Source organism: Strix aluco, chromosome 4 (assembly GCF_031877795.1).
Source record: "Strix aluco isolate bStrAlu1 chromosome 4, bStrAlu1.hap1, whole genome shotgun sequence".
In the NCBI taxonomy this organism is placed as follows: Eukaryota; Metazoa; Chordata; class Aves; order Strigiformes; family Strigidae; genus Strix; species Strix aluco.
The window spans coordinates 61,113,189-61,401,546 of NC_133934.1; the positions used below are offsets into that span (position 1 = coordinate 61,113,189).

At 43.3% G+C, this 288,358-nt stretch overlaps 1 protein-coding gene across 13 annotated transcripts; it reads left to right on the plus strand.

Moving 5' to 3' along the window:
• Positions 1-18,630: 18,630 nt before the first annotated feature.
• On the plus strand, positions 18,631-228,018 carry EPHA5 (EPH receptor A5). 13 transcript variants are annotated; one of them, XM_074823333.1, is made up of 18 exons: positions 18,631-18,898; positions 34,231-34,295; positions 60,841-61,504; positions 126,270-126,425; positions 132,201-132,536; positions 163,214-163,338; positions 166,183-166,342; positions 170,393-170,498; positions 180,167-180,232; positions 187,105-187,172; positions 188,600-188,725; positions 189,734-189,919; positions 194,301-194,362; positions 194,892-195,101; positions 196,948-197,097; positions 201,745-201,938; positions 204,899-205,054; positions 213,368-217,178. In XM_074823333.1, the coding sequence occupies exons 1-18, from the start codon at positions 18,772-18,774 to the stop codon at positions 213,471-213,473; spliced, it is 3,063 nt and encodes a 1,020-aa protein (XP_074679434.1). In that variant the 5' UTR covers positions 18,631-18,771; the 3' UTR covers positions 213,474-217,178. The 13 variants fall into 13 exon arrangements, with proteins under 13 accessions (XP_074679434.1, XP_074679422.1, XP_074679423.1 ...); XM_074823321.1 differs by lacking the exons at positions 180,167-180,232; positions 213,368-217,178 and adding an exon at positions 227,384-228,018; XM_074823322.1 differs by lacking the exons at positions 180,167-180,232; positions 213,368-217,178 and adding an exon at positions 227,384-228,018 and having other exon boundaries at positions 170,396-170,498.
• Positions 228,019-288,358: the final 60,340 nt, after the last annotated feature.

The following is a 288,358-nucleotide window of genomic DNA, read 5'->3' on the forward strand; positions in this document are numbered from 1 at the left end:
CTTATTACATTAATAATGGACAGACATTAGGTTGTTGTATATTTTAAACATGTTTTAAAACTTCAGAATAGTGAGGAAGCAAGTTTTGTCATAATTTTACTCTTGATAGCATTGACGACCTTGCAAGAGAGGGCAGGTCCTTCACCAGTCCAGGCAGCAAACAAGATAGATCAGAAAAGACAGTTACAGTTGAACTCTTGCTGAAGGTCCCAGAGGATAAGTTGAAACTCAAGTAGGTGCTGCACTTGACTCCTTTTCCAGCCTTAACTATACGCAGCAAACACTTCAGAAAACTTGGGATTGTTGTCCAAACAGATGTACAGGCAGGTTAGGGACCCTGGACAGCACAACCAAGTGAGCTATATCAAATGGCCTCATACAATTTCTACACCAGCCTTCATTCAGCTTCTACTTCTTGAGGTCAAGAACCCAAGGTCATATTAATGTTCATTTGATATTTGCCTTATTGGGTCACATTTGCCATGTTAATTGTAGAACAGTCCAGTACAAATTATAGTATCTAACTTTATTCCAACTCTGAGCCGCAGCTTATTTTTTTTTTAAATCATGAGAAGCCAGTGACCCTTGAATTGTATCATGGTACAGAAAAGCTGTCAGCTTTGCAGTGGGCATTTAAGCAAGCGTCGCTTTTAGGGTGCATATTGTCAGCAGTGCCAAAGCTACCTTATTTAAGCAATAATCACTGATCAAAAGTTGCCTCTTGAATAAATAGCTCAGAGAAACTAAGATGAAATATTCAAGTTCCAGTGTCCTCTTCTGCAAGAGATTAGAAATGCAAAAATTTCAACAGGAAGAAATGGAAACCTTCCAACTCTGAAACAGCCTGTTGGGCAAACCAAAGGCCAGTTGCTTGCTCTAGTTACGAATCCAGTTCCTGCACACTCTGGATGCCCCTGAACTGCTAACCACAGCACACATATGGTCCAGGCTTGCTGTTGCAATTGAGGATCAAAATACCTTTTAACTCACCATATCCAGAATTCCCTCTAGACCAAAACAAGTGCATTTAATTTCATCAGGAAGAAGACATCCTTGCTTCTGCTTAAGACAGATATTTCACCGCAAGCAGTTTCAGTCAGCCTCCATTTTGGAAAACCACATGAGTGTTTGGGTCAACTATTGAACAATTAGAGTAAGAGTGTCAGTCCATTGAATTGCCAAACCAATATTTACCTCAGGCAAACCTCCTACACCAAGGTCAACTTCTCACTTCACTAAGAAGTATATTGTACAGTTACCACCAGCTCTGAAATTTCCCTCAAGTTGGAGTATATAGTTGTGCAAAACCCATGAGCATTCTCATCATCTGAGATGAAAGTTACTGAATATTTTGCCCTGGAGCCAGACTGCAAAGTGCTATAGAAGCAAGAAAAAATCATAAGCTTGACAGGAGGAAATACTTGCAACTAGTTTTTTTATAAAGAACGCTGTACATCAGACACCATGATAGCAACTTCTGTTTTTCTTGGCCACAAAGCAAGGAACCCAATACCACCCAAACACGCATTCAACTTCCACAAAGCAGTGAAAACACCTGCCATACATAGACATATACACCAACTTCAGTCATACTACTGCTTAACTACCTGTTCTCTCCTGAGTTGTCCCCATGTGACTTTGGTCCCTTGATGGACAGTTAAATGTAATATAAACAGAGCAAGTAGAGCCAGACAGTTATATTAAACTGAAAAGCAGGACTTCAGTTGAAGGAAGTTATTCCCCATCCACATATGCCAGGTGAATGTGTCAAGTTTGCTTGACAAATATGACATGATTAATTTTTTTATTACTGGGCATCTGAGATAGAAATCATACTCCTTTCTCATACCTTTTATATGCCCAGATCTAAATAGAAGAGATTAAGTTAGGTGGTCATTTGCCACAGGACTCAGACTTCACACTCATAGGCCATGAGGCATCTTCCATCTGTGCCATGTTTGACTGTGATCAGCTGTGATCAGCTAACTCCCAAATTGGTATTTCTTAGTTCGATTAAAAAGATACAAGTTAGACCTCAATAACATGCTACAGGAATTAAATGCTTTTTAAAATTATTTAATTTAAAAAACATAGAATTTTAAACCATATTTATACTATCAGATACAGCACTAGTATGAGGAAGAAAAAAATCTGTAGTCCCTAGGACCAGTACCAAATGGTGAGACCATAAAAATCAACTGGACATTACAGCTTTATGTTAAGGGACATTAATCAGTCAATTATTTTTTCATTAGGGCAGCTTCTATAAATTAGTGTCTGAAATAATTCCTTTGTACAAAAGACTATGGAAACATTACCAGCAAGGAAAGTGAAATTGCCAAAGAAAAACCCAGGCATGACTTTAGTTTCTTGAAGTTAAACCTGTGAAGGGGTTGGGTTTTCCAGCATTAGCAAGCACTGCAGTGAAGTGAAGATTTCCTCAGATACTGCACATTACACACTTAAGGCACCAAAAATCACTTTTAAGTAGTCTTACATAGCTCCTATATGTTGCCTTTTTAAATCCTTCAGGTACATCCATACTTGTCTTTTGCAAGTTTCAGAGAAGTTTCCATTTGGAAAGCCTTAATTTCAACTCTAAACTCAACAGCTATGGAGACAATAAGTCTTCAGATGTATGTGAAAGTTGCCTTCTGTGCCCATCACTCCTGTTTAACATATATATGCATAGTTAAGCAGAAAAAGTCCATCCCTGCTGTAGTACAACCTCCACACATCCTATCGTACTACTGGTGAGACAAGTAAATTCTTAAACCTTGCATTTGGCCAAGAAAAATTTTTCCCTACTGGGGAACTATGGGCCCCATCCTTCCCATGTATATACCCTCACCCTCCCCACCCAGGAGCATATAACTCATGGAGCAGTTTAAAGCACTTACCAATTATTGTCAGTATGGCACAAGTCCTTAGGGATCCTAGCAAGGAAGTACCTCATCACACACACTGCATAAAAAGAGCAAGGAATCAATCTCTAGAGACTTAATCCAAATGCCTTTATCCACATCTAGATGGAGATCTTGACGTATACAGATTAAAAATAGAATAAAATGAAGTGAAAGTGTTAAGCAGTATTGAACAGACTTCAAAAATAGCACACAAGTGGCAAAAGGAAAGCCCTTCAGTTCTGTGCAACTGTATCTGTGAGAAACTATTTGCACTATTTTGTTTAGGAAAGATCATACATGAAGTCCGGGTGGCAGTCTCTGTTTTACACATAATAAAAACCAGGAAAGTGAAAGTTAGCATACAGACCATCAAGGATTTAAACAGTCCTTACAGGCTTATAAGTATGAGCACATGCACCTTAAGACTCCTTGGTTCTGCACTCAAAAGCTAGATCACAAATAGAACATGACTGAAGTCTCTAGGTCATATCACAATGTGATAAACAGACTGAATCACTGATATCTGTAAGTTTCTGGGAGCAAAAACATGCATCATATAAATTAATCACATCAAGTGTTACTGACAGACCACATTTCTTTTTCACTCACTGTAGAACCAGGTCTATTTTCTGCTATTTCTTGCATATGCTTATTTCTATGCATCTGAAGCAGCCTCAAACATGTCAGCAAAATTACCCACAGCATGAAGTTCAGCATATGCTTAAACAGAGAAACAAAACTTGATCAATATGTTAGCAGCTGTGCATAGAAGCAGCCTGCACTGAACAGGCATATAGCTTTCACCTGTACCTAGCAGGCAAAGCTTAACTAACCCAGCTGAGACAGTCAGGTTTCAGACTATCTAAGGAAGACCCAAAGTTAGTTTAACAATTTTAACTATTTTCTGAAACAGCAATTACCACAGGAAGCCCCAGTAACCACCCTCTCCCCTCTCCAGTATCACAGGGAAAGAAAGCTACTACATAAAAAGAAACACATACATAGGGTGAAGAGTGGCGCATGAAGAAAAAGCTACAATACTCCTCAGGGATAAACTGAAAAGAGAGAAAAAGTCTCTACTTCTTACTAGAGTAAGAAAAAAGGTTTCTTCAGCTCCCAAAACTGAGAATCATAGAATGGTTTGGATTTGAAAGGACCTTAAAGATCATCTAGTTCCAGCCCCCCTGCCATGGGCAGGGACACCTTCCACTAGACCAGGTTGCTCAAAGCCCCGTCCAACCTGGCCTTGAACACTCCCAGGGAGGGGGCAGCCACAACTTCTCTGGGCAACCTGTTCCAGTGTCTCACCATCCTAACAGTAAAGAATTTCTTCCTTACATCTAATCTGAATCTACCTTCTTTCAGCTTAAAACCATTACCCCTCATCCTATCATTACACTCCCTGATAAAGAGTCCCTCCCCATCTTTCCTGCAGGCCCCCTTTAGGTACTATAAGGCCACTATAAAGTCTGCCTGGAACCTTCTCTTCTCTGGGCTGAACAACTGCAACTCTCTCAGCCTGTCCTCATAAGGGAGGTGCTCCAGCCCCCTGATCAACTTCATGGTCCTCCTCTGGACCCACTTGAGCAGGTCCATGTCCTTCTTATAGTTGGGGCCCCAGAGCTGGGCACAGTACTCCAGGTGGGGTCTCACAAGAGCAGAGCAGAGGGGGAGAATCCCCTCCCTCGACCTGCTGGCCACACTTCTCTTGATGCAGCCCAGGATACCGTTGGCTTTCTGGGCTGTGAGTGCACATTGCTGGCTCACAGTCAGTTTTCCATCCACTAATACCCCAAGTCCTTCTCCACAGGGCTGCTCTCAATCCACTCATCGCCCAGCCTGTATTTGTGCTTGGGATTGCCCTGACCCACATGCAGGACCTTGCACTTGGCCTTGTTGAACTTCATGAGGTTTGCACAAGCTCACCTCTCAAGCCTGTCCAGATCCCTCTGGATGGCACATCCCTTCCATCCAGTGTGTCGACTGCACCACACAGCTTGGTGTTGTTGGCAAACTTGCTGAGGGTGCACTAAATCCCACTGTCCATGTCTCCAACAGAGATGTTAAATAAACAGCGCTGGTCCCAACACCAACCCCTGAGGAGCTCATCACCACTCTCCACGTGGACACTGAGCTGTTAGCTGCAAGTCTTTGAGTGCAACCATCCAGTCAATTCCTTATCCACCAAGTGGTCCACCTATCAAATCCATGTCTCTCCAATTTAGAGACAAGGATATCGTGTGGGACAGCGTCAAATTCTTTGCACAAGTCCAGGTAGATGACGTCAATTTCTCTTCGCTTATCCACCAAGGTTGCAACCCCACCAAATTTGTCAGGCATAATTTGCCCTTAGTGCAACCATGTTGGCTGTCACCAATCACCTCCTTATTTTCCATGTGCCCTTGCATAGTTTCCAGGAGGATCGTCTCCATGATCTTGCTGGGCACAGAGGTGAGTCTGACTGGCCTGTAGTTCCCTGAGTCTTCTTTTTTTCACTTTTTAAAAATGGGAGTTATGTTTCCCCTTTTCCAGTGAGGGAAAGGGGAAACATTCCCTTTCATCAGACTTCCAGGACCACTGAATCATGATGGATAGTGACTTATCTACTTCATCCACCAGTGCCCTCAGGACCCATGGATGGATCTCATCAGGTCCCATGGACTTGTGCACCTTCAGGTTCCTTAGATGGTCTCAAACCTGATCTTCTCCAACAGTGGGCAGTTCTTCCTTCTCCCAGTCCTCACCTTTACCTTCTGTGTCTTGGGCGACTTGGCTGGAGCCCTTGCCAGTGAAGACTGAGGCAAAAAAGTCATTGAGTACCTCAGCCTTCTCCATATCCTGGGTGACCAATTCTCCCTTTTCCTTCCAGAGAGGACCCACATTTTCCCTAGTTTTCCTTTTATCATCAATGTACTGTAAAAGCTTTTCTTGTTGCCCTTGACATCCCTGGCCAGATTTAATTCTATCACGGTTTTCGCCTTCCTAACCTGATCCCTGGCTACCCAGACAGTTTCTCTGTACTCCTCCCAGGCTACCTGTCCTTGCTTCCACCCTGTGTAGGCTTCTTTTTTGTGTTTGAGCTTGTCCAGGAGCTCCTTGTTCATCCATTCAGGCCTCCTTGCAGTCTTACCTGACTTCCTCTTTGCCAGGATGCATCGCTCCTGAGCTTGGAGGAGGTGATCCTTGAATATTAACCAGCTCTTTTGGGCCCCTCTTTCCTCTAGGGCCTTATCCCATGCTACTCTGCCAAGCAGATCCCTGAAGAGGCCAAAACCTGCTCTCCTGAAGTCCAAGGTAGCAAGTTTGCTGTGCTCCCTCCTTGCTGCCCTAAGGATCCTGAACTCCACCATTTCATGGTCATTGCAGCCAAGGCTGTCCTTGAGGTTCGCACTCCCCACCAGCACCTCCTTGTTGGTAAAAACAAGGTCCAGTATAGCACCTCTCCTCATTGGCTCCTCTGTCACTTGGAGAAGGAAATTGTCATCAACACATTCCAGAAACCTCCTGGATTGCTTATGCCCTGCTGTGTTGTCCCACCAACAGATATCGGCATGGCTGAAGTCCCCCATGAGGACCAGGGCTTGTGCACATGAGGCTGCTCCTATCTGTCTATAGCAGGCCTCATCCACTCAGTCTTCCAGGTCAGGTGGCCTGTAGCAGCTCCCCACTATAACATTCCCCTGCCCTTCCTTTAATCCTGACCCTCTCAGCTCTCAGTTGGCTCCTCATCCATCCCCAGGCAGAGCTCCATGTACTCCAGCTGGTCATTGACATGGAGGGCGACACCCTCTCCTTGTCTCCCCTGCCTGTCTTTCCTAAAGAGCCTGTATCCTTCCATTCCAGCACTCCGGAATCCTTATTCTCTACATGTTTTAAACACGCTGTAGTCACAGAGCTCACCTACACAGCTGAGAAGCCCCAAGCTACTCATGAACAAGGGCTGCTTATGGAAAAGGCACAATTATTTAGTTGACAAGAAAAGAAACCAAAGGGCTTAGTAACATGACTGCCACCAACCAGAGATGACTTGTAAAGGTCTCCATACTGCCTAAAACCACAATAAGATACCATCCACAGCTCATAAGCATCTCTGTAGGCTTTCAGACCCCTAGCTCACTGCTTCCTAGCCCGTTATTTTTAATAAAACAAATATTTCTTACCACAAATCTTGAGTTGAAAACACATCACCTTTCCAGAATAAACTACAGCCTACCCCTTCCAACTCCCTTACCAACAGTCCAACTCCATCTCACAGGCAAAAAATCCCTCCACATGCAGACCTTATAGCAATCGTGTCTAACTGCTGCTTGGTCACAGGTGGGGAAAGATCTATTGCTTGGGTGCATAATGGAGGCTCTTTTTTGTTCCTTATAGAACAGTTGTAGAATAAAAGGTGGTTTGTTGCTATTTTTGTATACAGTGTTGGGGTAGGTCATGTTTATCAGCTTTTTCAACGTATTGAAGAAAATGCTGGTTTAATTTGAAGCCTTTGGATTTCAGCACTTTGATTTTATTCTTTTGGTTTTATTTATCTTGTGTTAGTTTATGATACAAAAGACTGAAGCTGGTTCGGTATTTCTTGTGGAAAAGGCATTGTAGGCATATCTAGCAGTGTGGCTTCATGGATGCATTCCAAATGTATGTTATGTTATTAACTGATACCAGTCTTTGATTACAGAGGAAAAGAGGCTACTCTTAATCATGGCTTATAATATTTCTAATACTTCTAGCTGTTTTACTTACCTTTTTTTAATTTCTTGCTCATGCCTGCAAGAGGCTTACAGAAGCTATTGATAGCTTATTAATAATTTATAAAGTGAATGTTTTTTCAGAGGACTGAATTTATGTTTGCTTAAAATAAAAGTGATAACTGACTAAACTTGTTTTCAAACACAGTCTCTGAAACATCTCAGTTCCTTTAATATTTCCTTTTATAATTCTAGTTTCCTAGCTGAGAATATTATAGAAGGTATTAATTGAGATTTTAATGAAGGCTGATATTTTCCAATGCAGGGAAATTAATGGACAGGAAAAAAAGATTCTAAAACTTGGCTTTATCCGGCACTATGGAAGGAGATTGCTCTGACTGTAGGCGGTGTTATGTTTAAAAACATAATTTTAATTGTTTTCTTGAAGGTTTTAAATTTCCTTAGCCTAGATGATGGTCTTAATAGTGTTTTAAATGGATTAGAAGGATTAATGATAATTAACTGGGGAAAATTTTAGTACTATTTTAACCTTTTGAAAGGATCGGTCTGAGCATCTCCAGATCTACATGGGCAAGCTGTAGACAACAATTTGGTTCTAAATCAGGATTTTTTAATTACATTTGTGTTTAGAAAAAGTACTGGAGGGGATTTAAGTCCAGGTAACAGCTTTCTGCTCTATAGCATACTTGCTATATACATGTTGCTCAATTTCTAGTTTGACCAGAGTAGCAGGATAAAAAAAAGCTTTCAGTAGCTAGTGATGCATGTGGTTTCTTAGTTACAGTATCTCTGGTTCTTTTACGTTCTAACATTAAATAGGATTCTTTTGGAATGCAAAAGTGAGAGGGACTGAGACTGTTGGGCAGCTCTTGGTTGACTCCCTTCTACTTGAATGAGAATTCCACTTCTAGTAGCCTAAAAATGATGCTTTGCCAAATGCTGTATCTCTAACCTGGCGTGTCAGTGCAATGTGATTTCCAGTTTGCTGGCAGCCCATCTTGCTCAGAGTAGTTGTAAACAGTGATGCTGGTATTTTTATTGGCTAATTTTACAAGCTGGCATCTGCTGTCAGCAGCTTCATGTAAACACACTCCTGCCATAGCATCTGTTCTGCTGCATATTGCCCTTACCCTAGCACTCGCGTGGAGCTGGGGAGGGAGTGATGAAGCTCTCTTCTGAAGAGATATGTGTTGAAAAATGGGAGCTGAATAAGGGGCTCAGACCTTGTCCTGGGACTGAATTTCTGGAAATGGACTACTTGAGTCAATTCAAGGACACATTTTTCTAAAAGGCTTTGAAGCCTCCACTTAAGAGTCTGACCCTGCTTGGTGTGTGAGCAAGCACACTCCTAATGTGAAATCAGGAAAAGTGACAATGATCAGAAGAGTAGACTTTTGTATAGAGTGGAAGATGATTTTTTTGTGAATAAAACTTGACTGAGATGACAGGACTGAGTTTCTAGCCAAACGCAACTAAGCTAAAACTTATCTCGTGGAACCCAGACATAACCTAGATGGGTATGAGTATCAGGAGGGAACAGATCTCAGTCAAAGCAAGGATTGTTGTGCAAGGAGCTGGGTATACACATGGAGACAAACCTTTGGTCTCAATGGAGAAGGTAAAAGGTAACTATGACCTGCAGTTTGCCAATGGATTATCAAGCTATCTATGTATAGCTACATATATTAAGAGCAGAGCAAATCAGTGACAATGCCACAGCAAGTCTGTCTTGCTTTGGTATCCGGGCAAAGAAAGAACAGACCTAAGCAAAACCTGCATAACTGCATTCAGTGTAGTATGTTATGAGGTATTACCATGCTTAAGTGACCGCATGTGTCTTCTACTGCTTCTAGTGTAAACATAGTTGCTTTGTTTGAGTGCCTAGGATTTTTTCTGTGCTTGTCATCATTAGCTTTCCTTCCAGCAGAGCACTGAATCAGATAGGGATGGTAGAGAAAAAATGACAGAAGCTGGCTTTGTATTTTTATAGGGAGGTGTTGAGGTTTTTTGGTTTTAGAAGTTCATGTAAGGTCTTGGATCAGTTCTAGGAAAAAGGTCGATTGCAGAGTGGAGAGAGTTGTATTGCTTTATAATCATGGCCTAGGAAGTAGGAGTCTCTTTTCCCATGTTCGACAGTGTTCAAGTGAGATCTTATGGCTGGTCAATTTTCTCCACTCAGTATATTTTCCTGCCTCCAGTGTTTGTGGGGGGATGACACCCAAATACTGAGAAAGCAGCTACTAATCAAAAAATAAACTAAAGCTGCTTCTCCTGGAGCTGTGGGCATACCTGCAGCAGCCTCTTATCCATGGATGTTGACATGATGTGAATGTGCTCCCACCTTCCAGATTAGGGGCTAACCCAGAACATGTACGTAATGTGTAGATGCCCAGTTCCTGGGGTGGTGGTTGTAAAGAGAATTAATGGGATGGATTTTGCTGCAAACAAAATGGGGAGTGGTATGGAGGAAATGAATTCACAACACCCACCAGCAACAAAGCAGCAGAGAACAGAAGTGTCAGCTGCTATCTTGTGCAATGATCAGCCCCCTTGGATAGCATTTTAGTAAATACTCACCTTTGGTGCAGATGCTTGTGCTGGCCAGGGGATAATGCATGTTGAAAATTCCTGCCTTTCTCCTGGATGCTTCTCTGCAGCTCTGAGGCGCTCATATTTTCTGTATAACTGCCCTTTGGTTAGGGGACTTGTCCAGAAAGGAGGGACTGTGGATTTAATGCTTTCCTCAAAACACAGAGAAAGTTTATTATTTAGTACTGAAATGTTTGTTTGGCATGGAATACTTCTATCTGAATTGGTCCAGAAAGATGAAACACGTAAATGACTGGTCAACTAGTTAGGTTAGCAAGACAGAGAGGTAGATTTGCACCTCCTCCTGACTGGACTCTTCCCTTCCCTGTAAATGCTTTTTTAATCTTTTTTTTTTTTTTTTTTTTTAATTCTGTGGGCAGAGTCATGTACGTCCCTTGAAATATGACAAGTTAGCTTGCCATATTTAAACACAACTTGCTTGTTAGTGTCAGTGGTTCTGAGCATGTGCAGAAACAACTTGTAGCCCCACAAAAATATGATGTTGTTTTAATGTTACATTGAGATGTGTAAGGGGTCTGAATACTGTGAATATGAAATGGGAGTGAAAATACTGACTCTTGATTTCACTTCTTTAAATACACTGATCTGCAGAGGACAATGTGTGTCTAAGATGGGATATGTTTTAAGATGGTTGTTGTTCCATGACTAGTTCTTGGGTATGGATAATGCATTGATCAAAAGCCATACTAAGGCTGAGTCTTCAGTAAATCTTTATGTAAATGGCCTGATAATGACTTCTGTTCACCTTGCTTATTTTATTATTCACTTCCCTATGTAGCTTCACTGTCTAAAGAAGCTAAGCAATCAGTGCATCTGTAATGGTTTTATTAAAGTTTAAATGTTTATACCAGGCTCGGTATTTCCTGAAGTAAATGTCTTTGGGTGACTATTGTATTCTGGGTAAAATGTCTATTATGTGTCCTAGACCAGAGACCCATTATAAGTTCACATTATGAAGTATTCTGCCCTAGGCTATAGTTGTAATCTGATTGCCACTCCTTTCTTGACTTGCTGTGCATGTGCCCCCATCTCCTTCACCTCCTGATTGAATGAAATTGTAATCACCTACTCTTCTGTTTAGCTGGGGGCAGAATTAAAGGCAGAAAACAGCGGCAGCCAGAAGTGTCTGGGAGGGCACACGTGGGAAGGCAGAACCTACCAAAGGGCAAATTGAGTGGAGATTAAGCAAAGGTGCCACAGCCCAGAAGGTCTTACGAGAGACAGAAAGGGGAATGAAGTTTAGAGAGCAAGGAGGAGAAACTATAAAAGGCGAAATAACTGGTAACAAGCTGCCAGTTCTCATTTATAACCATGTCATGATGCATGGTGTGTTTACATCCCAGTACTGTCCAGTACACTGGTAATACTTCAGTGAAACCTGAGGAATACAAACACACTGTCTGAGCATGCAGAGATGAGGTTAGAAAATTCAATGTCCAACTGGAATTGGATTTGGCAAGTGATGTCAAAGGTAATGAGAAGGGTCTTCTATGAGGAGATGGGTGACAAGTAGGCATGGCCAATGGTTATGTTAAAAGGCACTCCTGCTTGAAAGAGAAGGCAAAGGGTGTCCGGCAGGAGAAGGGGTGAACTCAGAAGAATAGGGAGGTGAAGCACACCAGTGTTTGCAAGCATTGGATTTGGCTTGTCTGGTTTCCAGGATACTGCTTGGTTCTTAAACCACACTGCCAATGAAGAGTAATGCAAAAATACTACTGTGATAGCCATGGTGCAAGAGCCAGGCTGGATGGTGATCCCCTTGAGCCTCACCTCAGGTGTAATGCTGACCCTTTAAAGCATGTCTTCGTTAACAGAAGGCTTTACTTGCACCTCATTCGGGATCCTGTAACTGAGCATTGAGTAAAGTGATATTCTCAACTGAGAAATAGCTTCCTCAGGATCACTCAGGGTGTCTGTGTCAGAAGCAAAACTTTTATCAATGCAGCTGAGTCTTGTAGCTTGATTGCAATACCACCTAACTGGTCCGGCTCTTCTGGTATGGAAGGAACAGTTTTCCCTAGTAATGAGCAGAAGTCTGTCTGGAAGGCTTGACTCTCTATGATAGCTAGACCCTCAATTTAAGAAGTTTGTGTATAAAAGGTGGCTGCTGGATTTTTTGCCTTTTCTTTCCATTTTTCAAAATCTAGCACAGGTAAGCCTTTTGAGTAGTATTTTGTTTGTAACTCTTGGATGGGATAGGGGAAGAAACACTAAGCTAAGAGTGACAGTGGGAAACTCATGGATTATATGTCACTGGGCAATATTTGCGACACTATTTGTCACATGAGGCAGTCTGTCCCAGAAATCTGGCCCTGATCCTACTTTGTCACTCTGTTGTTTAAAATTACTTACCAAAGCACATGACAAAAAAAAATATTTATACTTGCTGAAGCACTTCTCTGAGTAGACACTGGAGTTTTGCAAGCTAAGTATTTCTGAGGTTGGAACACAAGGCCTACCTAAAGGCACAACTTGAACACTGCAAGGGAAGGAGAGAAATAAATATGCTCCTGCATTTCAAAACCAGTTGCAATTAGCTGATGGAAAGGACTCAAAAGACTATAGCTGTGATCCAGATGCCATCTTACAAGAACATAAATGAATGTGTTGGCAGCTGAAATTGCTAAGCATTTGCAAGTATTTGAGATATGAAGTGACTGACAATGATGTGATTTATTTAGGAAATCATTAGGGGTTGGTTAAAATAGAGAAGTCTCTATCAAGCAGCTCTGCGTGGAGCAGCGAGACGAGATGAAATGGATTTGCCTTCCTCAAACAAAAGAACAGTCACAGTTGGCCTTGGTGTGGAATACAGGGCAGTAGCTTGAGTTAGCAAAACCAGTCTGTCAATAATCAAAGAAATTCAGGGTAGCCATCCAGACTGCTCTTAGAAATTAAAGAAGGCATTATTGACCTTATGAAACATAGTTCAGAAAGGAACTGAGTTCTGGACAGTACTGTATGCAGGAGATTAATGTACTTCACTATTAAATGATACACTAATATAGTGATTTTCATCATTATATCCATTATTGTGTTTGTACCTTGAAAGAATGCACATTTAATGAGTGAAGTGCTGAATGTGAACCCTTGAACTACAGTAATGTTCACATTTGCTAGTGTGGATCCTGATCCAAAATGACATGCTGGAAAAGGAAAAGTGAGAATGAAAAGCAAATGGATGTTCTAATAGCTTTTGAGCTTGATTCAGGTCCACCACACACTTTCTGTGTGACCTTGAGCAAGTTACTCAAGGGCTAGGTTTTCACAAAGCACTCTGGTACTTGCAAATGTACCCAAGTCACTTGCTAGAGCTTGTGCAGTGTCTGCTAAAGCTCATGACTGAACATCCTGATGAGATAAGCCAGTTCCTTTTAATATCTGCTGATTCTTACTCTGATACAAGAATAAGATAATTTCATTAATATTTTAGAATCATAGAATTGTAGAATCATTCAGGTTGGAAAAGACCCTTGGGATCATCGAGTCCAACCATCAGCCCTACTCTGTGAAGTTCTCCCCTACACCATATGCCCCAACATCTCATCTAAACAACCCTTAATCACATCCAGGGATGGTGACTCCACCACCTCCCTGGGCAGCCTATTCCACTGTCTAACCACTCTTTCTGTGAAAAATTTTTTTCTAAGATGTTTTAAGAACATTGTCCCTGATCTAGAGGAGCCATAATCAATTCAGTAATTTTTATCTGGATCTTTAACATCTCCTTTGCTTCTGTCTGTACAAGGTGTAGTAACACTCCTCTTCCTCAGAGGGGTGGGTTGGGAAGTCTCAAGAGCATGAGGTGCTGAGATATTGCAGTTAGTGGATGCATGTAAATAGCTTACGATGAGAAATGTGGAAGCGAGTCCATTATTAAATTTATACAGGGCTAACAGTGTAATCAAATTAGCCTTTGCACTTTCTCCTGTGCTCCACTTTCTGCATTAGAAAATCTCCATAAATCTCTGCAAAGCCATTTCATTTGTTCCCTTTAATGCTCTCCTCTGGTGTGATGCTAAGAAACACCAGAATACTTGCTAAGTAGTGGATGGGCTGCAAGTACTGCCAGCTGTATCTGCTGCTGCTCTTGGTGCTCACAAGTGTGTGTTTCCATGTCTGACCTGTACTATTTTATGATCAGTCTAATCCAGATTGGCATGTGAAGTGATATACATCAAGCCTGCCGAGCCAGGGACCATTCCTTTGCTTGCAGATGGTGGGTTTTTAAACACGTGAGATCTGGCTCCATGGGGTTGCTACAGGGCAGTGAGAGAGGGAAGTAGTGACACAGCATTTGCAAATGGGAGAGTGTGCTGCCAGATTGGGGGCCTTTGGAAGAACTGTTACCAGGACCAAGGGCTGGTGATGAAGTGCTCCAAAATAAAATTCCAGGCTGAAATGTCATGCGTTCTCTAAGCCTTTTCTGACTGAAACAATTATTCACATGTTTTTCCCATGGATTTTCATGGCATTGGATCTAATTTCAGGCTGTAAACGAAGTGAGCAGATTTTCCTAAGTGCACAGTTGCCAGCAGCTCCTGTGTTTTGTGGGGGTGGCAAAAGACAAATCGGTGCTGAGACCATACAAGTGGCTGGGTTGTGAACTTGCACAGGCAATGCTTTATTTACCACTTGCTCATTTTTCTTCATGCAAATGCTGGTTCGTTGGTTAACATCTTTCTCTGCACTGAAGTATGAAGATTTCAGCAGTGGCTGAGGGGCACAATCACTGATATACCGCGTCTGGCCAAAGGGTGGCCCACCTGCACTTGATGTTTAACTTCCCTGTCCCTGCCGGCTCTTGGTACGGATTTTTCAGTTTGCTGGGGCTCTGACTATTGCTTTCTACAGTCCTACGCAGGCTGCTGTGGTGTTTGTTGAACACAGCCATTTTGTGTTAAAATTGTAGTTGCGTTCATGGTACAAATCCAAATATATCTACTATGCAAAGCTGCTTAGCTGGTCCCAGATTGCTTTTGCTTTTAATATGCATTTAGTTTTTGAATAGAAGGTAATTCTTCTGCTTCAAAGGCTTGTGGAGAAAAAACAAAAACTAATTACTAAATTTCATGAGGTTGTTCCTTAAAGGTGTCATCTTCTCTGACTCTTTTGAAAGAAAAGGACTTTTCAAAGGGAAATGGAAATGCTTATATGCCTAACTAATTAAACAGTTTGTTGCATTACAGTGGGGCTTCTATTCCATTATTGCAATGAAGACATGGCTTTAGTGGGACTGTTTACATTTAAATTTAAAGTATGAAATTGAACCTTTTCTCAGATGGTGGCCCTATTGAATATGGAGATGCAGTAAGCATTATGCCCTTACACTTCAGTAAAGGATAATGATAGAGGGAGTGGATTTGGTTAACAGTTTTTGGTTCCTGAAATAATCTGAAGGATGGGATAGACTCATTTATTGTTCAAGTGTATCCTGTTGATGATAGGATAAACAGCACGCTAACAAAATGAATTGGCAATGCAAAATTAGAAGCCAGTCAGAACGCAGAAATTATATGAAGGGAACTGTATACACGGGAGAGAAATAGAATTAAACTTGGAAAAATGACCTTTTGCATATCTAAGTGAAATAATCCAAAATGCACTAACTCAAAAGATGTCTGGTTTAATAAATAGTTTAAAATATGTGTAATAGCTGACAGCAAATTAGATATGAAGTGGCAAGTTACATGAGGCAAAGCTGTCATTTCAGTTTCAGACACTATATGCAAAAGTATTTTAGAGATAGTTGATTATTATAGCTTTAGTATGATTACACTTCTGGGCAAACTGTTATGAGGGAGATGTTGGGAAAACTGGAGGGAGTTTTAGTAATACTGTTATACTCCACACTTTGTAGGAATGACTCATGAGAAAAAGATATAAAGGATGAAATACAGACCTTAACTGAGAGATGATTAAGAGGGAATACTGTTTGCATAGGTGAAAAGGCATAAACATAACAAGCAGAAAATAATTAATGAGATGCAGGAAGAAAAATTTGAAACTAGCACAAAATACAGGCTGGATATGGGGAGAAATGGCACGAGCCTGAGATGGTTTAGGTTCCTGAATAGTTTGTGACCCACACCGCGTGATTTTTGCAGTGAATTTACTCAAAGATATACTCTTTGGGAGATAGGAAGGGAGCCCATCAGATTGTCCAGCTTCTCTCTGATTACCCATCAAGCCTACCAAGAATGCTGTAGCACTTTATTTCTGTCCTCTCTAAGAGCCCACTGGGTGCACTGATGAGACAAAAGGCAGGAGAGAATTGCCTGCTGCAGATTACTAATAAGATTGGTGGCAAAACCAGGAGGGGAGTTGGAGAAGACTGAGCCCCCAGCAAATAGGATCCACTAGACAATGCATAAAGTTGCAGTACCCTCCATTTGGGGATAAGGCAATAACCCTTTTATAAGGCTGCTTTTAGTTTTTTAACAGTACTAGATGTCCTGGGAGATGAGGTTGGGACACTCTTCCTGTGCCACAATCAGGGTGGAGAACAAACCACATGTCTTGGAATAAGAGCTGATTTTCTGCAGGAAAAAAAGGCAGCTAGGATGACACCTAGAGCATGGTGGCTATTCTTAAATAGCTTATGAATCATATGAAACTCATCTCAGTGTTTCCTAGAAAATTAAGATGTCACTAACATATCATCTGAAATGCTTCTAAATTATAAGCCTGGCAGTCCAAACAGCGGTTAATGACTGTCAAATAGCAGCTGAAAATCGGGAGCAAACAGTTTGACGTGAGATTGTGGTAAGAGACTTGTCTAGCTCCAGCAGTCTTGCCCCTTCGCCAGCCGAGGCTCCCATCCAGCTTGGCATTTTACTTGTTCTTTGCCATCTGATCCTTTTTACTATGCTAGCAGGGTGCTGTTTCTGGTGACGTTTTCCTGCATTGCCCTGATTTCTGGGTGGCAAAACTTACCACTGCTTCTGCAGATGGCAAATCCCTAGAAATGAGTATACCACATGGTGCCACTCCCATCCTAAATCTGATGCAGACTTGGGGTGAGATGTTCTCAGCTGTGATTTATCCCAGTTGAGGTTCTGGCCATGCAGCTTCATGCAGGGATGGTCTGAGGGCAAACCTTAGTGCCTTTTGAACTACAGACTAGTAGGATATTTAAATAGTGAAGATCTGATGCGCTGCTGTAAACAGATGCACACCATTCTTTTCATTTGGCTGGCAACTTTACTGACGTACCTCATATTGTAAAGCAAAGCCCCTTCCTTGTCCTCCTGGTGGCAGTAAAAATGTTGAATAGCTCAAGGTAGAAAACCCTCTTGCAAAAGGAGCAAACACTTTTGAAAATAATATGCATGTACAGCTCAGGACTATGTTTATATTTTGGCAGTAGCTGGGGTTTGTATATGGTGCAATGGCACAGAGAAACACATTGTCTATCTACTTATGAATAAAAAATGAGCAATGGTGGTGTAGAGAGCTGTGTTAGTGGCAGTTCCCCAACTGAAGACTACTTGTCCTCTTAAAATTGTCTTTGGCGATTTTGTAATTTTAATTGCAACTTGTTTGAAGCCCTGGTCCAGAGCCCTGGAGAGCATTTTGCAGGTGCTCAATCTTCAGTTATTGCTTTTATAATATAAATGAACGGGCCAAAATCTTGACAGTGGGGTGCAATGGAGGAGGCAGCACCAGGTGACAAGGGTTTTTGTCAACCTTGACTTGCTGCTTGTGCACCTGCAAAGCTGGGTGTTTGCCTTTATTGGCTTACCCAGAGGTAGTCTCCTTAGGGGAGTAACTGATGCGGGTGACTAAACCTCCAAGAATTTCTGATACTTTGAGGATTTTTTTTTTTTTTTAGGAAGATGAAGCGGGGTAAAAAAAAAAACTTAGTGAAAACTTGTAGAGAAACTAGTCGCCAGTGCTGGATTCAAAGCTGTGCTCTGGTGGTGACCTGAGGTAAAATACACCTGGAAATCATCTTTCTATTGGCTCCATTAGGGAGTTTCTGGCATCTTTGCTTCCCTGGCTGGAGACGAGCCTTCCCGTCAGGCTTACCCGCCCCGGGAAATCGCGGCTTCCCGGCTCTGCGGGCTGTGTGTGTGGGCTGGTAGTTTTGGGGACCGTGACCCGTGGTGGCTGCGGGCAGCACTGGGGCTCCCCGGCCCCCCTCAGCGGGCTCCCCGGGGCCCGAGGGATGCCTCGCAGGAACAGCGCTGCCGCCCGCTCTCCCCCGCGGGCAGCGCGGGTCTGAGGGGGCTTTCCCGCAGGGCGGCCATTTTAGGTGCGGTCCCCGCTGCGCCCCGGGGCGCCCTGAGCCGCGGCGGGCGCCGTGCCCCGCACGGGATGGCGGCGGCGGCGGCGGCGGGTCCGCCCCGTCGGGGGCGTCTCCGCGGCGGCGCGGGGCCGCCTCCCCCATCCCCGCCCCCCGGCTCCCCAGTCGCGTTGGTGGCTGGACGGGAGCGGAGCTGAGCTGAGCAGCGCTGCCCGCCCGCCCCGTCCCGTCCTGAGCCGACCCGAGCGGGCAGCGCCGGGGGGGGGAGCCGCCGCCCCATGCGCTGAGGGGCGGCGGGATGGGGCCGTGGGGCGCTGGCGGCTGGGCCGGCCGCGCCGGGGCCCCGGCTCCCGGTTGGACGTGCCTCCTGCCGTTGCTGCTGTGCGCCGCGCTCCGGAGCCTGCTAGCCAGCCCCGGCAGCGAGGGTGAGCGGGGGACAGGGCGGCCGGGCCGTCGGGGCAGCGCCTGCCGAGGAAGGGGGGCGGCCGGCCCGGCGGTGCGCTGCTTCGGGTCATCCGACTCCATTCTGGAACGTTTTGAGGAGGTGGAGGGGGGGGCTCTGCCTGCGGGGAGGCGGATGCTGCGCTGGGGCAGCGGGCGGCATTGGCCGGTGAGGCTGGGGGGGTCCCGGGCAAGGGAGGCGGCAGCGCTGCCTCGGGGCGCGGGCGGGCTTGCACGGGTGGGTTTGCACAGATGCCTTGGCACGGACGCGTTTGGCAGTGGGTTGGGTGGTTTTTTTTGGGGGGGGGTTGGTGTTGCACGGGTGGGTTTGCTAGCGGTTTGCACCAGGGGAGTTGCACAGGTGCGTTGGCGCGGGTGGGTTTGCCAGGCACCGCGCCGGGCGGGTTGTACCGGCTGTAAATGCGGGGCTTTGCACGGGGGAGTTTGCACGGGTGGGGGGGGGGCGGTCTTGCGGGGGTGCGCGGGGCGGGAGCGGCGCCGGCCGGGGTTCGGCGGGGCCGGGGCGGGCTGGGGAGGCTCCGGGGGGGAGCCCTGCAAGCGCTGGCCGCAGTGCGCTTACTTCGTGGCTTAAAATATATCTATATAAAAAGGAGGGGAAGCGGCGGAGGTGCTGGTATTTAACCCGCAGCGCAGCGGAGCGCGGCCGCTGGGGACGGATTTTTTTATACGTTTAATCTCGGTGAGACCAACAGCCAAAAAACATGTGTCTAGGCTTCTTGTCTCTCAGGGTACTTCCAGACTTTCAAACCGAACTGTTTTTTTCTCTGTACGTGGTGTGGGCACTGCTTGGGGCTTTTTATTATTATTTTTGGATCCGCGGGCAGGCTGTAATGTGAAAGCGATGGGTGGAGAGAAGTTCAGCATCTGAAGGGGATGCTGGTGGCTCGTTCCAGGCTGGCTTCGTGATACACCGTAATTATTTGTGAAACTCCTTTAGAGGGAGGAGGTGTGCAGGGTTGGTGAAGGAAAACAGTACTAGAATTTCAAAGATGTGGCCCGAGGTAACTAGCTAGCTGTAATTTATTTTGGAGAGCGAGAATAATGTGAATCGCAGTTCTCTTAAAAAAAAAAAAAAAAAAAAGTGCAGAGGAAGGGGAAAATACTGAGCCTTTGTGTGTGAAGATATCTGATGTTCAGGAAGGTTTGGGGGGGTGATGGAAGCGGCTTTGGCTTTGCCTTGGTTAGATAACGGTGGGCCCGATCCTTCTGCCCCACGCGATTTCGGATGGTTTCACCCGTGGGAGCGGTGCTGGGGAGGTGGTGTGGCGGCTTTCGGGGGGCCTTCCCGGTTACCCTCCCGGCGCTCGGCAGTCCCCCTGTCCTGGGCCAGGGGCCGGCGGCCACTCGGAGCCCCGGCTCGGTGAACCTCGCCCGTTCTTGGAAAACCGGGACAGATGGTGCTGAGGGGAATCAACGGGACCGTTCGCCGAGCGTGAGCGGGCGGCTGCAGAGTAGGACTTCTACCCGATAGGAGACGGTGCTGGAAAGGTTTAATGAAGCTGCCGAGCAAACGGGTTCAGTGGCTTCTTTACAGGGAGGTGTCAGGGCAGTATTACAGTAATGATGAGCAGCGTGAACGCTTGCTTCGTGGTCTCCCTCCCCCTACTTTTCAGACTGCTTCTCTCTAATTTCTGTCTCTTCGGTAAATGTAAAGCTCAAAGACTGCTGGTAGGAGGGGTCTGACTGTGGACCTGAACTTATTCAATAACCGCTGTCTCTCGCTGCTCCGAGATTTATTTGTAAACAAGCATTATTTGACAAGTGCTCCTCGCAGCATGTCTCCTTTGGCAATTACTACGGAACAGCTCCGCTTCTGGGAGCGGCTCACCCTGCAGTCTGCCAAGCCTGATGCGTGAGAAACCTCAGCCGCTGAAGTCCGCATGCCGCTGACACTTGTCACCGGTTTGGGTTTGAAAAGTTCAGTTTGGCTGCTTCGGGGCTCCGATGGGAGAGATCCTCCCCTGGGGTTAGTTGTCATATTCAGCTGGTTGGGAACTTTGCTTTTACTTGGATGGAGGTAGCCATCTTAGACCTGTGAATAAAATTTTCAAAAGTTGGTGGTTTTTCTGGGTTTTGTTTTTTATTACCCCTCATCCTAATCACCATGGTTAAACAACTAGCCGATACCCTGTGCTGTGTAGGTGACACTTATGTGACACATATGTAGTTGCATAGAGGATAACAAATTCTCATAATTACTTTTTTTAACCCTGCATCACATTTTTTTTTTATTTCTCTAAATCTTACTGTAATACAGTGACTTCGTAGGATAAGATATATGCAGTTGTTAATTCACAGTTCCTGATTTTCTGTTTTACCTTCTAGTGGAGGGGCACTTAGGGGAAAATGCTTTTAAAATCTAGGTTAAGATTTGGAGGGGAAAAAAGGTAAATTCAGTGTTTGGGTTCCTTAGCATGGAAATAGCTTTTTACAAGGCCATCTGAGTTTCAGGAGCACCTGCCATATTTATGGGGAAGTATTGAGTGCCTAGCCTGCATCACAGACCTGGTCACCTTCATAGATATCTCCAGTTACGGATTGAAGGATATAAATTGGGAAAATGGATTATTTTTTTCTCCAGATTTTGCTGTAATAGGAAAATAAAGCAGATTTTTATTTCAAGCACCTTTTCTCAGTTTATATATTAAAAGCAAAATATGTAGTGAAGGATGAAGGCTCAATGTTATTTCATGCATTTTCAAGTATTATTTAGCAGAGTTCATTGATTAGAACCAGAGATTTCCTTCTTCCCTTTGACTACTTTTACAAATTCAGAAATTGGTTACACAGAAAATATTCCAAAGAGTGCACTGAAAGTATTACACAATTTTGAAGTGCTGGTATTTCAGAAGTGCATTATTACTTTAAAACCATTCCTTATGATCATAGGGTGTGAGAAGCAGCCCTGCAGTATGTGACTGGGATTCCTGCACCTCCTTGAGTTTAAAAATGCCTGTGTTTTAAATCTTTCTGTTGTAAGTACTAGAGTTTGGGAAGTGGCTTATATAAATTATTTACATAAAACACAGAATGAATGAAGAAATTGTTTAAAGGACCCCCCCCTCCTCCACCCTGAACTTCATGGTTTGTTATGCATCACCTGTGGGTTGGGATTGGTTTGCAGATCTCATTCTGATGTCACCCAGGTGACCTTAAAAAGTGTCATGCCAGCAAATTATTAAAACAGTGGAGTATATTACATCTGTTTACTTGTAACAAAGTAACTCCACAACATACTTGTGTAATGGTCATTAAATACAAAGTATATTTCATTTTAGGGCTTTTCAGCAGAAGTAAGTGCTGATGAGGCAGTGCTGTAACAACAAAGTATGTTGTTACACAAATCAAAAGAAATACACAAATAGACAAAGGTAAGAAAGACAAAATTAGTCTGACTTTGTAATGTGTTGTATTTAAGACAAGAAGGATATTCTTTAGTTAAAACTCTTGCATTCGGTCCTCTTCCTCTTAATTCTTCCAGGTTTTTTTGAAGCTTGGGTTATCTTAATGTATCATTTTTAATTTGAATGGATGAATAAATGAGTACAATTAAAGGGGTGGGTCTGGTGCAGGCAGAAATAAAGGAAGGTTGTAATTTGCAGATTATTCATGCTAGAGCCTGGAATAAGCCTACCTGTTCTCAGTGCGTTGACTTCTGTGTGTGTTGTTTCATACTGACATATAATTTCTGTGTTATGGCGCACTGGATAAATGCATATTTAGGTATAACATCACAATGTTTATCTTTAATCAGTGAATGAAGTCTTTTTCAAGAAGGGTTTTTTGTATATGTAGTAGAAGCAGGTGTCAAAATAGTCTTAATTTTCATATCAGTGTATTTCAATTAGTCTAATGGTTTGGGTAAAAATACACATGATCAGAACATTTTGCTTATTAGGTTGCTCCTAGCTTGGCTTCGTATGCCATGCATTCACACAGCTATTGCATTTTGTGTAATTCTGTAGGTATTGAGTACTGCTAGCATGTACATACCTGGTGTACGCAGAATGGGAAAGTTTGGACACGTTTCAGTTTGCTCACAGTGCTTTCTAAGGAGGCTTTGAGGAGTTATCTGTTCTTTACTTCATGTATTGGAATGGTTTTTGGTGTGCTTTCCGTGATAGCAGAGTGTAGCCTCAGTGCCCTGTGTTTATTTTACTCACAGGAGTAATCCCATTAACTTTTAAATTTACTGCAGTGGAATTACTGGTATGAGGAAGGACAGATCATGTCTAATGGTCTTTTTGGGATCAGTCTGATGTGTGATGTATGGCTTTTCAAGAGGTTTAGAATGACTCAATCATGGTTTTAAAATGGAAACTATTATCGTTTTGACAGTAAAACAACATTTGAAACGCAGCACTTTTAAGTCTATGACTAAAAGCATTGCTGCCTAATGACACATTTTAAAAAAGGGAAATAAACAATAGCAAAGATTGACTCCAAGATAGTATCTGTTTCCTTTCGAAGCTTGTCTTAAAAATTGTAATAAATAGTGGAAAACAGGCAAACTGTCTTAAACTGAACCGCTGACAGACTGCTTATAGTATTGTAAATCTCGACACCATAATTTGATGTATAAAGCAGCTATTTGCACATCAATTTACAGATGGGTAAACTGGCTGGTACCATGGGAGAAAGGGAAGAGTTAGTGGGCTTGTCTGACAGCTGCTTCCCCCTCCACCATGAACTCTCCCACCGTTACCTCACTTTTTAGCTCCAGTATACAGTCCATCTCCACGTCTGTTGTTCTCTTTCTGTTAAGAAAAGAATCTTGTCCATAAAGAAATGTTTATTCTTTGCACTAAAATACAAAGTGTTTTGCAGCAGGCTCTGGCAGGGAAGGTGGGAACAGGATTTTGTAAAATCTGGCAGAAATTGCAAAGCCAGGACAGTTTATCATGTGTTGCCTTGACCTCTGATTCGTTGGTTTTATGCTTTATTGTTCTGAGGATTTCTGTGCCGCTTCTGCGAGAATCCTTGTTTCCAGCACGTGCTGAGTGAGCGCAGAGCCCTTGACCTGGGAAAGTCCGGCTGAGATTGCTCAGCTGAACGATGGTGTTGGACCCTGTTGACTTTATGGTCTTAGATCCCCACAGTCTTTCTGACTTGGAGATATGTTTTTAGTGGTTTGTTCTGTAAGTGTACAGCTATGTATATTCTTGAATAGATGAGCTTTAAACATCGCTCAGGGATGTCAGGGAAGTGAGACCCTGCCCCAAAATAAAAAGAAAAAAAATTTTGGCAATTTTTTTTAATATTCTTCCTTTTTAGGAAATAAATCTAAATCTATATGTGGCTCAAGGGCAAAATGAGATGTAAAAAACCTAAATGCACACAGATCGGTCACTTTGTAGAAGCACTGAATTTCTTAGTTAAGTGCTCATTTCTGTGGAGGAACGAGTGTTCAGTGCAGCTCTTCAGCAGATAGTTGGCCTACTAACCATTAAAAAGGTTTTAAAAAAATGGAATCTTGTGCTTATAGTAAAACATCTAAACACAGAATTGAAATATCTGTCATAAGTGCACCTTTCTCACTGACCATAAGTGCTGGGGAGATGGGGCCTCATTTCAACCAGGATGGACTTGAGCTAGGTATTTTTCTTTACTGAGAGAATGTTGCAGAAATACTGTGTTAATGATTGCATTGGAATGAACAACTTGTTTTATAACTTACTCTTTACTGAACTCATTTTCTTTGATCTCTGCTGTAAAATTGCTGCATATTTCAAAAGCTGGTAGAGAATCCTTTTTTCCTTTGAAAATATATTTTATTCTTAAGATGCCTCTGATTTTTGGCACAGGTAGAACAGAGATGGATATTCCTCTGTGTTCACCTCGTGCCTGTCCCTCACTCTGCTCTGCAACCAGTTGGACATTGAGGTGACAGGTTTTGCTGAGGTGAAAGCATTTGCTGCCCCAGTTGCTTTGAGAGGCAGCTGTATTGGCAAACTTGAGCACTAGCCTTCAGTAGCTTAGGTCTCTCTAGTGATCTGTTACCCTTTTAGTTGTCTCTTTGACCTAGTATATCTCTTACAGTCTCAGTTTTGGTATTTGCTGTGGCTTTGGTCAGTGCAGTATCTGAGCCTCTCCAAAGGTTTAATGTACTTATCTTCTTGGAGGTAGAAAGCAATTATTCTTGTCTTCTGTGAGGAAGCTAGTCAAGAGGGGACAGTTGGGAGGAGATGTAAGCACTGTGATTTGCAATACTTATGGATTTGGGAGGTGATGAGTGACTGTTTGCAGAGGTCCAGCAGCACGTTGCCTGCTATGGGCAAGGGTGCTGGGCCCTGCAGGCTGCCCTAGGCTGTGTGTATGAGCATAGCCTTCCTGCTTCTGCCTTGTAAAGAGGACTAAAGATGCTTTGGGCCAGAATCATTGCCATGGGAGCGTTCAGTGCATGCTGTGACTGTCTCACTGGGGGTGTTGGTAGTGGGAAACACTCTCCTTTTCTCTCCCTCTTCCCTGGTGTTTTAAGTTGTGCAAGAGGTATGTTAGGAGGACTTTGACCACGTAGAGCTGCTCAGGTGACCACTAGCTGGAAGGATGAGATGCCTCCTGGAGAAGGTGATGTAGCATGTACTATCACAGCAGATCGGGGAATACCTGCATGAGCTGGTCTGGCATCGCTGAGGGAGAAGGTGACTCCTGCCCCTTGTCTTCCCCCGGCAAGCTCCTGAGCATCACTGGGGGTTCAGCTGGCATGCTCCTGAGCAAACTGTGCCTTGGGGGTGTGCATGGAGACAAAACATTCCCCTGCAAAAGTTGAGAGCTTCTAGGTTTAGGTGGCTGTGTAGCAGGTATTGAGCCTGCAGGAGAGAGGGTAGGACCCTGGGCTTGCAGGCTTTCATGCCAGCTACTTCATTTTGGTGCAGGGGGCAGTACTGAAGTGTCTTGCTGAGGTATTAGCTCCTGGGTTCTCTAACCTGGATCACTTAAATGTTAGAAGGAGGTCAGAACAACCAGTTGGAACTTTTTAATTCCCTGAGGGATGGAGAAACACCTGGAGGAAATTAATTATTTAGCATCAGTAATGTGCATTTCATGATGTTGCTGGGTGGACTTCATAACTTTAACTGTTTCGCATGTCCCAAAACAGTGAAACTGCTTGTGGAAATTATTTACATACTTGCCTTTGTAAGTTGATTTCTTAAAAAAACCCAGTCATTTTGGTTTATCCATCTTTGCCTTACTAATGTTCACATGCAATTTCTTCCTAAAATGTGTTGGCAATGTGCTGTTCCCACTAGCAACCTCCACCCCCTTCTCTCAACAGAAATAGAAAGGATAAACTGTCAACCCCCCTGAAAAGCCAATAGATCATCTTAAACATATTTTTGCTCCCGAATGCTATCTAAGCATTATGTCAGTTCCTTTTTTTTCTGCTTGAGTGAACTCAGTGGCAGCAGAGTAGTCATTATTGTCAACAGGAAGGCTTTATTGGTGCTGGACAGTGAGGTCTTGCAAGTCCAGTGGTAGTGAAAGCTGGCAGGCTTGACACTCTGTGTGTCTGTGCCAAGTTTCCTTCCTTTTGTTGAGTTCAGTTATATGCGTAACAGAATTTAATCTCCATGTCTTTTAGGATACCTTTTAGGAATGGAGACCATATTGCTTTTAGTTGGCAATGCTCTGATTTAGGGAAGAAGGTGAGATTTTATCTCAGCACTGCCAGCAGGTGTTTTGATTGCATTGGGAAGCTGTTCGGATTTTAGGGCTTGACTTTGTGTGTGCAGAATAAGGTGCTTGCTTTAAGTAGGGTCTTGAAGAAACTGTCTGCCTCCTTCAACGGCTTGCAGATGTCTTGGCAGTGGTTGGAGACCCTGGGTCTGCATGCAGCACTGGTATTTTGTTTCTCCACGCAGGCTGGTTTTCAAGTTGCTGGTTGCAGATGCTGGTTGTATCTTGCCTTCAGTGGAAGCTTCTTTTTCATTCTTAATGGCAGGGTGATACTTGCCCAGATGGTTTCCCCAAAAGATTTGTGCTGCAGCCAGCTTGGAGATCTGCTATTGTGTTGGTACAGCATTGTTTCCAGTGGATATTATGAGTGAGGCTGGAAGCATTTTACTGACTTTCTTCACAGGGAATAAATTATTTTCAATTAAATGATGATTTTTGGTGGGAATGGAAGTGTTTGCCATTAAAGAAAAGAGGCAAGCCATACTGGAGTTTTTAAGTTTCCAGGCACTTTGGTGTCAAGCTAATAATCTCCTGACCACTTCTGCTTTTAAGTTATGTATGGTGGGAAGACCAAACAGCTGCCTCTTGTCTTGATTGCAAATCCTTGTAAGGAAAAAATCTGCAGTTTCCTATTTGTCTTAGTGGGTCTGGTTATCGAAGTGAGCTCTGGGTCCCACTCCCTGGTGCTATGGCTGGTGGTGTGCCTGCAGGGAAAAAAATGCAGCCAACCCAAAGAACTTTGTCAAAGGGCCATATCACACCCCTCGTAAACAGTGTGTTCAGACAAATTACAGATGTAATGCAGAAATTACTGGGTAAAATTCTCTGGCTGATGTTATGATTGCAGTTGTCCATCTGGCCTTAAAAACCTATGAATCTGTGATGCAGATTCTAGCATTTTGGCTCTTGCTATAAAAGGGAATCATGAGAAAACTTGGAGCAGAATGAAGCCAACATAATAAAATATAAATTTGCAGTTAATACTAGTTTGCGAGTTCATTAAGTAGTGTATATTTTCTTCCTCCAGTGGGCTATAAATAATAGGTACTGCTACAGCTTGCACTCTGCTGTAGCTTGTTTCTACCAGTGGAAATGTTTCAGAGCTTCTTGCCTGTGTTTTGTCCCAACTCAGTGTAGCTAATTAATTAAAAACATCTGCTCCCTGGTGACTTTGATTTCTTTCAAGAGTTTATTTTCTTAATTTGTTTTTGCTTTCTTGGATTATTTTTGACTGTCACTTGTTAAAGTGCTTTGGATTTATACTTTTTGAAGAAATACTTGGCACAACAGGGAAAACAGTTGGAGAATGAATGGTAACAATACTTCAATAAAACCAGTGAAGATTTATGAAGCAGGAAAACTTTGACTCATGATGATGAAGAGTCCTCTGCAGTCAGTATGTCTTGGTAGTGCTGTGAACTCCAGGAGTGCAGGAGGAAGGATGGGGAGGTATGCCCTGTAAGGGGGAACCAGCTCCGTTAATGATGATGTGTTTGGCAGCTCTGCCCCCTGCCTCGGGCAGAGGGAAAGAAGGAGGAGAGCAGAGGCGTGAAGCTTGGTGGAAAGTCTGTGACGCTATTCAGAAGACCTCCCGATGAGGGTTCCGTCCAAAGCACTGCTGTTGCACCTTGTCGTGAGTGCACCTTGACCCCCATCCAGCAGAGGGTTTCACCTCATGCTTAATTGGCGGTGTGCGAGTACTCCCATGAGCAGTTTCTTAGAAGTACTTTAAATGTAGTTGCTCCCTCAAGCTCTGAGTGTTGGGTCAGAGCTGGGTTTACCTTGATGTAGCGCCGACCCTCCTGTGGGTGGCGATGTCCTGTGGAGTGCTGTCTGCAGGAGGAGACTTGAGGAGGATGTAGGAGCACGATTCACACTTTTTTGTATATGGGAGTTCAGATTTAGGCTACCCAAAACAATGTTCAGATTCCTGTTCAATTTGTAACAAATACATTAAAGCAGAGTTTTGTTTCAGTTGTTTAAAACAAAGCATTTTGATTCAAATGTTACTGTTTAAAAATGTGCTACTTTAGAAATCAGGTGAGGTTTTAAAATATTTATGCAGGCTTTAAGGAAGGTTTATTTACTCCTGTTTGTTTTGTGATGGAAACTGTAGTTATGGGGTATTGATTTGGTCAAAGAGGATGTTATTTTCCTCCTGCTTTAGGTGTATTTCAGTGAAATAAAAAAAAGATTCATATGGCTTTACAGCTTCATGGCATAAACCCCATCAGCTTTTGCTATCCTGACCATTTTGCCTGTTCTGGAGTGATTTATCAGGATAAACTATACTAGTGTGCCCTGTGGTAAACCTTAGCTTGCAAATGGTGCTGCTGAAGAGCAGGACTACTCTGGTGTATAAGGATCTATTGGAAGTCAGCTCAAAGACCATACCAACCCAGAAGAGTTCAGTCTTTTGTGTGCCTGCAGAGACTTTGCCCTGGTGTGAGCAATGAAGGTTTTTCTGGAAGATCCTTAGATACCAAAATGGCAGGAGGACGTGTGGCTGGTAGGATCAGAAGTGGTCAGTGTTTTAGCCTGTTGGTGGGGTTGTTTTGGGTTTTTTTTAGCTTGTTTTTTTTTCCCCATCTGAAATTGGAGAGAAGAAGATGAAGCTGCTCCAGCTGCTCCTGCTTCAGACCTGAGCCAGAGGAGCCATCTTGCTTCAGTGGTATGACCAAAAAAAATCCATGGATCAGTGGCTTCTACTTCAGGCATGGTACCATCATGACAGACCTGCCCTGCTGTTGCCTGGGCAAGCTAATGCTGCCACATGGCACTGTTTTAGATGGCTGTGTCAGATGGGGTGCTCTGCTGTGTGGGCAGCAATGTTGGTTTAAGTCAATGTTAAATACCATTGGCCCTGACATTTCTTGTGCTGTGCTTCCTTCCAGCCACAATCCCTGTGTAGCCATGGTGAAGCCGCTAAATGCTGGCTGTATGAACGTGACAGGGACATTTGAGTAAAAAGCCATATCTAGTCTCCCTGTCAGATTCCTGAGTGAAAAAACACTGTTAATTCACCAGCTAGAGTTCAGGGCAAAGGTTTCGATCACTTCTGGTTTCATTCTAACTTGATTGCTCACCTTTAGTAACCAGCCTGTCTGAGAACAAGAGTGTATGCAAATTCCCCGAGCTATTATTCTTTATTAAAAAAAAAAAAAAAAAAAAAAGCTGTGGTATGACTTTAGACTTAATCATCATTTATCCTACCCTGAAGGCATGGAAGTTAATGATGATATAGATCTGTGGTTTTGTGTTCCCCTTGACTGAGCATTAGAAATAATTAGGGCTTGTGGGATGGATGCACTGATGGTGGAGATGAGCAGAAAACATTTTTGAATGTGTGTATGTACCTCTTCCACGTTTGCTGGCAAAGATACACGTGCTAAGTGCGTGTTTATGGGCTCTGAGGTTTCTTGCTTGTTCGTTGAGACTTAGCTAGCTGGTGCTGAAGGAGAAGTGGGAATAAATGAGTTCTGTTATTCTGGAGGCTTTTAAGATTATGGGCCAAGCAGAGTTGCTAGCGATTTCTGGAGATATTTCTTCAGCAGGGTAAGCTCTCCTGCATCCCAGGTGCTGCTCAGTACAGCTCTGGATTATGCCTGTGCAGTATCTACAGCACTGGGGCTAGTCTAGGAGTCCCAAGCTATACAGGAGACGGCACTAGATCTCTTGAAGTACAGAAACCTTAAGCATATAGTTGGAGGTTTTCCTGAATTACCTCCTTCAGTAACCTGAGTGTTTGGGTTAGTTGGTTATTAGACAGCCATGGCCAAATGTGTGCTGATGCTCATCACAGGTTGGATGGGGAGGAACTGGTACTGCTCTGGAGAAGACTTCTGGTCTCTGTCTTGCTGTGGGTCAAAAAAAAAAGACAGTTTTGAGGTTTTTTTATTCAGGTGCAAAAAAGCTTCATCTCTTTCCAGGTAGGCATGTGGTGAGTTATGGAAGCTCTTTTTGGGATTTGATTGGGATGGTGGCAGCTCTTCTAGAAAGTCTCTGCTCAGGTACCTACTTACCTGCTGTTTGCCCACTGTTTCTTTCCCAACCTGGCCAATCTGCAGTTTTTTTATAAAAGCCATTTCAGCAAAAATAATGTTCCTGTCAGGTTGGAAGGTGGTGGGAAGAGAGGTGGTGCCAAGCCTGTATGGACTTGTGTAGTGGGACTGTGTGCTGGTGGCATCTGTGGCAGTGCAGGATGGGAAGGCTGCCTCAGGGAGCGTCCCGAAAGTGTTGGAACTGTCACCCTGCATGGGGAGCTCTTGCAGCTGGGCCCTTGGAGGGGCCACCCCCTTGGAGAGGGGATGCTGGGGCTCTGGCCTGGTTTGAGGCTGAATTGGGGTGGGGTAGGGACCTGGCTGTGGTGCAAGTAAATGGCAAGTGTACTGGAAATGACTGGGTAGGGTGCTGACGGGGAAGGTGCAGGTACTTGTATCTAGATGGAGCAGTAGTAATATGTGTTTATACCAGAATTTGGGGATTCTCAAACCAAAACATTTCAGTCCTTGCTGGCAATTAAGAATAACTGCTGGCTAAATATATTCCTCAGAGCAGACTCATGTAGTGCAGTATTTTAGAAGATACACTGTGAAAACAGTTCTGGGCAGAAACTCATGGGGCAACCAGAGTCTGCTGTGCCTTAGCTGCCCCTCAGAGCTGTCTGAGCTGTGCTGGGAGCCCCGCTGGTCTCCAGAACAGCCCAGGCACAAGGAGAACTTAAAGTCACTTGTCACTTTTTGTCTTCCTGGCATGTGAATTTTGGGTTACTGTGTGGTGCCTGTCAAAAGGTGTATCCTGTCCTCTCCTATTTATTTTGCTCTATGCAGAATTATACTAAGGGAGGAATTGAGTCTTTTCTAACTGGAGATTTAGTATTCAGCTCTGCTGGCTGACTCACCGGTAGGAAAATTCCCACTGACTTGAGTTAGAATTGAATGGGTTGTATTATCTTTTCATATGCTGAAAATTATTTTGAAATTGAAGTTAATAACAGCAATTTAAAAATTGTCATTGATAGAAAGATAATACAATATTTAGTTGTATCGTGTTCTTTTTATGATCTGATGTTCGAATAAAAGCACTTTTTCTGCTTTTTCCTTAATTAGCATGTCACAAAGAAGTTTGTGGCATCAAACACACCATCTAATTATATTCATTAGTAGCATCTTCAGGACAAGTTTTAATTAAGTTGTACAATGTAGATCAATACTTCTTTTGCATCCATTGCAACTTACGACAGGAATATACTGTTCTGCACAGTTTAATTACAGTGATTGTAATAGAAGAAATTTTAGTAAATCTGCCATTTTGGCAACAGCACTCCTGTCTCTTGCTTTTTAAAATAGTGTACAGTTATAATAGGAGATGTTATTTATGTGTCCTATTTTGAAGAATATTTTAAGATCACTCTTTTATCCCATTAAAAAGAAAACACAGTGTAGTTCAGGGTACTAGTGCTTGACTTCAGCTGGAGCAGGAGAAATTAATGAGCATTTACATGAAGACTTCAGTAGGGAAAAGGCTGGCCATCACGAGGTGACATATCTAGTGGTAGATGATAACAATACTTTTATTTTGCTTAGACTGTGGGGTGGAAAGCCACCTAATTGTATGTTTACTTACTGTGAATATAGTTCAGTGTAGTCTCTGAGTATTGCTTCCACCAAATGTCCTGTAGTTCAGCGGCATTGCCAGCTCCCAACTGTTTTCTGTTTTGGCAGGAAAAAACAATCCAGGCATGAAAACTGAGGTACCAAATGTTTTTGCTCAACATCATGAAAATGTACTTGACCGGACAGAACACTTATGTACCTTATAGTGTCCTGCATTAATACTCGAATACATTGTGAAAATATCTGGATAGACAAATCTTTTTTTTTTTTAAGATAAGTGTTTGATGTCAGAGCTGAGAACTGATTTTTTTCTTGTACCTCAGCATTGCATTTTTGCATTTTGGGCTGGTTTTGTGTACAAGAGACTACGGTAGTCAGCCTTCAGTACAGTACAATGATTAAGACCAAACTGGCTCAGAGAACTTTGTCCTTTCAAACTAAATATGTTGTTTAATCGTCTTTTGCTTTTTAAATGTCCCTTAAGATTTTAAAGGAGCATCCCTTTGAGTATAGTGTACTTCTGGGTTTTCTTACTGTGCCTCTGTAAATAGTGTAATCCTGATATGAGGTACTCAGTTCGCAGCATTTATAATTTTGTCTGCAGTGCCCTGAAGTGGGGTGACCTGGGCTGGTGTAAGGAAGGATCTGTATGACTCCTAAGTGTTTGCACTGGTGGATTTGGCTGTGCAGAGACAGCAAAGCAGCCTGATATGAGTACCAAGGGTGAGGGTTGTGATACTCAGATCCTTTATACTTGTGCATGCAACCCGTTTCTCTCTCTTCTCTAGCAATCTTTAAGTACCTACATGGTTTCATTTCTAAAGGAGTGAACACAAAGCCTCCTCCACCTGTTTCAAGCTAGTTCTTGGGCTAGATCATCACAGGTTGGAAAGTCTTGAAAGTCCAATTGTGAAAACTTTCAGTGGGATTTTTAAAGAGCACGTAGGGTGGAGATCAGGAATTAAAGACCCAGGGAAATTGCTTCCTTTTCAGGAAAGACACAAGTACAAAAAATGAGGTATTATGCAGACAAATATACTGTGATAAGTGAGTGTTGTAATCTGCAGAGAAGGAAGTGTGCTTTTAAAATAGAGGAAAGTTCCTACTAGGGATTTTGGATGGCAACTGTTGATTCAGAGACAAGCTTTTAACTTGGAGATTTAAAGCCTTGGGTACAGGAGGTGAAAGCTCAGCGCTAGAACCTGCTATAATTTTTCTTAACTGAATTAAAGTGTATGTAGGTTTAATTACTTCACACTTTTTACTCAGTATTTCAGGTAATATGAGGGGAAAAAATGTCGTAAGCTTGGTAATAGGTTTTTGCTGTTTAATGTAAATTGTTGATTGCTTATGTGACAAAGCTACTCCAAATTTTTTTTTTTTGGGGGGGGGGAGAAGATCCCTTGGCTATCTTATAATGAAGTTGTCAAAATCTTGTGGAAAAATGTGGGAGAGGGAGAAAATAATAGATTCCTGATAACAGTAATATTTGCACATAAAATACTTTAAAAATTGAATTAATGATAATCAAGAAACGCTGCACGTTGTTTCTTGTTTCATTTTTGTCTTAAAGGCCTGATTATGCTAAAAAGATATGCCACCTTAGAAGAAATGTGTATAAACATGCATAGATGTTTGTGTGTATCTATATACTGTATGTCTTACATATACACATAAACACGGTGTCCATTATGTATTTATCCCCCCTAAAAGACCAGATCCCAAGAACATGAAGTATCTGGATCTTACAGAAGTTTAATGCATTTCCAACTTGGTTTCAGTGTCAGATCTCAAAGGAATAAAGTAATGCATACATAGAATTGTTTTCAGTGTATGACCTCATTGTTAGAGGAGTTATTGCATTGTTATTCTGATTTAAAAAAATCCAACTTCCTTGGTTAATTATAAACAGCCTGTTTACCATAGCCACCCAAGCCTTGAAATATTTACTGAAGTTTGTAATCCATCCATCTTCTTTAACAGCTTTTTTCCTCTTATTTCAGTGAATTTACTGGACTCACGCACAGTAATGGGGGATCTAGGATGGATAGCCTACCCAAAAAATGGGGTAAGTCTCTGTTGTTGTTTGCTTTTTCTCTCACAAATTATACTAATCGTTTCCATTCGGAAAGTAGACTACTGGGTTTAAAAACTCCCTGGAGTGATTTGTCGGCAATGGAGGGAAAAATATAAATAAAACAATAAGCTGTGACTGGAAAAATGGAGCTTGTGTGGCTAGGGGATTGATTTATTTATGCAGTAGAGCCAGCCACAAGTATTAAAACAAAAAATCATGAGTCAGCCCCCTTACTCCTCCCTTCACCAAGAAAATCCATGAGGTTATTGAAACTTTTTTTTAAATAATGAATTCCTGCTCTTCTTGAGCCTTTGGGGTAAATGTAAAACACAATTTTCTGGAAGTTTTCTTCTGAAACACAGGGTCTGGGACATTGTTGTTAGCTTTAAATGAACAGGGCTGTTCTGAAATACTTCTCAGGCTCATGATAAAATTCTGGGAGCTTATAACACTGAAACAGGAGCTGAGTTTTAAGCATCTTGAAGAGCCTCTGTCCCTTACCATTACCTATACTGACAACTGAGAGAACCTGGCCTCCTAATGTGATACCTGAAATAAGTGCTGCTCGCGTCATGTGAGCAATCATTGCTGTGACTTTTGGTCTTTGGTTTGACTGGGGCATCCTCGATGCTGTACTGTAACAGAGCTTTGGTACAGTCTCAAAAGGTTGACTTCTGCATGGTGCTGAGTATTCCTGTCAGTTCTCAGGAGCCATGAGGTGAGAAAGCATCCCAAGACAGAAATGCTGCATGACTGAGCCCTCCAACAGAGCAGCTCTCAGGAATGTGTTATTCCACGGTTTTAGTCCCCAGCTAAAATGGGCTGCAGAATTGTCTTGGACTCCAGTTGGATTGTCATAAAAATGGTGGCAATGTTTCTATAAAATGCATCCAACCCTGCATATATATATTACACAGTGAATTAAAATCTGGTTTTCCATATAATCTGTGTGGATGAAAGGTTGGAGAAACGGCAGCCACACTCAGACAAGCTGCGTGTTTGCAGGCACTGGTTATGGCAGGGATGTAAAAGCTGCATGGGGAGCTGAGTTTATCCTCAGCTCAGTTCCGGATCTAATCCTGTTGCAGTCAGAGTCTATAGTAATACTTTTTATTTATTGATTTGAAGCCGAGAACTAAACTTGCTCCCCTTGCGTGTGTGGGCATCAATAACTAGTGCCACATGTGCTGGCAGAGCAGTGTGGTGGTGCCATGGCATACCATAAAGATCCCAATGTCTACTTATCAATGGAAGATTTTTCCTTTTTGAACAGCTCTTGGTATTTTTCCTGTGGTATAAAGCACAGTTGCTATATATCCCAATGTCCTTACAGAAACATCAATAGAAAAATAACTAAGCCTGAGGAGTTCAGAAGACTTCTGACTCTGTATATGTAGATGAGTAAATGAAAAGCTAAATATCTTATGCGTAAGCCTCAGTTGTCTTTTTGTAATTTAGAGAGACCTTTCTATATTTACAAGCTCAGTTTCCAAACAGCATCTGGAAGTGCACTCATGAATGCCATATTAATGGTTACCAACTCAATAAGGAGAATTTTTTCCTTACATTAACTTCCACAAATAAAAAGTGAATCAGGCAGTTGGTTTTTGAATTTCCAGAAGTCTCCTCTTAATATTCTTTGTTTTCATGGGACATCATAAAATTTTGGGAGGTTAGTCCAATTGTCTCTCTTTTGGCCTAATATTTTCAGTATTTTACAAGTACTGAAAAGAGTCTTGCCAGACATACTTCTCAAACTGCTTTTTCTGCTCTGCAGTCATACTCTGTTTGCTTAATTTTTTTAAAAGGTCTACCTTGTATAAATATTTTAAGTAACTCTCACTTAAAGATTTGAATTTGGAGAAGGGAGCTTTAATTGAGATACGCAAGCTGTTTTCTGAGGTACCCTCATACAAATTTATCTCAGGATGTCCTCTTAGGGAAAATTTTGGAAGGTCTATGTATCTGTCTGCACAGTCCCCCATCAAGGAAAGGAGCAGAAATGTCATAATGCGTCACACTTTGCAACACTACAGTGTGTAGATAAAGACCATGTGCTGAAGTAAGCTTTTTTGATGCAGTGTATTTTATTTTTATTGCTATTAACAGTCCCCTGTAGAGTCTAATCACTTTTCAAGTACTTGGTAGAAATTTCAATGGTGATACAGTTCCAACTGAAGATATGTTAGCTTTTGAAGCAGCCTTCAACTCTTCTAGTGTTGCTGCTTCTCCACTTGATTTTTATTATGAATCTTAAGGAAACTTAGTATTTTTTCTAGAACCACATCTGCTAGAAGTAGGAGATTGCGTAGCTGCTGTTAAAGAAAGCAAGTGTTTAGTCTTTGTAGTTGTATGGGAATGCTTGGGAGAAGTTATCCGTATATCACAAAGGCTCAAGGTGGTAGGTTTTGAAACCAGATCTCCATTTATTTAAAAAAATCCCAACAAAACAAAAAACCCCACAAAACCCCACCAAAACAATGGGGGTGAGAGGTCCAGTCAAGCTAAATGAGCTTGCTTTTGGCAGATCCTTTGTAGGTGTCATAGTATAAATTTTTATTATAGCTGTGTGCCATGGTAATTTTTGTGTATTAAAACTTTAAGACATTCCATGTTCCAGGGAGGTCTGTCCAGCTGCCCTCATTTAGCCTGTTGCTCACCTTATTTCTACTGAACACAATGTGAAAATGTAATCTAAGTTGGGAAATGAAAACCGCTGTATATGAGGAGACTGACCCTCCAGTCTAGAGACGGATTAGGCTTAGAGGTAGACCTGTTTCATGTCTGTAATTCCAAATACAGCACCGTAGCTGCTTTAGTCCCCACAAGATCAGACCTTGGTCCACTGATGTAGCATGCACCAGCTCATCTTGTGAGTAGTGGGTTTTAGGGGAAGGGAGAGAAGCACTTTAGCCAGGGGTTGCCTCTGCAGAGCTTCAGCTAGGTGCTTATTTGGTACAGGTTTTGGTGGTGACCCATATCCTTGCACCCTGGCTGTCCTTCATTTCCCCCATGCATATAGATGGTAAGAAAAATTCCCCTCTTCTTTCACATGGACTTTTGAGGGACCAGTGAAAATGAAATGATGTGACTGAAATATGCAGTGGCCAAGAAGGGGTTGAAACAATGTCTCCTGCTATGAAGAACTGGCTGTTGCGCAAGAAGAGGTGCTTTCTTCTTTTTGCTGCTTTGCTCTGAAGGATTCATGAATCGTGGTAGTGTAGCTTCCAGGCTGCCCCGGGGAGGCCTTCCCTGGCTGTGCAGGTTCAGCAGCTTGCAGCAGTTGTGCAGTCAGCTCCTAAACCTGCAGTTAAATCTGTTGGAGCATGAGCAAAGTCCTTGTGAGGTCTGCATGGCCATGGAGCTTGGAAAAGGGACTCTCTCCCTGCCAGCGGAGTGTGGTCAGCATGGAAATGCTGCCGCTTTTGCAGCTCAGGTCAGGAATTGATCCTGTTACTACATGCCAAAGGGACAGTTTGGACTTTGTTTTGCAGCTCATGTAAGTTTTTTTTTTAACCTGAAGGAGGTTATTGGAATTACCAGAGGCTATATCAGAAAAGTCTGGTCCCTCTTGTCCTGTAGGAAGCCCTCCAAGCACATCAACAAAAACAGTCAGGTTTTTTATTAAAGCCTATGCTTGTACAGCAGGTTTGCAAAGTCTTTTACCTCTGGACTGATTCCTGGGGTGCTGCTTAGGATTGCCCAAACTGGGCGCATCAGAGGTTTATGTGTGCATTATATATGACTGTGACACCAACTAGCTTTCACCTACAGAAACTGCCTGCACGTGCCTGTGCTAAACATATATTTTTATCATACGGAAACTCACAGAAGTAGGAAAAATGGTAAGTGCTGTAAGAGAAATAGCTGGGTCAGGTCAGACAGTGTTTCTAGGCTGTATTGCCTCCTCTCCTCCCTTGATTTGGCAGGAGATTGTATGATATATTTTGATGCCCTGCAAAGTTATAACAGGGGGAGAAGCTACAAAGAGCTCCCTGTAAACCTGTGACTTTTCAGTCTTGTTTGGTCTGGCCAAGTAAAAAGCCAGCCACTTTTAACAATATCCAGATAATTGCAAAAGTTGTTGATTAAAATAAATGCTTTCTTTTAGCTGGCTTGATTTATTCAGCGATTATGTCTGATTTTTGTTTCAGTGGCTATAATAGCGCTGATTTACTTTTTTCAGACCCTTCTTCCTTTTAGGGTTTATTTTAAAACTTAATTTTGTTGTGGCTTAGAAGCACTCTTTTTCTGTCCAAATTGGAGCACTCACACCTGCTTTTGTGTAACGGGTCCTCTCCCATCTCCTCCACTTCCCATTGATTTCCCTGACCTTCCTGTGGCACAGAACAGGAAGCCTCTGTGGCCCTTGGGGTATTGACTGTGTGCTGTGGCTCACTGCACAGCTCCATGTACTGGGATTTTTTTCTTTTTCAGTTCAGACAGGAAAATAAACATGTACTAAGGAGCCTTGTCCTATGGAGATGTTCATAATTCTTTATTCATTGGAGAAAATGAGCTACATAACATCTTGCATGCGAATGGCAAGAGGGAAAGCAATTGCCCCTGCTTTTGGTGGTTAATAAGGCCAAATACCAAATGTCAGGGGGGTAAATTCAGCAAGGTGCTTTTCATTTATGTAGGACATTGGTTTGTTTTTTCTTTTCTTTTTTTTTTTTTCCCCCAAGCAGCATTTCTGGCTCATTCTTTTGAGGACAGGTATCCTAGGGTGCCTCTTTGAAGTTAAAAATAACAGTGGTTTAGATTACTCAGCATGGTTTGTGAATAGATTCATGTTGCTCTCTGTTGATCTTAGTTCAGATAGAGATTTCATACAGGAATCCTGGATTGGAGGCAGTGTTTGCCCTCAGGGATAGAAATAAAATAAAGAGGGAGGGATAGGGGGTAGTGAAAGGAGAAGGAGGATTCTTGGCACCATTGAGCTGTGTCATGTAGCTATGATTATAATTGGCGTTTTCAGGGCAGTACTTTTGGCAGCCTGTGGGGTTTTTTCTTTTTTCCTGCAAATGCTGCTGCTTGGCTGTGACCAGTGTAGAAGAGGAATCAGGGGGATATGCTGATGTGGTTTAACCCCAGCTGGCAACTAAGCACCACACAGCTGCTTGCTCACTCCCCCTCAAGTGAGATGAAGAAGAAAATCAGAATGGTAAAAGTGAGAAAATTTGTGTGTTGAGATAAAGACAGTTTAATAGGTAAAGCAAAAGCTGCACGTGCAAGAAAGCAAAACAAAGAATTCATTCACCACTTCCCATCAGCAGGCAGGTGTCCAGCCACCTCCAGGAAAGCAGGGCTCCATCACACGTGACCATTACATGAAGACAAACACTATGACTCCAAATGTCCCCCCTTCCTCCTTATTGCCCTAGCTTTTATTGCTGAGCATGACGTCATATGGTCTGGGATATCCCTTTGGTCAGTTGGGGTCAGATGTCCCGGCTGTGTCCCCTCCCAACTTCTTGTGCATCCTCAGCCCACTTGCTGGTGGGGTGGTGTGAGGAGCAGAAAAGGCCTTGAGCTGTGTAAGCACTGCTCAGCAGTAAGGAAAACATCCCTGTATTTTCAACACTGTTTCCAAAGCTACATGCAAGCTACTATGAAGAAAATTAACTCTGTCCCAGCCAAAACCATCACATAGGCTAACATGACAAGAATGCAATTCATACTGCAGCAGGGAGCATGATGGAAATAAGTAATACCTGAGCAGATGAAAAAATGTATTAATGACACCCTAAAAACCTGCAGTTCAGATGCTTTATGTGTACATGCTTTTGTGCATGCACAGGTTAGTAAGAAACAGACTGCACATCTAAGTATTTGAAGTAAATTGAGTAATCCAAAACTGTACTTAAAATTTTCCATTATATACTGAATAAAGGAATTTTACATTAATAATCTATGGGATGATGTGTTCAATAGATTTGAAATATATGGGGGTTTGGTTTTCCCCTAGGATTCCTTAAGGTAAAATGCGGTATCTGTATATATGTAAACTTCTGTCCTCTGTGACTCTCCCCCTGGTTCTTCATGTGCTTTCATGGTCATTTTTGCTCATATCCCATGGGGCCATGATGATGTGTTTTCTTTTGGTTATGCTGCCTGTTTTAGTGTGCCAGAGTGATTCATGCACGCTTGTATTGTACAACATAATTATAATAAAATAACTTGAGCTTTGGGTCTGAAAAGACACCAGAGGTTAATAATGCAGTTGTGCAGGACCCTTGTAGTAACTGAACTAAACTGTTTTAAATCAGTGCTGAGTTCATGTTTCAAAATCTGAAAGCCCTAGAGTGAGACTGAAGGTTCTGGAGTTAATGGGAGTAGGGCCACTGACATGAGAGCTGAATTCGGCCAGCCAACTACAGTTCAAATTGGTGGATTTCCCTGATGAGTTGGTGGCCTTGCCAGTGCTTGTAGAGCTGCATTTGTTTCACATCACTTGAATATATCAGTCAAAATCTAAAGAGATCAGCTCTGCAGTGGAGAGATGTGTCTTGTTTAATGGTTGGACTAGGTGATCTTCAAGGTCTTTTCCAACCTAGATGATTCTGTGGAAAGGCTGGTGGAGTTGGATGTATCATAGAGTATTGCACTGGCCCACAACCACCTTGAGGGATGCAGAGAAGAAAGGAATAACCTCTTGCCCAGGTCTGCAATGGGTAGGATGAGAAAAACAGGATTTGTTTGCTGAGCTGATTTGGGTTAAATCTGACTGAAAGTACTTTCTACTGGTGCATCTTTGGGGCAGATGTGGGGTTTCTTTCACAGGAGGTTTCTGACAGTGGGTCAGACCATCATCTCCATTACTCTGGACAAGCAGAGTTCACCTCTTCTGGGGGAACAAACCAGGTGATCTGTTCTGGCCTCTTCCAGCCCTAGATCTGAAGCCCTGCTGTCTGAAAGCTTGTTCTGACTCTGTCTAGGGTGAGATCTGTTTTTGTTTCTCTGAGATATCTTTTTTTTTTTTTTTAATCTTGCCCCGCTTAAAACCACATCACTGTTACTCATTTGACACCCTGTATTTAAGATCCACTCCTCTGATACTTGCAGCGTATTAGCTATGGTATGTAGCTGCTTTTAAACCAGAGTATCTCATGCTAGGCAACAGTTCTCATTGAATAGCCTCACCATTTTATTCATGTCCTTTCTTATATCTTTCCTATCTGAAGTTAAATCTTCTCACTCTATTTGAGAATGCTCTTAAACTTGTTGTCCTGGACTCACAGCTAGCTGCCCTTTGGTTTGTACGCTGTTGACATGAATCAAGCCTTTATTTGGGAGCAGCATCTGGCGAGGCGTAGGTCTTATTAAAAGGAGATCTAAAATGCCTAGAGTACTCTAAGGTACTGTAAAATAAATTAATGCTAGTAAGATTAACCGTAAAGCAAATCTTTATCTCAGCTAGAACTGTATTATTGGAATAACATATTACTATCCTGGTCTTGAAAATCCGCCACAGAAAAAATAAAGGCTGATCCTTCAGTATATCATTTTGTAAATACAGTTGTCAGCATTAGGTTCCTCTACACAGGCTCATTGGGCAAACAATAATCTCCTTTCATGCTGAAAAGTCTTTTTTTTTTTTTTTTCCTCTAGCGTCTAGGAATTACGTTTGGGGATAAAAGAGCTTTGAAGAGCTTTATCTTCTAAACCCATTGTTTTCTCTGTTACTTTTGTGCCGATTTCAGAAATATTGGTATCCAGTAGTTAGGAACTGTACAATTAAAATGTATAAATGTAGTGCTGCCATGGAGAATCTGAAACTTTGCAGAACAAAATATTACCATTACAGAATGCATATGCAACAGCCCAGGGTTTATACAATGTGCATTAGGATTTTATAGCTTGTATCAATGAATTTTTGTAGTATATTACTACTTCATATGCTAAATATATGCATCAGTGGGCTACTTATCACTTAATTGCATAATCCTTTTATAAGACTTAAAATGCATTGCCCTTGCTCTTGCACCATTTGCTGGCATACATTTTTCTTCAGGTTAATGGCTTTTTTGGGTAACTATATTCAAGAATGCAGTCCTGTTTGGTTTTCTTCTCGTGTAACTCATTCAGGAAAGTCAGCTCAAAAACCATGACATAAAATTAATGCTGACTTCAGAAAGGGAAATGCATGGTAGGTTTGTCTAGAAGGAGAAAATTTTAAATGCAAAATTCCTGAAAATAGTGTTAAGATGGAAGCTGCTATTTTGTCTTTGACCAGTGGTTGCCTTGTGTATTGTACCGTGAATGAAGGCAATAAAAATTAGAGGGCTCTTTTGAAGACCCATCACCTAGTTTAATTAAAACCAGTAAGGGATATCTTTTTGATTGACTGCTGTTTTACTGCAAAGTCCTGATATGTGGCTATTCAAGAAATAGTTCAGCAGCTGAACATCTAGGACTGTTAGAACAAACTTTTATCCATTTTTTCAAGTTATTAATGGAAATGGTTCAGGATTTTCAGAGATGGAAAATGGTGGCATCGTGTTCTCTGTTTGCTTGTCCTGGTCTCAAAATCAGGGTGTTTTTCAGCTGCTGAAGGATATGTGCATACAAAAGGAGAGGGTAGGACTGGGTTTTTGGCTATTGAAAGAAAATGCCAATATTTTAGTTGGAAGCTTTTTTTGCCTCAAAATATTTTGGTTTTATGGTCTTAATTTATCTTAAGATGTCATCATTTGGAGGGAAAAAGCATGCAGAGCTATATGATTTACTACATTTGACTAAAGCAGGCAGTAATCACAAGGTCTGTTGGTTTAATATTGAAAATATTGTGGCAAAACAGATCAGAGATTAAGTACCAGGAGTACATATGGATGCAAACACATCCTTTTGAGGGTTGTGTGTTAACTCTTCTCCAAAGAGAAGTGGTAGCTCCTCTCATCAGTTTTTAGGCTCTTCCCAACGTGAATGATGAAGCATTGTTGAAGGGAACATGGGTGACACCTCACTATCAGTCATCTCTGCGTTACCACTGTGACACTGTATGATGCCAAGCTGCCATGATTGATTGTCTGTACCCCGTGGGCTGAACAGTGAGTATAAAAGAATTGCAGAACATGGTTTGGCTGCTGCTTCCTCTGCCTGGTCAGAGGGTTTGGGGGGAAAAAAACCCCAAACACCAAAACACCCTCAAAAAAATAAAGATCCTGCCATCCTGGGGGAAGTTGTGAGTATTTTGGGGAGAGAGAATTTATTTTTTTAATGTACAATGGGAAATTACTGTTCTTTATTTCTATTTCAAGATGGTTTACTGAAAACACATCAGTGATGTAGTAGTGATTTAGAGGTAGGAGTGAAGTGACGCTTGCATGTTAGTTTGATCCTCACCTACCCCTGTATGATCTTAGTTACGAGTAGTCCATGGACGAGTTACCAGATAGCTGTGAGGGGGTCAGGATCAGGCCCTGGGGGTTGGTAAGAAGCAAGCCCTCCAAGAAGAGTGGGGGCTGTGCATCAGCATGTTGATGAAAGAGGAGGACAGGAATTGCCTGCTGAGCTGGGTGCTTCTGGGGCAGCTCCCAGGAAGAGGGGTGGTGATGGCGAGTAGTAGAGGTTGCTAATGGCTTTCTAAAAACTGCATCTGTCAGACCAGGCTGAAACACCTCCAGCACAGCCCTTGATTTGCCTGTTGCTGCTTTCCAAGTAGGAAGGTATTATTAGATACCTGGTTCTTGACAAAATGCTCTGATAAGCATTTAACTTGTGTATTCTTGCTTATTTCTCTTTTGTGTTCATTATTCCAGCAAGTGCCAGGTCACTGCTTTGATTATATTAAATTTTTGATTTAACAAAATGAACAGTAGACAAAAATCAACTTTTTCTACTTTAAGCAGATGTGTTTAAATTGTTAGGAAAGTTATCCATTCTAAAGCCTGGTTTCACTTTAAGTCTGTGCATCTTACTGCTGATTTTGGTGTATATGAACTACCTATGTACTGAAGCACAGAAAATAGCATCCTGTAGATCTTTCAGCACATTAACTGTGCTGAAATAAACTAATCCAGAAGCTTGTGAAGATGTGTGCTTTCTGTGGTTAATTATCCTCTTTGGCATGCTTTCTTGTAGTATCAAAGATGAGAACTTTTGGCTCTGAAGCAGGAGAAGGATTGAACCTTTATTCTGCAAAAATTCTCATTTGACTTCAGCAAAAATATTTTGGGGCAAGTAACCTGGCCCTCATCTTCAAAGGTCTTCCTATAACAGCAAGGATTCTTCCTGTAATATTGACAGTCCATAATGTTGTACAGAAGATGCAGTTGGCAGGAGAAGATATCACAGAGTATTTCTTAATGCAATTTGAGATGTTGGTGTACACCGTTAATCCCTTTGCAGTTCTGTTCTAGTTGCAAGGAAGAGCTGCAGGCGTGGCAGTGGTGGTGGTGTTCAAGTCAGCCCCTTCCCTGCCTTGCCTTTGGCTGTGCACTAGACCAAGAACTAGTGAGGACAGAGTGGGAGGGAACATGATGATAACTTTGTATTTTAAATTTCTAGTTATTGAAAGTGATGTTTCAGAATTAATTGATTTTTTTAGGTGCTTGAGTTTCTCTGTGATGCAGATGTGCCGCTCATAGGGAGCAGTCCTGCTGGGATGATATCTCCAAGACCCAACTGTACCCAGCAAATACCAAATGGGGTGGAAAAATTGCCTGTTTCTGAAAAGGAGAACTTAGACCTGTTATTTTTTTCCTCCAGCTGCTTACAAAAACTAGCACCTTCTGCCTGTGCTGGCAGCCTTTTTCATTGGGATCTCAACTTCTTTTGGGGGGGGGGGGGGGGGGGGGGCGGGGTTGGTGGTGTATGTCTTTGCATATTCAGCCTGCAAATGGCAGTTACAGGACTGATGATGTGATTCTTCTTGTTTTCTGCTGGAGCCTGGAGGTCATTCCTGAAGTTTGTCACTTGAAGTTGAGGGCCATCAAAACAACTTCTGCTCTGTATGATGTCTGCTCAGCATTGCTTGCTCCTGATTTAGTAGTAAAGGATAGCAAAAATGTGGCTTTTAGTCTTCTGTTCAGAAACCTTGAGGGCGTGTTCAGTTTTGTTTTGTTTTACCTTTATTTTCTTCAAAAATTGGGAAGATTCACACTTGAGAGCTTGCCTTTGTTTCAAACCTCCAAACTGTTTGACTGGGCAGCTGTTGGAGCTCCTCGCAAGACATAATTTTAAATCCTGTTACAAATTGTAGGGCATTCACTGACTGTTTTAGTTGATTGCAATGCAAATAATAAACCCATAAATTGTGGCCAGTGTTGTGATTACAAATCATTACAATAATGCCAGATTATTCAGTTTCTTGCAAATCCTTCTAGACTACACAATTGAAGTTATAACCACAAGTATAATCCTGTGAGATAAAGTCATTTCATTACACAATCTCCTTCTGGTTTACTGTTTGCTTTATTTTGATGCCAGATTGAATAACTGAATATTCCTGTGTACTTAACTTCAATGGCAGCATGTATGCGTTTTGTGTCTGCTAATTCTGGAGTTTATTTTACATCCTTAAAAATATGGCTACTGATTAATACAATAGTTGGGGAAAGCCCTGATGATTTCAGTTCTAGCGCTGGAAAAAACAACCTAAAAAAGATGAAATTTTAGAAAAGAATTGCTAGTTATGTCAATCACTATAGATGTCTTGTCAGATGATCAGAAAATGAGTTGCAGGCATTGATATGTGGGTTAGGTGATGGGGTGGGTGACCACAAGCAGGTCAGTGCCTCCCTGCAAAAGCAGTGGCTGCAGTCACTGCTGCAGAATTACAGCGAGGCAGAGTACAGATGCTGAACAGGAACGAAATTAATAGTTCGCTTGGAAACAGATTTCAGACCAAATCAAACCTTTTTTGTAGAGTTTCAGATATCCATCTCCTTTCTTGTGTGGTACTTGTCTTCTCCTGATGTTGGATGTCATGATGCTTGCAGTGCAAGGGAAACTGCGGTGGGCTAAGTAGTGACTTGTGCTCATCGGCCAGAGGCCAGTGACTCAGTGTGTCAGAGTAATTCTGATAAATACCCAGACTGAGATAATCAAAACCCGTCGGGGGATTTGGTTGTTGCCCTACTTAATAATTTTAATGATAATTGAATATCTGTGCTGACTATGCAGGCTGTAAGCTCAGGTTCCCAAGCCCTCTATATTCCATTTCAAAATGCTGCCTATTCAGAATCTGGCATATTTAACTCAGAGGAGTGGTCTTGTTGTAGACAGGGAGTACAGACAAGCAGGAGCTACTGTGTTGTTTGCAGTTGCAGTAACTAAGTCTGGCAGAGCCTGTTTCTCAGAGCCCTATAAGTGTACTGAACTGGCAAATGTCTTTAGCCCCCAGGGGATTTGGTTATGATGCTGCCTATATAATGTTTGTAAAAGGCTTTTGCTGTGGAGGTGTTGGAGAGAAAGCAGGGAATCAAGCAGTCCTTGCTCAGTGTTTGCAAAGCTATTGTGTTTGATGCCATTATCCCAAGTAAACCTTTTGGACTCCTCTCTTCTCTGCCCTTTCTGAGCACAGCGCTACTCCTGAGGCTTTCTCCTTGCCGGGTTAGCTCCTCAGGTGCTAACCTGGGTGTTTTCCCCCAACCCTGCTGTTTGCAGAGGCTGACCTCGCTGAAGCTGGATGTGCACAAGTCTCTGCATCTCTCCAGGTGTTGCAGAGGGTCTTTGGCAGAAGCCAGAATCTGTGTTTTTTGTATGAGGGCCTTTTCCCAGATGAATTCCCTGGTGCATCTGTCCTTGCTGGAAGACCACATAGTGTCCCCATTGATCAAGGATAAAGCAAGCAACTGGGACCCAGAATGGGTGCTAGTGCCATATGTGTCCTGTTTTCTTGACCGGGGAATGAGTCTAAGTTAGCAGCAGCGTCTTGATTGTTGCTTTTAAAAAAAACAGGCTGTCCCTTTTCTTTTTTTCTCACTTTTGTTTTGTCTGTTCAAAAATAAAGCAGCAAAGAGAGAAAATAGTGGAAACAATATTTTCATACACAATGCTGTGACCAAAGCTATTATTTGGCAAATTTCCTTTCTTCTCTGCTCTGCACAGTTTTAAATCTGAGAACTGAACTAGTTTACTCCCATATTACAGTAAATACATAAGTAATCAAAATGATATTAAGAAAGGAAGTTGGGCAACTGCCTGCTGTTCAAATATGTTAATTGCAAATCATTGCCATTCTAGACATGCTGTTTCTTATTGAGTTATAGTTTCCTTGCTGGTGAAATAAAACAATCAATTGGAAAAAAGCACAATATTACAGTATTTGCTAGTTTTCGTTATTTAAAAATAAGAGCAGATTTGTGAATGTGAGCTGAAGTTAATGGTGGTGTAGCTTCATAGGATTTAAGGCCTATGGGTCTGTTAACATTATGTAGTTGAATCTCCTGTGGTACATATAGTGTAGAAACTTGTTCAGGGGTCCTTGCAGCAGGTCTGTAACCTTGATTTAACCTATAGTGCATCTTCTGGAGAGAGATTTCTTCTTTGATTCAGTCTTCCTCTTATGGTGAGTCCACCTTTTGTAGCGTGTGCCAACAGCAAACTGTCCTTGTTATAAGAAAAACTAATCTTTCTAGCTTGAATTGGTCAAACTTCAGTTCTCAGTCAATGGATCTTGCTATGCCTCTTCTTGCTAACTTTACAGATATGTACTAGTCATCTCTTTCTTTCTCCTTCCCACACCCTGTTTCAGGCAAATAGAGTCCACAAGCAAATTAGCCATATCACAGCCTTCTCTTCAAATCTTTTTACAGATTTTTGTGGTGTAGGTTTTTGATCTCTCAAGTAGCTGTGGGCTCTCTTTTCTGGGATCTTTACAGTTTGTCCTAGCGGAAGTGTTGCCATTTGAAATGAAAGTGGTTTTTCTCGAAGTGGTCTTAGTAAAGTGTTGCATTATATTTTTGTTTGCTCTGTGAGGCAAATGGATCAGGAGAAGAAAATCATCCTTGTGATGGAAGCCAGGTAGAAGCGGGGAATCTTAGTGGCTGCTCAGCTGGATGCTGTGGCAGGGAGAAGTTGGGGTGCAGTGCCAGATGTAGCTATGACCAGAAACTGTGTGCTGGATCTGTGCTATGCAGTTGACTTGGATGCTTGGTTATTTGGTAAGGGGAGTCCGTGGGAGATGGACGTGCTACTACATGAGTGCCTCATGTACATAGTCTTTGATGGGAAGACAGGTTCCTGTTACAGGGGAAGATACAATGCTGCAGCCTCTTAAAGCCCTAGGAAAGGTAGGATTCAGTCCTGGCTCAGCATCAACTGTAGTGCAAGTAAAGGCTTCATGCCTGCAAAGCCAAAAACCTTGCAGCATCTCAGGGTTCTGCATCCCTGAGTGGGGGAGACTGCATGGAAATCACCTATATGCTTGGATGGCCTGTCTCTGATTCAGTCCACACAAATATGAAAATTCCCCTTTCGTGAGTATGAGTGATAGAGTTCTTTGGGTCTAGTCCTATGTTGCTTGCAACCATGGCAAGGGGAAGTTATGAAGATGCAACAACACATTTTTGTGTCTTTCTTAAATGGCTTATTCCTTTACTTAATATGAAATTTCTTTCACTGCTTACTGTTTTAAGTTTCTTTGTGGACAATAATTTATGGATGAGAGCACACATTATTAGAAAGTTTTATGTATTGTGCACTATGGGGGCAACTTTTCAACATCAGTGCCATTTTTCTCAGCTGCCTAACTTCCAGTGGATGAGTATGTGTTTTGGTAAGAAGAACAATGCCAATTAGCCACATAACTTGTAGAAGTGCTGTTTCCTATGCTAGTTAGTTCTTCCTCTGAGAATTGTACTTTTTATTTTTTAAAGTGTATTCATTCATCCTTTTCCTTTCAAACTTCAACACTTTGTGAAACACACATCCAGTTGCACTGGAAATCTGAAGCTGAAGAGACAAAGATTGAAAGCGGGTGGATTTCATGGTTTAACTGCTAAATAATGATGAAACTGGGTTTGTAATTTCGTGTTTGTGTGAAGTGGTCAATCAGTCCATTTTATAGAGTGAGTGTAAGACCTAGAATAGGGGTGGATAAATAATCATCTGTAGTTTCTGTGCTGAGTAGTGCCTTTCTTCCTGAGGACTCCTGAAGATTATTTAAAACTTTTTTTACCAGAAATTGAGGCCACAGATGAGGACTATCTTGCCTAGTAGTAAAGTGCTGTTGCTGCGGTTCGGCTGTGTTATGTCCATAAACTGCACAAAACTGAGAGAAGCTTGCATTCTGTGATGGGCCTCCTGTGAAAGTGTCTCTTTTATACACAAGTCCAAGGGAGGTCTTTGCTCATGATTTTCTGACTGGCCCTGGGCTGGTGGGGGAGAAGAATCACTGAAAGGAAACACCAAAGGCTGGAGCTGCACAGGATGGCAGATCAGAGTGTGTGTGGTGGCCAAACCCAACAGGTCCATCACCACCTGTGATGGACAGACTGTGGCTCTGTGCACTTCTCTTCATTTCCCATTTTAACCTGAATCTTGTGCTGCTGGAGGAAGGGTTGGTTGATGGCAGTCTCTTCTCATAAAGAAACATAGGCCCTTTCCATGTCTCTGTTTTTACCTATTCCTTCTACTCTACTGCTCCAAGTTCTAACCCACCATTAATCCCAGTATACCCTGGATGGAAAATAACAGTAGTATGAGTTTGTAGCTTAATTGAGCAGGCAAAGACCTAACAATAGACCAATTCCTTCCTTTTCTGCTTCAACTTTTTAAAATAGTTTTTACTCCGAGGAAATGTATGTCCTCCAGCATTTCTGTGTTCTTCCCCTCTGTGATTCAAGGACATGGGCCTGGAACCAGACCCTTATAACTTGGTGAGAGGAACATATATGAACCTTTAATATCTATATATTCAGTCTCTACTCCCACATGACATAGGCATGTTGGTGCTAGTTTTAAGCCACTTTTCTTGGGTGATGGATACATGTGGCTTGCTATGGGCTAGGCTGCCTGAGCAGATATTTTCTTCTGAAACTTCTCCAGATGCCCCTTGAAGGTTTCAAATGATGGAGGTTTAACTCCTGTGGCCAGTTCTCCCTATGGTTGATCCCCCACCCTGCCACTTAAAATAACTAAGTTATCTTACCTTCTCTTCAAAAGTGTTTAGTTTCAATTCCTGGATATTTTGTTGGTTAGATGAAAAGCAATCTAATAACAGAAATTTTCTCTTCATGTAGGTGTTACAGTATTACCATCAAGTTAACACATGGTTTACCTCTTGGTTAAGTAAATAACTTGAGATTTTTCAGTTCCTTCTGAAAACTTCAACAGCTTTTCTAGACTTCGCATTGTCGCAGCTGGTTGCTGAAGCAGCATTTATTTTTGCATTGCAGACAGCTCAGTATTTAGCGCATGACTGTATTTGCTTTCCTAGCCGTGACATGCTGACGTTCAGTTGGTTCTTCAGTGGTTGTCAGATGCCCGAAGAGAGTGTGGAGTAGCAGGAGGCGAGGCGAGGAAAAATAGCTGAAGTATGGAACATCTCCAGAAATATATCCATTCTGAGATGGTTAGGATATAGGACAGCCATCGTAAACAAATAAGCACTTCCATGTTTATTCAATTCCAGATTTAAAGAAACATAAAGGTCCAGGTTGCATCTTTGTCTGACAGATTTATGTCCTTATAATTCTGGTGCCATATTTAAATAGTAACATAAGCCTGACGCAGTGGGAATTAAATCCCATAGAATAAAAAGTAACTAGAAGTTTCATTATGTTGTGGAATAAGCATAACAAGCAATCCACATGTATAATTTATTACCTATAGTGGGTAAGTACTTAACAACAGTCATAATAAACTCATTCTGTTCATTCACTTTTAGATCTTAGCATACTGATTCAGACCTTAACTGAAAGTGAATATACAATCAATGTGAGGCTTTTTATGCTGGTTTAATAATGTAGGCCTGTGAGGATCTTTAATTAAATAATTATTCTTTGTTCAGTCAGGATAGATTGCTTCACTATAGGGATTGCAGGAGAACATGCAAAATCCGTCCCAAACTGATCATGTTTTAGCTGCTTACTGTAATCCTATGTAAGTGATAGTCTTTGTCACACAAAGCAACAAGAGCAACTGAAAACCAGGAAAAAAATGTAGTCAGATATTAAAAATGCAATGCCTAATTCTGAGGTGATCAAAGAAAAGCATGCCAAGACCCAATTTGGTGGTGCTGTGAATAAAGTTACAGCTGTCTGTCAAATGGGAAAACTTAGTTTTCTACAGGGTTCAGCTTCAACAGCTTGCTTTGGTTTTGGTGACAGCTGTAAGGTGGTCAGAGCTTCTAGGGAATCAGAAAATCTGGGTTTTGGTTTTCTTACTGGTAACCTCATGTATTCAAGAGGTGACAAATGGAGCTGTTAAAAGGTGCAATAAATTGCATGGTGTATGTGCCTGCTGTGCACACCAGTTCGCATAAGAGAGTCTGCACAGGCAGAGCAGCATTCTCATTTCTCTGAGTGTACTAGAAAGGTAAAAAATCTGTTTGGCATGGGGGCTGCTGCTTGTAGCATCGCACAAAGCTGACTTCAGATGGCCCCTGCTGCCACGGCATGTCATTAATGCAGTTCACAGCCACTGGACAGAGAGGACTTCAGTCTTTATTAGGGGAATATAATCATTTAAGCCTGAATAAGCTCCAAAGCTCTAATGTGGCTGTTTGGCCAACAGAAATGAGATGTAAATTTGTGCTGAATAGCCACTGATTACAGAAAGATGATTAATGCAAGATTTAAAATTGATTTATGGATGCAGTTGTCAAGGCCTGAGACATGAATGTAATATTATCTCTATGAAAAGCTTTGGGTAGATTAGAGACCAGGGAGCAGGGGCAAAATAATGCATTTGCTGGAGGGGCTGATATGGTGTATGGGCCGTCTATAATCTTATCAAATTTGGTACATGCCTGGGAGATTAGGCTTTGCCAGTGCAGCACATGGATAATTGTATCACTTTGCCTGAAATACTAGGAAACTGAGAAGTTTAATCTGTTCTAATTTTATTAAATGCACTTTTTGATCAAGTGTTTTTTTTTCCTTTTACTGGAAACTTAAAAAATGTTGCCACTTTCATGAAATTATAGATAGCCAATGACAAGGATAAAGATTAAGGATTTAGTTTAGTTTTTGCAAATTTTCACTGTTGTGTGCATTAAAAATAAGACAAATGCTTTGTGTTCTTCCAATTGTAGTGAACAGTTAGAAGCCCCAAATAAACTGATTGATTTAAGTATTAGAACAATGTTAAAGTAACAAGGAAAACTTCCTTTCTTGCTGCTTTTGAAAATTGTTCTGTGACTCTCTTGGTATCATCAGATGATGAGTAACATGAACAATATCCCAAAAGCGTTGAAAATCCAGGCAGTTGGTTATACACCTAAAATGTATGTCATACTGTGAGTCCTTCTGAAAATCTGGCCCTGTTGGTCTTCCAGTGTTAAACTGTGTGGTGTCAACACTGTTTGTTATGGCATTTGTTAATGTAACACCCATTGCAGAACAATTTCAACAGTGAAAAATGATTTAATGGTATTGTGTTTCTTCATTGCTTCTTTCATGCTCATCTCTCTTACCCTCAATTGCTGGACTGCGGTTTGAAATGGATGTTTTAATTCAGATGTACAGAGAATTTCAAACCTTGAAAAAAACCAAAAAAGAAATAGAATTGGAGGTGGGGAGGCAGGGTTTGCAAATAACACATTGCTTTGTTCTGGTAAGGGGTCAGAGCAGTCTCTGATTAGGCATGCTGGAGATGGGCTGATGCTCCTTTTCATTTCAGTTGCACTAACCTCCAGCTGGGTTCTCCTTCCATTTGGATTCTGGTCCTGACATCTTTCATTGATCACGCAAATGATCAAAGTCTGAGCAAAACTTCTGTCCCATTTTCATCTTTTTCTATTGCATCTTGGTGTGCAGCACTGAAAAGTCTAGGTGACTTTGTCCTGATGTTTCTTCAGTTTTTCAACAGCTTGAGTTGTGCAGGTCTCTGAACAGACAATATATTTCATTGTAAGCATGTACTACAAATAATTTTCAAGGTTTTAATTGCTCTTCTTTCTAACAGGCTTGCTTGGGTGACACTTAGTTTAGCAAATTGCTGCTCGTGTTTTGAGATGCTATCTCAGCTTTCCAGAAATCTGCTTTGTTTCTTGTCACTAGTGCAGAGCAATCCAGGAATTGTCAGAACTTTTGCATTATGTTGCACCAAGGCAGTTTTGCTGAGATGTTTCCTGCACAGCCTGTTGCAGAAATAGAAGGTGTGGCAGCAAACTTTACATGCATATTACAAATATAAAAGAATATCAAAGAATTGTTCAAGTAGCAAATTCAAATGTTTAAAGAATAGGAACTGATGATTATGAAGTTCTCCAGGTAACTTTAAGTGACTCTAATATGTCTTCACATCTAGCACTTCTTGAGAGGAGCAGTCATGCTTTGTCTCACAGTTTCAGCATGGATCTTTCCTGTTTGGTGTTTTTCCTCAGCTCTGAGCAGTGTGACGGTGTGAGAACCTTACTTGGCATTACTCTGTGAAGGAGGATGATTTCTAGCAGTCCTGACTGTCCACGGGACTTTGAAAGCTTGACCTGAGTGGAATTAAAAAAGATCCAAACCACTGTAAGATACAGAAGTATCCACCAGATGCTTAAGTTCTCACTTCTAAAAATTGCATTTGCTGCTGATGAATTGTTCTGAGTATTGGACTTTTTCAGTGACTTTTTAAGTCTGCTTTCTGCTAGGCAGGTATCACGTGGGATAGCAGGGAATATGTGAACGTTTGGTTCATATAAAGATGGAAAAAAATAATGTTCACTGGTCAGATGTGGCATGTCTTAAAAAGCTGCTTTAAACTTCCAGTTCATACCTCTTTGCAATTTACTTCCCCTACTTATGTATTAGTTTATGAAAAATGATCCTCAGCTTCTGGCTGGGAAACTTCCTGTAATGAGTGAGGAAACTCGTATTTACTTCAGGTAATTAACTTCAGGATATTCTGAGGCTGTGTTAACTGGCCTATGCAGCTTAGTAGCCAGAGTAAAGTGGCGTTGTAAAAAACAGCAGGAAACTGCAATCGAGTAGTAAAGTGAGAAGTGTAGCCCAAAAGTTGTGGTATTCTTATTTGGTTTTATTTATTTTCCTAGTTGGACAAATTGAGGGGAATGTGCCAAACCACCAGAAAACGTTAAGTTCCTTCTTTGGAAACTCAGCTTTTTTAATTAAATTCATTAGACCAGATTTCTGCCTGAGTAGGGAGATTAATCAGATCCTCTCTATCCTCTGTGTCTGTTATCCATTATGTTTTTTGCTTGACTAGTAACTGCTGTCAGCAGGAATGTATGTCTGTATGTATAAATGTCTTGGTTGTAAAATCACCATCCAAATGAGGCTTGAGCCTTGGGTGGGGCAAGTATCAGATGTATGGAAATGGTAAGATCCCTGGCAGTTGCAACTGCTTCTAGTATTTAAAGGTTGTAGTAAACACTGGGACGAATATTGTTTGTATTGAACTCGCTGCAGTTTCCTTTTGACATTGGCTCCTGTCCTTTAAATAAGCTCCAAACCCCCCCAAAACAGGCTGAGGCTGTGTAGGAATCTCATCACCTTTTGAATTATAAAAGTGGATGTTGGTATTGGAAAAGAAAAGTTTGTCTGTACAAGTAATAAGGGTGGTGGTGGTGTTTTGGTAGCCAATTTAAAAAAGTGTGTTTGAGGTTGACAGAACTAGTTTGGGTTACTCTAGAAAAGTTTTCATAATAATTGCTTTTTTCCCCTGCCCTCTACTTTGTTTATGTTCAGGAAGAGAAGATGGTAAACACATGGTTTGGGAGGCTGTCAAAATCACTGGTTTCCCTTTTACTGATTTTTTTTTTTTTTGTCCCCTCCCCTCCTTTCCTAACTTGATCCAAGTACATGACTTGCTTTGGTTTCCTGATTATTTTTTATTTCAAATTTGTGATTTACTGGAAAAAGTTACATGGCTGTGGTTGGTGTTCTTCCACTGTCTGGTGGGTGCAGGGCAGGAGGGGGGATGCAGCGGGGCTGTCCCAGTGAGCAAACATCCTGCCCTGAAGCAGAATTTGAACTTAAAGCCTGAGTTGTCACACTGACACAAATGCTTAAAAATTGTTGCCTAAAAGACAGAATCCAGTGACCTGGCAGTGGTGGAGGAGAGCTGGGCAAAGCTGTTTTGCCTTCCGTTCTGTCTGGATGTGGCAGGTAGTAGACACCATTTATCCAGTAGGTCTTGAGCTGCTTGCCTTGTGTCTGCTCTGCTCCTGCCACTGTTCCTCCATTGGGCAGAGCAGACTTGCAGCATTGTGTCAGGTTACTGCATTTTTTCTTCTGCTTGAGAGTGGTTTGGATTGTTGTCCCTTGCTGCTAGAGGGGACTAGACTTCCCATGTGGAAATGGAGCCATCAGGTGCTGGTAGACTCTGCCATGATCAGTAGATCACATAGGTTATACGTATATGTCTTGCCCATGCCAGTGTTAGAAATAGAACTGTTTTGCTCCTGCCAATCCTGAGATCAGCATCACTTTAGAGGGGGCTGCAAATAAGGTACTTAAAGACTTTTGGGTACTTTCTATTTTGTGTTCTTGTTCTTTGAGCAGGAAAGACCCTTTTAATGAAGACTGAAACACCCCCAGCAAAAGCAAAGATTCTCCTTTAATCATATGGCTCCAGAGCCAAAAATCTGAGCAATGCCGTGCATTGCAGGGTGTGTTGATCAATCTGGCAATATTGGTGGCAGGCTTTGAAGTAGTTGAATTTTGGGACGGGCATGTCCTGTAAGTGGTGTTTTGCAACAGGGAAGATGGTGACACAGTCAGCCTTATTTTACAGCAAGCACAGCCCTGCAAAACCTTCTGCAGTGCAGAAAAAGATGCGTAGTGCTCTGCCTGGCTTTCACTAGAGATTTAGCCTTACGTGACCTCACTGAAGTCATTGAAACTGCGCAGAGGAGAGCCTGCTTCTTATTTGCTTTGACTTTGTAGTATGATAGCAGGTGGAAAGCTGGCAGGCAGAAGAAAGAAAGAAAAAAAAACAAAACCAAAAAACAAAACACCCAAGTGTTTGGGTTTTGTGATGGGAGGAGAGCACAAAGGGAGGGAAGGAGCAGGTTGTGAGATTAAGTTGAGTAGTGGGAGGGAATGTGTGTGGGAGCTGAGCTGGAGGCTATTGATTGACAGCCAGGTCTTAACATCAGCTGCATAAAAGGAAATCGAAGAGACTGCCCAAATATTACCAGGATGAAAGGCAGGATAAATAGCACAGAGATGAATGCCGGGCTGGTCTGCCCTTCTGGAAGGGCGGCAGGTCTCTGCTTTTAACTTGGCATAGGAATTGCATAGCCCCATGCTGCGCGCTCCTCTGCACCAGTGTGTGCTTGTGTGCTGAGTTTGACAGCAGGATTTTGGGGTAAAATTACACTCCTCTGTCAGTGGGCAAAGCATGTGAAGTATCTCAGATGCTTCCATACATTCAAAGCCTGGATCTGAGATCTGTGCCAGACTTGCCTTTCTCCAAAAGAAAAAAAAAAAAAAAAGGTGAAAATACCTAAATCCTTTTCTGATTTTACATCTCTGTGCCAGCAGATACCTGAATTAACATGCATATCTTGCAGAGCTCAAAGTGGTGGGGTGGGAAATTAAATGGGAGAGGATGAGGCTTCTTGTACCCAGGGAGTCTGTGAAATAAGTAGTGGGAACAGAGGCAGGTTGCACAGTCCTTGGAGAGAGAGAGTCCTGCTGGGCAGGTTCCAGGTAAGTCTTAGGAGCCCCCTTGCTTAATGCTTTTAAGCCCCCTTTCCCTCTTAAGACTCCTAGGATTTTGCTAAATGCCTTGTTTCTCTTTCAGCAGTGGTAGGATGTGTGGAATTAAGAAAGAGGCTTGAAGCTTCCACACCATCTTTAATGGCTGCTAAAGAGTGAGTCAGTTACTGAAGACCAGTAACAAAAATTCTCCTTGCAAAAAACTCCCCAAACCAAATAAACAAAAGCTCTGAAATTTCCTCCCCCCCCCCGCCCCCCGTCAGTATTTGGTTTTGGGGCAGCAGCCTTTCACTGTGCTGTGATAGCAAATTGCAGTCCTGGAATCCCAGAGATTAGAAACAAGCCTGAGTAGCAGACAGCTGGTGAATGTGTTTTAAAATTGTCTGTTTAACCCAAGGCTGCTCCACTGAATGCTTTTCTAGCTCTTATATTTTTAGTTAGATGTGTGATATCTTTGGCCTTTCTATAGGCAGACAGCCTGCATGAATTGCATGTTTCCTATTGATGGAGCAGAGTGCAGTCTTTAGCTTCTGTTAACTCACCGGCAGTAGTGTACTGGAAATTTCTGATTCAGAAATAGGTCTTCTATAAATGATTGAACATCAGGCCGTTGAAATGCATTTGTGTTTTTCTTCTTAGCGCTATTAAAGACAGAGAAAACATTTAGCACCAAATTAATGGTTGCATTTTTGTTTTAATCCTGCAGATGGGGTTGATTTATATCTCAAAAATATGTGCTGCAGAGAGAAATTATAATATTACACAATTTTTCAGTTGTACTTAATTTTTTTTTTTAATGCCAATATTTTCAGCTAGATGCTGTCTCTTTAATGTGGTGAGTTTTCTTTTTCAATAACCATAAGGTGCTGCATTTCATCCTCTAGTTTGTATTCCGTTGTTGGTTGAAATCCTTGTCTGAGGTCTAGAGTGCCTGGGAAGCTGGGACCAAGCAGAAGGTGCAGGAGCTCTTACCCCCATCCCCTGCTCGTGGAGGGATGTAAAAGTGGAAGGGTGGCAGGCTGCCTGCAGTCCCTGGGGGGAGGCAGACCCCGCTGAAGAGAAAGAAATGGTACACTCCTACATGCAGATAGGAGAGAAGATGGGATTAAATGACAGAGCAGAGATTTTGCACAGTAGTGGCCGGTTTGATAAAATCTGGTTGCTTTTTCCTTGAGGATTATACAGAGATAAGCAGCTTTAGCTCATTAGCACCTCCCTTTCCTCTTGCTCTCTGATGGCTTTAGGTTTGATGGCAGGTGGTGATGGCAGGACTTGCTGTGATCCGGGGTGCAGTGCTTGGAAGTACAGCACATCCTGAAGCCTGAGATGTTAGGTCATGTGCCATTTCTTGCAGCTGAGATTAGACTCTAGCTCAGTTGATGTATTTATGCTTGGACCTTCCTCTTCATGGTGTTTAGTGCTCTCAGTGGATGAAAGCAATCATTGGAATCAATGGATTTAGTTTTTGAAAAAAATGAGCTTTCTTATACTCTCACTAACACAACTCCTGGAGCAGCAATGGAAATGAGCTTAACTTCATAACTCTGGAGAGCATGATGGTCGGGTCTTTGAAAATTGATCTGGCAAGTATTGAAAAAGAGAAGTGATGTTTTTTGATATGCCTTCAAGTTAGGTCACTAATGATATTACAGCAACATCACAGTCATTGCCAACGTCAGTTCTCTGAAAGAAATACACATTAGATGCTCCCTAAATGTTGTACAGAGTTACACTTGTACCTTGTGGCCATCCATACACATCCCCACTTGCTGAAACTGGTCTGAGCAATCTCCAGCCCTCAAATGCTTTTCACCACCTCCTGCTGGAAGTTAACACTTCTCTTTATCTGCTGGTTGATGCGTATAATTGTTCAAGAGATCCTCTGACCTTCAGCCAGAAAAAGCAAAGGTTTAACGTCATTAAGATCTTTCCTGGGCTATATTGGGATGTGCTTACCTGTCTCTCAGGCTGATTTGGCAGGGACCTCTGCCTGGTTCAGGGGAAGTGGAGGGATACCCTCTCTTTTCATCAAATAGAGAATCACCACTGTGATAAAAATAAGACTTTGCATTTGTATAATGTCATGTTAAATGAATCCACGTGGAAGCATGGATGTACAGCATGTTTAGCACTTAAATTAACCACAGTAGTTGAAGAATGGTGTTTTTCTGCTTTTTAATTTCATGTAGCTAAACCCACCCTATTTATTGGAATGTAAAGAAAAAGAAACTAGGTGCAGATTTGTGCTATCTTGCATACTTCTCCTGTGTGTTTTCTCAATGGCTCTGCTCTTCGTAACTGTTAATTGCCTCTCCTCAAAGTTAGGCATAAATGCTGCACAGATCTGCCTAGCTTTTACTGCAGGCACATCTCCAGCTTACTCTGTGGCACTACCAGGAAGGGGGAATTGACAAGTACATGTTAACCACGGTAGGGTCACGGCCTCTTTAACCCCAGGGACACAAAAAGGGTTTAGAAATGAAAATACTGCTTAGCATGACAAAAATGTCTTCAGGTTATGTTCCTCACTCGGAAGACTGTGGTGGTACGTGTGAACCTCGCGCATCGCGGCGGTCATGTCTTGCTGAAATTGAAGAAGTCCCCATTTTCACATCCCAGGTCAGGGAGGAAAGGAAATGCTTTTCTGCTGGTGGCATTTATAACTTATTTTGGACTGTAGCATCAGGTTATGTTTTCATGCCACTTGCTGCCATTTTAATTTAAAATTTAAGAACAGCATTTCCTCTGAAAAAACTTCATCGTTATGTTGGCTCTGAGGGTGTTCCCTGTCAGCTCTGCAATAATGACATCTGGGTTAAGAAGGCTCTCAACTTCATCTCAGGCTGTATTTCCAATGAAAAAAACCCTGACCTTTGGCCTTAGATATGCAGCTTGGAATAGAGCTATTGCCTTGTACCGGAGCACCTTTAATTTATGCTCTGTGCGTTTGCTTTGTGCTGTGTCTGCAGCCGTGACTAGATGCAGGCAGCAATGCTGAGCAGAGGATGGAAGAGGCTTTGGGAATTAAGCCCTTGCAGATGAGCAAGTGTGTGGCCAAAATGAAATGAAGAAACAGTTACTACAATTACCACAAACAGCTGTGAGAAGTTATCTGGAGCACTGCTTAAAAACCTGTGTAGCACACAGTTTGAGATTTGCAGATCCCTGTAACCTTTATTGGAAGTAATCTTCTCTTTGCATGAGCAGGAATTCCTCTGACTAGCATGCTTGGGGAGAGCAAAGGCCCATTTATTTCATATATCACTACTGATTTTCTGGCAGGCTGTTTGGTGGGGGAGAATAGCTTGGAGAAATGTGGTTGTCCTTATTGTGGTGGGCAGTGATTTGAGGACGTAGTAGAAAGGAGCCTGCGGGAGTGGGGACAGATGGACTTGTAAATAGCTTTTTTTCTCCTGTGTGGATGAATTGGAAAAGGTCAGCTCATGCCCCCATCTGCTTTTGTTCCCTAACAAAGTACTAGTGGACAAACCCAGCAGTGTGTTTTCCCACTTCTGAAATGTCTGAAACAAAAGGTTTTAATTAGCATCCTTTTGTATTTCTAAATGTCCTTTTATCTGACTTTAACAGGAATGTATCAAGCCTCTGATATGGAAAACTTTGACAGTTAAAACATCTTTTTCCCCTAAAAGTCCTCATGAAACTCTGAAGCCTAAGGTGCTCTTAGATGGGGAAACTACGATTTTGCGGGAGCTGTAACTCTTAAAGTCATACTTTTCCTTTTTATACAGTGGGAAGAGATTGGTGAGGTGGATGAAAACTATGCTCCGATACACACATACCAAGTATGCAAGGTAATGGAACAGAATCAGAACAACTGGCTTCTGACCAGCTGGATCTCTAATGAAGGGGCATCCCGCATCTTCATTGAGCTCAAATTCACCCTGAGGGACTGTAACAGCCTTCCAGGAGGACTTGGGACTTGCAAAGAGACTTTTAACATGTATTACTTCGAATCAGATGATGAAGATGGGAGGAACATCAAAGAAAACCAATACATTAAGATCGATACCATCGCTGCTGATGAAAGCTTCACAGAGTTAGACCTCGGCGACAGAGTTATGAAGCTAAACACAGAGGTGAGAGATGTTGGGCCCCTAACAAAAAAGGGATTTTACCTTGCTTTCCAGGACGTGGGTGCCTGTATTGCCTTGGTCTCTGTGCGTGTGTACTACAAGAAATGCCCATCGGTGATCCGCAACCTGGCGCGCTTTCCTGACACCATCACAGGAGCGGATTCCTCGCAGCTGCTAGAGGTGTCAGGCATCTGCATCAACCACTCTGTGACCGACGAGGCACCGAAGATGCACTGCAGTGCTGAGGGGGAATGGCTGGTGCCCATCGGGAAGTGCTTGTGCAAGGCAGGGTATGAGGAGAAGAACAACACCTGCCAAGGTAAGAGTTTGCAGGAAGGGTGCTGTGCTGAGGCTGCCAAGATGATGTGCAGTCTTGGCTTTCTTTTCTTCCATGTCCTTCATAACAGGTTGAATTGACAATGGTGGGTTGGGTTCTTACTTCCATTAAGGTCCTTTGGATGACTGTGACAGCTTGGAGAGAGGCCTTGGCTGGGTGTAGTGGAACTTGACAGCTACGTACAGGTCCTTCTGGTGCTTGCAGGGCAGAGCACAAGGAGAATCTAGCATGCCACTATTATCTTTGGAGCACTGTTCTGTTGGGTCCATGAGATGATTGCAATCTTATCTGCTACTTAAAACTTAACATTAGTTTTCCTCAGTATCAGAGTTTTCTTATGAATTTTAGAAGCTTGGTTTCTTTTTTCTGGACTGTACCAGGGAATGTTTGAAGTTAATCTCCCTATGCAAAATGCTTTTTGCTTCTGTATTTAAAGGAGTATGTTTTTCTCTCTTTATCACTCTATGGAGGGGGTGGGAATTTGATGTGGTGTGAGTTGATTGATTTTCATCTCTGGTAAATAGTTTAACACAAAGCTGCTCAGCTGTTCAGAGTTAAACCTAAAGCCCCACTGATAAAAACGCTTCCATATGCGCTGAAGTTTTCACACAAGTATCTGATCAGCATAGGCCTCCTGAATCATTAGGGGCCTTGTGCAAGTATCTGAAGCTTAAGACCTAAAAAAGAATACCTCAAAAGACGTGCAACATACTCGTAGGAGTGTATAATCTCATTTTATGGTTTGTTGTATTATATACTTGTCCATAAAATTTCCCCTTCCGTTGTAAATACGTAACAGGTAACTTAAAGCCAATTTGTACATCGAAGTGGAAAGAAAAAAAGATTTCAATGCAATTTGCTTTTTGCAAAATTTATTATATGTTATCATCAGTCCTGTCTTAATTGCCTTGTACTTGCAGTCATTTAGTAATAGATAAACTGTGGGGTAGGCAGAGGGATTCTGCTCCAACCGAAGCTGGTGTTGCATTTTCTCTTCACCTCACTCCAGGCACTTGTTATTTGGTGTTTGTAGCGTGGTGCAAAGGATAGGTCAGTGCATATCCAAAGCAAACTGTGGCCTTGATCCTTTAGTCCTCAGTCACACACTGTGCCCCTGAAGAGTACATAGTTCAAGTCTCTTCAACAGTTGACTTGGAGAGAAAATGTAGTTATGTTTGTATTTGGAGAAACTTCTAGTAAACAGTACATGGAGTATGCTTTTTGACCAGAATAGTCTTCTTTTGCTGTAGATGTAATCAATACAGCAAAATCTGACTTGGTTTTACTTCTCCTGTGCTAATAAAGATACTTCTCCCATTTAGAGGGGAGGAAGAGTTGGATTTGATGTTTGATACTGCACAAAGGAGCTAAAATCAACATTAGCCCAAGCTGAGGAAATGTAGACTGTCACAGATGAGGGGTGTGGGTCAGAGAGATCAGCAAGGATCTGCTTCATTATGTCTAAAAGTACCATATCCCAAAATAACATGCCCTGGTTGGGTGCTATGTCTAGATGCTGACTTCAGTCACTGTAAGAATTTTTGGAAGAAAGGGATACATCCATTGGTCACTTTTCAAATCTTGCCCTTCCGTGCTGCATGAGCAGCATGGGATATCTCAAAGCACTCTTAAAGATCTCAAAACCAAACAGAAACCAAAACACCAAAAAAAAACCCCACCCCAAACCAAAAAACTGAAGTGGTTTAAACTAGAAACCTGAGACTATCTTTGAAGAGCCTACTGTGCCTGTAGAGTAGTTGGACCTCTGGTAGTGCTGAGATAGCAATCTGGGGTGTGCTTTCAGAAGACCTTAGTGATTTGAGGCTCTCCTTTCCATTTTGGGGTGTGAGTTGGCTTTTTAAATATATTTTTCTTAGTCACTTGAGAGGACAGCGTCTGGCCCCACAACTTATGACTGTGTTGACTAGGACTGTGATCCTATTTTGGAAGCATGAAGATGCTTTGTGGTGGTGTACCCTTGCCCTTCTGCCACAAGGCATACCCACATAAACTACTCCCATACTTCACCTACAGCCTGCACCCTTGGCAGGAGTTTATCACTACTTACTCTAGAGCTGTTAAAGCCATAATTCTTGTTTGTAGAAAGCCCTAAATTCCATCACCAAATCAATGGGACGTTGGGATCTGAGTACTGATGGCAAAGTCTGTTTGAGGGCCCCATTTGGATGTCCTGTGCTTGGCCTGGGTCATCGTGCCAAGCTTCGAGATGCTCAGTTGATAGATGTTCAGCCTTAGGCCATTCAGGAGGTCTGCATTAAGTATGCATGGATGGTTTGGATATTGTTATATTCACAAGGATGAGATTTTTTTTCTAGGACAGTAAAGTTAAACTTTGCAGCCTGTAAGTGGAATAAGTAACACCAGGAAAGGTCCTATGTGCTTGTAGATGCTGCTTTTTTTTTTTTTTCCCCCAGATCCTGACAGGTGTTTAGGAAATGCACTCTGTGCTCCTGGCTGACATAATGATGGTCTTGGCAGTCTGCAACGTAGCTTTGACAAACACTTAAATAACTTCTGACCTTTGGTTTGCAAATCACTTGAGTGCATCTTGCAAGTGGTCCCCCTGCTTGCTTTCACTTAAGCATAAGTAGGTTATTAGTGACCATGCTTTGGGAAGCATTTTCAACCCAGAAGAGCCAGGCTTTGTTTATTAAAATTTTTCCTGCAATGATGACATTTTCCAAGCTCTAGTGTCACGTCTGGACTGAGCAGACTACACTCTCTTATTAGAGGTGATGTAAATCCCAGTCACCCTCACAAACATATGGGAACTATTGAAATCCCTTCTGCCTACAAATCATTAATTGGCAACGATGTTCTGAATTCATCATCTTGTCAGCAGGGTTCCTGCTTGAAGAAGGCACTGGCAGTAACAGCTGAGCAATTTCTCTCACTTGGGACACTGAGGCTGTAAATATGACATGGTCTAATCTCCTTATATAATGTGCTTGCTCTCTCAATTAATATAGGCAGCTAGGTAGCAGTTACTGTAAAGAACTCATACTACTTGGATTTTTACACCTCCTTTGGCAACATGGCCCATTTATCAGCAACTGCTATGGGACAGCTAGAGGTAAATTGTGACTGTTTTGGGACATGTTTATAAAGGACCAGTGTTAAGGTTCATTATTCACAAGAATAAATTGCTGTACTAGTTAATAAGAGAAATGAAAGCAGTTGCTCTGTGAATTTCTACGCTGGTTTCCAGAGCAGTGATTTGGTGCCACTAAAGGACGGATGGTTATTGGCTTTGTCACGGTTCAGCTGGTGCTGTCTGAACGGGTCCTTGAGGAAAATGCCCAGTTTCAAGTCCGTTTGGCCAATTTCAAGTCTCCTAATGGTGGCGTCCTCCTTAGCAGGCAGTACTCAACCAAAGTTGAGGGCCAGATCCTAAAATGCTGTAAAACTTGGTGTAGCACCATTAAAGTCTCTGTCTTTACCCATTTAGGGGTTTGGCCGAACAATTTCTTATCTGCACCAGTCTGTGCTTTCCTTCTTCCTGCATAGGTGAGTTTCATTGTAACTTCAATTTTAGTTGCTTACCGTATACAGCAGGGCTCATCATTGGGTTTGCGTAGAAAATGAATAAAGTCATTGTGAAAAGGGCACCTTCTGGCACTTCTCTTTGTATTCATCCTCACCTTTAGCCCAATATGTTCTCAGTGAGAAGCAAGAAGTGCTTATTTTTATGTCTTCAAAGGCTCTGGAGCCCATGCTACTGGAAGGGAGGGGATGTTGACATGTGAAGCTAATGATACGCAAATACACTTGCAGTGGTGACTTGCTAGTGACCAGGGGGCTGCAGGGTGGTAACTGCGGGTGTAATTGATTTGCAGAGCCTGACTTTTTTTTTTTTCAGCTACTTTTAGAGCTGAATCACAAATTAATTAAATATTTGAGTTTAAAAAAGAGAAAATAAAAACTGCACTGAATGAGAGCCAAGCTGAAAAGGCGAGTAATGAGTTCAGTAGGTCGCAAGGCTCACCTCTACAAGAATCTATGCATGTGGCTACCTGAAGAGACATCAAAAGCAGTACAGCTGGTTTTAGCCAGCTATGAGGTATGGACAAGATTACAGATGTTAGAGGTGGACAAAATAATGGAGGAAAACTCAGTGAAATCTTTCTTCACCTTTGCCACCTTCTGAAGAAGAACTTTGAAACTGAGGGCTGGAGGGAGAATAGGTTGTGGTATGGTTTTTCTGGCTTTAGGAATTTAGGAATTGCTGCCAGAGGAAATACTTGAATATTTTTTTCATAAACCAGCTCTAGAATGTTCAAGCCCTTCTGCTGTCTTAAATACTGATGTTTGTTTGATTATTCTTCCCTCAATCAACTCTGCTGAACATACCTCAATGCATTTACAAAACATTAATTTATTTTTGCTGATTGTTTATTACTTGTGTTGCGATTCAGCTGAGCTCTTGCCAAGAGAAATGAGAATTTCTTACAGACGACAAAGGTTGTGGAAGAACCTCATGTTCACAGCTCTTTTATTCTGGATATAATTAAAACTAATTAAACATAGGTAGCTAACTTATGTGGATCAGAAGTTCACCTGCTGAATTAGTTCTCGGGTGATTTTGTTGCTGGCTGATTGGGGGTGAAGCAGAGTTACTCATCTTCTGAGAGCAATGCAATCAGTACAAATGTTTGAAAGCACGTTCCCAGAGCAGTGATTTGCCCCCCTGTTGATCAGCTATTAGAAGGATATTTGGAGGCAGGTTTAGGGTTTTTTGTGGGTTTTTTTGGGGTTTTTTTTTGGTTTGGTTTTTTTATCTGTGCAGGAGCAGACTGGCAGAGGTAGTGACCCTCAGCTGGTGGGTAGCAGAAGGCACTGTCTGTGGAGGGTTGAAAGGCAACTGAGGGCTTGCAAAGGTGGTGATTGCAGAGCCATACTTGATGACTATTGTGTTTCTGTGTCTGCACAGCAGCTACCCCAGAGGCCTGACTTGTGAATGAAACATATAGCTGATACAACAATAAAAACCCCTGCATTTTTAACAAATTCACTGTGTGTGGTTTCCTCAGGTGACTCAGTGCTTCAGCTCAGCCGTTGCCTTACCTGTCCCCTTATTTCTAGGAAATGGAAACGTGCTGCTGCACAGGTAACCTTATTTTGGAGCTTGAGCTTTTGCTCCGAAGCAGCCAGTGTTTCTGTTTTTGCATCTGATGTAGGCACAGGAGGGGGGCAACTTTTTGTCAACCCACTCCACAACTTGCTTGCCTGCCTCTTCACCTCGGGTCAGCTAAATTCTCACTCTAAACTCCTTGTTATGGATGCTAGAAAGACAGCATACTGCTAAATCCTGCCTGTCTGTGGGAGACTTTCCAGCTGGGACTCATGTGAATAAGACAAGTGTGCTTCTACCCCTGTGGTGGAGTGGAAAGCAAGGAAAGTCCAGGAATAAAAAAAAAAAAATAAAAAAATCTCTTTTTAATTGTTCTACTGGGACGTGATTACATGGCAAGAAAAACATTGATGGAAATACTCAGTATATAGAGAATACTGAATTTGGAAATACAGTTGCCCCTCCAGGGAGTTCTGTGCCCATCATTCATACTTCTCATGTGTTTTTCTGATTAAAAATCAAATTGACTAGGAGTATAGCATAGTAGGTGTTTATATAATTATGAGCTGAAGTGCCTAGTTAATTTTAATTAGGCACAAAACCAACCAGTGTCAGAATAGCTGAATTTTTGGCCACACAGTGTGTATTATCTTTTCAAATGTAAAGAAAATCACTTGAATGATACATTCCAGCAAAAGACAGTTGTCACTGGAGGGGAAATAGGTCTTATTCTGTAGAGGTGTGTGTGCATGTATATATTTAGGTGTATTGTTCTGCAGTTGAAATAATTAACAAGAGCAGGGAAATGTTTTCCACAAATCAAAACTGTGTTGCAACAGGACTGATTAAATATTACTCTCTTTTTTTGTTTTATTTTGCATGTGTATTTGTCTTCATTATAGGAGGCACGGTATCTGTGTATGTGCAATATATCGTGCTTTGCTAATGAGTTGTAACCTTCTGGACTGCCTTGTATGCTTGTAACCCCGGTGACTCTGAAGATCTTTCCTCATTCTGCAGCGATGCTTTTAGGCCATTACTTTGACCAACTTAACCTTACTGTTCTTTGCAGTGTGGCTGCTGTGCAGTCACCTTCCAGAAGGACAGTTAAAGAGTACTTTACTACCCCCCCCCCCCCCCCCCCCCCCCCCCCCCCCCCCAAAGTATAGTTTGAGCAGTGCAAATAAAATAATGTTTAGAAGTGGCTCTGAAAGCGTAACCTGTGAAGGTCATGTTTGCTTCTTAGCCATAAGATATTTTGGGGCAGATCATAGGGTATGCTTTTTAGTCTGGTCCTAGATAACTGGTATGAGCATTATTGAATATAGGGTATCCATTGGTAGCTTAGGGAATTTCTTAAATTATGGTGTGGGAGAGGTGTTGCAGGAGAAAAGGAGTGTTAGCCATGGTGCCATTAGGTTCTTTTGACTGCCACCTTTGACTTTGAATTGCTTGGAAACAGCTCGCTTATTAATTGTGATTTTTAGAAACAATTACGTACTTTGGAGAAATACTGAAGATAAAGTACATAAATGCTGGTTGGCAATGCAGTGAATTTAATTGTCTTGATTTAAGATACGGCTGTCCCCAGCTGCTCGCTCTGTCCCATTGCTGGAAGCTGCTGCTGGCTCTTCAGAACTGGATAGTCTGCCCGTGAGCTGATGTGACCAATGGAGGACTTGTCTTGATGCTCCAGCATGGGGACAAATAAGATGTGGGCACTATCCCTGGATGGTGATCTTTAGCAGAAGGGTGGCTGCAACCTTTCGAACTGCCAAGGGTCTGCTAGAGCTCGTTTGTCAGACACATTGTTCCACCTAATTTATATGGGGTATTAAAATGAAGTTGTACTATTGTGTTTTGTTCATAATTCAGGTTTTCAGTTTTGTGTTTCTTATGTAGAAACATTTAGCAGTAGTTAATGATGTGTTGACTTTTCAATAACAAGCTTTCTCTCTGCATGCTTTACATCTTGACCATTTTAACTTACTTTGGGTTAATATTGAGGTTGAAATCCAGTCTCCACAGAAGGATGCTACAACTGTGCCTTCTGTGAACAGATTTGCAGCTTTTTATTTAATTTCTTTAGCTGGATAAATTTGTATCCAGTATAAGGTAAGTGTTCAGTAGACTGCAATAAGAGTGAAGAGACTGCAACACAGGTGCCTGCAGAAAGAGGTGAATCTGCTCTTCCTGTCAACAGAGATGCCCATTTATTTTGCTGGAAGTTTGCTAATTTTCAATCACTGAAGAAGTTAATCTAGCATAGACACTTTGTCCATGAACACCATGTGGTGAAGGTTGTATTGAGCATGATACTGATGTGCTTCCATTTCTGATTGCCTTCAGGGTGGCTATGGAACAAACTCAAAGAGCAAGGCTAGGTGTTACATAAACCCCAAACCATGTATCCAAAACAGGTTGAAGAAAAAAAGATACAATACTAGGCTTACAGATGTCCCCTATTACTTTCGTATACCTGTCTTATAAAGGTATGTCCTTAAAAAAACAGCTGAGGCTTGAAGAATTGGGAGTTAAGATGACAACTTTCTTGTCACTGTAAATGACAGTCAATCAAGTTAAGGCCAAGGAAATTCCATGTCACCGTGTCTTCCCCCCCTACTCTGAAAATCCAGGCTCTAAGAGCAGCAGATCAGTGGCATTATCAGGACAAATCCACTAGATGGGAGGTGAAACAAGGCTGTCCCTGCCTGCATGGCTCGCAGCACTGCCTGAGGTTATGTTCTTGGAAGCAGGGTGGGTGGGGGAGGATACACATCATCAGAGCATCTGCATCTTCAGCCTGGCATCCTTGTACAGCCACCACCTGTGGTGGTGGTGGGCTCAGCTCCCGTGGTAGGTTTGCCTGGCCAGCGTGGCACAAGAGGCAGCGTCTGCTTGGGATGTGATCCATTCTTGCAGTGAGACTTCATGGTGTGTCCTGAGTCAAGTTCTCATGGTACGCTTTGAGTGGCTTGTTTTGAGTTTCCCTGGCAGTTCAGACCTGACTGTTTCAGTGTGAGGAAAGAAATAGTTAATACAGACTACTAAAACCATTTTCAGGTCATACAAAGGGCTTTTGGATCTTGAAAGATCTACTTTATGAAGTAGGTCAGAGTCGCTATTCCCCATTTAACAAATGGCAGCCTTGTGCCAGAGGCTGAGTTGTTCAGTGCCAGCCAGAGGTTAGGGCCTGAACCGGGGCTCCGAATGTTGGTCCTGTGCTTGATCCCATGTGCTCTTTTTATGGTCTTAGACTAACCTAAAACCCTTGTAAGATAATTCATCTCCAGGTGGATTAATTGGGAAATGACAAACGTTCCTCTAGAGCTGAAATTTGGACAGAAGTTGTCTTTGCAAAAGGCTTGCTTTTGTACTTCAATTAGATGCTTTCCTTCAAAAAAAGGTTTGGCCTGGAGGTGCATTTTCTGAGCAGCACTCTCATGTCAACTGGAGCCTCTGCCTAGTGTGGGAGCTATGCCAAGGAGTCCATCTCTACCCGAAGGTCCCTTCTGCTGCCAGAGACTCAGCATTATTGAGTACCAGACCCTCTGTGTATAGATAAAAAAGCATCCCTTGCTCCAGAAGACTCTCCAGTCCCTCTGCACGTGTGTGACTAGTATTACTTGAACAAAGTGAGCATGCCTAGGGAGCCAGCATGATCTTTATTGAACTCTGGAGTCACGGTTAGCATACACCAGGTGAAATGGCTGCCTCCTGCGTGGTCATAAGGGTCGCTCTGCTACAGTACTAATTCCCCAAATAATGCATTAGAGATCTTACACTGTATCGGACAGTCTGTCAGCCCATTGCAATGGTGACAGAGGTCACAGCGTTGCCTTCAAACCCTGCCTGGAAAGGAAGCTTTTTAATTACTGCAGAGTCAAAGGAAAAGCTGCTCCCTACAATCGTGGGGAATGTGCTAATTTGGTATTCAGCTGAAGCAGACTGTGGGTTGCAGCTTCCCAGCTCAGAGCCGCTTTGCATATAGCCTGCAACCCAGACAGAGCCAGGACCATGGACTTCATTACTGCTGGGGCTCTGTGTGCGTTCGAGAAGCGCCAGCGATGATGGGATCTTGGGATAGGAGCCAGCGTTTTATTAGTATAAATCCAAGGCAATTGGGCATGTTAATTACTGGAACAAATCCACAGCAGGGAGAAAAGGGTTCAGGATAAAGGGGAGGTGCCATGGTTAATTGCCAAGATCCACGGATGCCCTGTGACCCTGTGCTGGTGGCATTTCCTGAATTGCAATAGTTGACTTGCAGCAGATTAAGTATTATCTCTCCAGGAAGAAACCTCTAGAGCAAAGGTCTGCAGAGGGAATTTGAGGTAAAAACTGCTAAAGGCTCACAGAGTATTGTGTCAAAACCAGTCATGGGACCCTCCAATACCAAGTCAGATGCTGCTCAGGGCTTTTGAATGCATGTGAGTGTGCTGGTAAGCATACAGATGATGGGATTTTGCTCTTCCTGTCCCACCTGGTTTTGGGACTGCTTTTTGCCCGAGCACTTGATGCTTTCAGTGCCAGAGCAGGTGATCGGCAAGAGACTCATTCTAGAAGTGAAATGCACGGAAATGGCTACACGGAAAAGGCAGGTGTTTGTCTTGCAAAACAATCTTTCCCTCTCTGCCTACCCAAAGTCCTCAGGCTCAAATAAAAGCTTTACTCCCCTTCCCATGCACAAGGCTGGCCTGTATTATTTATTTATTTATAAAGCCTTTTTTTTTTTTTTTTTTTCAGAAGAGCTTTTACATTATTTTTCTTTGCTCTCACAGTTCAAGCATGATTTAATATGTCAAAACTAGTTTGCTTATCTGGCCTTGATTGTCTTGCATACTTCCACTAAAACAGGGCAGTCATCCTTCCAGGCATGCTGCTGCCCAGACAAATGAAGTGTCACGGCAGCTAGGACCTGCTGTCGTGTTGTGACAGCAGTAGCATCTTCCGACAAAGCCGGCAGCAGGGAATTTAGACGGGGGTAATGCCTACAGACACAGCTTGGGTCAGAGCAGTGTGGGCCCACACAGGCAGATGCAGAGACAAGCTTATGCTTGAGAGACTTAATCGATCATTCATGTGTAAAGGCATTTCAGTCCAGATTGAGAGTCTAGCTAGCACCAGAGAAAGAAACCATCCTGTTGGTGCCTGTGCTGGCGAGCCTGGCAGAAATTGTACTCGGAGCCCTTGCTGCAAGGTAGTGCTGCCAGACTAATACATCTGGGTGCAGGTTTCCTGGCAGAAGTGAGTTGCAGTGTGATCTTGTGCTTTCTGTTGTCAGTGGGGATTTTATCATTGATTTTGGTGTGAGGGAGATGATAATCCTTTATAATATATTCTTAATAACTAAATGATTTCCTGGCCTAGATCTTTATTAAGTTTTGCACTGACTGCCAGCAGAGCACAGCCTATAGGGTAGAAATTTAGTTCATAATAATTGATGTAACTCAGATCAGACCTATTTCTCCGTAAATGGTCTGATTCTGATCTCCAAACCTCCCAAGTATCAGAGTTTCTGTCTCTTTGTAGTTGTTACTTTCTCATGTCATGCAGGGGGACACAGGCTAAAGTTCAACCATGTGTTTTCTGCACTGCGCTCCATTGAAGAGAGTAGGGAAGAAGTTTTGAGTCATTCCTCTTACTACAGTTTAAAATGGCATGTCAGGCCTTTGAGCCTGCTTGCAGGACTTGGTGCATCATAGGAAGCCTTCCCTAAGCTGCTGCTGTGGTGCTGTGAGCTCAACTGAGTCTTGCTCTGCACTCGACATCCTCATCGTTGATGTCTTTGGGCTCTTGCCTCCTGGATGTGTCAGTATCATGATACTCAGCAGTCAGGTCAGACATCTGGTGCTTTTTTGCTAGTGTGCTATATGGGGTTTTCAGTCTCTGGTGTGTGGGATGGCTGCCAGCTGGAAATCTGGTGACTGGGGACAAGTGAAATGATTGTGTAAGTATGTCGTTGACTCAGCTCTGAACATGGCTAATGGCATTGACAAGAGCTGTGTCATCCTGATGGTGAAGGCGATGGTGCACTGGCTCTGAAATGTAGCATGTTAAGTGCACTGGTAGATGGGGGGCAGTGCCTCCTGCCAGACCCTGCCCTTCCAAAATATTGTAGGGTACTGTTTGGTTTGGTGGCCTCCCAGCAATTCCCAGGGCAGAAGGGTGCTTGGAGAGAGCCAAAAAGTCTGGTTTTGGGTTTTCTTTCTGCAAGATAAGACTATGCTGGATCAGCTGTTGTTACATAAAGCAGTTGGCCAGTGCTAACCTGAAAACTTGATCCCATGACTATGTAAACTTACAGTTGAATGTATGCTCTTACAAAAGGTGTTTATCAAGATGCTTGTGCATGATGATGCCTTCTGTATCTTTGGTTATGCCTATATGTGCAAGTAGTTTGCTGCACTTTGTGCATGCTGTGCACACGACTGAGAACACAGTGTTTCTGATGTGGCATGTGTGTTTAATACCATGTGTAGCTTCAGCTAACAGGAAGATGAGTATTTTACAAGAAAAGACCAGACCAAACTAGAGTCAGTGTTTTCAGGTGGAGGCATTTGCTTTTAGGTTGGTCGCATAAAAACATTAGCTTAAAGTTCCAGTGTTCATTTTCAGCAAGACTGTTGTAAAGCGTTTTGCCACTCTGATCAAGGAGAACGCTAGGCTGTGCAACAGTTGTGCTGCAGTTATGTCCATGGGACACCTGAGTCTTCAGAGGCATTGTGGGATTTAGTCAGAGGCATGTTGTCACTGCCTGCGTGCTGCTTGCAGATGGGTGAGGGCCAGTGGAAAGTCAAGCTAGTCCATTTCTCATTGTGCAGTCCCCTTCTGTGTTTTGCATTGTGTATGTGTATGAAAACAGTGTGGGCTGTGAATACAGAGAAACAAAAATATTCTTTCTGAAAGTTTATTGAGCAAAGGCTTCTGGTTTAACAAATTCAAATTTTACATGTTCCAAAGACTGATTTCCAGATGCCATTGGGAAAAGTGTCGGGCCACATTCAAATTAGCCTTATTGTTCTATAATATCTTACTGGAGTACAAGGTTAATTAGTACCATAGGCAATATGCATTATTCATCACAGTAATCAGGCTTTTCTGTTGGGCTGTTGTATGTTACAAATGTTTTCCTTTCTAATAACAAATCCTTGATATATTATTTTCATATTTAATCCTACCAAATCATATTTATGATATATAAATTATGTGGGCACTCTGATGCTGATGGAAAACATTTCAGTTGTCAAAAGCACTGTAATTTTAATGTTTAACTCCTGGCTTGCTTGGGCATAGACCTCCAGGACCATGGGAGGTACAAGATGATTTTATTAACATCCATCTTCAATCTGACTCAAACTGGGGATAGCACTAGTGATGCCAGTTTTACATCAGTAGTGTTTTCAATGCGATTTACCAGGAGTATCTCATTGCAGGCGTGAAGTGCTGAGGTCATGTTGCTGCTATGGCACTGTGGCTGCTTGCAATATCCTAGCATAGATTTCAATCATCTCCAGTCCCACCCAGAGGGTTGCAGCTGGGGAAGGCTATTTCTAGCAGGTCTCTGTCAAGCACAAGGGCTAAATATGAGGTGCCCTTGACTACCCCCCACTGCCAGGGTCCCTGCTTTCCTGCAGGGTCCCAGGCACTGCAAGCAGGAAGATGCTGGCTGACGGGTTTGCCCAAGGTCTAGTGAATAGTGACTTTTAGTTGCAAAGGCTGTTTGTGGTGCAGAGGGTTTGGCCTTTCTTTCTCAGTTCAAGAAACCAGCACTACTTCATCCTCAGCCAGTAATGAGTCCACTAGAGAAGAGTCATGTAGGAGAAAGATTTACAAAGTGCTGTGATTCATCTGATCCTTCCTTTCCCTAAAGGCAAGCACTTTCACCCCTGAGATCTTGCTGCCTTCCTTGTCCAGCATTCTGGAGGCTGAGTCATGCCCATATCCTGAGATTATGGTGGTGCGGGTGCCTATAGCTTCCAGAGCAGCACGTGGAAAATACGGTGAGCTGCAGTGATCCCTCTCTGCCACAGTGCCTACTTAAAGAATAATATTAATCTGAAAGATCTTTGAGAGGTCTTTCATTGTTGCTTTCCAGCTCTGACATTTTGCCCTGGCTGTCTTCTGGAGGAGTTTTCCAGCCTTCTGTCAGCTGTACACACATGTATTAAGTGCGTAGATAAGAGGGAAGACTGAGACACAAAGGCTGGGTGACTTGTTGAAGGTTCCGCAAACCAGTTTTGATGGAGTTGGGAGGCTCGGGCATCCTGTTTCTGCCACTCTTGCTTCAAGATCATTAGCAATTCCTCTAATCTGTCTTGCTCTCCTGAGAAGAATTTAGGCATACACTTGCTTTCTAACATAAGATGGTGTAGCCTCCTTGCTCAGCTGGACATGTCTTGCAAAGTGATGCTGTGCTGTCAGGGCCTGGGAGAGTAACTTGCACTGACATGGCTGGAGGATAAATATGGCAGAATTTCACCTTAAATAGCCTGTGGCAACAAATCCACTGCACTACACCAGCCTTGATGAAGCGATGGCGAGGAATGCTCAAGATTCCTTTGCGTTGAAATCAGTAAGCAACTATTTCCTGGCATCCCTGACTCACTTCCCTTCTGCCCCTCATGTTTTGTATGTGCATTGTTTTCCCTTGCGGAGTTTCCCTTTAGTAGGAGCAGAGCACTTGACTTAGGTGACTGCTACGCTGCTTGCTGCCTCCTGGCTGGGACAGAGAGGAATTTCAGGGGCACAATTTTTGCAGTCTAACGCTGAACACAATGTTGGTTTTGTGTCAGATAACAGAATTGAACACGTGCTTTCAAAGTGAGTACTCTGCAGTGTCTGGGGCTTTCTGGGGCAGTTTCGAAACAGCTTTTCAGCAAGAAGAGGCGGGTGGATAAATGCCTAAATTACACTTGTCTATCAAACAACTGGCAAATGTCTCTGGTCCTTGATTTAGGTGCTATTGTGATATAAACAAATGAGCAGTCACAGGAATGTAAAGAGGTGATGATGAGTATTATTCTTTTCCCCTGATTATTACCCACTGCTTTAAAACAAATAGCTGAGATGCCTTTCAGGAGACCTCTGCTCTTGCATGAAACTGCATTTGTAGAGTAATTTGGATTGCTTCAGGTTAGAACAGAAGGGTACACACACAGTGTTTGCTTAAAAGTTGATTATAGGCAGCAGAATAATAAGTAAATTGTACCTAAAACATAATTATGTAAATCAACAAAAGTGGAATGGCTTTGTCAGCTTAGTCTTTAAGAGTCTCATCAATAACTTATGAGCTTCAGTAAATGCACAGTGCTTGTATTCTACTTTGTTGCACATTGTTATGACATAAAGGCAAAGGAATTTAATTTTTTTAAGAATTCCTTGGGACAAAAAAAAATTCACAGCAATCACTGGTGTGTCTAGTATTGTGTTGTAGATCAGTGTGGTTGAAAGTATTAATGAGAGAAAATCTGTGGATGCTGCATCCACAGATATCTGAAATAGCTTGTAGGGACAAAGACTAGACTCTGTAGCTGATAAATAATAGAAGAGCTTTGCTCCTCTATTCCCCTCCCTTTTCTTAGGTTTACATGACATGAAGTGCTACTTGGAAAAATAGCACGGTATTCAGTCTGTATGGGAATATAACAAAAGCCATCGTTGTTCCAGAGAAGAAATATATTTCTGTTATATTTTGATTTTTGAAGTAGTTGGTCTATAGGTATGAGTCTGATGGGGAGAAAAGACTGTTAATTGCCACAACTGTGGCATGGGTGGAAAGAGAGCCATTAAAAATACAAACAGCACATGTACCTGATGGCCCCACTGAAGGAAGGGGAGGTCTGTCCCACCAAGCAGCTGCTCAGAAGGGAGCTGGGGTTGGAGTACGATACACCAGGCAAGCTACTGACATGATGTTTGGCATGCATTGTGGTGACTTTGTGGTATCTTTTTCTGATACTTTTATTCCATAAATGTTTTACATCTACTTATTAAAGGAGGATGTGGTGCTGACGCTAGGTGGGACTGACCCATGATTTTCTGAATATAACTCCATAAGCTCAGGTTTATTCTTTTTTTTTTTAGTGCTAGAAATTAATTTTTTTTCCTCTAGTGACAGCAGGTGATTAACTTCTCCTAGATGCTTTAAAAACCACCATGTTTAAAAATGTTTTGAATCTTAATTTCTTGGAGAAGAAGAATCAGGTCCTACTTTAAATAGATTGTTTATGTTTTGTAAAAGGCAATAAAGGAAATGCCATTTTAAAGACCAGGAAATCATAGAACAACATTATGTTAGTAGCACTAACACGTGGCTCACATGGCCTTTCCAAAACCAGCGGTCCTGGCTGACCGGGTTGGTCCTGACAGATTGGAAATTGGCCAATGTGATGCCCATCTGTAAGAAGGGTCGGAAGGATGATCCAGGAAATTACAGGCCTGTCAGCTTGACTTCGGTGCCTGGGAAGCTGATGGAGCAGCTCATCCTGAGTACCATCACACAACACATGTGGGACAACCAGATGATCAGGCCCAGTCAGCATGAGTTTATGGAAGGCAGGTCCTGTTTGACAAACATGATCTCCTTCTACGACAGGGTGACCTGCTTATTGGATGAGGGAAAGGCTGTGGATGTTGTTTACCTTGACTTCAGTAAGGCCTTTGACACCGTTTCCCACAGCGTTCTCCTGGCAAAACTGGCTGCTTGTGGCTTGGATGGGCACACGCTTTGCTGGGTAAAAAACTGGCTGGGTGGCCGGGCCCAAAGAGTTGTGGTGAACGGAGTTAAATCCAGTTGGTGGCCGGTCACGAGTGGTGTCCCCCAGGGCTCGGTTTTGGGGCCACTCCTGTTTAACATCTTTATTGATGATCTAGATGAGGGGATCGAGTGCACCCTCAGTAAGTTTGCAGATGACACCAAGCTGGGTGGGAGTGTTGATCTGCTCGAGGGTAGGGAGGCTCTGCAGAGAGACCTGGACAGGCTGGAGCGATGGGCTAAGGCCAACTGTGTGAGTTTCAATAAGGCCAAATGCCGGGTGCTGCACTTCAGCCACAACAACCCCCAGCAGCACTACAGGCTTGGGGAGGAGTGGCTGGAGAGCTGCCAGTCAGAGAGGGACCTGGGGGTGTTGATTGACAGCCGGCTGAACATGAGCCAGCAGTGTGCCCAGGTGGCCAAGAAGGCCAATGGTATCCTGGCTTGCATCAGAAATAGCGTGGCCAGCAGGGACAGGGAAGTGATCTTACCCCTGTACTCGGCACTGGTGAGGCCGCACCTCGATTCCTGTGTTCAGTTTTGGGCCCCTCACTACAAAAAGGACATTGAATTACTCAAGCCTGTCCAGAGAAGGGCAACGAAGCTGGTGAAGGGTCTGGAGCACATGTCGTATGAGGAGTGGCTGAGGGAACTGGGGGTGTTGAGTCTGGAGAAGAGGAGGCTGAGGGGAGACCTCATCACCCTCTACAACTACCTGAAAGGAGGTAGCAGGGAGCTGGGGATGAGTCTCTTTAACCAAATAACAAGTGATAGGACAAGAGGGAATGGCCTCAAGTCACTCCAGGGAAGGTTTAGACTGGATATTAGGAAGCATTTCTTTACAGAACGGGTTGTTAAGTGTTGGAATGGGCTGCCCAGGGAGGTGGTGGAGTCCCCATCCCTGGAGGTGTTTAAGAGTCACGTTGACATAGCGCTGAGGGACATGGTGTAGTTGGGAACTGTCAGTGTTAGGTTAATGGTTGGACTAGATGATCTTCAAGGTCTTTTCCAACCTACATGATTCTGTGATTCTGAGTTTTGTAATTGATGATGAAGAAAAAGGGCTGAGCTGTCAGTCTCAGTTGTGCTTCTTGTATACTTGCCTTTTTGGGCTGGGATTCCCAGGGATTTTCCTCACAGGATCAAATATCTGTTGTACATAGGTGCTGTCATTATTCTTATTTTGGTGATGAGGAAGCAAAGCAAAAAAAGAAATTGCCAAAATCATGTATCATTCAGTTGAAAATCAGGCTTCCCAGTCTTGTACTCGTTAAACCGCATGTCCATGCAGATACAATGACTGTTATTTCTTCTCATTAGTAAGTGTAGGCATGTATCTACTATATTTTAGCTGATCTTAAGTGACTTGCTGTCCTGTCAATAGTTAGTTTCAGTGATGTGATTTGTAGTTTACAGTTGAGGGGTTTTTTTCCACACATTTAGGCCAAGATTTCCACTGTAGCTCAGGCACTTTATTGCATTTTTGTATTGCATGTTCTCACAGTCTACAGGATGTTCTCAACTAGGTTAGAAAAGCTAGAAACAGGAGAACATCATTGATGTATGAGTATTTCATGTTTAATGTCTTAAGCTGTTGAGGAAATAGGCGATATTTAACATGTTACATAAATTCTACTACAAATTACGTGGTATTGCTAAACTGTGTGTATCTTACCTTCTAGAAAAGGCTGGATTAAATACTTTGCTCTGTCATGACTTACTAAAAAGAATGATTTGCAGCCTTTTCTCTTTTGCTGAAGCACCAGGTTCTAAATACATGTTCCAATGTTTGATTTAAAATAGCATGCCACAGTGGATGGTGTTTCTACTGTGATGGTTTAATCCCTGCCAGGGTCTGAGACCATGTGGCCACTGCCTCTCCCCCACAAAGGGAGTGAAATACAAAGCCCCGAGACTGAGATAAGGAAAGGTTTAATACAGCAGTGCAACAGCAACACAACAAACAGCAACAATAACAATAAGAGTAACAGTAATAACAGTGAACAGAGCAAGGTATATACCGATACAGCAGTGAGAGAACCGGCTGCGCCAACCTCACGCGATCACCGATTCTTCCCGCGCTGGTGCCAGGATGTGACGTCAGCATGATATATGAATAACCCGGCTAGAGCTTCCCCCCCACTGCTGGGGAAACTTAACCTTATCCTGGCTAAACCAGGACACTACATACTTAATTACGTCTTGCAAAGAGAGTGAAAGCAGATCAGTGCCTTAGAAAGGGACATGCCTGTTTTGCATCCTGTGGCAACAGGATTAGATCTCTTCCTCTCCAGTAAAAATGAAGACAAAAGCTCTTACTGTCTTCATGCAAAACTGGCAATCTACTGTTCAGACAAAACCCCTCAGATTTGCAGCTTCTGCAGTCAAAAAATTATCAAGCCAAAACATACAAGTGCAAAGTTTCCAATAAATGATGATTGATTAGTGTGTAGAAGTGAAGCCTGGTGTGAGCTTTCAGTCCTTTCAGTTGCACTGTTTTATAACAGAATGCTATCAGGATATTTCATTGTACACAGAAAGGCAAGGGAATAGTAAAATATATGTGCTAGAATTCCCCTGTGAGGGTGAGTTCCTTGAATTTATCAAGCTTGCTGGTGTGCCTCCAGAAATTTTCCCCAAAATGATGACTAGTTCTTTAATTACACTTAGAGCTGTGTTGTTGGTGGTGTTTGAAACTACAGATTGAATTTAGTAATGTAAGTGTCATCTGGTGAAATAAAAATGCCGAGTTTTTTAATAAGGTCTCAATTTAATGTTTTTAAATGCTCTGAAGAAATTTAATGCTAAACCAACTGATATAAATCTGCTGGGCTCCTCTGTAATTGTCTCAAGCATGTACCTCTCTTCAAGGGAACTTGGCTCGCACTAATTTCAAAGATGTTTACTGCCTTCATGAATTTGATGGACTTTCACTTTTATTGTTAAAACTTGTTAACATCAAAGGTGACCAGGCAACTGAAGTGGCAGTGTTATATAGTACTAATTGCCCTATATTTTTTGTAAAGTACCACAGAGAAGCCCTGGTCTTTCTGTTATGCTCTAGGTGCCTAGAACCTGTCTGAAAGAGTTTGTAGGTTTGATTCTTACTGTCTTTTAAGTCTTGCAGGTGGGTCTTTGGCCCGTGTTTGGGGGACTTGTCTGTGTAACAGACTGTGCCTTTATTTTTTCATCTTGTAAATGGAGGTGTATCAGGGCCACTGCTTGATCTTGCTGGTTGTAAGGCATTGAGAAATGAAGCTTTGTAGCTGCATCAGCCTGGCACACTGAGGTTTTCATGCAGTGCTAAATGGAGTAGAAATATGCCATTGTTTTCATTATTACATTTGTTTATTTCTAAATAAGCTCCAGTCTTTTTTTCCTGTGGCACTTTGTTCTCCCTTTTTTGTTTTTTTAGCCAAACATACTTTTTGCAACAAATGATCAAGTTGATACGTTTCAGGTGAGAAGGGGAGAGCATTACTTGAGTTCTAATATATATTAAACATGCTGGATTGGCATTCCTTCTTATGGAAGTCTTGGTGGCATCTTCATTAAGCTGAAGTTCATTCAACTTCTGTGGACATGTCATGATTTAGACTGGTGCAAAGTGACTCCAGATGAACTCCCTTCCATGCTTAGTTACCTTGTATGGGACAGCTGAAAAGACCTTGTCCCCGGGGGTCAGGATGGAGCTGCCTGCCTGTCAGTGAGTGTATTTAGCCATCCTAATAGTAAATATTGTGGTTGAGAGGCAGTGGTATTCACAGGGGAGCTGAATCACTGCAGTTGCTTCAGAGCAACAAAGAGCGGAAACTGTACCAGCCTTGAAGATGAATCGGTGCTGTGGTCATTAAAAAGATATACATTTCCCATGTTTCACGTAGGAGTCAGCATTGTTTTCCCTGGGGATTTTCATCAGTCTGTAAATAAAAGATGCTGACGGTTTCCTTGGGGAGCAGCTTAAGGTCTGAGAACGTTGCCATCAGATACTCCTCATTAGGCAGTGGCTGGCATAGGGGAAGGCGGGTAGGGTGCTGAGTGTTGGTGCTTTTCCTCTCCCTGGCTGAGTCACCCCTTCCCTTTTCACGGCTTGGTGTCCCACGGTCTAGCTGAGATGAGGGAATACCTGTGGATCAGCATCTCCAGGCATTTGGCGGGGGTGGAGGGGAGAAGGTTTCTTGGGGACTCAGTGCTGTGTGAAGTTAGAGAAGTTCAAATAAATACTGTGTCTCTTAGCATGGGACAGGGAGCCTGCGTATTTGCAAGTATGGGGCTGGTGGAACATGGATGCTCCTGGGTACCACGGTGCAGTTAATGAGCACTGCTGCGTTTCTTCCATCAGTATGTGAGCAGCTTGGCAAGTAGGCCAGGGAAGATGAGGGGCAGCTCGTGAGCCCAGTCGCTGTCCTGCTCTTTAATTATTACTGTTTTCAAATCCCTTTCAGTATTCACAGCTCAATTTATGTGCTAATTGGCCCTTTTAATAATCAAAAGATAGAGACTACAGAAGTCGGGGTGTGCATTCTCCCGGCAGTGCCGCTGCATAGCTGTGATAAATTATCTGTGGCAAATGTTCTATTGCCTCGTGGCGCTTGGCCTCTATCAACTGGCACGTTTTCTGCTGGGTCTGGTGGCCTCCAATGTGAAAGCTGGTCCAGGAAGGAAAAAAGCTGAGGAGAGAGTGGCTACCGAGTGCTGTGGTGCTACTGGAGCCAGGGGGATGCTAAAGCACAGAGGTGGATGCTGCTTCAGGGGGGTGTTTCTGCTGCTGGGGGTGATGATAGAGGAGTGGAGACCATGCAGCTCCTTCCCCAGATGGTGGGTGAGGAACTTGGTGAAGAGTGCATGTTGAAGTGAATTATCCATAGCTTCTAAGGTACAAAAATAGGATTCTTTGTTTTCACCACCTCCTTTGGCTTCCTGTGTCTGCCTCCTGCTCCTGTCCCCCATGAGATCTGAGGTGGAGCGAAACCCAGCTTCCCTCCTCAGTGTGCCTGGCTCTTCCCTCTGCCATCGCATACACCATGGCATTTTGCTGGAGCTGCTCGAAATGCAGCTATAATTATCAAGTACATATCTGCTCTCATTCCCTCCCACTCACCCTCTGGTACATTGTGCTGGGCCCTGCTTTTCATTGCAAACCCCCTCTTCATTCTGAGTGCTCCCACCTCCCCTCTCCCTCCTCCTCACTGCTCCTGGGTGTGGGAGAAGCCCCCTCCCCTAGGGCACTTCCCATGCTCTTCCAGGCCCACGAGTGAGGAAGCTTTTCTGTGCTATCCGTGTTGGGAAGGGGCAATGTACATGGATGTAGGTTGCCTTCTGCCCTGGGGTGCAGTTTGCAGTGTCCCCAGGGTCCCTTGCAAGTGGAGTCATCACCTTGGGGGGGGGGGGGGGGGGGGGGGGAACACGGACACAACAGGCAGTTTTGCTCTGACGTAGCCATGTGTGCAAGAAAAAAGGAGATGTAACACCCTTCCTGCCCCCGACAGCGTCCCAGGCAGCTCGGATGGGTGGAGTGGCAGGACCTGGCATCTGGGCTCCTGTTACCAGCTGAGTGAGTGGAACTGGAATAAACACCAGCCTACCCGCTGCTGGGGAGGGTGCATGTAGCAGGATGAGTTCCAGGGGGTGATGGGGGAAAGGGACAGCTTGAATTGGGTGAGGGATGCCTTTATGTTATAAAGCATGTGAGTTTGCTTTTCCTAGAGCTTTCTCACAGGTGCACATGAGAGCAAGGAGTGTGGGTATCTGAGCCTTTGAGGATGCCATGTCCTCTGCTTTTTACAAGAAAATGACACTTAACGATTTTGCCTCATTGCTAGTTTGCTTCTGAACTGCTTTTTTTTGGACTATCACAGAGTTGGTAAACCTTTTTCCATGGAGGTGGCTTATGATGTTTGTCCTGCTTATCTGGAGTTGAGAACTACCCATTTGTACCTTTGGAAAAGTCAAGTAATTTTGGTGCTTTAGCTTCAGGAAATATTACCGTGTTGCTAAGAGACTTTTTCCCTCCTGGGTGTTTTCCTTCTACTAATAATTGGTCAGTCTCCAAGGCCAGCCCTTTAGAGAGAAATCATACTGTGCATTAATTTCTTTTTAATCAGTTCTTTGACATCATTGGCAAGAGATGTTCACCATGAAAGAAATAAGAAAACCTTCTTTTTGCTCTTTATGGTAATAAAATTGGTAAAAGAGCCTTGAAGTAGAAACGGTTTTCTTAATTTCTTGGTAAGTTTGTGGAAAGTGAAGTGGAGGTTATCTGATTTGTTAACAGGGCTTGGAAAAATCCCTTGGGAGATGCTGCTATCCATTATGGCTGCGTGTCTGTGCAGAAATAAGAGTCTACAAAAATAACCAGATGCACCTAGTACATTGAAAACAACAGTCATGATACTGCTTCGAATAATACGCTACTGAGGGATCTTGCTAGAGGTGAAATAAGATATAATGGGAGAATCAAGCGTGCTGAAAACTGGGAGATAGATAGGTGTAATGCGTAATTACTTAGAAATATCTTTTAGTTTATCTTCACAGGCTTCAATGAATTTTATGGTCTTTTTCTAAAAGCAGTAGTTTTCCTTTTTTTTTGTTTTCACAGAAAGTAATGAACTTGAACACAAGCAGATTTGTTTTAAGAAAGCTTCTACCCTGTTAACTAGGAACATAAAGAATTTGTGCTTAAAATGTTATGATCCCCAGTTGTGTATAGCTCACGGTTTTCATGTTAACCTGTCCTTTGGCTTTATCTGTTTTCTGGTGGGAGGGGAAGATCTTTGCATCCCTAAAAATGAGCAGTGCTTAGTAGAACAAAACCAATAAATTACTAGAAAGCAGTATTTGTCAAAAGTGATCAGGAAACAGAGTTCAGTGGGTTTTTCCAGCTCTCCCTGGAGACAGATGGATATAGTGGGTGGCTGGGGCAGGTCTGGTGTGTGAGTCGAGCAGCTGAAAGGGAGATGTCTCAGCAACATCCACTCTTGGGGAGTGATGTAGCTTGAGACATGGGCTTAGACTTGTTTAATATAGGCTCATCCTGGAAAAGAGTAAATTTCAGGCTATACGTATTGCTTTGGGTTTTGGAAAAAAATGTGGAAAAAGCCTTGGGGTTTAGCAACCTGTGAGGCTTTCTCTCACATAATCTTTTCATGTTGGCTGTTTCACGAAATGCAATTTATGGAACGGCATGGTTTTAGGGGGTTGGTATCTGTTTTCAGTTGATGGGTCCCAGTTTGTCTCAAGCCAAGAGTGACCAGATGTAATTACCATATGGTGGCCATATATAGATAGTTATGGGAGTGTGGGGAAAAGAGGGAGAGATGAGGAAATGGGTATAGTGTTGACTGTGTGTTGTTGCTTCTTGCAGTTATCGGTATCACAATATTGCAAATGTATGCATGCAGAAATTGTGCAGTTTGCTTGAAAAACATGAATTATAAATCCTACTTATTTGTTGAATTCTTTGATTTGCCTCACAGATTTTGAGCCTTTAGTTTTCATTTTCAAGCTTTGCTTGGCAAATGTGAAGCCTGCAAACCTAATTAGAAAAAGAAGGATGGAGGTTGTGATTCTAATGGGTCATTTAACGTAAAATAGCAAATATGATGAAAATAAGAGACCTGGCAAGAGTGGCAGGAAAACATAAACAAACCTTTTGCAGCTGATACTACTTGCTCAATGCTCCAGCTGAGGGGCTTGCTCCAGAAATAACTGGGTTATGTTTTCTTACTTGAATTTGCTACTAGGTGAGAGGAGATTAATATAATAAAACTCATTTGGATTTAACATTTCAGTGCTTTGCATCTAATGTCTTTTTCATCAGAGGGGTGAACAACTGTACCCATCTGAAGATCAACCTCGCTGTCTGCATCCGTAATAGTCTCTGAGAGGACTTGAAATAATAGAGGTGAGTTTTGGGAATATGTACTACTTTTACCTAGGCTATATGAATTCTCCACTGGAGAAAAACAAACATTAGTCCCCAGTGCTGCTGTCACTTCTCTCTCACAGCAAATTAAGATATTATCCATAGTGTAGTAAATTATTTAAGATCAATGCACTTGGCAAGTTCTTATCTCGTCCAGTAGGCTGAAGATGAAAAATTATACAGCATGTTTCCAAATGAAGTGTTGCATATGTGATAAATAGTCATTAAATTGTGCCTCATGATGACATCATACCTAATAATACATTAGGGGTGTTTGTATCTGTGCAGCTCCCAAGAGTTAGTTATTTTGTCAGCTAGTACTGCCTCATGAAAATGGCAGATTTTTTTCACCAGGGCCAGGCAACTAGCCACAAAGAAGAAACTAAAGCGAACGAGTTAGTGGGAAATGTGGTGCTGCAAGGCCAGTGTAGGCAAAGTGAATACTTGGAAGTTGTAGAGAACCTTGAGGCTGATTTTTTTCTCTTCATCTTGCTGATAGTATCAAATGACCAAAGTGAAAAGCAAATGTTCAGCTTTAAAAACTATGGGGAACAACAGACATTTTCTAAATGGGGGCATGCACCTACAAGTTGAGCACAGGCTTAATGCTTGTATACTGATGTGCCTAGAAAGAAGATTTTAGCTTTTTTGATTTATATTTGTTAGCTGCCCAGTCACTAATGGTGTCTATATGAAACTCCAAACTCAGTCCAGGTTAGAAGCTGCTCATGAGAAGTTGAAAGCTGCACCCAGCTGTAGTACTATTATTTACACATTGAGTTATACTTCATATATCTCACTATTGGTATTAATCCACAAGCAGTCAGTGTACCTATTTGTATCATATGTGGCATATATCATATATGTCTCAACTGGTTTAGCCTTATTTTAGAAGTGTTCTTCTGTTTCCTATGAATGATAGTGCTGAACACTTCATTATTTTGGGGAGCGATGAGCATGTGTGAATTACAGCAATCTTGCCTGGCCTTCCTTTGCAGCAGTTCCAAGTCTTGACATAACTGATAGTTTTTTCTTGTAGCTGTAGCTTTGCCTTGAGCTCTGTTATGTAAATGTTTGAGCACTTTCTCTCCTTCCTTCTTAAAAAGTTCAGCTTTAAGACTTGATACTGGGGTGGAGGTGGTCTCTGATCCCCCTTCTCAAAGCTCACCTCTGGCAGCCCCTGGAGATGCAGACTGCTCAAGATGTCTGCAGCACAGCCTCTTCCTGCACCATCTGCATGATGGTGCACTGCAGGGATGGGGGACTCCAGGCACCTCATTAGCTTGAAACCTTGTCCCTCATCACAGTCTTTCCTTTGGTGAGAGTTGTTTGTAAAGTTTTCTCAAAAAAATCTACCCAAGGTAGTTTCTGTTCTTTGTGTTTTCCTGAACACAGGTATTAAGGTGGTTGTATCCACTGGATATTGTGTGAATGATGTTCTTAAGTTTAAATAGGCTCATAACCTACTTGAAATCCTGAAGATGCTGATGCAGGCTGGATCCAGTACTGAACTGGCAAAGGTGAAAGTGTGGAATAAAGATGAAGCAGAAGTTTTGACATTGGTACATCCTTGCTTGCTGCCCAAACAATCTGTTTGTATGTGTCCAAAAGCCTTTTAGGCAGTGAAAATTATCCAGCAGTAGAGTATGGCCAGAAAAAGTCTGAGTAAAGAATGCTTTAAAATGGGAATTTCTTATGATAAAGAAACACTTGTCTTGATTAAAGCAAGAATATCAGTTGAAAACATTTGTGACTTTGACCTTCACCTCTGGACTCAGTTTACTGTGTAGAGTGTTTCAGTTGCCTAAATTCTTTGCATTCTGTCACTACAAAGGGTGCTGGATGCCTCAGTACTCTTGGAGGCTACCCAAATTGGTCTTAGACTGTTTTGAGACTGGTTGCAGTGTGACCTGGAGAGATCCCCTGCAGTAGATTATCCTTCTAAGAGGAATGCAGCAGGTTTTACTGAAGCATCCTGCTGGGATGAAGGAGAATGAGAAGCGTGCAGTGCTCACTGATGAGCAGAAGGACTGTGAGGTGATGAGGAACCATGCTTGTGGCACAGGCAGCATTGGGGACCATGGTGCTTGCAGGAGTGGGCATGACTAACCAGCAGATGCTTCTGGCCATTTCTGTGCCAGGGGTTTTTCTAGCTGCTTCTCCACCACTGTGAATTAATTTGGAGAATTGCTGTCTGTCATGATTTTACTCAAAAGAAGTAGCTGATAATTGTGTTAAATTGATCCTGCAAACAGTGGGGAATGATGGTCAGTTTTTTCCATCTTCCCACCTTCACAGTCCCAGGGCGTGTGTTTCTGTGAGGACTTCCTGAAGCCCTGAGAGTTGTTGCCCAAAATACCCCAGTGCATCTGTGAATTGAGGATTTAACAATTTTGCATGCTTTTTGATGTCGTTGGAAGGTTTTCTTCTTGATGGCTCTGCTGTTGGCTGCTCTGTCCCCGGACAGCCCCTTGTTTTAGGTGATGAAGCCTCCCAAGCAGATGATGTGCTTTTGGGCTTCTGTTTTCTGTGGGGTTGCAGGGCAGAGACCCTCCTCGGAAGGGAAGGGCCGGGCCATCTGAGACCCTCCCCAAACTCTTCAAGTAGGTACTTGATGGTTTTATGGTGAAAGTAATTAGGAATTAGTGTGTCTGAAGTGTGTGGTGGTTGTGTCACTGGCCATTAGCAATCACCTCATCCATTTGCTCTGAACTCGCCTTATCAATGTGTGAATGCAAAAGCTGATCTATTTATTGAGTCTTCCTTGCTTTAGCTGTGTAATTCAGTCATCCTTATAAAACACTAGTCTAACTCCAGCAACATGCTTTTGCTCTCTCTCAGGGTTTTTGAGTGTTTCTATGCGGAAGAAAGGGTAAAAAAGAAGGGGAGGGTGTGGGAGCTGAACCACAGTTGCAAGCCAAACAGGAGAAGTACGTTTTGAGGAGGAACTTTTAGGGTGAGAGGTGGGATGCTCTCAAGTGGCTCATTCAGAAACCAGTGGAAATCTACCTTTTTGATGCTGTTAAGTATTTTTGGTTGGAATTTAAGGACTGTAGGGAGAAAACATAAGAGTGAGAAATAGTGGCTGGTATGGTGGGAGTTAAGAAGGTTTTTGTAAAGGAGCTTTTATAAACCAAAGGAAAGTCACTACCTAAGAATAAAGCAAGGATAACTGTTTTACCTGTTAAAACATTTTATTTTGTTACCCATGGCTGGATTTAGTTCATTGCAGTAGTGTTTTTAAGTACAGCCTTATAGGAATATTACAGCTACCACCCAGTTTAGGTAGCACACCTACTTTCTGGCTGTATTGCTGACAGTAAAGAAAACAGTGTTTTCATCATGCTTGTTCTAGGTTAGTGTGGAAATTGTTTGCATACTTCAGTGCTAGCAATACAACTATAAACTGTGTTCAGAAAACATGACCTTGAAATATCCTTAGTTTTACCCCTTTTTGCATGTTTAGTGTGCACTACTAATCTTTCTTTCCCTAAAACTCTGTTTTAGGGAAACGACATATAAGACTCAAGGAGCAGTCATAGATATTGCCATATTCTTCTGCTTCCTGTGTGTCTATTTTCTATTGCAATGCTTGAAGTGTGTTAGGATATTGTATTATTTTTCATGTTGTAATTGGTTTCTCTCTGGGTGGATGTGGGGTTTTTTTGTGCTTATGTATTATAATCCTGTGTCTTTGTTCTGAAAGTGTAGTGCAATGATTCATGGTGTTTTGAGAAGGAATTGAAGCCTTATATCTGTTCATATATTTGAATTTCATGCATGGTGTTTTGAGAGAAATTACAGTTGACCCAAACTCTTGAGAGCTTTTTAGGATCCCAGCTGGAGTTCTTCCATGTGACTGGTCTCCCAGCAGAAGCCGGATTCCCATAATCAGAAAATTGGAGCTGTTTTCAGGTCCTTATGTTGGCCTCTAAAAGACATAGTTACCAGCTTTTGCAAATCGTACCTCTCTTCCAATTCAGCCCATAAAACATCAATGTTTCTTCCTATATTCTTTTCTGGCTAGAAATTACCTGTGCAGGATTGATGGCAGAAAACGTTGTTCTCTCTCCCTGCACCCAAAGGAAGCTGAGAAGGGAGGAGGTTTCCAAATCAGAAGCCAGGTTTTAGAAACTTCTCAGTATCTTGTAATGCTCATGGAGATGGAGAGCTTGTGTCAGGATGTGCGTTAGGCCTTTGAAGACCGGCTGTAACTGCACTGTGTTGCAGGGAGCTCTTAAAATACCTGGCCAGAGGTTTATATTGTTAGCATTAAGTCAATTCTGTGCTTAGGAAACGTGGGCTGGGACTGTATGTGTGGATCTTCTCACTGTACTTGGATGCTGTGACTGTCTGAACAGCTAAAGTCTGTGCTGGGTACTCAGAGCCCCTTGTCTTGCCCATTAAATTCAGTAAAAGTGAAGGTGTTCTCGCTTTTCAACAAAGGGAACCTAAGCCATCTTGTTCCTTGCCAGATTGGTTAGGGAAGGGGGAATGATTAGGTGAATGAGGGGAGAGGAGAGAGGAAGATCTTTATTTCTGTGGCTACTTGCACAGAGTTTCCACATGCTGAAATGCAGCCAGAATTCAAATAAAAATGAAGTAGTGCTGGTTTGGAAAAAGAATAAAGTTCTGATCTTTTTCCACTGTTGTGACAAGCAACTGGAGGAATAGCTGAAGTATTCAGAAGAAATGTTGATGCACCATCAGGACAAAACATTAAACATTAGTTCTTGAGTCGCCAACACCCATGTTTTGACTGCTGTGCAATTGCCCTGATGGTCAGACTTAGTATTCAAGTAAGTAGAAGTTGCTAGAGCACAAGATCTTTTTCTACTTGGGTCACTTATTAGGTGCCCAAATAAGCGTTGAGAAGACTAATTTCAAGTGAGCCTTGCAAAAGGCAGCACTGAGGGCAAGATTGTATCAACCTCTGAAAGTTCAGTCTTGATCTGGCGACTTACAGCTCGAATGTGTGGTTGAGAGCACGGTTTTAGGAAGATGCACAGCCTGATTTCTGAGGACTAACTAGGAAGTGCAGGGGATTAATGTAAACTTGAGGAAGGCATTGCAGTATGCTGTGAACATATCCATCTCTGCGCAGAGTAGAGGCTGGGAAGTTTAAAGCAGTGCTTCTGACCTTGGGCAAGACTCTTTTTCCACCTGTTTCCCACCTTTTTGTCAGTTCAGCCTGCTTTTACTGTCTTTTGGGGCAAAGCATACCAAATGGCACGGATATTTCCTAACCTTATATGGGGCATATCAGTACTGCTATATTACACATAACAGTATGCATGGCACTTGATTTTTGCATACCCATCTGTTTGCCCTTACTAATGCTAGCTATCAGCTGAGAGTCCAAGAGCATTTCTGCCTTATCCTGAGCATTTGCATCCATTAAAGTATTAATGATAAGAAGGGAAGGGCGATGAGCAGTTGGAAAACGAGATTTGCAATTAGTAGTAGGTGAACCAACTGAGCCTGGAATTTGCTGAAGCTCCTGGGAGATGGTTAGACCTGTTCTCATGCACGTGCTCCCCATGCAGCAGCACACAAACACTGGGGTGCCGCATGGGCAGCCCGGGTGGCTAATATTTATTGAAAATGAACAGCCTGTGAAATTGCTGTGAAAACATTGCATTGTGGAAAGGCTGTGGAGAGACCTGAGGGCAGCTGTTGGGACGAGACATCACAGATGCTCCTTTGGAAATGAGTGATTTGCTGCTGAAGAGCAGCTTGGCTCGTTTGTGGAGCGTGCCCTTGGCACTACCCAAACAGGGAAATCCACTGTGCTGGCTGCTTGTGTTGTAGCAGGATAGGGTTGACAAGTTAAGTGCTTCCCTTGGAGTTTTTACAATAGGACTTTCAAATGCTGCCCGACAACACTGAATTGGTGAGCTGATAGCACTGCTTACTGCATTATGGAAAGCCACGATGCTGTGCATTTATTTGCTGCCTGTCTGGCCTTAATCCTGAATTTTACATTATTTATAGATCAAAATCAGGGGAGGAGGAGGAAGGAAGGATTTGAGCTTCTTCAGATTCTAGTGCAGTCCAGAAATTTGCCCTGGTTCAATAATTTAAAAAAGGTGTACACAGACACAAAAGCAATACTTTGCAACTGGGCATTTTATGACTCCATATTAAAGCCTGAGCTGAGCTGGGAATCAAAGACTTTTTTTCCTAATACAAGCAGTTATCTTCTTGAGATGCTCAGGTTTGAGAGTTTATAAGTCCAGCCATTAACTACATTAAGAGTTAAGGGAAGAATGTTAGCAGCAGATCTTGAAAGACTCCCGCGTCTCATCAGGCTCACTGCTGGGATGCAGTGTGTTTTCTTCCAGGTTCATGTGCTGCTGAATGTGTCCACACTCCAGCTCAGAGTTGGGTGATGGAGCAGGTAGCTGTGCTGATCTGAGCTATGGCCACATTGCCAGCCTGTGGTGTAGCATATTCTGGAGTCTGTTGGCAGGTGGGGTCAAATACAAAAATGGATGTAGGCAGCTGAAAAGGGATTTAGATGGTCTTCTAGGGCTGAAATTACAAATCCCTACCCCACACTCTCTCCATGAAACAGTGTCATACTCTGGAGGTACGAGACCTTGTTAGGTACCTCTGATTTGAACGGAAAAAAATTTAGGGCCCCTGCGGTTATTCCTGTATGGAGCAAGTTTGTGACATTATTATGCTGCTGAGATATGGAGACCACCAACACCAGCAGACCAGTCTCCTCATATAAAAATGGGAATGTGCTTTTGCCACCCATACCCCTGGAAGTCCTCCTGGTGCCTGGGGGGAGACAGGGATGCTCCTCATAGCTGAAGGGTTTGTCTTCTTCCTGACAGAAGGTTGGGAAGTGCTGCTTTGGGGGCATGATTGAAGGAATTTGGATTCTCTAATTGTGTTTCTCTCCTTAGATTGTTGGGATTTCTTATCTGTTTAAACTTGACTGGCTGTGTTAGGTTTGTTCTGTAAATAGCTCATTCTCCTGTACTGTTGTTGCACAGTTAAAAAGTTAAATAGAGTTAAATAGCAAGTCACTCCAAATTGTAGGACTGTGGGAATTGGTAGAATTACGGGTAGTTGTAATATCTTTTAAAGCGGGTCTGCTATACTTTTTTCTCTTTTATTTTGACATGAGAGGTTTTTCTGGAAATGTTTAGGTTTTTCTGGCCATCTTGTAACTGTGCAGGAGGCATCAGGCATCATTTTTGCCTGTCCTTGGAAAAAGTCTACATCAGTAAAAGCACATTGTAGGTAACTAATAACCTTCAGATACCTGGAGCTAGGAAGTGCCATAGAAAGTCTGCAGCTGAGCTGTTGGATGGAAAAATAGTTTGCTTTTAAATTAAAAAAAAGAAGTGTTTTACCTTTTATAGAACTCTTTCTCATTTATTTAGGTCATCTTTAATGGGGCGGGGGAAGCTATTACCCCTGCTATCTTCATGCTGCTTGTGATTTATTTTCAACTTAAGTATCATGCTGGCATCACACAGGACATTTATGGTTCTGAACCAAGATGCCTCCCTCCCTGCTTGGTGGTAATGCCCTATCAACTCCAAATGGCAATTAATGCTGTTTCCCCAAAATGACTTCTGCAAAAATAAAGTGTAATTGGAAAGTAGTTGCCCATTACAGTGATTTATCTTGTCAGTGACTGATTTGTTATTTAACTCTAAAACATTTTATTGATGTCTTTGGAAAGTGACTACGTGACCTAAGTAAAAATGTTAAACTTATTAATCATGGTAAGTTTTCTCTGCTGAGTTTACCACATACATGAATTATGCAGCTTGTAAAATAGGCTGTTTATTATTCTAAGAAAATACAGTGCTGTACTACAGGCAGCACAAAGTTTTAATTTTATTAGTGTTAAAAATAAAAATGTTTAATGGATAAAAAGGTTAAGTGCAAGTTCTTGCTTCATTTTTTATAGAGTCCCTTTGAAGATGAAGGTGCTGTGTCCATAGTGAATAGTATTGTTGATGTTAATTTCCAGAACCTGAAGTTCTTACTAAGTTGCAACTGAGGGGAGAATCACCTTTTTCCTCCGAAAACACCAGGCGTGATGGATTGCAACAGTTTAGGCCTTTCTGGGCCTTATAGATTCCAAAATATCTACAAATTTATTATCTTTAATATAAGAAAATAGCCTTTATTATCTATTGGATTCCATTACATTTCTGGTGGAAAACAGTATGACTAATGATGCTAGCTCCCCTCTTTGCTGCAAGAGTAATAACTGTGAAGGTTGGTTTTGAAAGCATAAATGCCAGTCTTGGCTGAGTTGTGGTGTTTCTCACAGAAGTGGATAGAGTTGAAGAAAAAGATCTGGAATATTTCTGTAGAAGAAAGTAAGAAAAGGAGAGGGAGTGCAGCTGTGCTCGTGATGAATTGGTTGAGATATCAGAAATGAGCAAAAAGGCATTGCAGATCCTTGGAGGAAGAGTGGCTGTATTAAAGAGGAGGACCTGAAGGATAATGTCTTGAGTGTCTGCTGTCCAAGATTGTGTTGAGCTACCTGCAAAGAGGAGTCAACTCAACTTGAAATAAATTTTCCCTTCAACTGGAGTGTTTTCTGGGACTAATGGGGAAAGATGAGCTTGAACCAATTCATTTTGTACATAGTAGTGCTTTGTGTGAGTCTCTCCTTTGCAATTCATCCTTCTCGTGAGAGCTCTTCACATATGAGAACTGTGCTGCGGGCTGTCTCAGGACAGGCACCTTGACCAAACTGAGGGACGAAAGTCAAAATGCAGGTGGTGAAAGCATCAAACCTCTCCTCCTTGGACCAAGCCACCTGGGAACTGAATACTTGGTCACTCACTGAAACCAGCCAGGCAGAATCATGCTTTTTTAGCAGAAATCCTGTCATAAAAAAAATTAGAGCAAAGTTCTTGATACTGGTTAAAAGCAAACCCCATGGTTACAAAATGGCTTAATTTTTCCGTGCAGTAAGGGGTCCTCCCAACACTTCGCTTGCTGCATTGCAGGAGGAGTGAACATCACGCCATACCAGAGTGAGATTTTTTTGATTTCCAAGTCTGATGGGGATATCTGAGAACAAACAGAAACTTTGACATAATCAAATTGGTATTTATTACTCACCTCTTTATGTGCTCCATCACTGGAGGATCTGAGCAGCTTATTTACAAGACTGTCCACATCCTCTTTCTCCCGCCAGTCCCCTGTGTCATTGCAGTAATAAAAAGATGCTCTGATTTGGGTCTTGAAGACATATGTGTGTTAATATCCTGTTGAATAAAAATGCAGCTCTATAGAACTTTTTCTAATTTCCTTCTATCTGTAATGCACAAGACATATTATATGATCTCATTGTATTTTATTACCTTACTCTTTTTAATTTTTATTTTATTCATAACAAAAACATAAGATGAGCAGAAAAGATGAAGATCAAACACAAGACTGGCAACAGATACAGAACTTTTAACATGAAATAGGAAATTTCATGCTATTAGTATTCAGTTGCAGTGGAAGAAGGTAGGGTGAGTTGGTCAGGGGGGAGAGAAGTCAAAAAGATGTGGGAAGAGCACTGGACTTGGAAGGAACTCTTCTGCCTGAAAGTCTGGATCACGGGACTGTCCTCAAAGCAGCAAAATAGCTGGGAGTGATGAACTTTATCAACATTTATCTTCACTATGGAAATCCTTTATACTGTTTCTTAACTGGGATAACAGACGAATAAACCTTGTGCTTTTTAAGAAAAAAGCACTTGAGGAATTTGGCCTCTTGGCCTCCTGTCCCACTGCAGATCTGGGAGAGTGAGGTTATTGCTGGACAAGATTCACAAACTACCTTGTGTCATTCCTCACCCATAAATAATATTCCAGATGAGATGTGCTCTGCACAGGGCATGCATATGAAACTGTCAGCTTGTACTTGGTCCAAGCAGGTGCCAATCTATGATGTAGCTGAATGAGGGGAAGCCAAGCTGTATCACAGCTTGAACATTTACATCGGGATAGGCTTGGACCAGGGCATAGCTATTTTTTGTCTGAGGGAAATCTGTGAATGCCTGATGAGGAAGTAAAATATTTTGGTTTTGCAACATACTGCAATTTGTGAGTTGGATAGCAATGATGTAAAATAACAAGAGACACAGTCTCCAAATTCCTGCTTCTCTTCGAGTTGTGATATGATCCTTGAGTGCAAACTTCAGGGTGATCTGGTAGCAGCAGGAAAGACTGCAACATATTATTACTCACATATCTGTGTATCTAGTGACACTTGCAGAGTCTTTTGACAGGAGGCCCTTAATCCTCGGTCCCGAAGTCTACATCTTAAATGGTAACCATTAAAATTAAGGGATTTGAGTTTTTTTAAAGTAAGCTTGTCTTGTTTGATTCAGAGCTGTTGCTCAAGATGTTTCAGGTGGTTACTGATGGCTGTTGTAGCTTCTGGCATTTAACATTGGCCAGGTCACGGCTGAGGAAGTCTTTTCCTGTTGTCTGTCTGGCTGTAATGTGTCTGTGTGGTTTTGCCCCATCAGGGGCTCTCAGAAGCCCATGCTCCCAGCTCTGCAGGGCTCCTTGTGGTCTTGTGGTCGCCTTGTCAGCAGTGCATGGTCCTGATTGACTTGGTTCAAACGAGCCCTTGCCCCTGTGCTCTTGCTTTGCTAAGGCTTTTGAAGTCAAAGTCAAGCAGTAGATGCAAAGCACAGTGGCAGTGGAAGACTGAAGGACGTTGAGATGGGTGCTTTTCACAGACTATTTGATGTGCTCTAAACCACTTTTGTACTGTAGTAGTTCATTTCATTAGCTTGGCACTCCCTGTCTAAATATAAAAAATGCATGCTGAAAAATCGATTACTGTCACTTGTCAGTGTGCCTCATTTACCCTGCCTCAAATGCCTGGGGATAATTGGCAACAATAGAAAAGTTAGCAGCCTCTGACTGTGAGCAAGGTTGTGAAGGCACAAAACAGGGTCTCCTATCGTGACATTGTCATGACAGCTTTGTAGGGGTTTTGAAGCTGAGTTTGGAGGGGTGATGCCCAGTGCAATCTTATTCTTGCTCAGATAAGCCTTCCTTCTCTGAATTGCTCTCTGGGATAGACCACCACCTTTTCCCAGCTCTGCAAACCTGTCTGTAAACAGCTTTCAAGTGCTGCTCAGGGAAAAGGCCTTCTTGGGGCTCATAGCTCTGAAATAAGTCCATTGTCTAAATTTTGAAGTTGGTTCCTCAGCTTGAGCTTGTGTTGAAACTTGGATGGAGTCCTGTGGAGATCCAGTATATAAAGTTTTCCTGGGGGGGAAGTAAGCCCTGCGAGTCCATGCTTCTTGGGAAATACTGGAGAGTTGGGGGTACTTGGATTGTACTACAGCCTTTCTATTTAGAGATGTGGCTTTAGGATAACTCCAGGCAAAGATTATAAACTCTCTAGAGTGCCTTGTATTTTAATCTTCCCAATCTATAATACTTTCAGACTCTGCATATTGATTGCTTGCTTTTTTTCTCTGGTGATGTTAAAAATAATTACCAAAATGAAAACCTTAGTGCTGGGCATCTCTGCTGCTTTGATATGTATTTTTATTCCTGGTTAATCAGCAGTAAGTCTCAGGGATTCAGTGGGTGGTCCTCCGTATCATCAGTTAATACAGCTCTGTGTATTAAACACAAACCTTGATGTCTTAAAGTATATTACTTGATGGAGCAGCTGAGGTTTTGCCCTGTCATTTTGAATGATATTCCATAATATTATTTAATGTGATGTTAACTTTCAACAGGGGCATGACTAAACACTAGAAATTAAATTTTTTGACATTTGTCTGTTCATTATGGTTGATGTGCAGTTTGGCATCCTTTTTTAAGTAACACTGCATCTAGCACTGATAACATGCTTGGAACATAATGAGTTGTTGAAAGATTATAACGATGGAAAGGTCAAATAATCACTTAAACATGGTTAAAAAATAATTCTTGAAAACACTGTTGGACTGCTTCTTCATTTGATTTAGTTAAAATCTTTAAAGAAAACTCCCATAGTTCCATTTTCCTGAGATAAATACAACAGAAATAGATAGCGCAGAGGAAGAAGAAAACCTCTTATGTTTTAATATCATTCTAAAGAAATAAAACTAAGCATCCTGATTTGATAGGGAGACACTCTCTGAACATATTTTGCAAGTGTGTTTGTTGCTCAGTGCAAATTAATTACTAATTGCCTGTTATGTGATGTGTTGAAATTAGCTCTTCCTCATCATGGCTTGAGACATCTTTGCCTCCCACTTCTTAAGGAGGTCAGGGCTTCGGCCTCCTCTGGAATCCCAAATGAGGTTTGTCAGTCAAGCGTAGCAAAATCTAATCTCATCCAGAGAAAAAGAAGAAAACAGACCAGAAAATGATCTGATTTTCCGATTTCATGGCCAAGGTTACCCCGGGAAGTGCTGAAAGTGGCATTTAAAGCCCGTAACTAAGGTGGCATGCCAAACTAAGCACTAATAACAGATCAACCGTGTGGAAAGATATCGCTTTAACAATTTTACAGTTTCTAAGTGTGAAAATTGTAGTGTGGGCAAGCTCCTGGAATCTGTGGCAATTGGTTCAAAGAGATGGAATTGATGCTTAGTGAGAAAACATTTTCGGCCCCTGTAACTCTTAAACACCGATGAGGTCAGCTCCTGCTTTTGCTGTTCAAACATAAGGCTGAACAGCTTCATTAAAGAAACTTTTTTTTTTTTCTCAGAGAATATAAAAAGCAACGCCATCACATAGAAGGGGGTTGGCGGCTTGATAGGTTGGTGTTATCAGTGTGATCTTGTGCTGTACAGACCTAAAAGAAAAAGAACTAGGTGGCTGCACTTAAAACATGATGCATTTTTGCTTGTTGTAAGTGCTGTTCTGCTTTTGCTTCTCAGACCCACATGCTTCTCACGCACATACATATGTGTGTGCTCCCCTCCCTTGAGTTATGTCTGCACAGCTTTACTCACTGAAAATACCTTCCTGATGCAATATGTTAGGCACAATGCATACATGTCTCAGGGATGGGGACTGTGAGATGTGTATCAGAAAGGTGTTGAAGGAGCAGATTGAAAGCAAGTGTATGATTTGCACTGGAGGTAGTAGATGTCTTGGAAGAATAATCTGTTGAATGAGTTTGTACATCAAAGGGGTGGCTACTGTCTAGCCTCTAGCCAGATTTTAAACCAGCCAAAGGCCACTAAACATCTCCTACAAATAAATTATCAGCCAACCTTCCAATCTCAGCATGGTGAAATGCTCATGCTGTGGGCTGGATGTAGCGAGGGCTCCAATCTCCTTGTGAAACTGTGTTGCTAGACCTCTCTCCTCTGATTGGCCTTGACAGTGGAGTTGGCACTTGCCATTTTATGCAGCAAATGCCCAGGAACTGCCCCAGGCACTTGTGTGGTGACAGACCCACCCCACCAACGATGGCCAGGCAGCCAAGACCCTGCAGCTGGAGGAGGCTTTGCTAGGACTGGAGGAGCTTTGCAGAGCTCCTTGTGGCCCTTAGGGAAACACTGCTGGGAGGAGAGTTGTCTACAGCAAGCGGAGATGTTCTCACCTCCTGTGGCTTCAGGGTATGCCTGAACTTGGATGAAGGCATTTTGGGCCAGGGTGCAGCAGCGCTGCGGGTTGATGGGCTGTCTCTACAAGGCACTGGGTGAGAAACAGCCATCGGTATTAGGTAGGTCCCAGAAGTGATGATTACAGTAGTCCTTTCTGTGAATGTCAGAGACCTCTGAGATGATGCCTCCTACTGGCTAATCTGGTATCAGTGTCTTTGCAGCTGAGGTAGTTTGAGTGCCTAAATGAGGCTCCAGGGATCAAGCTTTAAGTACCTCTTAATTTGTGGCTGTTGATCAGCTGGAATTAGTGAGGCCTGGGAATTTACCCCTGTTGCTTTCGAGTTAGGAGTGGGAATTTTAAGCCTTATCTATTTGACAGCATATTTATAACCTGTCATTGAAAAGAGTTTGTCCTGGCCTGTGCGAAGCACATCTACGGGACTCTTCAGGGCCAGTGTAATTTTTGTGAAGACTTTGTCGTGGGTTTTTTTTCTCCTCTGTATTTCTACCATGTAAGCCTTGCGTATCTTCTGTGCATCTTTTTCTTCTAGCCAGTTTTAACTCTTGCCTTTTAAAAGTGAAGATTCTGATGTGATAGCACTAGAGAGGCAAAATGTGTCGGTAGTTGGCTGAGCTGCAATAAGCTATTTTTGCACAAATTTCTGCTCTCACCTCATGTTGATGTCAGCATGTCATGTTTCCAGAACCAGAAGTCTAAAGCGGCTTATATTTAACACTCTCTCCAGAGAGAGACTGGAGCCTGGCATGCTCACGCAGAGTAATGAGCTCTCGTGTTTCAAGGACAACCCAAGAAGATGTCTTGGCAGCCCATGCCCTGTACCACATTGTACCATGGGCTGCCTGATGCAGACGATGAGCATTTGGGCAGGTGAAACCCTCACTCGGTGGGTGGGAGTGAACCGGGGGGGTGCTCTGGCACAGGCTTCTGCAGTGGCTTCTCAGCCTGGCAGCAAGCACTCAGAGCTCCCTGACTTGGCCTAAAGATTATGAGTCAGTATTTCTCTTTTTTTTTTTTTTTTTTTTTTTGGGGGGGGGGGAACCTTAGAAAGCATCAGAGGACTGAAGAGCAGAGAGAACTTCCACTGTTCTCATGCTAGTCCTTGTCCACCATAAGCACAAAGTCATATAATCCTGCCCATTAACTCATTTTAACATCTTTACTGTACCACCTGCTCCAAATAAGTTGAAGATCTGGTTGAACCTCACTTGAAAGCAAAAAGCTGAATTTTAGACTTCCTCTATAGGGAGGACTTCTGGTGAAATGAAAGAAAACAGAGGGAAATGCTGATTCAGTTCTTTTTGTAGAGCCCTGTACCACTAGCCTCTCTGTTTTGAAATAATTATGAACCATGTGTTGCCCCTGCCAGCATGCCAAAAAGGAGAAGACTTTTATGGAGAAATTGTGCATATGCAGTTCTTAAGCCTCTGCTCTCAGGGGCCATGCTACCTGCTTGAAATGGGGAAAATAAAGCAGTCCCACAGTGTGTCTTTGCAGCCCATCCCTACCAGCTCCTCCAGGCATGCTGAGGCATTGAGAAGGCTTGAGAGACTGAAAAAAGCAATCTCCCTCTGAGGAGTGGCCTGGCAGTTTCTGACGTTGGTAGCAGCAGCACCCTGCTGCCAGTGACTGTGATGTGGTAAGGCATTGGGCCCTGGCTGGGATTTTTAGGATTTTTTTTTGGGTTGGGTGGTTTTTTTTCTTTGTGGTGGTTTTTTTTTTTTTTCTTTTTTCTTTGCAACACAAGGGAATTGAATGTATTTGCAATCAGGCTATATTGTAGTTGTAATCTATGGCAATTGTGGACATGGATTTGTCACATCCTCCATATTTATCATCTTAAACAAAAAAATTGTTTAGAGCTGTCTCAGTCTAAAAATGCTAGAAAGGCTGTTGTCATTTCAATGGGTTTGGCTTCAGAAATATGTTGTCTGCATGGGTAATTAAAACCACATCCACTGGCATGTACTGCAAGCTTTTTTCTGATGCCCAGAATGCACAATATGTATTTACCTACAAAACTCTGTTTTATAACACAGTTTATAAACTTTAATTCTTCATTCATGTGCTTTACTGCATCAGCCATGTTTCTAGCAGCCAGAGATATTTGAACTCCTACCTGTCTACCTCCTAAATGAGCAGGTGTGACCTCATTCATTTGAAGTGACACATGGAAGATATTTCTGGGTTTATCGGTAATAGAGAGCACGAATTGCTTACTTTTCTTACCTAATCTTTTTGGGTTGGGGGAGAGGAGAGTTGGGGATGGGTATCACCATACTCAGTGGTTCACTCCTACGTGCCTGAGTCCCAGATGTCACTGCTGGCTGACTGCTGGTATCTCTGCAGGTGGCAGAGGCAGCTGTTACAGGCTAATGTGTGTTAACTTGTGTTTTTATATCCCTATCCAGCTTCCAAACCCTAAGGGATGGTGAAATGGGGAGTGAATGACTGGAGCAGGAAGAGGCTCGAGGGGCAGCCTTGGAAGAAGGCACAGCCCTTGCCTGGGGTGGAGAAGGGTGGGGGGAAATTATGTTATTTCTGCTAGACATCATTGGACTGTTGGTTCTCTCACAGAGGCTTTGAAAAAAGGAAGGAGCCCGGGCTGCCTGCTCCCTTCTTCTCCAGTGAAGCAGCAGCGCAGCGCCTTCTAAGTCTCTGGACTTTGGTTTACAGCCAGGCAAGTTAGTTCCTCCAGGTTGTCTCCTCTTCTGAAACAGTGGCTAATCCACTAAATAATGAGCCTCTCTTTTTAAAAAAACTTTCAAACGATGAAGCATTAGCTCCTAAACCACCTAGGGAAGGCAGCATCTTTGTGTGTCTATTAAGCCATATACTCTCAAATTCAATATAGCAACAGAAAAAGACAGGGTGAACATTAATTAAGAAGTCCACTGATAATAAGAACTGATTCCTCTATAGAAACGATCTGTGCTTGAAATAGTTTGATTTTAAAGCTAAGTGGCAAAAGCTAAACCTTAAATATTCTAAAAATAAGGGTATTTTAAGGGCAGACAAATAGTATGATGGATTCTTTAATTTGTGCATCACTGCCTTTTATCTCAAGAGTCGGTCCCCAAATAATATTCCCTCCTGAAGATTTTGTCTGGGAACATCCTCTTCCCACATCGGCAAGAGGACTGCCTGACCTTTTCCTCTAAGTTACTCAAATGAATGGAGTGACCACGCAAAGGAATATTTTAAAAAACACCAAAACAGCCCACAAACCCCCACCCCCCAAAAGACCCCGACATGTCTGGGTTGTGGATGGATGTGTGTTTGGGTGTGTGTGTGTGTATATATATGTATGAAGCTATCTGATATGCGTTTTAGAGATGACATTTGAATAATGTTTCATAACTAGGCAAGGAGATTAAGATCTAAATATAAGTACTTGGCTGATAAACAGGTATTGTGTAGCAGTGCTCTGCAGTGACAGTATGGATTTAGTACTGTGGATGGAGGAGTGGGATTTCAGACCTGAGGTCAAGACCTGGTCGATTCCCATATTGGGCTATGTTCTGTTCTCTTGGCCATGTCTGCAAGCCCAGCTAGCAGAGGACTTCCCCAGGCTAAGAAAGCAAAATCCACCAATCTCAATTTAGATTGACTTGGCTAGCAGAGGGGATGAATATCATTGGTAGATGTTAGCTGGCTTGCACAAAAATTACTAATCGTTAATTTGCCCTGGTATCTTTGCTGCAGTTTGTCCAGTTGTAGCAGAGTCAATTGGAGGATGCCGTGTTGTTTGTGATGAAAAAGGTTAATTTATGCATTGTAAGTTATTCTTATGGTTTGGCTTTGTTTCGGTCCTTGCCTCACTCTCCCTTCTGATCTGTTCCCCGGAGGGATTTTGACCAGAAGCCCCAGATGCTGCTTATAAATTAACCTAAATGAGCAGCCATGGCGCTGTATGGGATAAAGGCAGCTAAATGTTTTGAGGGTATATAAAGTATGTGCGTCATCAGCAAAACTCATTGCTGTGAACATTGTTATTAGAGTGGCTACGAAGTGTTCTCCATGAATGTTTCTGAATGAAATTAAAAACATTTAAAATTCCTTCATAACTTTGACTAAGATAACCTTTTGTGGAGTGAAAGTGTCTGGGTTTTGGACAACAAGTGGAAATTATTTAAATGTATTAATTATCCATCAATTCTTAAGGAAAGATCATTTAGAAAAAATAGTTTCCAATGGAAACTTTTGAGCAACCATAATTAAGAGGTGCATCTCAGTACTTTGCTGTAATGGAATCCAGATGATGAGTAACTGGAGTGTGTCCGAGTTCCCCCAGAGCCCATTGCTCCTCTTGGCAAAATAAACTCACAGGTTCTAGTAACTGTTTAGTAAAAGTCTAGCAACTTTACAGATGTGTTGGAGACCATTTATACCTGCCTTTTCTCCACATGGAGAGCCCTTCTGTGTTAAGCAGGTCCTTTTTTTCCATGCGTTTCTCCATGAAAAGTTGTCAAGCTGAGTTACTTGTTGTACCAAAGTCAGGAACAAAAAGCCAGGAGATAAAACCTTTTCCTCTTCCAGCACAGCCAGATACAGAAAGCTGTAACTAACATCTTGATGGGAAAGGAATGGTATCTGTTACATATATTTTAATATGTGCATATATATACCTGTATGTACATTTGCGCATTTGTGTGGGTATTCAGATTTTTAAAGGGAGGAATCCTGAAGGTGAAATGAACACTGGAGATAAATAGAACTTTTTTTTTCCCCTCTTCCATGGGACTAGCTGAGTCTGTCTTAGTTAATATAAATCTGTGTTATGAGGACACAAGTCTGAAAGCAATGCTTTTGCTTTGTGGAGTCAGCGTCGTACATACAGGAGTAATTGAAACCTCAATTGACACCCGAATCCTATATTCCAAAGCTCAAAGGAAAAAAAGCAGAGAGAAAATAAAAATATTTTTTTAATAGTCTCTGCATGAAAATGCTTCAGCAGCTCTCCTTTACATCCCAAAGATACAGGATTCATGTTTCTGGTGTTACAAAGGAAACGTTTTTTCCAGCCCACAGCAGAGAGTGATTGCTGCTTTCAAGTTCATGGGGTCCAGTAGCTAGCACCTTCCCAGGTATGAACAGCATCGAAGGAGCCTCTGGGGTGTGACCATATGGGGAATATCCAAGTCCTGAGGCTCATAGATGTGCAGGAAGCATGGAGGCTCCAGCTTGCCTTGAGACACAGGCACGTCTGCTTTCTCTTGAAAGGTAAATGTGTTTATCTCAAAAGCGGAGTTGTCTTGTAGAGCAGCATACACTAATGGCCAGGAGGTCTGACCTACTCGGTAGGACCCTATTCAGTGCACATGTGATACAGAGATGGCCTCTATATTGGCATTCTGACTGGGAGCAGAACTACATTGACTTAAGGGATTAAACCAACCCTTCTCATTGCATTTCACTAATGAGAGCTAGCCAAAACCAGAGGTCTTGGGTTGTTGGCTTTGTTTTATTGTCTCTGCTCTTGTCTCTCCCTGGTGTGCAGCTGTAGATAAGCGCAGCCCCTGCAGGTCCTATCATGGAGAAATCAAATCTGCAGGTGATGTTTCGGACCTGGCATTATTATTTGCAGCAAAACCGTACAATGAACCCAAAATGGCTTGTGCTCAGCTGTTGTACGCAGCAGCCCCTGCCTTGCCAGACTTGGTAGCATCTCCAGACGTTGTGAGCCACCATGTTACAGACTGCTAACTGCCATGTGAATGTTGATTGCCATAGTTGTCATTATTAATCGTGTCTCAGATTTTGTGATTTCCATTCCTGTGAGCATCCCTTTCCATTTCACTCCCCAGAAATTAGAGTAGGAAGTTTTGGAAGGGTTTTGGCTTTGCTTCCAGTGATAGGCTGGATATGGTACAATGTGAAAGTAGCCTTCCTGCATTGTAGAGGAGTGCACTTCTAGCAGCATGCTGGAGTCACAGGGGATAAATCACTGCATAACTTGCCCCCGCCTGGAAGGCTTGCCTTCAGTCAGGTAACTGGATTTGCCTTGAAAACGTCGAGGAAATTCAGCTGTGATTGTTTTAAACTCCACAAAGCAAATTTGTGCATCTACAGGAGAACTCTCCTGCTTCATTCACCTAGAAGCAAGGTTGAAAGTTATTAAAAAGAGTCAGAAATGCATTTGACATCTGTGGCACAAACACACACAATTCTTCATCTTGGGGGAGGGAGGACCTTCAGGTAATGGGATTTAGGAAGTTTCTCTCCTCTTTAAGACCTTGTTAGGTGATGTGATTGCCTTGCCACCTAGTAACAGGCCAATAAGGAGACTTTTGATGGCTGTCACTCAGCAAGGGAAGTGAATGAAGTTAGATGATGGTGATAAATTGCTTGCCACATTGGCTGCAGAAGGGGTTAGGACAGGGCAATTGTCTGCCTGAAGCGATGCGGAGCAGGTGCACTCGCACCTTAGCTGAGTAATGGGAAGTGCATTATATTAGACTTAATCTGTACATGCATGTACGAACGAGTGCTGCAAGGTATTGTGGGGTTGTTATTGTCATAAAATCCTTAAAAAGCACAGAAAAAAACGGGTACTAGACAGGAATATGTTAATTTCTCTGGCAAGGTCGGTACAGCTCCAGAGAGCAGGATTGCTGTGTTAACTGGCACCAGCAAGTTCCTGGCCCTACATTCTTTTTCTCCCTTTAATAATTTTTCCCCAGTTTTCTCTATGCAAAGTTCTTTTTGCCCTCCTCCAACAAATACCCCACACCTTTCTGTCATGACTTTCATTCTCTTTTATTTCTTCCTTTCTGCAGTTGCTCCTTGCCTGTTGACTTTTGCCCTGGTCACATCAAGGGAGGAGATGCTGGGCAGCATTTCTCAGGATGGGGTGATGCTGCAGGGGATATACCCTATAGGAAGGGATATATCTTTAGGGATGTGAAGTTCATATAGTGGAGCAAAGTTCACCAGGAAGGGGAAGGGTCCAGAAAAGTGGTGCAACGGTGTAAAGGGAATATATTCAAACTTTTCCAAAGGGAACTATTCTGGGGGCTGGAGTTGGAGGATCAGCTAAACTTTTCCTGACCAAATCTCTCATCGGTAGGATTTTATTTGCTTCCCTGCTTTCATTGCTGGACAAGGCCAAGAGCAGATGCTTCCCTAGGTCCCAAGTTACTGGGATGCGGTAAGTGGGGTCTTTGAGCTACATCCATACCACACTCGAGATGAGCTGGGCAAACCCTGTCCTTGCTTTGGGTGGTGTCTGTAATTCAAAGAATGTACATGTTCGTTTGTTTTTGATTCAGTTTTGAGCCGAGTTAATCCTGGGTCAAATGAAATTATAGTGCAAGTCCTAAACCAGCAAATCTTCTTCCAGGCTTTCATGCTGACTCCTTAGAAGTAGCCACTCAGCTGTGTGCATTGCTGTGTAGCTATGCAAGTCCAGCTAATTTTGTTTTCCTAACTAAATCCTTGTTGGTTGTTTTGAATTTTTAGAGTGAGATTTCCAAGAGGAGAAGCAAACTAAAGTTAGGTTTCTAGACCTGTATGCAGGCATGTAAGTGAAAGATGTGGAGTAAAACCTCTATCTCATTGAAGCTAATGGTGAGCCTTCAGTCACTCCTTATTTTCTGGGAGGGCTTATTAATTCCCTTGAAGTGGCTGGGCACTAACACTTATAGCACAAGACAAAAATCCCACACGTTTCTTGCCTAAGTGTAGGACGTTTGAAAGCAGCCAGTGATACTGGGAGTGATTTGGACTTGGGTTACCAAATTGTTAAAGATTGAGCTTTTAAATACATTTAGGTGTTTCATGACTGGGCATGCAGGACTTCTGAAAATCCAATTCTGGCTTAGGAAGTTTTCACCCAACATCTTGCTGTTAGAGTAAATGAATGTCTGTGAAGAGTGCTAAGTATATGTTAAATTGGTGCTGCCTTGTTTTTAGAGGCCAATGTTGCCATCTTCCCCCTAGGAGGGAGCGAGCTCTGGTAGCAGTTCAGAAACATCCCCTTGCTGAATCCAGAGTGATCCAGAGAACTTGGCTGGACTTGGTAATGGAACAACAACAAAAAAGCCTGCTTAAGCAGTATCCTTTATTAAATCTGAATTTGTAGCATGGGATAAAAAATGTCTCTCTTCATAAAGGGTATACTTTATGAATCAATTCTCTGTGATGGTGGTTGATGGAGGCTTTATACAGAGTGTATGCTTGGGAATTTAACTTGGCTACAGGTGCAGCTGCGAAATTTCTGGCCAGCAGCAGAAATCTCCTCGTGTCTATCTTTCATTAAATCATTGCAGCAACGCTTACCTGCCTTTGTACTTCAGCAGCAAATGCTTGCATAAAAGGGAGATGACAAATACAATTCTCCCCCACAGGTTACTTTTAAGAAATACTAATTGCTTGTAAAGCTAGAGGTAAATAATGGAGAAGGTGAAAACAGAAGGGGGAGGGAGTCTGCGATCCAAATACCTGCATGGCGGGAGGTTGAGCTGAAGGCACTCTTGGATCAAAAGTAATCGCACTGCTGTGGAAGCCATAGGTAAACACCCAGTGTCCTGATAAAAAAATGTTGTCACTGCACAACAAAACCAGTAGGATTTTGTATGCGTATGCCTTGCTAGGACTGTCACTTGCCTACAGCCCCTCATCTTCTCACTTAATCTGAGTGCCAATGGGTCAGATCCTGCTTCTGGGGCTCACCCAGGGGTTGTGGAGTGCAGAGACTCCAGCATTGCTGGGGACTGCAGGCAGAGAAGCCCGTTCTGCAGTTAGTGCTACATGTCTCTTGAGATGTACCTTGCTAATAGTCAGTTGATATAGTAACACAATCAAACAGTCAAGAATTTAAAAATTGTTTGGCTTCTGAATTACAAATTGCAGTGAATTTTTTTTTTAGAGCAGGTGTTGTTATGGTGTGAGAAGAGCTGGCTGGAGCGACAGCATGAAATCTTCTAGTGCATGTGTAGACCAGCACGATTTCCCATGCATATGGATGAAAAGAGAGGAACTATTTGTATTTTCCCCAATAGGCTCTACCAATGTCTGACATATTACCGCAGGTCTTCCAGCAGAATAACAGAGACAACAATAGTTTTCCTCTGTGGTCTCATCGACTCTCTCTAAGAGTTCTGGCTTGGTATTAACAAGTAAACAATGTTTGTTTCTGCTAGATTGCCTTATGCTACAGAGATAAAATAAAATTACCAGGAAGAGAAGATTTTATAAACGAGTTACTGTGGGGTTTTTTTTGCTTTCTGAAAACAGCCCAAACCAAATGCTGCGAACTGAAAGGAACGAGGGGAAAAGTCACTGAAGGAGGAGGTGGTTGGATATATATTTATTGCATTTGTAGGAGTACATTATTGCTGATTCAATGAAATAAGAAAATTGTTTAGGCTTGCCTGAATGAGCATTACTTTATCTAATCAACCTTTTCTAAATTGGTCTTAATGTACTTCTATAAATACATTATTTCCAAACCCTGGGTTGTGTGGGCAGCATCAATTCTGCTCTGCTGTGGCACTGAAATGTGCCCACCCTTTTATTCCATGTTGGAAGGCATTATACTCATCTCTTTTTTTTTGTGTTTTTAATCCCCGTCGTCCCCCCCCCACCACCACCCAAGAGGGGCATTAGGAAGTTGGTTGGAAGGATAATGGATCATGTGTGGCTGAGTGGGATGGGTTATTTAGTGGTGGGGTGCCAGCTTCTCTGTAGGCAGGCTGCTGAGCGCAAGCCTGGGCTGCTGTATGTGTAGGCCTGATTTTGATGACCCTCTGGTAGCCTTCTCATGTCCTTTGAGCCAAGAGGACTCTGCATCTTTGTGCTCATGAGTTGCTTTTCCAGGGGCGTGGGAAGCCAAAGTATTTGGGCATTGAAGTACTGAGAAGACTCTGTGACTTGGGACTCTTCAGATTGCTGACAGGCTTGATCTTGGGGTTTTTAGGAGATAACTTCCAAAATGTGACCCAGAAGGCTGATTTGATGAGGAAAAAGAAGGATGCACTGCCAGAGCTTAGTATGACCTCAGGCAAAGGAGCTGCAGTAGTATTGATTTGGGTCCAGAAAAGGGATGAGCCTCAGTCAAACTCAGAAGTGAGCCATGTGGACTTTGCCCCAAGGGGCTGGGATCAGGGGCTAAGCTCTCCTCCTTGTGCTAGCAGGGCAAGGAAGTTTCTGGCTAACCAAATAAAGGAGGGTTTGAGTACAGGCTGGTGGTTTATGCCTTTGCTAGCAGAGCATGCAACTTCTCCTTGCTCCTCCTGGAAACTAATTGTGTTGTTAAGCTGAAATGATACATCTCAAGGTCTTCATGCATGGATCATGAAAAAGCTAAGTAGCATTACAGGGCTGGGAAGCAATAAAGCATGGATTCGTGGGAAAAAAACCCTCAACAACCCCTGTCAGTTTTGCCTTTGATAAGCAGTTAATTTAGCTCAGAATTGGCAGAATTCCCTGTACTTTGTGTAGGGAATTTCTAGGTTATGCTGTGAACATCAGAGTAATATTTGGTTATCTGAGACAACTGACAAGTGTTGGAGCATGACAGCTATTGGGAAAGCAAATTCCAAAGACAGGTTGAATCTGAATATATTATACTGTAAAGGCTGCTATAGGTGTGTATTATGGCAGAACAAAAAGCAGGATTGTTTTAGTTAATGATAGTAGAGGCTCTGTCTACATTAGCAGGTGGGATGATGCATTGGGGATGGATTCATAGGGTGAAGTAGCATGTTGTGCACCTTGTAAGGCCTCTGCTTTGCACTCTGTGGCTTGGCCCCTTGGAAAACCCTTAAGCACTCAGGTGTACTCCCAGGGCACGTCTTCAGGTTGAGTTTCATCCCCCCACAAATCCATTTTGCACAGTTGGTATTGTGTGCTGAGGGATGATAAGTTGGGATAATTGAGAGGTTCATTTCAAAAATACCCTTCTGAACCAAATGTTCAATATAAGTACATTTATGTTGTATTTTGCAGCATTTACTTTGTTCACACTTGCCTTATTTAAGCAGCTGTCCATTTTGGCACCAAAACATGGTACAGTCAATAGCTTTGCTAACCCTGCACCTGTAAACAAGGGTGTCTTTTCTCCATCAAACAGCGACTTTTCACTGTGCTCTTATGAAATACACAGCACTGTTACAGGACTGTGTTTTGAAGAGCCTGTTGTGAGTGTACAGTTCAGCTAGCCAACAGGTCTGTCCAAAAGAGAGACCTTTAGCAAACAAAAATGAGTGCTATGAAGAGAGGCAGTGAAAGAAGCCCAAAATATGTTTCTCTCATCTGAGGAGGGTTTAGGAGACCTTTATTGTCCATTCTGTGATGTCCTGATGTTGGTATGGAGGTATCCTAATGAAGCAATATGGAGAAGATTATTTTATATAAAATTGTTATGTGGGGGAATGTGTGCGGACTGACATGTATTTTTGTGACAATAAGCAGGATTTTGGTTCATAACCAGCACTCTAGCAGGGTGCTTCCCACCGCACTGTAAGACCTCAAGGAGTTGTGTCCTAGGGGTGTGCAAGCAATCGCATTTGATGCTCGGTGGTTGGAGAGCAGCCCCAGGTAAGACTGTAGGTGACAAGGTATCTTTGCATACAACAGCTCCACTGGTTGGGGAGCTCAGCCCTAAAAAACCCAAAGTTAACATAAAATCAAATCTGTAACTTGGAAACTGCAGCTGAGGAGCTTATGACTATTCATTTTAGGTGTTAAAATGTCTGTGGGGTTGGGGATTAGAAGGGGAGATGCTGCAAGGTAAGGTTTCTCTGGGGCAAACTGGCATGTTAGGGAGGTGTTAGCTATTACACTGGGGGGCTTTGCAGAAGAGCAGGCTTAAGAAATCTGACAACAAACAGACCATATTTGATCCCCGCAAGGCGATATGAGGAGTTTAATGCATAGCCTTCTGCAAATGCAAAAACGTCATCATTTATAACCTTTTAAGCAGTAATCTCATTGAAGGGAAATAACAGATAGCAATCTGGTTATTTATTTATTTGACATACTTTAAAAAAGATGAGAGCTACTTTTTACATTTGTTAATCTTCAGAATGACATACAGCTCTACGAGTAAGCCACACATAAGTTTCATAGACCGTGGCAGTATATTTTGGGGTTTTTTTAAGAGCTGTTGGGTAAATCCAGAGACTAGCAGATAATATACTCAGCTTGAAAATGATAAGCACGGAGATATGAAAGCCGTTCCTTTCCCTGCTGTTGAAATGGGAAGATTAGTGGAAATGTCATGGCTTAGAATTCATGAAGCAATGTTTCCCTAATCAGCCATCGGAGTAAATTGCCAGAATACAGTATATTTGTATTTATTTCTTTTATATGAAAAGACTCTGTCTAAAGGCGTGCTGAAACAGGTGTTATAAATATATGTAGAAACCATTATATATAATCTTCTGCTTTATAAGACTTGTCTCCTAATTGTGTTAGGTCTGTGATTAGCTACTATAAAATAGCTTGGCATACAACTTGGTAAATACTTGCCATAACATTCTCTGCAGGAGCGGCCTGCCAAAACACAGTGCTGCTGGCTGCCCATTTACCCTGCCTTGGGGTATGGCCCACGTATGTCTGGTGGTGCTGTGTCCTTTGGCTCTGGAGTAAGTAGGAGATAAAGGTTTGCTTTGCTTTGAAAGAGGTTTTGGCAGTGCCTGCAAATAATTTGCTGCTTCCAGGTGCAAGAGGTGACATCTGGGTGGACGTGTCCGTATTGTTTCTGTTGTTCTTGGGAGACGTATCTATGCTAGAAAATGCCAGATTTAGGAAGAGTGGGGGGTAGAATTCGCATAAGCATGTGCTATACATATAAATATAAAAATATATATACACACACACATGTGCCCTGCTGCTCCTCAGCTGGAGGTTTCTGCCCCTTCAGGTCTGGACACTAATTAGAATGAGTGAATTAGCAAAAACTGTGGCAAATTATTTAAACTAATGAGCTTGCTTCACTGAAGCAGGTGAGGGAGAGTTCACTCCCAACTCCTCTGCTGGCAGATCTGGAGGGGCAGTAACTTTTGACTAGGAAAGTGTTTGGGGTGAATAAACCTTCCCCCATTAGAGCCAGGTACAGGAAAGGAAATGGGTGCCCTCAGCTCTTCCTGGGATGGGATGAGCTTTGTGCTTCCCTGTTCTGCAAAGGAAGCAGACTGGAAAATAGCTCTGCTTACTCCTGAAGATGCTGTGTGAGCAGAGAGAGGAGGATGCTCCCTTGTGAAGGGAGCTCACAAGGTAAGTAGGAGATGAGGGACATAAAGCAGAAAGAGCACAAAACCTGATGGGACAACACAGGATACCTCCCCAGTTAGTGACCTTGTAATGGGAAACCCACAGGCCCAATATGTGTGCCAAAAAATATCGCATGCTATTTGGAGGTTATATTACCTTTTTTTATCCAGTATGGACAAAATTCATGTTCTCTGATCTGGGTTGAGATTTATAGCAGTGCACGATATTAGTACTTTTTTGATTACAGCGCTGTGGTGGTAGGAGACTTCCATGCATCCCTCTTGCTGCTAGAAGGCTGACAGGGTGTGCTTATGCCTGCACATGTATTAGCAAGGGTTATTAATTTCTTTTGGATGCAAAACTAAAATTGGTGTCCCTTGGCTTTTTCCTTACTGAAAATGGCTTTTTAAATATGTAAGAATCAGAAATCTTTTTTTTTTTAAGTACCTGGGTCCTTTCCTGAGCTGATCATTCACGTGATCATTTGTCATTAGGCACAGCGGGCAGGAGGTTAATTGTAATTGTGTGGTCACCTGGACTATTGTGTGATTTGAAGCAGGGTTTCTCTGCTGTGTCAGGTCCAACAGTATATTATTTGAAAATGTTAGTGCCAGGTTGCTCTTTAAATCTGCCAGGGAACTGAGGAAGAAGTGATTTAAGCCTTCGATTTAGTGCTCTCTTCTTGCTGTCGGCTTCAGGCCACTTTACTAGTGATAGCAGAATGTTAGCAGAATTAAAATACAGATTTTTTTTTAAATAAAATAAAATCAAAAGTAGCAACTGAGAAGGTGGAACCCTTCATCTTGGTAACTTAATACCATGTATCTTTGTTGACAACTCTATATGTAAATCACTAATTATTCTAAACTATTCAGTTCCCCTCCAGGAAATCCAGACTTCAACATTAAAGGCTAGCTGTAAGGAATGAAAGCCTTGTGCCAATTCCCCACAGGTTTTATTAAGCTGCAGAGAAAACCCAAGGGTTTTTTTCATCATGAATAACAGTGATAGAGGGGTCAGCAATTTACCTACATCAGTGGAGATTACTGGGTTTGGGGCCGTAATTGTAAACACTTCACAGCTTCAGTAATACATATTTTCTACCTCGGTGGAGCAGCAAGGGAAGGAGGGCATGACTGGCTCTGCTTGACCGAGATCTTCTTTCATCACTTTAGGCCAGATGTGGTGTCCAGGAATGCTGTGAAGGCGCACAACTGATTGGGGATGTCTGCCTTAGATGGTTTTTGACATAGGCTTTTTCCCAGCCTTTTCTTTTTTGGGATGGCAGGTCATTTACAGACCTGCCTGGTGGCTGGGACTGGATTTGGTGGCTTCAACACTGTCTGATCCAACTCTCGGGCTTGCAATTTGGTAGTGCTGCGAGACCGAGCTGCAGATTGCTTAGTCTGCATATGTGATAATGGTACATACCCTCCCATAGCCATGGGATGGCCAGCTCTCTTACCCATCAATGCGTTTGAATGGCACCTGGGTGGTCCTGTGTGAGCTGGGGGGTGGCTGGGTGCAGAATGAGGGTTGTGGGTCTCTTGTGTTTTGGACCATGAAAACTGTTTGGGCTGCATGGCCTTTGAAAGGAGAGGGCAGGAAGAAGATGAGTGTCTACAGCCTGGTGTAGAGGTGGCGTGAGCAGGTGTCTTGCATCCTGGAGGAGGAGAAGGCAAGCCCTTGCCTGGTCATGCTGCCTGTAGGCAGCACTGGTGTGGCTGATGCTGTGTGGAGGCCCTGTAGTGACTTTGGCATGTGCTGAAAGGTAAGGTCTGGCTAAAACCCCACTACTTAACACCATTGTTCTTGATTTTAACTTGAGTTATACATTCACTTTTGCTTTTAAACCCCTCTTGAGGAGTCTTGCAGAGATGCAGGAATCACCCGATTGGTTAGAATCCCTTTGTTAGCTTCATTCACCAGCCAGTTACCATGTATTTCTAAACTCTTACTTATTTCTATACTCATTTTCTGTTGTTTCATCCTTGTAGCTAATTCTTATGTGTTTCACTGTAACCCATCCATGTGCTTTTGGTCCAAAGTTCTTTTCAAGGAGAGACAAGCTGAAGGCTTCTAAATTCAGGGCTCCATAAGCAGAGCATGTTCTTACATTTTTCCTGGAAGAGACAGCTTCATCACCACCTGCTTCATTCCTCAGGCTGGAAAAGGGCAGCCCTGGAAGCAAAGCTTCCTATTTAGATTTCTTCTTAAATCTATTTCTCAGAGGCAAAGGAGAGCTTTTTTTTTCCCCCCATCTCTTTTTGAAAAAGAAATAAGACCAACCAAAAATCTTTCTGTGAATGTGTGAACAGTGATCCTGATGCCTTCTCCAACACTGGCCTTTTGTCTTCTTTCTTCTTTGCCTTCTATTTATACTATTCTTGGCCACCTTTCTTGAAGGAGCTATTGATTAAAGGATGCAAACTGCCTCAGATACTGCATCTCAAGCTACTCTTTTTCTCAAGTTGCTCGGTATGTGAAGAACATCCATTTTTGTACTGCAGTGCAGCTTTACCCAGATACCTGGTCTCTCCAGCTCTCTCCTTTTTTTATATTTTACTTTTTTCCATTTGCCCTCCCATCCTGCTAAATGGACATCTTGTCAAATCCTGTTTGCACAGACTGACAGCTATAGAGGTCTTGGAGAAAAAGCCAGATCCCTGCACATACACCCTAACAAACAGAATCAAAATGTCAAGGCACAAGTGAAATATATCACTGTGCTTCCCTGTCAGATTTTGCTAATATCACCTGGATAAATTGACAGAGGAACACCTGCAGCAAGTTAACCTATTTTTATTAGCACTTGTTTCACATATTTGTGTTTGGTTATGAATATAGGGACTGCTGGGGAGAAAGCTTTCAATTATTTCCTGGCAGGATGAAATGCCCCCTGTTCTTCACGCCGAAAGACAGTTGGGGCAGTAAGTCGCTTTCAAATAGCACAGCAATTAATAAAGAAAGAAAAAATAATTTCACAGTCTGTTGTTAAATTAGCAATTCTTCAGAGTGTCTGGAGTTCCTGGCAGAATTAATATGCACTCTGAAGCCTTGGGCAGCCTTGGTGCATATCATTTACCCAGCAGCTGTAAGAGCAAAATGCAGAGATGAGGAGAGGTCCTCGATTGCAAAGGAAATAGTAGAATTCAGCAGCCTTGTTCACAAATAATCAAGAAACATTTGGATTACATCCTTCATTCTTTGAAGACAAAAGTAGCAGAAACAGTGGCTGGAAAATGATGTGTTAAGTAACACGGGGGGAAAAAAAAGACAGGGAGCAACATACATTTGAGCTGGAAGAAGAAAGTATACAATAAAAGTGTAATAAATTTCGCTTGTATTGAAAGGGAATATTTTATAGCAGCTTTCTACAAATTGAATGCATCTACATAAATAATGTAGCGACACATTTAATTGCAACTATTTATTTTTAACTTTAGCTGGATGACGAGATAATTTCTGTGCAGAATAATGAACCTTGTGTTTTTGCCACTTGTGCAACTTCTAAAAAAAACAAATTGTGAATGGTATTTGGGCTAAGTGTCAGAGCCTCAGAAGTTCCTAGCTACTCTCTAGTGCATCTGCAAAGACACCAGCATCCAGAAGTGCATCCATATGGAATGAATGCTGGATACTGGGGAGGCCTAGAGATGACAGGGAAGAAAATATTACCAGTCCCTACTTGAGTCGAGAAACTCCCATTTCGTCTTTCAGTGCAAAGCGTATGATTTCAACTGGAAGAGTAAATACTGGGCTTCTTATATTTACCTTCTGCTGGCTGAGCTGTTGGTATTTGTATTTTCAGGTTTTCTTCTTGAAAAGGCTAGAAACCTCTTTTCTTTCTCTGTTTTTTTTTTTTTTTTACAAGACTGAGTTGTTAGATTCTCCTGCAGTCTCTACATATCAGGGCTGCTGAGAGGACAAGCAGCATCCTCCCATGCCACCCTTGCCCACTGGGTATCACAGGATAGATGCCACAATACTTGACAAGGCTTTGAAAACAAGGTGTGGAAGAGGAGCTGTGGGATGGTGAACTGTTGGGGGTGGTTGTGTATGAACCATAAAATGAGCAGGCTGCAGTCTTTTCTTGCAAGGCATAGGTACACCATACGGATGGTGCAATGCCCTTGTGTCCACACCAGTTGCTTAACTTCCTCCCCTCTTGTTGTCTTCCAGTCTTCCCTTGAACAAATCAGATGTGAATGGTTTCTGTAAAGCAGAAATGTTCCATTTTTTTCCCCAAACCGCCTTAGAAAGACTGTTCAGGTTGATGTGATGCAAGGGTGCAAAGATGTAGCAGAAATTACAAATAAAGACAGTGCTGGGTTTCCAGGGCAAACAGGCTTGTGCGGGCAATACTTATTTCTTTGGATGTAGCTGGAGAGCCAGCTAAGCTACACGTGAGCAACAGTGTCCCCTTATAATACTTTGAAAATTAAATCTCCATAAATCAAGCTTTGGCAGCTCATAAACCTTAAATAAAAAGCCTGTGAGAATGGCCAGCATTGCTGCTGCAAAGTGTGTTTCAGGCTAGTGCTTTATGGTATGGGGAAATAGTTTTGGTGGGAAGGAGGTTGTACTGGGGCTTCATGTAGTAAAAGGGAAGGCAGAGTTGGCTTTGCTTTACATTTTGCTTCACAGCTGAATTTGTGGAGCACTTGCATAAGTCAAGCAGCTATTTTTGGGGAAAGAACAAAGCCCTTGAGAAGAAGCAGTGGACAGGGGTGCTAGCAGGACATATCCCTCCCAAGAGTAGAATGCTTTTGTCCCAGAAAAGTACTGTTTGTAGTCTGACAAAATATCTTCTTGGGATATAACTGCTTTTTTCTTTTTTTCTTTTTTCTCTGGGGTTTTGGTGTTTTTCTGTCTGGTCTGGAGTCACAGCAGTTCTAGCTAGTTTATGGCAAGGATGGTCCAACTCCAGCATCCAAAAGCAGTGAGGCTACCCACCCAAATAGTATTGAGATTGGCTCCAAAGTCAGGAGGTTTGAAATGTGAAGTTGTATTGATTTATCTTGAGTTTGAGCATGTTTGTTCATATGCAGCAAGTTTTCCTCCTGAAATGGGAGAGATTGTACTGAAATAAATTCTCTTGTTGTTGCAGGGCTGCAGGATTGGAGCTCAAAGAGAAGCTCCCAATATTGTCAGGCTGGCATGGGAAGAGCAGACAATGCTGCCTCAGGTTGCCCTTTGTTGAGCTCATTCCTAAAGAGGAGCTGTTTGGTTGAGTTACTCGACAAGGCAAATGAACTGTGAAGTGTTGCAGCGTTCATCTGACCCAAAGGAGTAGTTTAGTCAACTTAACTTTTACGTCTGGTTAATGAAACTGAAATCATGATCTGCATGTGATGGGATAACTGCTTGATGTTTCTGCACTTTGTTGTGTGTGTGTGTAGCTTGCTCAGCTTTCCTTGTTAAATTTCTCAGGGTCTTAATACTTGTCACATCCTTCTTGCACACATCCTTTGATTTGTTGCCTCCTCACTAAAGCATCTCATGGTATGCATATCAGGGCAGAATTTAGCTGGACAAGACTTGAATCTGTAACTCCAACCAGTGTGCTCCAGTGCAAAAGCCCACAAGCTTCTGTGGAAGGAGGCATGACTGAAGGGAGATGTTCCCCAAAAGACATGTCCGAAACATGTTCATTCTTTCTGTTTGCCTCTAAGCGACCTGCCTGCTGCAGAATTGGCTAGCATCACCTGTATCTTAAACTTGCAAAAAAACCCCCACTTTACCTGAGTCACTCTTATGTGCATAAACCCATTTAGCACACTTAGTCCAGGCAACTCTGGATACATTCTACCTATCTTTTTTTGGTTGGGACTGTAAAAGATTCATCTCCGTCGCCCTCTGATGGAATTTGAATAGATGTGTCTGGAGTGACATATGTTCAGCCATAAATTACAGAGGAACAATTTTAAAATAAATTGTCTGCAGCCAGTCCTACCAAATTTACCTCCTGAGACAGATGATCATAAAGCTAGAAGCAAACAAGCCCTTAAACATTTGAGGCAGGATTTGAAAGGATCCTTTTGTGTAGATGTTAACATCACTGTATGTTGTGGGATGCTGCCTATTTTGGACCAAAATAGTCAGCAGAGGAAAGGCCGATTTTATTTCACCTAGAAATCTTGTCCACACAAATGAAGTTGCACAAGGTCGAGCCAACCAGAAGAAATATTTTAAGCATTTTTACTTCTCTTTACTGCCTGCATATGTGCAGTCTATTAGTTCAGGCTAAAACCTTTAAATGTTGATAGAGTAAACACACATGACATCATCAAAATAAATCCTCCCAAATGTCATCTTTCTTAACCACAATAGTTGCAATTGTCCAAACCACAGCATAATTAGAGAATCTTTCTTTCTTTGCTGGCTGGGCTCCAGATCCCTATGGCAGACTGAACCAGAAGACCCTTTTACTGTGGTATTGTGCCAGCAAACACGTGGCTTTGAAGAATCCTATTTTCCAGAAGATTTTGCCGACTGGTCTTTGCATTACCATCCACAATACGTGTACATAGACCTGACCATAGCAGGGTTTTGGCTGCATAATTTTCAAGTTTGATCCTGTCCTCCTGTTGCCATTAGGGATGATGCTTGTTATTGCTATTCAGTCAATGCTGCTATCAAACTCGAGGGATTTCTGCAGCTTGTCCATCAATCCTCCCTTCGCTTAGCACACAATGCAGTTTGAATGTTTAAGTTACCATTCATATAACAAAGGATAACGTGGGGTGCGTGTCTTTTTGTGCAGAAACCCCCAAAACACACGCTTGTGCCTCTTGGATTACGTGCAGAGCCAAGCATCTCAAGTTATGTTTACGAGTGTGCAGAAAACAAATGTCTCTCTGCTGTCTTCTGTATCTTAAATCGTATTTTTCCCTTAGATGCAGCATTGTAAATCATCGCTTCCTCTGTTTAAGAGAGTAAAATGATTTCAGTTTGTCTTCATTAAAAGAAAAAAAGACAGTAATTTAAGCGTAATTTAAGTGCATCTTCGTCTCACACCTCGGAGAACAAAGAAAAGACACACAGATAGATTTTTATAGACATAGGGATTTACGGAGATAGATATTTTATAGCTATAATAGGCAGAGAGGCTGTAGCAACAGGATGTGGGCTGCCTTTTTTTATTGTAAGCCAGATAGTTAGGGCTCAGTAAGACCAACCTGGATCTGTCTGTTGTAGCTAGAGAGTGAGGAGGACCTGAGCTGAGAGCTGAAGGAGCCCTTGTACATGCTTCCAAGAGCATGCAGCTGCTGGTCACAGAAATTTTGGGTTTGCTAGGAAATGACACTTCATCCCAGGCAGTGCTTTCTCTAGAAATATACCAGTTTCTCCCAGGGTTTTTTTGGACAGGAAAGTTTGGGGAAAAAACCCGACAAAACCGAAGCATGCTCAGCTAGCCCTGCTGTCGATGCAGCTAGTGGGAGCATGCTCGCGCAGTGCTGAGTGCTTTTGAAAAATCTGTTTCACCTAAGAACATTTATTTTCCATAGCTTGCTTTCCTTCTGCAAAATCAAACCCAAATGATAGTGCGGGTTTGCATATATGCCAGGATAAATCTCCTTCCCTGCTTTTCCATCACACTGCTGAGAGTTTAGGCTTGACTTAGGTTTTGCCTCATTGATTGCTTCAAAATTGTCTTTAGAGCAAAGTTGGAATGTGCAGAAATATAGCCCATTAAGATCTTAATGTAATCATGAGCATTTTCAAATGCATTGTGTTCTAGGTATTTTTATGGCTTGCAAATGTATCTGACTTGGCAATTTGATGAATTTGTCAGAGTGATGCCATGTGATGAAGTTTTATACTGTTTGGAAGAAACACATTAATGTCATTAATGGCCGTTAATTCTTAGTTTTCCAGCAACTACGGTCATGTCATAAATTGCTGTGTGACAATTTAGTGAGTCACATGGTAGAAAAAGTGGTATTTCAAAGGGAGGAACTGAAAGTACTAATTTATTTATATTCTAGTTTTCAAGGTTGTTTTGATATTTGGAGCTAGAGCTGATTTCGATGTGGAGTGGAGGTAAGTCAGCCTGAATTAGTGTGAGGTTGGACGGAACAGCATCAAAAGAGACAATGTTTTCTTAGAACAAAAAAAAGCTTAAAAGAGTATTTCCCACTTGAGATGCATGAATCTACTTACATCCAAAGTAAGGGCTGAGTCTCTTTTTTCAAGGTTCAAAGCCCTTGGATGTCCCACTTACCTAGCAAGCTCCAGGAACCCATTTAAAAGGACCTTTAGCAGGTCTTGGGCTGCAGCATTGGGTGCTGGAGTTGCTGAAGAATGCTGGCAAGTCCACTGGATTATTACAGTGTTTTATTAGTGGGTATTTATTTAATTCCCTTCAAATCCCCAAGGCGTGCTTCAGGAAGCTACATAGCACTATTGCAGATAGAGAGACCAACCCTAAAGGAGATATAATCAGGGCATTTTACACATTTTTCTATAGCTTTATAGCTTTGGCAGCAATTTCGGTCTCGGCCTGCAGTTCAAGGAGAGCTGTTAGGGAGGGCAGGATTAGCTCTTGGGAGCCTGCTTGTGAATTCTGAAGTAGGATGCTTGATGGTGAGTTGCTGTAGTTCTTGAAATACTTTTCAGAAGAGCATGGAAATCATCTGTTTATATTGATTGGGAGATATGAAGACCGTCTGCTGTGTTTTTTGGCTTTTTTTCTTGTAAGTAAAAGTGTGTGTCAGGAGCACAAGCTGAGGCTTGGAGACGCTCAGCAGTTTAATTGATTCCACATTGTAAAGACTGTATCTCACTAAACCCTTCTTTAGGTTTTGGATGCATCTAAGAGGCAGCCACCCCACTTCTCAGTGCAAACGCTTCAAGGCATGGCAGCTCCAGAGACTAGAACAGCGGTTAGTTGGTTTGTAGCTTGGTTTTGCTCAAATCCTTCAACTCTCGAGGCATATTCCCTGCGCTGGAGCCATGTGCTAATGAAGGCAGAGTTGATGAGCTACAGTGTTGCTCTAATTTCTGCTGAACACACACACACAAAAACCACGTCTTGCTTGTTTTTCAGCTCGGTGTGAATTATGGGTCTGTCCACGGGACAGGGTTCTACACTGCAGTTGCACCTAAAAGCTGTGGTAATTTGAGCTGTGTGTCCCTACCCAAAGGAGCTTGCAGTCTGAGAAGGCAAATGGGACTAAAGGATGGGAAGAAGCAGCAAAAGGGGTTTGCAGTTAGGGGGTGAAACCTCAATTTCAGCCAGATAACCTGTGCTCTGTCTAGGCTAGGCATCCTTACCCTCACTAATTTTTGTTAGATTTTGTCTGTTAGCTTTATTTACGGATTAGCAGCACTGCCTTATGAGTAATACTTGTGGTTTCTGATTACTGTGGAGTCTAATTTGGTGCTCTGCAAGGGAGACAGTGTAATTCCTGTTTGAGTTTTATTTTCTGGGATGTATGAAAGGTCGTTTTGCTGATCCTAAGCACTTAAGTACTGTGAACTTACCGTCCCAGCATCGCGAGAGTATGAAGGGAGTAATAGGTTGGACCTTTTTCATATCTCCTGGGGTTTCAAGGCTTGTGGGGTCATGTTTCCTAGCTTTTCTCTCTCCAGGGACAAAAACTGGAATTCTCACTAATATTAATTGGGTGGTTTTACCAATGTGGCCATGCATGTGCCTATGGATACAGAGAGTCTCAGAGGTGGTCCTTACTTCCAGAACTTGTTGCCTGGGGTTGGTGTGCATAGAAGGCGTGGGGCCACCAGAGAGGAGAGGAGCCAAGGCAAGCCCTGCCTGTTAGATACAGCCTTCAGCAGAAGCACAGAGATGGTTACAGGGATGCAGCTGTGAATCATTTGATGCTAAGGCTTGCAGAAAATAATCTGTCAAGTAGTCCCAGCTGTTTGATTTTACTGGCTTGTTCTGCCTGCTTTCCTCCCCCCACCCCGTCACTGGTACTCACTCTCTCTAGTACTGATATAGCACCTAAAGTTCAGGACATTGTTTGAAGAGGCCAGTTTTCACTGCAAGAGGACCAGTGATTCCTTCTATCCATGTTCAAAGAACCAGTTTCTATCAGCACGGCTCTCATGGGCTTCTATCTGCAAGGTACGAAGCCAATTTCTAATCCGACTGCTGCCAGTTTAAGGGATCAGCTCACACCATTGCTGTCCTGAGAGGCTCTTGCTGTTGTCCTTCATTGCAGCCATCTCTCTCTGGCCTGTCCGGAAGTGTGCAAGGAGGTGGCTGCACAGATGTCAGTGCTCCATGCCCACAACATTTTGTGGTTGCTACTAAAAATAAAAAGAGTCAAATTAATTTGCTAACAATGGATGGGCTACTAACAGAAACATACCCCACTCATACCTAACACCACCAGGTTGTTGATGGCATATTTGCTGTGCCTAGAAGTACTCTTTTTTTTTTTTTCTAGCAACCAGTTTCACTTAAAGACTGTTTTTACACGTCTGTTAATCAGTTAAGGACATATCAGTTTTAATATTAGAAAGAAAGAAGCCGATCTCATCAACAGCTTAAAACTTTATTTAATTTATTTTCAGCTGTCTTGCAGCAGATTATGGGGAGTCTTAGGCTCATCTTATTTCTCTTCCATTTTCCATCCCTTTGAAAAGAGAGATAGTACCATTATGTGTGTGACTGTGCTGTGCTAGTTCTATGTATCCTTTCAAGAGCTGTCAAATTAGAAATACTGAGATAAAAATATAAGAAGACTAAAATAAGATTTAATTAGAAATTAGACCCCAGACACCCATGTAATTTTAAATAAAGTCATGTATACTTCATGAAGAGATTATAAGGTTGACAGAAGAGGAGCAGTAAGATAACCAAAACCCAAGGTGTGTGCAAGGTAAGCTGTTTGTGGCCCTGTTCTGCTCTGAATCCAATTTCCAAAGTATCTGAGACATTGCCACCAGTGGCAGAAAAATGTCAGGGTACCAGCCCCTGCTTTTGGCTGTTGAGCCAAAAGACTGTGTCCATTCAGCTACCATGATACCTGGTCTGCAGTGTGGATGTGTTCCTGGGTCAGCTCTCCACCTAACAGCATCCCTTTTTATTAGAGGATTGCTGCTTGAGCCACCTCACCAGCTATCCTCTCCTTTGTGTCATGTACAAAGCAAACAGAGGAAAGGGTCAGAGAAAAGTGTTATAACAGATACTAGTTATGCCTGAAACACCCATGCAGCTACCGCTGCTTCAGCTTCTGAGCGTGGTAGTGCAAGCATTCCATCAGGAGTGGTCCCCAAGCTGCTGGTCGTGAGAAGCTAGAAGGCTGTGCTGGAGGAACCCTACAAATCCCCCTCTGTCCTCCCCAAAGCATCTGTTGCAGGGGTGTGGACTCGGCACACTACCACTCGCTGTGCTAATACTTGCATTTTTTTCTGTCCTCTCTTTTTTTGCATATCACATCTCCTGTCCCTGAATTCTTCCATTCTAACCGACACAAGAGTATTTCACTTAGATATGACAACATGGTGCTCTGCTGGCTGTTTGTTATGAGGACTTACGTTGAAATCTTCAATATAATTTAATTCTCTTCAATATTCCTCCTTATATCTTTTGGATAAAGAAGGAACTTGCTTGACCCATGGGAGCCTGCGGATTATACAAAAATTGTTCTAGTTCAGTTTTATTTCATGTCTCATTAAAACATGGGTTATTGGCATTGTACATCTGTTGGCTCCATACTTATTCATGAAGACCAAACATTCCCTTTGACTGGAGCTACGTATCATACCGTCGTTAACAAGCTGCACCTCGTTGAAAATCTGTCAAGGAAAACTGACTTATTTTGTATTTGCTGCTTTGCACAAAATAGAAGCACGGTAAACTCTTGTGCTGTAATGATTTTCTGTCTGTCTTGATGGGACATAATGAGATAAATTCAAGTCCTTTTTTGAAGGCTAATTACATCGAGTACACCCTAGATGTGGGCTGCCCTCGTTAAATGTTGTGCATTTTTGTGCTTTCATTTCCGTATCTCTATTGTCTGTGTGTGCAAGTGAGTTTGATTTGGCTTTGAAATACAAATTGTAGGCAAGAGAGGGGCCGTTTGGTGGTCTCCTCTCCCATAAGACTTTCCAGAGATTGTGTAACAAGTTCTTGATGTAGGTAGGGCAGTATTTGAAGTGGCTGTGAAGTAAATAGAATAACTTAACTCTGTGCTAGAAACTGAGGAATGTGCCATAAAGCATGAGGGCAGCTCGTGGCAAGTCTGCTAACAGCCATCAAGAATATATTCAGCCCTAGGTCTGTTCACCAGTCCTGGTTTATGGACACAAAGCAGATGAATTGCGTCCTGCAGAGCTCACAGCCTAGATATGGAGCACTGGTTGGATGATGAACAATTTTGGAAATTGGGTTTTTAAAAGCTGTAAATCCCTCCAATCCTACTAGTTGTTCTCTGCCTGTCTTGTGGGAAGAAAAGGGAGCTGGGGGAAGGTATGGGAGGGTGCCCGGTTTGTGGAGGTCAGCAGGGACGTGAGAGATGAGCATCCCCTAGAGTAGGATGGAGAGGCTGCAGAGGCATGATGGAGACCTGACAGCCTGTGGTGGGCTTGGGAAGTGCTTTGGGGTTGCATGGCACCTGCTGTGACTGGAGATGGGGCCTGGGGGAGGTCTATGGGATGCTTTTGAATCACACCCCTTCTGATGCATGCATGCTGATTACAGCAAAGACTTACTGGTTGGCTCTAGTAGTTAGGATTTAATGTGCAAGTGTCTCACCTTCGGTGAAGAAGCTTGTGACATGGAAGGGAAAATGTCAAGAGAGTTTCTCTGGAACTGCAGGAAGCAGAGTCAACTTTAGGGGTAGTTGTCCTAATTGGTCCATCAGAGGAAAAGGGATCACCAGTAAAAACCCTATATTTTATCTAAGGTGAAGATTAATTCTGTCATCACTGACTGAATTTTAGAACACGACCTTAATGCTGTGATTGTTTGGGACATTCCTGGTGGGATAATATTAATGCTTTTGCTGTGAGCTCATTTTCTTTGCAAGCTAATTACAACTGGGGAAGTTTGAATGCAGATGGAAAGGCTCTGGGATTTCCAGGTAATTTCTGTAAGTCTGATACCAGACCTGTGTGCATGGTTGATGTCATACTGAGCAGAATTATTTTAGAGCATCTCTGAAGGATAAAAAGTAGCAATACTCTGGAGTTCCTTTAACTGTCTCCATGTCTGTGCTTTTTGAGACAGACAGAATATCAAGTTTTCCTCCTTTTGCTAACAGTGGGTTTGTAATTCTACATATAACGGTACGATTATAGGGCCAGCTGTTTTTTTTTCTAAAGCCAGGGTGGATATGTGCAAACCTGTGGCTGTAACTGATCCTGGCTGAGTGTGCGTGTGCAGGTGAAGTGCAGAGTGCTTTGGTTAGGTGAAAGAGCTCTTGTTTCAGGAGGCTGGGAGGCTGAAAACAAGATATTACTGTATTCACTTCAAATTATTTTAAAAAAAACCCAAAAAAACCACAAACAAAAAACCCCCAAACAAACAAAAAACCAAGCTACCCTTAGCCTTGTATTTGTGAGAACAAAAGTAGCTCTTGTATCAAGTCTTTGTGCCTTGTCATGCATATATATTAGAGCTGGGAGGAGTATCTTGTATGGCGAGCATGCCTGATTCAGGCCATACCCTGAGCAGTCTGTCTTATATGGAGCACTTTAAAATTCATCACAGGTTTGCAGGGGAAAAGACCCTAGGGAAGTAGCCTTATCACAATGTCTTAAAGCTGTCGATCTTGAGATCCCCTCCACCACCATGTTGCTATTTGTTTGCTGAGGCATTGATTTCTGTGTGTAGAACATCTTAAACAAAAACCATGAGATGTATTTTACGTGTTTTTCTAAGATTGAATGGAAAAAAAAACCCAAACACAATAATGTTTTCTAAAGCAGAGCCCCAAAAATGTTGTCGCTAATGCATTCAACAAGGAAAATAAATACCCAGCAAAAGCAGATGCTAGGGGGGAAAAATAAAAAATCAACGGCTTCTCATTCTCTTTTCATGCAAATATTTAAGTATGTACTGTCTATTAGTGGCATAGACTGTTTTAAAATATGCAAACCAAATAGCTCATGAGTGTCTGTTATCTAGCTGAAGATACAGGTTTTTTTAAAAGGAAATGTGAAGAGATTTTATGATGGGAGAGCTTAGCCTGTGGTTCTTCTTTTTACAGTATGCAGACCTGGGTTCTTCAAAGCTTCACCCCACAGTCCATCCTGCAGCAAATGTCCCCCTCACAGCTACACGCTTGATGAAGCATCCACATCTTGCCTGTGTGAAGAACACTATTTTAGGAAGGAATCAGACCCACCTACAATGGCCTGTACAAGTAAGCATGTGCTTATAGGGTTTTTAATCCTTTCGAGCTGTTCCTGTACTGTGACTAGACATTATGATCCTAATTAATGTGCTTTTACAGGCTCTGGGCTGGAGTCTGAACAAGTCTTGATACACTTGTAATGTTGCTGGCTTTGTCCACCATACCCCCGGGTTACCCAGGAACAGACTTTTTGAAGCCTTTTGCTTCAAAAGCTGGCATTAAACCTAGGAAGCATTTTTGTAACAAACAGATGCTCCATCTCTCGCTGTCTGCTCATGGGCAGACTCAGCCAGCAGCATGGCATTCAGACATCCACATAGGTGTGTGCATGGGTACTGGTGTGGAGCACGCGCGTATGTGGAGGAAACAATGGGTAGCGCTTGTCAGCAGTAGGCATGGGTAGAGCCTACATGGTCCTGCTAAGTATCATTTCTTAGGTCATTTTTGGTAAACAGTCAGGGAGAGAGCCCTACCTTTCCAAGCTGCGTGGTGATGGTTGTTCTTCAGGGTAGCCTCAAAACTGCAATGGAAACTGCTTCTCCAAACCTGCAGCAAAAATGTAGAGCTTATCCCCTTGGTGTAGGGGGAGGGTAGTATAACAAGCAAATTGGGTCCCAGGTGGAGTCAGCGGAATGAGGATCACTATTTTTGCTCATTTCCTGCCATCTGTGAGCTATCCTGACAGCTGTACCTTGAAAATTTCTTCTTCAGTTTATGTTTCAGATACTTAGGGTCACAATTTGCATGCCCCCAGCTAGTCCCATTGGAGTGTAGCACAGACCACAGGTTTTTGCTGAGCTGGGTCCGTCATGATCCAAATGCAATTTTTGCAGTGGAAAAGTGTTTAAAAAGAACAGAAGAGATGCTGAACTACTGGGGTAGGAGCAGGTAGAGCTTCCAAGTAACTGAAGTGTTAGAGGAAAAAGTAGGTTTAGGAGTCCCTGCACACTCAGAGTCACTGGGCAGTGGTGCAGAGGTGGCTTCCATAGCATCTCCGTGCATCATGCAGGCATGGCAGTGGCTTTTTGTGCCTTCGTCCCAGTGAATACAGATGTCCTTCCTAGCTTCACAAGTTTTCATTTCAAAAAGAGAAAGAAAAAGTCTGTTCCTGTTGGAGAGATGCTCTCGCAAAGGAAATTGCCCTTGGCAGGTCTCTGCTTTCCTGCAGGAGGGACTCAGAGCAGAATCGGGGCCCTTGAACTCTGTGCTTGCTTTTCACCAGCTGAAGGAGCATGAAGCACATGGCTGTTGGAAGGTGTGCTGCAGGGAAGGAGAAGACAGCCTTAGGCAGCATGCCAGTAGCTGGTGCTGTAGGATCAAAGTGTGGGGGGAGAGTCATGCAAGTGCTTCTCAGTTTATTAATAGATATGCTGGTGTCTCTTGGAGTGGTAGCTAGGGTGGGTTATAGTATGAAAAACTTTGATACCAGGGCTTCTTGATGTCCATTTTGATTCTCAGCCTGACTTAAAAAATGTAAATAAATGGGAGAGATGATGAGGTCTAGTGTGGTATTGGGAAATGGGAAGGGAGAGGAGTACTATGAGCTCTGGAAACACACATAAAATCAGCTTTTCTATGCAGGCAGAAACAAAGCCAGGGACTGATACAGTTACGCCAGACTGCAGTGTCTGCAGTGCCTCCTGCCCACCACCGGTGCTGTTGCTGTCTGCCCCTTCTCAGGATAGAGGGGTACACATCCAGTCTGTCCTGCTGGTGCGTTAGCACAGGGCAGGAGCTGCCATCCTGAGGAAGAGCTTTATGCATGCCTGTGACCTGAACGTAGGGCAGGATTTTCAGAGAGGCACAAGCAAGCTTGGTGACCAGTTCATGTTAAAAAGAAACAAAATTCGAGTGCCTGTCTACCCCAGGTTTCTGGTGGAATTTGAATCCTGTAGCTAAAGGCTGTAACTTCTGACCATGGGATTTTTTTTATGTTTGTTTGGGTTTGTTATGCTTATTTGGGTTTTTTTAAAGTTTGTTTGGGAGTTTTAATGTTTGGGTAGTTTTGGTTTTGTTGGGTTGGTTTTTTTTTGTTGTTTTTGTTTTAATTGAAAGCTTACTATAAGCTATTTTAAAGTGCAGGCATGGTGCCTGAAGCTGTATTAGAATATGGCTTGACAGGGTACCAAGTGCTTCTGGGACAGATGAGCGGTTTAATGCTGACCAAGGCACTCCTCAGCTTCTGTTGCCCACTGCAAACCCCAGTGCAGCAGTTGAGGGTTTTGCAGCATCTTTGCTGGCATTCATGTTTATTACCCCAAAAGCAGAGGGGATCATCTGAGCCTTCTCCATGTGCTTCAGTCACCCTTGCTTGCCCTACGCATCCTTTCTTGGGATTTTGTCCTAATCCAGCTATATTTGTACTGAAGGTGATGAGGAGGGCCCATGTGCTACCCTAGCTCAGCTGCAGGGGTAGTAAATTTTGGCAGGGCCAGTAAAGAGTAGGTAGTGACACTAATGTTTTAAACCAGTCCAGTTAGATCTGGAAGGGAACATCTCATCGCGAACTGAAACACAAGTGAGATAGACTTGAGTCATGACTGGTAGGAAAATATTGCAAGTTTTTGGTATGTTTTTATTATTTATTACTGTAGCAGTTAATAATATTCATAGGATTCCCTCATCTTGAAATCCAGTTAATTTTAGAGAATACATCAATGTCCGTTTTCAGCTCTGCACCTGCAAAGTCCCCTTGCCAGTGGGTATAGCTATAAAATCACATTTTCCTAATTTAAAGTGAATGCATTTCAGTCCCAAGCTGCATGAGTCTCCCCAACACTACCAGCATCACTACGGAAAACTAACTGCTATACCACTATCAACTGCTCAGTTAAGTACAGTGGAGGGGGGAAATATATTTTTATAATTTTTATTTCATTTTTCTAGTTCCTTGAGCATATTTTATAAGTAATGATTGGTAATTTTGAAATTAATAGTGCTGTGATGCAGTCTGAAATAATTATAGAACTCAGACAAAAGAAATGTTTGGTCTTGATGGGCATTTGAGAATTCTCTTAATATTATTATCTATCTTTCAGAAAGTAACTGTGCTTTATTTCTTCTTAACTAAGTAATCCTAGCTTCAGTTCCTTGCACAACATCACTTTAATATGAAAACCTACTTACACCCTTTTTTTTTCCCCTCCCGTCTCTGACAAGTAACCCTGTTGCTGTTCAGAATATCGGGGAAATATTTTTAATAGCATGACACATGGGACAAAGTGAAGATTTTATAGTATTTAGCGTAATATTTTACTGGCAAAAAGTTTACAGTTCACTTTATTTTGAGTGTGTACATGTTTATATTTGTTTCTTCAGGGTAATTTCTCTCTTGGTTTATATTTTTAAAGTATGTGTATCAGCAAACAACAGGTTTGCTGTCCATCAAGAAAAATACCAGTGTCTGTCTTCAGAAAGTATTTGCGCTTGTGATGCAGAAGGGGTGAATCTTTCCTGCTTAGGGTATAAAGTAGCAAATTAAAAAAAAAAAAAAAGAAAAAAAATTTAAAAAAACCCAGTAAACCAATACCTTTGTCCTTGACAAAAGAAGGTTAGAAATTAAAACAGACCTTCTTAACAGACGTAGGGCCCCTCTCTTCTGAAGGTAAACCACCTTTTTGTTCTTACAACTGTGATTTATCAAAGTTTACCCAAGTGCGGCTTCAGGATTCTTCAAGTAGGTCTTGTTGGATATCTGTAGACTATGAAAAACCTTTCTCTGAGCCCCTGTGAGAATGCTAATTTTATAGGTTATGAAGTCCCACTAGCTTCAAAGCGCTTCCACTGAAGTTGATGTTTTTAAGCCTTCAAGAAGAGCAGCTGACTCTTCTGTCCAAAGCAAGTAAAAACCTCTGGTGACTTTACAAAAGTAATAATTTATCCCCCGTTAAAGACACATTGTCCAGTAAGTGTTTCTTGTGCCTGAGTTCTTTATTTTCTCCTAGAGTACTGGTAGCAGTAAAAGGGCATTCATCCAGTGAAAGAAAAAATAGGGCAATTTAACAGGTAAAAAAAACATATAAAAAACCCCTTGAGTGCAATATATATAACTCCACATAGCTCTAGTGATGAATTTCATAGTTTCCATTATATCGGTAGGAGTATGACAGTGCAGAAAATACTTTTGACTTGTGCTGTACCTTGGTGTCATTAGCTAAGTAGTGCTGGGTCCCTGCATCGCAGATTGTAGGCAGCTCGCTTCCTGTTCGTAGTGATCTGAAGCGATCACAGAACAAAACAAATCTTATCTGCCGTTTCCTAAACTAACTTAGCTTTTGTCTTCAACTGCTTTTCCCCTGAAGAAAAAAAATATATCAGGATTATTTATTTCCTCTGGCAGTGAGTTTCTCACTGAATCAGAACAGCTTGAGTGGAAATCATGACAGTGTTTTATCAGTGTTACCAATTTTATAGACTTAAAAAGGGGAATAGGAAAGGGAAATAAAGGAAAATGCTTCTGGTTTATAAAGTAATTTAGTTTTTGCAACACTGCCTGTTTTAAATAACGGATCGAGTTTAATTATCACAACAAAACGAGGAGATGACAGCCTAAGACAGGCTGTTAAATTCATATGGATTTCTAGCTGGTGAAGCTACCTGTTGAGCTCTTTTCAAGGAACTGCTCATGGGTTTTGACAGCTTCATTCAAACTGAAGGGGAGTGTGTTACCTTCCTTCCTCTACCTCCCTTGGAAAAAACCCAGTCTTTGCTGTATGGCTTCTGGTGGTGCTGTGACTAAAGTCCATCCTGGCTTGATTTGATAAATTTCCCCTTTCTTCCTCATTCATTTAGCATTCCCTAAGTATATAACATGTGAATTTCTTGCATGAGATTCCTGCTTTTCCTTTCACGTTGTCTTCAGGGTGTATCTGCAGCTTGCCTTTCATCTTCCACACAAGCCTGCTAAAAACAAAAAGCTTGCAGCACCTTCTGCAAGTAAGCAGTCTTGAAGATGTCTCCAGGTGAACTTTGCTTGCCCAGCCATGGCCTTTTCCAGCAGGACAAAGGAAAACAGCTTGCCTTTTGCAGGAGCTGCTCCTCCTTGGATAGCCTTGCCAGCACCACGCTGGCATCCTGAGCAGGGAGGCTTGGCAAAATAAGCAAGCACGGTGTGGCTAACCAACCGTGCTAGAGCTTGGCAGGGACCAAGAAGGCTGCTGTTGAGTAGCCAGATATGGCCATGTTTCCAGTGGCCCGTGTAGATCACCATCTGCTTTGGGCTACATTGAGCATCTCACTTAGGTGTGATTTGGATGCCCAAGCTTAGGTTTCACTGTTGCCAAATAGCTGATGGGGAGAGGAGGGTGCATGCAGAGGAAAGATTCAGGGTCTGAGTTGAGTACCTATGCAGCATGAATACCCCAGTGCGTGTCTGTTTTTTAGGACCTAGGGCTAGTTATGGAGTAAAGAGGGGGAATCTTGCCCCTGGTGAAGCTGATGGTGACTTGGGCAGAGCAAAGATTTACAGCTCCCTTCACAGGAAGAGCAAGGAGAGCACCAGAGGCAATGCCCTGGGCTGGAGTGCTCCTCCTGTTGGGTTTGAGACAGCCCCGTGTCTTGCCCTCCCATACAGGTGGCTGCATCCCAACACAGACTCCTTGAGGTGAGGTGGGAGTGCTCAAAACAAATCCCTGTTTTCCCAGTTCTTTGGGTGCTGCTACAAACGGTCCTGTACTTTTTGGCACGTGAGCAATGGGGCATCTCTTTTCAGCCTAGAGAGTAGTAGAGAGCAGGATGACTGATAATACTGTTTTTACCATGTGTTTTTCTCACTTTACAAACCAGGACCCCCCTCTGCTCCTCGGAGTGCCATCTCAAATGTTAACGAGACTAGTGTCTTTCTGGAATGGATTCCCCCTGCTGATACTGGTGGAAGGAAAGATGTGTCTTATTATATTGCATGCAAGAAGTGCAACTCACACTCAGGTCTGTGTGAGGCGTGTGGCGGTCATGTCAGGTACCTCCCCCAGCAAACCGGCCTGAAAAACACCTCTGTCATGATGGTGGATCTGCTTGCTCATACAAACTATACCTTTGAAATTGAGGCAGTGAATGGAGTGTCCGACCAGAACCCCGGAGCCCGGCAGTTTGTGTCTGTAAATGTAACCACAAACCAGGCAGGTAAGTGGATCTTCAACCTGGGGAAATGTCTGGGGTGGGAGCCCAAGCCAGTCAGACCTGGTGCCGACCTCCCTTTGAAATGGGTGGAAGTCCACAGCATGGAGGGCTGGACTGTGGCCTCTTCAAATATGGGGGTTGGGGGGTGGGTGGTTGTGTCTCATAGCTTATAATTACTGCAGTCTTCAATATGTTTCCTTCCAGCAGGACACACTTTTAGGATTTGTGGCTTTTTCCTTTCACACTAAGCTACTTGGAGATCCCTCCACTTCTTTGCACTAAACAAGAAAGAAAAAAAAAAGTGGCCTCTCCTGCTGGGAAAGGGAAATTTCTAAGAGTTCGTTTTCATTCCAAATGCCAGTGGTTAAAACGTCCTAACTTTGCAAACAGTTATCCTAGGAAAATGGTTTTGAGTGACTTTAGGAAATTGAATTCCTCTTCTGCACTGTGATGCTAAAGTGACTGGATTCAGGCTGGTGAGATACGGTACATTGTCACTGCTTCTCCAACAAGGTAGGGCTGACACATACTGTGTCCTTGGTTTTGCACCGTACAGGCAGAGATCATGTAAACTAGTTTGTTCCTTTGTTCAGGGCTCAGATCTGTCTGCCCTTCATTTGCCCAGCAATTGAAAAGAGCTGTCACCTTGGACACAGGCACAAAGCTGCTGTTGTACCCTGTCATTTGGAGGTGTGATAGGAGGCAAAAACATGATCACATCTCCTTCCATGCACATCAACACACCAGGCACATCACACGGCTTCTGTAAGCCATGGAGACTTTTCTGTCCTTCTCTTGTCCCTCATGCTTTGTGTTTTAGGGTCTCTCCCTTTGCCTACCTGGCTTGCTTCCTGCCACCTAATCCAGGACTCCCCAGTGGCATGTGTCTGCTGTGGAGCCCTTCCAGGAATGTGAACCAGTAGCATTTGGGACTGTAAGGACTGTGCTGCCAGATCACCAGAGCCACCCCTTGCCTTCTCCTTACAGACAAGGCCTAGCCAGGAGACCTGGTGTGGTATGCAGCATAACAGCTAGATGGAGATTGGCAGATCCTCACTGCAGAGCAGAAGAATGCTAGCTGGAGCAGGGCTGGATTTCATTCCTGCTACCCAGGTGTACATGCGTGGGCTTGGCAGCCAGCAGCAAGAGAGTGCAATTGTATTGCACTTCATCAGATACCTGTCCTGGTAATTAGACTGGATTGTTGAAGTGTTGGACAAATTGTTCGGCTATATCTCAAGGAGAGGAAATAAAGGCATGCCGAGGTTGTTGCTGGTGGATGTGGCAGGAAATCTTCTGGAGAAGCATCAGTGGATGGCAGTATGCCACCTGTTGAAGGCACCTGTTTAATGCAGATCAGTGGGTGTCATGGTCCTAATGCTGTTTACTGTTTTCCCATTGTGAAGGCTGCTGCCAGTAACTCTGTTGTTGGAAAAAGTATATTTTCCTGTTAGTGGGTTTGCGTTAGTATTTCATTGCTGACATTGGATTTTCCCTGACGTGCGGAGCTAAATCCACATAAACCTCAGTAAATGTAGCTGCACAAGAGGAGATGATACATTGCTGATCAGTGCAGACTGTGAGGAAATGGTCCTGATTTGTGAGTTATGTCCCAAACTCCCCATAGTTGCAGCAAGATTTATCCGTGTAGCTGCCTTCCTGTGTATCAGGCCAAGAATAACCCCCTTGCACAGTTATCACCTCCAGCCTTGTATTGAAAGGTCCGTTATAGGAAATGGTAGACCTGTGATGAACGTGGCTCATGCTAAGGACAAGTGGGTAAGTGTAGTTTCTGGGCAGTCTCACTGTTTACCCTGGTGGAGCCGCAGTCAATGGATCAAGCCATAACTGTTTAATTCGCTGTGTGGTGTTGAAATTACATCTGTATGCTCTCATGTTTGATTCAACAGGAGGTTGAATCAAACCCCTGTCCAAAGTAAGGAGTGGTGACTGTATTTTGTTGTCTCTCTAGCTGGTTCCACCACTTGTTCAGGAGGAGAACCAGGCCTGTCTGCTGGAGCTCTAACATCAAACGTGCTTCCCAGTAATGTGCTCTTTTGGCACTCCCAGGGGTGATCATCAGTTTGTACATGCCAGAAATAAAGCGGCCGTAGAGGAGGACTTTGCAAATCAGACTAGCTGTGAAGCGTGGAAGGTGGATATCTGTTTTCTTAAGGTGCCTCTGAAAAACGTCCTTTGGGGCAAGTAGTGGAGGTGTGCGGGTGGAGTGGTCCATAGCTGGCCATGCCCGAAGTTGCTGGATATCTCTGAAAAAGCCTCACCTTCAGCTATCCTCTTCATATAAGAACAGGCAGGGCACATGGGGTTCCAGGGAGTCTCAGTCCACTTGTCTTCACCCTGAAATTACCACCAGGAGTTGCAGCTCTGGGGCCTCATCCTTCCCTCACACAGGTTTTCTGATGGTATGATTATATTTTCATGAAGGCTGATGTAATGAAGTTGAGTCACTAAAGGTAGTGACACAAGGTCAACTGCAGCAGTAGGAGAACTCCTGCTACAAGAACTGCTGGCTGCAGAAAATGAAAAAATTGCATGCTGTGGGATAGGTCTGCCTGCTGGAGTCCTGCTAGCAAGTATTCACTAACCCAGCACTGCAGAGAAATGCCAGGGTCTGTTTTGTTGGTTTGGCTTTTGTCCGTCCCAAAAAGCCTATGCTAATTTCAGGACTGCAGAGAATGAGCAGGCAGCGGGGTGCTGGGTGCACCACCTCCTCTGTCCATGGGAGCTTTTGACAGCAGAAACTACCTCTTGTTAGGGCTCTTGAAGGGATTGTTTCCTGAAAAAAATGTGGTTTTCTCCAAAATAATTTGACCCCGTTCCTCTCTCCCCAGTTTAAAATAATGAGAAAAAGAATTGGCACTGGCAATCAGTCTGGCAGTTTTAGACTGATGTAATTTTCCCCTGAACTTTTGAAATCAGATTTGGAAATATAGCAAGGAAACAGTAATGTTTTGTGCACAAGAAGAGGTAGATCAGCTAATCTCAGCTAGTGAGCTCAGCGTGCTTCTGCTCCATGAGTCCCTGGGGACCTGATGGTGTTTGGGATGGGACTGAGCCATGTAGGACACAGTGGCTTTAGGCTCTGCATACAGAACTAGTTCCCTCGTCACTCTCTTTCAATCCCCAAACCTCTGTTGCTTCTGTGGGATTTTGCAGATGTTTTCTGCTGGGAAACACGTATCTAGAAAGGGTGAGCAATGCCACAGGCCAAGGGAGGTAAAAAGTGTGCTGGCCTCCATCGTGACTATCCCAGAGCTGCTGCAGGGCAAACGGAGGACCTTATTCACTTTGTAGGCACATGGGTTGGCCAAAGTGTGGTTTTCCCCTATGGGATTGCGGCAAAATACGTGCCCAAGAGACTTTCCAGCACAGATGGCAGGGAGTCATTTGTAATGTACTCTTATGGTGCATTAAAAAGTGTGCCTCATGCACGTGGGCTGGAGCCCAGTGAATAATTCGTAAGTGGCAATGATAGGATTGGGTTAGCCATCCTTTTCTTGTTCATGGTTTTGCTCAAGTTTTCATATGTTTGAGACTGCCACCTATTTAGATGGTTTCCAGAGACCAGTCTGCGTGTGCTGCTAATATTGAAGTTTGCTTTTCAAGTGACAACTGTGACGTTTTTTTTTTCTCAGCGATTTCACCAAGCCAGATGATTAAGTAACGTTGTCACTCCAGACAGAGATGTGCATCTCCCTTGAGGTCTTTTGTCTTATCTGCCCTGTATACAGAAAGCGCCTACCTTGACGTCTCGGTCAGAGACTTGTGTCTCATAATGGGTCCGTAGGGAGCAAGCAGTTGTGATTCATGGTTGTCTGTGTGCCTCTTGTATCATCGTAGGAGCACACTGGGAAGACGCATAGTTTAAAACCTTTCTAGGCTTAAAACCTACCAATAATATTCACTTTAAGCCAGCCTAAACAGCTGAGCAATTTTCTTTGCTTTTTGTTTCCAGCATCTCCCACGCTGGGCATGGCTTCAGGCACCGAGCTGGCCTGAAAGTGGGGGGTGTGAGAGTGGGGCAGTTCTCCTGCTGGCATCCCAAATGCCACAGATTCCTTTACACTTAAAGACCTTCTCTGTGTGTGTTTTCAGATAAACCCCCTGCCTGTTTTCTGTTTGGAAAGTCGGAGGCCAATGTTCAGTTCCCTTCTGTGACCTGTATGATATTTTTGAGCCTCTTAGGGGAGAAAGGGAAGAAAGATACAGACTTCCTAACTTGCTTTCTAACTTCTTGCTTTCTGCTTGCTAACAAAGGAGGAGTTAATGTGTCTAATACCTCAAGGAGTCTGCATGCCCAAGGCCAAACCAGAGATACAAGTTGCATCCTGTGGTGCAGCAGTGCTATTTAAGCAAACATGTTGGAGGACAGGACCTGGCAACCCATATTGCTGCTTGGGAGGCACGGCTAGGTTCTTGCTTGACCGAAAAAACCACTAGATGCTTGGAGCAGCTGGAAAGCTCTTGGAGCAGAAGGGTGTGCTGAGAGCAGTGATTCTCACTCTGATTGTGCAGGTTGGGATGTTGCAGTGGTGGGGAGCAAGGGAGAAGGTGTTTTCCTTAGCATTCAGGAGGTACCAGTCTTTGAAAAGCAGCCAAGGGCGATTCGGAAAGGGAAACCTGCAATGTAGAGCTTATTGCAATCTTATGTCAGCAGCTGCACGCTCTTAAAACAGGTAGACTGCAGCCCTGTACAGTCTGGCAAGAAAACATCAGAAAATGAGGTGAGAAGATGGCTCTGCTCAGAAACATGTTTTCAGAGGCTGACTTCGGGAATGGACAGGTTCGAGTCCTGGAAAGTTCAGGGTCCGAATCTTTCAACTTTCAAGTCTCACAAGCTTATTTAGTTTGGTTTGGGTGGGGCACAGCTTGCTTATTTTCTTCAGGGATAACAAAAATTTTCTGAGAGGATGCTCCAGTAGATGCAGCATGTTGCAAGCATCTCACATGAGAAGCCAGACTGGTTTTGCAGCTCTACTTTTCAACCAGTACTGCTGACCTAGGGCCTGCAAAAGCTTAAGCAGATGCTTATTTTTGGACAACTCCCTTTCCACAGCCAGGGTGGTGAGCAGGACTTGCCTGTAAAAACATCCATTGTAACAGTACTTGACCCACTGAGCTGCATCATCTTCCCAGCAATGGTCAGTAGTGGATACCATAGAAGGGGTATGAGCATGAAGCAGACACATACTGATGCTTCCTTAGAGCGCTTTCCCACCTCTGGGGACAACCTCTTTGTGCTTTGTAGCCCTTAATGGATTTTTCTCTCATGAATTTGTCTAATCGTTTTATGAACTCTCAGAAAATTTTAGCAGCTGCAGGCAATCCTATATGAATTCAGTATGTCTGATAGTTTAAGCTGTGCTTTAGATTCATGTTGGTCAGAGAGGAGCTATTAGTGGCATAAATAGAGGGTTTAAGGCTTGCAATTGCCCATCTATTTGGAAAGCGCTGTCATTTAGAGATGCCGCACTAGCTTCCAGTGTGTTAACACAGGTATTGCAGAATTACCCTAGATCGATGTACTCTTAAAAGCAAAGTGTAATCTCCCATACCAGGATGGGCAAATACCGAGGTATTTTAATAAGCAGAGGTAAACTAGGACTGCCTTGAAGACCATTTAAACCTCGGTGCACCCTGCACCGTAGCATGTGGCAGCATGGCTACACCTTGCAGCAGGATCCTTCTGGCTGCGGACACTCATGGTGTGCAGGGGAGATATCAAGCTGCCAGTGAGGGTTCAGGTAGGAAGAGAGAATAATTTCATTTGTAAAGTCCCATACATATGCTGGTGACTGGCTTCAAGAAGTATTTTGGTTTATTTTTGAAGTGTGGTCATATGTAATCAGAGAATGCAATCACAGGTAGTTAAAAAACAAACACTCTGGCAGATCAAAGTAAAACCTGAAAAACAGTGTTACACAGAATGTTTATTGTTTGAAATTTTTTTGTGATGGCCACATTTATTCTGAATGCAAAATCTTCATCCACTGTCCTATTCCAGAGTTGTGAGTTCACCCCAGCCCAGATGGCTAGGTGTCTGCTACCAAATGAATTATGGATCAGCTGAATATTTTACAGTTTTATTTATAACTCCCCAGTTGGTAATTGCTACCTTTTCATAGTTTATTATAAGTCTTTTTGTTATACTTGGACTATTAGAAATACATACTTGAATATTGAAAGAATTCTTTGGAATATGAAAAAAAATCCCCAAAATTACAATATGACTTTTAGTTAGAGGTCATTTTTATTCAAGTATATGAGACAACCCTGTTGTTGATATATGAGAACATTAAAAGATGAAATGAAAAGCATTTTCCTGCATCTACAGACAGACCTTTCAATTTTGACATGAAATTAAAATGTCTTATTTATAGATGAAAATAAAAATAGTCAGAAATAGTCATCCCCATCCACCCTCCTCCTGTCAAAGGGAAAGAGACAGGCGCTGAGGTTCTCATGATGAGATTCAACCAATGACGTCTATTGCATGTTGTGCAGTAGGGAGCAGGTTTTACCATCTCCCAGTGGCAGCAAGACAAATATCTTTATGGTAAAGTGATTAGTCTCCTTCAAAGCATGCTACTTGTGAGGCAGTTGCATGAGCTATGAAAAACAAATGCCAGGTTACACCTAGGGAAAATTTATCCATGGATTACACCTGGATGATGCCATGCAGCTGGGTACGAGAGAGCAAGAGCTGCCCAGAATACCCTGCTTGAGGTACTGCAGCCAGCAGGACTGACACTGATTCCTCCCTGACATCCCAGAGCCACTGGGATCACCGCCATCAAGGTAGGCTTAGGCTTGGGGTAAAGTAGCAGAGATTGGGCAGCCTGAATCTAGATTTTTAGAGGTGTATGGAGAGCAAATATTGATATTTTCCAAAAAGCATAAAGCAGGATGTGCTGCAATCAGATGTGGTAAGGGCTTCACAAGGTCAGAGCTGTAAGAAACTTCTGTTTTTGCAGAGCACCACTGCTGTTACTTTGCATGAGTGATAGTGCTGGTTTAAAATTTTATTTCCCATTTTGCTGGCATATTTTTAAAGGATTGCCAAGTAATCTTATATTAATCTAATTCTAATCACCTTAAAACATAGTCTTTGGGGCCAAGGAGTCTCTTTGTATTGTGCTGAGCACAGTACTTGGCAGAGAGCAAAAGTAAAGCATCTAAAATGGTTTCACTGCCTAGATGACATCAATGTATAGATTTTTTTTTTTCCATGAATGCAGCTTCTGAATTTTACTGCTAATAAAATCCTCTTCAGCTCTTTAGTCTCAGTCTGCAAGCTGATAATTCCTTTGTCTGATATGTTATTTCTCTGATTTTAGCATTAAAGGTAGTTTTACATTTTTAACGCCCTGCATAGATGATACTTCTGAGAGTGCTCTTAAGACACCAGGACTCAAAAATAGCCAAAAAAAGAATGTAAAAATACTTCCAGTGCTGTTAGAGAAATAGCAGGGGACTCATAGGCATTTAATAAATGTCCCACTTGCTCTCTGGCTGCAGCTTCTTTACAGTACCAAGTAAGCTCCTTATAGTAATCTCCCTCAAAAATTGAATACAACAGTGGCCAGGGTAGTTTGAAACATTTTTTTTCAGTAATTGTGCATTATGTGCATTGTGCTATAGAAACACTGCTCAGGGTATAGCGACTTCAGAGGGCATTTCTCCTTTCCCATGCAACTATCAAGCTGATAATATGAGTTTGAACGAGCATGGAGGTGTAAGTACGCACTTGGCAGCATGAACATGTTTGTGTGTGTATGAACATGCAGGGGACATGCCAGGCAGAAGACGGAGGTTACCAACCCTTGTTTTCTTTGGATATCTGTGACAGATTTGTAAAGCTCACAGGGTTCAGCTGCCTTTCACTCTTGCTGCTCTCATAGCAAATTGCATACTAGCCAGGACCGGGTTCAAAGAGGGTGGTGCTCTGTGCTGCAAGGCCACGCGATGGTTTTCTGGCCCTATTTTCCTCCTGCCTGCTTTCTTTTGCCTTGAGCCTGACCTCTGCTTAATACACAGTGTGTAATTTACCTGTTTATTTGTTCATTTGGCCAGACTTTTTTCCCCTTGGTTGATGATTTGCCTGGTGGCTGCAGGATGAGCTTCTGCATCTCGCAAAGGATTTTGCTGTGTCCATACTGAGCTCCAGCTCACAATGTACATGAGTAACAGGTTCCTGATTAGTATTTTACAGTATCAGGCTGAAATGCTTTTCTCCCCTGGATTGCTTATTATTGGAGAGAGGTGTATTTCAGCAAGGCTTGGAAGGTTTCTCTACATCTTCTACTGTGGTTGCTGTTACAGTGCACTTCACCAGCAAACCTCTTGCTTGTTCCTCAAAAGACACCTGAAATGCTACTGCTGGCACTTGTATTTCTTGCAAAGGGTTAAGGTAATAGCAGTAATAGGGCTGGCTAGTGCTTTATCCCAGCTTACTGCCCCTCCTGTCCTTGCTGGGGGAGGACAATGACTGGAGACCCAAGAGCAGTTCCGAGGAGACAGACAGCCCAGCAATAAACCGTATTTCTTCCACAGCAGCTGGACCAAAGTTCAGCTACATGCAAATACTACAAAAAGCTCAAGAGTTGGAAGGCTTTGATTAAAACACACTTCAGATGTGCTCATTTACCGATGTGATGGAACGCTTTCTGCGTCTCCTGGTCTTGGAGGAACAGTCCTGATCAAAGCAAGTAACTAATGGGATTTCCGGCTAGGTCAGTACAATAGAAATCACTGGAAGGAAAGCATTATTATTTATTTATTTTCCTGCATCTTCAGGCTTGATAATTTTTAAGAATATGGGGTCTGATCAAAATGCCCTGTATGAATCAATGCAGGACACCCACTGGCTATGGCAGTGCTGGGCAGGGGTTTTTCTTCTGCAGTGCAGCAAGCCAGGATGATGCATTGCTCTTTGCTGAGAGGTGCCAAGCACGCTGGCCTGATCCTGTAAGTGCTTCGGCTCGGGCAAGCCTTGGACAGAACACTGCTCCACGAAAATTGATGGAAAAATTTGCAAACTCTGTTACGCGTTTGACATAAGGGTGATGGGCAAGCCAAGGAGTAGAAGGGGCATTTACTCCTGACCCCTTAGCTCTGCAGGGCCTTTGACAGAGAAGTACGAAGATGTCTCAAAAGCAAATTTGCAGAATTAGGTGGAAAATGCCAGTGGAGGGCACCAGCACCTGCTCACTGCCTTCCTGGGAATACATATCACAGTTGCCCACTGTGCTGCTTCATCCTGCTGTGCAAAACTTGTGCATTTTTGCTCTGTGCCCCTAAACGGGATGAAAGGAAGCAATGTTGAATCAGGTAAAAGCAGAAAACTGGACTTGCCCTCCCTTCTTAGGTTTGCAAGGGTTTACGGGACCCTGCATGCAATTCTTTCATAGCTTCTTCCCAACTCTCTGCAGTCTGCCTCAATCCAAGGAGTGAAAGTGGTGCTCAGCCAAGTAGATTATTAATTGTGCTGTCTCCTGAGTTGTCTTTCACACAGTTCAGCATTAGTGTGGCTTGTTACAGGGGGCTGATCTGCACTGCACTGTTACCCTGTCATCTCCAGGGCTCTGCCTTCCCTGCAGTGGGTTCCTGCCTTGGATCATTAAACCACGCAGCTCCGTGGCTCTGCCTTGTTCTCCTGAGGGGTGGCACTAGGAGCGTGAAATCGTTCGCTGACCTTGCCTGAGACTTATGGTGTGAGCCTCTAAACACCTGGCCATGCAAGGACAGTTTCCACAGAGAGGTGCTCTCACCCAGTTCAGTAAACTGGAAGACGATTGTCGCAGAAATGACTAGGTTATTTAATTTATTGTACATCTCTTTGTACCAGGTGCAGCTCAGTCCCTGCAAGGAGATGGAAAGGAGCTGGAGGATGACTGGGCAAGGATGCACATGAGGGCACAGACCCATCTCCGCCTTTTCCAAAATTGCAGACAGCAACTAGCAAAGCAGGGTGTGCGTGAAGGACAAAGTGCCCTGTACTTTCCACAGAGGTGATGCATCAAACCCTCTGCTACATGTTGGCTGAGGCTTCAAGGAGGACTTCTGCCAGAGTCAGATAGCCTTGTAGGGCTTTGAGTGCTATTTGCAACCCCTGCAGAACATCTCTATAAAACAAAACAAATCACCATAAAGTAGTCAGGCAGTTGATAAGTATTGCTTGTGCTCAAATAACAATTGTGCATCTGTTGTGGCCTCACACTGTTCCTGTATCTTTTGATATTAGTCAACACATGACGACTGCTATTTTAAATTCAGCTTGTACAGCGTCCAGTTCTTCATTTAGGACAAAATATGGAAGGGAAATACATGGTCATTATGCAGATGAATGCAAGTAGATAAATGCAAGTTGGCTCAGCTTTCTTGTATCGAGGGTGCCTAATGTCAGTAAATTGCTATTTCATTGCCTACAACTTTCATCAGGGAGGTTTTTCAGGCATCTGCTTTGTTGATGGGGAAACTGAGGCACGAAGGTGCAGTGTGACTGGCTAGAGGGCACACCAGGACTGGAACTCCTCTTGCTGCTCCTCTCTCCCTGCTGAGCCCTTCCCCTAGGGCTGGAGCCCTGAGCTGCATTGGAGATGTTTTCTAACCCATTTGCCAAACTGACTATGAGTAGATAAGAGAGGCTGGTCAGAGTCCACTAGAGATAGGCTGATGGGTGGATTTTGGGTTTGTTGTTGTTGGGTTTTTTTCTGAATTGGTTTCAGTATTACTGTGGTTTCAATTTCACTGCAGCATGAAGAATAGAAATGTCAGTCAACAGTATATTTATCCAAAGTGTTTAGTGAGCTAAAGTATGCTGAATAGCTAGGGGAGAAGTGTGGCATGGGGTCGGTCTCTTGTTCCCAAGTCTTAATTGCTATGGTGACAGTTCCCTTTTTCCCTCTTTCACACCATCAGTCAGGAAAGACAATCTTTGATCCAAGTCCAGCTGAGTGCAAGGTATTGCCTGCAATACATTTAGTTGTTGAACTGTGCTTTGGCTGCTAAAGCCAGAGCCGTTAATAACAGGACAGTGTCCATTCCAAGTGGTTGCAAATTCTAGTGTCCAGGCGATTAAATGTAACTAAAATCCCAATCCTTTTGACTTTCTGTCCAGCAGGAGAGCAATTACTACCTCTTCAGTAAATAAGTTGGGCTTTATTTGGCCTTTGGCAGTTACAGTATTTAGAGTGACTTGGCAACTATTCACTGATGAGGGTCCAAAAAAAACACTTAACAAAATCAAGCGATAGCAGGATAGCAGTAATGAAGTGCTAAAGACGCTGACACTTTGTTTATCCTCTTGAGAGTTTAGCAGAGATTTCAGTGGCTCCTCCCGGTTTCTCTGCCTCTCTTAACTTTTGAATCTGGATCATGAGACAGCATCTACCAGGGGCCTGCCTCCCAGCCAGGGGCATCGATGCACAGGGCTGTGTCAGGCTGTCCTACCCTGGGATGCAACGGTCTGAGGTCACACAGCCCTCAGCTTCCCAATCCCAATGGCTGAGCCCCACGTAGGTGCCTGAGGCGCTGTGCTGGTGGTTTGATGGGAGAATATCCAAATATCTGAAGTAGAGGGCTGTTGGGTCTCCTGCCTCTGTGCCTCTGGCTCCAACTACTCTGCCTCGTAGAGGTAATGATGTACTTCTGGGGACAGGGCACACATGTGGCTCCTAAACCATTGGACCCTGGAAGGTCTATGCCCTTTTCCATAGCAGGAGAGATTTGGTGCCACATGTGGAGCAGTGCTCTGGTATGCACAGCAGCCACCTTCTGCCTTTGCCAGGTGGGTGCTTGAAAGCTTTAGAGATGCCTCGAGTCAGACGTTTTTATAGCTGCCATTTGGCTGAATCTAGGAGTGTTTTCCTCCCTGAGAGAAGCAGCAGCTATTTTTCACAGACCAAATGAAGCCACCTGTTGGGTTAACAGGGCTTGGTTCAGTCCCTGGGCAGCCCTACACAACCTTTAGGGCCCAAAGGAGTCTTTGAAGTACCATTGAATTTCATTGTTAATGTCTCAGTCATTTGCCCTGAATGGAAGAGGGTATTTTTTTTTCACTTGCAGGCATGAATAAACTCTCTAGGTTGCAGGAAATAATCCCTCTTAAAGGAGAGTTAAAAGCACTGTCTTTTAATATAAGCTGGGAGGAAGCAAGAAAAAGGAAACTCAGTGCAGAGCTGTGCCTAGGACTGCTCCAGCTCTTCTCAAAAGCACTGAATTTTGTTCAGTGATTAGAAACAGAATAAATCAGATGAAAGGAAAGGAGCTGATGACAGGGTGATACATGTGTCAGAGAAGGGGAGGGAACGGCAAAGGAAAAGCACATAATGCGGGTGACTTTAATTACGTGGAAGGTGGGAAGATTGACTTCCCTATCCTGAGCGGGGTGTGTGAGAAGATACATTAGTCTATATTCTATCAGGGGTTGATGAGGGCTTCTCGAAGATGTTAGTAGTTACTTGCAAGAAAAAAGGTGCACTCGCTGGCAGTATTTATGAGAGCTTTAATTACATTTCACAGACTGAGTTCCAATTAGAAGGGAAGGGGGGGAAAAAAGAGGAAAGAAAAGATATACAGCATGTGTTTAAAAGCATGGTGATAAATCTATGACTAAGGATAATGGTAAACAAGGTAGCTGTACATTATGGCATCATTTGCACACTTATATTTTTAAGTGTTTATTCTAACTTCCCTCCCCCCCCATCACAAGCAAAATGCTCGTCAAGGGGTCAAACACAGGCCTCCGTTACTCATCTTCCAAGAGGGAAGGCAAAGATCATTTGCAATTGCTGTGGTACAAGGCTATTACTTTTTTTTTTGCCAAATCATTAACTGTGTCATAAAACAGCACTCCAGAAAAGGCAGACAGAGACAGATCACAACATTTGTCTCTGTGCTCGCATGAACAGTGGAAAAATATTGCTATCATTAGTGCATCCTTTCACATTATGTTTAGTGCTGCAGGTTCCCACACTTAGAATCACAGAATGGTTAGGATTGGGTTTGTATTATCTTTGTTATGTTCTCACCTAAGCAGCTTCTTACCCAGATGAGCATGATGTCTGTTTATTTTAATGTCAGGAGGTAACACTGAAAGGAAAGATGTATAAACTGCTCAGCACTGGCTTAATTCTCTTCCCACTGTAGTCAACCAGGGACTTTGCCATTTACTTCATGGCAAAGATGGTACCTCCGTGTCTGAGTGGCTTTGGCACAACTCTCTTATTGCATCCCTTTCATGTGCCTCAGAAAGAAGCTTTTCTGTTGTCTTTACTTTTGGTGTAAGCTGTTTGCCAGTATCTCCGGAGGTGATGCAGGTAAGAGATATGTTTTGTCTAATGACATCGGCATTGGGGGCACTGGGAATACCTTGGATCTTGCAGTATTGTTAATTAAAGTAAAGGTAAGTCTGCAAACAGTTCATGACAAACACTGAAATTCTGGCTGGAGAATAGCAGGAATTAGCTAGTGAGATTGCTTTCATTTCGGATAACATCATTCCTCCCACTGATTAATAAAAGGGCTAACAACATTTCTTAATAGTGGTGAAATGGCTATAGTGAAACCCTGGCAGTACTTCAGCAAATGGAAATTTTTGCATCTGTAATTCCGTGATCACACTTGGAAAGTTAAAATGGATCAAAGGAGAAAACTCCCTTTTCTTTGGTTATGTTGAAACCAAAATCCTTGTTTATTTAAAAGTAGCGATGTCAGGAGTAAGGTATGATGGAGCATAATTGCAAAATTCTTATTTGGTAATTAGTATCTTGCAGCCATCTTAATGCTATTAAGAAACAGGCGTAATTGCATGTAGGATGTGTATATTTATCACGGGAGCTGGCACTTCAGACCATTAGGAAGTATCTGTAGCTTTGCTGTATGCTGCATGTAGATTAATCTAGTTTAGGAGACTTCAGAGCCTGTCAGAGAGATGCTCCCATCATCCAAGCGGTGGTACCATCAAGTGGTAGGGGAGTGTTTGGAGAGGCACCAGATGTTTCCCATAGCCCTGCTACAATAACATTGTGGGTCCCTGATATTTATGCATTTCCAGAGATTTCCCTGTTGCTGGCTGCAGTATTCACGACTGCCTGTTCTATATAGACACGTAAAATAAAAAAAAAATGGTGAGTGCCAGGAGGGAGGGGCATTCATCTCCATTTGAGCTCTGTTGCACAGGATATTTCTGAACATGGACCTGCTCGAGCAGTTCCAGAGGAGGCCACAGGATGATCAGGGGCTGGAGCACCTCCCTTATGAGGACAGGCTGAGAGAGTTGGGGTTGTTCAGCCTGAAGAAGAGAAGGCTCTGGGGAGACCTTATAAGTGGCCTTCCAGTACCTAAAGTGGGCCTACAGGAAAGCTGAGGAGGGACCCTTTATCAGGGAGTGTAGTGAAAGGATGAGGGGTAATGGTTTTAAACTGAAAGAGGGTAGATTTAGATTAGACGTAAGGAAGAAATTCTTTACTGTGAGGGTGGTGAGGCACTGGAACAGGTTGCCCAGAGAAGCTGTGGCTGCCCCCTCCCTGGAAGTGTTCAAGGCCAGGTTGGACGGGGCTTTGAGCAACCTGGTCTAGTGGAAGGTGTCCCTGCCCATGGCAGGGGGGTTGGAACTAGATGATCTTTAAGGTCCCTTCCAACCCAAACCATTCTATGAGTGTATGAAACCTGGACTCCTGGGAGCTTCTGGGAAGAGGCTTGCCTATGACATAACCCTAGACACATATCACAGGCACAGGGCTCTGCAGCCCTAAATGAAAAAATTGTTGTTGGGGATTAACCATATTCTTTTGTCAGCCCATCAAAGAAAGTATAGATAGAAGCAGCTTATTGCAGAAATAAGCAAGACTGAAAGTCATGGCTAGGAATAAGACAGGAATAACTTGCCAGGGGAAGAGGATTTTCAATAAAAGATCATCAGAAGCAGCTCAGCACTTAAGGCTTTTTAATTAAATGTATTTGGGAAAGGATGGACAAGAAGGATCTCAGGGGAGAGATTGTTTCAGATACAGGACTAAAGCTACTGCCACACAGATGAGGTTGTACACTCTTCAGCAGAACATGTTAACTGTGAACCCTGCGGTGCTTTGTGAGGGACGTGAAGGTCCTTTCCGCATGGTTTGCAGGCTGCAAGAGAGAGTGAAGTGATTTTTCCAGTGGTCACCCAACAAACAGTTCAGCAGCAGGACTGGGAAGAGACCAAAAATCACCAGGGTCTGGTGGCACTGTGCTTCGCTGGAGTCAAGGTTGAGCCATAAAGTTAACTTAGTTTGTTTGTGTCATCCCCCTCTGCCCCATATTTCTTGACTACTTTTTAGTGCTTTGCACAGGAATACAGGGTTAGGGATTGGATCTTCGTGTACATCTGAGTCCTTCCTGATGAGAACTGCTGAACAGTACAAGACCATAGGTAGGATCTTTTCCAAAGTGGAAGACTAAAGTTTTTCTGTCTTAATGTAGGTCCAAGTGGTCTTCTGTTTCATTCATTGAAACAAAATTCAGTACTAATTCAGTACCTGGAGGGATATATTTTGCTTCCCCTTTCCTTAGTGGATCAAATTCTTGTCTTAGTTGTATGGAAGCTACTTCTGATGAAGTTGGTGAGTAGTCTGTCATGCAGACAAATGCAAGGTATGGCCTGATGTCTCAGGTAGATTTGATCTTCCCACTTTTTCATCTGGATGTCTTCACAGATGCTGCTTGTGTTTCTGTTTGGGCTCTAGAAATCTTGGCTGTAAACGTAAATTTTTCCCCAGGGTGTTCAGAAAGCAAGATTCTCTGGTGCATGAAAGTATAATTATTTGATTTTCATTCTTTTAACAATTCACTGTCTTACAAAACCGCTTCTTTTTTCCCACAATTTTCTGAAAATCCCTTTGCCCGGGTCATTTAGTATATAGTCATAGTACATGATTTGACATGCCTTACTGAGGAAAAGATGAAGCAGAGAGCATCAGATTTATTATTGGGTCAGTGACTGAGATATTTTTTGAGTTCCCAGAGCTTTATCATAGTGACCATCCTGGGTCTTGTCAGTAAAGAGATGATCTTGAGAATTAGATCACTGAGATTATAATATACTGCTGTGTTAGACAAGATTTGTGGTTGATAGAGGATATGGCATTTAATGGCCCTTTTAAATGTCACATCCAGGCTTTAAAGGCCATAGTCTCAGAATAAACAAAAGAGAACGCAGCTAGCTCCAGCAGCTTTAGAATGAGCAGCGCCCCAGTAATGCCTGTGGGAACTCACGGTCCATATTATGAAGCAGTTACAAGACTAAGTGGCCACTGGAAACCATGCAAGGATGATAGTGGTGTCTTGCTTGAGTTATGAGGTAAGATGTGCCTATGCGGTCAGCATGCCTTTTATTTAGCAGGAAAAAGAAGTAAGTAATATGAAGTTCTTATCAGAGCGATGCACAAAAAGTTAGGCATTAATGGCTCGAGTAATTTTGGTTGGAGTACAATAAATAAAGTGATTGTGTACTACATGAAGTAATGTATGACTCTGCAAGCAGTTGCTTGGCAGTTGTATGACTGGATTTTTTTTTTTTTCCTTTTTTCTTAGCTATGTAACGTTTTGAGTGGATGATAACACTGGGAAAAATGTATTTCCACTTTTCTCAGATGCATACATCACTGGTAGGAAAAGGCGCATGGGAGGGTAATCTATGGAGCTGAATTCTGTACCCTTAGTGCCGTATAATATAAAAATGTGTGTGGACAGTTTGCTCTGATCAGATGTGAAAGTTCAGTATCTTCAGGCTTTTTAAAATCAGGTGGTTTTATAATTTTTATAGACTGATAAATGTTGCCAAATTGCTTGAAAATTCACTGATAGTCTTCAAGGGACATTCAACTTTAAAAAACACAGTTGAAGCATACATCCTTACTTAAGGCTTTTCTTGTGTTTTTTTTCTGGATGACTCATGGAAGTGTGCATGTGTGTATGTCTATATTTAAAAGTGTCCTTTTCTGTTTTGTTTTTCAGGTTCTCAGCAAGTAACTGTTGTGTTGATTTTTTTTTTGTTACTTTTTGTCCTCAGTACTAATTTCTAGAACAAACTTCAGTTATCTCTTAAAATTTTTTTTTTTTTAACCAAGTTTACCCCCTTTTTCGAATTGTACCCTTTGTTTACCCAAGCAGACATCACTATTAGATATGGCTGTGGTTTTGTAATTAAGGACACAGGGCCAGATGGGCAGTACTCAAGCAAGTCACTGCATGGTGAATTTTGGTAATCTGCCCCCAGGGGTGAATCATTATTGATTTAAAGGAAGATGAAAACTCAGTGGTGTTTTGTGGGAGGGCTAAATTATCTCTTCTGGCCTTAAAATCTAGGGATATTGATTTAAAATTGATTATCTTGGTTTACTTGCTGCCTATAAATTTGCAAACTCAAGTTAAATGAGCATAAAACATGTTCAGGTTGAGTCCAGTGTATTTGTACAGAGTTTTAACTAAATCATTTTAAAGATTGCTCTTTTTATTAAGCCCGCTTAACTGTGTGTAGCGCTCTGAGTACTTCTCATTTTTGGGGGGAGCAGTCTAGCAACATTTGAATACTGCACTGTAATTGAATCCTGGTGCAAACCTGTCTTTTTTGTTCTTGCATTCACTGCAGTGACCTTGATAATGTGAATGCGTCACCTTTGCTACTCCTTGGAAGGCAGTCCTGTAAAAACAGGATCAATTACGTGCATTGCTAGGATCCTGTTTTCAATACTGCTGAATTAAAAACAGTTAGAGATAGTTAATGGGCTTTCCCCTTGTATGGAAGAGGGGGGGAATAAACAAAGGAGAATAGAAGCTGAATTGTTTGAGAGGAGGTAATCTCTGTTTTGTTTCTGCCATAGATTAGGGATGATCAATTATCATGTCAGAAGGCGGAGAAGCTAATACACCCCAGAATCTACATGTAGTTATTTAATCATCCTGCCTGATGCATAACATTCATCATTCACATTTTTAATGCCACTTACTGTTATCATCTCACATTTATGCAGGGCACATTTAAGGAGAGAAAAGTCATCCTGATAGGCAACGTCCTGGGGAATAGAATAGTGGAGAAACCCATAGGGTTCAATTTCTGGCTCTTCAGTCTAAGTAGCTTGAGCCCTGGCCTCATGCAGAAACTTGTACACGTCTGATCTTGAGATGACAGCCCTGTAGATGACTCAAGTCATCATCTGAAGAAAAACTTTAATGAACTCCCACCTGTACTGGGTGAGTGGCCCTCAGTGGTGCTGTAAACTGCTTTTTTCCAAGAGCAAGTGGGAGCTAACATCATCACAGACCTGTGAAGGATGCAGGCAAATGCCTCTGAGCAGCTGGTATTTATGAAGTAAGGTCTAGTAGCCACCAGATCCTGTCACCTGCCTTGTTTGGACTACTTTCAGCCATCTTCAAGGTGCAATTTCAGCCAGCCACTGGATGAGGTGAGCACTTGCAGCATGAAGGTTGTTCAAGGGGGAGTCATAAACATGCAGGGTGATATCAAACAGAGAAGTGTTTTATGTATTGCATGTATGGAGACATGCGTACACGTATTTTATTTCCTCACTAAACTTTTTGATGGTCTAGTCCACAAACTGAATAAAGATGAAGGAGAGAGAGTTGGGCACTTGCTTAGGTCTATTCAAGATGGTCCAAGTTGGAGAAGAGAGGCAAGAAACTCCTCTGAAGGAGGAAACCCCAGTGACTGATCATGTTGAAATCCCCTTTTCTAGAAGTTACAAAGCTAAGAGGTGGTGAGTGATCAAGGAGAACTTGCCAAAACCATATCTTTAGCCCTATTTGTAGTGGTCGTGAACCAAAAGAGGAATCTGGATGCAGTAAGACCTGTCTTGCCTCCATCTTTCTATAATGAGGTCTTGGGAATGTTGGATGAGATGATGTCACCAAAGCCTCAAGATATATTTGAAAGTGTAGCTTCACAAATGCTTACTCTGAAGCAGTAGGTTGCTTGATTCCTAGAAGCCTCCTCTTAGCCATGTCTAGGAATAGTGAAGCCACTGTTTTTGTTTCACAGCCAGGAGGTGGATGGATCTAAAATGTGGATTTGTGGCACAATTTTTCCCCCCCGATGCTACAGAGAATGGCAGTATTGGAAGTACAAGCCAAAAAGACAGAAAATTCCCACTCTGCTATCCTGTGTGTGTAAGTGTCACCTAATTTTTGATTAGTCCTACCCACAAATCAGTGAAAAATGCTGTTGCGGGGGTGGCAGCCACCGACCAGTGTAGATTGCGTGTTGCAGACAGAAAATTCTCTGACCACAGTTCTGATGCTGAGGAGAAGCTAAAGACATGTCCATTTATCCATGACATGCACAGCTACAATTTAAAACATCTGAAATCTCTGTTGGTACCATTTAATTTCTGGATGACAGTCCCACCCTTGGATGCTCAGGGTGTTTTCCTGTAGCATTGCCCCGACCTCCAGAGCCTGTGGCGACCCAGCTGACTAGGCAAGTGCTTGGGACATACCCTGTCAGAAGTAGAGGGGGAAAATTGGATTAGAGGGTCCCTGTACAGTCTGTAAATTGGGTTTTCATGTCAGAAGTGTTCTGGAGTGTTCTTGAGTTTGTCTCTAAATCCTTTTCAACACCTTTGGAAATCAACTGGACTGGAAAAGTCTGCCATATTGTGTCAGAAGAAAGTCTATATTTGCTTCCTGCAGGAAGGTAATGCCTCTGCAGGGCGGGAGAGTCAAGAGACATGCTTTCATATGCAGCTACATTTATCCCATTGAAAACACTGATGCTCATCCTGGGCTTTGTGTTGCTCAGTTGTGATCTCTGCAGTTTCGCTTCAGCTAACCAATTTTACACAGCACTCATCTTTAAGCACACAACTAGTACTTCTGCTTGGAAACAGAAGTTGGAGAGAGTTATTAAATTAAGAAAATAAGCCTTTACCGTAAATTTCCCCATAATTTTCCTTTTTGTTACTCATGTAAGGTTTTTGTTCCATGTTTGAGCTCAGCGTGGTGTCGCCAAGTTGCTTGTGATTTAAATAGAAGAAGCTGACTGCCAGAAGTAATGCTTGCAGGTATTCCTTCTTTTCTTTTATTTGCCTTACAGCAGTGCCTGCAGGCCAAAGCAAAGATTGTGCTGGCAGCATCTGAATAGTTAGTTCCTGCCCCTCAAGTCAAAATAGATAAAGGAATTATCATTATCTTCATTGCACAGATAACAGCAGGGAAAGATGAAGTGACTTGCCCATGGTCATGCTACAAGTCTCTGGCAGAGCCAGAAAGCAAAGTATTATTTCCTCTGGTCTGATGCTTTTATCCCAGTGCCATCCTTTTGTGCAACTAGCTGCTTTCAACAGTTTAGATTTTTTCCTTAACGTCTCTTGGCACAGATGTGCAGGCTGGTAAATGGCATGAAATATATGTCTCCCAGATCTCTGCCTTTCAAGATCCTTTTTATTTTTATCACTCACCTTATGATGCCCAGCTGCCTTTGTAGAGCCGTGTGTCTGGAAGGATCTCAGGATGTGCTCATCTAACCTGCTTTAAAACCTCCAAAGACACAGATGCCGCAGGTTCACTGGGTGATTTTGCCTGGTGCTTCATTATTTTTGTCCTTAGAAAGCTGTTCCTAAATTTAATTCTGTGCTTGTCTTGCTCCAGAGACAGTAGCCTTTTACTTATTTGGAGACTTATGTTCTCTTTCAGTCTCTTTTTCCCTGGGACTGAACAGCTCTGCTTCTTTCAGTCTCTGTTCGTAGCTTTCTCAACTTGTGCTTGTTTTCCAATTCCCTCTTGGATTCCCTCAAAATGCGCTGTTTTTCCCAACATTTGAAATGGGGCACAGTACAGAGCCGCCAGCTCCCTCAATCACTTTTTCCTTCTCCCCAAGGACCTGATAAATCACTTCTCTGCCTCCTGGGAAGCCCCAGGTCAAAGCTGCAGCTCTTCTTCCTTCCAAAGGACATTGCAGGCTCCCATGTTTCACGCTGCAAAGGTTACCTCTTAGGAAGCTGAAGGTACCCAAATTTCCCTTGGTAATATCAAAAGATGTTTTCCCAGGCACCTGTAGTGCACTTTGATCTGTGCAGAATTTGCTAGTTAGCTTCATTTCAATGCTTGGAACCTGAGATTTTAGGGTAAATGGTACCTAGGGTCACACTTAACTGCTGAAAAACTGGGCAGGATGTCTCGGTTGGCAGCAAGGATGAGATCTGTTAGATTTTGTCCCTGTTTGTCTGCCATTTCCCTTAAAAACAGTGATAGCTTGGGCAGCGTTTGCCCTGATCCAGAAAAGCAACTGTCAGTTTGAAACCTAAGACAGGGTGGGAGTGGGTTTATGGATCACAGGTGTATATATAACCACAGGTGTATAAACCTTTCCATTTCAGCTCTAGTCACTTTGTGGTTTTACTATTCTAGGGTTTTGTTCTAATATAACCTGTTTGATATATTATTTTCTTCTAAATAATTTTATTTCAAGCCTTCTGGACTTCATTGGGGAACTTGGTTATGGAAAAGGTCTGGACCATGATTCTGCAAAGCTGTGGCCAGGTCAGGGTCCTGTCAATGGTGGTGCCCTTGTGCTTTTCTCCCATTTATGAAAGAGACGTGAGAGAAGAACCGTGGTGGTAGGAGGGACCAAGTACCATAGGAAATTCAAAACTACCTACCACGGGAGTTAAGGACTTAGCCCGTTCTTCCCTCTGACCTGCTGCACCTCTTCAGTAGCTTTTCTTCAAGTGGAAACATAAGGAAGTTATTTGGCTGCCTCTGATTTCACTGGAGTGTTCAGTAATTTGGATTTAATATTAGAATTCATCAGCAAGACTGATTGGTGTATCATGCAAAGTGGCAGGATTGGCAGAGAAGGAAATTTCCCACACAGTTTAAAAATGGTCCATGGATTTACCGGGTTTAGAGTTTGATAGCAGCTGGAAGAAGGATGCAGCAAGTCTTGTATGAAGAAAGAAACCAATATAGGAATTAAGAAGGTGAATCATGGCAGGGAGCAGGAACATGCACATTTTATGCATGTTATTCAGTATCTATGGTTTTGTTCTTAATGGTGTGTGGTTTTTAAAAGGAAGCTTTTTCTTAAATGCAAATAAGATACTAGATTACTAATGATAGGAGAGGCACTGGTAAGTGTGCTGGAAGCTAACCTGATAAATGCACTCAATAATGAGGATTCTACTGCAAAATGCTGAGCCCTGTGGCTACAATCCAGCAAAGTGCTGAAAGCAGTGGTAGCACTCATGGGCTTAAAGTTAAGCATTTTCCCAAAGCACTTTGATGAATCAGAGCTGGAGTCCTTATCACCTTGCTAGGAGTGAATTTATAATAAGAATCTTGTGAGTCAAGAGTATTTATTCTTAGGCTTCACAACTAAACCACTAATGGAATACAGGGAAATTACAGCTCTTCTGTGGTATGAAGGAATCTGGCTCTGGTCTTAACCACAAATTGTTCCACAGCTTTGAGAAAAACTTAGTATCTTGATTTCCAGAGGCCCTAGAAAAAACAAAACCAGATATTGCAATTCCCTGCACCCTATAGGAAGATATTTCTTCACCCCTCACTTCCCTGCTCCAGCAACCATTCATCTCAGGTATGCCTCAGACCTACTAGAGACAGCAGAGAACCCTTTTCCCTGAGCCCAGGCAAACCGTGATGCCTTAATGTCTCCCTCTCCCTTCCTGGGAGCTGAATAAATTACAGCCCAACAGAAACTGTCTGTGCAGACTCAGGGCTGATGCTGCTATAAGTACAAATGAATGTATCCTAGGCCTGGCAATAGGAAAGAAGTTTTCCAAACAGTGAATTATGTCCATGGCCAGTCTTGCTGGGCCAATTTTTAAAATTTATTTCTTTTTAAATAGTCTGTAGCTTTATGAAGGGGACTTTGCACCACAGTGTCTGTGACTCTGGCTTTGAAGTCCCTGCAAAATACAGGTGAGTGTTTGCAAGTATGCAGGTTTCAAAGGCAAAAAATTACCTTGATTGATGTTACAGAGCACCGTGCCCTTTGTAGCCTTCGTTGTATAGACAGTCCTTAAAATACTCACACACCAATGTTCCTGATAAGGCATTGAATGTGTGTGTTGAGTGAACAAACTGAAGGTAATACTTCCCGTCCCTCGAGATGAGTGTGCTCAGTCTTGTACGGTTGTTTGTGATAAGTCTTCTCAGAAATCACAAAAGAAATTAAAATAGCAGCGTACAGAGGATTTATTGACAGCTGAAATGCCAGGACATTTCTTATTTCCCTACATCCCAACAGTGGGCATTTCCAGTGGTGACCATGTTAGTTAGCTCATGCTGTCTGGAGATAAAAATACTGCTAATGCCATTATTCTCATTTACAACTTCTACGATTGGGGGGTGTGTGGGGTGTGTTCCTGTCACCGGCAATTTTCTCTTGTGATACCTAGTCATGTTTTCCTAAATCCCTGTGCCTGCAAGTCAGCTTCCGTTATTTAAGAGTACACGTCTCGCATACATGACTGTCAGGAGCCAAAAGCATATCTGTACAACTCTGTAAGCAGAAGGCAAATGGCAAGAATACAATTTATTTTTTGAAATCATGCGCATTTAAGAGTCTTCCCCAAGATTATTTGTTGTTTGGAGATGGCGGTGATCTGTGCTAGATTCCATTAAATATTCTGGATCTGTTGTACATGGGGTGGTGCGCATATGAGGAATGACCAAGTCACCTTGCTCCAAACGCTCTATAGTTTAGTGGCCAGATTCTGTGATGTCTTTCGGCTCTGCTAATAATCCTGTCGCAACTGCAACGTATGATAGCTGTGTCACGGTGCAGCTTCGTTACGCTAAATTTTTTAGAAGTTATTTGCTTTTTTTGTGGCAAAAGCAGTGATTTTTGGAAACATTTGTGCAGTCAGCAACAGGGTATACAGTAATACTGCTCTCTTGCTGTTTGTTCTTTTAATACCATTTTATAGGAGTAGCTAAATATCATGGAGCATTCATCAAAAGATTTGTGGCAAGAAGCAGTAGGTCCTTATGGGTGGATCAGTTAATGTTAGCTGGTCACTGTGAAACAGAAGATACTTGGCTTCCCTTGGTTTTTCTCTGCTGTTTCTCTCCTTGCAAACTCCTCCAGGAGATGCTCAGAGGAAAGGTGGCCTTCAATTAGGTGAATTTAGTGTGCATGCACCCCTCCTTCCCCCAGGTTGTGCTAGCACAGTGAAATTACAGCAAGAGCAGGGTATTGGGACACAGTAAATCTTGAAGCCTAAGACCACACTGGTGCACTGCAGTCCCAGTCTCAACCAGGCATATCTCCTGAGCTGTTACACAGATCAGAAGAAAGAGATTAACTGTTATCCCTGTGCTGATGCAAATTGCATGCAGATTACTTCTGTTATCTCTCTAATGTGAGTATGAATTGAAGTTTTCTTCCTGTTTTGTATCTTCCAGCCATGAGCACTTCTGTGTAGTGGGGCTGCTGGTAATTAAAAGCATTGGGTTAGTAGTGTCCACAAATACACAGCATCTGTTCTGCTCTCTTTGCCATTAGCAAAGGTACTTTTCTGGTATCTTAGGTCCAAGATTTAGAAGTCTAGAGAAATTATCTGAGGAAGGCTTTGTCAAAGTAAGAACGGGCTCTCCAAGAGAATTAGGCAGCAATTTGGGTTTCACCTTGAATGAACCCAATGCTGTGTCCGGCTAGGAGGCAGCAAGGTCTGGGAGCACCTTGACTCTGTGACCAGCTTGGGCTTCAAGTCATGTCATGCTGCTGAGCTCAAGAGGCTGTGCTTAATCTTTTAAGGACTGGGGTGGGAACCACCTGAAAGATCACTCCTTTTCATATGAGATAAATCTGGTTGCTTGGGACTCATGTTACAAAAATGGGGCCCTGCCTTCTGTCCGGGCCACTGAGTATTTGAATTGGGTTCCTCTCTCTTGTGTGACCTCTTTCATTTGAAGGCACACATCAAGGCATCTCAGGTTTCAGAGGCATTCAAAATGGAGTTGGGTAATAAAGACTGTAAATTGGTCTAAGACCTGGCATTTACCTCAGGCGTTCATCTTGGGAGGTGGAAAATGTGAAGAAACACTGTATATTCGTTGCCAAGGAAATGTGAATATTGTGTTGTCGTTTTGATATTTGATGTGTGAAAAGGACCAGCATGAAGTCCCCATCTACTCAAGAGATACCTTGAAAAATAATTCGAAAGAAGATTATCCCCATATATGAACCATGTTTTAGGATTGGGCTCGTATTTGGTAAGGTGTTTAGATTTAATTCTGGGGCTAAAATTTACCCCCTTGCACTATTTAGGGCCTGTTCGTCATTGAAATCCCATGTATGATCTCAGATAGAATTGAAAGGCATTTAATGCTACATAGTCTAAGGACCTTTTATTCCCTGGACTCAATTTTCAGAAGCACTTACAAGCACCTGCAAATTGAGGTCTAACCTGTTTGGCTAACTAGGCAAGCATGGTTTGCAACTACTTGTCCTCAAGGGACAAAGAGTTTTGAAACCCATTATCAGACAAACTGGGGTACACTCTGGGATATTAAAAATTGCAGTAGAAAAGTCAAATTATGACTTAAATGCTAAGTTCTGACCCAGGCATAATATCCACAGTAAAAGTACTCTTAGGGGAGCCATTAGGTGTGGAGCTTTTCTAAAAGTATATAGTTTCTATACAGAAGTGCAAAGAGGTAATACAGTGAAGATGTGGGCTTTTTCCTACTCAGAATAGTGTTTCTGTTTTAACTAATGTATGTATCTTGTTTAAAATTAATCTACTGTTTGAAGCCACCTGCAATTTCACATGCCTTTAGCGTGACTCAGTGAATAATGCAGGTCTTGCTCTAAACTCTGAAGTCACCAAAGGCCTGAGAAAAAAATTCGATAATGTCATTAATTAGAAACTGAGTGAAAAATTGCAGTATACCAGGCTTTTGAAGTGGAACCAGAATTACTTGTCTTGTGGTTACTCTTCTGATACAGGTTTCATTTTCTTCAATTAAATCTGGCTTTATGAGTGCATTAATGATAGCATAACTATTTGGTTATACGATGACAGGTGAAGGTATTGATTTAATCACAAGCATGAATTTGACTTTTAAATATTCTGGCATAAATTCAGACTGAAAAAGAAACATGGCATCACATGGAGGGAGAAACCCCAAGGTATATTGTAAGGTCTTAAGTGTTAGATCCCGAACACTTGCACATTACAGGAATGTAATCACAGTAAAATAAATTGCAAATGCATGAAAAACAAATGAAAATCCATGGCATAGATGTCTATAAAAGGTGATGTCTGTATCTATAGACATCTGTGTCATAGATGTCTATAATGGCAGCCAGGGCACAGATGGTAGCAGCAGGATCCTCCTTTTTGATGTCATAGTTGTCTTTGGAGAGGGACCTGAAGTCCTGATACCTGGAGAGCCAAAGGAAGGAGAGGTGCCAGTCTGCCCGTGTAAACCAGCTTCTCTTCCTGGGCTACTCTGGGTTGCTCCAAGTGAGGATCTCTCCTGGCAGAAGTTAAAGCTGGATTGAAGGTCCTGGGCTTGGTTTTTGCACCAAGGGTGAAGGGAGCTAGTTTTGTTTGGTTTGGCTTGGTTTGTTTTTTTGATCAGAAGTAGAAAACTTCATTGGCTGTGGGGCTAAGGGTGAGGTGGGGAGCCATTAACTGTTGTTTCTGCCAGAGTGAAAAATACCAAGGCAAAAGTAATTGGGCTGGAGAGAGCATTAGATAGACCATGAGATGTAGAAACTGGATTATTTGTTTTATCTTGGTGGAGTGGTCATTCACCTGATAACATTAGTTTCATTTAAAATATAATTAACATTTTATTCCACTAAGCATCATTGTATGCTAGATGTTAGTGGGACACAGCACAGTATGTTGTAAATACGGGGTTTGGTGCCCAGATGGCTAATTCAGTGCTAATGTCATTATCAAATGTTGCAGAGGAAGAATGTCCTAAAAGGTCTATTCCTCATGAAATCATCTCCTGTAGTTATTCAGATGTGACTAATAATGCATCTTCTGCAGAAACTTTAATTTATTTATTTGGTATGTCCCCTTATTCTTCTTAAGAAATGTTAGGAATAGAACCAAAAAAAAGTAGAATCATTTTTCTGTGCTTTTATTTGTTTTCTGATTAATTTTAGTCTCAGGAAAGCAAAAATGTACATTAGCAATTTCACACCTTGTTACATCTTCTGTTTGCTTTCATCACACGCATGGCTGTTTTCATGAATGGCAAACATAAACATAAATGATGTAATATCCCTCTTTGATTTTGAGTGTCTTGCTGAGAAATTAATGCATATGTGCAGATTACTTGTAAAGAAACATGAGAACAATTCACAATGTACATGCACTGTTTGTAGTGTTAAGACATGGATCTGAACAAGACTTCTGCCTGTTTACATATGAAACATGGGAGATTACAACTTTATGTAGCTTGTCTCTTACGGCATTTATTTTTTTACATGTTGTACTCCAAATGGAAGTGCTCCATGACTTGGCTTCGTTCTATTAAGAGGATGCTGCCCTTGCAGAAGCAGTGACCTCTGAAAAGCAAGTCTCAAGTAATCCTTTTATTTTCCTGAGATCATGTAGCACAGTATCCAGTTGCAGGCTTTTAAGGTGGAATGATTGCAGACTTTGTCTGCTTGCCTAGATTGGATTACGTTTTGTTTGACAAAGAAAACTCTAAAATACTTATACCTTCCTTCCTTCAGTTCAGAGCATTGTAATCTCTGTGCATTGAGGATGCAGAGTAGTTGCCGTATCATCCCAGCACCACTGGGATTTATTGAATTTACTTAATTGGCCTTTATCTCATGGTTACACTTTAACGCTTCTTTTGAAGGAGATTCAAAAAGGATACAGTTACTCCTTTTCTAATTTACTTTGAGAGTTGTGTTACTCATTTTCTTATCTTCCCTCCTTTTCCCGGTAGAGCAGGGCATTCTGCAGAGCCACAATTGAACATGTTAAGAGACGTGCACAGTGAGAGATTTAAGTCCATGAAGCTGTTAACTAGCCAGGCTTTTTACACACTGCTTTTTAAAGAGCATGCTCTGTTTCAGGCAAGTAGGAAGTTTGACCAGCACTTTTGGATGGCTGATGGTGCATTTTGTGTTGTAATCTGCTGATGCACGTGAAGGAGAGCTGAACCCTGAACCTCCCAGTGAAAGATTTTGCAGCAGAGTTCAGGAGTGCTTGCATTGTTCTCTTGTTTTTAAAGTACTTGTGAGCCTTGGTCCTATAAACACTTCAGGAAACCTCGTAAAGTGGATGAAAAGTCCCTTATTTGGTCAGGCGATCTTGACACTTAGAACTGCCTTCCTGAGAGGCATTTGATACCGGGGAAGGCTGAGGTGTCTCCCCTTGCTGCACTTCTCAAGTTTGCTTTTACTGATAGGAGTTTTAAAAGGCTTAATGCTCAGCTCTGACTTTCTCCATCCTGCCAGAACTCTGCTGCCAGCTCTGCAAGCCTGACATAGCTGTTGCAGGGATTTGGGTGCACTGGAGGACAGTCCCAGGGGGACATGGGTCTCTCTTTCTGAGTACTTTGGTGTCTCCATCTCCTATATATAGCATCCAAGTGGCTCATGATAAGAAATGATCAGTATCATCTATTTAACTATGGTTGCATAATCATCTGTTATTTGACACCACCACCCCACAGTGAGACTTGTTTTCTGATGCCTCTGAAAACCATGTAGCTCCCTTTGTGTTAGAAGGGAAGTTCATCTTATTTTAACGAAATTCACTACTTGCTATGTCTTCTCTGGGCTAACACATCTGACCATACACATGTCCACAGACCGCATATCTCACATGAACAACTCAACTTGCTGTGCACATGCATGCACAATACATATTTAGGCACCTGGATTAATTAATGGAAAGTCCTATACTGGATTAGCAGTTTGAGCCTACATTGTTATTTGCTTTCAGGTAGCCCAAAAAATTGTGGAGGACATCAGCCGAGGTTAAGGTGGCTTCTGCAGATGAAAAATTGTTGGTGATCACTGTGCAGCGCCTACATAAATAACATGATCATCATTCAAATTAAGATGGTTTTTACTTGCTCAGTGGACTAGTTGGAGTAGTTGTGAAGTAGATGCACAGCTAGAAAGCGAGTGTTGTCTGTGCAGCTTGATGCCAGCTCTCCAGCAGAAAACAATATGGAAATAGCCAACACCTTTCAGGATCCTTCAAGAGCCAGGTGGAGGAGAGATTAGTAAACAGGAATGAGAAAAACTGGGTCTGAAAAGAGACTGAGATGTGGGAGCTTGCTTTAAAAGAGAAGCTTGCTGCTAGCCTTCAGTCCAGGGATAATTGTCTGGAGCTCTTCCCTTACTCTTTTTGGCTGAAGATCAGACCTGGCAAAACTAATTTGTTTGTTGTCTTTATTTTACTTAATGGGTTTGGGTTTTTTAGTATTGTGAAAATTGGCTAGTCCTGCATATAGGAAAAGTCTTTTTTTTTTTTTTTTTTAATAGTTCCAAATACATTTTGGAAGATAAAATGTGGTCATTTTCTACTTCTCTTTGCATTCAATTCCCCATATGGCCACAAAGGTCTTTGCCGTGGGTCTCCCCAGTTCCCTGTAATCCTTGCTGAGAGCTGGCCTGTCCAAAGGGTGAGTCAAAGGCCCTCGGTCAGGCATGGGCTGGTTTTTCCTCTAGAGAAGTTGCTCTTGGCCCTATGAATTAGAGACTATGAATTTCTTCTGTCCCCTTTTCACTCAGTGTTGTTTCCTAATCTCTGGCATAAAATACCTGGGGTGTTTGAGTTGCATTGCCCATAGCAACTTTTGCTACGGAGCTGGTGGGGATGGTAACAACCACAACTTGAAAAGTCTCTGCAGATATCAAACTGAAAACAAAGGATCAAACCTGTTTCTGATGAACATATCTGCTGCAAAGGGCAGATAACCTTTCAGGGCTGCATCTTAAAATAATAAGCAGAGCTGGTATGGCTGCTTTCATGCTGCGGCTTCCCCAAGCACACTGCAAATTTCCAAACCGTGATTGCCATTAAAATCTTTACGGTTGCCATTTGCAAGGAATTAGCATCACTATGCGAGCTGTAACACCCCAGTGATATTTATGTAGAGCAATTGAATTATAAAGCTTGTAAAGGCCTGGCTGCCCTGTTCCTTGCTTCTGGAAGGAGGGGGCTGAAAGATGCCTAGGCTTTAACTACTGTACAAGCCAAAAAATAAATAGTTAAGGAGCCCATGTAATCTAAGGTCTTCTGAAAAATACATACCTTCAAAGCAGCTGAAAGAAAGCAATATGTAATCAATATGTAATTCTGATAACATAGCCCCCTGACACATTTGGAAAGGCAGGGTGTGGGGTTGATGTGTTTAAAAAGTGCTTGAAAAGACAAGGGTGATGTGTGTAAGCTGCTGATGGTAGTTCTTATGTTGTTACTTTGTTCAGGTGGGTGATGCTTGTCAGATCCTCAGCTGCTGAAAATCTGTGAGTCCAGCTGTTAAAAATGGGTAAATACCACCGAGGTGAAAACAGACCCCACTGATCTGCAGTAGCTGAGGATTGCCTTGCGTTTGAGGATGCACTGACAAATTAGACTTTGGCAGGGGCAGGCTGTCTTACTAACCGTGGGTTTTGTCTGTTCTGTTTTTCTTCTGTCTTGCAGCACCTTCTCCAGTCAGTAGTGTGAAAAAAGGGAAGATAACTAAAAATAGCATCTCCCTTTCCTGGCAGGAGCCAGATCGACCCAACGGCATCATCCTGGAATACGAAATCAAATATTTTGAAAAGGTGTGACAAACTGATTGCTGAGCATCCCAAGTACCTTCTCCTTACTGTCCTTTTCTTTTAGTTATAATTATTTGAGTCATGGAAGAGAATGGAGTGATTTTATGCATAAATCAATGTCAGATTGATTTTGCAGTAAATGAATAGGAAGACCTGAAATGAGGGTGTTGTTTTCCATTAGTGTGCCACTTCTCTTGAACAAATACATTAAATCTGCGTGTCAGATTCCTCTCTGGCCTTATCACATTAAGATAGAGCCTGCTCATTTGTTAAAAGTGGGAGGAGTTGGGGATCAAGTGTCCATCTCCTCCGGGAAACATCAGGCTATCCCTTGCCTTTGGCATTTCAATTTCTCACTTGATTTTTGCATCCACAGTGTAAGGAGAGGAGAAGGATTTTGCAGAGAGACTGCATGTGCTCTGACTTGAAGAAGGGCATCGTGGCTTAAAAAGTTACCTGGGTTTTCCAGCTCTTGGTCTAATGGAAAATGCTCTCTCTTCCTACAAAACTTGCCTCTCCTAGTCTTCATTTTAAATGGTGACTTGTTCTCTTCCTGCAAAATTAATGCAGTTTCAGTGAAAATGATAACAAATGCACTTTGTCTAAATAACATCTTTTGAGTGATGCAGCCTTAGATCTTTGGAAATCCTAGATTTCCAAAAATCAGATTTGCAAGATTTGACTGAACAGCAGTTTCTTGCCGTAGCTGGGATTGTAAGGTATTCTTTTTTCTTCTGAAACAGACAGGCTTTCTACATGAAAACAAGAGGGAAATAATGAAATTGAATCACAATTCACTTTTTGGGGGGAGTTGAATTTCTATTTTAAGGAAGATCTTCCATTAGTTCTGTTGATGACCCAGGTGAAAACACTCAACATGGACCAGGACTGGTCCTTAGTCCTCTCTTCTTTCTCTGACCATTGGAGGGACCTACTCAAGCAGCCCGTGCAAACAGGGGAAAGAATTTCAGAAATACTCTGCATCAGGATAAAATCAACATTATTTTTGCAGATGAGGGAGCTTGGGAAAGGGCACAAGATGAGTGAGTGGCTTAAATAGGCCTGGGGTTTTCAAAAAGATTAAAGCACAAAGCAAGAATCATGATATGCTATCACTAAAAATAATCCATTACTGATTCTTTTATTAACTTGTTTGAACAACTGTTGTGGCACATTGAATCCTTACTGTGAAGTGGCCTGGGAAGATTAGCCTTTAGGAACCTTGATAATGAACAAATAATTACAGAAAAAAAATCCATATATTCATTCATTTTACTTCAGTTTGTTTTCAAACAAGCTGGGGAAGGGTGGGCTTAAAATGTTGTATTTGTGGTCTGGAACTAGTTTCAAATAGCTTCAGTAAATTGGTCTTCAATGCAAGTCCTTTATGGGGAGGTAGCTACAAGCAGCCTGAGTTTATGCTGTCTTAATTTATTTCTTTCAGATTGATAGTGAAGCTTAGCGTTTTCTGTAGGAAATCTCAAGTGTTTAAACGGGCAGAAGTCAGCAGCGTATTGAAAACCTAATTGGGCTGACATGCAAGCAAAGATGTGACCTAATATTCACTTAATGCTTTTTAACCAGTCATTGAGTTAGATTTGGGATGTCGTCCTTAATCCTTTTTGTTTGTTGCTACTGTCATTTATATTATCTTATTTTCCAGCCCTTTATAAGGGTAAATTTGCAGCATTCATTTCGAGGGATGAGAATGATCTAGTTTAAATATTTTGGAAAACTTAGTTTTGTCAGATTACATTACTTTAAGAGAAATCACTCATTTAACAAGAAAAAAAAAGGCGCCCCTCTCTCTCTATATATATATATACACGCATTTCTCCAAGACAGTCTTAGGTACCTACAGGCTTTAATGAGAAGAATCTGTAATCCTACATTTGGAGATTCCCAGGGCCTTATCCAGGCATATTACTGTCTATGGAAAGTTGCCCATTAAATTAAAAAAAAAAAAAAAAAAAGAAAAATCAGTTCAGATGCTAAGAGCTATGCAGAAATCTTGGTGGGGAATTACTAAGAACTCCTATTTACGTCATAATAATTTGGATCTGAGAGGATATGGTGAATAAGAAGCAGTTTCCAAGTTTGTAGACCTTAATTTATGAGCTCTTGTCTAGATTGTGTTACAGTAAATAATTCTAAGAGTAATTACCAAGCATTTGAGTGAAATTTTAATCAAAGAACTGAAACTCTTTCACATTAGCAACTGATGTAAATGAAGATTTATTTCAGCAATTTTTCTTGAAGTTCATTGCTTCAGAAGAACAATGCAAAATTAGGTATTTTCCTGGAGTTCTGGTTTACTATTCCCTTCTCAAGTTCTAATTCGTGGTTCTAGAAATGCCAGCATAAAGTTGTACGATGTACAATGTATATTACTCTCTTTTAGACCTAATTACATTACTGGGTAGTCATTTTGGTATAAATTAAAATCCTTTCTAAGGTGATGGGATTTTTTTCTTCTTCCCCATGCCTTGCGATTGAACTCTACGATGAACCTTTCCATTACCCCACTCCATGTACATCCCCAGCAATGGAAAGCTGCTCCTACTGTAGATGCCAGTTTGTCCCTGTATTGTCATTTATATGTGGAAAGTCACTCTGCTCTGTTTCATACCTCCTAGAGTCATTGATTATAAAAGAGAAATCAAATCTCACATTTTGTACTGAAGAAAGGGCCTGGGGGGGGGTGTGTGTGAGGAAGGGATCCTCAAAAATGCATATTTTAGTCATTCTTTGTAACATTGCTGTGGGGGTTGCTAAGAGTCTGTCTTCTCTGAGAGCCACTATTTGTGTGTGTTAACTTTGTGTTTTGTTGGGGGGGGTTGGGAAAAGGACCAGGAGACGAGCTACACCATCATCAAATCCAAAGAGACGACGATTACTGCAGATGGCTTGAAACCAGGCTCAGCGTACGTCTTCCAGATCCGAGCCCGGACAGCTGCAGGCTACGGTGGCTTCAGCCGAAGATTTGAGTTTGAAACCAGTCCAGTGTGTAAGTCCTTTTAATTACTGTCAGCCCATGTCTCTGGAATAGTTGCCAGAAATAAGTCAGGCGATCAGCAACTTCGCAGAGAGCTGTTCCTTGTCCTGGCCTCATCCTTTGACTTTGGAAACATCAGCCATGTCATGACCATGCACTAGACAGGCTAACACACCTGTCCTTGCTTCCTCAACTCACATGGTGAGGTGGGAGGTGAAGTCAGGAGGTCTTCAGGCTCCAGAAATTCATAGCATTCCCTGCTTAGAAAAATACTGTATTTATGAGAGCTGATGCAAGAGAGGACAAGGGCTCTCCTCTCAGCAGGGATAGAGGGGGTGAGACCTGCTCCTCCACACCTCTTAATGGCTGTCTGCAGAGGATGCTGAGCTCTCTTAAATATCTGCATGTGGTGAAAAACCCCTGAAATGGTGCTTCTCTGCAAGGGGAAGAATTGAACCAGTGTCTTTTTGGTGTAAGTTCCTGTCAAGTTGAAAGATGGTTTCTGTTGGCTGCCAATGCCACAGCCTCGAGGAAAGGAATTTGACTTGTGATCAGAAATGGGAAAAATGTGCACTGCAGGCACAGGACCTTTGCTTAACCTGTTACAAATTTGTGGGTTTTGAAATATTTTTTTTTTTTTTTTAATGAATCTGATCATTCAGGTCTGGATTCTGGAGCAGATTCTGTAGCAGGGTGAACTCCCAAGGCACGCAGAGGCTGCTCTTTCCCCTGTGTTCAGGCATAGCTGTGGGGAAATTCTTTTTGTCCCGATTACCAGATTTTTGCAGAGGTGTCAAAGGTAATTTTCTCCCTCAGAAAATATGTCCTATCTATTTCAGTTTGTACAACTGTCATTTATTAATTTTTTATATCATTTGCATGGAAGATAAATTTTGTGGTGGAAACACACTTTCATTCCTGTGGGAAAGAGCCTATTTTCTGGATGCCTTCCTTGGAAACTTAAATTCATCAATACTCTGATTACTGCTACTCCATTTCAAATTCATCATCTTTGAGAAGAAGATGCCAAGTTGTTTTTTCAATGCATGCTACTTTTGAAGCCATAATAGATTTTAAAAGAATCATTATACATGTGCAGATGTAGCTGTGGAGCCAGTGATTGAACTAATACAGTGCAAATTACATCACGATGCAAACATTAATGCAATAAGAATGGTCTATTTAATGTATTTCTTATTGTATTAGCCATTAATCGTGCCCTATATGTAGCAACAAAATCATGTTATGCCAAAAATTATTCTATATTATACTAAGGAATTTTTCTTGCAGTTGGAAAGTTTCTAGTTTAGAGTCATTTGAGTAATAGTGTTCCAGACTATTAATAAATAATACATTAAGTATATGCACATTTGATCCAGTGCCGTAGGTACCTACTATCCTGGTCCAAAAATAATGGCACTTCCATAAAGACCGTCATGTAAGTAAGTACCTGTGTTAATCAGGATTTTTTTGAGGACATCACATTGTAATATCTTTAAACACTTTAAACCCATTAAGTCATTTTGTCACACCTGCACCTCAGTCTTTTTAGCATTTTAAAGGCAGAGGAGTAGGTACTTCTCTGATACTAAGGAGCTACCAGTGTAGTCAGAGGAATACCTATTGCATGGTCCCCAGTTTGGGAGCTGGGAACTGTTCTTCTGTTGAACTTGAGCTCTGGCTGAAGCAGGACTTAACCAGATGTTTAAATGCTTGGTAGAACTGAAATACAACATAAGCATCAGTATCTTGCAAAATGCAGCTCTGTTTGACATTTAAAACCTTTTAAAAAGCAATTTATTTTTTTTTCCAGGACCCTATATAAATTCACTATTAGTGCCAGGAGTGCGACCAGGCTCCCACTGCTTTCTTGCATGTCCCAGAGAATCTGAAAGCAAGCACAGATCGAAATCTCACTGCTACATTGGAGTTAAGATCTGAACCTCTTGTTAGAGACCAAGCAAATTATTTTGATTCAAGCACAAATGAAAACCTTTCATTGACTGTTGTGAGAATTAAAAACAGCCTCCAAAATAATTTGGACCAAACAGCAGGTTTTGTTTCCAGTTTGCAAGGTTTCTGTAAAGTTATTTTTAATACACTTGGAGGAAAAACAAAACAACAGCCTGAGAAATGCAGTGAAAGGAGAAGCCATAACTTGTTTTGGAATTTTCTTTTTCCAAATTTTGGGGTTTTTTTTTTTACATACTGCTGCCTGCATGTGCAATTCTGCAAAGCACCGTGATGCAGCCAGGGCTACATTTTTCAGCGGAAGGTTTTTATTTGGGTGGAAGCTGTTGCTGGGTATCCACTTGCTGCTGTCCTCCTTCCCAGATTCCATTGAGCTTGTCTAGCCATGATAAAACTAACCTTGCCAAAAGCTGTTTTTCAGCTGGATTGGTGAGCTAATCCAGCTGGTCAGCTGGATGAGAGTAGGAACACGTCACCAAGTTGAGGAAGGGTAATGCAAGTCTCCCTCATGGCTTTAAATGACAGCAAGGTCCCACCTTGGTGTATGAATTCAGGCTTTTTAGCTGCTATAGATCACAGCAGGATTCATCCCATTTCCCCATCCCTCGAGCTGTGCAAAAAACCACCAGTCATGGCTTAATGTTCTCCTTTAAATGTTTTACTTTTTAATTATTTTGTCAAGAAAGCAATAAAGCATCATCTTAAGGAGCCTCCATAAATTCGTGAGGCTAATAAAATCTCTGGATGATGGCACGGGTTTGGAGCAGTTAACATTAAATATTTAATGTATCGCGGCCAATCCTTCTGAAATCATTTACGTTGCCGTAGCAGGTCTGCACCACTCGCTGTTGAGCACCGGCGAGCTCCCGTATGAAGAGCTACTTGAAACTCATTGCAGATCAATGTTTAATGCCATACCTTGTCGTCTTTCTTTTCTTTTAACAATTAATATGGGACTATATTCAGTTATTTTATAGCCTCCATAAAGTTAATCCTGTGCTAAGGACCCCTTTTTACTTCAATCATTTAGTTAAAGGCTTCTTTAGCATGCAATCGATTCCTGCTGCTCCCCAGGGTGGATGAAGCTTCATCCGGGGCTGGCACGAGGGTAGGCACTATAATGAGGTTTTTCCCTGCACAGCAGCAACACGTAGGGAGCTGGTTTGGCAGGGAGGAGGCCAGATTTGTATTCTGGGGTGGTTAAATATATGCAGCTAAATAAGCTGGCAGTGGAGAGGGCAGGGTGTGGAAGCTTTGGTTTCTGCTTGGGGAGCCCTACATGCAAACCACTGGGGAGAGATGGGGTCCTTCCCCTGCAGTGCAAGGCAGGTAAACAAGATACAAATGGTGTTAGCATTTCCATTTTACAGGCTGCAGGAGCTTGCTCACCTGCTCTTGCTTACCCTGTGGCAAAACCCAGTTCTTGAACAGCTTTCCTGACCTTTCTGCTGGCATCTTTATCGCAGGACTCGTCTCCTGCCTTTTGGCAGGAGGGCTCTTTACAAGGCGTGGGCAGGGAGAGTTCTGCTTCCCTTGGCTGAGAAAAAGACCAACCAATGTATGTGTCATAGCAAATTCCTGTTTTACAGAGGGCACCTTCTGGCCATGTCACACACACAAGGATTTAGTTTTTAATTGTTTATAGCTTTGCAAAGTGCAGGTAGTGCTGTTTATCTCGGAGATCCTGCTTATGTCTCTTAACAATAACATTCCATAAATGTTCTCTCTGCAAATGGGAACCTGTTGGGTTTTCATCTTTTATCTCTGTGATTTCTAATGCAGCTAACCCAGGAAGACAAACTTGAGTTTGCAAACTCAAAGGCTGTGTTCTGCAACACTTTGGTTTCTGAATTCAGTGATGAGATGTGATTTTTGTTGGGTTTTTGGCTTGGTTTTGCATGTGTGTTTGGTTTCTTTCCACCCATTTCCTTTCCAAACTAGAAACAGACAGCAAACGGGGAAAACACAAACTGTAAAAGAAGAAACAAGCTGGTAAGACTTGAAACCTTGTTGGCAGCCTCACTAGAAAGATTCATGTGAGTGCTGACTGTCATTTTAACCTTAATCTCCATTTTCTGTTTCTCATCTCAGCAGTAGCTGCGTCCAGCGACCAGAGCCAGATTCCTATAATTGTTGTGTCTGTAACAGTGGGAGTCATTCTGCTGGCTGTTGTTATCGGTTTCCTTCTCAGTGGAAGGTAAGAGAAGAAGCTGTGTATTTATACTTTTCCAACTTCTGTAATAACTTTTATCTGACCAGCTGATTAGCGCGATTTAGGCGAAAGCAGCATGTGAACAAAGCTGTCGAGTGGTAGCACTGTAAAACAGCACAAGGGTGGGCTGATTGATCTGTTTGGACAGGCAGGAATGGCAAAGGCTCACTGACAGATGTAGTTCACTTCCCAATGATTTTCATCTCTGTATAGACTAGCCCTGATTATTCGACTTGATTCTCACAGGAGTGTTTTCACATTCCTTTAAAAATAAGCGAAACATGTTATTACAGGTAAAATATCCCAAAGCCCATATGTTTGCACTCAGAGCTTGCAATGGGCTTTGCTCACAGAGAAAACTTGACTTCAGGAAAACACTTGCAAAGAAAAAGAGAAGGAACCCAGCCGAATGGCCAGACACCCCAAGTTTCGGTCAGGTCTGGATTTCATACTTTGTGTAGGATGGTAATGTGTTCCCCACACACTCATAAATTATACAGAGAGTTCCCCCCGTGGAGGGAGACACTCAGCTTCAAACCATCAAGCGATCCCATTGACTGCTCATGTGCTTAAACATAGGCAAGTGATGAAAGCCTGGGCTATACCGTCTTTGACAACTCTAATGGAAGTTGATGGAACTTGTTGGTGAACAAGGGATTGTGGTATTGGGGGAAAATCTGGCTTGTATCAGCATCAGTTTGTACTGCAGCACTAAATTTGTGTAGCAGCCAGCACACAAGGCACTTTTTTTATATACTACACGTGTATTAATACATTTTTCTAATGGTAGTAGTCAAACCGTGCAACATCTTTCATGCAAAGCAATATGAGGTGCATCTATTGATAAGGCTGAATTTGGTTTCAGTTCAAAGTAAACATTTATGCTTCTAAGGTACCCATCAGCCCACTGCTGCTTTCATGATACAGGTCTGTCTTAAGCTCAGGTCTAGCAACGAGGCTGTAAATTACAGGATATTGTAAGTGTTAAGAGCAGTTATAAGATACTCAGAGAGGAACTGCTCTGATACTGAACATATTGGCTGAGGGTCTTATTTCCCAGAGGATGTAGGGTATCAGTCTGCGAATGCAGCGTGGTGAAATCCAGCCAGGCTGAGCAGCTCTGTCCCCAGGCATAAGGCATCCATGGAAGGACACAGTTATTTCCTGTCTTAAAAGGTAAGTGTGCTGCCAGACTGCTCTCCACTCAAGGACAGAGACTGACAGTTTCTTCCAGCTCAGCTGTTTGAGGTCCTGTCATCTGCTTTGAGTGACTTGTTGGGCTTAAAAATGGGAAGGTAAATGCTTCTGCCTGCATGAGAAGCATTCAGCCGTGTGGGGGGTGAATGGCTACAGGCCATTCACACCAGGGGCTACTACATGTAGCCAAAAAGACTTTGCTCTGAACACTGTAGGCAGGAGTTCAAGTCTCTCCTTAAAGGCTGGAGGTTTTGAGTCAGATCCCTCGTCAAACAGAGCAGGGGGATGTGGACCTTGGTCTCTCCCAGCCTGGATGTGTGCCTGTATTGATGCAAACAGGAGGGTGCACGTGTGGCCGTAGGGAAGCTACGGATGTAGCCTGACAGCTCTGCAAGGAGGAGTCTGGGGGCGTGAATCACATGTGGAGGGACATATATCCCTCTGTGGCCATAAGGAATCACAACTGTGTGGTAACCAGCAGCTCTTGGTCTTCCCAGTCACTGGCAAGTGCTTGGGACCCCTGTGGAGAGGGCATGCCCTTGCAGGTCTCCTTTTTGCCACTACCCTCTCTGATCTAAGCAAGCAGTTGCAAAGCCTGCACCATTTGTCAGCAATTCTTGTTAATTATGTCCTTCAGTCCTTTGCTTCCAGGATGTGCTTCCTTTTGGCTCTTTGTCTCTTAGCATGTTTATAAAAGCCCTTGTCTCCTTTAGCTAGAATTTTATCGCTGCCTCTGCTGCTGCCTTAATCCTCCTACCTTGTACTCACACCTCTCTCCTCAGGGTAGCTTCAGGTTCCTGGGAGCTTCTCCACAGTGCCACACTGGACGTATGGGGAGGGGCAGGCACAGGGGACTGAGCTCTTGGTCCATTTTTATCTTTTCAACCCTTCCCCTAAATTGGAAAGAACCCAGTCCTTCAGCTGGAGTTGGTGGAGAAACCTCCAGCACCAGGTTTTGCTCCATCATTAGAGAATTGGCTTCAAAACCTCCACCACCAGGGTTTGGTCCATCGTTAAAGAATTGGCTTCAAAACCACAGAACTTCTCAGCCACTTCGAGTTCCCCTGAATTTTAAAGCCCATGTAAGTGTGTTGAGTGACTCATGAGAACAGAAAAATAAACTCCAGAAGCCCAGAAAGCTGACAGCCAATTTGAGATTAAAGCAAAACAAAAGGAATTGCTCCTGTTTGGAAGAAGCAGAGATGCCACTGAAATGTGTCACTCACGCTGCTTTGCCTTGGATATGATTTCGAGACAATTCGTGGAGTGACTCTCCTGCTGTGACACTGCAGGGATGATAAACACATTCCAGGTTGTGGGATAATCACTTTCAGAAGTTGTTAACCTGTTTCTGGAAGACGCTTTCCTGTATGTTTGGAGTGGTTATGTTGTTCTGGTGCCTAGTTCCAGGGGATGAAATTTCCTTTCCTAATTCTTTCCCGTACTTGCTTTTAGAAAAACAGACATTTTAAATTCCAGGAGTTGCGCCAGCTGGAATCACCACTGCTTTTCACACCGAGCAAGCTGTGCAAAGCCCAGGACCTGTCTTTTCTGCTAATGTAGGAGAGCAGATACTGCCCAGTAACAAAGCTGAGGAGAAAGCTCCTCTTGCTCTGCAGCACTAAGGATGTAGCCTTGCCAGCTCCTGCAAACAGACTCCTCATTGCTGTCTCCGTGCTGCTCCCAGGCTTCCTGGGAGGCCCTGGACACCTCAGAATTAGGATATTCCTCCCTAGGATGCTGTATGGCATCTGTCTGTGCATATTCTCTCAAGTGCTGGGCTGAAAGCAAACAGGGGCTTGAGAGCAGTCCTGCAGTGAGAAGGGGATGTCCTCCTACTCTTGGCAGCTTGGAAAGTAGTTTCCCAGCCATAGAACTCAGGAGTTTGCTGGGCTCTGCAGGCTTTTTATTTTCCACTAGGTCCCCAGAGGCAGAAGTTTCTACACCTCTTCTCCTTTTTTTGCTTTCAAGTATCTGCAGTTTTCTCGCGTCTTTTGAACAAATGTAAGCAAAAGCTTGGCATTTCCTGTTGGCAGCTTGGCGCTAAACCAAAGTTCAGCTGAACCGTAGTCACGGTGGCATTTCTACGTGCCAGAGTCCCTCTGTGGAAACGCGCCTTGTGTCTGAAGCTGGAGGTTCCTGGGAATTTGAAACTAAATGCACTTTGCCCTAAACAATTAAGCTGCATTTCAGAGCTGATTTATTTGCAGATGCTCCAGAAAACTCTTCCTGTAAATAATGTGTCCTCTGACCAAGGTCATAAATAGCAAGCAAAATAGCTGATCACTTTTTAAAGTTATCCCACTCTTTGCATCAGGGACATATTAATAATATAACGATCAGGATTACAAATCAAAGAGATTCACTAAATCAGACTGTAGTTGTCTCAGCAAAAAAAGAGGAGGGGATTGAAAATCTATTATTAAACCAGCTACAAGCATTGAATTAAAGAATATGGAGTTGTTATTATCTTTGTTTTGTTAGGATTACGTGTTCTTGAAAGCACAATGCATTTTACAGATAGAGCAAGGCTGTAAATTTTGCTTTCCTAGCAATGCTTGAATTAGATGCCACTTGGTATTGTTGTTCCTGATTGAAGTATATATTAATCTAAAATCATTACAGACTTTTGTTTTACAGTCTGTGTTGGACAGTGCCAGGCACAAAGATCTTCGTGCTCTGTCTTGCAAGGAGCAATAAGGTGCTGCAGTTGTGGCATCAGCCCCTTTCCTCCTACAAATGGAGGTTAGAAGCCAGGTTTGCATCGGCCTGGGAAGGAGACCCGCTGATCCAGAGCAGTTCCCCCTCTTTTGTCCTTCAAACCAACTGTTGTTTGCAAAACTGACGGGATCTTAGGGTGAGTGTTAAGAGACTGATGGTCCCTCTGTTCCCCCAAGCATTTGAGCTTTGTAGTGCTAAACAAAGGCATGGGCTTTTACAGAGTAAAACGGCAATGCTATTAGGTCTATGCTGTGCATGTTGCAAAAGCTGCCCAAAATAACCAAGTGTACTGTGCATCTGCATTTATAGCCAGCTACCCATTATGGATGACCTTTGCATCTCGGGTGATCTTCCAAAGAAGGGGAAGGAGCTTTTTATAGAACTTAAAAAAAATACAGATTTGAAGCATCAAAAAACTGCCCCTCGCCCTGTGTTGAGCAAATATAGAAAGTCTCTTTCTGGCGAGGAACTAGCATTCAAGAGACAAAGCAAAGACAAATCTTGCCACCTGGGTATTGGCAATTAGAGGCTTCTGCACCAGAGTATCCATCCTTGACCTGAGCTGATTCAGACTTTTAAATATCAGCCCCTGCGGTGGCAGAGGGCTACTTTCTGGACACAAATATGTGCATCTTGTTAAAAAGTGACTTTCAGGGAGTAGAGAGGGTGAAAGGATTGTGGTGTATATCCTAGGTCCTGAGCCAGCATTTACAACCTTCCATGATGTGAAAGGTCAAAATGGATGTGGATGACTTTTTTTCTGCAGCCCCCGCCCCCCCATCCTATTTTCCAAGATGTGTCAGGGCTTAAAATAGTTTGCTTTTTCAATATTTCCGTAGGAAATGGGAGAAGGTTTGTAGATAACATTTTTCATAGAGAGAATTTTTCCAGCATGAGTCACAATTTTTGTTAGTTGTTACTTTTTAAAGGACTTTTATCTCTACATTCTTTCCTGCTCTTCCTTCTTCCTACAGGACATTGTCTCCCATGATTTGTAGCCACTTTTATGATGCTGCCTACTGCCAAATATTCCCCACGATTCACCTGACAAGAGGAAGGATTTTGTTGGAGAAGCTGTTGCTCTGCCAAGTCAAAATTCCTATCCACCAAGAGCAGGCAGGGTCTGGTCCTGCTTCTGTTTGGGTCAAGGTTTTTACTACCTTTGTCATGTTAATGGCCTCTTTGCTGTTTGGTGGTACATTTTCCCAGAGAGGCACATTAGCAGCATCAGTATATAGGATCCCTCTCAAAAAAAAAAAAAAAAAAAAAAATTAGTCCGGTGAAAAAAAAGGGCTCCTGTCCATCCCTTCTGCACAGGGTGATGCCTTCCCAGGGCCAGTGTGGAAATCTGCGGCCCATAGTCCCTATCGCTAGCATCCTGCCTAGATCAGCTTGGCAAATTTGGCTGCTGCAACACCTTTTTTCTTTTTTATTCTCAACACTTTTTGGCTTAGGACTTCTATGCAAACACACTGGGCTCTGTAAGCCAGTCTGAGCTGAGGCAGTTTCGAGGAGGGTTTAGGGACCTAGGCTAATCTGCCTTCAGATGACTTTGGCCCAGACAGGAGGTGAAAGTTGACCAAATCTGTAATTAAGCTCCAAGCCCATGAGGCATTGCCCTTGAAAGCATAATTTCCGAGATACTCTGGTAGCAGCCAGGGGAATGGGGCAGGAGGACCATGATGAACAGATAAGCGATTCATGTAAGCTTTGTCTGAACAGGTGAAACGGAAATGTGGGGCAGTGCAGCAGTCAGTGATGAAAGCTCCTTGCCTTCATTCAGATGATGCATTTGATGGCATCGTGCATCCACTTTGAGAAGGGAACTGGGCTGCCCTTCAAGCTGAAAATGGAGCCTGACTTCAGTGGTAGCAGCTCCAGGCTCCTGCTGAGCACTGGTGAAAGCCCCATGTGTTCGTACTGTTTTAAAGTGAGGTTTTACAGTGTCTTCTCTTGGCTGTAGAACAGATAGAGGATGAAGAAGAAAATCAGACTGTTACCCTCTGCACTTTTGAATATGTGGATGTTTCACCTTGCTTTGAATGCTAGAAGTAGGAAGCATGACCTTTCCTGGAGGCACACCATGTTGCGACACCTGGCCTCTTACCTAGAAAAAAGATTATCTGTACTTTCTTACAGCTTAGACATAACAAAGTGTAAGGCCAGAGGTCTTTCCAAGTGCAGTTCCTTTCCCTGGAAGTGTTGCTCTCCTTCCCCATAGTGATTGCATAAGTATCATCTGCCTGGGCTTCTGCATTCTCGGTTATTCTGGAGCAGCACAGAGATGTGCTTTAACGTGTGAACTAGGTATGGCTCATCAGGAAGAGGAGGTGTGACTCCTTAAACATTCTTGTAGTTGTGGGCAAAGTAGGAATATATTCCTAGCAGCTCACAGTGTGTAATGCTGCTCCTCTGATGTTTGAAGCAAGCACATTAACTCACAAGGTGCTAGGTGTAGTGCCGCCTCCTGATGGGGACATACAGGAAGCAATCATTGCCATCGCTCAAGGCTGTGTGAAGGATTAGAAAAATCTTCACAGGCACCCTCAAGTATTTCAGTCTCTAATTGCAAGACTCTGAAGAACATCCCATTAGAGCAGCTTATTAAAAGCAACAAACGAGGCTTTCATTTATCATGACTCCAAGTCTTCAACTTATAACTCTTAAAAACCGCAGCTCTATACAGCAGAGCCTCTCTGAGATCTATCTAGCCACTAGAAATGTAGTTTAATTCCAAATGCTCTCTGGGTCATCTGCAGACTTGTGGTAAATTAATTACATTGATTGCAGGCACAGTTGTTGGGGCCTATCATAGATATACATTTCATTAACAAAGCATGTAGCCCAGGGTTTGAAACAATGCCAAGGGTGTTGGTAAGTCCTCCTAGCATAGGTTTATTAAAGTTTGCTCTCTGGATAGCTGGGTTTGCAAACCACACAGGCATTGCAGGGTCACCTTTGCTAGAACTGGAGGACTGTCAGCTTTGTGTGCCTGAGATAACCGAAAGTGGTAGAGTTGGTCTAGCCAAGAAGCGAGGCAGTGCCAACAGGCCATGTAAGTGCAGGAGGTGCCGCTGCAGCTCCAGGCTCCTCTACGTTGCCTCTGCCCATCTGCAGCCCTTTCCTTGAAGCCAGGGCTCAAAGCAGAAGTCACACCTTGTTTCAAGCCAGCTTGGCTTTTGGAGACCTCAGTGCCTTGTTCTTTCCCAGCAAAGGGGATTTAACGCTGCAGGTGTTTTCTCAATAACCTTCACTGTTATGTGGACATGTCATTTGTTAACCTGCAGCAGATCGGAGGGCTCCTAACCTCCCGCTGGAGCCAGGGGCAGCCTCCACAAGCTGCTCTTGTTGTCTTCTGGTTGATTCAGTGAGGCTGGAGGAGACTTTGCAGATAATTTTGATGTATGCAGTGCTCAGTTCAACTCTGACTGCTCCCCGATACAGGTCAGCTTGCTGGCTAAAGATCTTAAAACCCCAGAGAGTTCCAGGCGTATTTCATTGAGCGGCGATCTCTTATCCTGCCACAGCATTTGATCTCATCTGGAACGCATTTGCTTTCAGCAACTCAGTTGCTAGACTGAGAAAGCCCTGCGTGGAGTGAGGAGATGAGGAAATTCTGCCCCTCCTAGAAGCCACCAGCACCCATATGTGGTGGCCATGAGGGCATGATGGGTTTGCTGGAGTTTAACATCCAGTTTTATCTGCCTCAAGATTTTTATAATCTGAAGTTTATCTGACAAATCAAGCCATCCTTTTAACACAAGCGGTAATAAATCTTCCTTTGTAATAAATCTTCCTTTGTCCTAACTGTTCAGGCCTAGTAGTCCATTCACTTACCTATCCAAGTGCTCCTGGGACTGGAAAGTGAATTTTGTTGTCTGCTGAATCAGTTTAGTTTGTTTCTAAGAGGTTTAGATTTCCCCTAATGTTACACCTCAGAGTATTTTGATCGTAAATGCACAGTGTTATGTAATGGGTGTGCAGCAGTAAGTCTGCATTGAGGCCTATTTCCCTTGTACTTGAGCGTTTTGGTTTTTTCCTCCCCGTAAAGGGAACAAGTGAGATCTGAAGCGTTCTGCATTCAGTGCAGGGAACTGATTTAGTCTCAGAGCAGCCCAGTTGCTGATGAGGTGCTCAAAGAGTTTTCTTTGTTTAAGTAAACAGCGAGCTCTTTCCATTTTAAAGAAGTGGTTGCTTTGTAGATTAATTGAACTGTTGTTTCAAAAACCTTGACTTTGCATGCTGAAGGGTGTAGGAAGGTCTGGTGACAGCAACTGTTACAAAATGCCCAGGGTGGGGGGAAAGGGCCTCCTAGCTAAAATGTAAGCTAAGTCTTCACAGCCATAGTGATCTTCTGAAGACGTAGCAGTTCCCTGCACTCAAATCCTCAAAGTTAAACCAAGAAGACAACAAAATTGTCTCAAAATATATAATGCTTGGATTCCCTTCGTGCACATTTGGGTTTTGGACCTCTGGTGCTAACTTGTACCAATGTAAAGGTTTAGTGAAGGCTGAGCTGCTCCTGTATTAGTATGACTGCACAAGCTGGAGCATTATGAAAATACAAAATACTGTCAATTATAGTAAAAAAATATTGGCATCGTTGTTTAGAAAATGTTAGCAAGTTGTTTTGCTGTTGCAAAAGGAGCTTAGAGAGACATTCTTCACCAGTTCTAATTTAAGTAAGCACATAATCCAATATATAATTCTGTAAATCATTGCATGCCTGAAGTTATTTTGCATCATAATTTAAGGTGGTGCAGTTGCAGAATATTAATTTGTCTAAATAGGCTATTTTAATGTGTTTAGGCACTGTAAGTTATACTTTATAAAAATCTGGTGGGCATGATTTTTTTTCAAGAACAATGTGTTATGATGATTTGAGGAGAAATGATGAGTGAGATCTTCAGCTGACTTTAACCAGAGTATGTCTGCACCATTGGGCATCTGCTCGTATGTTGTACTGAAGTTTTTAATGTTGTTTCTTCTGCAATATGTTCTTTTTCAGGATGAATTACCTTAATAGATTTGGTAACAAAAATTATCCATGCAAGTTTTCTGAGAAGGATAAAGGGCAATTATTGAGGTGCAGCCAGCCTTGGGTTACGGACTGATGCTAGGCAAACCCATGCTCTGGTTAGTCTAGAGTAATGGCTTGGCAGCCTTCAAAAGCAAGCTGTGGACACGTGCAGTACCTTTCGACTCACCATATTTTGAGTTTATTTAGGCTGAATGCTCTCACACGACTCATAAGGTCCTGCTTCTGCAAATACGTAATGCGCACTGACGCAAGGAGACCCAGAAAGGGTTGTGTTGGTTGAGTACATGCATAAGGGTCTGAAAAAGCAGAGCTGGAATTCATCCAGTGCTTTGTTTTTTTAAAGGAAATTGTAACTCTACCACACACACACTTGTGGAAAAAGTCACTTTGCCTGCTCCAAGGCAGGTGCTTAAGTTTAAGCACATGGGTGGCCCCATTAATCCTAATGGTGGTACTCAAGTACGGGAAACACATGGTTAATTGTTTTGCAGGACCAGGATCTATACCTCGCCCCCAGGCACTTTTCCCCAACAGTAGCACATGCCATGAAATTCTTGCAGCTCAGGGTGTTAAGGTCCAAATAATAACTGAAATAAGAAGAAAGAAGTGCATATAAAAATGTTGAGAATGTTTTTGCACCATGGCAGGGCGGTGGGATTATTCCTTATCCTGGGCCTTTTTGTTTGCTTTTCAGTTGCTGCGATCATGGCTGTGGGTGGGCTTCTTCTCTGCGTGCTGTTGCCTATCCGAGCCTAACATGGTCAGTGTTCCCACCCGTGCTGGCTCCTACTTCGTGTCCTCCCTTCATGTTTTCTGTGCACAGTCTGCCTTTCCCTCCCTTTCTTGTATTGGCCTGAAAATCACTTTCTCATCTGATCTCTGCACCCAGCTTGTCTATCTCAACAACTGAAAATCATGTGACCCGAAGCAGAGTGTGTCTCCAGCAAGAGCAGGGGTCCCAGGGGGGAAAAAACCCTCATATGTTATGCTGTGGTCAATCCAGACACCGCACCAGCAATGTCATATGTCATAATAAAACATCACATGTGCTGGACTCTTCATCAAATTCTGCTTCTTGTCACCAAAAGGGGCGAGGGGAGGTAATTTGTCCCCAGAAATGAGGCAGGGGGTGGCAAGAGTGGAAAGGTATTTAGTGGCATATAATGTGCATGTCAGTGAAATGGACTGTATGTCATCAACATACATGTCAATGTATGACATACACGGCAATGACATGATGCTGTTTGCCAACGATATGCTCCAGCAGCGTTGGACATATCTCTGCGGGCTTCGAGAGCTGCGTGTCCATGCTGCATGCTGCCCCATTCTGCCACCATCTGGGCTGCCTCACCAGTTTCTGCTCTCTTGTACTCTCCCCTCTAACTTTGCTAACTAATCAAAGGAAGGGTGATTTTAATTTCTGTTGGTTTGACTGGATGCGGGTTGAGTTGCTCCCTTGAGGGAATGTGTTTTAAGTCCCTGAATTGACTGTAATCTGTGCAGGCAGAGATCTTCCTGAGCCTCCTAGGAGAGTCATGAGATCACCATCCCCATCAGATAGCTGCTTGAGACCATAGGAGCACTGAGACGTCCCACGAGCATTGTTAAACTGGGAAGGTTTTGCAGCATAGCTGGGCAGGAGGTGTGAAACTCTTCTACTGTGTTTTCTGGGGGATGCTGGGTCTTTGCATGGTGGTAGCTGGGTCATGGTGCAGTCCCTGGCTGTGGGGCACAGCAGTCACCAAGGTGGACCATTTTGGGGTCTTCTGGTGCTGTACTTTGGCTCTGACAGAGGCGTGGACCAAGGAGGAGTTTGCAAATGCAAATCCTAAAGGCCCTAAGGCGAAGGCTTTTTTCTTTTTCCTGTTGGAGCATTTTGAAATTAGTTTTCATGATTTTTGAGTGCTTAAGAGCAATTTTAGCAAGCAAGGATGCTCAGCTCAAAGTGTTTGGCTGCAAAATGTTCTTCTGGTACATGCGGTCATTCTGTGAGCCACTGGTTTGGCAATGATTGTGCTAAAAGAAAACCTCCCGGTACTTCTGTTGTCTGTCATGCCTGTGCCACCAGTGCATGAGCAGTCCCTCACTGGGAGCCTCAACAGGGCCCCCAACCAGAGAGTGGCAGAAATGGGAAATACCTCTCAGAGGAGACCAGGAATGGGCTGGATGGCTATGAAAAAAAGACATGCATAGGGAAAACTTGGCTGACCTGGAACACACACTCTGCAAGTTTCCTCCTAAGCTGCAGAGAGACTAATGTGTCAGCAAGCTGGGAGGGGGAAATGGGAGAAGTGACTTCAAGGCATGGTTGACGTCGGCATTGCTGTGGGAATGCATGACAACCTCTTTAGAGAGATTTATGGAGATCCCTTCAGAGGGAGCTTCCTGCAAGAGGGGGAAATGGTATCTTGTTTAAATTATTTTTAATTGTTCTGGCAGTGGTTTAGGAAAGCAGGGAGTCATTCAGTGGGAAGGCAAGGGAAAGACTAAAGGCTAAAAGTACCACCACTGGAATTGTGAAACTTCCTTTGTAAGGCATCCAAGTTAATCAGAGGTCGAAGGCAGGGTCGCACCGTGTAGAGGGGGACAGCAGTGGCTGGGAAAGAAGCTGAGAAGACAGTGAGCCTGCAGCCCTTAGGAAGGGAACCTGCCCTGATTCCTCTCAGAGCAGTTGTCTACTGTATGTTTGAATGATGTCTACTGTATCTTTGAGATGAAGGTCTTAGTTTGTCATCTCAAGACCTTTTACTGCTCTTTTGATCCTGTTTTCCAAATTACAGGACTTTGAGAATAGATGGAGGAGTTGAATGAGTCAGATTCCCAGCCTGCGTGGGTTGCTCCAAGTTGCTCCAGGTGGAAGTTTGGTCCATGTCATTATAGACATCAAAGAAGCAGTGGGAAAGTGAACAGAAAAATGGAAAACAACCTGCAGTATAAAAGCTGTTTGTTTTACACCAGTATCTTGAGTATTCCCTGGTTTTGTGATACTGAATATATTCTAGGATTGCAAGCAGCAAAGGCGAATGCTGAACATGGACCAACATCGTTAGAGGTAGACCTTTGCCTCTGGCTCTTAGTATTGGTGGTGTTTATCCAGGATAAAACTATTTGCTGAACAAGTTATTGTCTCCATACATGAGCTGAGGCAACAGGATCTTGGCCAGAGGGACAAATCCATGTTTGTTTGTTCCTCTGGGTGAAACACAGTCCTGCCCTGCAACAGCCTTATTGCTTTAACATCTTGGAATAAATAGTCTAAAATGAGCACTAACCCCTTGTACACAGCAACCTTGTGATCCTCACAAACCTCCTGTAAAATGACAGCTCAAGATGGGTTGGATGTGTTCCTTAACTTATTGTAAAAGAAGTGCTTCTGAGTGAAGGTCTCACCCCTGAAAAGCAAGTAGTATTTTGTTTCTATTTGAGAAGCGCATGGAGTTCACTTATCTCATATTTAAGAGATTAAATACATGTATAAATCTCTGCAGGACTGTGACGGGAGATTGCATGTTGCTTCAGGGCACAAGCTGTTTGATGGTACTGACTGCACCTAACAAGGTGAGGTACTTTTCCTCATTGGGGATGCCTAAATGCTGCCCCCATGTGCATTTCCAGTAACACCTTGGCTGTGTGCTGAATTGCTTTGGCCTATGCCTACAAAAAAAAAATATAAAGACTCCCACATCACTGCTAGGGCTTTGATGTCCAAGGTCCAGCTCCACAGTACCCTCCCTGGCTGTGTCCTGCCTGGGTTGTGACCAGAGTGGTGACCCCCAATAGGGAGATGGAAACTCCTTCCCTTGGGCATTCTGTGGTTTTTGGGGATGCCTCTGGTGGCCGAGAGGCCCCACCCCACTCAGCAAGGGCACTCCAAAGCACAGGGTCAGATGCAGAGTATCTCCATCAGTCCAGGGAGAGCATGCATCTTCCTGCCTTGTTTCTGGAAGGATTTTTCTCCATGAATTGGCTTCTGCCATGCGAGGCAGCGGGCATTGGTTTCCCAGCTGGGTTCTTCATCTTTCTACCTGTCCGTTTTATATTTTATAAACCTATATAGGGATCATTTTACAACTTCACTTTTATAATCTGCCCCATAAATATTTTACGAGCTGCCTGCCAATCTGCAAGTAGTTTTTAAATAAGACATGATGCCTTAAGAATATTTAAAGTCTCACTTTTTTTTTTTCCTCTGGTACTTTTATTGAAAAACACAGAGCTGTGCAAGGAGGACATCTGCTTTCTAGATACAGAAACTGGGACAAATCCACAACAGGAGTAAATGAGTTGAGATTCAGGTGTGCTGCTGAATTGCATTAACTCTTTGGCTGAGTGTCTCCAGCTCAGTGGGAGATGAAGCAAGCATCAGAATCTTTATGCTTTTGCTGTACGTGATATAGAAAAGATATAGGAAATCTATGGTTTGTACAATGACAATAAACTAGAGAATGAGTCTTCCATCAGGAGACTTTTGACTTGCAGCTTTTCCAATAAATACTAAGAGCAAATGCACATGCAGAAATGGATTATTTCACAGACAAGTGGAAGCTTTTTCTTCTCCCCAAATATATTGCAGAGCCACACTATTTAGATACTTTTATCTGCCAGTAAGATTCACATAGTGAATCGGGACTATTAACCTGAAATAGCAGATTTTTATGGGATTTAGTTGGGGAAGACCAGATCAAAAATTGCTTGTGTGTGTTAGTTAAAGCATCTGAAGGTCAAGAAGGGAAGAAGTGTGGTTTAGCCCCAGTAAGCGTGTACATGGCTTGTTTCTCTAAGTAGTTTAAGAAAGTGAGTGTGAAGGGCACAAGTGATTGCATCAGGCAGGTTTTGCAGCAAGCTCTGCTAGTAACGCCCAACTGTTGCTTGACAGTTGCAGTCCACTAGCTGCCATTTCACTTTGGCATGTCTTGTTGAGGTGTGTTTTAATGATGCTTTGGGGTTCCCAGAGCCTTATTTCATATACTAATGTGACGTGCTGCTGTATGTGTTACCCAGCTTGAGAGAGGGGGACAACTGGAGCCAATGGGTTTGCATTGACCCTTTGAGTGTGTCCCTGGGCAGTAAAAAATAGACTGTTGTGCATCAAGGTGTGCTTGGATCACTGGACACAAGCGATGGCATGTTCCCCGTTTCTCCCTCTTCCCTCTTTAAGGTTGAAGAATTGGGATATATGGGTAGTAAAAGAAGGGGAAAAAAAGAAGCTTAGAAAAGCTTATTTATAGGTGAAGTACTCCAAACCTGAGGAGGAGATGAGAGCATTTGCTCTAAAAGGCGAACAGAAGAAATCTTGTGTATGTGCATTTGGTAGAAGGACGAATTGAAACATTTGTGTATTTTTAAGAGGAAAATTGAGTTATATGCCTCAATCCAGAAAATGACTACTGCAGAAAACTGATGTAACTTTTGACAACTTGCACCAGAAAAAATTGGGGTTGCCAGAAGTGGGAATTGGTGCTCATATCTCTAGTGTATATACTTAAAGGGGGAGACAGTATGATGAAGAAGGAGAGGAATCCATTTTCACCCAGGAATTGTGAACACCAAAACACTCTTTGAATTGACCCTTACTCCCAGGATCTCCACGTATACTTAGTGCTTAGTTTTTGAGTTAATCAGGCAGGACCCCATCTCAAGAAACGGTACTGCTGCTGCTAGAGCAAAGTGATGAGCAGCAACATGTGGATGACTGAGCTGTGTCTCTGGGCACCTCGTTGCTGCTCTCATGAGCTTTGCATTCAGAGCATGATGGTCTCAGTTGGTCACTGCTGATGAAATCGCACCCTGCATGGATGGCCTGGCTGTTTATCCAGTGTGACCCATTTATCTCCCTGCCTGTGTCCCCAGACAACCTGTCAGCCTCCCCCCTTGTCTTCTGCACCTTGTCTTGATTCATTTCCCTGTGCTTGCACAACCTTTGCAGTCTCGTTTTTTTCTCCTCTCCCCTTGGCACAGGTCTCCCCTTCTCCCAAGGTAAGCTTGTGTGCCTACTTCGCTTTCCCATAGTAACCCCGGGAGCTCCTGTTGCCTTTTCCCTCCTCGACCCTTCAGTGCTCAGCTCTGCTGTGACCAGTTCAGAGGTGGTGCGTGTGTCACGTTGTGTTGGGGCTTTTTTTGTAATCATGATTGTTTCAGAAATCCGCTGCCAAAATCCTATAGCCGAAAGGCTGCTTGGCCCCTTGCATCTAGGCAGACAGCAGTTCCCTGTAATAGGACTTCATGCTGAGGGCATGTTTCATGCAGATGCCTATTACTGCCTCCTCCTAATTGCAGTTTTGTTTCTGCTAATCGTATGCTCCTCCTTGCTGTGAGTGATGCTGGAGTGCTTGTATCCCCCTATCTCAAAAATCACGGGCAATGGGAGAGAAGACTCCCAAGTTTCTCAGCTTTAAGTGGCTTCTTGGTAACCTGAGGCTTTCTTTGATGCATGCCAACTAGTGATCCCACAGCACGCTGGCTGGCTTGCAGGTGTCTGTTGCAGGTTTTTCGTTCTACCAAGCAGTGTCCTTCTGTCTCACGTCCATGCGGTTTGCTTTAAGGATGATCCAGTTCCTGTATCCACTTATCACATCAGGTCCTTGGAAAGACTGGCATATATATATGTGCATCATACGTACCTCATCCTGTATTTTTAAATGTATATATATGTGTGTATATAGCAGTTCTTCTTGCCTATACAGTTACCCTGTGGCTTCCTACGTGATTATCTGAAGTAAAGCAGGTCTCAGAAATGCCACCACAGCAGCCAGTTAATGCTAATGCAATGTCACCTAGAGAACCAATGAGAAGAATGAGAGATGAGTGAGGGAAGAGCAGCCAAAGACTAATAGGAGAATGTCCTGGGGGAGATGCGACTCCCATATGGCTGTGGTTGCAACTCCATGGTAGGATTCAGCAGCATCCTTGCACTGCCTGGTGCTAACGTGGGAGCAAGATAGATCAGGCAGTGACTGCGTGCCTTCTTCCATCTTTACTGCTGCTGGGCAAAGGGGATTGCATGAATGGTAGCTCCCCTGCGTAAAGACTGGAGATGTGCAGGAAACCCCATCAGAGCAAGGAATACATAGGACACCCTTGAAGGCAATGAGGCAACAGGGTTTCGTTTTTTAAGCCGTTATTTTGCATGTGTATAAGGTGTTAATGTTTACATGAGGCTGTTTTCTAAAGTATCAAAATTTAAAGTTCCGTGCAAATGCCCAGTGGATGAAGAGGAGCATGCAATACATACAACATGGTGCCTGCAAAAGCTCTGCGGTCCAGGAGATCTTGCTTCTGCAATTCTAATGTTTCATCCCATTTCCCTTCCATTGTCTTCCTGTTCTTGCTTTTTTTTTTTTTTTTTTTGTCCTAATAATAGCTGAATTAGATGTATGGTAGAGTGGAGTTGTTCAGAAACATCTGTGGGATTTGGAAACACAAGTCCAATTGAAAAATCAGTGGGCCTTGGGCCCTGAATCCCATTAGGGAAATTGCAAGTAGTTTGATGAGCTAAAACTGGGACAGCAGCAACACAACCACTAGAGAGGTTGGATTCATTGCTGCTCTGGGTTTTTGTGCTTTGTGTGATATGAAGTAAAGAGTGGGGTTCTGCAATAGCAAAGACAAAAACACTCTCTGTTTTTTTTCCAGGCGATGTGGCTATAGCAAGGCTAAACAAGATCCAGAAGAAGAAAAGATGCATTTTCATAACGGCCACAGTGAGTAAAGATCGAACATGTATATGTGTGGTTTTGGCTCTCCTTGGTAATGAGAAATACAACTGAGAGGGTTTCTTTTTTAAAAAAAAAAAAATAAATCTGGTTTTACTGGTAATTCACAAAAGAATTGTTTGTTCTGTTATTCAGTCAGTCCCCACACACCCCCACTCTAAGTCCATGGAGAACTGAATGTTTGAACGGTCGTTATATGTGCCTAGCTATTCCCACCTGTACATTTGCAGCTGATCTCTCTAGCAAACCATTTTGTTCTGTTCCTGTCTTTGCTGTGTGACCCGAGGTGCTATTAATTTTGCCCGGTCAGCACATAATGACTCTACATTTTTGTGGTTTGGACATGTCAGTGCAGAATACCTGTTTGAAATCCTTGCTCCGCCCCAGCCAGCCATGAGGACCAGGCCCACAGCTACTCTTTGCCTTGGATGCCTCTGCAGAGGCGTGAGGAATAACGCCTACTTCTTGCTCCTAGGAAGCTTTCAGAAATGCTGTGTTAATGCCCTTACATACAAAAAACCTCTGCGGTGATGCTAGAAAGCACATCTCAGGGTTATTATCAGTCCTTTTGTACATCCAAAGTCAGCATTTGAAAAGCCTTCCTTCATCAAGTGCTGTGGGATCTAGGGATGGATAACAGCGAGGTGTCTTTTGGGGTGGAAAAGGCAAACGCATCTTGAGTGAAAGTCAGATTTCCATTAGTGCTATGTAATGAAGGCAGCAGGAAGCAAATCAATTAAGAGCCACAGTGTAATGTAGCTGTCTTATTAGACTGATGAGCAGTTCTTCATGTGAGTAGCCTTAATGATTGTCAAAACAAACTTATGATATTCATAATGAAAATACTTTTTCCCCTCTCAAGTCCTGGAGAAAAAGCCTGCTATTGATTATATTTATACTGGTACAACCCACAGTCTTTGTACTGCAAATATTCAGTTCATTTAAATCTCAGTAACTCCATCTGAAATAATGTGATCGATTGATTAGCTAATATGTGACTGGTAGGGCATAATTTATTGCAGGTCTCCATCAACCCCCATCCATCCAACTTGCTTTGCAGGTTGTTCCCTTAACATTTTGCTTTTTGTACTTTTCCTCCTGGCATACCCTTTCCAGATTCAGAAAGGGATCCTTTTGCACCAGACCCCGGAACAGCCTGTTATACAGCACCGAGAAGGATTTTTAGCTGCACATTGTTCTAACTGAGCACTATCGTGTGCTTTTCTAAATACAATGAAGTTGCACATATGTATAAACTAAATGTCATTTTCCAAGAATGCTATTCATTTTTCCCATAGAAATAGGTTTCCCTGCTGCAGCATTTTCCAGCAAAGCAGAGTGGAAGGGGCAGGAGTGTGTATTGTCCATCTTCTTTCATGCCATGTGCCGTTAACGCTCTTAATTTGTGTTTGCAGTTAAGCTGCCTGGAGTGAGGACCTACATTGACCCCCACACCTATGAAGACCCTAATCAAGCCGTCCATGAGTTTGCTAAGGAAATTGAAGCTTCATGCATAACCATTGAAAGAGTTATCGGAGCTGGTATGGAGATGCATTTCACGATCCTTAGCAGCCTGGAGGGTTGGCTTTCTTAACACAAGAGATCTGGGAAGGGCTATGAAATATTTGTGCAGTTAGGTACCTTGCAAGTGATGGGGAGCATGTTCCAGCTGAAGTTTGGGACAAACCTGTCACTGAGGTTTTGAAATTCAGGGACTGAACTGAAAATTACAGAAAATGGTCACGTTTGGACCAAGCTAGGGGAAATGAGTCAACTTTCAGGTTCTTTTCTACATTTTAATCTTTTTCTCCTCCCCCATTAAGGTGAGTCTCGAAGCAAAAATTAAGAATAAGAAGTCATCTGGGAGAGAAAAAAGCACAAACCAAAGTCTAATGCTTGTAATTTCCTTGGTGAAAAGAAGAAACTCCTATTTTCTTTCCAGTAAAGCTGTTTGTTTGGACTTGCATCCAACCTTAGGAATATTTTCTATCCTCTGAAATTGTGTTTTTGGCAGTAATTTATTGTTCACCAGGAAAAAAAAAAAATCCATTTGAGTTACCTTTTAAAAAAGGTGGTCATAAAATTGCAAAGGGTTTATAGTCTATAAAAATATATGTTGCTGTGAAAGGCTAACAGCATTCCATCTATTTAACTTACCAAAGGAAGGTTAAGAAGCAAGTAGCTTGTGTTTTACAGCTATCTACGCAGGGCGATGATACAGGATGTGACAGCACTCTTTCATCTAGTAGATAAAAACATGAAATGAGGAAAAAGCCCCATAGAATGTAGAGCATAGCTCTTTAAATGTAGGAAAATTGCATTTTTCTTCCTAGTTTTCTTGTGCTTATGAATTACTTGGTTTGTGGTACGCCAGCTATTTGAGATTGTGATCACTGTGAAGTTCATCTTCCCACATCCATGAATGCAGGACAGCCCTGCCTGCTTTTGATCAGCTATCTATAGGGGCTGGGCTGCACACTGTAGACAGATGCATGCCATGCATTCCTTCGATGTGCTGTTATCCCATTCTTTATGATTTTTCTCTGAAGGTGAATTTGGGGAAGTCTGCAGTGGGCGGCTGAAGCTGCAGGGAAAGCGTGAGTTTCCAGTGGCTATCAAAACCCTGAAGGTGGGCTACACAGAGAAGCAGAGGCGAGATTTCTTGGGAGAAGCAAGTATCATGGGGCAGTTTGACCACCCCAACATCATCCACCTGGAAGGCGTCGTCACAAAAAGTAGGTACAAGTTGCTGTAGACTGCTGGCCTTGAACTCTGGCTGCTGGGAGAGTTGGTTAGGGGAGGAAGACTTGGGTAACTCACATTTTGACTAGCCTTTCATAATTTCTCAAAAAACAGTGAATCCACTTGCCTGAAATGTCACGCTTCGTAGGTCCAATCAGGAACAGGTTCCCCAACATTGTAAAGGGGATTTGTGCCCGAAGGATTTCAGCATTCTTCCAACTAGAATGGATGGATAAGGGCTAAAATGATAAAAAAAACATTAATTCCCTCTGTAAACCTTGCCTCAGGTAGGCATAATATGCAGGGGCTAAGAGAAAACCCCTCTTCAAAGTCCCAAAATTAAATGAGACAGAAATAGGAGATGATATGCCTGGCCAGCCTCAGGCAGTGGGCGGGTGATGGAGAGGACAGTAAACCTGGGATGTCAGTGCTGGTGAAGTGTGTTGCCTGACTTCTGGCTTGCAAGTAGTTTAGCAGCACCTCCACTTGCAAAATGCAAGAGCATTTTTAACACAATGGCGCCAAGCCACCCGCTAAGTTTTTCGAGCAGGCTCACTTCTTATTCCTGCCTTTATTTGTTTACTTTTGAAACCACATGAGCCTCAGGGTGAGCAAAGATGTGCCAAGAAGTGGGAAGCGATTTCCCTGGCAGGGAAACAGGGAGGATTTTGCTACCAAGAGTCTGAAAAAAAACCAACCCACAACCCCTGATGATTTCCAGCCACCATATTTTGAGAAACCACTGAAGCAAAGCCCACGGGAGGGTAGCACAGAGCCTTGTGATCACTCGTACAGGATGTGAGCAAGGACAGAAGTTAGAAGTTTTGCCTTCCAGAACCAGGGAAGAATGGAGTGTAGCTGAAGACGCCAGGACTGTGTAAAACCACAATTAAGGCAAGCTCCCTCTGGGATCTGCTAGTGATGCCCATGGTAATAGTTGCCCCTAGTGCTGGCATAGAGATTATGAGAGGGATTGAGGGTTTGGGGAAAATGTGAAATGACTGGCAGAACATCCCAGCATGAGAGTTATTGAGGTCTTGACTGCTCAGATAGCAAAATAACCTTCCATAACTTTCCCAGCCCAGTTCTCCAAATTACTGTATGTCCTAAAGATAAGGGCAGAGGAAGGGACAGCACATCTGAATGTGCCCAGCTCAAGCCTGTCTGGCCATTGGTGCTGTGCTGAGGCTGTGGGAAAGGTGCAAAGGTGGTGTTACTCTTCCATTTTAAAGCCTTGGAGGATCTACATTATTTGCATCAAGGATTTTTTTTGTTGAAAACAACTTCTCCTTTAAGATATATTTTAAGTGTTTCAGAAGTTTTTGATAGCTGAAGAAGCACCAGCCTCACAAGAGTTTCATCCTTCTTGTCTTCATGATTGGTAATGTCACAGTTTAGCTACTGCCATTCAAATGCTGACGTTCTGGGCCATGTGGCTGCTGTTAGTACCATTTGTCATTCATCAGAGGCGGTGTCTCCAAAATAGTTCTTTTTCAGAGCTTCAGGAGAGAGTGTACAGAGATGCTAGCTGGTTGTCCTATTCATATCCTTATAACCTACTCAAAATCAATGCTATTTTGCAATCCACAGCCTTTACTTGCATTTTTCCTTGAAATTGCATTTCCTAAAACTTTTAAGAAAAGGAAAAAATAACCAAGAAAGGTTTCTCCCAAAAATTGAATAAATATCAAAATCTCTCAGGGTCACCTTGTGTAGTCCTTAATACATAAAATCTCCCATTTCTAGCCCTGCAGTGATGTGTGGGATATTGGGCAGGAAGTCAGTGACGATAAAAGCTGCTGCTGACACAGGGGCTTGAGTCCTTCTGGCTGCCAGAGCCTCAGGGGATGGGTGGGAATCCCACTTTTAGAGAGGATGTGCCTCCCTAGCAAGCTGCCTTTTATATAAAGTGGCTACTCCAAAGGCTGCAGAAATGCCGGGAGCTTTGCTTCTAAATTGGACTTGGAGTGACTGGAGTTTGGATGCAGGGAGGTACATGCACCCTGAGCTCCTCATTAGCTCAATAAATGCTTGTTTACTGCACTCAAAATTTTTTCCGTCGGGTATCTGGACCATCTTCCCAGCTTTTTTCTTTTATTTTAAATGGACCAAAACAACCTTTATGAACCCCAAACTACACTGCTATCTCAAAGTATTGTTTAACTTCTTTTTCCCTCCAGTGTTTTAGTCACTGGCCTATCGTAGATTCAGATCTTTAGGGTAAAATGTCTTTGCTGTATCATAATTTACTTTGGAAGTAAATTAAGTTAAATTGAATTAGGCCATTTTTAATTTTGAATTAGAATATCAGCACAGGGGCTTAATACCATTTAACTAATCTAGTTCAAGTGCACACCTTAGTTAATTTGGTTTAATTGTCTTCATTGTCCCCGTGCAGACAAGCCCTTAGCTATTTCTGCTTTACAAAGGTAACGATGGTCCTGTTTTCATTCACATCCCGTTTGGTTGCACTGATGGTGTGCACATTGCATTAGTACATTCGGAGGAACGACATCTACCGACATTTTATGTCTCCGTCAAGCCAGCGGGAGGGAGCCCTGCTGACAGGGAGAATCAGCCCAGTGCTTTAGAAGGGCCAATGTTTATTTTTAATTTACTTTGTTTAAAGTTACTCTATTTGTGTCTTTATTTCCATACTCTTGGATATGGGGCTAATTTATTCCATGATTACTGTCAACCTGCAGCAGTCAGATAATGAAACATAAGTGCCAGAAATCTTATTTTCTTTTCTCTAATGGCCACCAAAGACAGAAGTCTGAAGGAGGTCCCCCAGGGCGATGGCGTAACAAGACATCAGTCTCTGCTGCAACACTGCCTTGAAGTGTCAGAGATAAGGGACCCCATGCTACAGTCAGGGCTTTAGTGTTTAAAAACAAAAAACTAAAAAAGAAATTGAGATATACCTGGGATTTTCCTTCCCTGTGTAACCACTAATGTGTTTGCCAACCTATAGCAACATCACCCAAGATCTCTTCTCCCTCCTGCATGCAGTCCATGTTGTGTGTAGACAGACAGCTGTCATCCTTGAAGATGAGACCCATTATTTTGTTCAGGGCTCAATGATATTTTTCATGGCCCCGAGGTGCCTTTCTCATATCAAAAATAATACTTTTGGCAAGCTTTGAGCTCAAGCAGTAGCTGTGATATTAACTTAAAAGAACTGAAGCAGTGCAGGTCCCTCATGCTGCAAAGGTAGTATCTGCACAACAATGAGTGTTTTGATTGACAAGTTCACAATTATCTTTATTATGTAGATAATTAAGCAGTAAATTAGGCAAATATTTAAGGTAATGGGAAAGTGGGAAGATTAAGATCAATCTAAGTGGTAGAACATGCGCTGATTTTTTAGGAGCATTTACCTTCATGTGCATGTTATGACACACAGCAGCTCTCGTTGATCATTTGTATGAAAGACTTTTATAATGCACTTTACAAATAATTGACAGCTCCTCTTTTGTCTGTGCTTCATGCTAGCTAATGGAAATTGATTTAAATAAAAAATAATTTACATGTTCTTATAAGATTTCATTGAATTTACAAGGGCTGGAGCACACCACATTAATTATTGCTATGTCATTGTGGCAAGCTAGCGAGAAATTAGATATAAAAACCAAGCAAAAACTATATATAATTACCATTAAAATGACTCGGGCTTGAAAATTAATCAAATGGATTTGGAAAAACATTATTATTCCTGTCAACAATAGGAGACTAGGTCTTTTGTTAAGAACTTTTATTTTGATTTCCACTCACACTCATTCCATACTTCACTTGCTTTTGTTCTGCAGCATAAATATGCCTTTTCTTACTTCCAGATGTGTTTACAAGGGTAGTCACATGGAATTCCTTGAATTACAAGAGATATAATCCCGTCCTTGCCTTGTCTTGGTTTTGGTGGCTACCAAGCTCAGATAGATAATTCAGATCATCCTAGTTGCTCCTGTTGGGCTTCCATTGTTACTTCAAAGTGTTGAAGCTATAGGGATGAGCACGAAGAGGTTGCTGTGTGCAGTTTAGCCTCTGCAAGCTTTCAGCTTGTTCACAGAGATGAGAAGGTTGTCTGTAGGTTGTCTGGGTTCAGCTTGCAACCTCTTCCTCAAACATTATCTAAACACTCTAGGGCTTGGTACCCTACCATAATATGGGATTACTTTTTCATCCCCCCCTCCTTGATTTCTCTATTTCTACATTACTTCTGGCAAAAACTCTTATCATCCTGCTGGGACAGCAGTGTCTTGATGTATATTTACTGTTACATGGCTGTATATTCACATTCAGCTGCAGTATGAAAAGACTTTATTACTGTTCATGTTTCTTAAATAAATTGCTAACGAACTCATGCACTTTTTCCAGGCAAACCAGTAATGATAGTGACTGAATACATGGAGAATGGTTCTCTGGATACATTTTTAAAGGTAACACTTAGATCCCTTTTCCAGAGGGACCTTGGTTTGGGTCAGAGTTTTTCCATGAAACGTGAGAGCTAGAGAAGGGAGGATAAGGGAAGTGGTTAGAAATGTGGTATGGCAACATGGGGAAGAGTCCCTGCCCCCACATATTCACATGTGGACCTCTGTAGGCAGGATTTCCATGCAACTTGGTGCCATTCAGTTGGCTGACTTGGAGATAGCCCACTCTGGTGCCTTTATACACATAACTACATGTGTTCACTCCCAGTCGCAGTCTCTTTATCAGTCACCAGTGGAAATAGCTTGCTCCTTGATCTCCAGTTAAAAGAACTACATTTCCTTAGCTTTTTCTCTAGAGATCCTAATCCAAACAGTGAAACTTTGAAAACCTTCATGGTCAGAGCATGAGAGTAATGAATTATTAATTTCCCTGGTTTTCTTCCCTGGAGACTTGCCTTTGCATTTTTATTCATGCACACGCAATGCTGAGGGTGCAGAGACTCTCAACTGATCAAATGTCTCCTTCCTTTTGTAGAAGAACGATGGGCAGTTCACGGTCATTCAGCTGGTTGGGATGCTGCGAGGCATCGCGTCAGGAATGAAGTACCTGTCTGACATGGGTTATGTACACAGAGATCTGGCCGCCAGGAATATCCTAATCAACAGCAACTTAGTCTGCAAGGTGTCAGACTTTGGCCTCTCCAGAGTCCTAGAAGATGACCCCGAAGCAGCGTACACAACCAGGGTGAGTTATAAGGATACCAAACTGATTGAGCTCAAGAAAAATGTATTCCCTGCCACATTTTGGTGTTCAGGCTCTCTAGCAAAGAGGTTTCTACAAATCCAGAGCCTTTAAACTGTGCATGAGACTTTGGCTAGGTGTTACCAGTTAATCGTTATCAGAATAATTTTGCAAATGCCTGTAGTTTTGTAGTGGGGATGGCCAAATAAGGCAGAACTTAACTAATAACTTTTAAGTTCATGTTGGGCACCTGAGTCAAATAGCAAACTGCAAAGGTGATGTGTTCCCAGCTCTATTCTGTCCTCTTTGGTGAATACCAAAGGTAGGAAAGAGCAAGTGCTTTGCTTAGGCACCCATGCAAAGATGGAAGCCACAGTCTTCTGGACAATATGACCCTTTTAAAACATTGGTAAACCTGCAATGCTCATTGCAAATGACACACATTGCCCTCAATGTTACCCTGTTGAGGGTAATTTCTCCCAATCTGAGAAAGAGCTGCTCCAGCCTTAGTGCTCAGTGCTTTTCCATCCTTGATCCATCCTTTCAGGGCATCAGCCCACCCACTCCAGTGCAAGGCCATGTGGCCCCAGCGCTGCAGAGAGGGGATGGACAGGACCCATCCTCAGCAGTGCAGGCTTGGACAGAGCCTCCAATATTCATATCAGTGATTGGCACACCTGGGCATGTCTCATTAGCATGTTTTTCCAAGGGTATTGTTTTACGGGTGGTGGGAACTCTCTGGGTCACGTTCACAGTTGCTGCAGAGATCTGGGAAAGGCCTTTCAGCTCTTGGCAGTCATGGCCACACAATGGGACTTGGCGCATGGCTGGACCAGAGTCTCCCTGCAGGCTGGCGGGCTCTCGGCCAGCCCTGCTGCAGCTACAGTGTGCTGCCATGTGCTAATTGGTACTGCTGAGAATCTGGCCCCTCATTTAAGGCATGCGCTGATAAGCCTGTGAATAAATAATTATTGGAAGAAGGGACTTTTTATAATTTGCTTTGAAAATGTGTTCCAAATTCTGCCTTTTTTCCAATAACAAACACTGTTAGGGGACATTCAGGGAGACCTTCCAATATTTAGCTCAACACTGAGAGGAGGAAGGGACTTCACAGTAAAATGTATTTTGATATAAATCAAGGGAGACAGCTCTTTAAACCCAATGAGAAAAGTATTCCTTGATACAGACTCCCCTTTCCCTCCCCTCTTCCTTCTCAGAGCTGGTCTGAAGTTTGATTTCTAAAATGGTAGAAAGGGGAAAAGGAAAGAGCAAAGCACATTTGACAGCTGTGGCATCATTTTCAGTCCCACAGCAGAGGCCAAGCAGGCTGGTCTTTGCACACAGATTTCTGTGCCCGCTACACAGATGTCTCTGCAGGATCAGGACCGCATTTTAAAAAAAAAAAAAAAAAAAAAAAAAAAGAGAAAAAAAGGGCATTACTTCCGCAGCAATTTGCATGAAGCCCTCATTAGATCAAAGTCTTCCTCGGCTTCAGAGCTGTCTGTTCCTCCCCCGCTTGCTCTCAGAAACGGAGAAACTGTATTCCCCTACCAACCCGTGCAACATAATTGAGATGTTGATCCTATACATGTCCCAGCATTCAAACAGCATTCAAACAACAAACCTTCAGGACAGCCAATTAGTAGGCAGCCTACAAATGCTTATGGGCTGAGATAATGTGGAAAGGGGCCCCATGCTGTCAAACAGATTTACTTTAAAATTCGATGTCTCTTTCTAGAGAGAAAATAACATCCCTCGGTGCTCTAAGAAGTGCTGTTTCGTCCTCTTTTGCGTGTCCTCCTCTGCAATCTGGTTTTGGGGTTTTTTTAATCTTATCTTTTCCTTCTAGGGGGGGAAGATCCCCATCCGATGGACAGCACCCGAAGCGATCTCCTTCCGCAAATTCACGTCAGCCAGTGATGTCTGGAGTTACGGCATTGTGATGTGGGAGGTGATGTTCTACGGCGAGAGGCCTTACTGGGAAATGACAAACCAAGATGTAAGCACGTGTGAGAGCTGCCGCGTGATGGGACTTTGAGGGCTCAGCGTTCATTCTGCAATCAGAGAGGCAGGATGGGGACAAGAAGAGGAGAGCCACTGTAAAAATGGCTTTGCTCCCCCATTTTGCCAGACAAAAACGAGCCTCTCGTTTAATGCTCTTTTTTTGTAGCAGCAGCCCAGAACAGGCTGTGCGCAGAGGGAAATGTGTCTGCTTCCCCCAGCAGACCACTGGAGCTTCACTAATGCTGTTAGAGCTGGAGCCTGTCCCTCCTCTGCTTAATGACAGAGGTCTGCCAGGGGATAGATGCTGATAAACTGGCAGCATTTCAATTGTGTGTTCAAACCCCTACTGACACGTAAAGCAGAAACGCAAGAAGAGTCATGGTAAGGGCTTTGTTTCCCTGCACAAAAGCTGGGTGATTTGATCTAATGACAGCAGTCCAGAGAGCTGCGTCTCAGTTGCCCTTGCGTTGCTGATCTCGAGAGCATAGTTTTGCTCCTGTTATGAACATCTTATAAGTCTGTGCTAACGCAGACTCTCATGATTCATTTGTACATGGTTCATTCGAGTTGTGTCACCTTGCTCCTGGGCCCCAGTGCCTCCTCGAGTCTCTGACCCCAAGGCCACCCTCTGAAGCAGCTCCAGCAGGGAGATGCCTGGGGACACTGTCTCCCTCCTGACTGCAGCTCTGATCCCAGCCTGTGTAAGGATCTTCTGATCCTACTGCAGGGCTACCTCTTAACCCTGAGCTCACCATAAACATCTGTCCTTGTCTAAGGTTAAAAAATTCTAAGCCTGGGATTGCCAGATTTTCTAGGCCCCTCCTTCCTCTTCACATCTCTGAGAACCATGATGTGTGGAGGTCTCTGAGGGTGCCAGCTAGTGCATGAGGTCAGGGTCACAGTGAGGCACGCGGGACTCCCAAAGCAGCTCTGCGATGGTGGGGAAAACACACCACTCTGTGTGTGACAAATGGAGTCATTCGTCATCCCTCCCACTTCACCTCTGCAGCCCTGCCACCTTCTGAGATGCTCCTGCCGGTTGGGCAAAACAAGCAGGTCCTTGCTCAACCATAGGTTTCCTCTGGTCACACCACTTGATGTTTTATTCTTTTTTCTTCTTTGAGCAGCATCCCTGTCCCTGTGACTTTCTGCTGTTTCGCTGGCAGCAAAGGCACTGGCGAAGCATTCTGTTTCTCCTGTGTTTTGTCTGAGGGCCTTTGCCATCAGCGGATGTTACTACCTGTCACGCCGAGCTGCTGTCTCATCTTGCTTCAAGTTCAGGAGTGGAAACGAGCGGTACCTTTGAGATGGTCACGCCATGCTTCTTGCCAGGGAGACGAGTGCGTTGTTTGGGATGAATGCCCCACCGCTTCGGCATTGCTGAAGCTGTCACGTTTGCAGGGAGTTTGGTAAAGCAGCATGTATCTATGCAGGGATTTATCTCAATCAAATACAGAGACTTTCTTCCATAGCCTGTGCAGAGAATGCAGCAATCGAGAGCCAAGCTTTTTCAGTCACACTGAGCCCCGTAACTATCTTTAATGCTGACACACCAACATAGCACAGATGTTGTTCAGTAAATGCCAGGCTAAGATTCAGGCTGGTGCCAGTGAAATAACGCTCTGTGGCCAGGGCAGTCCCTTGTCTAGATCATAACGCTATGAACATCCACACTTTGCAGAACTGTTCCAAAAAGCCCAAATGCCTTCATACACTGCGGGGCACAGAGTGAATTTCACACTTGTCTGAGAAGAAGTGGATGGGGGACTATTTATGAGTGTCAGTTCCTCCTCAGGCTTTGCTTGCATTGCCTCTCTGCGTATGTGCAGGTGGCAAGTGCCTGGATGGTGGTGGCCTAGGAAACTTAGTTCAGTGCTGTGGCATGTTTCTCATGCGATTTATGCCTTCCTCCTTCACCTTCTGAAGGCCTCCTCTTCTTCTTTCCTCCCCTGCTTGTGTCGGCAGAATTAGTGGTGTTAGATATAGCACTGGCTTTCATGTGGAGGACCGGGGGACTCTGCTCACATGAATTTCAGACTCGGTTGCACAAGAGTTTCTTGTTGAATGGCTTGTAATTTAAGTACATTATTTGCAAGCACAGTTGGTGATGAGCAAAATGATTCTCACCATCTTACAGGTAGATTGCTTTAAAGGAGGTGCCGTGCTGTAGGGCAGGCAGTGTTTTAACTGCAAAGGCTACAAACCATGTTTTAAAGTCATGCTGGTTTCTGGATGGCCTTCTAAAAAATATGCTTTGACTTGACCACAAGATAAGGCTTTGATGCAGGAATTGTTGAGAGGAATTTTGTGACCTGTGTTACACAGGTTGAAAAGCTAAATGATCACAGTGGTTGTTTTTTAGTCTGCAGACTGGTGGTTTTTCAAAAACACAGATCTAAAAGTGTTGCTTTGGTTTACTGTAACAGACTATCCTAAATAGTCCTCTCCCAAACATCCAGTTCAGTCACCCCAATCCATAAGTGAGTAGCACCTGTCCAGAAGAGGAGGAACAGGGACAAAAATGTCTCCTTATAGGTGCAAATTTTAGCTCTTCAAGTCTTTCAAAGCAGTGCACATCAATGCATGGAACAGCGAATATGCCATTTTCTTATTTTCGAAGTACTGTGGTGGCCACAAGTGACTCGGTCTTTGTTGTTTTGTTCTTTTGCTTCTCTTATTGCCAGACCCCCGAGGCACCTTCAGATGCAAGAGTGTATTTCAGCATCCTAGCTCCTCACAGTATTTTGATACCATTTACATTGTACCACCAGAACGAATGACATCCTGTAAATTGAGTTAACACTATTGATTGTGATATTACTGCCAGGAATATCAAACATGCATAACCCCATTGCAGATGTAGTTCAGATATTCTGAGCTGGTGCCAGATGGTCTGATCCCCTTCTTGCTACTATTTTATTTCTGCTATGGCTGGAGGATGATCCGTTACTGGTATAAATACAGACACAGCAAATAATGTTCTCATGGCTGTGCCACACTGAGGCTTTTTTCATATGTCAGCTGCAAATTTGGAATCAGTGACCAGCTGAAAAGCATGATGTGAAGAATAGACAGTGCAGATAGCATAGTGTGATGGGGCTGGTTTTTGATGCTGCAAGCAAAAGCCAGGCTGTAGAAGATTGCTTTGCAAGCGCAGGTTGGGTGGAAAGCGGTGTAACTGCCCCACCGACAGATGAAATCTTAGAGGGGTGCTAAAAGACGGCAGGTCTTGTGGGCCAGATCTTCAGATGTGCTTGCTACCCTTGGAGAAGATTACAAAGCCTCAGCTAACTACTTCTCCGATATGTATGTCCTCAGGGAGTTTGAGGTTCCCTCTGCTGCTGCTCAGCCAGCCTGGCTCATTCCTGAGGCTCTTCCACTTGGCAAAAAGCCCTGTGATGGAGCATGATTTGAAAGAGATCCATGCAGTCCTGAATTTCGGAGCCTTCTGAAATGCAATGCCAGCCTGACACGACTCTTCCTGTACTGCTCACATAGGGACTAAAGATCAAAAAAACAACTTCCATGCTAACCACAGGGCCTTCTTTTTAAACACAGGATGTTTTTAAATTGTGAGACGGTGCCTAGAATGAATGGCATCTGAGGCAGTCCTTGGAGTTCAACAGTGAGGCACTGTGGTTTTCCACATAGCAAATAGCTGTTTCCAGCTCCTTTTGGTCAAGGAGTCTTGGGAATACAGGGTGTGAAGATGAGCTGCTGGGACTCTCTTGGCATGGTCGCAGACCCTTGTGGCTTGAAATGTGAGCTGCATTCTCCTGAAAATTGTAATGGTTCATAATGGGAACTGCTGGGCTTGGAGCCCTTCTGTAAATCTGCCCCAAACTGGGAAAAACAAGTTCCTTTCCTCAATTCTGCCCTCATTTATTAATTTCTGCTATTTGAGAGGGCAGGCAGCACATGTGCATGCCACTTATTTTAGATATAGAACCATGGATGGTTTGTATTTGAAATCAGTGCAACAGCCCTCCCCTGGTTTTAATTTACATACTCTTCGGCTGACATTTTAAATTCCTGGCAGAAATGTGGCCATACTAAGAAACGTCTAGACCCAGACAGTATTGAATGATATATGAGATGGTTGTTTTGCCTCTGCCTTGAATCCATCCATCAATTAGCATTCAAAGTCTCTTTTAAAATACAGTCAGACTTCTATTACTGTAATACAAATTTGTGGTCTAGCACATGCCTTTTCATTTAAAAAGAAGCCAACATCTGAATAAACAAAATCACTGCACCCCAAGAAGATGCCAGAAAGCCTCGTAGTTACTTTTCATGGACTTAAGGTAGGCTCCGAGAGTTTCCTGGTATATAACCTACAGACCTCAGCTGAGCTTTGAACAAGTGCAACCTGGCCATCTGACCCCCTGGTTGCAGCAGTGCCTTGGCTTTCTAGATTCATTTTGCAGTGACCAAAAATTAAGTCATTCAACTCATCCTGTAGAAAATACAAAAGATAGTGGGGTTTACTTGGTTTGCCTCTTGTGTGGAGAGTTGGGGGTGTGTGGGATTTTACGTGAGCATATTGCTACTCCCAAAGTTCTCTGTTTAAGTCAATTTGCATTTGGGAAAAAAGCGAGAGGAGGAAAAGCAACCCATCAGGCTCATGTTTTGTCTCCTGCAGGTGATTAAAGCTGTGGAGGAAGGCTATCGCCTGCCAAGTCCCATGGACTGCCCTGCTGCTCTCTACCAGCTAATGCTCGACTGCTGGCAGAAAGACCGCAACAGCAGGCCCAAGTTTGACGAAATTGTCAGCATGTTGGACAAGCTCATCCGTAACCCAAGCAGCTTGAAGACATTGGTTAATGCATCGAGCAGGTACAAATTCAGGCCAGAGCCATTTCTCAGAGTGAGATCCTTGTCTGAATACCTGTTCCCTGGGTTGAATTACCACTTACTATTTAGCCTGCCTGTGTCCACGAGTGGATGTTCCTCCAGCTTCATTAAGCCCAGGGGAGTTCTCCCAAATCAACTTTTTCTGTTGAAATTGGCAGGCAGGTGAGGAATTCAGTTACTCTATAAATGCAGTGCTGCTGCCACAAAGAAAATTACTGTGGCCTGTCTTTCAGAAATGGGAGTTTCAGCAGTATTTATAGGTCTATGATAAAGCTACCTGTGCTCTACCCCAAGGTTAGAGAGGGCGAGACTTGAGTGCATGAAGTAGATAGTAAATGCTGCTCGAATTATCAGCCTATTGACTTTATCGTGGTAATATAAATGAAGAGTGTCTTTTGGGGAAACTCTTAGGATGTGCAAAGCTCATGGATGTCCAAGTGCATCCTCCCACAACTGTTCCCAGGTGTGCTAGCCGCCACCACCTGTTCTGACAGTCTTGGTAGTCACAAGAGGATTTCTGTGGTTCCCAAAGAGCTGTACACAAACCATTTGCTAAAACCACATTGAGTGAATAGAGCAGCCAATGTGCAATTAAACATGAATCTGAATAGCTGCATGGCTACAAGTAAGGTAAATATGGTCAAGAAATAAAGCTGCACTTGGGGAAAAAAGAGATTAATAATTTTTTAGTGAGTTTTAATATTGGAGTCTCCACCATACTGGAGTCTTGGAGAGGCTTTTTCTTTTTCACTGTAAGCCACAAGTATTACTTCTAAGCCATCTGTGTTGCTCATCACTCAGTCCCTTGCAAGGTCATGAAGAAGTGATGAATATAAATCATTGCTGCTTCATTGATGGCAGTGGAGTTCCCATGTTAACACTGGAAGAGGCCCTTCAGAAAAACTTATTCTCAGAGGAGAAAAAAGTCATTTTCCTTGGACAGGAATGAGAGGGATGTAAGATGAGGTTAGACTGGTGGTGTGGACCAAAGCAGGTGTACTGTTGTGAGCTTAGACCCAAACATCTCCACACCTTCCAAGTGAGTCTTGCACAGCTGCATGTGGCCCACCTCACCTGTTGCAGCTGGACCTCACATCCCTGTCCTGGCCAGTCCCAATGCATGGCATCTCATGCACTGGAAGAGAAGAAACATGAAATATCTGTTAATTTTTAAATACAAGATAGATCTAATTCCTCAGACTATTTTACATTTACCATCTGAAGAAGAAATTACTCTTATTAGCAATTAGATGTAATGTCAGTCCCAGCAAACCTGCAGGAAAAAGTTTATGATAGCATAAAATATGTGATATTTCTCTTTTATTTTCAGTTCAGAACAGTCATTTTCCAGGCCCGTTATGCGGTGGTTCATGCACTCTTTTATACCAAACTGTTGTGCCAGAAAAAAGGAAAATAGGCAGCAAACAATTTCCTTGAGCTGCTAAGCAATTTGCTGATGATTTATTCCACGACAGGTCCATGCAATTCCAAACATCTCTTTTTCAGAGCTGCTGTGGGTATTTTCTGTGTGGATGGAGCACCTGAACAGCCAGGCTTTGGGACTGTGTTTCTATAATCATAGATTGCCATGCCCAGACCATAGTAATTCCAAATGAATCATAATTTCAGCATACAGCAGCTGTAAAGGATTTTTTTATATATGTAATGTATTCTTTATGGAAATTCTCATTAATGCAAATAAGGGAGGAAGTCACTCTCTACATTACAGCGTGTGCATATCAGTAGGTACCTTCTGACATTAGTGATGAAAATCCACTTCTCATTATGATTACTTAGGAGTTTTGAATTCCTCATGTGTATAAAATGTTATGGGAAGCCATTATGTTCTTGGTACTGCAAGTATTCACATTTTATTGGACCCTTCAGCATTGCTATTAAATAAACAAATAATACTAATGTGCTCATAAAATACATGAAGATTCCTGAAGTGCTATAATAATATAATATCCCAGCTCTCCTTCCAGTTGAAAGTCTTTTAACTGTAATTCTCACCGTCAGAGGATGACCCAGAAAACGTTTTTTTACCTGTGGGTAATAATCTTTATGCAAGGCTTATGTTAGCTGTGTGTCCTGGTTTACAAAGCAGGGGACGAGTCTAGTTTCTTTCCTGGCTGACCTTGGACAAGCCCCCTTTACTCTCTACATCATTAGTAGGGTGGTGGACCTGTACGCAGCACGGGTCACTTGTGCCAGGTACTGACTGTATCGGTGTTTCTGGCGTGGTAAAGGGTTATTATTTGCCTGAATTGCTGCTTCTGTGCGTGGCATAACCAAGCAGGTAGCAGTTGCTGTGGGGAGGTCTGGAGCAAGGGTGGGGGAGCAGGAGGCTACCTCTGGCTTCAGGGCTGGAGCATGGTTGGAGCATTGCTGCTCTCTGCAGGGCTTGTCGGAGGCTGCCCGCATCCGAAATCCCCACCCAACTCTACGGGAGCAACCCCTGAAGTGTTAACAGCAGCCCGCCATTGATGGCCGACGCTGCTGGGAAATGTAATTTGGGTTTCAGCTTCCAGGCTGTCTTAAGTTAATTATGAGCTTTAAAGGAGGAGGAGGAGGAGGAAAACAGAGCGGGAGGAGTGAAGCCAAAGACTTTGAAGTAAGAGTGACTGGAGGAGCCTGATAGAAGAGGAGCCTGTTTGTGGGCGAGAGGTAACGGGGATGGATTATAGTCCTCTCCTCCTCTTTCTGCTTGCAGTGAGGACCGGAAATGGCAGGAACTAACTCAAAAGCGGGTGAAGTTGCAGGTGAAGTGTTGTGTTTGATACATTGTATATTAAGCCTTCTGGGAGGATTTAGGCTGTAGCAATCACTGAAAATGCAACAGAAAAAGTCATCTTTACCATATGAAAATGCAGGCAACTGAGTCACGTTGGGTACATCATGATACTGATTCTGTTTGCTTCTCTGTTTTTGCTTGTCTTTAGAGTATCAAATCTATTGGTAGAGCACAGTCCAGTCGGGAGCGGTGCTTACAGATCAGTGGGTGAATGGCTGGAAGCCATCAAAATGGGCCGATACACGGAGATCTTCATGGAGAACGGATACAGTTCTATGGATGCTGTGGCTCAGGTGACCCTAGAGTGAGTACTGCTCAGATCATTTTCACCTCATTTGTTGGAATTGCAGAGGGGGAGAAGGTAAATCGTTCAAAAATAAGTAGGAACCAGGCTGCAGAAAGAGAAACCATTACCCTTTGTTTGCAGTAAACAATTTCTCTTTTAACAGCTGTATTGATGATAACAAGTTCAGGCAAGACTAAAACTTAGTCACAGCCAGTACTTTGGCTCCTTTACTCACAGAAATTAATGCTTGAGTTTGAATACTTGCCAGACCGTCCTCTCGAAGTGATAGCAGATGATTTTTTGGGGTTACAGACAAATAAAAAATCCACCCTACTAGTAAATATATAGGAACTAGAGTCCCTGCTGAGGTATACTGGCTTTACGCAGGATTAGCTGGTTTCACAGTTGATTTAAACATAACCAAGTGGACAGTCAAGCCCAGTAAGGCGTGGAAATAGTATTCAGCGTTACAGAAATAAGCATACGTACAGCTGATGCCAGCGGAAGAGCACCAGCAAACCCACAGCTCAGGGGACAGGCTCCCTGGCCAAGACTCTTCCTTCTGAATGTGCCCTTGGTTTTTGCACATGGGTATGACTGCAGTTAGGGTGACAGCGCTCAAATGACTTGGTAAATGCCTCGGGGCTGCTGGTTTGTTATGCTCCACCTTTAATTGCTTGCCTTGCTTGTGTAATTACACCTGTACTTTCCTCCTGCCACTTACTCAAACTCGCCCCAAAGCCTGCCTTTCTAGCTGGGTTAATTGGAACTTAGTTTACTGCAGGCATTAAGGCAGAATGGGAAGGATTATGCTCCGTGCTGTTTTGGAGAAGGTTGTGGCTCCTCCGACCACATGCAGATTGCCAGTGCACATACAGAATCCATGCCGATGGTTAGGCATAAAATAAGAAAAATCCCCACACCCCATAGAACCGCTGCATTTCTTCTGTCCGCCACAGGGCTTGCTGTGGAGCCCACCGTACAGAGTAGGAGGTCCTTTGCACATGGTGCAGGTGGGTAACATCTCATGGAGTTCAGTTTTGCATTACATGCATGGAGGGAGTGCAGAAGCATATCTGCTGTCACTCAGATTTTATTTGCTCCACTCACATCACCAATATTTGTTCCTTATACCTGGATTCCTCCAGTCTATCTTCAGGCATTCATGTGAAAACCCTGAGCTCTCTAGCAACTGTCAAGGGAGTCAGGGTGCATGGATTTCTACCTAGATCCCTTTTTGGGTGCTTGAGACTCTTACATGTGGTTTCCCAGCCTAATCCTGTAATTATGTCCCATGTTACTTTGGCTTTTGAGGGTTCCACGTTTCCTTATCTACTCATCTGATATGGCAGTGCCCAGAAACACCAGGCTTCAGAGCTCCATTTAGACTGGTGATCTACAAACTTTGATCAAGGAAGAGGTCCATCCCCAGGCTGGTCAGAGTCCACACAGCAGAAAGACCTAGCCAGAGGGCGAGTGGGAAGAGGAGGGATAGGATGAGGCAGTAATTTAAAAGAAAAGAAAAACATTGCAGCATTCGCCTCTACTGTGCCACCTTAATCTTACAACCAGAGCAAGTTTTGGTAGAAAATGCAGATTGTCTAAAATACATCATTGACTTGTTGCCGTTAGGCTGAATTACTCTCATACCAAAGAAGAAAATGAGGTTTCACAAAAGCTTCCAGTTTATTCCTCTTTAGAATTTTATGCAATTTCAAGAGCTCTAAAAGAAATGCTCAGAAGTAAAATACTTTGCTTTGGGTCCGAGAAAATATTGAGTTTAAGCCTGAATTAATGGTCATTTCGACAGTAAATTAGCAGTTCACTTAATCCTGTAGCTTTAAACGGTCTTAGCATCCCTCTGTGCTGACAGTCATAGCATCCCATCCCGCTGACAAAACTATTCCTAACCTCCCATTTTCTAGAGTGCAACATTTCAGATTGTGAAATTATCTCCTTAATTTGACTTAAAAATTTAAATACTTCCCTATATTTACTTTTCGGTATTCCAGAAATTTCAAAAGTATCCCCAAAATCTTTTCAGGCTACCCAAAAAGTACTTCAAAATGGTTTTTCCAATTGGCAGTGAACCAAGAAATCCATTATCTGTACAGTTCTAGCCAGAAAGGCAAGTTGACTTAAAAGTCTTTAAATAAGATTATAGCTGCCAGAGATGCTCTGACTCTCACCAGCTGCAAACCGTCTCTAAGGCCCCCTCCAGCAGGTCCCAGTATGTTCTCTATAGCACAAATGTCATCCTACTCTGGTCCTCCACTGGCCCCAGTGGAGACAACATGTCTGAGCTGCTCAGCTTCAGCTTTCTTCCAGGCTTTTACAGCAGCAGAGCAGTGCAGAGGAGCTGATGCCTGGGGAGCTTCTGGGGTTTGTTTGTTGGGGTTTTTTTAAGCTGAAAGGAGACGTTTCATTAATCCATCTTGCATTTCAGCTCAAACTGAAAAATGTTTGAAACTAACTTCAACTACTTAGTTATCCATGCCAGAAAATAAATTCCCCCCACCAGCTGCCTTGGACAGAGATGCTTGCATGAGTCAGGCTTGGCTCTTGAACAGCTTAGCCTGTGCACCTTTGCGTTACAGGGGTGGCTTAGCAAGAAGTCTTGACTCCACTCAGGTCTATTTTTGGGAAAACTGTGGAAGGTTTGTTAAAAAGCCAACCAGCCATCCAAATCACGACTTCTCTTGTCCCTCTCAGACATATTAAAAAAGGACAAAAGATCAGATTCTCAACTGTTAAAAAAGGAGAAACCATCATAGTGGCTTAAGAGGAAAGGTGTCCCATGTTGAAGACCTGAACCACGTGCTCAGGCTGATGTAAACTGGCAGATTGCCCTTAAAATCAACAAAGTAAAAGAGAGAAATGGTTCCTTGGTGGGCTCAGCTGAGACTCTCATGGGTTCTCCAGAAAATAAACACTGGAACAAGCAAAGTTCTTTAAAGGTTAGTATATTGGGGATTTTGGTTTTCTGGAGGATTTAGGTATTTTCCTTTCTGTAAAAGGGAACAACAAAACATTTTGTACTCTGCAAAGGAGAATTCAAGTTAAATGTTCCTTATCATTTTTAATAGACGTAACTGTTCAGTATATTCCAGAGCTGGGACTTGGGGGGATCAGGTGAAAAGATGATCTGAACATCTGAAAGTAGCTTGATTTCCCCAAATGACATCAGTAAAACATTCTTTACAATTTAAGAGGTTGCCTTCAAATACCATCTAAAATGATCTTCCCCAAATTTAAACTGCGTAGGAGACAGATGTGGAAATTAGATGGAGAAAGGAGAACTGGATAATCGCTGCCAGAAAAGACAGGAAAAAAAATATGATGAATGTAAAGAATTCCTAAAATCTACTGAAGAAAAATTACTAGCGCTGTAGGAGGGGTTGGCCATAACGCTGACGGGACTGGTGATTGTGGACACCCAGCTTCTGGCCTCTTTACAGGACCTGGTTGAGATGGTAGATGTTCAGCATTTTTTTTAAATCCCCCCCACCCCTGGCATGCAAAGCAAAATCCCGATTGCCACCTTGCTTCTTTCAAACTGATGGCTTGATGCGTTTATTCCAGAAAAGAGTAGTATTACTGACAAATTTCTGAAAGCAAAAGATTAAAAAGCTAAAACTGGTGAATATCGCCCCAAGTCCTGAGCTCTGCCTGCTTAAGCAAAGACCTGAAAAATGTATGTGTTCAAACAAAGAGTGATTTCTACATTTAGCTCTAATTCTTGCAAAGGGACGAATCACCTTGTGAAAAGTGGAGCCTCACCCTCCACCCCCTCTTTCCAACTGGATATCAGACTTGAAGGCAACCTTTCCAGTGGACCAGACCTGCTCTTTAAACTTGTGGACCACCTAGTGACTTTGAGTGTGTCTGGAGCACTTTCAATCCACTGCAAGAATAACTTTACCAGGACAATACTCAAGAATAGATAGATCCATGACATGAGTTTCAGTCTTACACTTGACTGAACCAATTACTAACCATGTGGACTACATACTTCTACCTTTTGAAAGATCTGTACACACTGAATCTCAGGACACACTGTTGTTTGTTATTAGATGAAGAGCTCTGAATATTTGTAATAATATGTGCTGTGTTGCTTTGCATTGTATATTTTTTCTTCTAAAATAAAATAAATTATTTATTGAAAAGTTATACTGGATGAAGAGCATTTAAGAATTCACCTGCTCTAGATGCTTATTCTTAACCTGAAATCTCAGTCCTGAGATTGTGGTACTGCGTCTGCTTTTGAACAAACCGATTCTCATCTCATAATCAAGTAGGATGGGAATAATGAACAAGAGCAGATGAACTCTTAAAAGAATTTTTTTTAAGTCCTCATTTCATGCGAAACTCCCTATCAGGTGGATTCCTTTCTCTTTAGCATCTTCTAAAGGTCTTTGAGGTGGTTCTTCTTTCCCCTCATTCAAACTGACAACTAAGTCACTCTGTGAGTAGTCCCAGTCTGCACAGGCAATTGTAGAGTTACACCATGTGAAGAAGAGTGGTGAAATCTGGCGTGGACGGGAGATGAAATACAAAATATCTGTGGTAGGTTGACAGCTGCCGACCACGGAGATCTTTCAGGAACCTGTCCCTTTTGCTTGCATGACTAACCGGCTGGTGAGGGGGGTTGTATTTTATGTGGCAATCCAGTCCTAGTCTACACTGTGTTTGACAAACTGCTCCATGGTGTATAAGTAGTTCTGTTTGTAAATAAAATGTTTTAAATATACAACGTGGAGACCGTGAATTCAACCCTTGCAAATGGAGGATATTGCAGGGAAGGGGATACCGTGTTGTCCCTGGCACACTGCAGTTGGGCTTTCATGCAAGGAGGTGGTAAGAGAGCAGCATGCGTGCAGCTGTATACAGGCTGTTTGGGATGAACCAACACCAATTTTGTCCTTTATTTCTTTGGCTTTTTGGTCAACTTACATCAGCCTCTTAGTACTGTGTTGGCAAGTGATTTAAATTCCTGCCAGTTTCCATTTTCAGCCCTATGTGAATGAAAGAGAAGTGAAAAGGGGAGACTTCTCTCTGAAACAAGAATAAAAGTTGTCTCATTGCTGGAGAGGTCAAACATTTTGAAGCAGGGAGACTCCACAGCACACAGGTGCATGTATCTCCACGGCCTCGGGGAGCACCCATGCCGCTGCCGCAGCAGCACACCCAAAACTCAACGCCTGGGGTTGGGTCACTTGCATGGCAAGGTGCAGCCTGGATCCTGATCGCAAGTGTCGTTTGCCCCCAGGTCTTAGTTGTGCCTTTTCTTGCAGGGAATTGCACATTTCTATTGCAAAACCCCAGTAGATACCCACACACATCTCCTCTGCAGAGCTGAGCCCCGTGAAATTAACAGTTGGATGTGGTAACATGAGCCAGGCAGCTCTGGACTGGAGCTTGAGAACAGTTGTTTTGCAGCCCTTTGGCACAGAAGTTGATTTTTTTCCTTCCAAAACCAGCTGGTTTGTGCACCCAATTTTGTTTAAAATTGGCTTCTGCCTTATGCTACTTTTAAGTTCTTCAGCACTGGATGCACGGGAGCGTGCAACGTGCTGTAAGTCGTGCTTGAAAAATGAGAATTAAAGCTCCTGCATTCTCTAGGCAGTTTTTGAAAAGTTCTGTTGCTGGCTTTGCAACGCATGAGGTGGCTTTTGAATAAAGCTGCTGATTTTATACTAGGTGAGCATTTGGCTCAGGAACTGTTGTCTTCTGGTTCATCTTTGTGGAGGTGGAAGGCCTCATGGTAGTGTTTTTTCCCATTTCTGAGGAGTCCCCAGGTTTTTGGCTGGTGGCTCTCCACATTCAAGAGGGTTTGATATTCAAAAAAAATAGACTGGATCCCCTGGTGAGCAGCTAATGGATTGAAACCAGAAACTTCTTTTTCTTCTTTCTCTCTTGTAAATCAATGAGGCACTCCTCAAGGATATTGAGTTAAGGGGATACTATAAGGGGGGGAAAAGCTGTGTAGTGAGTAGGGTTTTTTTTATTAGACTGATGGAGCTGCATGTGAAACACCAAAACGTACATACCTTTCTCATAGTTTCAGGCTATTTGTTTCTGCATAACATGCAAGAGTGTCAGAAATGATACATCTATGAAATATGTTGTGCTGGATTTTCAAAAGAGCTCAGCTTGCACTTTAGATACCTGGAGAAAAAAAAAAAAAAAAAAGCTGAATTTTCTAAAAGTGCCAGCAGAGCAGCACTCAGCAGGGGGAAGATGGATGTTGGCTCCTTTAAAAATCAGGTCCTATACTGGGATTTTTGGGGGGGGGGGGGTTGATCTTTGGTGTGAACTTCCAACTGTGCTGTGTACATAAAATAAATTGCATGTAACAATAGCATTACTACATTTTCCTTCATTATTAAGATGGCTTGCTGAACTAGTTTCACAATTCAGTGAAGGCAGAAATGAAAGTATGTCCCCCTGAGAAGGTAGACATCTTTTACAGATGTTGTAGCCTTTTCTGTGCCAGGTAAGGAGCGATGCTGATGTGTCTCATTGACCTCCCTTGCTTCATGCCCCTTACGTTGTGATTTCCCCTATGCATTGGCAAGATGCATCGCCAAAAAAGGGTACAGTAACGAAATGAAGTGTTTAGCCTAGAGCAGAAAATCTGGTATTTTCCAAATCAAAAGGTTGGAAGCATGACAATCCTTGGAGAACAACAGAACAACAGTTTGGCTTCAACCAGCTTCTGTGTTAACGTGTCAACCTTCACTCGGTATCGTTTTTTATTCAAAACAATGTTCCTCTATGTAATTTTTGGACATGACGGTTGGTTGTATTCTCACAGGAGTCTCTGTCCAGAATGTGAAGCTCCCAAGAGAGGTACACCTCCATGGGTAGCTCACACAACACTACGTGGAAGTGTTCTGGTGGTCGTTGCACATGTTCACCTGCAGTCCGGCATACAGCCGTGCTGTGAGCTGCAGGCCAAGTTTGCAGTATGTCTCAGGTGATGGTTGGGCTCCCAGGTGTTGCTGGCGATCCCCAGCCTTTGCATGTGCCAGCCCCACCAGTGTGGTTTCCAAAAATCACCTACATGTTCAAGGAGGTCACATCCCGCTGGCTTTCAGTGGAGAGCTTTCTCCTAACAGACTTGCACACAGGGTGTCCGCAGCTCTGGGATTCACACATGTATTGTCAAGACCGTAGATCCCTATGGTCCAGCCTGGAGGTAGAAACAAGGGGCTAACATTTCTCTAGTGGAAGTCTTCAGACTAAACACCACGTCTCCTCTAAGTTGAACTGCTTCTCTAACAGTCTCTGTGTCTTGTGTTGGAAACACAAATGCACCTGTCTTGATGTTTCCTCTGAGCTTTTTTGCTACGATTTCTGTGTTAATGCTTTTCTTCCTAGAAGGAAATCCCTACAATTATACTCTGCCATAACCCATGACCTTACCTGGCTTTAGATGTATCATTGAATCTAATCACCCAAGGTCCCACTGTAGTATCTCCAGGGGCTGGACAGCTTGTTACTCTCCTGTCTTTGGATGGGATAAATTGTCCCCTGGAGGTGCCTCTTTCACACCATCACCATGAACCTTGATGATTACCTTCACCTATACACCTAAATTTTAGAAGGCTGAGCTTCTGAGAAAACAATCTTTCCTCCTAATCCTGCATATCTTATTTGCAGTTTTCCTGTCATGGCAGCCCAGTAGACAGACTCAAAACAAATGCTCTTGGCTTGTAGAATTCACCCCCCAAAAAAATCAAATGTGGGTTTACGGGAAGATGTGCAAAGGCCCAGAGGGGAGCTGCATTGCCAATTCCTGTTGACTTTAGGGGGGTCATCGAGGTGGTGGCCATGCTCAAGGCTTTTGCCATTCAGCGCTTTGTGGGAGCTGGCTCTAGGATTACGGGTTGTGTATCTTTGGTTTTGCCTAGTCCGAAGAGGAAGGAAGCATGGGTTGACCTCGCTCCTCACAGCTTGTATCCGAGATCAAATACCAGCCTCTTCCAGGAGAAGAGGAAACTGCAACGTAGGCTTTCTTACATTTCTCTTGTAAATAGGACTTTTCATGCCTAGCAGAGTCCTTGGCCAAAGGTGATGCTGACACTTTGCTGTCCAGCTTTTCTCCTTGGCCAGCAAGATGATCTCAGTCGAATCATATCATCTCTCTGAGATGCTGTCAGCCATTAAAATTTGGGGAAAATTAAACTTGCCAACTAAACTTGGCTTTGGGAGCCACCAGTGGTAGGAGGTAGGCGCTGGCAGCAGCATCGGCGTGTGCGGTGTGTGGTGTGCGTGGCGGCGTGTGCCTGAGCGATCCCTGGAACCAACGTCTGCTTTCTCCCACAGGGATTTGAGGCGGCTGGGAGTGACACTTGTTGGTCACCAGAAGAAGATAATGAACAGCCTTCAGGAGATGAAGGTCCAGTTGGTGAATGGGATGGTGCCATTGTAACTCGGTTTTAAAGTCGCTTCCTCAAGTGGGTCGGTCCTGCACTTTGTACACTAGCCCTGAGACTTATTTTGACTAAAAAAAAAAGAAAAGATAAAAAGGGAAATTCAGTGGTTTCTATAACTGAAGAACGTTGGCCTCTGCCACAGTGTTTCTAAAGCAGTGTTTGACTAAAGTTTTCCTTTTCTTCCTATTTGTGTCCTCATTTTCATGAAGTAAATGTAAGATGCATGGAACATGGAAATGAATCTGCTGTATGTGAGGTTAACCCGTCTCTTAAGCTTCAGCGACGATGACAACAAGCCTTCCCACCACACGTTGTCTGTACATGGAAGATATATATATATATATATAGCACCTTTATATACTGAATTACAGCAGCACATGGTAATGCTTCCAAGGACTGACTTGAGCGGAGGAGTTTTGTAGCCATTCATGGGCTCCCAAAAGCTGCGGTTTACTGAAGTTTAACTTCGAGTCTTACTTGTCTACAAAAGTGTATTGAAGAGCAATATGATTAGATTATTTCTTGATAGATATTTTGTTTTGTAAATTTAAAGAAAAGAAAAAAATGCTGTTACACAGCATTAAGTTATAGAGACTAGTGTATAAACATGTTGCTTGCTCCATGGCAAATACAATACAGGGTGTATATTTTTTTCCTCCCTTTGTGTTACCAAGGTCTTTTCATTTGCTCTTCTGGGAGGGTAATACATGACGAAGATGTATATACTGTACAGTTTGCTACACATCAGGTACAAGATTGGGGCTCTTTCCTTGGTTGTTTTTTTTTTTTTTTGTCCTCCTTTTTCACTTTGTTTTTTCCTCCTTTTGTGTTACTGCTATGCTTTGTATTTTTGCTGCCGTTTGCTTTGAGCAACATATAAAGCCTTCAGGAATTTTGATTACTTATATGAGGTAGAAGGAGTCTGCTTAAATAAAAGACGTCATCCCCTCTTCCTTCCCAGCGCGGACTGGAGATGTCCAGAAAAAGAAAAGTAAAACATCTGGTTCTCAGTGGCCTCCAGTGACAATGTGGCATTGTTTTTCATGAGTCCTGCTCAAAGATAGTGTGGGATTGCCTGCACACTAGCATTTCAGCCTGGTAGCCCAGGAGAGAAACCATGAGGTGGTTTTAGCTGGAAGGGATTTTGCTGTTCCTCTTCTCATTACTGGGATTAAGTCCTGGGGTGCAGTGTGGAGGCGAGCCCGTGGTCATCTAGCATGGAGATTTTGCAGTTTTTCCCCCAAAGTGGTGGTGGTGGGATTATTTTGGGAGTTGTGCTGTCCCAGGTTTTCTCTGGGCATTTTCAGCTTGGGTATGGACCTGGCCACTTAGGGGCAGAGTGCAGAGAGGAGGGAAGAGCAGAGCAGCCCAACGTGGTAACAGCAGTGGCATCCCATGGGCAAGAAGGTCCCATCCATCTGGGGCTGGCATGGCTCAGGTCAGCACCATAAAATCTAATGGCTGCTGTTTTCAGAGGGACCTGAAGGCAACCCAATCCCCTGGGAATCCAACCAAGAAGCAGTTTGGGGCTGTCGTCCTCCTTTTGTTGTAGATAGGATTAATCAGTGCAGTTAATTTGGTATTCATAAGTTGGGCTTTGTCTTTGTGAAGGCTTTGGTAAAGATAAGGATTTTTAAATGGCTCAGCAGATGGCAAGTGTTTGCTGCTTTTGTAGATAATATTGCTTCCGTAGAGGTTGGGGTAGCATCTTGTAGCATCCTTCCTTGGTGATAACGTCATCACACTGACTTGCTGCAGAGCTGAGCCTGAGGAGGTCATCCAGTGCCAGAAGTGTGTCCTTCACATCTTGCAGAAGCAGGTGTCAAATGCCACCTTCAGCTGTTTCAAAGACCTTTCCTCCAAGCCTTTGGATGAGATTTGATGCAAGGAATGGTTTCTAAAGAAAAGGGAAAGGTCTAGGAGAAGAGGGTGGGGGTTTCTTTTTTTTAGCAGCAGGGCTTGCTTGCTTTCATTAGGGCTTCTTCAGGCAATATTTGCCTGTTTTGAAATGGCCTTCTCTGCAAGCTGCTACCAAGCTCCTCAGGAATCAGGAGAAATAGGAGGGAGAGGAGCCGCGGCGAGGTCTGACAAATCTTAACGGTGTGATTTCTCATCCTGTTGTTTCATTTTGGCAGTCACTGCACCACAAAAGGGCGGGGGGAGGGGGAAAATCAAGACATAACAATTGCAGCGTATAAAAGAGATTTGTCATATAATAAATAAGATTATTAGAGCTGTCAGCAGAACAGTCTTGGGATTATTTGTGCCTCCCTGCCTGCAGTGCTTGGGAAAATAACCCGTAGGAAGACAGAAACAACTCGTTCTGTCGGGAGGAATTGTTTGGTTGCTGCCTGCGTCCATCGGCCTCACTGACGGAGATGCTATTAGCAAACATGGAGCACTTTCTGCCCGTCATCTCTGCTCGTTTCTTACCTGTTGGCTCTGCGGGAGGAGTTGGGTTTGGTCTTTTTTTCATGGACTTTTAACAGCAAAAACCCATTTTCACCATTTGTGGGGTTTTAAAGGCATATGCAGTATGGCTGAGATGCATACCAGATGCTGGAGTAACCTTCAAAATTATAAACTAGTGGAAAACAAATTGTTCTTAAACCAGACTGCATTTGTAAATAGGACACCTCTCCTCAGTTCCTCCAATAAATAAATAAATAACCTTTTATATTTATTTCAAGAGCTGTTCTTGCTACAGATCTCTGTATAATAGGCTTTGTCTCAGAGCTAAAAATAAAATAAAATGGTGTTTTAACAAGTAGGGTCCAAAAGTTACAGCTTCTATGTCCACAAGCAAATTCCAGAGACAATGGAGGGTTTTGGTTCCCATCCAAGAACTGCAAGTACTCTGTATTTTAGGCATGATCATATATATCAGGGTGCAGCAGAACAAGATGACCAGCAATATTTTACTGGTTATGCTCTTTGTAAGGGCTGTAGGTGGATTTCCTGCCTATGTAAGTCCAAGCACTTTGCTTTTCCAGCTCACTACTGCTGCAGCTGGTCCAACGAGTACTTTTTTTCCCAGTATATTTTGCTGCTAATTGCAAGGAAGGTATTTCAAAGGATCTGAAAGGTGAAAAGGCTCTTTTCGATACAGTTTTTCATTTTGGGAGAAGGAAGTGTCCCCAGGCGTGGCTTGTGTAGATTGAGTCCCTTTCATTGTGTAGCTACCATTTGGAAAAATTGCCTGAGCATAAAAAAGGAAGTTTAAAATTTTATTTATTCTTTCTGTATGTTAACGGCAAGAAGAACAAAACATGAAGGTAATTTTTTTTTTCTCTATTCAGTGTTGAATATAATGTAGAAAGTCCCAGTGGTCAAGAAATTGTGACTCCTTGGACTGCTTGGTCTTGAAATTAGTCATTAAAGCATATGTAAGATACATCAGTAGCAGTCTTAAGAGTAACGCTTAGTTTCCAATTCTTTATTGTAATTCCTTAGGGCAGGTAGGGTGGGAGCTGGAGCATCCAGCGCTGCCAGAGCTGCAGCATCCGTCTCAGCTCCTCGCATCGGCGTTTTAACTCATAGGAGACTGTAGCATTGCTGTATTTATTCCTCCCATTCCTCCCCCACCTCCTTGAATGCTCTCTGTGCATTTTGTTTGTGTACATGGTTTTTTTTGTAGTGTAAGATATGAAATTTTCTATTTTTTCATAAAAATAAAAATGTTTGACTAACAGTGACATCCAGTTGTGGATCACACACATGCGTACCCCCTCAGCTTTCCACGAAATGTCAGGCTTTTCCCCCTTCGAAAGGAAATAAATTCTCTTTGTTTTTTCTCCTAAACACGGACTTGGTGCTAATCTTGTGGTCCCTGGGGGAGAGAGGGGCCTCTGGAACAAGGGAGAAGTGTAGACCCCGCTTGAAGGCATCCTATCTTGTTACAGGCTGTTCCCCCTTTCCCCTGTTTTTATTTTTTGGGGAAAAATCTGCTTTTTAGTCAAACTGACCGAGGCCCAGGGCAGCCCCTGGCCACTCCATTCCCCCATCCCTCAGAAATGCCAATTTTTGTGATTTTTTTTTTTTTCCCCAAGGACTGATTTTCTCTGATTTTTTTTTGGAGGGGGGGACCCCAGCAGGCCTATGGCCAGCCAAAGCACCTGCCACCACATCCCCAACCCATTCCTCCCCTGCCCTGTGGATCTGGGAGCAACCTCATGCTGCAAAAGGCCACAGGCCAGCATTAAAGAGGTGAGAAAAGCCATCGGTGAGAAAGGCTGAGAAGCGAGGGGGAGAAGATCGGCCTGGGAAAGGTCTACCAGAGGTGGTGGTGGTGGGCAGCCAGCATCTTTTGGCTCCTGCGAGATGCCCACTGCTGGGGGACAGAGGAAGGAGGGAGCTGCAGATGAGGGTGCTGGCTCTCCCCGCATCACGGGACGCCGCAGTAGACGATGGATGGTACACTCGTACCCTGGCCAGGAAAGGCACGGTAGGCTGGGATGGCAGAGGAACACCGCTTTATATGTTAAAGGGAGCACAAGGTCAACTGGGTTGGGAGACTGAGGTTGTCAGCAACTCAGATAAAATCTCTCTGGATTGACGTGCCAGTCCCTGTGCAGTGTTTTATTATTCAGCCCAGGGTTGTCTGCTGCTGGACCATGATGGCAACAGACACTGGGAGGGATCAGAGGGGCTCTGAGGACAAGGGGAAAAGCAATAGTAACTTGCCCCATGTAGGCAACATCCTAGATAGCTTCATAGAGGCAGAGAGCCTGCTAAGGGGAAAACACAAAAATGGGGAAACTTCTTAAAAGAAGCTAAAAGCAAAATAGCTTTGGAGGCAGTGGGGAGACAGTGGACAGCTGAGGCTTTGCTCATGGGAAGGTTCATCACCTCTAGCAGCTTCAATGCAAAAAAAAATGAAAGAAGGAAAGTGAAAATCTTGAACAAGGGTGTTTAACAAGGTCTCCCTGTTTTCAGCTGCTGTAGAAATAAGGATGGTGCCCTCATGAAGACACATCCATGAGAGCAGCTGCCTCCTGTCGCTGTTCCTCAGCCAACAAGAGCAGGAGGGAGAAGGGGATTAGGATGCAAATAGACAAAACTTGCTACTGCTACCAGTAAAGATGAGAGCTGGCTGCAAACTCCTTCCATAATGTTCTAAGTGAGAACTAAGGAATTAGGCAATTTCCTTGAGCCTTTGTGCCCGCCCTGGTTTGGGACCAGTCCTTAATCAAATCTCGAATCAGGGTTTGCTTATTATTTTCTGCTGCTGGGCTCAATGTGAGAAGAGACACTTGTGCTCTGTTACCGCCAACTAATAAATTTACCTGCTCAGAAAGGTAAGGTGCTTTACCTGCAAAGCAGGTCCTTAAGCATGTGCTTGGCTTAATTTTTGGGTGGTTCTTCTACACAGCCTCCAGCTGGACCCTTCAATAAATGCACAGCTGCATCTCCAGTCGTGAACGCCAGCTCTCGAGGTTGTTTAACAAGCTGGGAACAGGGTAATAATATTCTCTGCACCACTCTTGTTTTCAGTAAACCCAAAACAAACTGCAAAGCACGATGACCCCAGTGCTGGTGACATTGCAGGGCAGTGAAACAGCACCTCTGTCTTATTTTTCGTATCAAATAACCTAAAAATGGGGCTTGGGGCTCTGAACACCCCCCATCTCTGCCAGCTCAGCAGGGTTTGAGCCTGTATTGCCAGCATCCCCAGAGGATGCCGTGGCCCCAGGGCAGGAGCAGTGGGGAGGCTGCTCCCCATCATCCCGTGAAGTTGAGCTGTCGTTCAGAAAGCAATGCAAGATTTATGAAGCCGTGGGGAGAAAGAGCAAGGGACTCTTCATGTATTTTTCATGGGCTGAACTGCATAAATAGCATGCAAAGCATAAACTGTGACCAGATACTTCCACAAAAAAAGGGACCAGTGAGCAGAAGAAGAGATGAAAGAATGAGATAGATTTATTCAAGTCAACAGGACCTGTTCAAAGTCACCCTCCAGTGCATTAGGGAAGAGCCGAAACAGCACGGCCTGATCCCAGGGTGATTCATCTTTGCCGATGAGGAGGGAGACAGACCTCGAGGACTGGAGAAGGGCACATATCGTACCTGCTTGGTAAAATGGATGGGTGGGAGGGGAGAGACCGCCTAATCTGCAGTGCCTTAGATATGGTGTGAGACTTAGGGAGCTGCTAGGACAAATGATGGCACTGGCAGCCAGGTCGGTCCAGAGAGTGAACCAACATCGATGCATCACAGAAACAGCTCAAAATGGGGTAAGACAGGAAAAAAAGGGCTACGCTGGGGAAAACTCAATGCAGGGATGTAGGTGGGAGTGCTGCAGAGGTGGCGTTCCTTGTGGCAGTCCCCTCAGCAGGTGCATGTGTGCTTCCAAGTGTACATTTTTAATAACACATCCACTGCCAGAGCTCAAACCTCATGTACATGAAGATGGTATCAATGAAGCAATCCCAGGCTGAGCTCAGGTAGGAAATGGGAGCTGGAGCAGTATGGCCAGCAAAAGGCTTTGCTCATTTTGCACCCTCGAGAGCAAACCAGGATGTGCTTGCAGTTATTGCACACCAAAGGGTCTCTGGGGAAAAAGCCTTGGAGAAACTGGGCAGGGGGTGATGCTCACTGAAGATACACATTGCTTCTATAACAAGACTGCCAGTTGGAGCTTTTGGGGCAAGTCCTTTAGGACCCACGGGATTCTAGTGGCCACAGACCCCGGCATTACAGTGATGTTGATAACCCGTTAATGTATGGCTCATTATTTTCCTCCCAGAAAGGCCTATGAGCCAGTCTCAGAGGAGAACAAGGCACACACATAGGTAATTTTCTTACCCCATCATTTCCTCACCTCCATCTGGGGTCAGCTCAGCTATTCGTAGCATCAGCTATTAGTAATATTCAGCAAATAAAATACAATAAAAGAAAGAAGATGCTTTCTTACACTGATGTGCTGCTTTGATAACCTATTAGCTCTAACTAGGATTTTTTTGACCACAAAACTCTTCGAGCTCCACCATAAGTGGCAGGCAGGTGCGTTTGTGCTGGTGAAGATGACTTATTTCTCTCAAAGCTTATTTTTTTAACTACAAAACCAAAAGAAAAGATCTTCTGAGCTGAAAAAAAAAAGCAGCAAAACTGTGAGATAGGCTGCAAGCCGTCTTCTTGGTTTGCTCCCAATAAAGGCCATATTTATTACAAGAAAATTGAAATCCTATCGATTTCTCTTCTGAGGCGCCGTGTTTCAAGCTTGACATTTAAACACGAAACTCCGGGCTCCAAAGTTTAATCATTTACTCCTCAGGAAATACAGTGTGTGGAGCTGCTGAGCAAAAGGGCGTGCGAGGTAAAAATGATATTTTATTGGAAAAAGAAAGAAGAAGATAGGGAAATGATATGTTCATTTAAAAAAGAAGATAGGGAACAACCTCTCCCACCCGGTGGGAAAAATGCCAGCAAAGAGGCGTCCTGTGGTCCCTTTCCATGAGATGTGGAGGAGCTCAGGAACACTGGGTTTGCTAACATCTTTCAAATGACATCAAATCCATGGTTGAACGCAGATATTGTAGGAGGAGGGGAAAGGAGGCATATGTGTATCGGTGGATGTGTATGGATGAGTATGGATGGATGGATATGGATGCACATGCATGCAGAAGCACCAGGTGATAAACTCTTAATTAAGACAAGGATTAGGGCATGACTGATAAATGGTGAAAGGCAGCAAATAGCCTGGGAGTGGGACTGGATCGGGCTGAAAAGGGGTGTGTTTGGGCCAGGTGGGGAGGATAAGTTAGGATGCCCCTCGGGAGGGCAGCGCTGGGGGTGCAGCATCCCAAAACAACATGAATAGTTACTTCAGGGCACAGAAATCAGCCCTGTGATAACTTCATCCCTCTCCCAGCCCTAAGAGCTGTGGGTCATTGCACTGCCTTCCTATTTTATGCAGCAGCTGGAGAGACACCGAACCCTTGGCCCCTGCGCTTTGCATCCCGGGGGGGCTCCAGCCAGGGGCAAAGCCCTCATGCATTACCCATCCCTCCCTAACACCCCCAAATCAGGTGATTTCTCCATCAGGGAAGGCAATTAGCATTCAGGTGCTGTTGTTAGCATAATCAGAGGGACAAAAGGTTGACAGCGATAGCTGCAAAGCCAGGGCCTGGGTCAGAAATGTAATGGAGAAATAAATTAACGGCAGGAGAGTGCATTCAGATCCAGACTGTAGCTGCAGCGGGTATAGGGACAGAAAAGAGCCCTGTCTCCTGCTAGTTTATCATCCACACTCTGGTGATCCTCATGGCTGTAGCCAATAAGCAGCAGATAAACAGCCCGGCTTCTCCAGCAAAGGTGGCATCCCTGTAATGACTGGCTGATACCCCTGGGTACCACCCAGAGGTGCTGCAAGTCCTCTTGGCACCGCATCCTATTTGTTTAAAGCCAGACCTCTTCCTTCAAATAATCAGCTTATTGTGGGTGCCTTCATGGGTGTTGCTGCTGGGGTTTGTCATGGGGGGGATTTAAGGGCCACAGGGTTTTGCAAGCTGCTGGCCGGGGTTGTGCACACACCAAAACCGCTGAAAAGGGGAAAAAAAGAGATAGTCTGATGGCTTGAAGTGGATTTGGGTATAAAAATAAGACGAAAACCACCAGCTAATCGTCCTGGTGACTCCTCCATCCCTGTAAATTTGGAAAGCCTGAGTACAGCTGAGTACTGGGAAGGAAAGGACCAGGTTGTGGCCCTTTCCTTGCAGCCATGGTGCTGCAGCGGGAGGCTGTGCGACATGGCATAGCTCCCTTTGAAACCAGGCTCCCCTCGAGCAAAAAAGAACCCAAAACAGGAAAGAAAGGCAAAAGGCCCATTCTCTTGGAGAAAAAATGCCAGGAAACTGAGTAGTGAGCTGATACACCTCCATCAGTGACGGCACTGTATGGGCATCTGGTCCTCTGAGATGGCAGGGGACAGTTATCCCAGTGTATGCGCTTTTTTTTGGTGATGACATTATTTGCCTATTCAAGGAGAGAAGGTATCTTATTTTCTAACAGAAAGATGAAAAGGACAGCAACTAAAAACCTGTGCTTCAGGTTAGTTTCTACTCTGTGGAAACATCCCACTGATGAAGCAGTGAGTTTGTAGGAGCTGATAAATCAGGAGTCAAATGGAAAATGAGGTTTCTTTCGGTTCCCCTAGACTTGTGATTTTATTTGACTTTAGCTTCATTTGAAGCTGACCCTTGGCAAAGTCCTTTTATATTCCCTGGGAAAGTTTACCATAGGGCACTGCAACCTCCCCAGCTTTGGCAAGTGACAGCGTGGAGGGAGGTTGTAGAAATATATAAGAGAATATTTAAAAACATGTTAAAATATATATATAAGAAAAAATATAAAAATTACAATACATATATTAAAATATATATAAAAGAGTCTTTATCAAATCAAAGCTCTAAAAACGTTATCTTCTGCTTCCCCTGAACAAGGGAAAGTGAAATAATCTCTCCAGGCCTGCCACACTGAGGACTTACTTATATTTGTGTGTGTATCTGAGTGATGCAGAAAGGGAGACGAACTTGTGCTAATAAGCAGCTACTCAATATGCCTTGATGAGTGAATATATTCAGAGCCTATAGAGAGCAAAGTGTTTGCTGCAGCGAGAATGGGAGATGATTCCCCTCCTGTGAATTTGCCTAAGTACAGAATAAACATCTATTTTCTTTCTGCTTTCCCCCTTTTTCTAAAGCCCAGCTGTCTGTTAATGCATATAATGACGGTCCCGCCGGGGACCAAGCCTGAATTCCCATTCATATGCAAAAATCACAAGTGAGAAACTTTAGATTTGGCCCAAATAATGTCATGTGCTTCTCCCAGTGAAGGAAATTCCAGCTTGCTATATTTTTCCTGCTCAGTGCATGCCAGATGTCTTAAAAAAGGGGGCATGATTATTCCTCTGTGTGGAGCCAGAGCCGGTCACAAGGGAAAGATGCTCCTGGCACCCCTGGAACATGCCACCTCTGCGCAGGAGCTTGGAGTGAGGGAAAGCCTTGTTCACACAGCCGTGTTCATGCTGAACACCAAACCTCTCGTGAGTGTGCCGTGTTGACCCTGTGAAAGGCAACGGGCATGTCATGGCGGGATGATTTAGGGAGCCCTTCAAATACTCCGAAAGATATTTGCCTTTTCCTTGCGGCCAGAGCCCAAGCAGTGTGTGCAAAGGGAGTGAGTTGCTGCTGTGTGGCCCAAAGTTGTAGAATATAAACTGGCCATCAGGGAATATTACGGTATCTTTAAAAAGTGGAGCAGCAGCCCTCCAGCATCACAGGGTAAGTGGTGCCCTGTTCATGCTGGCCAGGCGATAGCTGGCCTTCCTCTGGCACCTTACAGACGGCAGGAGAGGGGGGGGAAAAAAAGGACTGAATATGACAGCAAAGAGGCTCAGGCAACTGGGAAAAATCAGGTATTTGTGCAAAACCAGCTCCTGGGTATTCTTTTTCAGGTGGACCACTCTGCTTGCATGCCAGTCAATGCTGGCTCTCTGAAGCCCAGCCTCAAGCCACTCTCCTAGAGCCATAAAATGTTCACACTAAGGAAAGTGGAGGCTTAGGAAGCTCCTTTTAGGTTTCACCAGCCCATTTTACTTTTAAAGGAGGCTCTCTTGACATGGTAAGAGAGATTGTGCTGAGAAGAAAGAGGACGATGCTTTGCAGCAAAGCTTTGCTGGAGGCAAAGCACTAGAGCAAGTGCTGGGGCTCATCCCTGGGTGGTGGGGATGGGGAATGATCTCATTTTGGGGAGAAATAGCTATAAACAGCATAATTGTTACTGGAAACCCAAAACCTCAGGTTACTCCTCCTTTGGGAGGCTCAGGCATCACCACGGGCTTATTTTGGGGGGCTGGGTGGGTTACGTGTGGAGGGCAAGTAATTTTTCAGGCTGGATACTTGCCTCGGGACTGTGAGCTTCAGAGAGAGGAAGTGATTTAAGAGGAGGGCAGGCAAATTTGAGGGTTTTTCTTTTTTCCCAAGGAAGAGGAAGAGTCAGGAGAATATTTCCTCCCCATTGTCTCAAGATGAATGGGGGCTTCGCAGCAATGAGGCAGCGGCGGTCTGTTAAGAGACTGGGGGATTTGAGCTGGCGGGGGTTTTATGCTGAGCCTCACAGCTGGTGCAGGTGCATTTCCAGCCATAAGAAGCAATAACAGTCCCGGTGGAAACATTCGGCTGCGGTAAAAGCAGACAGAAATCTATTATCTATGTGAATGCAATGTCAATATTTACAGAGGGAGGTCAAAGAAGAGAGCTCTGCTCGGGAAATGTCAGCTCCAGAGGAGGAGGAGGCATTAGCAACATTTGCATTCATGCCAGAGCAATCCTTGCAAGGCTGGGGACTATTGAGGATGTTTTGTTACTTCCAGGCCTATTTACCCCATCATCTGGCACTGTTGCATTGTCTACTGCAGTAGTTTTGGGCACTTCTGCACTGCCTGGAAGCAATGCTGAATGCTTCCTCCTTCTTGGAGGATGCAAGCGTGGATGTGGGTGTTCATCCAGTCATGGTGGCTGCAGGCAGGTTTCCCTATCTGCCATTAATAGGGGCTTTTCCAGAGAGGGAAGACAAGAGGGTGCAAAAGAAAAAAAATGGCACTAAGTGAAGCCCGCAGGGTCCAAAAAAGCCCCCGTGTAGAGCCAGGTTGGTACCCACCACTGATTTTTCACGAGGGCCCAGTGTTCAGCGGTATATACATGCGCACGGCCAAACGGATGGGAAACCACCCAGCAAGGCAGAGCCAGGGATGTAAATGGGCAGCAGACACCCCTTTCCACTTGCCTGCGCACTGGGTGCTGTGCCCACCTTGGACTGAACCCAAAGGCAGGAGATTTGGGGAGCTGAAGGGGTTGAAAGTGGGAAAAGCTCCGCCGTAGTGCTGAGCTCAGGGGACAGGGCAGCCCTGTGGGGTGCAGAGTGTTCCGTGTACCTGGGGTGGCAAAGGACATCTCTGTGGCACAGAGAGAGTAATTTCAGGTTTTCCAGCTCCCTTCCAGATTAGATGTTATTGTATTTGAGGGGGATATTTTCGAGATGTTTCTTTGCTGGCCATTTCGCTTGTAACAGTTTTATAAATAAAACAAAATTGGTAACAATCTTCGGCACATTTATGCCACTTGGTATTTAAAGCCAGGTGATGTGGATTTATTCTGCACGGGATCTCGACATTTCCTTTGTCTGCCACGTCACTCAGCTGCATTGGGTTGATATTAATAACGATTAGGAAAAATAACACTGTGTTTCTAACACCTGAGCACAGAGAAAGATATCACCGTGGGGCATCTGTGTGTGTGTGTGCGCGCGCGCGTGTGTGCATGTGTGTGTGTGCGCGCACATGGAGGGATTTCCTGCAGCCAACAGAATACCCAGCGTCTTCACTGAGAAAATAAAGCCCCACTAGCAATGTCCCTCATTTCTAGAGGGTCTGCAAACACCCGGCCTGAGTCCCAGCTTGCCCCAGCAGCCCTGGCAAGAGCACAGCTTCTTTAGGTCTCGCAATTTCTACTCCCACCTCGGAATTCCCCGCCTGTCCCACTCCCGCGGGTGTCCGGCTGCCGCCCGCCGTGCCGTGCCCCCTCCAGCCGCCAGGGGGCGACGCCGTGCGGGGCAGGTGCGCGGCGGCCCCGCGGCTTCACGCTCCATCCCCCCCCGCGGCCGCCAGGGGGCGCTGCGCCGCGAAACCGGGGCGGGAAGCGCCGCGGCGGCGGGGCCGGGGCCGGGGGCAGCGGGGTCCCGGCTCCCGGGTCTCTGGCCGGCGGGGCCCTGCCGGGTCTCTGCCCTGCCGCGGCTGCTCCCGGGGCCGCCGCCGCGTCTCCCCGCCGGGGCGGAGCGGACACCGGCGCCCTCGGGCGTGCTTCGGGCCGGGGCCGGGGCGAGGGGGCCGCTGTGCCGGGCCCCGGCTGCGACCGCGCCGGGCCCGGGTGTCCCGTCTCCCCGGGGCTCCGCCGGGGCCGGGCGAGGGGAACGGGGGACACGGGGCAAAGCGGGGCCGTTTCCTCCCTTCGCCCCCGTCGCTGGCGCGGGAGCGGCGGCACCGGCCGCTGCCCGCTCGGTGCTGCCCGGAGTTCGGTCCGTGCCCTGCCCGCAGGTAGTGGCCGGGCTGTGGGTGCGGGTCCCGGCCCCCGCCGCGGGCAGCGCGGTGCTACCCCCGCCCCACCGGGGCCGGGCCCCTCTCTCGGCCGGGGCCTCTCCCCGGACCCGCGGGGCCGCTGCCCGCCGGGTTTCCCGGCCGCGGGAGCTGCCGCCGCTGCGGTGCCTGCGCTGGGCTCCTGCTCCGCGTCCCCGCCGGGGCCGGCCCGCCGCGGCAGCCGGTTCGTTCTCCTCTGCCCCCCCCACCCCGGTGCGGGACCCCGCGGGGGCCCGGCGACTTTCGCGGCGGGTTTCGGCACCGACCCCCTGGGGTCCCCTCTCGGGGGCAGCAGCTGCAGCTCGGCCGGTGGGGCTGGGGGTCCCCGGCAGCTCCCGATTCCCACCGCGGGATCAGCCTCTACTCGGTCACGCCAGCGGCTCCCGCCCCTGGCTCCCACCCGCGTCCCCCGGGGGAGGAGGGGACCCGGCGGGGCTGGGGGTCTCCCAGGGCAGCTGTGACCCCTCCTGCCACCGGGCTCCCTCCTCCCAGCTGGTTTCTTCTCCCCAGCTCTTTTCCAGAGCAGCTCCCGGCAGGACAAACCCTCCCAGCCCGGGGGTGGCTCTGCCCGAGCCAGGGTGAGCTTGAACTGGTGAGTGTGGGAGCTGCTGCTGGGGCAAACTGGTTTCCACCGGGGTTCAGCCCTACTGGGTGTCACCCTGGCAGGCGATGCCCGAGGGCCGGAGCCAGCAGTGTCACATGCTGCCATGGCCGGGCCTTGGGGTGGCTCTGGGCCCTGCATGAAGCCCTGCTTTTACTGAAATCCTTCTTTTTCAGCTCAAAATGTGCTGCAGTGGGAGCAGAGCATCTCTCCCTATGCAGGGCCAGATGGATGGAGGAGCCCCAGCCACGCTGGGAGCCACTCGTGCCTGAGAGACCCCCGTGGGGCGTGGAGCCCCCATGAAGAAGCTCGGCTGCCTGCGCTGCTCCTGGCTGGGGACAGCCCTGCCTGCCCTGGGATGCTGCGGGGACTTTGCGGCTCTAGCTTGGTTGTGGCTTCAGGTCGGTTGTTTCTGCCCCCGTTGGTTGCAGGTCCACCTCGTGGATGATTCCAGTTTAGTTTGGGCTCCAGTTTGTTTGCAGGTCCAGTGTGTGGATGGCTCCAGCTCAGTTCTGCTCCAGTTCAATTTCGCCTCCAGCTCGGTCAGGGCTCCCATTTGTTTCTGCTTTGGTTTGTTTCAGGTGGAGCTTGTAGATGGCTCCGGCTCATTTCAGCAGCGGCTCCAGTTAATTTCTGCTTGTTCAAACAATCTTGACTTCCGACAAGGTCATAAATCAATCACTGTCATAACTTGTATATGAATATGAACTGTCATAATTGTACATTGGTTAAATATGGACTAATGAGTTAATGACTATTCCAGCTGTTGTACACACTGTGAATAAAGATGGTCTGAAAGGTGCCTTTTCCCCCCGGGAGTATCTGTCTCAGATGTTGAGCTGGGCCTGGTGCATGCTGGGGACCAACACGACCAGATGCTCATCTCCGGTGGGAGTCCCCCCAAACCACCCCCCCCGCACCACTGACCCTCCTGGCCCCTGGGTTTGACCCCACAAACAGCCGCCTCGGGCTCCGTTTCTGAGCCCCAACACGCGGGGCTCCGTCCCCGCTCCAACCCTGCGCCCAGCCCCGGGAGCCCGTTCCCAGCCCCAAACGCGCAGGACTCGGGGAACGCCCGGCCCGGTCCGTGCTGCTGAGCCCCAACACCGGCCCCAGGGCCCGGGGCTCGAGTCCCGCAGAGCCCGGCCGAGCCCCGACGCCCCCAGCCCCGGGTGTGGTGTCGGGGCCGGCGCCGGGAGCCCCGGGCGGGGTTCGGGATCCGGCCGTGGGGACCCGCAGCGGGGCCCGTCCCCGTGTGGCCGTGGGCGAGGCCGGGGGCGCCGGGCTCCGGCCCTCCGGGCTTTATTCCGCGGCGCCCCGAGCGCCGCCTGCTCCTCCGCGGAGCCACCTGCACACCCGCCCCGGCACGACATCCCCCGGTCCCCTCCCTGCTGCCCGGCCTCGGCCCCGCCGCTCCCAGCCCGGCTCCGCCGGGCCCTGCGGCGCTGCCGCTCCCCCCACTCCTCACCTGGGGCGGGCGGACACGGCCCCGCCGGGGCTCGCGGCTCGGGACCGGCCCAGGCCGCTCTGCCCGTGGGGCCGCCGCCGACACCCGCGGGGAAGGGGGGAAGGCGGCGCCAAGACGCCCCCGGCCCCGCCCCTGGCCCGCGCGGGGGGCGGAGGCTCCTCGGGGCGGGCCCGGCGGGCGGGGAGGGGTCAGGGGGCGGGGCGTCCCGTCGGCCGCTGGGTCCCAGCGCCCGCCCGCCCGCCGCCGGCAGCACGGAGGACGCTGCGGGCAGACCCCGCTGCCGCTGGGGCCACCGACCCGGCCGCTCGCTCCGCCCCACGCAGGTGGCCCCGGGCAAGCGCGGCGGCGGGAGACCTTCAGCACCCGAGGGGCCGCCCGGGACCGAGACCCACCCGGAGGCGGGAGGAGAACGGAGGCTCGGCCCCCGTCTGCCCCCCGCTAAGCCCGGCTCACCGGCCCCCGGCCCGCCCGGGGCTTCTGGGTCTCCCCGAGGAGGGAGCTGGGTCCCCGAGGGCAGGGCGGGCCGGCATCCTCCCCCCGGGGCTCCCCGCTCCAGAGCATCCCTGTCCGGTCTGTACCGCAGGGTGAGAGACATCTGGCTCTGCTTGGGTGAGGGCTCCGTTTCGGCCCCTTGCTGCTCTCGGGCCGGCAGCCCCGGAGCTCGGACATCACCGGGTCAGAGTGGGAGCAGGCCAGAGCCCCCAGGCCACCCCGGTGTCCATCCTCACGTCACCTGTCCCACCCGAGGTGTCCCTCAGCTCACCTGTTCTGCTGCAGCCACGGGGCAGACGACCCCGTCTCCCCCTGAGCCCCTCAAGTTCAGCCGTTCCTGGAGCTGGGACGAGTCTCCACAGCCTCTCCGTCAGGGAAGAGCTGCCGGGGACAGGAGTTGGCGGGAGAGCTGCCTGTCCCATCTCTGTCCTCTTGACACCACGGGTGGGGTCCGGAGGTAGACAGTTTTCTGCCAGTCCTTGCAGCTACAGCAAATGTTTCCCATAGGTCAGCCCTGAGATAATATCTTACACCTTTTGCCCTTATTATTATTTTGGAGAGGGAATGTTTTCCACTTTGGTATGCTCTAAGGATTCCTTCTCACTCTTAACTAGGCAATGGAAAAGGGATATGTCTCTGAAGACAGAACAAAAGCTGCAGCTACAAAAGTTCTATTTAACACAAAACCATTTTCACTAAGAATTAGAAGAACTAAGATATAAATAAGATGCATTATTCTGCACAGTACTGCAGAATTATTTCCCAGAAGCAGGCAGAGGAATTGACTTGACTTAACTTGAAGGCTGACTCCTCTGCTTGGGAACCAAGATGAGCATTCCTGTTGCCACCAGCTTGGATTGGGGCTGAGGATCTCCCTTCTCTGACCCCTGTCTCTCCACTGTGACAGAGTCCTTCAGAGCTAGGAGGGCTTTTGTCTTTGCAAGCCCGCTCTGGCTTTGGGAAGGCCTATTAGTTCCATTTTTTCCAGAATGGACACTGAAGTGACAAGCATGTTTAAATACAAAGTCTGCTACAGTGCAACTGCAGGATGGGAAAAAATCCATCCGAGTAGTGATCTCTCCTGGTAAAGGCAGTGTAACCCCCCTGTGTGGTGGGGTGAATATTTACTAAGTGATGGCAGTTTCATACTTAGAAGACTGAAGCTCCACAGACAACAGCATAAAATATTTGAAGTGTTGACCCTACAGTCCTATAACACCGGGAGATGGGCATTCAAGTAATATGGAATCACTTCTAGTTTGGGGTCATTTCTTATATCAAAACTAATGGATACTTGTACCCAGGAGAGATTTTAAGTTGGTCTCTCCATGTTTGGTTCTGTAGATCACAGCAGTGTAGGCTCCTCAAACTAATGCACAGAGCAGAGAACTAAATACTCTCATAATTGTTATTTTAGATCTGTATGAGCCATGTGAGAAGCTGTACAAATTCCAATAATAAGGTATCTTGCTCCAAGAAATACATATGTGATTGAATGGCTTTTTAGCTAGTAAATGAACACGAGCTGTGGATCTCACCCATCACTTTGAAGAGTACCTTAAATCCTGAGGGCATGAGCTTTACAATGTAATCTGTTCCTTTAGGTTTCCTTAACTAAGATTTAATAGGAAATGAAATGAAATGAAACAAAATTAAATGAAAAGACAAGAAATGGGATGTTTTCTCAGCTGGTCTAAAGGTCTCTCCACCTGACAGTTCACTGTCTGCACTGCTTTTTTTCCAGCTGGGGATTATGCCCATTTTATCTATTTGAAGACAAAAATGTCTATACATAGATAACAGAAGTCTGCATGTGTTTGTGTGCATGCAGACACATACATCTACATGTGAATAAATGTGTACAGGCATATACGTTTTCTGAAAGATAATAGAAAACTTTTTGATTTACATCACAAAATAGACCTTTGCTCAACTGTGACAGGTGGAGGAGTGGTGGCGTCTTAGTCCAGCTGAGAACCTGACCCTGGAAAGCAGCTCTGAGGACACCACAGTCTCTGCTCTCCTTGCAGCAACTAGACTTCTCAGCTATTTCTCAGATTTTTTCTTCTCTACTACTTTTATCTGTCAGTAACAAGAGAAAGGTGACCCACAAGGTACTTCAAAAGGAAAAGGTAAAGCATGTGACAGACTCATTCTGCCTGCGCACCCTGACATCCTCCTCCCTGTCTGAGCTCATCACCAAACAGAAAGACCTCAGCTGCTTTCTCAGAGTTCACTGTTCACTCATACACCTTCGGGAAGGGCATAAAAGCATCTCTACTTTCAAACTCTTTACTTCTATATACCTTGTGGACAGCTTAGCTCTGGGTTTCTCTTTAGACAGCCTTCATGGATCTTTTTACTCTTCCTCTATATGAAGTTACAAAGGAGCTGAGTATCAAAAAGGACCGTTTTCTTTCACTCCTTATCTAGTCTTACACTCACTGACTATATTCAGCTTTGAATCAGCCTCTGCTCCTCACTGTTTGCTTGGACTTACTGTCTAGCTCCTGGCAGAGTGGACAGAGGGCCTTACCATTCAGTGTTCAACCATACCAGCAGCTCTTCCAGGGGAAAGTGATGATCAACCTCCAGTTTCCCCCATGGTTGAACAGATTGGCTCCATGGGCCATCAGAGAGAATCACACCAACTTCTCGTTTTCTGTGTGCCACAAGAACCACTGAGGAAGTTAAGGGGTTTCGTGGGGTCTGCCAGAGCATCCCTGCTGCGGTCCTCTGCAGACATACAAAAGCTCTGAGGAGACATCATCCTCCATCAGCTGCACTGCTCTGATGCAAGCCTTAATGCAGAGATCAGACCTGAATTCTTGGCAGCCCAATGCAATTCTTCGGTCTCAACTCATGGTGGCAGCTGAAGACCTTATTGTCCCCAGATGTCTCACCAGGCTTCCTGGGGAAGTTGTTACATACAACAGGAGTGGCAGAGTATGACATGTATCCTTGCGCTTAGCTCACAATTCAAATCCACCTTCACGGGGAGTTCAAGCTGTGATACACAGGAGCAGCTGAGATGTAGATTCCCCTCTGTTGAGGCTCTCCTGAGAACATCTGTCAAAGCCCCTACTTGCTGGAGCCTGATTTACTTGTGGAAGCTGTGCATTAACAAGACCATTTCAAAGCTTTCCTCTTTACTCAGACCAGTCATGTCTGCAATAAAATTTCTTTCCAGTCCATGGTTGTGTAGCAGTCTTCAGCAGAAGGTTCAGCTGTCCTCCCCTAACTTGAAGTCTTTACACTGTTTACTTGATCCTGTATGGTGCTTCAGGTGCCCAGATTCCACTGAAAGCAATTACAGAAATGAATGCTTAAATGCCCACTGGAAACAATGAGTGTACTGAACACATAAAACTGCTGGAGAGCTCAAGGGGAAATTTTTGTTTCACATCCTAACTGGATTCTAGGGATCTTCTGTTGGAAATGCCAATTATTGATTTTCCTAGTGGCTTAGCACAGCTTGGCCAGCTTTGGATTCAGTCTTATGTTGGCACGTGAGTATTAGAAAGCCAAAGGGATAATTTCTCTGCAATCTTTTTCTCTGGCTAAACAAAGCACATTTCCCTAGGTTCTCTGTTAGATCAAGACCATCTCCCACACAGCAGTGCAGGTTTAAAAGGTCAGCCACCTTTAAATAAGCCCTAATTGACACTTACTTCCCAGAATGAGGGCTATTAAAGGTCAAGCTACAGTTCCCAAGGCAGTCAGTGACCTAATTCTAAACATCATTAATTCATTTCACTCTGAAAAATAACACTGGCATTTCGAAAAGCCCGCTACCTTAAGGGATGTTGCTGCTGGTTTTCTGGAGGTTGGCCGTGTTGGATTCCTTTGCCAAGAACTCAGGTCATCTCCCACGACTGCTCCTCATATGATGCTGATCTCCAGCATCTTGTTTGTTCCACTACTCATCTCTGGCCCGCTACGTGCTGGGAGCATCCTTTCAAGGGAGGGAGCACAACTCCTCTTCTTCCCACCCTGCTGCAGGTCAGTGAGAGTTTATCCACTTCCCAGTTGCATTCCTCCACCTATTCTCAAAAGGTTGGCAATTTCTCACTCAGACTGGTGGGTTGGAGCAGCTCCTGCTCTGCTCCAACATATGTTGGAAATGTTGAGGCTCAGGTAAGGGTTATGGGCAATGACTCACCTGACCGTAGACTGCACAAAGGACACTGTTATGCACAAGTCTTTTCTCTGGCACGTGGCTCCTCTTTTCTCTTATCCTCTCTGTTGTCCTGGGAAGGTGCAGGGCAGCTGCTTTGGGTCCATGCCTGAGTCATCCTGCTGTCTGAGCAAAGGTAGCCAAGTGTGCTGCCTGAGCATAAAAGCTGTAGTGATCCTCCTGTCCCAACTCCACACGAGTCTCCTCTGCAAACTCATACAGCAAATGCTCAGACCCTAGCATAGTCAAGAAGTGACCTTCTATCTGGTAACATATCCCTCCAGCCCTGGGGACAGACATCCCCTGAGTTCAGTCCCCCAAGGGATTTTTAGCCCAGATCTTACTGAACAGCTATCCTTGACTAGATCCATTTACCAAAGAACAATAGCCTAAAACATTTTAGTAGCAAATTTAAAGAACAAATGAAATTATATTTCCAGACAGGAGAACACTGAATTTAAATATTTTTTAACTGCTCAAAAGAAGTTTGTTTATAGCTGACATCTCTTCTGTGATACAACACTTGTTCCATTCAGGATGAAATCATGGGGATGGGAAGGGTAAATGTTGTGACTTTCTGAGCCTGTATCTCATCTGCTGGAACAGAGCCCTTCTACGCTGCAGGCTGTCACCACAACTGAGGCGCCTGATGCTCCTCCCTGTCTGTGGCAGTGCCAATCTAACACCACTGAGAGCCTGAGAGAAACAGAAAAAGAAGTGGGTGACAAGGGGAGGCAAAGAGACATCAGGATCATCTACCAGAAGCAGATAGCACCAGTGGCAGAGCTGGGGAACAGAGAAGAGAGTGCTTATCTCCCACGAGAACCTACGCATGCTCCCATCAGGCCTTCCACCATCCACCTTTTCTTCTGCAACTAGAGGAAAGCCTTTGGGAAAGCTGTCTCCCTCCTTTTGAAACAAGACACTAGTAGCACTGATATGATAAGAGCCATCTCTCAAGGTAATTTGCGTCAATTCACTTTCCATGGCTTTGAAAAAGAAAGTTACATTTCTCTTGGGGTTACTTTGATACGTGCAGGTACAAAACCAGACCAAGAGATTGCAGATACCATGTATTGAAGTAGTGTCCTCCAGCAAGAAGTTCATCATGAACACTGTGGTTGAGCCACCTAGTGAAATCAAGGATCCATAAAGGACAGCTTTGTATTCAGAGGTTCAAAGGCAAAAGGATGTTTGTTAGGCAAAGTAATAAGGCACAGCTACTGTATGTGCTTTGCAATCTTTCGTATCAGGCATTTATGTGTTTCTGCTGAGAGCCAGGAGCTCAGCAGTGTTTGTAGCAGCTAGTTCATTCTTTTCACTCAATTGCTGGTGCACCGCTGGGGCTTAGCAACAGGGAACACCATCATTTTAGTTGACCCACGTGTCAGCTTCAAAATTGGTAACCTAAGTCTTCAGAGAGAAAGAAAGAGAGAGGAAGAGGAGTAAAGGAGAAGGTAAGCAAATCCACTTTTGTATCCCTATTATTCAGCCAAGATCATATTCATTTTGGTCTTGTGCCCTGCCCGAGGGGGAAAGAAACTGTTGTTGGAAAAGAGGATATGGGTGTCCTAAGGAGCAGAAGAGATAAAAGAGACCCTCCATGAAACAGATTTCCCAGCTTGCTTCTTACCCCAGTTATTAACTCGCAGGACAAGACACCTCTGTGTACATTAAGAACAGCATCACCAGCTCAGACCAAAGATCTCCTCTCTGCTGGGGCCCTGAGCCCATGGGTAGGGAAGAGATGTCAGAGGAAGGGAAGGTTAAAGCTGGGGTTGCAGGTCTGTATGCTAATTTGGATACTAACAGTCCAGGATTAGCAAGCATGTTTTCTGCATGGCTGCATGAATGAGGTTTACCGTAATACACCAAAATGAGACTCTACGCCAAGAGGCTCACCATCAATGATGAATGGTTGCAGCTGTGTATTAATCTAGGTCTGGTAAAAACAGGCAGAGGGCTACCTATAAAGATTTTTTCCAAGGATTGCTATTGATATTATTTATCAGTTTAATAGCATGTTATAGGAAGACATCTGGTTTAGGCTCCTCTTAACTTTCAGTTCAGTAATGCACCAAGCAGTGGGTGTTGTTAAGAAATTCAGCGTTCTCACTCCTGTGGGAGAGGCTATGCATCAGTAAGGTACTTACAGGTTACCAATTCCAGTTCAAGCTTCCAGTAAATAAGCCTCAGCCTTCTGCTGTGCATCAGAGTAATGAAAAGGCAGGCATTGCAGCTCGATTCCTACTTTTTTTCTTTCTTCTTTTGACTTAAAGAAATGTCAGCCTACTCTTGACACATTTGAAATATTTGCACTGTGGGTTGCAAGACCTGTTTCAGGACTTGCTAGAAGACATATTTCATGTTCTTATTTAATTTATTTTTTTCTTTTTTTTTTTCCCTTATTATGGGATAAACTGTTCACTAATGGCTTGCTTTAGTGTTTCAGACTGTATTGTATAAAACACTGATTTTAGTCATACAAGGTAACAGCCAAGTTACAACTGTCTCTTTTTAATATTAGCAAGGCTATCCAAGTGAGAACAAAACTCAATAAAGATCCGCTTCCCAAGTCTCCCACTATTATTCCCACTTCACTCGACTCCATTTTTCTTTTTCAGAGTTCATTTCTAAAATAAACCCAAAAAGCAAGTTCCAGCCATATCTATGCATTGAGAAGCTGCTCACTCTCTGACGTCCTCCATTTATTTTACTGGAATGACTCAGAATAAAGTGATTTATACAGGGAAAACACCACCCTCAGACCTCACCTGTTAATGTCCTTTTTTTTTTTTTTATTCCCCTCATGCCACAGTTAGGGAGGCTGTGGCAGATCTTTTCACGTAAAGGTATTTTCTGTCAGGGAACCCAGAGGCAACGTGGTTGCCTTTCCAGGAGCTTGGACTGGGATGGTGTATGTTGCTGGCCCTGCCTTGCTCCAGCTGCTGCCCTCAGCCAGGGGAACTGATGCCTGCATCAGCAGCAAATTTAGGAACTGCCAGAACAGCACCTGACCATGTTCAGAACACCCTCCTTTTGTCTCCAATCACATGAATTGAATCAGAAAACTGTTTTTTCCCCAGCAGTTTGTTTTTTGGGCTATTTACAAACCCTGGGGCAATCCTGCCCCTCCCAAGCTGGCACAGACCCCGAGGGCAGAGGCGGTCTCACCAGCAGGAGGATTTGTTTTTCTCCTGACACAGCTCAAGCAGGTTCCCAAGGGGCATTAACAGAGCTGAGGAAGATGCTGCTGGCACTGGGCGAGGAGGCGCAGCCCCTCAGAGCCCCTGTGCTGCCAGAAGCCAGCAGGCAGGGCTGGTGGGGACAGATGTGGTGTGGGACTAAAGAGCTGATGGTACCCCAGCTGACCCCAGGCTGAGATCGGGTCTCTGCGCCTGCCTCAAGAGCTGGCACACGTGTCACCATGCCCTAAGCAGATGTCTGACAGTGGTGAAGCTCTGTAGCGTGGGCAAACCTCAGCTGCTTCCACTGTCTACAAGACGTTTCTCGCCCTTGATATTTACCTTAAGGATGCTTTGAGAGGATGAGCTGTCAACACTTGGCTCCATCACATTGGTTGGGCTGGTCCTTGCAAGATAAATGTACTTTGATCAGAGAAACTACCTGTTGTGTTTTTTTTTTTTTTTTTCTCATCGCTGCAAACCCCCATGGCTGCACGTGCCCCCTTTGTGCTTTTCTTGTTTTCAGCCTGGGCCACCACCAGCACCAACACCTTGGAAGAGGAAAGACAGAAATGCTGTCAGAGGAACCTCTTTCCTCAAGGCAGCATAAATAGCACCCTGTGCCACTGCAGGGTGCTCACCCCTGTCACATTGCTGCCTTGTCGGCATCCAGAAAGGGATTACAGAAGTCTGAAATATGTCCAGAGGCATGTGAAGAAAAGGAAATGCAGCTATTTTAAATGTGTAGGACCATTGTAAAATACAGCACATTTGAGAAGATCCTCAAAGTGCTCCAAGCTTATTTTAACTAAAAACTTATTTAACTTATTTTAACTAAGGAAAAGTGATTTTTAGAACTAACAATTTTACTGGAAAACTCATGAAAACTCCTCTCCAGCTGAGCATTACATAAAGAGAGTGTAAACAGTTAAGGCTGCAATCTGCACAGTCACAAATAGCGCAGTATCTGATATACTTACAGATGTTAGACTGAAGGTGAGGATTCATAAAGAATACCATTTAAGAAAAAAGGATATGTTGGTGTGCGGCAAAATGCACTCCTTCCTGTGTTGACGTTTTGGCTGAAAACAGGCTAACAATGTGGATTTCTTTATACTACCCCCAAATCAGAAATGCTTCTGTTCTTTCAGCTCGTTGTCCCACCATCAACTTTAACTTTTACAATATGCTTAATTTCACTCTTTTACTCTTTTTTTTTTTTTTTTTTTAACAGTGGAGAAAGAGCTGAACTCATGTTTTTCCCAGGAGCTTGTTGAAGTGGTCTGCTTGTGCCAGCAGAGCTCTTCTCACATCTGCAGAACTTGCTAACCAGTCATAGTCTGCCTCTAGGTATACCTCAGTATCTCTCTCTACTTTGCTCTCCCTGGGCTTTGTTTCCAGCAAAAAGGCTTTAAATAGCTCAGAGTGGTACGGCACAATAGAAGAGGAATGAATACACTACATCTCTGGTAGAGAGGCAACTGCATCATGTGAAGGAGACTCTCTCCCAGGCTTGCTGAGGAAAGACACACACCTGGTCATCACGAAGTGGCACTTTAGTGAGGTGCCCACCATGCTTTCTCTCTCTGATGCACACCAATACTGCACAACTGGGTAGAGAGCAGGGAGGTGAACCTGTATTTTTTCAGTGCTGTTTGAGTTGTCAGTGCTTCAGGATTTGTCTCTGTGGCTAACCAGCAAGGCTGCCTCCAAGAAGTGGGAAGATGCCACTGACCAGAAACAATAGGAGCACAGCCCTTGTTCCCAGTGAAGCTCTTTGTCAGCAAAGAGCACCAGAGAAGTGAGGTGACTTTCAATGGACCAAGCCAAATGCACTAGTTCTGCAGCAGGAGGCAACGATTTATCTGTAGAGGAGGCATCTCCAAAGCCAAGCAGCAGCTGATTTCTAGAGAGGTGCTGGTTCCTCACCAGCAGCTTCCTTATCTGCAAATCACACGAGGCAGCTGCAGAGCCATCCTAAGGATTCAAGAGCACTTGCTCACCAAGAGGAGACACTTTGGCTCTCTTCTACAGCTTCTTAAAAAACTGCCAAGACCTGTGTGAAAATATCAGGTGTTACCTTGAATTACTGTTAGTACAGAGATGCTCCATGCATCTCTCCAAACTGAAGTGTACATTTTAAAGTCCTCTTAATGTGCATCACCCTTAGGAAGAAAAAGATACAAATCAAGAAAGAACTGCAAAGCTTCAGTTCCTAAACCAGCATACCTAATGTAACCTGGATTGTATGACACCTGCATGAGTAACTTAGTATTGCAAATTAACAATTTTAATTCTAGGAACAGGTGGATTACAGTACTCTTCACCTTTATTTTTCAGCTTGCCTGTACTCATTCCTAAACAAAAGTGTCATGGGTAATTCTGTAGGTACTACACTAAATGACATGATTAAAAGGAAAAAGGTATATAATAAGATAGGTACTTAATTGTACAGTATACTTTAATGAAACAATTATTATTCATAAATTTAATCAGCCTGTGAAGTAATTTGCCTCCAAGGCACCTGATTAAAATAATGGCAATGAATTCTTTGCACAGCAAGACAGGTACTCAGGACCCAACAGCTTTCAATGAAAAAGACTCCCTGGTGCATACGCCCAGCACCTCTGACAGCGTGTCCACCTCAGCTAAGGCCAACAGTACTGATCCACGAGGCGAGCTCCAAGAGGGTTTTAATGCAATCATTTGGTTTAGGTACTCGGCACTTGAAGCTGGCTGTGCTGTGGTTCTTCTAAGAGAAGGAAAATATCCTTCCCAGAGGACTGAGGGCTTCTGCCCAATTGTGGGATGGACTGGATAACAACTTTGGAAAAGTGGAGACACAGCAGTGATCAGGTCTGCTCGAAGGGTAACAGGGCTGCAGTGAAGAGAATCAAGAACCAGTGGTTACCTTGAGCTTGGACATCACTTCTTATTCTCATTCCTCATGTTGTGCTGAGCATAGAAAAGTTTTTCATCCCAAGAGGACTTTAATGAACCTCAGTCATCTCCAGGAAGCTTTTCTTACTGAAGGTTTCTACTCTTTTGCTCATTTGTATGTCCCCCCAGCCTGGGATATCCCAAGAGCAATGACTAGTTTACACTTCTCAGTCCTGCTTAAGACAACAGGGTGTTGCAAGGGCTGATCTAAGAGAGGCAGCCTTTATATGCACTGCTGCCATACAAGAGGCTTGTAGCAAAAACACTATCAGGAGCTAAATTTATTTAGCTCAGATAAGAACTGTGCCATAAGTGATCTTCCCACGTTAACTACAACATCTCTTATCTGCTGACCTTTCAAAACAGGGAGACTTTGCCAGGCAAAAGTTTATTTCCTGACATAATTTTCTCAATTGCCTTTTTCCATTTTCAGACTCACAATATTTTTAGCCTTATCTAGCACTAATCACACCTTCTACACAAAGATATCATCAATAAGAGATAAGAATGGCTAACAATTATTTTTTCCTTTTCTTTCAAATGTGAGGCAGGTAATTTCCTGCTGCCGAGTCCTGCAGAGCAGGACTAAAGACCCAGTCTGAGCCTTCCAAAGGAGTGAAAGGGAAATTAAGCTAGCACAAGAGGCAGCTTTCTCTTAGTGTCTAGTGAAAAGTCCACTCATACCTCTGTATTTCACAGGCACAAGCAGATGGCAAAGCTCCAGCTGAGTCACTGCTTCTCTAAAAAGGTTCAGAAGCAGAGTACTGGTATCTCCAGCTGCCCAAAGTCACCTCTGCAGGTAAACCTGACCTGGTAAGACCTGGCCGTGCTCTGGTTCTGCCAGATTTGGCCTGACACCAAGGTTGTGTCTGACTCCTTAAAACTCTGGGCTTAATTCTCACTCCAGCTTAGACACCTCATGATCTCCAGCTACCTTGATGCAGATACCATCCACTGCCTGATTTACCAATAAATCAGAAAAGCCTATAAATCCTTATTCACCTTACTTTCCAAACAAGGCTGAGGTGTTTTTTTTCCCCCTAAACCTGTTGTAAGTCTGGGGAGGCTTTTCTATTTCTTCTTTGGTTTGGGGATCTGTATAATACTGAGAGATTGTATGACTCACACGTGCAGCGATTTTTAACACTTACCCCGAGAGATCCAGGAAAGGTTCATCTCAGAAAGTCTTGCAGCAAGTGCTTAGCTTTGTCAATGGGAACAAAGACCCCACAAATTTGCCCACAAATCAGCAAGATAAATAGTGTAGCCTTTCCAGTCCTCATTGGCAGGATACTTACAGAGCCAGCCAACTGCTTCAAGGATAGAGAAGTTTTCCTGGCATGAGCATGGGGCCCTACCAGAGCTCTACAGGCAAAACCCTACATTTAATCATTTTAGGATGCTCCAAGATGCAATGAAAATGTTACAGTTGAATGTCAGACCATCAAAAAGTCAACACTCAGCCCTTGAATACTGGTGCTGGTAGAAATCTGAAAAATGGGGTTGTCCCAGAGCATTTTGCTGGCTAGAGAGCAGCATGCCAAGGTCCAGCTGGGCAGACAGCACAACTGGGAACACACATCACACCTGCACGCTGCAAGCATCTTCTAAGCCAAAAGAGCTCAAATGCTAACTGTGGTGTGGGAGCACGGGAAAGGTCGTGGGGAAAATCAACCAAATGACATGGCTGCTTTGATATTAAATTTATGATTTGATAGTACTTTCTATGGTTTGGAAAAAGAGAGTGTGTTGTAATGGGTGAGAAAATTTCCCTTTCTGAAATTCAATACTCGTCTTCCTTTCTCAATTTCACCACTGTATTTAACATGGGAAAACACAGTGCTACATCAGATCTCCTGATCAATATTTCCTTTTGTACCAGTGAATTTCCAAAGGTAGCTGAAACCAACTAGAGCAGGAGGTTAGACTCTGGTGTAACTAGTTCTACCCTCTTTAAAAGTCATTAAGAAATCCCACCCTATGTTTTAATGTAAGTCAGGACTGATAAAAAGAAATGCACCTGGAAAGCAAGCTCTTTTAAAATGCCCATGTCCCTGTGTCTTGACTTGTATCTTGATGCATAAAGAATTTGACAAGGCCCATCATATTGCTTTTCTCCATCTCTCTAGTGTTCATCTGCTGGCCATAGCTTCTGATTTACACTGGTCTGAAGTCAAGATCATGTTGGTGAAGTTTTGGCCACCTGCAAGCAAAAAGCAGAAGAAAAATGTACTTGTTTGTGAAATATTCATCTGAGGTTTGAAACTCAGGATTAAGTTCTTGGCTATCCTACAGAATCCCCAAGAGATGGCTGGGCAACCAACTCAGTTCTGAGCCCTGGAGCTGGTCTCCTTTTCCTGTCTTATACAAGTCCTGCCAGGTCTCATGCCTCATGTGTGTGGATCTCCCAGACAAACAATACATAAAGATCTTGCACGCTTGAAGTCTCCCTGATTCTCCTTAAAGCAATGTCTGTTGTTTAACTCAGTGAAACACTACAGCATCCAAGTCCCCAAGTAGCTCAGTCGCTGCTCTAAAACACATTGCTGGAGAGCGTGACCTCTAAAAATGAAGCCAAGAGAATGAGATGTAAAGCTCTGGGTATCAGGTTTATACCAGAACACAGATCAGAGTTATTGTCCAGAAAAAGCTGATGGGAATCTGATTATATTTCACTATTATGCCTGTATATTGTCCCTTTGCTTTAGCAATTTGTCTGTTAAGCAACCTCCTCAAGTAGATTGCCTTCTCCCATCCATCTTCACTGTATCCCAGCAGCAAGATGCATGGTTTAGTGGTGAGGATCCAACATCATTTGCACTCTTTCCCCACTCTACCTTTATGCATCACCTCCATTACCCATTTGTCATTCACTTCGATGTGATGCTTTCCATCAAAGGCTTTCCCAAACCAAATGGAGAGTGAAGAGTACTAATGCTCTTGATGCGGAGCCTCCTGTTTTGATGCATTTTTTTCAATTTGCACTGGAAATTGTTCTCTCTGACCATCCATTTGTTTTCTTTGCTGGCAAAGCAGAGAAGCAGCCTCATATCATGTTCTGAAGGGGCAAAAACCAGACCGAGCTTAAAGTCACTTCAGTTTTGTTTCTTTCCCAGGTGTGTGCCAGGTTTGTGCTGAATAACTAATCTGATTTTCCATCCACAGATCACACAAAGAAATTTCCAAAGCCTCATCATGAACCTGGATGTTCAGATCATCCTTGGTTTATTTTCAGATCCAAGAGTCTGTGTTTGAATCTTTTGCTTGTTTTGGAAATTTCAGCCCAAGGAACAAAACAAGGGCAAGTGGCTCCAAGTTTAGAAGATAAAAGTAACTGTCTCCTGAAATGATCCCACCACAAAAGTGTTGTTATTTCCATCCTGGGAGATATTTTTAAATGTCAAAAAGCTGTTTTGACTTAGTTTGAAATACAGAAACTCTATCCTTGACAACCAGGTATCAGATGCCACCACGCTTACCATAGGAATCAGGGCTGGAAGGAGCATCAGGAACCCACGCAGTCTGTCGTACAGGCTTTACGCTTGTTTGTGCAAAGTGGTTGTAACGCTACCTCCAGATCAAATCCCAAATTCAGAATATCTCTTCTTACCCAAGATAGGAATTCCTTGTTTTGGGCACATCGCCATAACAATTATCACAATTTGCACTGGAGCAGCAAAGAAAGGGCAAACGAGGGCTCACAGCAAGAGTACTGCATTAACACTTGGGAAGATTAACTGTATCCTTCCACCAAAAATGTGCAATTCCAGCAGCAACCTAGAAGCAACAACCAGGAATATCAGGCAGATGGGAACTGAGGGAACCCAAAGTCACAGCAAGACAAGTACTAATGAACAGTGATGCTGTGCACCCTCGGCTGGGATAGCACTGTGAACAGTGGGTTGTTTCCCCTGCTATCTTGTGGGCTACATACCTAGCACAGCAAAGCAACCAGAAACTCAGTTTCACATGTTTGATGACCCGCTTTATGTTTGCTTTGTGCCCCTGGGGCAAAGTTGAGCAGACAGTGCCTGCCTCTGCAGCTACCTCCATGATATAGGGCCTGATGGGGAATAAGTTGCAAACACTGTTGAAACACATGCAGAAACGTGTCCATCTCTAGACGGATCCTGCAGATGAAGGTGAAGATGGAATAAAAGATGTCTGAATTAGGGAAAGGTTTTTTCTCTGCACAAGATCATCGAGTCCTATGTACATTCATAAAAGGCTCACCTTTCCTCCTTCATGCAGACACAGCCAACATATCATCCTGACCTTCCTTCTTTCCCCTTGTTTTGCCAGTGCTGAGTGTCCTTCTCTGGATAATGAGGCTATTCCAGAGGCTGGAAGACTTCCTTAAGACAGAGAGTCTCATGGTTTATGCTGGTGTAAAGAAAAAAACTAAAAAAGAAAGCAAATTTCCTTATCAGCAGCCTTCCATTAAGCAGGAGCTTGTGCATGGGTGATGGAGGGGAACGCTCCTGGGAAGAAAATAGATTTCAGTGTCAAGATTGCAAAGGGTTATTAATATAAACAAAGGACATAAACTACAATGATTGCTGAAAATGATGAAAAATATCTCAGCAGTATCCTCATGTTGCTTGCTTGCCATTTGAGAGTTTAAAGGACAGAATCATCACGTGGATCCAAGAGGCTTCCTGGAAACACTCCTGTTTGCTTTCAAGTGTGCATTTATTCTCCTGACTGTGGGATGCATAACTGGCCTGCTGTATTTAGCAGCTGTGGTTATCAGAGCAGCCTCCTTCTAGGTAGGGAGTGCAGCAAATACAGTCGCCTCAATATTGTTCACATTTTGAGGGGAGGGAAAAGGTTTTGGTTGAAGTTGTAGACTGGTCAGTAGAAAGAAATAGCAAAGGATGGGACTTCTTCCTTAGTAGCCCTTAATTTCTCTATTCTAGAAAAATTCTTTTCTTCTTTCCCCTTTCCACCACCCTCTCCATCCTTGGAAGGCTAACTACATTTAAATTTAAAATTGAGAATCAAGTTTACCTCTCCTATCTTAGAAGATGAACATATGTGCCTAGAATTGCCTTTGATTAATAACATTAAGAAAGGAGAAGAAAATAAATGGTAGAAGCCACCAAAAATCTGATTTCTATGATGGCACCTCGCAATGAAACATGTCAGAAGATATATGCTCTGAGGCTGGATTGGTCTGAATGACAATGAGAAAAAAGTGTGCAGGGGTTGCTAAGTAGACTTGTTCTGTGCTGGGTGAGAGTGTAATACCTTGCTACATCAAGCAAGCACAACCACAGGTTCAGTTGTTTACACAGCACTATTTAATACATTTCTGTCTTTCTCAGACTGAAACGAGTGAAAACCATGCTTGATACCCATGGCTATTCTACGTGAAACTATATTAGCAGAGCATTAGCAGGTACATTTTAAACAGTGAAGCTGATGAGAGAGTCAAATCCTGAAGATGCACAACCCTTCCTTTCAACACTTAAGTTTCTCTTCATGTATTTGCCTATTATGGTTTTGCATCATTGCATACCTACTGATTTCGTGATGGTACATTCATGCTGACGCTACAGTCACCCACATATTTCACAAATATCTTCTAACTATGGAGACATGGTAGCAAAACAGGAATCCTGTAAACAACTACAGGATAAAACTGTTGAGGTGCCTTGCACTGCTCTGCATATACCCTAACTGTCATGATTAATGAAGAAAAATACAAGATCCCTGGAGACCTGAACTCTTTTTCACAGGAAGTGCCACTTTGTGGCACTGATAAATCACTCCCCAATCTCCCTCTCCACACCCTAAAGCTCCACATTGTCTCTTGTGCCAGGGGATTTCCTGACACTCTTCATTGGCAGTGCCTAATGCAAGAACCTACTGAAGTGATGGGAACCTCTAGAGCCTACAGTCATAAAAATAATCATCTCTGAGCAACACTGCATGCCCTGCATCAGTCTTGTCCAGGCAGTGTATAACCAGCACCTTCAGTTTTTCAGCTTTGCTCGCTGTTGGTTTTTTGATAAGAAAAGCCAGGTGTCAGAGAGCAACAAGATCCAGGAGCCAAGGGTGACCATGGCACAGGCCGAGTAGTGACCTCACTAATCAGGGAGCAGTCCCACAGCACCCGAACAGGGTGGGCAGAGCAGGGAGCTGGCAGCAGGGTCCTCTAGTAAGCAAGGCAAAGCAAAGTCACGAATCAATCCTGTGGTCCTTTCAGGGAATCCAGACAGGAGCAGCAGCAGACAAGTCAAAAAAAAACAAACAAAAAGAAACCTCCAAAAAACAGGACTAAAGACAAGTACACCCACAGCATCTCCCATGCATAGGCTTCAAGTCCTGAGCTTAAATGCAGCTCCTGGAGCCATGGGCAGAGCCAGCGGGTGGGAGTCCCAGGTGAGGCTGGTCAAGGCAGTTAGGCCCTGTTAGTGTACAGCAGGGTTGCCTGCTGCCTATCTACTTTTAATTTAAACAGACAATATATATAGCTTGTACATTGGACAAAAGGAGGCTGGTATGGAGACACAGTTCATGGCAAAGCCTGTGATGCGGATATCTTTCCAATGACAGAAGCACTGTAGCACCACAATAGCCTGAAATGTCAGTGATGCTTTGAAGCACACAGCAGTAGAACCAATCTTCCTCAGATTCCCCAAAAACTCCTACTGGCAAAATTGTACCACAAATCCAGAGTTGTTCTGCGTAACAAGGAAAACAACCACAGGGATGGATGTCAGCCACTGAGCAGAGTGAGGAACAGAACACAAACTGCAACAGTAATGGCAATGAATACCAGCAGAGTGTGTCTGCTCTCCAGCCATTGTAAGTTTAAGGATGACCTATCAAGTACCCAGTTGATGTGCAGTGGTGGTTTTTTTCTCCTTATTAAAGAGTAGCTGCTTTTCTCCCAGTCAGTGGGAGACCATTCCACAATGGAATAGTTGTCCTATTTCAAGGGAAAAGTATTCAGAACAAAACTTGTGATTACGTGTATGCATTTTGTTTGTATCTGTTATACTTGTTCAAATGCAGAGGGAACTTCCATGCTGTTGGAAGAGTACTTTGGAAGCTGCTTTCCACAAGTTTATCTCCCACTGAGTTGAATAAACTTGGCACAGAGAAATCTCAGGCCAGAAATTAAGAGTCTGAGCAAATCTGAGAGCCTGTTTCAGCTTCCCCTGTAGCAGACAGGAGCTGGTGAGAGCAATCATAAGAGGAGGAGCTAATCTGGGAGGTAGGCTCAGTTCCCAGACTCTTATAGGCTGACACTAGGGAGGAGTCAGATACAGTTTGCAACTTTGCACAGCAGAGGTGATGACGGTATAAAGCAAGGCACTTCCCATGACGGTGCAGTTAGCCATTCTGGGAGGATGTTTATGGCATACTCTTGTTAATGTATGGGCCCTATGACATGCAAAGGGATGCTAAGAGAGTCCCAGGGCTATGTACCACAGAAAATTTGTGCAGCCCTCAGATACAAGTGTGCAAGAATATAACCCCTGTTAGGGTTTCAGACCCTTATTTCAGCTCCCCCAAGACACTTCAAAGGTGTTCAATCAGCAGTTCCCCCTCACCATGATCAAATCACTGCTGTGACACATTTAATTTTATTCTTTTTGACAAAAAGCCTATTATGCATGTATTGTTCCAAGCAATGAGGAAGAGAAAACAACCCTGTGCTCAATGGTGCAGGTCAAGACTTGGGTAGGCATTGATTTAACATCTCTTACAAGGTCCTGGAAAGGATTGTCTGGCTATGGGACTAAATGTGTGGCTTATTGGGTTTTCAGCCATTATGCAGTCTTTTCATTCACTGCAGTACAGCAGAGAAAGTCCCCATTCCCACCACCCTTACAGTCATTTGGGCCTGGAGGGCAGTCTATCAAATGCGTACACAACCACAGCAAGCTCAGTGTGCATACAGCAATCTGCTAGAATGGCATTGCACCCAATGGCAGGTAGATTTTGGCCTTATGGCTCCAAGCCAGCATGGACTACTTCCAGTCACTTACATGCTGGTGGCCCACGCTGTACAGAGGCTCAAGGAACCACACTCCTGTTCCTATTCTGGGAGCCAAGCCTCAGGCTGTAGTACCATCTGTCTGTTGACCATCTGAAATGATTGCAGGAGGTCTTCCATGGGCCAGATATGGATTAGAGCTAACTGCTTTCTTCCAGAGTATTTCTGGTCCTACGGGAGGTCTCTCAGTGCTGCACAAAAGAAAACATCAGTGACCACAGTACCTGGCAAAGTAGAGGCACAGAGAATCACCAGCAGCAAATGTATGAACTCAGGTTTTCTGAGTCTCAGGCCTGCACATGAGCCATTAAGCCAAGCAGAGACAATCTGAATACATTCAAGGAAGATTCCTTCCCCTTTAAACACAGTTAGTGTTTGAGAACAGACAGAAAATGAACACAGTAATCATTCTGCCACAACTATCAGGCGTTACTGACATCAAGGCCTTCGCTAACCACTCTAATTCCTGAAATAGCTACAAGAAAATGGGGTCAGTAAAGTGCCAATTGTTCATTTAAATTACAGGGATGGAATCCAGGCTCTAACAATATTTGCAGAAACAAGCTTCAAAGGAACACAGGTGGCAATAATTAATTCCCAATTTCCTCCTTTTGCACAGACTGACCTGGATGAAGAAAAATTGTCTGAAACATGAAAGAATACAAAATTGTTTCTTCAAAAGCACCTCTGATGAGGTAAACTGTACCAGGAGAAAGGAGCAATTCTGCTCATTCTGCCCACATACAAGAAGCTGATGACCTTTTGCTTCATTAGTCTGAATCACATCCAGCATGGATAATACTGAAGGACTGTTTACTGGAGGAAGGCTGTCATGTCTGCACACAACTCTTCCAAAGATGAAATAGGAATTAGAAACTGAAAGCAAGCAAAGAGGTCTTTGTTGAGATGACATGACTTTACAGTGGGAAGACTGGAAGATTTACCAAGCTATGTGGCAATACCATCTGTTTTTATTCGCTCATCCACGCAACTAGAATGGTGATACTTAATTCATCATTTAAATGCTTTTACCTCACACAAGTGATTTTCAGATGGTGGCAGGCAATTCATTCCATGCTGGATAGCTTCATCACCAAGATTCACCTCAAGTTACATCATTTCTTCTCTTGTTCTCTAGAAGGTGCATTAGTTCTGCAGTTAAAAGAAAAGCAGAATCTCAAGGAGCAGCCAATCTGAGAGCTACAGCAATCGTTTGGGCAACTTTTACTCACTGTGAGCCAACAGGAGATATCCTGTAGATGACTGTACATAAGCAATGAACCTCCTTATGCTTTTCGGAGTTGGTGGGTTAACTCACTATGTGTGGAGAAGGTTGTGAATGACCCAGCGCAAATACTTTAGGACAGAAGCATAAATTCTTCTATGCTTAAAAAAAAATGTTCAAGGCCTCCAACTCTTACCACAACTCACGAAATACTCACAGTAGTAATAAGTGACTTACAGCACATGAAGGGCCATAAAAACCTTGCTTTCTATCATAACTGCACCTCCTGAAAATGCTGTAATAGAAAAAGCAGTGGTCAGTAAGCAAGTGCCAAACAGGCATGAGCTACTGAACATTCATTTCATTTAGAAGCCCTGTGCTTTGGCTTCCTCTTAAATTAATTTAATTTAGAAGTCACATCAATAACTGTGCCAGCATCAAAATACCTATGGGCTGAGACTCTGCAAACAGCCATTCCATCATGTCAGAGTTTCTTCTCTCTGGAAACTCTGGCTACTAATTAGCTGCAACATTTCTGACAATGGACCATAATTCACCAAGGTCCTTTGTAAGTGCCTGTTTTCTCAGAGTTAGTGTATTTTCAAGGCTTAAAAGAAAAGAGACTCCTTTACTGATTCTCCATCTTGGCAGTAGTTTGCCTTATCTTGCACTAGCTGTATTTTGCCAGGCATGTGATACAGTAAAAATTTATATTAAAGAGATGATGGTGGTGTTTAAGTCAGTATTTCATTTTGGAAACATTTGCTGTCAATTAGGCAAGTTAGCACATACTCTAGGATAGATTCTCAGTTGGAATACATAGTAAGGTAGTGTACTTCCCTGTAAGTTGATTGTGCTATACTGATTACTGCAGCTGAGGCCATGGATTTCAGCAAGAGCAAGCTGATTTGCACTGGCAGAGAACTGATCTCATTTTATAAAAATTTGCTAACAGTCCTGTGTGCTCTAGGATTCACTAGGGTGCCTGGTACTTCTTGGTCCCATTATAATTCAGGTGAGTGTACCCATCAACTTCTGTACAGCGTATATTCCGAATGGGGCACTGCCATGCTCGATCTGGCCAAACCTAACATTTAGGGTCCACCTCCCTTTCCCCAGTGGAATAACCATCTTTTAGTAGCACCCTTTCCATCAGCTCTCAAAGGGACATGGGTGCTATGCAACTCTAATACATTTGGAAATCTTGCCCTTAGATAGTAAGACCTCTTGACTTCTAAACAGAAGTTTTTAAACCACCCAAATGTTAAAAGAGTTACATCTCCATCTCAAAACATGATTACCCTTAAAGGTGATTTTCAAACAATTGGTCCTCCAAAAGCTGTCTGGTTTTGTTTGGTATTAACAATCTACCCAGGAGATATGGATCCTTCGCAATGAAGCTCTTCCTTCTAGCGTTTAAGCTGTATTTACATTAATGACACTTCCTACTTATTAAACTTGAGAGTTCTCACTAATCACTGTTTACAAACATTGTCGCAGTCAGGCACTTAGCAATGTAAAGTTTTGTTCAAATTACATACTACCTTCTTCTCTGAAATGCCAAAATCACTGCTGAAAGAGACTTCCCAGGACGCTTAACACTTTTCAAAATGCTGCCTTTAACCAAAGTAGGGAGAGAATTTTTTTGTTTTGTATTAAACACTCCCCTCAGGATTATTCCAGTAAAAGTTACATGTATCAGAGCTGCAAGAGTTGGGTGACTTCTCAAGGGAAGGCAAGCTGGGAGATGAGGGTGGCCACAACACAAGCGGGGCAGTGACCCCACTGACTGGGCACAGCTCTGTAGTGTCTTTGCTGGGCAGCTCAGGCAGAGTGGTGGCAGCAACAGCTTCTATCGATAGTTCAGCAACCATAAGGGAAAGTAACAAGTCAGGTCCACTGTGAACCCAGGAAACCTGAGCAACAATCTGGGAACAGAACTGGAACAGGTACACCTACAACTTTGTTCAGGCTAAGACTGAAGGTCTGGGCTTAAGATTGAATGGAGCTTCTGGCCAGTGAGCAGACAGTGAGGGTGAAGGACCCTGGTGAGGTCTCTTAGGGTAGTTAGAGTCCATTGGTGCACTTTGGACTCTGACAAAATGTGAAAGAATACAGATTTTAATTACAGCATGACCAATCACACAGTATGAACAACAGATTCAAATGAGTCTTAGCAATTATTTTCTGTAGGCTGAAATACAGCTGCAGAAAATACCTGCTTAGTAATTTAGAAAGATGGAAAAAATCAGTCTTGTTTGCGAACAGTGCTGTACAAAAGTTTAAAGGGGTTAAATTAATCAAATAAATTATTAATTACAGTTAGCTTATCCATTAGTGTTATGGTAGCATCTAAACACACCAGTGAGCATCAAGGCTCTTTGCATTGGTCCCAAGAGGGACTTTGCAAAGTACAAACACAGTCCTATAGGGACTAGGAGAAAGGACCTCCTCCAATTGAATGTCCCACCAGCAGTCTCCCAGGGTCAAACTACTCTTCTCCTTACCTGGCCCAGTAAATTATTATTCTCTACAAGTGAGAACATTCCTCCAGTAAGAATGACTGTGACTGTTGCTTAGCAAGATCCTGCAACCCTGAGGTTAGGCACATCCTGGAAAGTGAAGAGCAGAAGGACAAGGGGAAGAACATTTTGGGCAAGATCATAGCTGAACTGAGCCCATTTGCTGCTTCTGTAAAGAATTTAACCACTGAATAGGAGCCCTAATGAGGGGGGGTGGGTGGGGTGTGTTGTGTGTGTTGCTTTTTCCCCTGAATATACTTCAAAAGAAAATAATTCCTTTTGGAATAGATGGAACAAGCATTTCTCTTCCAAACAGTGAATATGAGGAGTAAACAGATGTCCCCTAGAAGCAGTAAGTCACCCAAGCCCTATAAAGGTTGGATTCACAGGTTGATGGTTATCTCCCTTTCTGATATTCCTGCCCCTATGCACCCAATATATGCAAGCAGGTGATGGGATCATGGATTGAGCCCATGGAAAGAGGGAATACAGATCTCAAAGTGAGCATTACCATGCTCAGCCTGGAAGAACTTAGATCAGTAGCTCAGAGTTTCAATGACAGAGCAAGGACCAGAGTGTGGGTCCCACAAGTCACAGTCCAGTGCCTGATTCACTGGATCACAACCCAGATTGCTTAAAAAAAGCCTTAAAATATATGTAGCATGAAGCTTTTACCTATTACTCTATGAGGATCAATAGGACAATTCCATTCTGCAGAACTATGTTCTACTAAAACTCAAAAGACTGATTAGAACAAAAGTTTCAATAGTATATTTTTGTGATACCATTTATTATCTCACATGGTTTGACACAGTGTAGTATATTGCACCTATAAATCAGTTGCAGCAAATTATTTAATGATGCATTAACTGTGGAATTTCACATATATTATACTTCTTTAGCCAATGTTGAATGCTTTTTCAACAGCTTAATCCATCCCAGAAGTACTGAAGCAGGCATATTCATCCATCATCAGAGTGCACATAGTCTTCTCTTTGCTCTTTTTATTTTATTAAAGCCCTTGATCTACAAGCATGGCATTAAATAATTTCCCAGAGCTTTTTCTGCACGATATTCCCACCACCATCCTCACTCTTCTATCATAAAAAAATCTTTTCATTCTCTATTAGATTCTTGCTATCCTCTGACACAGCTTAAGCCTGACATTGACTTGGGCCACATTGCTGAGAACTCATAGATGACACCACAACTATATGTATGAAGATATTATAACAAATTACTTTTACATTACAGAAATTAAGTATTCAATTTGATGAGAAAGTTTGAAAATACAAGCAGTGAGTCTACCTACAAGACGACAGAGAGGAGGAAATGTACAAAAAAGTATGATTATAGAAGAAGAGATTTTTAATTTTTTTTAACTTTCAAGGTATTCCTTGCTAGAGATTCATCTGACACCCTTGAGGCATCCAGAGTTGGAACAGAAAAGGCTTTTTGAATTGCTTTTTAAGAATACCAGACATAGAAATAACCTTCTTCAGTTTTATGATATGGCACTGAACCCAAGTATCACTTTCACAGATAGAAACCTAGTAGTTTTACTCTTCAGCACTACTTTTGGCACCTGCGTAAGAGGATGAGCACTCTGGTCCTTCATGGAGTTCTAGCTGTGCACCTCAACAAGTTCCTCCATTTGGGGAAAATGCTTACAACCTTTAGCTGTTAGGGTCATGCATGATCACCTTACCAAGCATCTTCCATCCCCTCCAGCTGCTGCATAAAATGGCTTCAATCCTGGAAAGCAACGTGGAGAGTGATGATGGATCTCCCTTCTCCCACTTGTCACTGCTTAGCATAGAAAGACAGAATAACTCACTTCTTGTGGCTATTCCTCTTGGAAGTTGTCCCTCCTCTCCGCCCACTCATGGAGATAAATGCTGCCATGGCAGAACATAGCTTTAAGGCAACTCCTTTGTACTATATGCAATGTTAGCATTGCATTTCATTCTATAACATTGATTATAAAAGCTTCAGTTGGTACCTCTTCTACTACAATGTTCATTCTCATTTCACTACGTGCTTTTTCTTCTACCTATTCTTTGTGTCCTCTCTGTGGCAGCAATTTATGCAGATCCTGCCAGTTCAATCTTCTTTATGCAGAGTAATGGTGGCACAAAGACAGAGTTGGATCATGTTGCTTTTTCTTTTTCTTCTTTAGAAATGAAGCACAAGTCTCTGAAGCATTGTTCTTGGGTCTGGATATCCTTCTTAGACCAAACCTTAGGATACTGAGTTTGATAAATGGAAACACTTTGGAAAGTCAGTGTGGTCTCTAGGAGAGGAAATTTGGCTAGAACTCTGGAGGCAATGAGGAAACCAAAAGCCTGTAATTCAACAGCATACAGGGAGAAAAGGTCACCCCAGCTGCCTTTCCTCACAGCTGCTGCAGAAAGAAGGCAGGAGGAGAAGACCAGATTTCTTAAGACACAAAGCCTCTCCTTTCAGAGGAATCAGGAGGATGTTTCCAGCCAGTATGCTATACTAGCACCTAACACTGAACTGAGTTACAGCTGCAGATTTCTTATGTCACCTGTACAGCACAGGCACACAAACACATGCATAAGACGTAGGAAGTAATGTTGCACTATTGTAGCAACAATGTGGGAAAGGTCAGCAAGAGACCTTATAGGAAGGGAAAGTGACTCATACTGGCACTCTTATGCCACATACTCGCAAGTACTAAGATGTGTGTGTGCAAACAATCTGTTCAGCACTCAGGCACTAAGAGGCTTTTTTCCCATGGTCATCATTCTCACAATGACACGAGGGACACTGGCTATCCTGTCCACCTTAACATTTTAGGATGATGACCACATGTTGGTTGTTAACATGCTTTTTTTTTTTTTTAACCCTGAAGAAACTGGCAGTGATCCCACCATTAATCCATCTCATCTTTCAGGCTGATATAAAGTCAAGAAAATTTCCAAAGACAAAATATTTCTTAAGGAAACAGTTGCCCTCTTACAACCACTTCTCCCAAATGCACATATTTCAGCGAGTAATATCTCAAGGGGACAGAGCTTACTTTTTTGTGCTGAAAACAACACAGGTTACAATATTGCTTCTGGAGCCCCTTGATACTCAAGCACATTCCTGAACATAAACAGGAAATAATTCAAGGCTCATAGTTTAGAATCACCTTGTTAAAACCATTAGTTGAAGTTGGTTTATGCAAATAACCCTTCCTGCCCCACAAAGGATTATGTTTTGCACCTTTCCACATGCTCCTATCTTATCTAATAAAGTCATTTCTAACCTGACAATTCGGGTATTCATCTCAGCTAAGCATATTTTGCAATGTGTCACTGAACTGGTAATCCATCTCCTCCTTTCCTTATCACTGGGTATGGAACATTTAATAATTGACACTTTATACAGTCAGTATTAAATCATTTTGGCAGAACTCTTCATTTATTGGTCTCAAGACAATCCTTTTTTTCCCCTTCCCTGTGCAAGGGGTGAAGGAGTAGGGAGAAAGAAGAAGCCAATCTGTACCACTGAGAGTAATGGGATTTTTCCAGTGAGAGGGTGGAAGAAAGAGTGGAACTTTTTCTATTCTTGGGTGGAGTCTCAAAAAATAAGCAGTAGCAAAATCCTGGCCTGACCTCAGTAAATGCAAGGTACTATCTGCAGTTCAGTGCTGCAATTTACTTCCTCTAGCCAAGGGTCAGCAAATTCCAGGCTGACTCAGACCTTTCCATTACATGTATCAATGCACTAAGCCTTTGTGCACGGGCAAAGAGATAAAGAGCAGAGCTATGTAGAAAAGAGAGGAACACAAGAGCTGAAATTAGGGGCTTGGTACAGTTTTCTGAACCTCCTGCCACTGTCCCTAGCATGCCAGGCCAGGGAGCTCCAGACTATGTCCCTCCACCACTATGGCTGCTGTGTTTGCTGCTGCTGTCAGGGTGCCCTTGGTACTAGAGACATTGCCTCCCTCCCTGCGCTGGCAGAAGCACTGGTTCACGTCTCATTAGCTGCACAAGGCCAGTTGCTTTCTCTCCAGTTACAGTTGTGCACGCTGTGTATCTGTTTCTATTCCTGTCCTCGCACCTTTTTCCCTCTGATCTCTCTGGGCTGACAAGTAAATTTCTTTCACTGCCCATGTAAGTTCTGCCCTCCCCATCCTCTCTTTCCTTCACAAGCCCATGGTCTCCTTGCACATCTCTCCCTGCATTTGCCCTAAGAAGTAAATATCTGCTAGGGGTGACTGGCATCACACCCTGCACCCACGGCATCTCTGTCCTGGCTAGGCAGCAGGTGCCCAAACCATGCAGTTCCTGGCTCTCTACATAGACAAGTGCATCATCACCTTCTGAATGGGAAGTTCAGGGGACACCTCTGAAAATGGCATTGTGTCTAAAAGCAGGAGGATCTATTTGTTGGGCACCTGCCTGGCCTCAGCACCTGCTTGCCACTGGGAGTCAGTTTGGGATGTTCCCTCGCTGATCATTCCCTTTTAATGTCCTCTGTTTGCTGAAAGGCATGGAGATTATTATTGGGAAACTTACCATTTGAGTCATCTCTCTCCCTAATAAAATTGGCTTTATAGTTTTGTAAACAGGAAGATTTATTTTCCCCTCAAGATAAATATTGATAAACCTACTTCAGTCAATATTTACCATTTGGTTTTGGGAAGAAGGAAAACAGTCTAGCCCAAAGTTTAATAGAGTTTGATATCTGTTTTTTATCTACACTACAAACACAATATCATACTGCTGCCTTGGCAGACAAAGCAAAATTAGTTTTTATTTATATTACTGAAACGCTATGGTACACTTTGTAGTAGGAGAAGGATGGGAGCCTAGGGCTTGTGCACCAGATATAGCCACATTTTTTACAGCCAGCAGCTTTATGTTGGTTTTGGGGGGGGAGAATACTGAGGTGTGGGTTAGATACACTTCTATTATAAAAGGCTGCATCTCCATAACACAGAGGCTCTCTTCTCACTCGTGCAGGAGTAGATGTTTCACAAGCACCCTAAATACAACAAGACTCGCTTATGAAGCTCTTCACCATGCTGTGTGAAAACATGTGCATTAATTTGACCTGACATAAATTCGTAATTCCTGACACCTAGAAAATTAACATATTACCTTATTAAATGTTGCTCACTCACAAATATGTAGACCAGCTGTTTCCTCCCTCCATTATCGAACTGTAGCAAGCACTTTCTAGAGGAAAATTAAAAGTAATGATTACAATCAATTTTAAAAAATTCAATTTAAATTCTCCTGCTACACAGGGAGCTACAGTATATTTTCAAGAATGTTGTGTTCTATTTATTTTTAAAGTTCCTATGCATTATGTTGAACCCCCTATAGATAAAATATCCTCCTTCAAAAGCACAGGTTTGTTTACTTTGGAGAATGTGCATACATCTAAGCAGAAAAAGAAAACCTGACTGGAAAAATACAGGACTCTTCTCATCCTAAAACTATCTGACATTGTGGTGAAATGTAAACACAAGCATTTCCTCAGGCAACTAAGTGGATGATGACTAAACACTCCAAAAGATGGCTGAAATTCAGGCATCCCCTAAACCTATCTGTGAGCTCTAATCAAGTCATAAGAGAATTTGGAAAACTCGTGCCATTTCAACCAACATCAAGCAATCACACACTTTTGCCAGTTCTGGCAATTTTTCACAGTTCAACATGAAATACTCTAACTTTCCCTGCACATAAAATGCCTTTAGATATGGCTCACACCGAACTGCACCCAAAGAACATTTTCAGTATAGACATGGGATGAAAATTACTCCCTTGCAGGGTTATCGATGCAGGCAGGCAGCAGGTGTCATTCCCTCCTCCCCCCCGCCTTATTTTTTCCTGCCTTTTAAAATATTGATTTTTAATGGTTACTTTTCCTTTGTTTGTTAGCAGCTTTGATTGTAGAAAGCAGAAACCATGTCTTGATAAATACGTATTCTGCATGAGTGCTTTACCTGGCAGAACAAATCGCTAGCATTGGAGCCAGCATGCAAATCTTGATTTATGACCACTGTCAATGCTTGCCAAGTGATGTCTCTGATGAAGGGAGCCAGAACAACCTTTGTTTGCTGTTCTGATTTAGACACATCCTTCCTTCCCCTTGCAACTTTTCTTTTGCATGCATGTGTGCGTCAGCGTGTGTTGACTAAGATTTGTGTTCCATTTTCTTACTTGGTTTCTATCACATAGTGATTGCCGCTGGTCCAAAGTGCTGACATCTTTTGCTGGGTGCTATTCTCCCACTCACTTGACGCTTAGGTGACCTTAGCTTCATTGGTATTCAGTCAGTGTCAGAGATGTGCTTGCTTCAGCTGCTTGGGCCTTGGTGAGCAGGTGGAGAAATGACCGGTTGAAAATGAGTTGTTAAGACCACTACAGCAAAAAGATTGATGCAATTAATTTTTCATTATGTACAGTGTCTGTGGATTGTAATCAGCTCGGATTGTTCTTCCTCTGAGGCACAAATAAAATGCAAATGGTTTTTGAATGAAAGGAAATGTTCTTTATGAGGTACTGTGCTATTCAGAGCAGCAAAATGGCTTGAAATAAATGGGGATTATGAGGAATGTTTTATGAATCCACCTAGGAGAACTTAATATAAGTTTCACGCAGGGAAAATCACAGGTGAGTTTCCCATCAGATGAACATATTACTGCTCAAGCAACTGGAAATAAGAAAGAGCTGAGGCTTTAAGCCTTATTTAATAATACTACTACCTATCTCTTTCCATGAAGAGATGTCAATGCACTTTATGGAGAAGGTACTCATCTTACAGATGGGTTTAAATTAAGTATGTTTTCCAAGCCCTCCTCTCTATAGCAAGGAGCAGAAGGCATATCTACTGTGCCCTGGTAAGCACTTTACCTTTTGGTGATACATCAGATCACAGCAGTGATCAGGGCAGTTCTGAACAAGCCTATTCACACTGCAAAGCATTCAGTCAGACAGAACAGTTGTATTGTAAAGTTCTTCAGAAGCTTGGCCACAAAGTTGGCAAACAAATACTCTCCATACCAGGAACACAGTACTTAAAGATTGCTTTATAACACACATACCTTTCAGAAGCATAGCTCCAGCCTTACAGAGCAGGCACCAGCTTGGGTGTAGGGCACCTATATCAGCTACTAATTGGTCCCACACCTCAGGATAAATGAAATATTTCTCACCTGGGACAGCAGACCCAGGACTCAGCCCACCAATATTCTTTCTAATAGAGGAAGGTGGAGTTTGGCTGTGGGAGAAAGGCTGTTGATTCTGGCAGCAATTCTGAATGCCTGTGTGTCTCCTAGAGTTTGCATGGTGCTAGTCAGATGGGGATTTAGAGAATAGGGTGGTAGATCTGGAAACAAAACAAAAATTAATTCCATGTTTCCCCCAAAACAGAGTGAGAGGGAGATCTTGGTAGGAAGAAATGGGTAGTTTCTCAGCAGTTAACTACAAGCGTGTGAAAGCTGAAGAGAAAAGAAGTGGGAGGGAACGCAATGAGGTTTTACTGCTTGCAAAACACAAACGGCTTTGTCATCAAAGGAATTGCCACCAGCACTGAGACAGGGGTTTTGCTAAATTTCCACTGTATTTCATGCAGTGGGTTCTTCCTTCTGGGTACTGCTATAATGCATGCACATTTTTTGACTTTTAAGGCAGTGTAAACTACCAGATAAAGCGCTGAAGGGACCATATGTCTGTGGCAGTCAGTTGAGAGAGTTGCATTACCAACTCCCTGGTATGGGAAATCCTAACAAACACTGCCACTCCCTCTTCAGAAGTATGAAGTGACTGGCTCCCAAAAACCCTACACCAGCATGTGTGCTTAAAATCATTAATCAAATCTTGGTGACACCAGTGAGCCATGCAACTTCATTCACAGCTTGGGGACTATTTTCCTCCCCTGTAGCTTTCTAAGAATTAAGCTAGACTGTCAGGCTAGAAGATGAAGACTCTGACAGCTACATGCACCAGCAGCTCCTGCTGGAGGAGCCCAAGTTGTGTGTGTCATTGCTCAGGTCAAATGTAACTGGCAGTAGGTGCTCATGTGTGCAGCAGGGGTTGTAACTGTTCAGCACTGACCGAGAGGTCTGCTCCACTGAAGTCAGAGGTAATTTTGTTGACAAGATTCACAGAAGGGCTACATCAAAGATGAGTGACTTGGAAAATCACAGCACAATTTTTCCCTGGTTCACTTTAAGGCAATACTGTTGGGTTGTTCTGCATGTTTGGGGTTGCTTTTTTACAGTGCATATCAGTTTAAATCTGAGTATTTCATTTCAGATGATTATGGCAGAGGCTAGCGTTTATCTGAAATCTGATGTTTGTGTTTCACAATAAAAGTAGAAACATTTAAATCCACAAATACGTTCCATGCTTTGCTTTCCTTGTTTGCATTCTCAAGTCTTGACAAAAATCCATGGATATCAGCTGATACCAGTAAGCACATTTTCATGAGATCTTAATGCCTTTTAACAGAATGATTACCTTTGAAAGATCTCACTCAGTACATTACACTTATTTGGACTCAGTGTTAGCCTTATGCAGCTCTTGTTAAAGTTCAAACATCATCTAGGAGACAAATTATATCAAGGACATTCTAGCACAATGAAGCCCTCTTCCAGTTTAGAACCTTTGCAAGTCAACACAGCATAACATATAGACCAAAACATCTTGAGCAAAAATGTAAATATCTAAGCAGAATATTTTCAAATTGCATTTGGCTCACACAGTACACATTTTCTAGCGACTGAAGACACATTATATTCAACAACTCAAAACTATTTCATGTCCTCCAAAGAATGTGTATGGCAAAGTCAGTTCACTGCTAAAAAAGATGTACTTACTGTGCAGATTAGAAATGAAAAAGAGATGGACAGTCAGAATCTGGATTGCTTTGTGTTTTAAACTGAAATTGCACACAGAGTTTTCCATGATGCCCTTGCAGGATATATGGCATTTTTCTAAATAGGAAGAAATGAATGCGTAGGAAAGAATAGAGGCAATATGAACCAAATTAAATCCTTAATGGTTGGGAAATTGGAAAGAAAGACTGTCAGCCAGCCTAGGTCAAGTCAGGGCTGTGAAGTGTAACGTAGTCCCACCTTTGCCCCGCAAAACCATCAGTCTATCATCAAGGTCATTGGCCTTTTCTTCATGGTATGATTGTTAATGTGTTGGGGTTTTTTTTAGCACATCTCTAACCTCATCTGAACTCTTTTCCTTGCCTTCACTCTCCTCTCCTCATTTTCTTTTATGCTCTCAATTTGCCCTTCAAAACCTCATTTTACTGTGTTTCTGGCCGTAGCTGGAGAGACTTAGAAGATTTTTTTTCCTTGATCTACATTTTCATTATGGGCTTCTTAAAAATGAATCTTTTTTGTCACAGTCTCTTCTCGCTTGATATCAACCTAGAGCAAACATGCCAACATATATAAAAGCTGTATATCTGAAAAGCTAAAGAGTTAAAGGCTAGAAGCCCTTCAGGACAGGGAGGATATTTTTCTGCAGACTGGAAAATTCCTGTGTTGCTGCAATATTTTTTGAGTCCACAAAATATAAAGCAAACATTTCACATTTATGTAGGTTTGATTTTAAAGGAAATGGCATGTTATGCTGAAAGAAATAAATGAGCCTTGGCCTGCCTCTTGGTAACCTTTGTAGTTTATATGAAAACTTCCTGACTGACTGTATGTAAAATGATGTTAAGTGGCATAAGTGTTTGTTTATTTTTAAGGATCTAACTGCAGAACAAGCATCTGTGAAATTTATTGCTGTCTCTAATGCAAAAAACTCTACATGTTTTTGGATTGTTTTGGAGAGTGGACAGTAGCAGATGCCTGTCTATGAGGATAAGATCAAAGCAAGATCAGAGTGGTATTTCCCAGGTACACTGAAGCTTACAGTAAGCCATAAGGCCTCTTGAATGGGATGTGGTGATGGGGACTAGCACTCTCAGGTGATTTTTCTATTTTTCCTGAATTTATTCAGTCACTTTTTGAATCTTTGTAAGCTCTTAGCATCCACACCATGCTATGGTGACGAGTTGCACAGATGTTGTGGAATGTTGTATGAGAAAGTGTTTGAGCATGTTGTATGAGAAAGTGTTTCCTTATATTTGGTTTGAACCTGCTCACCCATTACATTGCTCCTCTTCCAAAACTTGTTCTGTACCACTGATCAAATTGTAGAACTTTTCCTGCATGCTAGATTTCAAAGACTGCTATACCGTGACAAAAAAACCCAAGCTTCAAGACAATGCTGAGCTCCTTCTACATGCCTGGGTTCTTGATATATACTAGTGGTATTTCTGATGGGGGTTGGCAAATTTGTTCTCAGATGTTGATATGCCAACAGATGTTCCTGAAACACATAGAATATGTTTAAGCGTCTTGTCCTGATCTGAAAGTGTCTGCAGCATAAAGCACAAAGAGAAATGATGCTGTCTGTGACAGCCAATTGCTGGCAGTTTTAAAAGAGAACATCTACATTCATATTTCTACTTTATTGCTCTGTGTGTATTTGTGACCCTCCAACGCAATAAAAAGAAAATTAAACCCTCAATGTCACAACCCATAAACTAATTTTGCTAACAAAGAACAGAAAAGGAGGGGTTCAAGAGGAGCAGAATTTCTCTTTCCATTCCTAGGAAGCAGCCAAGCAGCCATGTGGTATTGCCCTGACCTTTCTTTAGCCATTTGTTCCTCTCTGCTTCTCCCTTGGATGTGTTTCTGTGTCACTTAGCAGTCGCATAAATAATGTCAAGAGGCTTTATGTGATGGAAAGCTGCAGTGAGCCATGAGCCATTACAGCTTTAATTAGGTACACAAACTAAACCCAGCAGTAATATGTCTGGGGTACCATGAATGTCACAATCACAAGTCCTTTCTCGGTGAGGGCAAAACGATGTTAGGAGGCATAAGGAAAACTACTATTTATTATAGAAGCAGGTTTTGCTTTCACTGGTTCTATTTCAATTGGCAGATATCCCCTCTGTTGAACAAAGACTTCAGGGTATTCTTCTCTCCATCCTGCCTTTGCTCACCTGCCAGTTTTTAAGGGCTATTGTTTTCTAAGAGGATATGGTGAGTAATGCTCACAACCAGCTGAGGTACTACCTTGAGGCAAACATGGCATAACTATCTGAGCAACTCAGGCAGCATTCTCAACATAGGAAATACTTTGGAAGAGTTTCTGGATTTCTGAATAATTTAGAGCTGGTCTAAGATTCTTTGAACCTTGAAGATATTTCAGGCTACCCTGGAAAGTGCTCAGCTAGGCCCCACTCTGCTCTCAATGAAATAGTAAGCTCGTTTCATCCTGTGTTCACTTATGGCAGATGACAGCTATTTTTGAAAGCATGGCTCTGTAGCATAGCTTTTAAAGAAGCACATCTTTAAAGAATAGGGATTAGGGTTACAAAAAGTCTTTGGGCCAGCTGCCTTCCCTGTCATGTGCCTGGGAAGCTGCAGGCCAAACAATTTTGAAGACAACCTATCAGAAGGCAACATAAGTAATCAGAAGGCAATGATGCAAGTGAGGACAATTCAAATGCTTTCATGAAATGTCCAGTTCTTGAAAGTCTGCTTGTAGCAAAATTATTTCATAAGTGTGGCTAATACTAACACAAAGCTAATAGTCCCCAGTAGAAGCAGTTGCAAAACAATTTCCCTGACATCCTTATAAGCACTTTCATAATTATTGATATTTCACAGAAAATTTGTAAGCTACAATATTTTAGAGCTGGTTAAAGACACAGGGTTTCCGACTTCTATGGAAGTTATAGCCCTACTTTTTTAGCTTGAAAAACACTGTAGTTATTCCGGTGTTTGTTATAGCTATTTGAATATCCTGACAGACCTAAGTGAATTGACTTGAAACCTCATGACTCACCTTAGAATAACTAATGTTTCTTATCAGCCAGCTTTAATTCACATTTATCTTGTGCGTTTTGACCAGTCATTAATTTCTGCAGTTGAGAGAGACAGGTAAAGTTACAATTTTTTTCCCTTCATTTTCCTGGTCAGTTTCCTTCAGTTGTGTGTAAGGGACTTGCTAGCTGAGTTTTCTGTAAAGCTTTCCACACAGAGTATTTCTGTCCATCTCTGCTCCTCTGAAAGTTGTCATGAGTATTTAGTGATACATAGAAAGGATGTTAAGAACTGCTGCAGGAGGGCTAGGTGCATAAAGTAGGAAGAGAGACTCTATGACTTTCACTATGGTGTGCATCAGTCCACAAGAGGCCAGGTTGTAAAATACATTTTTCAGAGTGGGAATTTAATAACCTTATGACCATGGTATGCAGCACATGTTTAGCAATACTTTAAACAGGACAACTGCACAAATCAGCAGGTTTCAGTGAAACAGTTTTGCATGGATAAAAATACTCCAGTTGAAACTGTTTGGAGGAAGGAAGGCAAAGTTTTTCTGACAGATGACAAAAGCATTACATGAATTGACAACTGAGTATTTGGAAACACCAAAAAAGACTATGCTTAGAAGCAACCATCTCTTTAATAAAGTATCAGAACTTAAGCTCTTCTTGTTTTCTTCTTTTGCAGAAAGATCAAAAGTTAATTTAATTTTGGAATTTTCTCTGAGGTTACTCAACAGATACACAATGTACTAATTTGGGTGTGCTTTCTGTATTAAAGGATCAACAATTTACTGTTCAGTGCAATCTCAAAGGATGTCCATGTCTTACCTAATTCTGGCAAATTTCCTGCCACTTCCATATTTTATACTAAAGAAAGTTCTGATTAAGAAAGGTAATTCAAACATGTACAAATAAGCATATGCCAAACATTAAGCATTTGTCTAGTTCTAATACAATCAATGCTAAACTTGGGTTTCAGAGTATAATCAAAATCTGATTTGAATGTAAAAAAAATACCTGGTCTTTAACAGGACTTCTTAGTCTCTTGTATTAGTTCTGCTCAAAAACTGAATATGGATTTATACACAACAAAGCAACAGATCTTGGATCCTGATATCAGTGAGACAACACTATGTGTGATAAACCGCATGCTGAAAGAATTTGCATGCTGCACCCCTGGTTTTAGCTGCTCTTCTTAGCTTTGGCTGTGACAAAGCTGCACTCTAGTGGAACTGAAGCAGAAACACATGCCCTGGGCTGACGACTCTGTATCTCCTCAGCCCCTTTGCTTGCCTACAGCTCTGCAGAGATGTTTCAGGTGCCTGACAGATTTACAGGCCTGGAGGTCACTTAGAAGATACTCCAGACTGCGATCATCCCAAATGACATGCCTGTGGTATGATTAAGAGAGAAGTTTGCACACCGTTTTTATGGTATGACTACTCACCTCACTGGATTAAAGAGCAAAGGCACTCACAAACTATGCTGCAGAGTCCCTAAATCTGTGCAACACCATTAAATCACCAGAACATCTGGGGTTATCAAGATTATGGACAGGTTATTTTCCCAAAACATCTCAGCTCTGCAGCCCCCACTGTTTCTAGTGACCACTAGTGTCTCATTATTTATTTCACAGATTTTAAGTGCCTTAATAGGACCTGAGTTCTTTATAATATCTGTCCCAAGAGCACCTGACCTTCAAGCTGGTTAAATCAGCATTGATACACAAAAGTCAAGTAGTAGAGCCAAAGCTGGAGTTATTGCCAGTAACCGAGTTAAAGTGAGGCTAAGATCAGTCCCTGTTATTTAAACAACACAAGATGTGCCTTGGATAATGTCCAAATCTCACCTGACAAGAAAATAGACTGGAACTAAAGGGCTTTTGGTTCCTACATATAGCCAATAGCCACCAGAAGGAACCCATTCGTGTCATGTTAACTTCGCTTGTGTGAACTGTATGTTCTGAACCAAAGCCAAAGGTGAAATTATAGCATAAGAGAACCAATGTACCATACAAATGACACAGGAATTAGTAGAGAGTTATCAAAAAACACAGGAGGGAGCAAATTTGGCAGCTGAATATTACTTACATTGAAATCTATTTGGCTTTACAGATCCACGTACCACTGTAAGCTCTGCTGTCATCTTCTGTTACAGAGGCCAGTATGGACATGCTGCTACCGAGTAGGTCTGGACTCTGGATTGTTGTGCCACAGAGCATGGTAGGCAATACGTGAGGATCCCAAAGAAGCTTCTGTTCTCAGATTAAAGAGATGCTTGTGAACACTTCTACACAATGGAAATTAACTTTGTTTCATTCTCCAAAATGAATGTAAAATTTCAGTAGCATTTGACAAATGTTCTTGGTCTGAAAAGTAGAAGTGAGGCAATATTTATTTTTGGCATTTTTAAAAATTAAATACTTAAAGACTTTGTGAAGTAACTTTTTGGTTACTCATTATCTTAATTTCATTTTTGAAGATTGATAAAATAGTCAGGACAAAATATATGAACCAGAAATTGATTGACCACTGTTTCTGTAGAAGTACTCAGTCTAAAGGTTCCAGAGTTTGTGGCCTGTGCCACAACCCATAAACTGGGTGGGCCTCACCTTTTAGATGAAAAGTGCATGAGGCAAGTCATGGTTACATCTCAGATATACCCTTGGTGTGTGCAGAGCAGAGGGCCTTTGAATCTTTCCTATTACCTGTCTGTACAGCACAAAGCACAGGGGAACTGTGAACTTGGTTTGATGATCTAGGATTCACACTAGTACTGCCAATAACAAAGAAACATTCACTGTCTGTATCTCAAGACCACATTTTGTGCTTAACATTTTAACCCACACACCGAATTGCAGATTTTGTGATAGAGGCAGCACTTCAAGATGCTCATTTCAAAAATACAAAGATAGCTTAAAAGCTGTTCACAACTGATTTAGAAAAGAAAGAAACACACAAGGGACTGTATTTCCATGATAGCCGTGCCTTCATCTTGACCGTCAGCAATGTGATTCTGTCACAAGCTTTCTTTGCAAAACATCAGAATACCTCCCTTTGCAGAGGAAATGTTAGCTACCTCTATTTGAAGCAGCACCAAGGGAATGTGTTCTTGTAACTTCAGTTTCCAGAATGAGAAGCTACGCTTGAGCTCTTTTGCTTGCACTAAAGAACGAAAGTGACTTAAAATCTTCTGTTTTGGAGAAGACTCTCTTTTTGTGCTTAATATTCCATGGTCTTGATCATTACCTCTTCTTTTAAAAAAAACCCCAACAACCCACAACAGATCTCTTTTTTTCCCTATTACCATAAAGCTGTAGACCATACATCTTCAGTCAGGTGCATGAATAAAACATTCTGAAGCAATCCTTCCATGTTCCTTGTCCTGTTTTGGTCGCTGTTCAAGCTGTTGGCTTCAGGCAATAATTTGTTAATGTAGGTGTGTCATGTTTTCTTGTGACTGCACAGGCTGGAAGAGTGACTGAATAAAGGGGAGAGGAAATTCCAAGGCTGTAACAGAGCCGGGCCTAAAGGTAGGGCTGTGGACTAACAGGGAGTATCATCTTACAGCCATGCTTATAGAAAGAGATTTTTTTACCTTCAGAGAAGGGAGAAGACTTATTTCAGTAATTGATTGAAACACAGTAATGTATTCAGTAAAGGCAACAGTAATAATAGGACTAAGGCTGTAGTTTCATGTTTGTCTTATGCTCTTCTAAACATAGGCAGTTCCACTACCCTCTCATACTACCTTCCCATGGCTAGGTACTCAGGCAGAGCAAGGAACAGATCTGGCACTGTGACAGCAGCACCCTACTCAATTTGTCTTAATGAGTCCATAAAATCACAGTCCAAGATACAAAGATGTGCACTTTTCCTGAGGTTTCTGGAAGGCTGAAACCTCAAGAAGGGTTTAGAGATTACAGATGGATCTCCAAATGTTGATGCTCTCCTAAATCATAGGTCTCTGTTGCTCATTTACTCCAAAATCTGGCATCAGCACACTTTGAATCAGGCCCTAAAATTCTACTTTAATATTTTTGTAGTGAGCTTTGAGAGGCAGACGTTTGCCACTTGCAGGAAGGAAAACTGTTGAAAAAAAATAGGAGGAGAAATAGAGGGAAAATATCAGATACTCACATTTAAATAAATCTTATTTTGCAGATGCTAGGGTTAAGGTGCACAACAATCAATACAGCTGACATGTTTTCTTCTAATTGTCATCCTTGTTGTTCTTTTATATCAAGCCCACATGCTATGAGGAGTAGTGAAGAGACAATTTCATATCTACTAATTATTATCATGATGTTATTAATTTAGACTAAGGATAATAATAAGATAGGGCGTGTGTAGAAAGAACTCATTATAAAATTAATTGCTCTGATTAGGGTCAACACATAAGATAAGGTTTATAAAGCATTTCAGAAACAATTAGTTTTGATGGTTATTTGGCATCCTAAGACATGTAAATCTAGAGCATGTATTTTACATTTCTCTCCCCTCCCCATTCATATGCTAAGTCCTCTGATAAACGCTGCTTGTTCAAAAGAAAATTGAAATCAGTGGATTGAAGCAAAGCTGGATAATGAGGTATTATTGATATATTCTGTAAATGCTTCAATTATTCCTGCCTTCGGTTTTGAAATTATTTCAGAGAAACAAAAAATAAATAAAAAAATCGCTTTTTACAAAGTCAATTTTAATTTCTCCATTGCATTTGTGGTTGTTGTCTTTCCCCTTAATAGACATGGAAAGGGCTTGATTATAGTTATCTTTCTGAATATACTGTTGCTCTTTGTAATTCCTTTCTCTTGACTCTCAAGGGCTCTCTCACAGAATGGTGCCCCTCAGTTATGTGAAGCACCTGTTCCCAATTCATCTCTGTAAATGAAACTTAACATGGCTTTGTCTCCTTGCATCTTAAATGCACTCTCTTCTTTTCTTTCTTTCTCTCCCCTGCATTCTTAAAGAAAACGACTGACAGAAGGAGCTAGCAGAAATATCCTTAACACAAAAGAGTGATTGTGGATTCAGGATGTTCTTCATCACAAAGGTCTGCAGCAGTCTACATTCCTTCCTAATGCAGTTGAGTTTTGGCACTTGATTTCAATGTGATCACACTCGGTCAATCCTCACAGCTTTCAAAGATCCTATCCTAAATACTGCAAAGAGACAGCTTAGCTAAGCTAACTGCTGCTGGCCCAACAGCGGTCTGATTGTTGTCTGCCACAACACATGGGCTCTCAGAGGATCATCAATGTAGCTGCCCTCACACTAGATATATCCATTTTGGTTTTGCTCATGTCCTTTTCTTGCTGTCCAGTCACTCAGACTAACAATGGAAACAATTCATTCCTCTATCCAACAAATGAGATGAGAAGTCCTCAGGCATTTTTTTAAAAGAAGCAACTATCATTATCTTCATCTTTGCAGTTGGGGAAACTGAGGCCCTGAGGTGCATAACTAATGTACTCAAAAGACCGAAGTGCTGCTGGGATACAGCCTATTTCTCCAGAGCCCTGGCACAGAAAGAACATCAGGGAGCCGTGGGTACATGAGCACAGCATATCTAGCTTCCTGGATTCAAGTCCCTGAGAAACACAGGAGGGTGCAATTAGGAAGGCAACCAGAGCTTACTGAAGTCAGTGGAAATCTTTCCAATTATTTGAACAGGAATCTGGCACAAGCCCCTGATGAATCCTCTGGGGCTGCCTGTTGCCTGCTCTGCATGGCTCATTAACATCAAAATTCATTTTGAGCACTTAGCTCCTCAACTGACAGGTTTGCAGGTATCTGTGCTTATCTTTCCATTGCAAGCAGCAGTGAACAGAGACAGGATGAAGAAAAGAGTATAAGAGGGGAGAGATCAGCCATAGCAAGTCACAAGAGGAAGCAGCTTACAGGAGTGGCAGGACCTCTTGTTCCCTTTTGCCTCACCTCCAGAAGCTTGGCAGAAACCTGACAGCTTTGTGGCAGTTCGTAGAGCAAACACCATTTCTCAGCTTATTTTCTATTGAAAAGACGAGCAGCTTGATACTGTGATTGATCGATGCTCCTAGTGAGTCAATACTCAGATCACCTGCGGTAAATCCCAGGAGCAGTGCCAAAACTGCCATGAGTGACTATGTCTGAGCACAGTGCCAAATTCTCCTTCCCCTCCCACACAAGAAACACAACAAGCCCATGGAGCTGGGGTGAGTTGACATCAGCACACCAGAACCTAGAAGCTAGCTCATTTCAGTCTCTGAGACATCATGATTGGATATACAGCTCCAGGGGAAAGGCCTAGGAAAAGCCACACATCTTCTAGAAGAGAAAATAGCACAGACAGGAGTTTTGGAGAGCTGCAGTAATGCAGTACACTACGCCGGGTGATATGCCACTCAGACAATGCCCTGTATCAGAGCAAGCCAGGCTATTTCGTGAGTCTAGTATAATGACCAAAAAAAAAAAAACCAAACCAGATTATACAACAGCAGGCAGTCCTGCCGCTCAATACCAAGTAATAAAAATCAATTGAATGATCAATAGACATTTCTGTCCACCAGGGCTTTGAAGATTCTGCTGTCATGCTCTCTGTTATAATTAGCACTTGATGAACTTAAAATGTTTAATGACTGTGAAATTGCATTCCTATAGAGCCAATGCACATCTGGAATAACAGCATGCAATTCAGGGGTCTATGGAGTCCCACACCATTAAACACAGAACTTCAGACAGCTTTCACTGTGAAAATGGAGCAGGCTCTTTGACATGCTAACATCAGCTCTGGTCCACTTGCTTTTCAAATCACTGGCATAGCAGACAAACTTCAAAGAGCTCAGGATACACTTTAAAGCAACTACAGCATTTGCTTGTTTAGAAATGAATGTACTCTCCTGGCAGTAGATGAAGAGAGGCAGACCACCCTTACCTCAATTTCACCTTCATAGTCAGAATGAAGGCAGAATGGGGTATATCACTCTATATACCTATATATATACATAGGGAGGGAGAAAAACTCATTGACCAATGGGTATAAAATAAGCTGCTTTGTGATATAGATTAGAAAATAGAAACTTTTGTGGGGAGAAAAAGGAGAAAATGCATTGCAAATGAGATTGACTCCAACCGACAGTTTTGCAAGGCTTAGAATGCAATGGGGATGTACAGGAAGGTAACTGTTTTCTTCTCCAGAATCAGTATTTTTCACCGTAAGCTTTTTTGCCTTGCACACTAAATGAAAACAGCACTCTCTTGCCTGAGCTGGGGGCACACACTTGAAAAAGAAAGATGAATTAGCAAAGACAAGACAAAGGGCAAGGAGAGGCTCATGTTTTCCTTCCCAAGTTCAGCAGAAACTTGGTCATGAGCTATTTAGAACTGATCCCTTCATAGGGCCAGGATAACCTGGACTAACGTTTCTAGCTGTGCTATTCATTCTCCTCCTGGAAACCAAAACCCCAAAAGAGAAGACCCATTGTATCAGATGGCCATTTTCAAAGAGCATACACACAAGGTAGATCAGATGGTGTCATCAATCTTGCTTTAAGGGCTAATGCCAAGAGTATGAATGTGACTTTCAGAAGATGTTCACCCTGAGAGGCTGGTGGTCTCAGAATGAGGACCTACAATATGGGAACACTGCGTGGCAGGTCAAACTGGCCTAAGCTGCCTTTCATTCTACGTAGAAGTCTAAAAAAAAAAAAAAAAAAAAAAAAAAGGCGGCCTGCAAATGGATTTTGTCCTTCTAGGGCTTTTCTGTGCCAGTGTTCAGAACCCTGGCTTTCTAGTATCATGCTACGCAGATATTAAAAAAAGCTGAGGCAGAGTATCAATCAAAATTATCTCCTTTAATGCTGTCTCCTCAATTATGGAATAAAATTATCTTCTGTCTCCTTGCACCTGCCACCATTGGTCTCAGAGTCCAAGGCCACACAAACATAAGCCTAAATATTTGTAAATATCACGATTTCACTCTGACTACATGTGTGTCTGCACAGAAATTCAATAGGATAGCTGTTTTAAATCTCATACTTGATTGCTTCAATTTTTAAAAGACTCTATGGAAGGCTTGTCATGAGTTTATTGTGAAGAAAGAAAAGTAAAACTGTTAGCATTATGCTAGCATTCATCATGTGGACAAGGTTAATGCATGGTAAGATATGAGGGCTGGACATGAATCTATAGGGCTTGATCTCAGAATTCAAGCTGAACTGCTTAAAGGTTTGTCTATGCTAACATCACTGCTAGAATTAGCCAAGTCACTCCTGTTTCCAATCTGCAAGGTCTGAAAGCTAACATTCTGTGCCACATAAAAATGCGATGAAGATCATACATTTCTGAAACAGAACAGTATCTCATATTTAAAGAAACTTGCAAAAATATGCATGAATATGAATTAAAAACCAACAAAAAAATCCCTTCATATACTACATGAGAATTACCAGTGTGTATTTTCTGTCTGCTTTTTGTAAGGTGTATGTAGAACCTTTTAAAGCTAGGGGTTAAACATTCGACCTTTACTTTGAGCTTTCCCACCTCTGAAGTGTTTCCATAGATACTTTATATAAGACAACCTGACCTTTGAAGGGTGCTCTATTGAGTTTTCAAATACTACCTGATTGTAACACTTTATCCCTAACCTGTTCTTGGCTTCTGCTTCCTATTACTATGATGAATCTCTAGTTTTCAATCTGTAAGGGCAAGGTCTTTGTTTTTTTCTTCAAACTTTAGTAGCACAGCACTGGATCCAGCCTTTGCTTCACCAATTCTTTGATCAGCTGAGTTCTCACAACAGAACTGCAGCAAAACCATAAGCAATAGAAAAGCTTTGTGAATTCAAGTCCCTACTGCTCTTAAACACCCCCCTATCCCCCTTTTTTTACTCTTTTTCCAGAATAAGTGTAGGTGTAATTAGCTGTTGTTTGCCACTTCAGCCATAACAGGTAGCAAGACAGCCTGAAGATATGGCACATCTTTGCTTGGCTATTCCTCAACCTGTTACATGGGTAGCAAAGGCCACACCAAATTCCTACCCTGTCCTAAAAGCATATCCCAGAACACAGCCTAGAACATTAGTTACTGATCTACTGCACCTGGCTTGTTATATTAATCTAAAATGACTGGATTATAGTTTATATTTCAGGGAAATATCCCAAGTTACGAGAGCTGGAGAAGCTGGGCCATTGACCTCAAAGAAGACATGATAATTTACATCAGCCAGAGTAGCAGCTTGGTGGAGCTTTGCTGATTTAAACCAGTGGAGGATTTCACCCATTATCCCTGGAAACGTTCCACAAAAATACAGTGTTCCCTCTAGTCCCTCTTATCATTGTCTTAAGCAATTACTGCACTACATTCCCAAGAAAGGATATAGCAATATATATTTTAATCTCAAGGTGACTTACTGCCTGTTTTTCCATAACAAGAGACGACTGCTTTACTTCAATATCTTTTATTAGTGGTGAAAAAAGAAAAGGTAGTGATCAGATTTTGTAATTGAATAGAGAAGGTAATTTGCACTCCAGTCTTCTTGGAAATGAGGCTTTTTATTAGAAAAAGGAAAAGGTCTGAAAGGAATAACTGTCTTTCATGCATTGTGGTACATAAAAAAAAAGCCAGAGAATAGTGGGGGCTGTCAACTTTCTTCCCTTGTGTACTTTTTTCCTGGAGAGAAAACCAGAGCTAAATCCTGGCCAGAACTCTGTGGCACTGTCCAGTTACTTGGCTTACTATCTCTCAAGGGTCCTGAATGTGTGCAGCCCTTGTAGTTACAGGCCTTGTCTTGGACTGATGATACCAGAAACAGCACAGAGGAAGAGAGGGATTAGGTTCTGGAAGTGTGTGAAGACAGTGTGAAGACCTGCATCATGTTCCAGGCTGTACCTAAGGAGACATCCTCTCCACATCCTACCTGCCACCAGCCCACAGGGCCAGCATTGCAGAAGTTATAGAAATGGACAGTAAATACATCCTTCATTGCTGACATATTTGAGGCAGGGGTATTGTTCCTGCAAAAATCAGATGTCATGAAAAATGAGCACTGTGTACTCTAGCTACAGCTCAGGTGTCTGTCTGAAGAAGTAGAGAGACTCAATTTTAAATTTGAATTAAAATTAGCGTTAAGAACTTCATGAATGAGACTGAAATCAGTGTCTCAGAGAGCTATGCTTCCACTTCAGTAGACTGGAAGGTGGTTGAAAGCCCAAACTTTTGTTTTACAAAATATAAAGTAACAGTTTTGACACCTTTTGGTAAAGTTTCTAGATAAAGCAAAAAAGCCTGCTTACAAGTCAAATTTACATTTCCATTTCATTATGAAATAGCAATTTCTTTTCGTTTGCTTATTAAAATCCAGAATGAAACACAAATGGAAGGTGAAAATGTCAGATTTATTTTGGATTTATTCAAGAGAAAAAATAAAAAGAATAGCCAAACTGCAGAAGCAGTTGAAAATGAAGACTCCACTGTCAGAAAAAATCCTGCTTATCTCCTTATTGAGGAACAAAAGTAAGAACAGTGATATTTTTCATAGACTTTTTTAAAAAAAGAAACTGAAATACTGTTTTATGACTGCATTTTATTCAATGGGATGGATTTTCTCACTCACTCAGACTTTTCTCTGCCTGCAGGCCATGCCACATGCCTGGAGAAAACAGGCAATGCCACTGATACTAGCGAAGAACCCACTGAAGCACAGAGTTGTGAACTGTTGAACCAGCCTTGACAGGAGCTCAAAAGAAGATGATGACTTGTTGCTTGGAGAGGCCCTACATAGTTGTGTAAGATGGGGATGGCAGGATCAGCTGTGATTTCAGATTTGAATATGTCCTGAGTCTCAAACAATCAAAAGCTGCATGACTGTAGCAGAAGAAAAAAATTCTTAAGCAACAACTTCTCATTTGGAAATCCTGGGTCACATCCTCTACGGAGACAGTCAGCTTCTCGAGATTAAGAGAGCCCAGGATCAGGCCACCTGGACTTTTTGTTCATGTTTTCAGAGCATGGGAAATTCAGCAGCAGCAGCCATCATCAGGTGCAGCTGAACAAGTACATATTAAACACCATTTCTGTATATATGAAGTTTTACAGTTCAAAATCACTTCGGGGATCTTCAAGAGGGGAAGGGAAGATGAACTGTAGATTTTAATAAACTGGTGTGTTTTTCGTTTCTGCCTCTACCTTGTTTGGTTGCTGAGTATATGGCAAGAATAAATGAAGATAGATAACCTAGGGGTAAAATAACTGCATTGCAAAAACAGTTCAAGCCAAGCTTTATTTTTCAATTGGCTAAAGAAGAAGCTTCTTAAACTTAGTATGACCTAGAAACTGCACGTTCCCCAACAGTCCCAACAGCCCTAATTAGTTGAAGAAACTGAGCGTTTTACCACATAACCTTCAAATCATCTCTTTGAATTCACTCTTTGCCTCTAAATTTCACTGGTTTCCCAAGTGTTTCCTTGTCTCATTTCATACAGCTAATGAAACAACTCAATCAAGGAGCAGGTTTTTATATGTGAGCAGATTCTGTCTGCATTCTAAAGGGCTGAAATTTGAAATAGATTGCCACTCTTTGATTTGTTCCTTAAAGTAAAATGAGTGTCGGCACCACATCCTCTGTCTGACCTACAAATGGTTTTTGTTAGGTACCTCACCTCCCTATTTACTCAGAATACTTTCACATTTCAGGGGAGAAGAGTTTGGGCATGGGAATCCAAAGTGTTTTGTCTCTCATGTATGGCTGCTTTTTGAAATGTGTAACCCCTCTCCAGCTTTACCTTTTGAGATGGGGTATTTTACTCTGTATCCTGTGAAAGATCTTGTGAACAGAACACACTTCATAAGTTGTCACGGCACTGATGTTGCCAGACCTGGCACATACATATAGAAATAAAATTTTATCCAGAGCAGAGGGTGATGGGGGCATCCTGTTCACCAAAGGCCTCTCTTCCTTTTTTTCTTCCGACAGCTGTTCGGAAATTGTCTTTCAGTGACCCTTACCCCAACCTTCCAGGAACAGACCTCTAGCCCAAGACATCTAACCCAAATTGACCAAAGTAGTGTGATCCCATTCCAAAGTTTTGGAAATTAACCCACACAGAGGAAGTCTGGAATTTGTGCAACATTTCTAGAGCTTCTTCTGCCTTTCTCCTTGTTTTCTTTCACTAACTTATTTTCACTATGACTAAGTAGAACAAATACAGTTGAAATTGCTATTAGAGTTATCGCCATTGGCAAATCCTCTACTAGGGAAGAAACTGTTAGAATTTAATCCATTTGAAATATCAAGTCAATAGAATTCAGATGATTAAAGTGTTCACATCCTATAGGTACCTGATGACCTTCAAAATTTGGGGTCTAGTTGACTCAGTCAGCTACACCAGAATCCTCAATGTGGTCACTGTGTGCCTCTTTTTCTCACTTTGAACTGATCGTAGTTAAAAGCAGGCACTTAGTCAAGAGATTTGTAAGCTTATCTAATCAGTGTTTCGAGGACAGCTGGTAAGCAAAAGAAAATGAAGTCAACTAGTCTGTAAAAGAATTTTTTTATACTACTTTTTTCTAAAAATATTCAAGTAAAAGCTTTCTTAAAATATGAAAAAAATATTACTAGATTTTCACTAAAAAACTCAAATCTGTTCCTGCTAAAGTTGTGGGTTTTTGAGAATAACTGAAGATCATTGTGTGTGTGTAAGCATTTCAGTGAAAAAATTTGGCCAGCCCCAACAGTCTCTTAGAGAACTTCTTTGTCTTACTGTTACTCACGTGGTGATAAGTACATAATGGGGTAAAGAAATTACTTATTGGCCAAGGCTCTTATCTGCTTGCTTTCTAAACAAGCACACATTGTATATTTGATGGCTATAAAAACAATAACAAGAATTCAAGCTCATTAATGCCAAGGCACAATGAAGAGAACAAAGGAAAACTAAAAGGGAAGAGATGAAAGAAAGCAGGGCATAAAAATCTCACCTCAAGAACCAGCTGGGAATTTTCCACTGGGAGGATTTCTTGATGCAAAATAACTTTCACAAAAATCCAAATTCCATTTTTTACAGTAAATATTTCAACTCTGCAGTGGGGGAAATTGCAATGAAGCTACATGATTTCAACATTTTTCAACATTTTCAAATTCTACTTTAGGTCAAAGACAAATGCTCAAAGATTGGAATATCCCTTAGGAGAAAAAAAGAAGTCATCCAGATTTGCTTTCTCACTTTGACCTTCCTGTGTAAGCTTTTATTTTGACAACCAAATTCCCATCAGATGGAAGCAAACCCAATGGTTCAGAGTCAACTGTGGTGTCATTTGGCTTGAAGCTTTGACAACTTCTGGTTTTCTGGCTGTTCTTGGAGGAATGTTATTCAGAGGAAGTTTGCTCCAGGTTGCAATGTCTTTCAGACGCATTTCCTTTTCACGTTAACTGAGGACACAAACAGAAACCAACACCATCGATAAATGACATATCCCTGTTCTGTACCATGTTCTGACTTCTCACAATGGGGTAACAGAGGAGGTTATTTGCTGGGCCTGTCCAGTATCACATAAACATATCATATACCTCTTCTGCTACAACTGTTATTCCTTTCCTAAGAGCTGCTCATTTTCTTCATGTGCAAAATTTCACAGCTGCTTGAAAATGTGCTTATGTTTCTGACGCTATTTTTGCCTAGTAAGAGATCCACTCACACAACTTGGAACTTTGCGAAAAATGCAACTGATTCCAGTTTTGTGTCAAAGTTCAGTATTGTGCACCTTCCATGACCATTATATTGAAGGATTAGCATTATATTGAAGAATTAGCATTATCTGGAATAATTAGAAAAGTAACATTTATAATTATCAGACACTTTATTTACATATCTAACAACCAAACTCTCTTGGAGACCTAGCTCTAACTCAGCAGCTCCTCAATGCTGAGTTGATGTTCTACCAAATGGTTAATTAACAGTGCACAAGACAGTTCCGGTTCCGCAGGCCAATGAACTGGTTATACAACTCCAGTGCTCACCTTTCTGTTACCTGGTACTGGTAAATTTAAGCAAACCAAAAATATTTCTTTCAAGACTGTTTCATCAAGAGAAAAATTTACCCTGCAGAAACTTTCTCACCTATTTAAAATGTATCTGTAGCATAAAGCATGACTGGTTCAGGGCACACAGCAACGCAGCTCTGTTTCACTCTCATTCTAACTCAAACCAGGCTTTGCCTACCTGGGCTTCTGCAAAATGAACCGGGCTTGTCCTCACCCCGAGGTGTTCAGCCCAGGGCCGGGAGCTAGAAGCTGGTATTCCTTCAGGCTGGAAGAGCAGTGCTGGAGCTGGTGGACTGCTTGCACCACCTAGTGATGCCTGCGGGCTTGCACAGCTCCTCCTCCCTGACTGAAGCAAAAGTGAATGCTGGCTCAGGATGTTAAGAGATTTCTGAAGGGAAAAAGGGAAAAACAACACTTAAAACACAAATACTGTTACAATGACTAACGTTCTCTCCTCAGCATCACTATTTTTTAACTGACTTATCCTCTGACACACAATGTAACACTAAGTTAAGTACATCTGCATCACATTTGTATGGATATCAGCTGAACTACACAGAGTTTACAGGGCACAAGAGAGAGGTACTGGACTGACCTGGAGAAAACAGGATGGAATGGGGAGGGTCAACAACATTTACACATGCATTTTTCTGTAAATCCAAAGTTTTCAGACAAAACAATTCTAGAGGGTCATTTATAGTCCCCAGAAACAACACCTTCTACATTAAAGAAACTCTTCTGTGCAAAAACATTTTCACCACTTTCTTCATGCTCATCTATGAAGTAACCTTTCTCTAGAGATTTTCCAGGATCCAGTTCACTGCAAGGAGGAAGCTATGTCTACTTGGATATGTGACTTTGCAAAGAGCTGAAGTGCAGCAGTGGCTAGGGGATAGAAGGCTGTTCTCATTTGTATTGGGTTTGCATGGCATGTTTTGGTAGCAGGGAAGCTACAGGGGTGGCTTCTGTGAGAAGCTGCTCAAAGCTTCCCCTATGTCCAATGGAGCCAATGCCAGCTGGCTCCAAGACAGACCCACCGCTGGCCAAGGCCAAGCCGATCAGCGATGGTGGTGGCGCCTCTGGGGTAATCTGTAAGAAGAGGGAAAAACCCTACACAATGGCAACTGCAGCTGAGAGAGAGGAGAATATGTGAAACAACTTTGCAGACACCAAGGTCAGTGAAGAAGGAAGGGGAGGAGCCCCAGGCACTGGAGCAGAGATTCCCCTGCAGCCCATGGTGCAGACCCTGGTGATGCAGGCTGTGCCCCTCAGCCCATGGAGGTCCATGGTAGAGCAGATCTCCACCTGCAGCCTGTGGAAGACCCCACGCTGGAGTGGGGGTGCCCAAAGGAGGCTGTGACCCTGTGGGAAGCCCATGATGGAGCAGGCTCCTGGCAGGACCTGTGGACCCATGGAGAGAGGAGCCCATGCTGGAGCAGGTTTGCTGACAGGACTTGTGACCCCATGGGGGACTCACGCTGAAGCAGTCTGTTCCTGAAGGACTGTAACCCATGGAAGGGACCCACGCTTGGAGCAGTTCATGAAGAACTGCAGTCCATGGGAAGGACTCACGTTGGAGAAGTTCGTGCAGAACTGTCTCCTGTGGGAGGAACCCCATGCTAGAGCAGGGGAAGAGTGTAAGGAGACCTCCCCCTGAGGAGGAAGGAGCAGCAGAGACAACGTGTGATGAACAGACCACAACCCCCATCCCCTGCCCACCTGCAACACTGGGGAGGGGAAGAAGGTAGAGAAAATTGGGAGTGAAGTTGAGCCCCAGAAAAAGGGAGGGGTAGGGTGAAGGTGTTTTAAGATTTAGTTGTCATTTCTCATTACCCTACTCTGATTTGATTGGTAATAAATCAATTTTCCCCAAGTCAAGTCTGTTTTGCCCATGACAGTAGCTGCTGAGTATCTCTCTGTCCTTATCTCAACCCACGAGCCTTTCGTTGTATTTTCTCTCCCCTGTCCCACTGAGGAGGGGAGTGATAGAGCAGCTTTGGTGGACACCTGGCTGTTGTGGTTTAAGCCCAGCTGGCAATTAAGCACCACACAGCTGCTCGTTCACTCCCCTCCCTCCAGTGGGATGGGGGAAAGAATCAAGAAAAAAAAGTAAAACTCATGGGTTAAGATAAAGACAGTTTAATAGGGCAGAAAAGGAAGGGAAAATAGTAAAAATAGTAGTAATAATAATAGAATATACAAAATGAGTGATGCACAGTACAATTGCTCACCACCCACTGACCAATGCCCAGCCAATCCCCAAGCTGTGGTGTCCCCCAGCCAACTCCCTCCAGTTTATATACCGGGCATGATGTCATATGGCATGGGATACCTCTTCTGCTCGTTTGGGTCAGCTGTCTCCTTGCTGTTTCCCCTCCCAGCTTCTTGTGCACCCCCAGCCTCTGCTGGCAGGGCAGCATGAGAAGCTGGAAAGTCCTTGACTTAGTATAAGCATAAGCACTGCTTAGCAACAACTAAAACATCAGTGTGTTATCAACGTTATTCTCATCCTAAATTCAAAACACAGCACTACACCAGCTACTAGAAAGAAAATTAACTTTATTCCAGCCAAAACCGGGACACTGGCATCTAGCCAGAGTCAACCCAGCACACCACTGAAGCAAAATTCAAAAGATCACTAACTTAATTTGGCCCAGGAATTCATACTTACATTGCTATACACTTTCGGGGGAAGAGCAGTACTTTATAAAAGGCAGGTTTTGGTGAGTTGTTTTAATTAGAAGTGGGACACGGGAGTCACAAATCTTAGGATCTGTGCTGTAAATTACTAAGCACTTATTTTAACTTGAATTGTATTGCCCATCTCAGTGGACCTTTGCATAAAATAGGGGTAATTCTTAACTGCATTGTCAGAGTATTTCCAGGCTTTGCTGGCTAATGCTTGAAAAAGATGTAGAAAATTCTGTAACATAGGAATTATGGGGACTAGAATTAAAATAGTACAAGAGAAAGAGAAGATTTGTGTAAAAAAACATTTCTCTAGTTCTGCCATGGGAAGCAGGGAAGCTACTCACATAAAAATGAGCTTACAGGCTCCTGGTGACTTCATGGGGATTCTCATTCTTTCTGTCGAGTTTGAGGGCAGCGAAGATGGGAGGATATGTGAGCAGAAGTGAGGTGCACTCTTTTCTTCCTGGTACTGTGTTAAACCCAGGTTGAATTCATGTTCCCAGAGATTAACTCAAGTACCTACCCGCAGTCCAATCTTTTATTACATTTATCCAAAGAGGTCTCACCTGAAGAGTTAAGCTGCTGAGTGACATCTATATATGAGCTGATATATGCACTTTTGGAGTCTGCATCAGTCTAGTAAAGAGCCACAGGAGCTTTTTTGTTGCACTTTGGGCTATGAAGATACACATTGCCTTTTCTCTGCCTGAGCATTTCTCTGATGCCTAGTCACTTAATTCCATTAGCAATTAATATTAGGCACTCTCCCATCTGTGGCTGCAAAAATGAAAATGCTATTACTTCAGGCAAGCCATAGGTAATTGGGTCTGAATAGGGGTGGGGGGAGGGCATGTGTTGGGGGGTGGATTTTCTGGTCTTTGTTTTACTTGATGGTCTTTTCTGCTCTTAATTTCTTTGGTTCTGGCATTTAAAAGGGCAAGCCAGTTGAGCTTTAAATCAATCCTTTTTTTATTATTAACTTGCAAATCCATTAAGGATTTCATATGTTATTTGCTTTTCAGTGAGGGCATTATTAAGAATTAAACTTAAACCCCAAAAGAGCAGACTTTTCAGGATCCTCCAGCAAACACAAAACCAGACAATATTAACACTACTCGGCTTCTCTTAATACAAAGCCATTCCATTGCTGTGTTTCAAACTAATTGAATGTTTATCTGAAAGCCTTCATTATGCTAATATCGATAGGATCCATTTCAATGCCAGCTTCTACTGAAATGACTCATTTTAATCTAGGTTGTTGCAGAGCTCCACTGCACAGTAATATGAATTTAAATGACAGAAGGCCTCAATTAAATCTCTGAGGTTTCCAGGAACATCTTTAGCTCTTCAAAAAGTTATTATCTCCCAACCATGTTGACTGGCCAAAGATATTTTAAAGGCAACCTCCTCCCCCACCTCATTATAAAGGCCCAAGCAAAAGTGACATCAAAACAAATGGTGGTTAGTGAATCAGCCTTTTTGTAATGATAGCAAGAGTTAATGGAGTTTAGACATCTTGATTTTGGTATGTCCTCTGAGATTAATCTTCCTTTTTCTCCTGACTTTACCACTCTGATGTTGACCTTCCCTTGCTGTCATTGTATTTGCCCTTCTTTCCTTCCCCCATACTCGTACAACCACGTGGGTGTTCCCCTGAAGCACATACTCCTCACTGGTATATGTCCTAAGAAGATTTTGTGCATTTGCCTAAGTGCCTGAGTGGGGTCTTCAGTGACAAAAGGGGATCCTTGACCCCACTCTTGAGCTCCAGAGTCTGATTACTAAAACCTCCTGCTCTGAATGCTTACCTCTCTGATTCACTAGAATGAGCGGGGCACCTTGAGACCTATCTTCTGCTAGCATAGCTTTTGTGAAGACAGTGGATCTGTGCCAGAAGAAAATCCCAGAAATGTTAAATATCAGGGATAATTAGGTTCTTTCATTTGACCTCCTTTACAGACTCAAGGACAGAAAAGAGCCCAAATATTCCTATTATTTAAGAACACAATGCTCAAACAGATACACATCTGATCTGAGGCCATCAAGTAATGGAGAAACGCAGCAAAGATTCTCATACATTTTCAGTTAATTGGCCTCACTATTAATAGCTGATCCTTAAGTTTTTTTAAATCTAAAAGCACTGTGTCTTCCTAACCTAAATCAAGGTGCTTCCCCCTCATACAGTTATTTCTACATTATTGCCAAATCACACCTCAAACAGCTTCATGTTTAGCAGAACAAATTGCATTCCTTCAGCCTCCCACTTAATGCCCTATGGATATAATTATAACATGCAAAAATAGTATTCCTTGTTAACATTTCTGTGTCAATAAAACATGGGCGTGCTTGACAACTGCTGTAATTTTACATCAAGGATCTGAAACTTGCCGAGACTGCTATACCTGAAGATGAAGTTGGGTAGTTTCCTCTCGACATTAGTGAGATTTGTCTTGAAGATGAGAAATTCCCAGACAAGCTCTGCTGTCTGTCACTCCTTGCCCCACAGACCTTCTAATACAACTGCCTGCATTCAAAAGCCAAATCCCTTATTACTGTGCTTCACAACCTGTGGCAGATATGAGAAATTCCACATCAGTCAAGAGAAATATGAATAAATGCCTTGTCACCATTGAAAGCAAAGTCTGATGAATTCAAATTATTTTACAAAGGCTACATTCATGTATAAATCAAATTGAATAAAAGATTTATCACATCTATCTGCATTATATACACATATTCCAGGAGTTATACTACTTTAACCGTATTTGTCACAGTATTTCTGACATGTGCAGGACTTTTATATCAGTAACGATATCTTAGTAGCATCAGAATATCACCAAACACTTTCACTGTGGATCTTTATTAGACATTGCCAGAAATAACTTGACTTCCAAAGACATTGCAAGCATGCAGGTTTCTTTAAGTAGCTGAGTGGATTCACACATCCTCAGAATCAAGCTCCATGTGAATACAGATGTGGTACCTACATAGAGACATGATGGGCTTGGCTTCTACTCAGTCCTTGGGTGGGAACTTCCACAGATTCTTCAAGCTATATCTACACAAATGCTTACTCAGAAGCTGCATGGTCACAGCTCCGTCAGTTACTGTCACAGTTCAATGGCTGTTAAATAAAATCTGCATTTCCTATACATCGGCAGCAAGTGTTTTCAGAGCTGCCAGGGTTTGGAGGACTGATAGTACTCTAAAGCAGCGGGAGCAGTGCTCAGAGTGCAGGTTTGGTGATGTTTATTACCAAGAAGTCTAAGTCATGACCCAGCAGCAACTGCTCAGTCTGTACAGAAACTTTATGTCTACATCTCTTGTTTGACTGCCAATCAGTTTGCTTTAGCATGCAGAAGAAAAGGTTCTCAAACCAAAAGCTGTGCGAGCAGTCCAGCAGCAATTCTCAGTAGGCATCTTTGAAGAAGAACCAATGCTCTCTTTCTGCATTTATGAATTGGACTGGCACGGACCTCAGCCCACAGCAGGCCCTGTTCCTTAAAGTTGGTTTGAAAATGGTTGTGAACAATTTCAGCACCCTCAAGAGCTTTGGAAGTTTTCAAATCTGTGCCTCTGGAACACATTAAATAACTACAGCAATAACAGCCCTAAAAATTTCTCAGGCCAAACAGCTGCTAGCTGTCATGTTCCCATATTTTTCAAATGGTTCTTGGGACCACTTATGACCAGTGCTTTGCAGTTTGGCATGGAGAGCAGACTGTAATTTGGGAACTACTGCACCTAAGCCAACAGGCATTGGCTGGCTCCTCCATTACTTCAGCATAGACACTCTTGTTGAGCTGAAGAGCTTAATGGGGACAGAAAACAGAGTATCATTGTGCTACCCACAGAGATGATTGATTCCTTTGAGAGAATGATAACTTGACCTGCCCTTAACCCTTGGAAAAGCCATGCTGGAATGCTATCAGTTATGCTAGCAATTTAAAACTGACTCTGCATAGGCATAAACAACTTAACAAGCTGTGAAATGACAACATTAGAGCAGGACTGGAGATTTTTTGCCTTGAAGTTAAAGATTCTTGGTAGCATTTAAGCCAAGACTTTCACATCTACTCAAGGTATTCAGTATTTTTCTATTCAGCCTTAAATTCTACTCTAACTTATTTACATTGCTTCCACAGGTGACAACATCAGGTATCGTGTTGTACAAAACAAAAATTCCTGCCCAACAAGCTGGGAAAGGCCTAAATTTCTGGAAGAGTCCCTAAGAAAATAAGATCCTTTCACAGTGACCAAAAGTCTGCAGCCCAAAGCAAGCAGCCTTTCTGCAACACTTTCTGCAACTTTGAGACAGCAGGAAATGCCTTACCACATCACCCCATCCTTCAAGAACCACCATACTGCCAGGGCAATGGGGTATTACTGGTGCAGTTAGTGGCACTTCCCACTTGCGGAAAACAAATTGGTAGTGGTGCCCTGTGGGCTGTCCATTTTACACCGCTGAACTAAACAGGGCTAGATCCATCCTTAGCAGAAGCAGGCAAGGCTCCACCAGGTCTGGCTCTGGACTGGCTTCCCACAGGCACATACGACCTTGGTCATGGAAGCTTCTCTCTGTTAGTAGCAGTAAAGTCATTCAGTCACTGCAATTGCTACGGTGTAGTCGGAGGCATAGAAAAATGAGGTCATGCAAAATGTTCAAAGGCTGAGTCAGACCCACCAGAGCTGTTACATTCCAGCTCTCAGTTCAGCAGCGCAATTTACTGTGTCACACAAGCCGTCAAGTGAAACTGAGTGTTGGGGAAAAACCACCTGCTCTGACAAAACGCCCATCCAAAGAGATTTCTTGGAGAAACTCTGAATCATCACTAGTGTGGTTCCTCCAGACCCCTGTGAGGCTCCCCTTTGGGTTACATTCCTGCACTCCACAATTCAGACTTGGACCTCAGTCTTTTCATCCTGGATAAGTACCCTGCACCAATCTGTGGTTGGTCTCATATCCTCTCCCCTAAGAGCTGCATCACAAAGCATACAAAAACTGATTTAAGCCTCAGACTTCAGAGCACAGCTTCAGATCTCTTAGCACAGCAAGTCACCAGCCCAAGCATACAACACGTGCGGGACAACCAGATGATCAGGCCCAGTCAGCAGGGGTTTATGAAAGGCAGGTCCTGCTTGACAAACATGATCTCCTTCTATGACAGGGCGACCTGCTTATTGGATGAGGGAAAGGCTGTGGATGTTGTTTACCTTGACTTCAGTAAGGCCTTTGACACCGTTTCCCTCAGCATTCTCCTGGCAAAACTGGCTGCTCGAGGCTTGGATGATCGCACGCTTTGCTGGGTAAAAAACTGGCTGGATGGCCGGGCCCAAAGAGTTGTGGTGAATGGAGTTAAATCCGGTTGGCGGCCGGTCACGAGTGGTGTCCTCCAGGGCTTGGTTTTGGGGCCACTCCTGTTTAACATCTTTATTGATGATCTAGACGAGGGGATCGAGTGCACCCTCAGTAAGTTTGCAGATGACACCAAGTTGGATGGGAGTGTTGATCTGCTCGAGGGTAGGGAGGCTCTGCAGAGAGACCTGGACAGGCTGGAGCGATGGGCTAAGGCCAACTGTGTGAGTTTCAATAAGGCCAAATGCCGGGTGCTGCACTTCAGCCACAACAACCCCCAGCAGCGCTACAGGCTTGGGGAGGAGTGGCTGGAGAGCTGCCAGTCAGAGAGGGACCTGGGGGTGTTGACTGACAGCCGGCTGAACATGAGCCAGCAGTGTGCCCAGGTGGTCAAGAAGGCCAATGGTATCCTGGCTTGCATCAGAAATAGCGTGGCCAGCAGGGACAGGGAAGTGATCTTACCCCTGTACTCAGCACTGGTGAGGCCACACCTCGATTCCTGTGTTCAGTTTTGGGCCCCTCACTACAAAAAGGACATTGAATTACTCAAGTGTGTCCAGAGAAGGGCAACGAAGCTGGTGAAGGGTCTGGAGCACATGTCGTACGAGGAGCGGCTGAGGGAACTGGGGTTGTTTAGTCTGGAGAAGAGGAGGCTGAGGGGAGACCTCATCACCCTCTACAACTACCTGAAAGGAGGTTGCAGGGAGATGGGGATGAGTCTCTTTAACCAAGTAACAAGCGATAGGACAAGAGGGAATGGCCTCAAGTTGCACCAGGGAAGGTTTAGACTGGATATCAGGAAGCATTTCTTTACAGAACGGGTTGTCAGGCTTTGGAATGGGCTGCCCAGGGAGGTGGTGGAGTCCCCATCCCTGGAGGTGTTTAAGAGTAGGGTTGACTTAGTGCTGAGGGATATGGTGTAGTTGGGAACGGTCATTGTTAGGTTAAGGGTTGGACTGGATGATCTTCAAGGTCTTTTCCAACCTAGATGATTCTGTGATTCTGTGAAGCAGGTGCATTTTATCACACCAGCATCAACAGAAGAGACAGTTACACCATTCACCCTGCAAAGTGTGCCTGTGTGTGCTGGCCACATGTCCTGAATCCTACCTAAAGAGCACGTTCCACTGATTATCAACAGAGCAGTTGACAACATTGCCAAATCTCACCATTTTATCACAAATATTATGGATTCTCCCTGCCCCCTCCAGGAAGCTTGACATTTGATTTTATGAAAAGTAGTTAGGTGGCTAATTATCAACACAACCAAGAAGTTGGTTCCTGCAATTCCCACATATGAAGTTTGAGCTTTCTTTAAAACCATCAACTTCTGAGCACTTAGCTGCAGAAAGATGCTTGCAAGTGGCATATGTTTACTTAATAGTCAATTAAAAGAAACACTGGGGTTTCCTTTGTCAGACAAAGCCCCCAATCTCATTATCTGATGCCTTAGCTGATGATTTTCAAACAGCTAAACTGCATGACTTCTGAAAGCTGGGAGCACAGCAATACTGCCCCACAACAGGGAAAATGGGAGCACACCAATTCTTCAGAAAAACTATACTTTAAGCATTGGTTAGACACGCTTTTTCCCTCCCAAAGATCATGGAGGATACTGACAAGGATGACCTGAAATGGCTGTGCAAATGCTAGAGCAGTGATCACACTAGCTACAGTCTCTGACCGAAACAGCATGCACACATGTATGTATTGCTGATCAGCAATTGCTACGCACAAAAAAAAAAGCCTACTTTGGAGGTGATATTCTCATGCATTAAGGTGCTATTTGGCACACATGACACCCTATGCAGCAAGACCTGTCTATATACTGCTTTATTCTATATAGAAATATTATCTGATTTTTTTTCAGCACTTCTTCCCCATGCTCAGAACCAGGTGACTGTATATACATTACAGCTTTTGAGATCCTCTGACTAAATGTAATTTCCCCTCCTGAAGATGTATTTGTTACAGTCAATGCCTGCCAGACAAACAGAGAAGTTGCTTGGGACTTTTTAAAGCAGCTGGCATTTTCTCCTTTTGGTTTCTTATTGTCACATCAGCCAACCTCCTGCTATAATCCAGAATAAGCACAGGCTGCAGCATCAGTTGAGATAAGGCAGCAAGCATCTCTGGGGAAGGAGTTTTGGGTATCTTCTTGCCTAAATGTTGATAGCAACCATTCCTTTTTAAGACCACAGTATTTGCAAAATAATTTCAAGCCTATGAAGCATTCCCATGAATGCTTGCAGCATTTTTACAGTCATCAATTAGACTGCATCACAGCATTATACATCTTTTCCTCATGAAGGCTGTAAAAGCAGTTAGGTGGCTTGTCTGTGGTCAGCTAGCAGCTCTGAATCTGAAATGGGGATGGAGATTCAGCGCTCCCTCTAAGAAGTCATTGCTATTTTCTTCTGCCAGCTTTCCGTAAGGAAACAAAGCCTCTAACCATGCTGGCAGTTTTTTGCCTTTCATAAAGAAAACAAACAGGCCCTAAGTATGGAACTGTTTTGAAAACATTTACTCAGAAGCAGGCGCTCGCGATCAAACCCTGTCCCAGCCCTTTTCTGGGCAACGCGGCCGCCGCGGCGCCCTCCCAGCCCCGTCACCCTCCCAGCCGCGGGCGAAGGGAAGGCCGCGGCACCCGCCGCCATTGCAGCGGCGCCGCCCGCCGCCGCTCGTGCCCCCGCAGGGCTCGGGCCGCCGCCGGCGGAGCTCGGGCCAGCGAGGAGCCGGCGAGGCCCCGCTCCGGCGGCTCTCCCGGGCATGGCGGGGCGGCTCTCCCCTTCCCTGAGGGCCTCCCCCTCTTTCACCCCTCCCTCGTTCAGCGGTTTTATTCCCAGACCGTGCCGAACGCCGGGCTGCGGCCGGAGCGCGTTCCCCGGCCCGCCGACGCTAGAGGTCACTCCTGCCCCGCGCCCAGGCTGCGGCACGGCGGCGGGCGCCGCGGCCGGGGGCTGCGGCCGGGGGCTGCGGCCGGGGCTGGCCGGCGGTAGAGCGTCGGCCGCTTTGGGTCCCGGCTCCAAGGGCCGTTGGAGAGGCCGGGGAGGGCGCTCAGGTGGCGGGGCGCCGGGCTGCAGCGCCAGTGAGGGGAGGGTGAGGATGGCGGGCTGGCACGCTGCAGCCAGAGGGAGCTGGGCTCCTTCAGAAAGGGCCTTGCCCCCCCCCCCCGCCACTGCTTCTTTTGTGCA

What these genes read in the sequence shown, in the direction of transcription:
- EPHA5 (XM_074823333.1), top strand. Translation starts at nt 18,772, where the DNA reads ATGGGGCCGTGGGGCGCTGGCGGCTGGGCCGGCCGCGCCGGGGCCCCG. An exon ending in GTTTGAAACCAGTCCAGTGT is followed by an intron (nt 166,343 to 170,392) that starts GTAAGTCCTTTT and finishes TTCTCATCTCAG; the next exon opens with CAGTAGCTGCGTCCAGCGAC. An exon ending in TTGGTTAATGCATCGAGCAG is followed by an intron (nt 201,939 to 204,898) that starts GTACAAATTCAG and finishes GCTTGTCTTTAG; the next exon opens with AGTATCAAATCTATTGGTAG.